This window comes from Hippopotamus amphibius, chromosome 12, assembly GCF_030028045.1.
Source record: "Hippopotamus amphibius kiboko isolate mHipAmp2 chromosome 12, mHipAmp2.hap2, whole genome shotgun sequence".
Lineage (NCBI taxonomy): Eukaryota > Metazoa > Chordata > Mammalia > Artiodactyla > Hippopotamidae > Hippopotamus > Hippopotamus amphibius.
Window position 1 is genome coordinate 42,107,079 of NC_080197.1, and position 288,358 is coordinate 42,395,436.

The 288,358-nt window shown below is 41.3% G+C and overlaps 1 protein-coding gene and 1 long non-coding RNA gene across 5 annotated transcripts; one reads left to right on the forward strand and one right to left on the reverse strand.

Annotated features, from left to right (window-relative positions):
* Window positions 1-1,324: 1,324 nt before the first annotated feature.
* Window positions 1,325-140,727, reverse strand: SPTLC3 (serine palmitoyltransferase long chain base subunit 3). 3 transcript variants are annotated; one of them, XM_057702973.1, is made up of 12 exons: window positions 140,261-140,557; window positions 115,359-115,541; window positions 95,422-95,576; window positions 94,626-94,774; window positions 75,797-75,921; window positions 73,001-73,094; window positions 52,419-52,524; window positions 43,683-43,902; window positions 35,957-36,083; window positions 13,435-13,570; window positions 7,865-7,994; window positions 1,325-1,531 (listed from the first exon to the last, which is right to left on the reverse strand). In XM_057702973.1, the coding sequence occupies exons 1-12, from the start codon at window positions 140,366-140,368 to the stop codon at window positions 1,418-1,420; spliced, it is 1,647 nt and encodes a 548-aa protein (XP_057558956.1). In that variant the 5' UTR covers window positions 140,369-140,557; the 3' UTR covers window positions 1,325-1,417. The 3 variants fall into 3 exon arrangements, with proteins under 3 accessions (XP_057558956.1, XP_057558957.1, XP_057558955.1); XM_057702974.1 differs by lacking the exons at window positions 1,325-1,531; window positions 7,865-7,994; window positions 140,261-140,557 and adding exons at window positions 10,185-12,044; window positions 140,564-140,727; XM_057702972.1 differs by lacking the exons at window positions 1,325-1,531; window positions 7,865-7,994 and adding an exon at window positions 10,197-12,044.
* A 47,832-nt stretch (window positions 140,728-188,559) lies between these two features.
* LOC130833776 (uncharacterized) lies at window positions 188,560-201,059 on the forward strand. 2 transcript variants are annotated; one of them, XR_009048549.1, is made up of 5 exons: window positions 188,560-188,798; window positions 191,871-196,656; window positions 197,000-197,089; window positions 200,262-200,358; window positions 200,437-201,059. It is a non-coding gene; the product is annotated as an uncharacterized LOC130833776 (long non-coding RNA). The 2 variants fall into 2 exon arrangements; XR_009048548.1 differs by having other exon boundaries at window positions 188,560-196,656.
* Window positions 201,060-288,358: the final 87,299 nt, after the last annotated feature.

Consider the following 288,358-nt stretch of genomic DNA (forward strand, 5'->3'; position numbering starts at 1 on the left):
GCTCACAGCAGAAAGCCTGGGTCCATCTGTGTCACGCAAAGTCAAACCTCACTTGAAGTGATTTGTTCATAGTGTCATTTGATGGAGTGGAATGTTCTGTAACTCATTCGAACTATTACAGAAGCTTTGCTAAAAGGTCACCACTGCTTTTTAGAGTGTCCCAATCTGGGCACCATCTGGAAGCTTGTTAAAGATAAGGTTTTCCACTGGCTTTTTCCATACCGACTAGATCCAATTAGCAAAGGGCTACTTTTGCAGAGATGTCTGTGTTCCCATTTAGAGAGAGAGACAGACAGGCAGACATACAGAGACAGAGAGATAAAGAGAGACAGAGACAACTCAAGTAAATTCCAGTTAGTTGCCCAACAGAGTGCAAGCCCACTCAGCACCAAATTGGAGCGCTTATGCCAGAGGACAGTACTATTTACTAGGCCTGAATGGGGGAGGGGGTCAGAATTGAAAAGTGGAATAGCATTTACTTTTAAATGTCATTTTTGAACCAATACGTTCTTCAAGTGTAGTCTTGGGAGTCAACTCGAAAACCTGAATTTCCCCATGTGCTCCAAATTCAATAGGAAAGCGACAACTTGTTCCTTAAAGTAGGAAAAGCGATGCTAAACATTCAGTCCGCAAGGCGCCGACAACATTCAAGTTGCTCTAACGTTACTGTTTTAGTCTAGGCCTACAATTGGCTTGATTGCTTTCTTCTCTCTTCCTGATGAAACAGAAGTCTTGCGTGTTCCTAACCTCAAAAGCTCAGCTGTAAAACTGTAGGAGACCAGCAAGAGGAAAAGGAAAGTTTCCTTTAAAGATACCTTTGGTCGCTGCTGGCCAGGTCTGAGCTCTCCCTTAAAACATTACTATGGCTTTTGACACTTGTCCTTGGAAAAAGTCCAAATGTGGCAAATGGTAGAGGTAACATTGCTTTACCCTCCTGCCTGGAACTTCCAGTGATTCGGATGAGTTCTAGCTGATGCTTTCATGGGTAATATAGAGTCCAGCTACTGCCAACTGCCCTTGCCCCCATCTGCAGATGAAATTAGCAAACACATAATGAGATCTACTGAACTAAAAAATCAAAACCCTCTCATCTGGTTGGAACTCTTGAAAGGGTCTGGACCCAAGAGGCTGCACAGTGGCAGCTAAAACACAGGATCTTTACTGTTAAAAATATTCTAAGACGTGTGTGTGTGTATTTGCAGCAGGATTCTTGGGGGAGGAGCAAATTAAACTCTGCAACCATAGTTTCGTCTCTATATAGACATTAAAAACACAATTGTGTCTCCCTTGGCTCAGTGAAATTGGTTTGGAAACCAAGACTGTCTCTAGAAAGGAGGAGAAATCCATTTATTCCTTTGGAGGTGAGAAGGGAAGTCTTTCCGGCAAAGTCTTTAGGCTCCATTCAGAACCAGGAAACTCAATCCTCAAGTTCAAAGCTCGTCTCATCATAGAGTTCTGGGCGTGCTGACTTCCTGTTCCGGGAATATTTCACATACAGGAGGTCACCCATCTCATCCAGGGCTTCCAAAACCTGCAAAGAGATTGCCTTCCATCAGTTCTCTTTAAACCCCCAAGTGGCCTTGCTCTCTGGGGCCTCACAGAGAACCACACCCTTCTTTTGCCAGCTTATTTGATTTTAAAGACAAGGAGAAAGATCCAAATCATTAAGCTGTGGGTCCTAAGTCAGCCCTAGAGGAATGTGACAGGCTCACGCATTTTATTTTCATATTCTTTAATAGTCTAACTACACATTACAAATGTTTAATTTATTCTGAGGGTATAAGGAGAGGAATAAAAGCATCTAATCCATGCTTACCCTTGAAGGATTTATTTTAAAGTTTAATGACATATATAAACTTATGGAAGAAAAAGAAAAGTTAGCACACTGCATTTAAGTCTTCATGACACAGGAAACCAGCGTGGCCAGGAAGAAAATGGAACATGATGGGAGCTAATTAGCATCCTCCTCTCTCTCCCATGCTTCCCCTGCCCCCCTCCTCCACCCCCAGCTTTTAAATACTCATCTCTATGCTCCATAGAATAATACAATTTAAAACTACAAGGGACCAGGAACTCTTCTCTTTCAATTCTCTCAATCCAGGCAGGTAAATGTATCCCCAATGTTACCCATGAAACAACTGAGACGCAGAATATACAAAATGTGACTTTTTTCCTTCCAGTCTATCTCTAATCCTACTGAACTGGTATGCTTTTTAAACTGTTTGGGCCTGTTTTTCTCAACCAGTCAAAAGAAAAGGGAAACAATATTAGAGTCCAATGTTTTGAAAAAGGTAAAGTGAGAGCTGTTAACATCAGAATGAATGACTCAGGGGGCTTATGGACTGTCCCTGCTGGGAAATCTTTCAAACTGACATTAGTTAAGATCTCTACCAAGATGTTAAGAATAGTTTATTTCTGGGTTGTAGGATTATGGGTAATTAAATTTTTCTTTTTACGTCAGTTTATTTTCTTACTCTTTATACCAATATAAACACTAAGAAAAAATAACAGACTTCACATTTTAAGTGGCATTGATCTTGTATAGTTTCTGTTGCTTTTGCTGAAGGTGGGGGATGGAGTAGCTCTGTGGGTTTGAAAGTGAAGGACTCACACACTTGGGGGAGATGTGTGACAATTCATGAAGGATGTGGGAGAAAAACATAGGATTTTGATTCATTTCAACCTCAATCATTTTTAAAAAGTATTTTTATACAATTTTAAAGGTTACTTTCCATTTACAGTTATTACAAAGTATTGGCTATATTCCCAGTGTTGTACAATACATCCTTGAGCCTATTTTATACCCAATAGTTTGTGCCTCCTACTCCCACCCCCACCCCTATATTACCAGTCCCATTCTCCCCACTGGTAACAAGTAATGTCTGTATCTGTTTCTTTTTGTTATATTCACTGGTTTGTTGTATTTTTTAGATTCCACATATAAGTGATGTCATACAGTACTTGTCTTTCTCTGTCTGACTTATTTCACTTAGCATAATGCCCTCCAAATCCATCCATGTGGCTGCAAATGGCAAAATTTCATTCTTTTTTATGGCTGAGTATTATTCCATTGCATATATACACCACATCTTCTTTATCCATTCATCTATCGATGGACATAGGTTTGCTTCCATATCTTGGCAAGTGTAAATAACACTGCTGTGAACATTGGGGTGCATATATTTTTTCAAATTAGTGTTTTTGTTTTTTGTTTTTTTTTTGGATTTATCCCCAGGAATGGAATTGCTGGATAATATGGCAGTTTTAGTTTTTTGAGAAATCTCCATACTGTTTCCCACAGTGGCTGCATCAATATACATTCCCACTCACAGTGTACGAGGATTCCCTTCTCTCCACATCCTTGCCAACATTTGTAGTTTGTGTTCTTTTTCATGATAGCCATTCTGACAGGTATGAGGTGATATCTCAACTTTTTAACTTCTTTTTTTGTGTCTATTATAAAATGTACATAATATACTGGTAATGCATGTATAATCTCTAAATGGATTCATGTTGAGGCTCACTGATCAACTACCTAAAACACACCAGTACTCAAAGTCAGGTTTATTCAGCTTGCTGCGGCGGGGAATACACACTCTGGAAGAACCATTTTAGTAACAGGGAGATGGGAAGGGCTACATATCACATTTGGACTTGTGCATGAGATGATTCTGGAAGCAGGGACCAGTTCTGGCTTGGATGCTGTTGAGAAGTGGGAGCAGCTCAGTGTTGGTTGTATGCAGACTTCTTATCTAGAAGATGGCAGGATTAAAGCAAGGCTAGAGCTGTCCTTGGTAAAGGAGCAGCCACCACTCATGTTAGAAGAGGGACATTTTCAGTCATTTTGTGTTTGTAAAGTGGCCTCCTTTTTGTCTTGTTCCAAACATGGTCACTGAATATACTCCTATAATATTGTATATTTTCTGTGAGTGTCGTTTACGTTCAGTTGCTACCTTGATGCCCTGACTATTCAAGGGGTTATTTTTCACTTTCTCTTATAGTAAGAAACCTGCTCAAAATTTTGTATTGATTTGATGATCTCAAAAGTATAGAGGCATTTGTCCAGATGAGGTTTCCATGCTTCTTCCAAACCAAGTATTCTGTAAGAATTAACTCATACAGACAATCACAAGTTCTGATGTCTACTGAACTGGGTATTCATGAGTGCCTCCAAGCTGTTTGGATCAGAAAAAGGATGCAAATCCACCCAAGCTGTCCATCCCCTCCTGCCATCTCTGGAGCTTGCTTCTGGGCACGTCCTTTTCTCCCCATGCCTGTAGTGCCCCTCTCTGCACTCCCTTTTCCCCTGATGTGTAAACATGCTCAAGTCTTCCCCCACTTTCAAGGACTTTTCCTAAACATATTTTTCTTGCCTTTACACACTTCTCAAAAGACTTGCCTACCATTTCTTAGCACCCACTCATTACATTTAGAAGAAAAAATGTATTAAAATTGATATTCCCTAAAATATACTCATTTTAGAGAAGCTGGACAATATATAGATCAAAACCTGCAAAGCCTCCTGTCATCTCAAAACCTAGAGTTAGCTCAGTTATTAATGTGTTATCTAATAAATTGTTATTGTGTACCTACCACATTCTGTACATTGGTTTCAGTGCTAAGAATATAATGGTGAAGCAGAAAGATGTGGACCTGTGTGTGTGTGTGTGTGTGTGTGTATGTGTAATTCAAGCTCAAAGTATCCTCTTCATTTTTTAATTCTTTGTATTGTTATTTCTATTCCCTGCACTCCCCTAAAACTCTCTGCTCTGAGCAACGGCAAGCGCCTACTAACTGCTAAGCCAATGGTTTCTTCTCATCTCTCGCCTCACTTGGACGTTCTGCTCTTTTGTAGGGAAAATTTTTTGAAAATTAATTTTTATTGGACTACAGTTGATTTGCAATGTTGTGTTAGCTTTAGGTGTAGAGCAAAGTGAATAAGTTATACATATACATATATCCACTCTTTTTTAGATTCTGTTCCCATATAGGTCATACAGAGTATTGATTAAAGTTCCCTGTGCTATATGATAGGTTCTTATTAGTTATCTACGAGGGTGACTCAAAAATTATCCGCACTCTGGTTATATTAAAAATTCTGTTGGCTGCACTGTCTTATCAGTGCTTTCTGTTCGAGGCTACTGTCTCCCCAGTCACTGCTGTGCAGGTATGAACATGTTACATCAGTTCATTTGTAACTGTGGTGCGAGCAAAAATGGATGCCCCACGTGATATGCATGAAAGAAGAGCAGCATGCAGTGATTCTTTTTTCGTGGTCTGAGGGTGTGCACACGCACTTCTGCCCACACTGTCAGCACTCTGCAAAAACTTCGTTTTGAGGTGTTAAGGCATCCTCCCTATAGTCCTGATCTTGCTCCATCAGACTTTCACCTGTTTGGTTCCCTGAAAGCAGCCCTACAAGGACAAAGATTCACTTCTGATGAAGAAGTGAAGGCAGTGGTGCTTTCGTGGCTTCCAGTTCAGCCTAAAACACTTTTTAACGAGGGAATATGAAAGCTTGTTGACAGATGGACAGAGTATATTGAAAAGCGAGGAGATTATGTTGAAAAATGCTGCATTTGTCTTTTCTAAAAGTTAATTAAAATAAATTCCACAGCCAGAGTGTGGATAATTTTTGACTCACCCTCATGTTTTATATATAGTAGTGTATATGTCAATCCCAATCTCCCAATTTATCCCTCCCCCCACTTTCATCCTTGAAAACAAAGCATAAGTTTGTTTTCTACATCTGTGACTCTATTTCTGTTTTGTAAATAGGTTCATCAATGGAATATTACTCAGCCATCAAAAAGAACAAAGTAATGCCATTTGCAGCGACATGGATGGACATAGAGATTGCCATACTGAGTGAAGTAAGTCAGAGAAAGACAAATATCATATGATATTGTTTATATGTGGAATCTAAACAAATCATGAGGACTCCTGATCTTCCCCCTCCTTGAAGCTTTTTCCCTTTTGCTGCATTGAGCACTGCTCCAGCCCATGATTTTCCTGATTGCTTTTGCTCCATCTAAGCCCAGTTCCTTGTCTGTGATTCCTGTATCCACCTAGGGAAGTAGGGGGAGTCTGCCCTTGGCCCATTCACTTATATTTAGACAACTATATCTTCTACCATTGACTTTAATGATCCCTTAGTTCCTTAGATTACAGCAGCTCCAGCCTTGCATATGCTCCTAAGTGCCAGAATCGGATTTTCCTTTTTTTAAATTTTATTGACATATAGTTGATTTTACAGTGTTGTGTTAATTTCTTCTGTACAGCAAAATGACTCAGTCACATGCACACACACACACACACACACACACACACACCCCACACATTCTTTTTCATAGTCTTTTCCATTATGGTTTGTCACAGGATATTGAATACAGTTCCCTGTGCTCTACAGTAAGACCTTGATGTTTTTCCGTCCTATATAGAATAGTTTGCCTTTTCCACACAGGGCCCACAGACATGAAATCCCAATGTGTCTCTAAGTAAGCTCATTTGATTCCCCCAAGCCTGCTGGTGAAATGCTGTTCCTTTTCTCACACACATGCTTAGTTTTGCCGTTCTTCATTCGCTAGAGGGCTAGAGACCTCGGATTATCCTTGAGTCCCTCACCCCACACGTGCCCTGCATCCAATATTTGACAAGTCTTGGCAGCTCCATGCAGGCATGACCTTTGTTCCTAGATTCGCTTCTTTTGTTTCCATTGCCCCTGACCTTGCCACCTCTTGTTTCGTTCAAATAGTTCCATATATGTAATAACTCACTCCACCTTCGTGTTCCTGCAGTTGTCTATATTTCTCTTCTGCAATGAATTTATTCTCTCTGCTGTAATGATGAGGTGCTTATTTATACAATGTGCTCTTAGACTTTTTGCCCCAGGGATATTGCTCAGAGTAGACACCTGATCGTGTTTGCTAAACTTCACTGATTTTTTTTTTCTGGCTGCGTTGGGTCTTCCTTGCTGCACATGGACTTTCTCTAGCTGTGGAGAGCGGGGCCTCTCTTTGTTGCAGTGTGCAGGCTTCTCAGTGTGGTGGCTTCTCTTGTGGCAGAGCACAGGCTCTAGGCGCGAGGGCTTCTGTAGTTGTGGCACTCAGGCTCAGTAGTTATGGCTTGCAGGCTCTAGAGTGCAGTCTCAGTAGTTGTGGCGCCCAGGCTTAGTTGCTCCGTGGCATGTGGGATCTTCTTGGACCAGGGATCAAACCCACGTCCCCTGCATTGGCAGGCGGATTCTTAACAACTGCACCCCCAGGGAAGTCCCCGAAACTGCACTGATTTTATGAGACAGTTTCATCAACCCCAAACTGACTGACCTGGCTTGGTTCTCTGATAGTACTCATTCACACAGAGATCAAAATCAAAGGATAGTGAAATGTGGTTTTAAAATCATTTACACCTCAGGTAGGACGAGCTTATACGATAGATCTGTCTTTGTTTTTGGTTTTCCAACATGTGGCTTATTTGGGTCATGTTTTCTTGTGGTGGTGGCTGTGATCAGTGCCAAGATGCAGGCAGTTACTACTGAAATAGCATGTGAGATCAGCGCCTGCATTTAAGAACAAGCAAAGAACAGGACGTCTGGCTACTCCTCGGTCAGCCTTTGCTATGAAACTGAAACACCGACTTGACTCAAGTCTTCAATGAGCTGATTTTCTCTGCTGAGTTGATCACATTGTTGAGCACTGTTGGGATACCCTTCTTTTTTTCTTTTTAGCAGTGAGTGTTCTTAGTGTTGTTTTCTTAAGCCATCCAAGAGAAACCCAGGGAAACCCAAGCGAGCTCAGTAAAACAACACGCTCAGAATCCGAGGACCCCGCCCTGCCGCTTCTGTTTTGGGCTGTGGGGTACTTACCGCGTCCAACATCTCCCGGGTATGTGCTGCGGAAACACAGAATCGAGCCCGGGCTTCTGCGAGGGGAGTAGCTGGAAATCCAACAACCACCACACCAATTTTTCTGTTTAATAGATGCCTTGCAAAAGCCCTAAGGGAAATGTTAAAAAGGAGGTTAAAATTACATTGCAAGAAAAAAAAAAAAAAAAAAAAAAGGAAAAGAAAAAGAAAGAAATGTGGCTAATTGACTTTTAAAAAAAATTATATTTATTTTGGCTGCACCGTGTCTTAGTTGTGGCACGTGGAATCTATTGGGTTGGCCCAAAAATTCGTTGGGGTTTTTCTATAAGATGTAACAGAAAAATCTGAACGAATTTTTTTAGCTAACCCAATAATTTCCCCAACCAGGGATCAAACCCAGGCACCCTGCATTGGGAGCCCAGAGTCTTACCCACTGGGCCACCAGGGAAGTCCCTAGTCTTTTAAAGTAAGTAGAAGATGATCGAAGTAATGAAATTTCTTTCACATACAACGGACAAGGAAATGTGGCAGCCAGTCACTCGATGGCACCCGTAACTGAGTGTATATTGTGGGGCGTGGCACACTCATTAGACAGTCGTGTGTACAGAGTCTTTGATGTTGAGCAGAAAACGCTGATGCCCATGACCCTGGTTTAATGATTCTGCATATATGTAAAATTTTTTGTCTGCAGGGTTCCTAAGGAATGAAAACCATAACACGATGGAACTACATAATGAAAGAATATGTGTTCTGCTTTAGAAACCTATCTACTTTAAAAACTTAATACCAATAATTTAGTGTGGAAATTTCAAGAAGCCTCTGCTTTGTGACTATAATTTCAGGATCAGAATCAGAGGGTCTGCAGGAGCCAACCCCAAGCCATGTTCTCTCTCCAGAGACAAAGATTTTATTTTCCATCAACCCCAAGATAGGAAATAGCAAGGGTCTCATTTTTTATGTGTATGCTCAGGGATAATAAACCCATTGGCTGGATTAAGGTGGGGATGAGGCAGGAGGGAGGGAGGGAGGGAAAGAAATAAAGAAATGTGCACATACAGAGGCTGATAGGTAGAAGCAGCCTGGAGACTGTAGGTCAAAGAATTACAAAGCTCTTTGATACAGAGTAAAACCTTTTTAAGCTATGATTCCTTCCCCTGAACTGCTTCTAGCCTCTTTTTATTTCAGAACTAATCTCAGTAATGACTCTAGAACACGCAGCTCTCAAAGTCTGTAAATTTCTTGCACTGAGATCAATGTCAGACACAGGCATGTGCGCCCAAGTGAGTCTTTTTCCCTTTGCGCTCCAACACTACCTGCAGGAATCCTTAATCACTGAGAGGCTCTGCCCACAAGTGGGGTAAATGTCTTAGATCTGTTCTTAGCATTAAGAGGTTGCTGGTGTCTTATTTTAGGCTGGAAGCTGACAGCATCACAGAAACCTTGCATCGTAACTCGGGAAGAATCCTCGATGCAGATGTGGAGAGCAAGGCTGCTGGGTCTTTCATTCTCTTCCCATTTAGCTATCTGCCTTTTGGTTGCCTCGTGCAGAACGCAGGTTATGAAAGAAAGCGATGGAGATTGCAAGAACTACCAAACACACAGCCCCTCTGGCCCCCCCGGCTGGGGCACCGCAAGATTCAGTCTTTGATTTGGACTGGGAAGTTTACAAGGAGACGGAACTTTCTAACTGAGGAAGCTTGAAAACAGGCCATTCTTTCTCTTTCTTGATCACCCTATGGAAGGCTGCCCACAGAACTACACAGGATGAGAGCTCGTAATTGTCTGAGAAACAAGTCAAGTGCTTTTATTGCTAGAGTACAGACCACCTGACCCATGATCTTGGGCCGGTTTTCGGGACTCCCCAAAGACCATTTTCACTGTCTGCACTTTTCTCTTTGTACCAGAGGAAGTGAGTTTTGCCAAAGAATGTAGAGTGAAGTATAGGACTGTTGATTCATTAGGCTAATTGGAGGCCTCCCTGGAGCACTTCTAAGTCTAAAACTTACACAGCTAAACCTCGCCTGCTTCAGCTAATGTATATGATTGCCTCGAACATTCTATACGATGAGCCTCTGGGTTTGTACTCCCCCGAGGAAATTAGAGCGGCATAGGCTGCAAGAAACTAAACTGTGTGAATAATAATAAGAGGAATACAACATGAACCCTGCGTGGCATGTGGCCTCACTGCATTTTCTACACCAGCATCCTCCCAGCGTATGATGAGGCCTGAGGATGGACCATGTCAACCCTGTACCGAATAGTAAATACGATATATGCTTGATTATTTAAGTGAACGTTTTATGGGTGAAATCACATGATACTGAACTCCATAGAAGATTCCAGTGGTAGAGTTGCAACAGGACTTTATTCAAAAGGATACCTGGCTAGAGATAATGTTTTCATTCTGTGGTAGTTGGAAATGTGGAGAAATCACACTTTTTTAATAACATCAAAGATTTTTTTTAAGAAATTTATTTATTTATTTATTTAATTGGCTGCATTGGGTCTTCGTTGCTGCACATGGACTTTCTCTAGTTGTGGCAAGCGGGGGCTGCTCTTTGTTGTGGTGCGTGGGCTCCTCATTGCTGTGGCTTCTCTTGTTGAGGAGCACGGGCTCTAGGCGGGCAGGCTTCAGTAGCTGCGGCACACAGGCTCAATAGTTGTGGCTCACGGGCTCTAGAGCGCAGGCTCAGTAGTTGTGGTGGTGCATGGCTTAGTTGCTCTGTGGCATGTGGGATCTTCCTGGAGCAGGGATTGAACCCGTAAACCCTGCATTGGCAGGCAGATTCTTAACCACTGCACCACCAGGGAAGCCCCAAAGCAAAGGTTTTTAAATGAGCAAGTGAAACACATGCTCCTACTGGCTTAGCCAATTAACGCCCCGTTTCAAAATCTTCTCTGAACGTAAACTTTCCATCGAAGAAACATCAGAGAAGAAACAAGACTGGGCAGCAGCAACTCTTGTCGACAATAGATACTATTACCTTTTGTAACTCCCCTGTTCTAAATTTCCTTAGACAGCCCAAATAATTAGATTTTTCCCATTGTAGTGATCGATGCCATTTGATGCACCAATAATGACATTAAAGAGGGTTAAATTATACTCTGCATTGCTTTAAAGAGATGTGTATCTTCCCCCTATGGACTAAAGCTTGAGAGGCTGTGCTGTGCATTGAAAAGAGCTCTGGTTTAGGAGGCAAATGGAACTGGCTTGCATTCTGGGCTCTAGTACCTACAACGTGAACAACCCTGAGAAAGTAATTTGACTTTGTGCCTCTAGGTGTCCTCATTTGTAAACCAGAGCTAAGCATCCCACCTTCAGTGGGGGATCACTGGGTTTAAGAGCCTTCCTTAGCATATAGTTAACATCCAGCAATGTTACCTTCTTCTTAAAAACTATCTTAAGTTGGAAGGCTCTAGATAGTTTGACATATCATCCATAGCATAACTGATGCAGAACATAGCAGGATCTTTTCCTCATCTTTTACTGGAAGTTTTATTTTTATTAATGGGACCAAAGATTCTAATCATTATTTTGAGAAGCCATCTGTAGTAGTAGAAGTAGTAATAATACTGCTACCACTGATTGAGTGTTTACTCAATTACTATATGAAGTGCTTTCTATACATTATTAATACTATTAATAATAACAGCCAATACCGAGTAGCTCCTATATAAGAGACGACATGCCAAATGCTGATAGACTTCGTCTTACTTAATCTTCAAATGATCTTAGGAAATAGGTCCTAGTCTATCCCATTTTCAATATGAGAAAACTGGGGCTTCAGAAGGTTGGCTAACTTGTTCTAGATCCCCCAGCGAGGAAGACGCAGAATCAAAATTCTTTTTCATTCCAAACATCTCACTATACATTAGAACATAACTTTTCCAGGAAACTCCCTCTCAGTTTTATTTTCCTTTTTCACATGGGCTTTGTCTGGTCAGGACTCCTGGCATATAAAGGAGGAGGGGAACCCCCTCTTCCGTTCTGTGTTCTGTCCTTGTGCACTTGAACTCCTGTACTGAAATGCATTCGTTTTTATTCTTCATGGACTCTTCCCGCTGAATGGACTCTTGTTCCCAGCCAGTTGAGGTTCCCATTCCAGCTTCCATCATCAAAGTCGAAAGTATCCAGCACACTCCCCACTGCCACCCTCTGGTGTTGCATACTTGACATTCTCTAAAATGAAACAGGTTTACTTTCAGTGTCTTCATTTGAGCTAATCATAAAATATTAGGTAAGTGTGGCATCAAACACACTGTTTCCCCAACCACTCTGAGTAAATGCGCATTTTCGTTCGTGTCATCCAAGAACAGGTGGTAAGGGGTTTTGGGTTATCTGCCACTTGGAATCACCATTGTCACTCCTCCCTGCCATCAGCACAGAGCAGTATCCTATGACATTTCTGAAGCACACTGTCTCCTTGGCCACTCCAGGCATTGATTTCCTGACCCAGATCCACGAACAAAGGGCTGTGGTGCACGAGGCAACTCGCATGTGTTTTAACTCCTTGTTATTTTGCTCTGGTGAAATGACACAAGCGTGGACTCCAAAGAATCCACCTTTCAGGAACGTATAACCCAGTCCTATCCATCATGAGTTTTCAGCTAATAGCCCCAGAACTTCTTTTCTATACTACTTCTAATACTCTGCCAATCTACTTAGACTGTTAAGAGAATCAAACAGAAAGTTCCAACAATGGGGTTGTGTTAAAGGAGTGTCAGGATGTCTAGAATCTGATAAACATCTGTTGAGAATTATTTTCTACAATGTGCTTGGTCAGACAAGCAAACATTTTACAGTTAGAAAGGAGTTTAATTTTCTTCCTTTAAATAACAGAGTTAATTAGTCTCTAGCAGATGAACAGCTCAAGTATAAACTCATCTATGCCACACTGAGAGAAAGTCATTTTTCCTCTTTTTGCAGTTTTGATTAATGCTCAACTTCAGAGTTGCAATCGATGGAAAAAACCCAAAACAGGCTTACAGGAGAGGCATTAAAACTCGGTGTTAGGAGCCAGAGCCTTGCAGTAAGTCGAGGCTTGGGTTTGCCTCTTGGTTTTACTGCTGCTTGACCAGTACGGCCTTGGGGATCTATTTAACTGCTCCCAGCCTCAGTTTCTCTACACGTGAGGTTGCCTTCTTTTGAGGACGGCCGTGAGAGCGCAATGGGGGAAAGCACAGAGCCTAGCAATGTGGCTTTTGGACATTGGGAGAGATGGTCTTTTGAGGTTCTCCCTAAGAAAGATCTTGGGGCAGGAAGGAGTGTGTAATCATCGCTCATTTACAGCCGAGGCCTTGGGCGGTAAGTGACTCCCCTGAGTTCACAGAGCTGGGAAGTGATGGGCCACGGCACCTGGCTCCCTTCGCACAAGACCTGTGAAAAGGCCCTGCTGATGGGCCGGCAAGTGGCTCCTGAGAAGCTGGACAAGTGAATTCTGAACTGGGCACCCCACTCAAAGTGCAAAGCAACACCTATTCTGAAAGAGCCCCCTGGTGTCAAAAGCACCATCTCCATCAGATCATCTTGGGGCTCAGGTGTTAACTCTGGGAGTCCGCTGGATACTCACGCTACTTTAGCAGGCATGTAAAGGAGCAGGGGGACGACGGGAGATTCCTCATTGCCGTAGATAATGAATCCCATTTTGCTCAGTTTCTCTCTGAAGTATCTGGTGTTTTTGGCAAGTTGCTGTACTCTCTGCAACCCTGAAAGGAGACAGGCATGAAATCCATCAATTCCGACCTGGAAAAGGGAAGCAAAGGTCAGACAGTCTTGGCAAGTGTTCTTAAGTCTTTCTGGAGGCCTGCGTTAAGAGTGGGAGGAGGGTCAGAGTGGGGTGGAAGCAGGTGTGGGCATTGATGCCCGGGACCTGCCCTGAACCGGGAAGGCAGGATCCAGGGGGGATGGTGTTGCTGGCTACCGCTGGCAACTAAAGCCAGGCCAGGCTGCAGGATGGTAGGGGAGCAGGAAGGGTGTCTAGCAAGAGGGAAGGAAATGAACTATCACTTACTAGCTACCTAGTGTGTGTGGGCTCTGCTAAGTACTATAGATACATTAGTTTAGGAGGAGGGGATGTGACAAGAAATCTCTCTCATACACACGCGTGTGCAAGTACACACACACACACACACACACACACTGCATCCTACACCAGTTATTGGTTGGGGCTTTTTCGCTAAGCTAAGCTGGCCCACAAAGTTGCCCCTCATCTAGGTCACTAATCAAAGAACACTTCATCCAATCTGAATTTGAAGGGATCACGCATCCCTGGACAGATAGAGCCAGTGGAGACTGGGACTATTTAGTGAGGCATTTGGTGGTGGTAGAGTTAGAGAGGGAAGGGAAGAGGGAGACCTCTGCTTTCTCCAGCCAGAAAAAATGACAGGGTTGGCCCCCAACAGAAGGTCAAGCAAGGTACATGTGTCCATTTCAAGGTTATTGGTACTTTGACTCAAAAGCTTATCTTCTGTCCTAAGTGTGTGTCCCAGTGGGAAGGTCACACACATTATGAGATGACCAAAGGAAATTGAAGAGTAGAAAGAGTTCTGGAGTACCTGTCTGCTCAGTTCTGCCTCTCATCAGGTAAGTGAGTAGACTAGCCAAAGCTAGAGAGTGTTTGCTCAATAAGGAAGATTGGACAGGAACTAGGTATTTAAATCCCTTAGAAATCAGTCCAATGTTTGCATTTGATGCAGGGCTGCCATTCAGCAGAAATTTGCTGATACAGCTGCCCTCCATTCTGATTGGTCAGGCATCCATTCAAACTGATCAGTTCTTACTCTGCCTGTTATTCAATATTTTGAACAGCACTCCTGGGTGTTTGTAACTCTTTAGGTGGAAAATGGATAAACATTTCAGTAAATATGTCCATCACAGTCTTCTAGTTTCTTCTAGGAGACACGGCTTGTTCATGCCTTGACAAAGGGTTGAGCAGTGGCTGTCTCCTGCTCAGCATCCTTTTTCCAGGGGATCATGATGTTCAGGTAGAGTTGGCCCCATCTTTCCTCTTTGCTACAGGGGTAGCATGTAACCCAGGGTTGGCCTACTGGAATACTCCATCTCTCTGATAATTGGTTCAGTGATGGAACACAACCTGGGCCTACCAGTCTTTCAGATCTACTGAGGAAGATGTGTAAACACAAGGTCATCCTCAAACTACATCCTTGCCACCATCGAGGAAACTTGCTTGAGAAAGATGTTGATTCAGAAGAAAGCCGAGGCACAAGGCAAGAGTCTTGATGGCTTTATCGGAAATTTTGGGTCTAGTTGTGCCTAAGTGAGTCCATCCTTTGGACTGTCCTTGTTGTGTGAACCAATACATTTCTTTTTTTCTTTTTCTTTTTTAACTTAAGCTTCTTCAAGTTGAATTTCTAATACCTATAACCAAATGACCAAATGTGTCCTGAGTAATACAGGTAGCCAATAATTGGATGAGGCAACCTCTTAAGGATAATAATAATATCAAGAGCAATAACAATTGTAGCTCATAGATAGTAACGTCAACTTTGTTACAAGCATTTTACAAGTAATGATATATGTAGTCCTCACAATAATGATATTGAGGCAGATGCTATAATCTCATGTTATACATGACAAAGAGACAAGTAACTTACCCAAGTTCACATAGTTGGTAGGTAGCAGGGCCAGAATTCAAACCCAGCTGAATTCAAATCCAGTTGGTTCTGGAATCTGTGCTGTTAACCCCTACATTATGGCGCTGTGTCCAAGAGAAGCAATTGATGATGTCCACGCAGATAAAGGATGGTGGCCATCTCTTCTCCTCAAGCTCAGTAAAACTCATTTCTAACAGCTGTTATGATCATTGTTATACTGAATTTTTCTAGTAGAGGCCATTGAGAGGTTGAGGGCTGAACAAGATTTTGACAGCCTCATGTTTTAAGGGCATGGGGTACAGCATCAAAAACTAAAGTCCAGGGCCTGCCACAAGGCAGGACTGGTGAACCCCTTCACTTCGAGTGGGGGGGCCTGAAGAGCTGCCCCCAAGGAGTAAGGACGAACCAGCAGTAGACAGGTCTTTACCCTTCCAAGGTACTTTTAAAATCTAATCATCTGACATTTTTCACTGGGTTCTATCACTCCCCAAATACTTCAAAGCTTCCCTTGAGAGTTTTACTTTACTCATCAGATATAAACGGACTTGACTCCTGTGACATCTTATGTTTGTTAACAATGTACACCAAGGAATGGTGGTTTGGTTGAGTGGAACACCACCCAAGGAGGAGGTTGTTGAATGTCTCAGTTGTCCCTGCTTGTTTTCTGTTGCTACTCTTCAGCCTTCCCCCACCCTAATTCTCCAGGAAGATCCCTCCCCAGCTCTGCCAATTCTTAGCAAGCAGACTATGATGGAGAAAGCATGCGGTTTACCGTACTTTCTTAGGAAATCTGACCTGTCCACCATGCTGGCTACGGCCCATGGATGGAGGACACACTTGACCCAAGGGAAGTCCGTTTGGATGTTGCCCAGGAGCCATGCATTGGTCTATCATGAGAAGTTTGCCAAAGAGATAATACATATGAATTAAACCAATAAGATTGTCTTGCTGGTAGAGTGTGAATGTAAACAATTTAGAGAGAACCAACTATTGGAGGAAGACGAGAAACTGAGAGGCATTGAGAGAAAAGCATATTATCAGAGTCTATGAGATAGAGAAGCCATTGGTCAGTAGAGGCCGTAGAAGCCCGTGAAGAGGAGAAGTGGGCAGTGCAAGTTCGGGGGTCAATAGCAACATGAAGAGAAGAAATAGAAACAGGGAAGAGATTATAGTCTAGTGAGGGGAGAGAGACAGTAATCAAACAATCCCACAAATGAATGTAAAGTTGCAGCTCTGACGAGTGTGGTAAAGAATGCTAGGTCATGTTATGAGAGTCCATAGTAGGGAGATTAGACCAAGTCTGAGGAAGCCAACACTCGATGAGTGAGCTGAGATCTGAAGGATGGACAAATGTTATCAAGATGAAGAAGCAGAGGAGAGATTTCCTGGCACAGGAAACGGATGCAATGATCCTGTAGTTTGTAGAAAATAGAGTGGTTGGGAACCAGCAAGATGTGGTTGAGCGTAGGGCAAGACGAATACAGGAATACAGGGATTCTCCAATCCAACATTGAATGGTTGGTAAGAGGAGGATGAGCTTAAAAGGGAGACAAACAGGAGCAATCAGGAGGGGGAAGGTGAGTGGGGAGAAGAGCTAGTGTTCATTGGAGTTATCAACATGGCAGTCACGATAACCTTTTCTTTGGGGTTCCTGGTTGGGACTTTGGTTTTAAAGAAACAGGTGGTTGCAAGTATGGGCTTTTAGTTTCCTACCCATCTCCTTAAAAACAAGATAAGCCCTCTTCCCTAAAATTCCAGATTTGCAACATCTATACAAATAAGGGATTTGGAGAGGTGTAGGACTATTTGCATAAATTTTGTTGCATAGACACAGCTCTTTTGTGCTTAAAAAAATAAAAAAGAACTGTTTTGTAACATGCTGAAGTGTCCCTTGGAAACTTGTATGTGTATAGAGAGCAACCTATTTGAAGGACAGAACTGGGAATGAGGAAGGAAAATATTTGTCATTACTTAAAAAAAAAACATCCATACATTGAAACTGTGTGTTTAGGAAGATGAGGACGTAAGATTGTGGACCGGAGAAGGAAAAGAAAAGAGGGGCTGGAGTATGACTTGTTTTAAGGAAGGTGATTCAGATACAAGTAAACTTATTTACAAAACAGAAATAGAATTACAGATAACACACTAATGGTGACCAAAGGGGAAACATGGAGTGAAGCGGAGGGGGGACACGAAGAATGAGTCAGGAGCTTGGGATGAAGATACACACACTACTGCATATAAGACAAATATCCAACAAGTACCTACTGTATAGCACAGGACACTCTACTCAATATTCTGTGATGACATATATGAGAAAAGAATCTAAAAAAGAATGAGTGTATGTATAACTGAATCACTTTGCTGTACACCTGAAACTAGCGCAACATTGTAAATCAACTATACTCCGATAAAATTTAAAAAAAAAGAAGCAAGAAGGTGAAGAAAAAATGAAGAAGGTGATTCAAATGAAGGCACAGACATACATCCCAGCCACCCAAATGTATTCCATCTGGCTTGTCCCCTTGTGCATTCAGCTCTTCTGTTGCTTATTAGTTGCACAATGAATAGATGAATTCATCAGGCTGGGCCTGACGGTTCCTAAATGATCCCCCTCAAAGACAGCAAGGATTTCCTGGCCTGGAAGTGCATGAAGGACTGAAATTGCTTTTCCCAATGGCATTATCTTTGCATTTGCCCGTAATGACTCATCCATCATTGGGCTGCCCAGCTACTTAATTGGCCCCGTCTGTCCTCTCTGCCTTGAACAACCCAAGTCACTGGATCACAAGCTAATGTCATCGCTTTACTGCTTCTAGATCCTTTGGAGAGTTGACCAAACAGAAAAGGACATTGATCGCAGGGGCAGCTGACTCTTAAGAACTGAATGTTTTATTCTTGCCCCGTCTTTTCCCTCCTTGAACTGTTTGGCTCAGCATGGCTGAGAAGCCATTATGACACACTTCATGGCCACCGTGTTTGCTCACATAGGATCCCTCTGAACGCCTTGAGGTCTTGTAAGTTGGCCAAGATACAGCTCCTTTCAATTACTCTACTGCTCTCTCTTGAAAATTGGAAACAGCCTCCTCCTCTTGGAGGGCTTGGGGGCAGAGATAAATTTGCACATATAAAACGCTACTCATCTACAGGGTGGGGGTGATTTTATGAATTATGTTGCAATTTGAGATCCTTGTTCCAAGAGCGCTTTGCGAAAGTAGAAGGAGTTTTTAGCACTTGTCTTTTTCTGCAGGGATAGCTGTGCCAGGATGGCATGGCAGCTGGGCATGGCAGTGACCTTTCCTTTGCAACACACGAAGTCCCTAATAAAATAGTTTCTGATTCTTCTTCCACCTAATACATGGAAGTTAGGGACGGCCCTGCACAGATAAATAAGTGAAGGATCGGATCTCTCATGTAGGGTGCTGGAGAGTTTGTACAAGTGTCTTATTTTGCTGTATTCTGGGTTCTCTGGAAAAGGAATAAGCTTTGGAGATAAATGGACTAGGAACCAAACTCCACCCAGACAACAGAAGGCTTTGAAACCTCAGTTTTACCTAAATAAGCTTATCTCACAGGAGGATTGGCAGAAATAAAGGGGTTAATGCAGGAACATGCTTAGTACTGTCTCTGGGAAAAATGGTACTTGAAAGGTTAGTTACATTTTTCCGTTAGCAATGGTTCCTGGCAGCCTCAGTGGCACCTCAGAATCATCTGGAGAGCTTGGCAAAATCCCATGTCCAGACTGTACCCCAGACCAATGAAATCAGCATCTCTGGGAATGAGACCAAGCATGAGTTTTGGTTTTCACCAGGTGCAGCCAAGGAGACTCAATGTCTCAGAAACAACGGCCATTACCAGTTCACCCCCTAGGCCATGCGCAGCTGCGTTAGGTGCCTGACTGTGTCTTAGATGAGTCATGCTCCTTGGTTGGACATGGAAAGTAAAAGATGGGCGTGTGTCCTAGCCTCTTGTTCGGCAAGACAACATCCCAGCAGTTACTGAGTGCTCGGGGTCTCCGGTGGTACCTTTGTGGGGTGACTTGCTCCCCTGACAGTCATTGGCTCCAAAGTGCTCACTCAACTTGAGACCCACCCTGCTGTCAACCTAGCTCCTCTCATGAGGCGAGATAAAGCCAGGGATGGACCCAGCCGGGCAGATGACCTGTAGGTTGCTGTTCTACCCACTCGGATTTCTAGCTCTGCTGACTTGAGAGATGGACTAGGTTAACCTTCTCTCCATTGCTGTTAAAACAAAAACAGCTGGGGCAGGGGAAGGAAAACAAATAAAATCCAAAGCGACCCACTACAAAGCCCTGCAGTCCCCTAATAAAAACAATCGTCTGTGGCGTTTCCAAAAATATGCTTGGGACAACTCAATCTCCAGAGGGCCCAGAAGGAATCGCGGATAGAGGACACTCCCAGAATGACCTGTCAGAAGTTAAAGAAGGAAAATTTCTTCTCTGTCGAACCGTCAGCTGGCAAAAAAGGAGACAGGCATTTCCCCCAGTAAGACTGAGTGAAAGAGGTGGATTTGACAAGTTTGCAAGCCAATACCAATGACACTCTCTATTTTCTGCAGACTTTGCAAGCTCGCTGTCTAACAGAGGAAACGTGCATAGACCCAGATGGCACAGGGGACTTATTTTATTATTCCCCAGGCCAAAAAAGGCACATACAGAAATACACACCGCCATCCTTTCACTGGTATGGAATACAGACTGGGCGACCTCAAACATGCTCCTAGGCAGTGATGCTTGGGAAATGTGGTTATCTTCTTTAGAGGTGGGAAGAATCTTTCCCTAAAACATGTCTCACAATTTAAGAAGTCGATCTTTCTGAACAACCAACTTGATCCTCAAGAGTGCCCGCAGTGGTCTGAGAAGGCCTCCCCTCTCTCACCCCCCCCGCCTCCCTCCCCTCCTTTGTCTGATGCTCACACTTGGCTTCTCCTCCCGGCATGGGGAGGGGGCGGGAGCGGGGGGTGCCGGGGAGAGACCTTGGAGTAAAGTTTCAACGTGGCAGCAGGAACCCAGCGTCTGTTATTTTAAGCTCTGGACACCAGACAGGACATTTTGTTTCCAACACACTCAGGGGCAGAGAGATCTCAGGAAAGATCAAGAGGCTACAGAGCAGCGAGAATCATAAGAATCACATTAGCAGTGACAAGCTTCCCAGTGGGATGGAGAAAACAGCGTTTGGAGTGGTTTGCTGAGAGGAACACACATTTTTATCAGGCACTGAAGCTCTTCCTTTTGATGTCCGGATTCCAAGGTTACGGCATGTTTTATAGTCACATACACATGTGCCAAGGACTGTCCAGGCCTCTCAGTCCTGCCCTTGTGGAATGCATGCAGGAGTGGGAGTGGGCAGGCCGGACGTCGAGGGTGGACGGCTGTCTGCACGACAGGATTTCACGCCCCTGCCTCCACCTCCCCACCCGGTGCTCAGATACACCATCAGGGGCTTAATTCACAAGAGGGGTGAGAATGGACATGGCTTATGCACTGACTATGAGCCAGGAGCTGTGCTGTGGGCCCCCTTCACAGATGAGGAAACCGAGGCTGGGGGATCGTTCATGAATTACCCAGCTGACCTGGAAACTGGCAGTGCCTATGGGTCCGTCAACGTCTGCTCTTTGAAAGAAGCTGGTAAACACATTCCTGATGAGGCGTGAGTCCCAAGATTCATGGATTCATACATTTCACACATGAAAAGCACTCACTATGTATAGGAGCCAGCTGCTAAGGTGGAGGAGAAGATGAAAAAATTCTGGGGCTATTTGGCAAGACATAATCTAACAGTAGAGAGAGCAGGTATCAGATAATACACACATGAGAAGAGCCATAAGATGGATCTCGACAGAATTAGCCGGCCTGTCACATAGCAGTGCTTCTTGAATCCTTACAGAATGAGTGGTAAGATTTAATGTTAATTTGCATTTAAATAGAGAGCAGTATCTTAGCAAGTCACTAATGATGGAGTTTTCGACATCAAATGGGGTAAACTTGGGAGGTTGGGGCCTTCTGGGAACCTTGCAAATTGGTGATTCTTAAATAAGGAAACACACCAGAGTCTTCAGGGAATGTTTTCTTTTTCTCCTAAAATGCTCACAGGTAAGCCCCTTCTGCAGAGGTTCTGCTCCAGAAGGACTGGCCTGCACCTTCTAGAAAACCTCTCCCTGGGTAACTATGGCGTGCACCCCAGTCCTGAACCACCACTTGTAGTCATAAATTGTTGTGGTTGTTGATTCTATGAAGATAATAAGGCTGATTCTAACTGAAGCCTCCAGAGAGCAATTTTGTCTCCAAGTATTTTTGCATCTTTCTGCTCCATCAACAGATGCATGTGTCAGCTTACATCTGCCCTTTTCTTTTTTCTATGGAGATGAGGAAGGCACTCGTATCTGAGCCTTAATTTACTGATCTGTTAAATGGGGATGATAACAACATATTTCCCAGGACTTTGGGGAGAATGATGCTTAGTACTTTTCCATGCAAGTGGCTGCCGTGTTCAGGGGAGGATTAAAAGATGAATATATCTACTATTTTCAAGGAGCTTATAGACTAGAAAAATTAATGTAATAATCACAGATGGTAGAAAATTGAACACCCCGTGGAAGAAATGTTTTGGGAGTTTGGAGCAAAACCTCGAGGTGGTAAGTGAACACCTTGTGCGCCAGGAGGGATGGGTACCCCACTTGCCTAGAACATTTGGTTTACAGTCGTGAGAAAGATCAGTGGAATCAGACCCAGAGGGCTGTGGATGCCAACCTAAGAGGTGATGGGCACTAGGGAGCCAGGGCAGCATCACGGGCAGGATATGCCATGTTCTGAGGGGGTTTAGGAAGAGGAAGTTATAGTGTATAGTGCGTGGAGTAGGATAAGGGGAAAACTAGGGGTGGCCAGACACGTAAGGAGGCCAGAGTGGCGGCAGAAGTGGGTGAGGAGATGTGTGCTGGCAACGGTTGTGTCAAGAAGGCAAAGGAGAGGTCCTGGCTGAGGAACTGGGTTAGTGGGGTCCCCTGAAAGGGCTCTGAGAAACAGTGCAAATGAAAGTAGGCTTTAGGAAGCCCCATCGATGCAGCGTGTACATGATTCAACCCTCTGGTTTTCAAAGTGTCTGCTGGGGTGCCGGGTGCACTGAGGAAGCCTCAGGGAGGGGGTGCAGAGAAAAACTGAGGGAGAGGCTCAGCAGCTGGGAGATCAGATGACCCCACCCTTTAAGCTGTCTCCATGACAACAGCATCTCGGCCAAGTGCTCAAGGACCATAGGCCTAATTTTCCTGGGTTCAAAATCTGCTCTACTATCTTGAGCAAGGCATGTCATCTTTCTGCAACTCAGATTCTTCAGCTGTAAAATGTGAATAATGACAATAACAATAATAATAATAATATGCCCGTTTCATACTGTCATAAGGATTTGATTTTAAGCACTTTGGACAGTGTCTGGCACACAATAAGTCTTATAGAAGCATTATAAAATTTAAAAATATTTATAAAATGGACTTCCAGGTACATTTCATTTGAAAAAAAATTCAAATTCTATGGTTCAAAACTATTGAAAACTATTCATTTCCAGTCTTCACTAAAGACTGAACTGACTTGCTTGGATTTGCCCTCTAGGGCTGGGCCTCTATGATCAATGGAAGCGAACGGTGGTATCTACAGCCAATTTGGTTGTTCCTGTACCTTCACTCAGTTTTTGTTTGTTTGTTTTTTGTTTTGGTGCCTAGGACATGCCTTTTGATATTTTCTTATCTCCTAGAATTAAATATTCATCAGAATAATGTTTGTTCTCAGTATTCAAGTTGAAGCATATGACCACTGGAAATTTCACTGCATAAAGTCCTACTTTACAAGGAGAAAATAATATTAGTGACATTAACCAGTACTTAAGACCTAATCAGGTGAGCTCTTAGAAAGAACAGGGGCTCTTTGTGAAGAAAGAGATTCAGGGAGGGAGAGAGAGGTCCGGTGTGGAGATTCTCCAGTGCTGGCTTTGAAGATGCAGGGGGGTCACATGGTAAGAAATCCAAGTCCCCAGGAGCTGAGAGGGGCCCCAGTTGACAGCTGACAAGCAAGCAGGGACCTCAGTCCGGCAATACCCAGGAACTGAGTTCTGCCACCGCCATGTGAGCTTGGGAGAGGAGTGTGAGCTCCAGAAAAAAGCTGCTGACACCTTGATTTCCACCTTGCCAGAGCCTGACCAGAGAAGAAACTGCCCAGACTCCTGACCCCAGGAGACTGTGAGATAATAAAAGATGTCTGTACCCTCGACGTTTGTCGTCATCTGTTACGCAGAAATAGAGAACTAACACATTCTCTCTAGCCCAGAGCACCCACTGTCCTTCTCCAGCCACAAATCCACCTGCTTAATCCTCCCCAGCTGTGGCTGGTAGGGGACCTGGCTTTCTCCGCAAACCTCTCCAGTCAAGAGTGGGGCTGGGTTACGGCCCCTATTGCATTTGGGGGTTTTGCCACTTAGCTGAAAACAAACCTGTGATGGGGAAAACAAAGATCAATGTGGAACAGCAACTCCCCTTCACCCTCAGAGATCCTGCAGCTGGAATCATGTTCTCCTTCAACTGGACTGAACCAGCAGAAAATCCCATGTGTGCTACATCACAACACCCCCATCTCAGACTCCATCCACACAGAGGAAACAAAAGTGAAGAGGAAACGTCTGTAGGACTTATGGTGTAAAAGGATATCTTGTTCGTGGGACGGGAGGAAGGAAGCGGCTACGCTATCCTTTTGCCCCAGTGCCATCTAAAAGACAAACAGATTCTCTTTACACTCTTGCTGGGGAGATCTTTTAAGGCCTCAAAGCAAGTGCAGAATTCACTGAACTGCCAACAAAGTCTACCCTTGGCTAACTCTTAAGGCGAAGTAAATGAAAGCACAGAACATGATGGAACACATTTTGAGCCATTTCTGCACAACCAGACAAATTTCCCCTCCTAGTCGGAGTTCCACGGGTTGGCTAATTCTGTGTTTACTGGATGCCCCCCAGGGGTCCTGCAAGCACGTGAGCAGCAGTAGGGCAGAGAGGCAACGCCTGTCCCTTTGCTTGCTAATCCCAACCTTAGGTTCCCCCCACCCCCAGACACACACAAAGACCAGGTGGAACTTTCTTACCCCCCAGCACAGGTGATTAATCATGGACAGAGGCAGCCCCTTAGTTGAAAGCCAGCCGAGCATAGCACCCGCCATCTGTTCTGCATTAGCTGTTGCTCAAAGGCCAGTGGCCTGAAACCATTTAGAAAACGCAGCCCTCTGTGCCTTCTGTCTCTTCCTCTGCCTCTCTCTGCATCTCCAGCTGGTAACCAAGTGGCACATAGATTTAGGATGCAGCGGCTGGGTCCTCCCTCCACAATGCCATGGGCCTTGGATGCCAGGGGCTTCAGATGGCCCATTTCGGGTGGCATTCTCTGTGGGCTCCTCTGCATTCAAGGAGGGACTTCGGAGGGGCAGAACCAACAACGTGTGGCTGGGTTTAGGGGGAGAAAAGAACTTGGAAGGGATCAGTTTTGTATTCGGTGGACTCTCCACTAAGGTTGATGCTGAGAAGACCTTTGAAGACTCTGAGTCTAACTGTCATGGCTTCATCTCCCCAGTCTGAGTGCTTTCTGGTTCTCACTGTCTCTTCCTCACAGAGATTCTGGGTGAAGAGTAAGTTAGCAACAAGGGCCAGGAGATAAGCTTGATGCTTTGCATGGGCACGTGTAGTCTGCAGCCCCCAAAGAGCTTGCCCTGCAGAGAAGCAACATCTTACAAGACACGTTTGTGAATGGATCTCACGTCAAATATAACCAGCAGGAAAGCGAGAAAATTCCGCTCTGGAGAGCGAATTGCTGTCACCCAGTGTACTCCTTTCTTTCCCCCTTCAAAGCCCTAAATCTTTCTCAGTTAGTCACTCCTGTTTTTAAAACCTTTCAAACTCAAGTGTAAAAATATGTGTGCCCTGTTCCAAGGACCAGAGCAAAGGTCCAAGGTCACAGCTGGAAGGCGTGGGGGCCACTTTCTCCAAGTCCATGTCGGGTTAGAAGCAGGGTCAGTACCCCACCTGCCAATCTCATGATAAAATTTCACAAATGATCAGGATGAATGAGATAATCCAGACAAAATAATTTAAAATGAGGCATGGCTGTATTTTCCAGTGCAAATCCATTATATTTTAAGTCTCACTCTTTTTTCTTTTATTGTAAGTTTCCTCTCCAGAGGGTAAAGAAAAGAAAAATGATTGAGGTTCATAAATTAATGCAGTTATTTGAAAGACCTTGCCATTTTATTCAACTTTTTCTCCTAAGAACTGAATAAAAAACAGAAACTTAAACCTTTGGAAAAAAATTTCATAAAATCCCAGATATGGTACAGAATGAGGTATGTGGACTGAATTTGCCCACGTGTACAAAACAGAAGCACAGGGCTTTTAGTGCTTCCTAAAATAGATGGAATGCTTAAAGCCATGTGGAGTAGAATCGTATTTTCATATAAATTCAATCTGTATATGGAATTGCTCGTTTTATTCTTCTACCTGGGCGTAGAATTCAGTTTTCTCATGTGACTGGTTTACCTTGATTAGTCACATGCTGGGTGCTGATGTGATGAACATCAGAAGTTTGATACTTTTTTAAGCCTCTTAGCCTGCTTTTTAGTCGGTGGTCCCAAAAGAACCAAAGAGTGGCTAAATATGAGAGTTAGGGTGGTTCAAAATAAACCCATCCGATTCAGATAACTAACCTAAATGTCCATGCTTGTAAACTGCATGTTTTAAATGGCAGTTTCTAATTTTCTGATTATGATGCAATTTATAATTTTCTGTCTCATCACATCCTTCCTTTCCAGAAAGTGGCCTGAATTTCTGAGAGTGTGTTACTATTTCCAAAACATATATTCTCTCCTGTTCTGGCCTGACTTCCAGAGCTGTTCCAATTTCATGTCTTTTAAGCTTCTCTGGGGAAGCATTATGCCCAGGGTCCATTTTCTGCTTCCAAAAAGTACATAGCATTGGGGAATCGACCGCCATCATAATAAGAATGATTTCAATACCTGCCATGGCCTGGGACTAGGTCATATGAGAAAGAAGCAGAAGCGGTTACAGTAAAAGCCAGACTAGGAGCCCCGAGAGTCCCTATGAAAGGAAGAGATTCATCTTCAGTCTTTTCGACTTTGTTTTTCTTTTTTCTTTAGCTACTTTTATTCCATTCCAGGTCAAGAGTTTATTTACTAAGTCAATAGAGAAAGATTGGGAAACTGTCTAAAATATACAATGTCTTCCCACAGTATATGTCCGTCGGAAAGGCTGGGGAGAGAATGTCCTGGGCTGAGGTTAAGTCCTGTGGCAAAGACTGGCTGGCTCTTCACCCCTCCCACTTCCCTCTCCTAGGCAGGAGGTTCACTTCATTTCCCAGGATGCTTTGTGGTTGGGCAAGGTCCTGCGACTGAGTTATGGCAATAGGATGTGGGCAGAAACGAAACATGCCTTTCCAGTTACGGCCCCTGAAATCTTCACACACATGATTCTCTTTGCTCCTTACCCCTTTGGAGGCAACCGTGGAAGCCATAAGTGAACTTGGAGGAGCCACAAGATGGGAAGAGGCTGGGTTAACACCCATATGGGGCTTTATATGAGCAACAAATAAATGTCTATTGTGTTGTATGTTGGAGTTTGTTACAACAACTAATTAACCTTAATGAATACTGACCTTGTAAGAAAGATACCATGAAAAATTTTCAAGGATTCAAAATCCTAAAACTTTTCATTGGCTAAATGGTGCCCTGGTAAAGGTAAACTCTATGTTTTCTGTGGGAATTTTAGTTTCTCAACCTCTCATTACTAGCCACCAAGTAATCTCATGAAAACGTGAAGTTTCCTGATTGAAAAGATCCTAGGTGCCAATCATCATTATGATGGAGAAGAGGAGGGGAGGAGGTCCCTCCAACATACTCAGTGGAAAATGCCATTTTGGATGCTTCAGAACGCCTACTTGTCTCTATTTTGGAAATAGACTTTAACTCGGACAGAGAGGATTAGCTGGTGCCCAGTCTTTACTGATTACTGTGTGAATCAAATGCACTTTGAGCTTTAGATGGTGTCTCCATAGGAAACCTTAAGTGAGGGATTCAGCTCACTGCTTGGATAATTAAAGGAAAAACTCCATCACTACTGCTCTTTGGTAGCAATGGCTTGAGTTATCCGGCTAAGTCTCCTCTATATTAGATGGTGTCTAGACAAAGCCTTAGCGTATGTAATAATGAAAAACCGTTCATTTCTCAAAAGAATAGGAAAGGAGCGCTACATTTTGGATTATGCATAAATCTACCAAGGAAGTGATTATAACTCCAGTATTTGAACCAAAATAATTCTATAGGTAATCTCTAAAGAAGTGATATTATAATTGTTTATAGAGAGTGATCAGAATTCAAGCCTTGTCCAGGAAATCTGCTTAGCCCCAAATCCGGTCGTTCAGGTTTCATTCATTCACATATTTGATGCTTAAGGCACAATTAATTAACTAATCACTACTTATTTGGAGGACTGTATTAGGGTGCGTGTGACTAACACAGGAGCCAAAGATTGCATGAGACAGAGGAAGGAAGGATTACTTCCTCACTGCGGCCATTGTGATAGGACTTAGAAGGCTGAACAGAGATTCAGGAGATAAAGAATGGGTGTTGTGGGTTTGAGGGGAGAGGTGAGAATCTTCTAGATAGAGGAAATACCAACAGGTGGTACCAACGCCTTGTGAATAGTTGCTGGGATACGGCCAACCTTACACTGAATGTGATCATTCATTCAGCCAACATATACTGCTCGAGGTTGGGGACAGTGTCCCTGCCTTCATGTCATTTGTATTCTCCTAGGGAGATAGACAGTGACCAAGAAAACAAGTACATAACTCCAGGTGGTGGTAAGTGCTGTGAAGGAAAATGGTGCAGAATAAGATAGTCACCCACAAGGGAGGGGGTGATAGTTTAGAAAGAGCAGTTAGGGGTGGTCTCAGTTGGTGGCAGGAGCTAGAAGGACCACTCCAGTATGAACCCCCACTCCAAGCTGTCCTGAGTCCAGATTTCACCTGGTCTGCAAGTCTGGGTCTGAGCCTGTTCTGAGAGATGAGCTGGAGTAGCAGAAAGTGCAAGGACATCTGTGTCTGGGGTCGGGAGCAAAGAAGGTCTGGGTGGTGGTCAAGGGGTGAAAAATGAGGGAAGGTGCAAGCTGCTGGAAATCAGAGAGGACTCCAATCATGTTCTTTGATTTTTGACTTACCTGTGTTTTTGAACATGATCTGAACTTCACTAACAGAAGCATCCCCCCACCCTTTCCACTGCTCTTCCTTTTTGCACAGAAACCGCAGTCATCTTTAACCCCTCAGATATTCTCAGTGACTAGAACCAGGGATTTTGCAGTGAAGGGACAGAAGACGCAGTTTTAATTTTAGAATGGGCAACATCACCATAAAACAGTGACACCGTAGTATAACCAAATGAGGATTTAAAGGACATCACCTCCCCAGTTCAGGAATGGAGAGCCTCGCCACCCCAGAGGCCAATCCTCAGAAGAAAATGAAGAGTGATCCCATCAGCTGAGGGTCTTCACTCCTCAGCCTCACCAAAGGCAGCCTGGGATGTGCAAACAGAATTCTAGGGCCGAGGTAACAGCTTCTTCACAGACGGAATGTTTTGAATACCTCGCAAGTCATGCAAGAAATAAAAAAACCTCAGAAAGTTAGTGTGAGGAGGCCCTCTATTGGGGAGTGTGTCTATGTAATACTTCCTCCTCAGATCTCGGGCTCATCACAACTCTGATTTCCTAAAGGGCAAAGCTTGAGATAGAATTCCTGTACTGGCACCATGGCTGGGGGTGCTTGGCTCTGATTTTCGAGTCAAGTTCCCCCTCCTTCTCTTATTGGTCCTCCTTCTAAAGTTCACCAAAGCCTGGGTCTCCATATTGAAATACTGAAAGTGGAGAATTGAGGTCATTATCTGGATGATATCTAAGTTTGATTGATAATATCTAAGATGATTGAGGAAGGATGCTGGTAAAACTATTTGTCTCATTTTTTGCAGCAATAAATCCCAGAATACTATATTCAGAAAACATATTGAATGAAAAAAGGTAAAACAGCCCATTGTGTTCCATCCTGTCAAATTCCTAGAGTTTTGAGAATTCTGTAGAGCTAACTGCTTTATTTCCAGGAAGAACACTATTCATTATTCCATCTTGATTTTACCTTTAGTTTTCCTCTACCTATACAATATCCAGATACATCCCCCACCCTACCACCCAGAAACCCCTTCTGTTTACAGGCATAGAGGGACAAGTGTGACTTTGAAGAAAAATAGAAAATTCTATTTTTCTTAACTTTATTGTTTAAGCATAGGAGATTATATTAGCCATGATGAAGGCGTATTCTACTGAAGTTGGATATTATACATTAGGAATGGGAACTCTGCATTCATTTTCACTTGTAAGTAAATTTTCACTACTCCTTTCCTCTCTAGGGAAACACTGCTGACCACTCAATTATAAACAAATCAAATATTTCCATGCATATGATAGCAAAACACAGTTTTGTGATTCACAACGTCAGTGATGATCCCATCAGCCTAGCACTGAAGTAACAGCAGGAAACATTGATAAAATCACAGAGATTCTTTTTCCTGGAGCCACTTTGGTCAGATAAGGGATGCGTTAGGTAATGTAAGGACCCATTGCCTGTTCTGAGGTTGAGAGGTTTCCATCATCTTTTCAAGTGACTCTGATACAGGCTCAAGTTTGAGAAGCACGTTTCTACATAACAGAAAGCAAAAGAGGGGGCCTACATGTGCAGAGGGGGATGTAAAGAGAGCAGAGGATGGAATTCTGGCAAATGCAGATGGGGAAGAAGACCTAGCAGAGAAGGGGAAGAAGAACAGACAGACAAACAAAAGAGAACCAGAAAAGAAGAACATCTTCCACAACTAAGGGAATATAGTTCTCAAGGAGAGAGAGGGGGGTGGAAAGGTCAGTCAAGTTTGGCTGGAGAAGGACCAGCAGGTTCTGTGGGCAGCAGTGACCTCCGAGGGAGCAAAGTCCATGGAAATGGGCAGAGGATGAGGGCTGATGGCTAAGGGGGAGAAGGAGGGGGAGCAGGCAGATGGCCATTATTTTGAGAAGATTTGCAGCAATGGAGCTGTTCCCACAAGGGGTCCATCCAGAGAAGTAAGGATGCCAGCTGCTTGGAGGGGACCAAGCAAGGGAAAGAGTGGTGGGAAATATGGAAGACCACATCAGGAGAAGCCTGGAAGGCCAAAGTCTGGACTTTATGCTAAGATAGAAAATAATGAAAAATTCTGAGTGGAGAGGTTATATGGTCAGGGTTACATTTTTTTTTTTTTGTTTGACTTCTGTGTGGAGAACAAGTCATAAAATAGCAAGAGTTGGGGAGTGGGGATCACTCCAGTGGTCCAGGTGAGAGCTAATGGAGGTGGCGATGGTGGAGAGGGTGAGAAGGGACTTGATTCTGGGTATATGTCAAAGGAAGTGCCGCAGGATCTGCTGATGGAGTAGGTGTAAGGCCTGAGAGACAGGGAGATTCCAGGGTGCATAAAAACTATTGGAAAAATTAAAGAAGGAAGGGGAGAAAGCAGATGAGTTAAAAATAATAGTAATTTTCACCTTTGTTGGGTGTTTACTACACACCAAACATCGTGCTAAGTTCATCATCTATATGACATCACTTAATCCTCGCTACAGCCCCAGTTCACAATGAAGGAACGGAAGCTAAGGGAAGGTAAATAACTTGCCAGTCACGGAGCAAGTGGTGGGTGGGGGCCCGGGCCCCATGCAGTCTGGCTGCAAAACACACGCCCGAAACCCTCCACACGACACAACTTCTATTTTCTCTGAGAAGTGAAAGGTTACCTGGAGTTGGGGGGACAGAGAGCCCAAATTGGGGGTTCGAAAAGAATGTTGACCAATGAGTTGAAAAATATGCATCAAAGATTTAAATAAATAATAAGATGATGGTTGACGATGCTTTCCTTAGGGGAGTGGTTGGCGCCGTTTGGGGCTCACCCTTCTGCCTGGGCCATGTCTCAATGAGGAAAATGACAGAGCTGCCATCTTTCTGGATCTCTTCAGATGTGGTGTCTATCACTGAGGGAGCCCCAGCACTGAGCTGCTACAGCTGGTGTGGGGCTGACTCTCAGCTCCCAGTCCTAGGAGAGAAACATTCCTTCCATCTTGTTTAGCATAAACACGGACCTGAAATTGAGTGAGCCTGCAAGATGGAAGCTGAGTCATGGCATATTTATTAAGCTGAGCACTGGGCTTAATACTCAGAGGGACACCAAATTAATTTAAGACACAGCTCTTGCCCTTGAAGGGCTTACAGTGTTGGTTTGGCTGGTGGACCATCCAACATCCGTTAGGATGGAGAAACCAAATCTCCATTCTGGGTTCACTGTGCTGCACGCACTGACTGGCCAGGAGGTGAGAAGGGTCTCGGTGCCTGGGCAGCTTGCAGCCCCTCTGCTCATGTGCATTAACTCCATGAGCAGCCTGGCTGCAGAGTCAAGGTGGCTGTTTGTGCATAAACATTGTCATTGCACTGGGACTGCTATTTCATCTTTGAACCTTGGCTTCAAAGGATCACTGGCCTTATTCCCGCAGCCTGCCTTTCTCTGAAGCATGTGGCTTTGCCTTGCAGATTAAAGTGAAGACATACAAGAGATCTGGCCATCCGCTCCTCAAACTCAACCCAAAACAAAGTCTTGCAAGGCTCCAATCACAGCAGCAAGGGAGCAGCCGAAAATGAAGGCTTGGAGCGGGGTCCTTTCTCAGATCCTGTAAGGCAGCTCTGGTTGACCTAATACAACCCTTTGAGCTTTGGGCAATTTTACCCTGAGAGTTGGTCTATCTTTGCAGAAAGGGGTGATTTACTGCAACGTTCCCAACCAGTCTTGTTTTATCTTATTTAAAGCAGGGATCGTTGTCAATGAGGCTAGCGTGGTCATTCACCATGTGCCTGTGAATTCTTCAAAAGCCATGTCAGACTGAACCATCTGAAACTTGGATGGTGATTCTATTAATTTTCTATCACTTTCTTTAGTTCATTCCTTTGAAAAGAAACTGTCTGATCTTTCTTCCTGATTCCCCTGCTTAAGTCTGAGACTGTGTATGTAGGCTTCTCTCTGATTTCTTTCTTTTCTCTCTTAAGATGGCAAGAAGAGGGAAGTGAGACCCTTCAACTGGGAGTTTAAAAATAATGACCAGGCAATTCTTTAATTATAAGGCAAGAGAGAGAACCAAAGGGAACTATCTCCCCTCTCAGAGGGAGAAAAACTGATGATAGACAGCTATCAAAGGACTTATGATCATAGATTTAAGTGTAATTTTTCTGCAGATCTTTTTGATCAGATAAACAGAGTGCGTTCGGTCTGTGATGAAGCGGTAAAGCCATCCAGAGGCAAAAAGGAAAAGATTGTCACGTTGGGGATGTGTTGATCAACGGATGCTGATAACATCTTAAGCTACAGGCTTAGGAAAAAACTAGTGATCTTTATTAGGACATAGGCTAATTTTCAGAGTAACCTTTTTTTCTAGTTATTCATCTTGAAAATATGACCAATGGATAAATCTGGTCATCATAGGACAATTCATTTAACTGGCATTTTAGCTTAAGTCTCCAATAATTGTTTTCCATTAAGAAATGCATGCAGTCACAAAGATCATTAAGATGACCTTGCGAGAAGCCGGTGGTTCCAGACCAGTTTTGTCACACAACCTGACAGCTCATGTGGGAATGGAGACAGGTCTATTTTGAGTGTCAGTTTTAAAAGATCATTTGTAGAGGCATGGATAGACCTAGAGACTGTCATACAGAGTGAAGTAAGTCAGAAAGAGAAAAACAAATATTGCCTATTAACCCATATATGTGGAATCTAAAAAAATGGTATAGATGATATGTGCAAAGCAGAAATAGAGACACAGATGTAGAGAACAAATGTATGGATACCAAGGGGAAAAGGGGGGTGGGTGGGATGAAATGGGAGATGGGGATTGACATATACACACTATTGATACTTTGTATAAAACAGATAACTAATGAGAACCTACTGTATAGCACAGGGAACTCTACTCAATCCACTGCGGTGGCCTAAATGGGAAGGAAATCCAAAAAACAGGGGATATATGTATCCATATAGCTGATTCACTTTGTTGTACAGTAGAAACTAACACAACATTGTAAAGCAACTATACTCCCACAAAAATTTTAAAAAAAGGTTGAAAGCTCTCTGCTTATTCATAGCTATATCCACATCCCTTAGTTTATCACCACCTCTTCCCCAAATTCCGGTGGGCCAGCTGACTACTTTTGGCCACTGGATGGTAAGCAAGGTGATAAGTGTCACTTGCAGGCTGATGCTCTTTCTCTCTACCATGGCAACTGTGAGGCCAGATGCTTAGATGGCCAAGCCTCAAGCCAGCAGCAGCCTGAGTCAGTTCCCATGGAGGGGAAGTGGGCAGGGAGTCGTCCAATTTGTATTAGATCTGCGAACAAGAAATAAACCTTGGTTCAGTTAAGTCACTGAGATTCTCAAGGTTTATTTGTTACACTGGCATAATTTAGTTTATCCTGACTAATCCAGGACTTTGAAGGGAATCTAGTCTTACCTCACTTGCATCACAAGAATCCTTCCTACATTCCTGAGACATGGTCCAAATACTTCTTGAACACCTCAGGAATGATAGCAAGTAACGTAGCAAGTAGTTATAGAATTGTTTTCAATCATAATGAAGTATTTTATATGTTTTACTTTACCTAACGCTCACAGAAACCTTCGCTCATCAATATTCTTTTCCTTATTTTACAGCTAGAGGAACTGAAGCACAGAGAAGTAACTTGCTCAGGGTTGAACAGATCAGTGAAGTCACTTGCATAAGGCCACACAGCGAGTTAAGTAGCTTCCCAGAAGTCGAGTCCAGGCAGCTGCTTTCACTTTATAGTCTTAAGCATTGCACCAGGGATAGGCTGGGTTCGCATTTCCTTTTCACATGGACTATTCAATAAGACACAGAATCATAAAACCCAAAAGACAAGGCCGGAAACGACCTGAGAGATCAATCAATCATTGCATTTTACGTGGAGGAACAAGGTCACCCTCCAAGCCATTTTCTTGCTTTAGTGAAAAATAAAAGTCTACCCTTTCTTTTCAACCTACTGACGTGAGGAGTACTGGGGCTCAGTGAAAGGGCTTCAGGGACCATCAGTTTGGAGGTAGGTAGAGACACTACTTCATCCGGACCTGCCCTGTTCTAATCTGTTTCATATAGTAGGCTTCTGGGTAAAATGTGTATGTGAATAAAGTATTCTGCCACTTAAGTAAAATTGAAAAATTATGGATCTCTCCATACTTCTAGTGAAATAGTAGGCTTGGAACACTGCACTGAACAGCGTAGGGTTTCACATCAGCTGGCAGGTGGGGCAGGGCACGTGGACTGTAGAGCCCAGTGGGGAGGTCTGGGGCCAGGATCATTTGCTGCCTCTGTAAACACACTCACTGGATTGCCTGACAGCAAGAATTGCCCTAGTCATCACTGTCCCCCATTGTGATATATAGTAGAAGCTGTGTAAACTGTATCTAAAAAAATAGGAGAGTTCCAAGAGCCTTCGGTGAAACCATTTTTCAAAAAAAAGATTAAGCTCATTTGAGTTGAACAAAGTAAGACATCTTGGCTGTGGTCACCCAACGTCAAAGAAATGGCTGCTAAGTTATCACTGTGAGTATTTTGTCCATATATTCTTAAATGGGCAGTGGTGGATTTCTTCTCCCCAGCCCCTGGCTGGTAATGAATGAAGGAATGAAGGAAGGAAGGAATGAATGAATAGATGGATGGGTGAGTGCATTAAAAAAACCATTATTAAATTGACTAGTCTGTTTTCAGGGAAACACAAGTAAATGTCCCAAGAAAACACAGGCAAGTGCATACCAAAGTTGGCTTCATTTCAACACAACTAATTAAACAAAATTATCCACATTTGCTGATCAATTAAGAGGTGAATTAGAAAGTTTTCTTTGAAAAAAAAAATGAGTAAAATAAGTAAAAAAAAAAAAAAGTTTGCTTCTAAAAAGCATCCCCCCCGCCCTTTTGTGTGCTGACGGCAGTTCTAGCACATTTATGGACTCTGTAGTATTATGTATCATGTACTATTGATGTACACATGGCTTGATTTACAAATCAGTTAACACAAAGGTGTATATGGACTTCCCTGATGGTTAGGACTTTGTGCTTCCACTGCAGGGGGCACGGGTTCGATCCTTGGTCGGGGAATTAAGATCCCACATGGCATGCGGCACGGCCAAAAAATGAAAAAAAAAAAAAAGACAGAAGTGTGTATCTGAAAAGGGGGGAGGTTGATGGGGCAGAAGGGAGACAGGGAGAGGTCTAGGAAAGGATTCACGGGGGATGTGCTTGCTGCAGACCCTCTTACCTTGCGTGGTCCCGTCCAGTCCCATGATGAATTTCATTGCTCTGATGATTTGCTCTGCTATTGGAGGGCTCATGGAGGTGGCATAAGCAGCGCTATGTGAGTGAGCCCGTAAATAATCCACGAGATCCTTTAATACAAGAAGGAAATCCAGAAAGAAGGCAAATAAATCTCAGTGTTGGTGGGCCCACCTCCACCCATCACAGCACAACACATTTGATTCTCAGATGTGGTCTGATTTCCAATGGGCATCACCATCTGTTTATTTTTTCTATCCCTTCTTCTTAGTCTCCCCGTCAACAACCTAGAAGGTATACAAAAATGGGAGGCTGCAAACTTGGAGTTGAGATCTATAAGGCAAAACCAGCTGTGGAAAGGAAAAAATGGTTTCCTAGACATTTGTCTGGGTACCTAGCCCATTAGAGCACTGGTTTAGTATTCAGAAGAGTCCAAAGAATACTCCGGGATGTGTTTTTTGCCCTTGAAAATATTACATTAGCTTGTGCCCATGGAGAAGTAATGGCAGGGAAAGTAACAAGACATGTAGACTAGTATATGCAGCAGGGCTACTGGATGGCGGAAGAAAGAGAGGGGATGTTGCCAGAGGGAGTAGATAAGGGAGGCTCCAGTGAGGAAGTGGAATTAAGTCTTGGAGAAAGAAGACAGACAAAGGTAAAAAGAAAACTTTCAGGGGAAGGGAGCAGCAGAAGGGAGAGGAGAGAAACTAAACCAGTGTGGAGGTGAGGACCAGATGAACTCTAGTTGTGCGCTGAGCTGGAGACAGCTGTTGGGATTTTTGTGCAACACTATTTGGAGTGCTGACCCACTGCAGGATGGTAGAGTGGTAGGAAAGATTCCCTACCTGCATGCCTGACCCCGGAGGCCCAACCTGAGGTCCCAGGTAAGCCTGCTGAGAGCCTGAAGAAGCTCCAATCACCTCATTCTGCAGTGATGGTGGGGCGCTTACGGGAGGCACCTGGAGGCACTCAGCCCCAGCTGGGCAGACCATCCATTGGCCCACCTGTCCTGGCTCACAGCCTGGGACCCTTGGGGTGTCCTGCAGAAAAGCTAGTGGGCCCATGATGGGTTAGCAGTGGGGTCTCTAAAGCTTCGGCAACCTTTGCTTTCAGGAAAAAGAGACAGCTTAGAATCCCACTTAGGGTCTTCTCCGATAATTCCCTGCAAGGTGAACTGGGGGGAGCTCTGCTTTGGGCAGGCCCATCTCATCCTAACCCCCCTTCACCTGCCACATCCACTCCCACTTCCGTGCTGGGGCTGTGCCCGCCTGTCACACTTCTCTCTCTGGGTTCGGGTGTCGTGGTTGCTCCCAACCATGGGTCGCTACCCAAGCATTTTAAATGTACGTATTCGTCTTCCTATGAACTAGTAACTAAAGTTAGTAGTTAAGTAAGTAGAGAGTACCTAAAGTTACTATGAACTTTCCTAAATGTTTATAGTAAAGTGAGTGGCCTGCCTCACAGGTGGCTGGTGACGTGATGCCTCTACCTGGCCCACGGAGGGAATGGGTAACTCCATCCTGTCCTTCCTGCCTCCTTCAATATGTCCTTCATCCTAAATCCCCTCTTCCAAGCTCCTGCCTCCCTGACTTCCTTTCTCCTCCATTTCACACTCTTCATTCCTTGCTTTTTTGTTTCTTCTTTTCCTTCCCCATCCCTTCTACTCTGGGTCCCTCTCTCTAGTTCTTTTAATTTTAAATTCTTCATTCAAATCTTTTTTCTTTCCACTTCTAAATATTTTGTTCCTTCCTATCTCCTCCCTTCTTCCCTCCCTCCCTTCTTCCTTCCCTCCCTCCCTCCCTTCCTCCCTCCCTTCCTCCCTCCCTCCCTCCCTTCCTCCCTCCCTTCCTCCCTCCCTTCCTTCCTTCCTCCCTTCCTTCCTTCCTCCCTTCCTTCCTTTCTTCCCTCCTCCCATCCCCTGCCTCTTCCCTCCTTCCATCTTTCCATCCAGCAAGTTCGTACTAGGATGTGCTCTAGGCTATGTTCTGGATGCAGGCGCCCAAGAAGAGGAGGAGGCGGATAGAAAGCCTAGTCCCTGGAGCCATTCCCCACTTACACTAAAATCAAAATTAAGCTTCTGTCCATCCTTTTGTTTAATGAATCTCACAGAAATGGTGTTTTCACCGTATCTGAGGAGGATGTGCGTGCTGTTGGCCTGACTGAAGGCACTGGACTCATGGTATCCAGGAAGTTCACTTTGGAGGACAGGGGGTGGGGGGCAGGGTCCGGGAGGGAGAGGCCTCAGGGTAGCCTCAGCCAAGCTGCTCTTCACACTCCTCTGTGAGCAGAGGCAGGGGTCTTCTTTCTCTGCTGAGAGCTGGTGCCTCCTGGCAGGATGCTGGGGAAGCCTATGAGGAGGGAGAGGGTGGGATGCAGGAAATAGGATGATGGGGCTCATGTGGTCAGGAAAGGGCTGTTTTGAGGAGGTGATCTGACCTTGAAGGATGGGTGGATTTGAATAGTTGCAGAGGAGGGGAGAGGCATGGACATGTGCTGAAAATAGGAACAAAGATGGCACCTTAATCAGCACAGGATGGAGGCGTCAAATGGGGGCAGAGGGAGAAGCTAGTGTCTCCAAGAAAAGGAGTTGAGGGGTTGTTCCCTCAAGGGGAGGTCTGACCGTGGAGGTACGAGACAGGCTCTGGAGCCCGGATCACCTGGGTTCAGATCCTGCCTCTGCCACTAACTGATACGTGACCACTGGCAAGTTACGAAGCTGTGCCTTAGTTTTCTTCTCTGAAAAATGAGATAATGGTCATACCTATCTCAGGGTCATTATGAGAATTAGAGTTAATATATATGTGGTGCTTAGAAAAGCATGTGATTCATAGTGAATTCCTGATCCTGTTGGTAATTACTGTTAATGGACTGCCAGCTCAGAGATTCCTAACACTGGGAGCAGGGGTGGGGAGGAGGGGACCAAAATATAAAAACTTCTTAGAGTGTCTTTATTCCAGCTCCCTCGTCATGCTGTCAGGTTATATAACTACACTCGGTAGACCCAGGCATCAAACAAAAGATTTTCATCCCAGCACTTCCTCCATCCTTATTGGATGGTAGCAGTAGGAGTGAAAACAAAGGAAAATAGAGGCATTTTAAAGAGAGGAGAACTCAGAGCTGATGGTAGATTGCATGACTGCAGAGATGGTAGAGCTGATAGTTTATTGATAGACCCAGAGTTGATATTCATTGGCTGCTTGAAGCTTCATTTTAAGAATTTTACATGTATTAACTCAGCTTCACAATAACGCTGTGAGGTAGATACTATTTTTATCTCCATTTTACAGGTGGGATCACTGAGTCACAGAACAGATCAGAAAATTATCCAACCAAAAAGTGGATTTAGACCCAAAGAGTCTGGCTCGAAATTACCCCAGCCACTGAGTTCTACACTTTATTACACACTCTCTTAAAATCCGTAGTGGTGGATACTTAGTGGGGTCTGGTAAATACTGACGGTTTAATGGAAAGCAGCAGGGTTTAGGGGCTAAGGAAAGATGGTGAGGGTCCCTGAAGTATAGAGGGGGGATTAAGCTGCATTCTTAGGAACAAGTGTAGCAATATTCTCGTAGCCTTGGGGCATCACTGACAAGGAGCAAAGACACAAAACAAAGCTGCCTTTGATCCCTAAAGGGCTCATGATGTCCCCAACCCCCAATTTTCCTATGCAAATCAAGAAATTCCATAAAGCTAAGGTCATGTGGTACATCCTTCGTTTGAATAAGTGCCTCATGAGTATCAGTATCATTTCCTTTTAACAGGAAGACTATCTTGCCCAGAATCTTATTTCTTGCAGACTGAGTCCACCTTCTCTCAGAATCTGAGTGTGTGAATGGGAGCTAATTTGCTTGTGTGGTTCAGAAAGTGGGGCTCTTGGAGTGCCCTCAGCAGAGCATCAAGGAAGCCTTGGTCCCTGGCTTCCTCCTATCCTTTGCCCACTGGATGCCAGGAGCCATGAATTAAGAGTTGGCTTTGGTCTTAAGGAGAGTCTGGGTTGTGTTTTCCTTCAGGCTGGGTTAGAGGTCCCTTCAGACCAAGGTTTCCAAGGCCATTAGTAAATGCAAAACCCTGAGCCTGGAGTTCAAGGACAAGGGTGGCTTTTCTGAGGAAGTCAGACAGGAGGCTCTTAGGGGAAACATCTTGGCGATCATTCTATGACCCCCATTTACTTCAAAGGGCTGTTAAATACAGCCAGGGCCGAGCACGCAGGGCAGAGCTGGCTTCTGCCTCCGTCTGGCGCCCAGGCTTCCGGGCTAACACTCACACCAAACTTGGCTGCTCTGCCCGTCTCCCCCTCCAGAGTCCCAGCCCTGCAGCCTCTCAGTCCTGAAGCTCACCTTTGCTTCTTTCATTTGCACATCTCCGGTCAGCCTGTGGAGGCTGTGAAAGCCAATGCGCAACTGCAGGCATGGGAGAGGACTCAGAATCCATGCCTGAGAAAAACCTGGACTCCAGAAGCCAGGGTCTGAAGTGTGGACCCCATCTCCTCAGCAACTGAATCAAGGCAAATTCAAAAATAAACATAAGGAAACTGGCTCCATCAGCTCAGGATGTGGAGCTCTGATAGGCAGAGAGAAGTGAGTACCTGACACGTCACCTGAAGGTCTTGAAAGGACAGAGAGCTTCAGTGTGGGGTGTTCAGGGACCAGCTACAGCAGCTCTGAACTCACAGTGGGCAAAACAGTGAAACCTTGCTGGCTCTTCAGGTTCCCTGAGGTCGGAAGAGTAGGTCGGGCCAAGGCAATAAACTCTGAGAGTGGAGATGAATTTGTAGGACGTTTTGTTACAGGAAGGCTGAAGTGAAGGCAAAAGTCTCTATTCTCTGTAGTCGTGTCTTAGCACTAAGCCAATCTTTCTCTTGTGTGTTTTCAAATATTTTTTCTTACGTGACGCATCTACCCTGACCTGCTCCAAAAAGGTTTCTGGAGCCTCCTAGGAATATACTTATTAGGAATATAGTCCCTGTACCACCAACACTGACACTGACATTTAAAAAGAGTTAAGAGCTAGGCAATTTTATGGTTTTCTAGATTTTTGGACTCAAACAATTATTTTCAAATCTCAAGATTTACCAGGAAGCCCATGAGTGTAGCAAACTTGAAATTATCAAGATTTCAGAAAAATGTAAAATCCTTGTGTGTGCACTTTAATTTTTTTTTTGATAACTAATTTTGTTGCTTTTGGTATCTAGAATGCTGGATATTTTGCAATACTCCCCTAAATTGAGATGCATAGTTTAAAATATTTAGAAAAAATATGTATCATGAAACTCTGAAAACTGAACTTGAATTATTTAAACAGATACTAGAAAGATTTTTCTCAAAGTTCTTTAGCATTTGCCCAATCCTATGTCCTATCAATTGAAAAGCATAGTTTAAAACAAACCCAAAGTGAAAATTCTTCGCGAAATTCTTCAAAGTTCAGGGGAATAAAAACTATGATTTAAATGGAAACTACCCATAATTTAAAACAAAAATAATTTAACAAATTAAAGGCACAGAGGAGCAGATGTATAAGTTCCCTTAACTCATGGGCTCATTAGGCTGGAAGGAAACCACAGTCTCACCAAAACAGTTCCAGGCAGGTGTTCATCTAATGTTTAAATCATCAGGGAATGGCCCATGCAGACACTTTCTCACGTGGCCTCCCATCTCCTGCTCACCCTACACGTGTGTTTTCTAGGTTTTGCATCTTGCTGTTTCAGGGCCAGTCTCTGTAGGAGTCCGCCAAACACCCTCTAATTCTTGCTGCCACCTCGTGGTAAATTCAGAGACTGCAGTGTATTACAGAGGGAGAAGGGGAAAGGGGAGGGGAAGAAGGAGGGAGGAGAGGGCGGAGGCCGAGGGAAGGGGGTGGGGGGAGAGGGAAAGAGGTAGCCCTCTAGGTCCAAATAGGCACAAAATGAGTTTTTTAAAGAGCGAAAAATGATCGACATACTCTTTCCTCCTCCTGACTAATGTAAATTATTTATAATTTTCACAATTGCTCAGTATCTACCCCAAATCAACAGAAGTTACATAGACAAGAGCAAATACACTTTTAAGATAGTCCACCTGACTTCAGGATGGAGAGTATGTGAGAGAACCATACTGAGCTGGTCCTAAATGGGCTGTCAGGAATCTTCGTTTAAAGCGGGTATCACATGAAGGAACTCTAAGGGGGACACGGTGACAGCTACCAAATTTGACAACACCTCAAGGATCTGCTCACTTCAGTTTATTCAGGCGCCTTTGGTTCAGGAAACAGAGTTACGCTTGGTTAAAAATTTTGTAGCTCAGAACTACTGCTAAAGTAATCACAAAACCACAAGCTCACAAAGCCGAGTAGCCTGGGTGGGGACGAAGCTACACTCCAGACCCTCTGATCCCATTGCTTTGACAGTCGAGGAAGGGAACGTTTAGGCTCTCACCAGATTTAGCTGAATTTTGTAAGATCCTGGGCCTTTCCTATGTTTTTAGCATCACCCAGCGAATTCCCACAGGCCAGTGGAAGGACGCTGAACAACAATCCTTTGAACTCGGAAGAAAGTGATGCTTCTTGAAGGGCAAAGACCACTGAAAACTCTGGACATTTTAAGCATTTGTGCATCTCATGGCAGGGTCAGTGGCCGTAATAGAATCTGTTGTTTTAAATCATGGGCTTTCCACGACCAGGCTGTTTTCGACTCTACTCCCTGGTTTGTCTAACTGGTTTATCAACAGTCTGAACTCTTGTTCCTGCTGGTGAAGAGTGAGGAATCAGGAATTTTAGAGAAGACATTGAGCTCCCTGCATGCACTGCTTTTGGTTCTTCTGTGCCCTCCTTGGTGGAGCCAGCTCTAACCTCACAAGCTCTCCGGGACTGGTGTAGGCCTGGGGGAGATAGCTATTATGATTTGGACAAAAACTGTCATCTAAAGGAGCAGATAACTGGCTCTTTGAGCCCTGAAACCCAGGTTTTAATATTTCATTTTCTTTCTCTCCTCCCCTTCCCTCTTCTTTTAAAATCCTTTCAAACATTTGTTTTATTTTGGCAGCCCCCTTGGTGACATTGGCAGTCAAATGACAGGGATATCACTTCACAGTCTAATTCCATCGGATCAGAATTTTAAGGCACGTAGATAAGGTATCAGAGGATGACAAGATGTGACCCATGGCTTATCCAGAATTGTGGGAGAGAATTATTTTGCAGGGAAAATCTCTTAAAAAGACATATCTGATCTTGCTACCATTTTGATTAAAGCTCTGAAAACTCACAACTTGTAGCACAGGGTCAGTGTCCTTAACCTCTGACCTCTGCCCACTCTTCCTACCACCCACCTTGTGTTTTTTATGCCACAAAACCCAAACTACTTACGGTGCTGCAGCATCACTTCTATGGTTTGGTAGCCATCATTCCCTCTTTCTGAAATATAACCCTCATCCCCCCATCCTTTGTCTACAAGACTGACAATCATTCTAAGACCTCGTAGGTACTGACTCTCCTTTGTACTAAGTCTTTGCCTGTGTGCACAGCCGGTGTTGTCTTTTTATGATGGTGTGATTACTCATCACAAGCTCCTTGACCTACCTACTGGGCCTCCCCAGGCCGTAAACACATGGTGGCAAGGCTGCCCTCATCAGTTGGGTGTGCTGAACTGAACTGAAGCTCTCAGGGAAATCAGAGGATCCCACAGACTGCATTCCCAGGGCATTCAGGTTTTAAAAAGATGCAACAAGGCATCTGTCTCTTACCTTCCTTCCAGCTAGGTAACCTCCTGAGGCGCCAAAGCTTTTGGTGAAGGTGCCCATGAATATATCAACATCTCCGGGGTCCATTCCAAAGAACTCCACCACACCCCGGCCGGTCGGGCCCACGGACCCAATACTGTGAGCTTCATCTACGTAGAGGTACGCCTTGTATTTCTTCTTTAGAGCCACGATCTCGGGCAGACGCACAATGGAACCTTCCATGCTAGGGCATAAGAAGAAACGCTCGTCACCAGTGTGCATCCTCCAGGGAAGCTCTGTGTCACTCTCCCTTTCAGTACTTCTTAGCCTGCCCTGACATCAGCCAGGGATGACGGGGACATGCCATTCCTTTCTTTTTAAGGCATATTTTATTTGGTGGACACCACCCTCTCAATCTTGAGAAGGCTGCTCTGGCATTATTTCACTTGGGGAAAAAACTAATTTCCATTCAATGGATTTGAGTGCTTTCAGTTGCTACAGCTAATTCCCAAGTAAACAATGAGCTCACTGCATTGTGGATTGATTCATTTGTAAAGCCAACTAGCATAACTAGACAGAGCGCATTGGCTTCTAGGTATGGTGCTGGTTTTAATCACAGTGCTCTGGGCTGATGTGTCTTTTATCAGTCTGCTACTGTCCGTTTGGCCAGTTCTGTCCGACCTAAACTCAATAGTTGAATTGCCAAAGATTAAAAGAAGGAATTAAAAACACAAAAAACTCTAAGTCATCATACTGTTCATTACAGCACAAGAGAGAGTCCTTAGGCTCCCCTGTTCAGTCCTTACTGAACTCAAAGGCTTATTTGAGGCCTCTGGTAGTGTCCCTTCTTTTCCTTTAGGGCGATGGTTCTCAGTCCTGAGTGAGCATCAGAATCCCTTGAATGGATGTTACAATACAGAAAGCTGGGTCTCACCCCCCAGAATTTCTGATTTAGTAGGTCTGGGATGGGCTGCAAATTTGCATTTCTACCAAGCTTCTGGGAGATCCCAGTACTGGTGGTTGGAGACAGCACTTTCAGATCCACTGCTACAGATCAACTTTTGTTTTAGCCCTACGTGCTTAATTTTTCATGGTATTATTGTAATTTGGTAACTTTCCATGGTATAAATTGCAAAAACACGTCAAGTGCTCCAGCAAAGGGAAAGACAGGAAGTAAATAAGCAAGTAAAACGAACATTCATATTTACATGGCACCTCTGGAGCCCAATGGATTTAAAAGAACTTTCTTCTTTAATCAGTTCTCAGAACGCTTTGTAGGCTGTGTCTACACCGCACACAGTTTTGACTGCACTGACAGGCGAGTTCTATGAAAATACACAGACTCACCCCCTCACCCCCATGAAGGAGCTTGTCAAACAATTCAAGCAAACTGTCAATTTAGTTCAAGAACTAGTCAATTGATGCAAACAGAGAGTTGAACTTCTTCCTTCTTCTTAACTGGTTTATTTATTAAATTTAATGTATTAAAAAAAATAACATAAGTGTTAGGTCAATTCAGTCAAAACAGTCCAGCTGTTAGCTAGTTACCCAGACCAGTGGGCATTGGATGATTTTTTTCTTTTTAAATGGCCTTTATTTTTCAGAGCAGTTTTAGATTCACAGAAAAATTGTGCGGAGGGTACAGAGATTTCCACATACCCCCTGCCCAACATATGCATAAGCTGCCCCATTAGCAACATCACCCACCAAAGTGGTATGTTGGTTTCAACCAATTAACCTACATTGGTGCATCATCATCTAAAGCCCATAGTTTATATTAGGATTCACTCTTGGTGTTGTATGTGAAAGTGAGCAGGACCCTGTGGGGCTCCTGGGCACAAAAGACTTTTTGTCCCCTGTTTCTTGTTTGTAGGGAATAGGCTTCAGCTTTCGTGACCTTGCCTGAGTTCCAAAGGGCAGGTTCAAACCGTTGCTAATCAGGGAAGGGAGGGGATGCAGAGATGAGGGAAAAGCAGTCACGAAACAATAGTGCAGCCTTGGGGCAGGGTCCTGGTTCTGCCCCAAGGGATACACATAACAATATCTTTGAGCTCTTCTGTAGAACTAAAACTCCCAACAAATGGAAGATGCTAACTACTTGATGAAGCAGTCTTCATTTCAGAGAGGTCAGTTGAATAACCTCGAGAACCATAGAAGCCCATCAAAAGACCACCTGAGGCCAGATTGAAGGAGTGCAGGCCCTGCACACACCCTGGTCCTTATCAGCAACCCCACCCTTGAACCATTGCTATAAAACTCTTCACCAAATCCTCCTGGGTTGGGACACACAGTTTTGAAGCCATTTGCCCGCTGTGTCCCTCTTTGCCTGGCAAAGCAATAAATCTATTCTTTTCTATATCACACAAAACTCTGTCTCCAAGATTTGATTCGGTACCGGAGCACAGAGGCTGAGTTTCGGCATCATGCATTCTATGGATTTGGACAAATGCATAATGACGTATATCCATCATTATAATAACACAGACTACTTTCATTGCCCTAAAAATCCACTCTGCTCCACCTATTTATCCCTCTCCCTACCCAACCCCTGGCAACCAGGGATCTTTTTGCTGTTTCTATTGCCTTTCCCAGGACACTAGGTAGTTGGAATCATACACTGTGTAACATTTGCACATTGGTTTCTTTCACTTAGTAATATGCATTTAGGTTTCCTCCATGTCTTTTCATGGCTCGGTAGCTCATTTCTTTTTAGTACTGAATAATATTCCATTGTCTGGATGTACCACCGTTTATTTATCCATTTGCTGACTGAGGACATTTTGGTTGCTTCCAAGTTTTGGCAATTATAAATAAAGATGCTACAAACTGCTGTGTGCAGGGTTTTGAGAGGACACAAGTTTTCAACTCCTTTGGGTAAACACCAAGACGCATGATTGCTAGCTTGTATGGTAAGGGTCTGTTTGCAGGAAACCTCCAAACTGTCATCCAAAGTGGCTGGACCATTTTGTGTTCCCGCCAGCACTGAGTGAGAGCTCCGGGTTCCAGCATCTACTGTTGTCAGTGTCCCAGATTTTGACCTTCTAATAGGTGTAGCGTGGTATCTCATTGTTGTAATTTGCATTTTCCCTGATGGCATTTGATGTGGGGCATCTTTTCATTTGCTCATTTCTGTCTGTAAATCTTCTTTGGTGAGGTATCTCTTAAGGTCTTTGGCCCATTTTTTAATCCAATTGTTCGTTTTCTTGTTGTTGCGTTCTGAGAGTTTTTTTGTATCTTTTAGATAACAGTACTTTATAAAATATACCTTTTGCAAATATATTCTCCCAGTCTGTGGCTTGTCTTCTAATGCTCTTGACATTGTCTTGCAGAGCAAAAGTTAATTTTAACGAAGTCCATCTTATTACATTTGTGCTTTTCACAAGGTCATTCTGAAAGGCTGTTTTCAGATTTTAATGACTTTAAGACCAAATAGAGTCATCTTCTCTTATACAAGTTTGCAAGTTAATTCCAGTATTTTCTTAGAGTTATTGGCTTATTAAAGTTGTTTCCATTGAAGGGGAGGAGGTCCAGCCCTCTGACTGCCTAAGCTGAGATGGTAGCCACACCACTTACTAACTGAGGACTTGGGCAACTTAGTGCTGTTCTCGGACTCAGTTTCCTCGGATGTAAAATAAGCATGATGATGGCACAAGGCTCATAAGGCCTTTATAAGAATGACTAGAAATAATACTTGCAAAGTGTCTGACACATAACGAGCGCCCATTGGGTTGTTCTTGTTCTCAGGAGGAGCTTAGGAGGAAATGGTAGCAGTAATGCCTAATTTGAGATATTGGGAGCCCTTGACAATGGTCTGTGTTCAATCCTCCAGGAAGAAGGCATATGGGTGTCATATATAACAAACAGCTGTACACCCTCAAAATTCTAGAACCTTCTTTCCATCTTTTAAAATGTTCTAAGTTGGTAACACAAACATGCTAAAAACCCGACATGTTGCAAATACCCATTCTTTGTTCTGGAACTGAGTTTGGCAGGAGCCGGAGTTAATGTTGAACAGTTTGCAGACACACTAGGCAGCTAATTAGCCATCTTTGCCGGGGCTGGTCCAGCTGATGTTAGGAGTCCGCCCACCCAGTTTATATTTCCTCCTCGAAGATTAATGACTTGACCATACTGCTAATTTCGAGTTAATGCAGGGCACACATGAGTCCTAGCAGGAACTCTGTTTCTATAGAGCTATATTCACCCACACTAAGTTTTCATTTTCTTGATGTGACCAAATTTGAATTGAACCTTTCCCTGTAGTGGGATATTGGGTTTGGTGTGTACATGAAAAAGCTATCCATGTTATTCCTGCAAATTGCTGTCAAAGAACACTGTGCCAGAAACGATTAAAAAAAAAAAAAAAAAAAAAAAAAAAAGAACAGTGTTTTATTCTTTCCTCCTGAGTAGAAGGTTGTGTTTTCTTTTGACTTCAATAGAAAAAAAACAACTGAAATACAACTGTAGGTAAAGATAATTCCACCAGTTAATTTGAAGCTCTGAGCAGGGACTTGAATGATTCTTAAACTAGCAAGCCAGTGAATAATTTCTTTATATCTTTTCTATTACATAATGTATTAGCTAAGTGACAATACTCCTTTTTGAAATCTCCCTCTCACCACCTTCTCCTCCGCCTATAAACCACACTCCCACTGGCAGGATTGGGAATTAAACCACTGGTTTGCCAACTTACATGGTGGAAAAATCTCCTTGGTGGGCCCAGAGTACAATCCAAGAGAAGAAAGGAAGGTGTAAAGATAGAGGGAAAAAAGGAACTACACTTAATTAAAAATAAAGTAACTATCATTTTCTTTTTCACATGTTTAAACCATAGAGATATAGGTTAGAGTTTACCACTGAAGTTCTCAGTCCTTAAACTTACATTATTTTGGGCAGGAGAATGGCTTATATGCTTAGAGCAAATGGCATTCTGAGATCTCAACATTTGTTTATATGTGTATTTTTGGGAAAGGCTGGATAGTATTTCTCGATTAATTTTATTTTGAAAGTTTGGGCTCCAGCTATGGTAGTTTATATCCCGGTTATTTGGGACATCTCCCCATCTCTGGTGTATTTTTGAATACTTTTGAGATTTCTCAACCACCATGAATCAACCACTACGTGTCTCAGAGACACAAAACTAGGAGTGTGACTCTAAAACATTACTTAAAAGAAAATGCAGGTGAGAACACTATTGTACTTCTAAACCCCACATCATGGAATCATGGAACTCCTGACTTCAAGTTTCAATCTCCTGATTTTACAGATGAAGAAACTGAGCCATAGACAGGTTGATAGTGAAAGTCAAAGGGATGGCCTTGCATTTTTCATGTTTACTTCATTGGATGTGGCCACATTGCTGACTCTTCTATTTACAATGAGTCTCTGTCCTAGCAGGGCCACCTGGTTTGAATCCCAGCTCTGTTTGATCTCAGTTATCTGCCCTGGGGCAAGTGATCGATGTCTTGGAACCTGAATGTCTTCATCCCCACAGTAATCTCAAGAGTACTGGGGGCGCTTACTCAGGATAGCACATGTGAAGTGTTCAGCAATAATACATGTTAAATGTGAACCCTGTCCTCTGACCCCCATCCACCAGGTGTCAAAAAGCTCCACCAGGCAGATGGCTTATTGTTTTCTGAGTTGCAACTTCCTCAACTGAAAAGAAATTTAATGATGAAGACAGCTACTCCCGGTTGCGTGGCCATTAGGATGGGTTGGGCTTCTCCAAGCACTAGCTTATAGATCTCAGTTAATTCTTACAAAAGAACCCTATGAAGGGCACGTAGCTGCAGGCAGCCACGCAGGATCTGTACCCATGTCCCAGGCCACCCTCCAAATCCTGACTCCCCTATATTCTATATATAAATATTCATACCTATATGATCTATGAATGATGAGATTATTATTGCCACTACTATTATTATTATCATAACTGCTTTTGTGGAGTTTACTGATTTCTCAGATTTGGTATCTAGCCTTTTCTACCTTGATACCTACCTGAAACTGCCTGATTTGGCTGATGGCTCTTTTTTGCAGTTTTGAAAAAATTGATTTATGTGAGCTGTCTGTGGTAGGGGGACTTTGCCCACGGGGGCAAACCACAGCCAGAGATAAGTAAGATCTGGGAGTGAAAGCTCTAAGGAGGCTTTGTGTGGAAGTTAACAAGGTAAACATCCATAATGCATCTCTGGAAAGCAGACATGTATCTGCGAACTACTGGTTTCACATTCCTAATCCCGGCCCTTTGAAAAATCTTTTGGGAAATAATTTCATTTTCTGGTGGAGCAGCAAATGAGAACATCCGTATGTTTCAGAACGCTACTCTAGGCTAGCCTTATTTTACAGACGAGGAAACTGAGGCCCCGGGAGGCACTGCGGCCTAAGAAGCGTCCTGTTTCCTATCTATGAATGAGGGCTTTTAGGTCACAGGCCCATTTAAAGACAAGATTCCTGTGCAGGCGAGAAAAAAGGAACCTCTCTAAGAAGGCAAGTCCATGGACAGTGGAGACTTCTTGCTGTACACATGTCAGGTCAGTGGAGCGGCTGTAGATTGCCTCCAAAGACGGCTGCCTGCAAGTCTTCCCCTCCCTGTGCACACAAGCCAATCCTCCCATAAACAAGAGGTGGGCTATTTCTCCTGCCCTTGAATCTGAGCTAGGCTCATGACATGCTTTGACTAATAGAGGGTGGCACAGTGATGCTGTACTGGTTCTGGGTCCAGCCCTTAAAAGGCTGGTATCTTCTGCTTTCATTCTCTTGGAAGCCAGCTGCCATGTTGTAAGGAAGCTCTATCTAGACTGCTGAACAAGAAACCCCTACATATAAAGAACCCCAGAGAAGTGGAGACAATAAGGCACTTCAGTCAACAACCAGTACCAGGAGCACAAATGTGTGCGTGAGGTCATTTCGGATGTTCCAGCCCCAGCTAAACACCCTACTGAATGCTGCCCTATGAATGACCCCAACCAATGTCACATGGAGCAGAGCTGCCCAGTGGGTCCAGACAACAGTAGCATGGGAAATAATAACTCATTGCTGTGGAAGCCACTGTGCTTTGGGGTTGCTTGCTTCACAGCAGTAGGTCACTGGGTGGTCACCATTGCTAGTGAACCCTAAGTTGTGTTTTGGTGCCACCCTGTCTTGGAGCTGAAGTCCACATGTGGCTCCCCCATCCTCCTGATATCACAGTAGGACCCAGGCTCAGCACAGCCATTACCGGAGGGGTTTCTTTGTGTAACTGATGGGAATATTTGACAGTGAAATGCTGGTGGTCCACTTAATTTCAGCCGTGATCAAAGTACTTAGAACACAGCCTCCCTTTAGTGGAGCCAAGTTCTGTTTATTTGCAGTTGGGTTCTGTTTACTCTGGTTAGGGGAGATGCCCATCTGCTCTCCCTCCACTGATCTGTGCTCCCACCAGTCCAGGCTTGATTGACAGGTGTTTAGATAAGGGCTCCCCTCCCAGGCTGGCATCTGGCACAAATCACACAGGGAGAAAGACCCATGCTTGAGGTTAGGACAGCCCAGAGTCAAGATGAGATTATTTCCTAAAAGTAGCAAGTTCAGGGCCAGTGAGTGGTTGCATTATTTTAAGGCAGAGTTTTTCAACCTTGGCACTGTTGACATTTTGAGTTGGATAATTCTCTGTTGCAGGGGACTATCCTGTGCACTGTAGGCGGTTTAACAGCATCCCTGGCCTCTGCCCACCAGAGGCCAGCACTACTCTACTGCAGCTGTGACCACTGAAAATTGCCAAATGTGCTTGGGTGGCACCCTCTGGGACCGATTCGATTAGCTGCTGAAAGAAATCCTGCTCTGATCTTAAGCCTCTTTTGCAGCCATACTGCTCCTTATTGGGAAGTTAAGCCCTCGTTTCCTTCCTTTTAATATTGTTCACTTTTCCACAATTATTTCATAGGAAACTTCGCCTTTGATGCCTCTAACGTTAGGATTGAGAAATGATTTAGGAGTGAGCAACTATGAAGTAATGTTTCCTTGACTCATATTCTAGGGCATCCACAGAAGACAAACTTGGAGGCAATTTCTACCTTAGTAACGATCATCGGTTCAGACATAGAACGGAGCAAATTCAATCACAACCTGCAATATAAAAGTGCAGCTCTCACTGGCTTAGTGGATGTTTTGTCTGCTCAGCCTAAAAGCTGCGGGAAGACTGAACGTGCCTTCAGATGCTAAGACCATCTCCCCCTGTTCCCAGCTCTGGATCAAGAATTGCACTCCAGGTTAGTCTTACCTTGAGGAAAATGTGCAGGCTTTTTGTAGTTGGATGCCAACAATTGGCCAAGTTCAACGAGCAACTGGAGTTTGGGTGTACTATTGAGTTAGGGGCAGCTGGGTGCCCATCGTAACATCCACTTTCCTGCCTTTGTCATGAAGGCAAAGAGGGTTCTGACATTGAATAACATGGCCCCTAAAGGCCTTTGAAACTGTGGGGCAGCCAAAGGTAGAAAGATGGAAAGAATCAACACAAGTTACCAATGCCCCGTCAGGACGTTTCTGAAGACACCTTCTTAAGTACGCCAGCCTCCCAGGTGCTCCACCACCTGTAGGGTCATTGGAAAGACAGGTGACCCAAGAGCTCACAGCTCACATTGATAGCTCTGCCTCAGGTCCCTTTATAACACCTGTATCTAACTCATTTTTCCATTTAACTAGGAGAGGTCAGCCTTGCTGTGGGCCATTTGTCAGCTCGCTGTGGACCTCAGTCTGTGAACAGGTCTCTGGTTATTTACATACCTGTAGATGCCCTCCACTAGGATGAGAATCTTTTTCCAAGCTCTGCGGGTTCGAGGCTGGCCGTAGATTATAGCATCTCTCAGGAGCTTTTCTAGGCTTTGCATGTCTTTAAATAATACAAAAAAAAAAAAAAAAAAATTGAGTCAGGAGAGGGTTTTTCTTTTCCTCCTTCATTTTCTTTTTGGAGGAGGCATCAGATGTTTTAGACTCAGAAAATACCTAGGGGGAGAGAGAAGTCTATCTTTTTTAGTAAAATTTAACTCTGAAAAGATGAGTCGTCAGGTTTGTAAAGCTGGCATAACAAACCTCTAGTGGAGGTTTACGGTTTCGCAGGCTCTTCAAAGGCTGTCTTCGCCTGCGTTAGCAGAGACTGAAGCTTTACATTAAATGCATTTCTTAGGCTTAAGCTTTGTTGCCAGGTTAAAATTAGCCCTGAGAGATATCATTAACTGACACTCACCAATTGATCATTTAGCTGGGTTTGCACAGAGCGGCAGCATTTTGGGCTGGCGGGGGTCTCGCTGCCTAAGCTTTGGGAGGTGGGTGAATGGCCGCGGTGTGGAGGCCACGTTCTGGTGCAAAGCAGGGCTGGTTTGTTTCAGAACTTTAAGGAAGTGTCATTTTTTTGTCACGTATCCATCCGTGGGCCTCAGACTTCAGAGACTATGAATCATCACGTGGGGAAGCAGTTAAGATGCAGATTCCCTGTCTCACTCCTAGAGATTCTGGACCAGCTGGTGTGGGACGGGCTGGCTTCACAAGGGGGCATGTTGGGGCTCTTGGGACTCCTGGGTCCATCACTCAAAGCCAGACCTCAATTTTGAGCTACATAACGATTCTCCAACCACATTTTAGACAAACCCGTGGGTACCGTAAACCCAGCATTTGTAAGATAGAACTTGTGGCAGATGGCATTCTTGGCCCCAGTTCCTACACTCCCTCCATTCCAGTCCTTTGACATGTGACCTCACAATCCCCCCACTACAGGGATGGAAGATGTCTCCCTGCCTCTGGCTTGGGTTCAGCCAGGTGACTTGCTTTGGCTAATAGAATCCAAGGAAGAGAGAGCAGGTTAGTTCCGAGCCTCGACCTTAAGAGGCCTTACATGTTTCTGCTTTTCCTCTTGTGCTTCTACCAGTGACATGGAAAGAACACTCCCAGGCTAACGCACTGGTCCTGGGAGGGTCCCAAGAGAGGCTGAGAGACAAGTAGGACAGTTATCCCAGCCTGCCTGCAGTTACGAGTGAGAAATAAGTGCAGTTTGTTGGACGCTACTGAGGGTTTGAGGTTGTTTGCTATGGGAATAGCTAATGAATGCAACCTCCGAAAGCCCTTCCTGATCTAGTCTCTGGCTGTTTTCCTGATATCGTTTCTCAATATTCCCCAGCACACGGCCTCCCATCTCTCTTACGTGCTTTCCCCTCTTGTCTGTCTGGAGAATCTCCACCCATCACGTGTCAAACTCTTTTGGCCATTACAATAGATTTTCTTTCTTCGTTGTGTCCTTGATGACTTGCCTATTCTGTATGTAAGCACTCATCACATTACTCATTATTTGAGTTCATGTCTCTCCTCCAGGGAAGGCAGGGACCTTATCTTCTTCATCCTTTTAGCCCTAGTCCTAATGCACAGTGTTAGAGCTAAAGCGATATGTGATCATTGAATCACTTGGCTTTATAGACAGGCAGAGGTATTTTCAAGTCTTCACGTAAGATGTAGTGTTGTTTTAGTGACATCCCTGACCACTAGGTGGCAGCCAAGGAAACAGAAAGCAGCTTTCTTATTTTGTTTTTAAATTTTTTTAATGTAAATTAAAAAAAAAGATATTTACTTATTCATTTATTTATTGTTATATAGTTATTTTACAATATTGTGTTAGTCTCTACTGTAGAGCAAGGTGAGGTAGAGTTCCCTGGTGCTGTACAGCAGGTTCTCATTAGCTATCTATTTTATACATATTAGTGTATATATGGCAATCCCAATTTCCCAATTCATCCCACCCCCCATTTCCTCCCTTTGTGTCCATACATTTGTTCTCTATGTCTGTGGCTCTATTTCTGCCTTGCAAACTGGTTTATCTGTACCATTTTTCTAGATTCCACATATATGCATTAATATGCTATATTTGTTTTTCTCTTTCCAACTTACTTCCCTCTGTATGACAGTTTCTAGGTCCATCCACATCTCTACAAATGACACCACTGTGTTACTTTTTATGGCTGAGTAATAGTCCATTTTACATATGTACCACATCTTCTTTATCCATTCCTCTTGTTGATGGACATTTAGGTTGCTTCCATGACCTGGCTATTGTAAATAGTGCTGCAATGACAGCTTTCTTATTTTGAGGATTTCAGGGATAACAAAACCTCATCTTTACTGACATTTTGCTTTCCTAAAATGTTGAAGGAATCCATTCGACTGGGGGAAGCACGCTTGCTTTTCTATAATCTGCCACAGGCCTGTTAGTCTCTGAAGAGAATAAAGAGCTATTGAGTATAAGTATACCCGTTTAAAGAGTTTTTCCTTCTGGGACTTGGAATTGACCAGTTTTTATATGGAAATGACACATGGTGAGTGCAACTCCATAGTAATAAAAGCAAACCCAAGTGAACTGAATTAGCAGTCACTTAAAAATGAACATTCTAAGATTTCGAAAAATCTGTACACACAGAGATTATTGTGCTGTTTATACAATCGAGAAGGTCACATACATGTTGGAGGCTAAGTATGGGAATTTATGTGAACCCCACAAAAGAAAAGAGAAGTTTCTCTCCATTTTTTTTTTTTTTAATATCAGGCAGGACAGACAACAAGCTTGTAAATGGCCTTGATGTGTTTTTTTTGTGTTTTGCAGATGTCAGGGAACTCATTGTGTCTGTCATGAATGGAGAGTTCCATAGGGAGAAGCTTTCAGTGGAACTTCAGAAAACCCCCGGTGTCCACATACTGGGATCACTGAGCAAACAGAAAGTGAATCAGCCATTTTTCCCCTTGGGGGACAAACTCGCTAACCTCTTAGAATCACAGAAGCTAGACAGAGAAAGGTATGACTTCACTCACTGTGGGATTCTGAACCCATGTTAACATCCGGTAGTTTCTGATTCTTAGGTCCTTGCTCTATAATTCTACAGTGTGTGGGTTACAGACCCATAGGATTCAGGGGATTGTGGTTTATGTTCTGCAGGCCTTATGAGGTTCTACTGTTACAGTAAATCACATGCTAACATCTGCAAGGGATTTTCAAATAATGATGCTTATTAAAGCACTTATACCCGTATTATGTGAACCCTCACGACACCTCCGAGAAGTAGGCAAGAATGATTAGGTTTTGTTTTTTTTCAGATAAGCAAACTAATGCCAGAAGTTTGTAAAACCAATAACAACAAAAGCCAAAAAAAAATCCCCCCCAAAACCCCCAAAACAAGAAAACAAAACACAACAACACCCCCAAAAACCCTAAGCCCAAGCAAACCAGTTTCTTGTCAGAGTACAAAAAAAATCCCGAGATATGGAAATTAAAAAGAATACATTTGGGCTTCCCTGGTGGAACAGTGGTTAATAATCTGCCTGCCAATGCAGGGGACACTGGTTTGAGCCCTGGTCTGGGAAGATCCCACATGCCGAGGAGCAGCTAAGCCTGTGCGCCACAACTACTGAGCCTGCACTCTAGAGCCTGCAAGCCACAACTACCGAGCCCATGTGCCACAACTACTGAAGCTGGCACGCCTAGAGTCCGTGCTCTGAAACAAGAGATGCCACCACAATGAGAAGCCCATGCACTGCAATGAAGAGTAGCCCCTACTCTCCGCAACTATAGAAATCCTGCGTTCAGCAACAAAGACCCAACACAGCCAATATAAATAAATAAATAAATAAATAAATAAATAAAACTATTAAGAAAAAAAAAGAATACATTTGACGCCGTCAAGGTACACCCACACAGAGCTGTTGTACCGTGTTGTTAAAAAGATATAGTGACTCACTATGGACTTGTAATTATCACACATTTGAGTACCAACAATACCTTAGACATTACTCACCACCAAGTCTGGCTAATCAAGGCGGGGTCCTTCAGTTTGTGATGGGCTGAAAGGAGGGGGCCACATCCTGGTGCAAAACTATGCTGATTTGTCACAGGGTAGGGAATTACTAAATCCCAGGGAGAGCCCAGCTATGTTCCCAAAGTTCTAATCAGGCTTAAGGTGACAGGGACACTCTGCAAGCCTGTTCCTGTACCTGTCCTTAAATTTAAGGTCCTGATAATATCAGCAAGCCTCTGGGATGTGCGGAAACTACAGATACATTCTTGTAAGAAGAGGGCACAAGTCAACAAAGAAACCTTAATTTTTTCAGAAGGGAGGTTGGGTGTGCTTCAGAAAGTGTCTTCCTAAAGATAAGAACTAGGTCTTTGTTCTTTCTTACTTTCCTGTACAGCAATGACGCTGCTTCTCCTGTCTTGGGTGCTGCCTCTTTCCTCACCTCTTGTGCAACTGAGCTTTTGTTGAGACAGGAGAACATCCTTTCCAGCCGTCCCTCCATGCCCTGCCCTGCTCTCCATCCAGGGCCGTGGTCGGGGCTGAGCGGCAGCCTCCACTTGCCATGCGCTGCCCAGGGTGCTTGCTTGTTCACCCTCATCACTCAAAGCTCCAGGAAATCCGGGTCCAGCTGCATTTAGATACATCCTCTGCTTCCCTGCCCCATGGGCTGCTCACCAAAATCTTTTCATGCCTACCCAGAATAGACATTACTTCTTAAGTGAAAAGATGGTTGGATGATGAAGAAATGCTACTTGTTACTCTTTCTGATTCCTTGGCCCCCATCTTTTCGCCGTTCCTCGTGTGCCTTTGGGGATACTCAGTCTCATCCTTCAATACTGAGCCCAAATGTGAACTATTAAGCAACACGTACTTAACTAACTGTGAATGATGATAAACTATTCTTACTTTTAAGATGGTTTCTGGGGTGGGCTGCCCCCTTGTGGAGCCTTTGGGGGAAAACATAATCATAATGGCCAATTCTGGCAAGCAAAGCAAAAATTCTTCTCAAAGTCACATTTATAGAGTCTCCTAAATGAGATCAATAAAGGCATTTCTGATGGATTGAAATTTTGGTGCCTTCAGTTTTGCAAGGCAGTTTGGATGCATAATTTGGTTCAGGTTTTCTGGATGGGTCTGTAAATAGGTGGACTGGTGTCACGTGGTCTTTTGTAGGTCAAAGAAGCAAGGTGAGCTTCCTGGAAGTGGGCAAAAGGCAGCTGGGAGAAGAGAAGCTGGGTTGGGTTTGAGGGTGAGGCAGGTGCTGGGGGAAAGGCCTGCTTACCCAGGGGAGAGGTTCATCCCAGAAACTCCTGGCCTTGGGGACATGAGGTGAAGAACAGGCAGAGCCTGACGCATGGCGACAGAGTGTCCCATGCACTCAGGCTCTGGGCCTGTTGCGGCACAGATGCTCTGATCCTCAGGGAAGGGCCTGTGGGACTAGACACAGTACAGAATGGGATCCCTGGGTGAGTGGAGTCAGTGCAGGAAGGCAAGCCTTGATTCATGGAGCACTGTGGGAGCCCAGGGGACAGCACCTGGATCCTGTGTCTCAGGTCAAGGTGCAGTCAAGGGCGCCCAGTGAAAGCTGGCTGCCTCCACCTGACCCAGCTGCATGGGAGGTGGAGGCTATGGGGTATTGCACACATCACTCTACCATTCGGGGGAGGCAGGGAGTAGACAGGAGGTCAAAGTTCACCGTGTTTAGAAATGGGAACTCTGAAGTCAGACCACCTAGATTTAAGTCCCAGCTGTGTCTCTTTCCAGCTCCATCTGTAAACAAGTCACTTCACCACTTTGTGCCTCTGTTTCTTCATCTGTAAAAAGGGGATAATCGGTGGGTGGCTTATTGTGCACTTGAGGCTAAAATGAGTGAGTGCCTGCGAAAGTTTCATTACAGCAAGCGTTCAGTACTCTTACTGTGAAAAGATATAGAGGCAATTGCTTTGTTTGTTAAAGAAAACAACCTAGTTCAGGAGCCTTGAGATCTAAAAGGTCGTGGCTTGTAAAGTAATCTAAGTGATGTTTATAGGTTTGACCTTCCACTCAAATGACACTCGTGAGCCCTCACTCAGCAGAAGAGGTAGGGCTCAGAGTTTCCCACAAACACTGCATCCTTTGTTCTTCCTTCTGTCGGCCTTGAAATGCTTCTAGATAGAATCCTGGTTCTTCCTCTTGACTTTTTTTCTTTTTCCAAACGACTCCAAATTCTTGGCCTGCCCATTCCTCTGACCTCATGGCAACTCTCCTAGCTGAAAAGACTGCTTCTCCTCTTCAAGAACAGCTCAAGAAGCCCTTTATGACTCACTTGAGTACAGAGATTACCTACAGCCTTGCTGCTCCAAGTGCGGTGCAGCGCCGGCAGCATCAGTTTCACCTGGGAGCTTGTCAGAAATGCAGGCGCTCAGGCCCCTGCCCAGATCTACCGAATCTGAGTCTGCATTTTAACAAGACTCCCCACAGGGACTCCTGGTACATTAAAGCCTGGGAAATGTTGTTCTAAAATCTACATCACATGCCTTTAGTAAAGTGAGCAGATTCAGGGGGAAAAAAACCTCAGTTCTGATTTCCCCAAATCTCTGAAAGAAGAGGTTGACCTTTCCAGAGAGCTAAAATTGACCCAGGGTTTGAGGTCCTGGAATTCTCAGGGTGCTGATATATTCATCCCAGAGGACGTGTTTATCACAGGCCTCCGGGTGCCCCACAGTGCTTGGACCCATTTCCTCAACGCATCAGAATCACGAAGGAGACCAGGCCTGTGGGCCCCTGGTCGGAGCCGACGCCTTGGCTTGTCCCGTGAAATGGCTGCAGCGTCTGTTTTGTGGCACCAATGAGTCACAAAGGCAAACTAAGGATTGGCTATTTCACTGAAGCTGCCCAAAGTAGAAGGTGCAAGGAGATATTCTTAGCATGTAGCCAGAGGAATTCAGAGGCCAAGCCTTAGCTTCTGGTTTAAAATTCAGGCTCCTAACAGGACAAGGCCTCACACTACACTGATTTTCACACAAGAACCCACAGCTCTCTGGGTCCTACATGTGGTCCGGCAGTAGCTGGACTCAGCGAGTGGGTATGAGTGTCATTCAGAGCTGTCCATGTATCTGTATCCTCTCAGCCCAGCTCCTTATTGCAAACACAGGCTATTCTTTGTCCAAGAGATATTTGTGTGGCTGTGGGAGTGTACTCAACCCGAGTAGGGACAGCCCTCAACCAACCACCAGTGGGAACTGGTGCATAAATACCTCAGCTCCCACCCCTCAGGTGGGATAACACTGAGGCATGTCTACACTGGCGCCCAGGGTTTCCTGGTAGCCTTGCGCTCCAGTTGTCTATTGTGCTAACGTGCCTGACAATACACCCTTTATTGGCTGCCTCCCCTGCTCTGTCTTCATCCCCTGATCATCTGTCCACATCCTGGGATCACTTCCTAAATAAACGACTTGCCTTCACATCCATGTCTCAGGTCTGCTTTTGGGGGAAATGATCCAAGGCAAGGGCAACAGACTTGGGTTTGAATTTTGACTCTCACCATATGTCACGTGTGTGTCCTTGGGAAGGTCATTCAATCACTTTGAACATAGTTTTCTCTTAATGAGTGGCACTGGTGAAAAGAAACAGGAATCTGGGTTTTTGTTAAGTTTAAATGGTTGATTATATAAAGGGCTTAATGTAGTGCTTGCCAGCAGTGAATGCTGAATAAATGAGAGTTAGGATCTCAGTACAGTTGTCCCTCGGTATCCACGGGGGGTGGGTTCCAGGAACCCCTGTGGACACACAAATCTGCTGGTGCTCAAGTCCATAGTGTTTGCATATCACCTGCACACATTCTCCCATATACTTTAAATCATAGATTACTTACAGTGCCTAATACAATGTAAATGCTATATAAAGAGTTGTTAGCATGTGATAAATTAAAGTTTTGCTTTTCATGATTTTCTGGAATTTTTTTCCTGAATATTTTCAGTCTGTGGTTGGTTGAATCTGGTGCATATGGAACATGCAGAAATGGAGGGCTGACTGTAATTGTCCACATTCACGATCCAGGAAGAAATGGATCCCTGGTGATAATTCTTGGTGATAATTCTGGTGATAATTCTGCTAAAAATGCACTTCCGAGTTGTCTACTTTTCCTTAGAGAGTACAGCCTTTTGGTGTTCTGATTTTGTTTCCTTTTAGAACTTTCCTTCTTTTAGTCTTTTTAGTTCCTCATTCTGATTTTGTAGGAAATAAAGAAATGATGAATAGCTTGAAGTTACTGGTCAAGCCAGTTACATAGGATTCAAAGTTTATTATGATGGTCTGCATTGGTTTAACTATACTTTAGGTATATTTTTCCCACACAGAATACAAAAATTCAAGGGCCCAGAATTCCGATTTATTTACTGTTGCTCTAAATAACAAGTGGGTATCCTCTAGTATTGATCTATATAAAAATAGGGTCTCTTCTTCCCCCAAAGACAGGAGACTATCCTTAAGATATAAGCAGAGGACACAGGGCAAGTGTAGTTGTATGAAACCCCATAATCCTGATGTTTAAGAACATTCCAGTTTTGGGGGCTGTTTTTAAGAATCCATCTCACAAGTTATTAGCTCCTATCTGGGCTGGTTGCATGCCTCCTGCACACATAGGAAGGCAACTTTCATCTTCCTCAGATTCTTTCAAAAAATCTCCACCTTATCATTCCAGTCTGTGTGGATACGTATTAAGGATTAAGCATCACTGTTTACTGAGGTATTTAGTATGATCCCAGGAATAGCAAAGCAGGAAAGAGAGCCAAGAGCAACTGATGCCTTACCTATTATGACTCCATTTAATTATTTTCCCCTCCATATGCCATCCCACTTCCCGAAGCTCTCAAGGGAGAAGTGGTTCCAAGGACCCTGGAGGTAGCCCTGCTCTCAAAGGTGGCTGTTTCTGTGATGTAAATACAACAGCAGGGAGAGTTGTTCATGGGTAAAAGTCGTGCTGAGCACGTTAGTGAGTGAGAACAAGGGATTCGTGGATCTGAGAATGAAAGTCTATTAATTTCCTGCAGCTGCTGGAAAAAGTTAGTACAAACGTAGGGCTTTACGAAACACAAATTATCGTACAGTTCTGGAGGCCAAAACTCTGAAATGGGTCTTACTGGGCTAAAACCAAGATATTGGTCGAGGTGCTTTCCTTTCTGGAAGCTGGGTGGGGGTAGGGGGATCTGTTTCCTTGCTTTTTGCAGTTTCTAGAGGCTTCCGACATTCTTTGGCTCTGGTTTCTTTATCTCCAAAGCCAGCAATGGCTTGAAGTTATTCTTATGTGGCATTACTCTGACACTCACTCTTCTGCTTCCCTTTTTCCACATTGAAGGACCCTGTGATAACCCTGGACCCCGTGCAGACACTCTCTTTACCTTATGATGATCTGAGTAGCAGACTGAATTGCAGCTGGATCCTTCATTCCCCTTTGCCACATAATACAATCTGGTCACAGGTTCTGAGGATTAGGACACAGGCTTGTTGGGGGGCTATTATTCTCCCTCCCACAGAGACCTAAAGAGCCACAGCAGCTCATACATAACAGAATTTCATGGATTAAATGGACTCTGACCCTTACTGCATGTGATTCTTCATTGGGAAGAGCAACATTTATACGGAGAGTACCAGGCTTCATCGCTGAGCGGCTGAATGGTCTTGGACTGGTAATAAGCAACCTGTTTAAGCCTGAATCTCCTCATCTGTAAATGAGTACTGACCTCATGGGGCTGTCCACAGGGTTAAATAAGTAAGTAAGAGAAGATCATTAGCTCAGCATCTGGTGCAGAGTAAATTCTCAATAAGTGCTAGTCGCTGGTATAAAATAACCACGGCGAACATTTATTATAAAGATATACATAAAGAACTGTTATCTGTTATCTGGGGGTATAAAGAGAGAGCACGAGGAATAAGTTACTGAATGCTTTAAGATCTGCATAAAATTGGAAGATAAAATGAAATTCTTGAATTATAATTTTGGAAAAGAATTAAGGAATTTCAATTTTCTTTGAAAATAATTTTAAACAACAAAAATATGTGCAAGAATAAGAATACTACAGAGAACACCTAGGTACCTTTCACCCAGATTCATCTATTAACACTTCATCCCATTTACTTTATCATTCTATCATCCAACTATCTATCTATTATCATCTATCTATCATCATCTCTATAGAACTTCTAAGGGAAGACTGACAAATGGTACAATTTGGACTGAATTCCAAATAATAATAAATGCAGGCTAGAGAAGGTGATTTATGTTAAGAAATATACGATTGTGATATATATTGTGATTTATAATATGAAATATACGTATTTGGTCTCCATCCACTGTTCCTGGCACACAGCTCCTAAAACTCTTAGAATTTCCTAAGTGTTGAGAGCTATATTGGTGTCTTTCGTTACGTTAATGAAGTGACTTTTAGAAAGCATCTAAGGATGGGAGCTGGTTGCCAGGGAAACTGACCAATGATTAGAGGGTTGGAATTTTCAGTCTTTCCTCTCAACCTCTGGGGAGGATGAGGGGCTGGAGATTGAGTTCAATCACCACTGGCAATGGCCAATAATTTAATCAATTGTGCCCAGGCAAGGAAGCCTCCATAAGCCCCCAAAAGGACGGAGTTCAGAGAGCTTCTGGGTGGGTGAACACCAACCTGGAAATTCAGGGAGAGGGTGTGGAAGCTCCTGCATATTTTCCCACCCACCTTGCCCTGAGCATCTCTTCCATCAAGCTGTTTCTGAGGTATATCCTTTTATAATTAGCTGATAATCTAGTAAGTGAACTGGTTTGCTGAGTTCTGTGAGCTTCTCTAGTAAATTTTTTCGCAAGAATGATAATTTAATCTAATTATATTAATTAATTAATTTTATTTATTTGGTTGCACCGGTTCTTAGTTGCAGCAGGCCGGATCCTTAGTTGCAGCAGGCTGGATCCTTAGTTGCGGCATGCAAACTCCTAGTTGCGTCATGCATGTGGGATCTAGTTCTTGGACCAGGGGTTGAACCCGGGTCCCCTGCATTGGACCTTGGGAGTGCAGTCTTAACCACTGTGCCAGCAGGGAAGTCCCTGCTCTTGCAAATTGATTGAACCTAAGGAGGGGGTGATGGGAACTTCTGATTTTTAGCTGGTCACTCAGAAGCACAGGTGACAACCTGGACTTGTGATTGGCATTGAAATGGGGACAGACCTGTGGAATATGATGCTGTCTCCAGGTAGTGTCAGAAGTGAGTTGAATTGTTGGATGCCTAGCTTGTGTTGCAGAATTGTTTGGTGATGTAGAGAAGCCCCCACACATTGGAATTGGTTCCTGGGTAAGAGAACTGCTTTGAGGAGAGCCGATCTTTCCAATCCATAAAGACAAATCTTTTCCATCTGATGCTTTTCAAAGTTTGAACTTAACTCACAGTTGCTTGTTGCATCATTAAAAATGATATTTCTTGAGAGTCATCCACTTTGTATCAATAGTTTATTCCTTTTTATTGTAGAATGGTCTTCTACTATATGAATAAGGCATTTTTTTTTCTATTCTCCTATTGATAGACATGTGGGTTGTTTCCAGTTTTGAGCTACTGGGAATAAAGCTGCTATGAACTGTCTTGTACAAACCTTTTCTTGGACATATGCTTTCATTTTTCTTGGGAATTCTGAGCTGTGGGATTTCTGGGTCATAGCACAGGGATGTGTTCCGCTTTAAAAGATTTGCCAAAGGGTTTCCTGAAGAAGTTGTGCCACTTACACTCCAGTGATGGGTGAGTGTTCTAGTTTCTCCACACTTCTGACAACACTTGATGCTGTCATCTTTTGGATCTTAACTATTCCAGTGAGTGTAAAAAGGTACACTCGTCAAAGCCTTTACTCTTAACCACTGCCTGATACCACTGTGGCCCTTTTTCACTTCAACCCATGATAATTACTTCTGTATATATCTGCCCCTCCTACTAGATTGTAAGCTCTCAATTAGCTAAGATATTACCTTATCATTTTTATAGTTCTCCAAAGCCCTAACATAGTGCCTGCATCAGAAAAGGTGTCCGATAAATGCTCAGTAAGTTTTGACTTAGAACACTTTTCCTGCATTTTGTGACTCCCTTTCCCAACTTTAGACCAGGAGTGTAAAAGAGTGCTCACGATGGTGAGAGGAAGCTTGAGGATAGTTAATGTAACAATGTGTGTCTGGTGATATATCCCCAGGCATGCTGGTAAGATCCAGGGTCAGCTTAGACTAAATGAGTTTAGAAAATAAGTTTCTAGGGCTTATATTCCTCGTTATGCATCAAAATCATGTAGGGAGCTCTGAAGAAATGCAACTGCCTTGGTCCCAACCCAAATACTTGGATTCAGTTGGTCTGGAGGTGGACTGAGTCATTGATCTTTCATAGATATCCCTAGATGCCTCTATTATGCAACTAGGGCCATGGCATTCCACTGCCCTCAGTAAAACGGAGTGAAGAAATGAGAGGTTGACATTGATAGATTCTCCCTCCAAGAGCAAGATCATTACATTTAATCATATCCATGGATGCAACTACAATTGAATAAATATCCACTATTTCCTTCATCCTTCCCCAAGTAGACAGAATCTTTGATCACCAATTATCTGCCTTGCCAAAGAATCCAAAAGGCATAGCACATTGTGTTAATGTCAAAAGCATTTTCCTTCATCTCCTAATAAATTCATTTCTTGAACCCCTGAAAGATGTCCACTTCAAATATGAATTCCCAACACTGTGAAGATAATTTGAATCTGGATGTGACAATTGATGATAAATGAAGAAAAAGAAACAGAACTGGAGGAACTAAACTTGGTTTATCAAAGATGAAAGCCAAGATTGAGTATTTGATGCAACATTAAGAAATGGAGTCAACGTATTTTAAAGCAGCATTGAGCTAATAGTCAGAATTGAGGTGCAGGCCTAAAGGCCCTTAAGCTTGGTCCTTGCAGAGTTCCTGGGCCTGAACTTCACTACAGAGTGTTCTTCTCACATAGCCACTAAAGGAGGTTCAATAAAGGCATAGCCAGAACTCACCCCACTCAGGGAAAGAGGAGATTTTTCATCAGAATAACTCTACAAGTTAGAAAAAGGGGGTCACTTTAAGATGCTCCCATGCATTGGCTTTCCAATCCCAGAGGACAACTGTTCTATGGTTTGGGGTTTCTGTGAGGTGGGGGCAACAGAACTGGAACAATTCTTCCTCACTTCTTTGTTTTCTTCTCACTTCAACATTTGTTACTTCCTTGGAGAACGAAGGGAGAGTGCCAAGGAAGAGGAACAGGGGAAAGCAGAGAGGGAGGGAAGGCAGGAGAGAATGGTGGTGAGAAGGAAGAGAGAGAAAAAAGTGTGTGTGTGTGTGTGTGCACATATGCATGTGTGCACGTGGGTGGACACGTGCACACACACAGGAAGAAAAGAGAGTTCTTAGGACAGTAATGAAGAATTAGGATCAGGAACTTTGAACTAGGAGGATCCTTACACATCATATAGTTTAACACCCTCATTTTGCAGTTGGAAAACTGAGTACAAGAAAGATGAAAGGATCTATACAAGGCGATGCAACAAATCAGGGGCAGAGCTAGACCAGAGAATTCAGGAGTCCACCACCACCTCCTTCTAAGTATTTCCTAATACTTCCCATGCCGCCTTGACCTCATCATCCAACCTCACAACCCAGACCCTGAAAGGGCACTTCAGTGACATCGAATAGATGGTTTATGTGTGTGTGTAGGAGGGGTGGTGGCGGTGGAGGGGAGAGTGAAAGGAGGCATTTATGCTGAGGAACAAGATCACTTTTTACCTGACTATAACATAAAAATTAATTCTTCACATGGAAAAAACCTAAATGTCCATCGACAGATGAATGGATAAAGAAAATGTGATAGCACTTCCTCTTGCAAGAGCACCAGAATTACAACTAACTGCTGAACAATCATTGCCAGAAAGACACTGGAACTCACCAAAAAAGACACCCCCTATCCAGAGACAAAGGAGAAGCCGCAATGAGATGGTAGGAGGGGCGCAATCGCGTTACAATCAAATCCCATAAATGCTGGGTGGGTGACTCACAAACTGGAGAAGAGTTATACCACAAAAGTCCACCCAGTAAAGTGAGGGTTCTGAGCCCCACATCAGGCTTCCCAACCTGGGAGTCCAGCAACAGGGGGAGGAATCCCCAGAGAATTGGACTTTGAAGCCAGTGGTATTTGATTGCAGGATCTCCACAGGACTGGGGGAAACAGACTCCACTCTTGGAGAGCACACAAAAAAGTGTGCTCACCAGGATCCAGGGGGAAGGAGCAGTGATCCCATAGGAGACTGAATCAGATCTACCTGCTGGTGTTGGAGGGTTGCTGGCAGAGGTGGGGGGCAGCTGTGGCTCACTGAGGAGACAGGGGCACTGGTGGCAGGGGTTCTGGGAAGTGTTCATTGGTGTGAGCTCTCCCAGAGTCTGCCATTAGCCCCACTAAAGAGCCTTTAAGCTCCACTGCTAGGTAGCCTCAGGCCAAACATCCAACAGGGTGGGAACACAGCCCCACCCATTGGCAGACAAGTAGATTAAAGTCTTACTGAGCTCTGGCCACCCAGCCCTACCCACCATCAGTCCCTCCCATCAAGAAGCACACTCAAGCCTCCTAGATAGCTTCCTCCACAAGAGGGTATACAGCAGTATCAAGCAGTATCAGCAGTATTTCCTCTTGCAGAACTGAAAACCACAGCCACAGAAAGATAGAGAAAATGAAAAAGCAGAGGACGTTGTACCAGATGAAGGGACAGGATAAAACCCCAGAAAAACAACTAAATGAAGAGGAGATAGGCACCCTTACAGAAAAAGAATTCAGAATAATGATGGTGAAGATGATCCAGGACTTTGAAAAAAGACTGGATGCAAAGATTGAAAAGTTTACCAAAGACCTAGAAGAATTAAAGAGCAAACAAATAGAGATATGCAACACAATAACGGAAATGAACAATACACTAGAAGGAACCAATAGCAGATTAACTGAGGCAGAAGGGCGAATAAGTGACCTGGAAGACAGAATGGTGATAATCACTGATGTGGAAAAGAATAAAGAAAAAAGAATGAAAAGAACTGAAGATAGCCTAAGAGACCTCTGGGACAATGTTAAACACACCAACATTTGCATTATAGGGGTCCCAGAAGGAGAAGAGAGAGAGAAAGGACCCAAGAAGATATTGGAAGAGATTACAGTTGAAAACTTCCCTAACATGGGAAAGGAAATAGCTACCCAAGTCCAGGAAGTGCAGAGAGTCCCAGGCAGGATAAACCCAAGGAGAAACATGCCAAGACATATAGTAGTCAAATTGACAAAAATTAAAGACAGAGAAAAGTTATTAAAAGCAACAAGGGAAAAACGACAAATAACATACAAGGGATTTCCCATAAGGTTAACAGCTGATTTCTCAGCAGAAACTCTGCAAGCCAGAAGGGAGTGGCATGATATACTTCAAGTGATGAAAGAGAAGAACCTACAACCAAGAATACTCTACCCAGCAAGGATCTCATTCAGATTCAGTGGAGAAATCAAAAGCTTTACAGACAAGCAACAGCTAAGAGAATTCAGCACCACCAAGCCAGCCCTACAACAAATGCTAAAGGAACTTCTCTAAGCAGGAACCATAAGAGAAGAAAAGGACCTACAGAAACAGAACAAAACAACTAATAAAATGGTAATAGGATCATACATGTCGATAATTACCTTGAATGTAAATGGACTAAATGCCCCAACCAAAAGACACAGACTGGCTGAATGGATACAAAAACAAGACCCATATATATGCTGTCTACAAGAAACCCACTCCAGACCTAGGGACACATACAGACTGAAAGTGAGGGGATGGAAAAAGATATTCCATGTAAATGGAAATCAAAAGAAAGCTGGAGTAGCAAAACTCATATCAGATAAAATAGCCTTTAAAATAAAAAAATGTTACAAGAGACAAGAAAGGACACTACATAAAGATCAAGGGTTCAATCCAAGAAGAGGAGATAACAATTATAAATATATATGCACCCAATGTAGGAGCACCTCAATACATAAGGCAAATGCTAACAACTATGAAAGAGGAAATTGACAGTAACACAATCATAGCGGGAGACTTTAACACCCCACTCACACCAATGGACAGATCATCCACACAGAAAATTAATAAGGAAACACAAGCTTTAAATAGCACAATAAATCAGCTGGATTTAATAGATATCTACAGGACATTACATCCAAAAACAGCAGATTACACATTCTTCTCAAGTGCACATGGGACATTCTCCAGGATAGATCACATTTTGGGTCATAAATCAAGCCTTGGTGAATTCAAGAAAATTGAGATCATATCAAGCATCTTTTCCGACCACAACGCTATGTGATTAGAAATCAATTACAGGGAAAAAACTGTAAAAAACATAAACACATGGAGGCTAAACAATACGCTACTGAATAACCAAGACATCACTGAAGAAATCAAAGAGGAAATCAAAAAATACCTAGAGACAGATGACAATGAAAACACAACAATCCAAAATCTATGGGATTCAGCAAAGGCAGTTCTAAGAGGGAAGTTTATAGTGATACAATCCTACCTCAAGAAAAATCCCAAATAAACAATCTAACCTTACACCTAAAGAAACTAGAGGAAGAAGAGCAAACAAAACCCAAAGTGAGTAGATGGAGAGAAATCATAAAGATCAGAGCAGAAATAAATGAAATAGAAACAAAGAAAACAATAGCAAAAATCAATAAGACTAAAAGCTGGTTCTTTGAGAAGATAAATAAAATTGATAAATGTCTAGCAAGACTCATCAAGAAAAAGAGGGAGAGGACTCAAATCAATAAAATCAGAAATGAAACAGGAGAAGTTACAATGGACACCGCAGAAATAAAAAGCACCATAAGAGATTACTACAAGCAACTATATGCCAATAAAATGGACAACCTGGATGAAATGGACAGTTTCTTAGAAAGGTATAACCTTCCAAGACTGAATCAGGAAGATATAGAAAATATGAACAGACCAATCACAAGTAATGAAATTGAACCTGTGATTAAAAATCTCCCAACAAACAAAAGTCCAGGACCAGATGGATTCACAGGTGAATTTTATCAAACATTTAGAGAAGAGCTAACACCCATCCTTCTCAAACTCTTCCAAAAATTGCAGGGGAAAGAACACTCTCAAACTCATTGTATGAGGCCATCATCACCCTGATACCAAAACCAGACAAAGATACTACAAAAAAAGAAAACTACAGACCAATATCACTGATGAATTTAGATGCAAAAATCCTCAACAAAATACTAGCCAACAGAATCCAACAACACGTTAAAAGGATCATACACCATAATCAAGTGGGGTTTATTCCTGGAATGCAAGGATTCTTCAATATACGCAAATCAATCAATGTGATACACCATATTAATAAATTGAAGGATAAAAACCACATGATCATCTCAATAGATGCAGAAAAAGCTTTTGACAAAATTCAACATCCATTTATGATGAAAACTCTCCACAAGGTGGGCATAGAGGGAACCTACCTCAACATAATAAAGGCCATATATGACAAACCCACAGCAAACATCATTCTCAATGGTGAACAACTGGAAGCATTCCCTCTAAGATCAGGAAGAAGACAAGGATGTCCACTCTCACCACTACTATTCAACATAGTTTTGGAAGTCCTTGCCACAGCAATCAGAGAAGAAAAAGAAATCAAAGGAATCCAAATTGGAAAAGAAGTAAAACTGTCACTATTCACAGATGACATGATATTATACATAGAAAATCCTAAAGATGCCACCAGAAAACTCCTTGAGCTAATCAATGAATTTGATAAAGTTGTAGGATACAAAATTAACACACAGAAATCTCTTGCATTTCTATACACTAACAATGAAAGATCAGAAAGAGAAATTAAGGAAATAATCCCATTCACCATTGCAACAAAAAGAATAAAATACCTAGGAATAAACCTAACCAAGGAGGTGAAAGGCCTGTACTCAGAAAACTATGAGACACTAATGAAAGAAATCAAAGACAATACAAACAGATGGAGGGACATACCATGTTCTTGGATTGGAAGAATCAACATTGTGAAAATGACTACATTACTGAAAACAATTTACAGATTCAATGCAATCCCCATCAAATTACCAATGGCATTTTTCACAGAACTAGAACAAGACATTTTACGATTTGTATGGAAATGCAAAAGACCCCAAATTGCCAAAACAATCTTGAGAAGGAAAGACAGAGTTGGTGGAATCAGGCTTCCTGACTTCAGGCTATACTACAAGGCTACAGTGATCAAGACAGTATGGTACTGGCACAAAAACAGAAATATAGATCAATGGAACAGAATATAAAGCCCAGAGATAAACTATGGTCAACTAATCTATGACAAAGGAGTCAAGGATATACAATGGAGAAAAGGCAGCCTCTTCAATAAGTGGTGCTGGGAAAACTGGACAGCTACATGGAAAAGAATGAGATTAGAACACTCCCTAACACCATACACAAAAATAAACTCCAAATGGATAAAAGACCTAAATGTAAGGGCAGACACTATAAAACTGCTAGAGGAAAACATAGGAAGAGCACTCTTTGATGTAAATAACAGCAAGAGCTTTTTTGGTCCACCCCCTAGAGTAATGGAAATAAAAGCAAAACTAAATAAGTTGGACCTAATGAGACTTCAAAGTTTCTGCACAGCAAAGGAAACTATAAGCAAGAAGAAAAGGCAACCCTCAGAATGGGAGAAAATATTTGCAAATGAATCAACAGACAAAGGACTAATCTCCAAAATATATAAACAGTTCATCCAGCTCAATATCAAAAAAACAAACAACCCAATCAAAAAATGGGCAGAAAACCTAAATAGGCATTTCTCCAAAGACGACATACGGATGGCCAAGAGGCACATGAAAAGTTGCTCAACATCACTAATTATTACAGAAATGCAAATCAAAATTACAATGAGGTATCACCTCACACCAGTTAGAATGGGCATCATCAGAAAATCTACAAACAGTAAATGCTGGAGAGGGTGTGGAGAAAAGGGAACGCTCTTGCACTGTTTGTGGGAATGTAAATTGATACAGCCACTGTGGAGAACAGTATGGAGGTTCCTTGCAAAACTAAAAATAGAACTACCATATGACCCAGCAATCCCACTGCTGGGCATATACCCAGAGAACACCATAATTCAAAAAGACACATGCACTCCAATGTTCATTGCAGCACTATTTACAATAGCCAGGACATGGAAGCAACCTAAAAGTCCATCAACAGATAAATGGATAAAAAAGATGTGGTACATATATACAGTGGAATATTACTCAGCTGTAAAAAGCAAGGAAACTGGGACGTTTCTAGAGACATGGATGGACTTGGAGACTATCATACAGAGTGAAGTGAGTCAGAAAGAGAAAACCAAATATTGTATATTAACACGTATAGGTGGACTATAGGAAAATGGTACAAATCAACTGATTTGCAAGGCAGAAATAGAGACACAGATGTAGAGAACAAACATATGGACACCAAGTGGGGAAAGTGGGGAGGGTTGGGGGGGAATGAATTGGGAGATTGGGATACCAAATTGTACGCTCTAAATACATGCAGTTTATTATATGTTAACTGTATCTCAATAAAAAAAAAGTATAAAAAAAAAGATGTGATACATACACACACACACACTGGAATACTACTCAGACAAAAAAAAAGAAGGGAAATAATGCCATTTGTGGCAGCATGGTTGGACCTAGAGATTATCATACTAAGTGAAGTAAGTCACAAATAGAAGGACAAATACCATATGATATCACTTATATGTGGAATCTAAAATACGACACAAGTGAACATATCTGCAAAAGAGACAGATTCACAGACATAGAAAGCACACTTATGGTTGCCAAGGGGGAGGGGGAGTAGGGGAGGGTTGGACTGGGAGATTGGGGTTAGCAGATATAAGCTTTTGTATATAGAATGGATAAACAACAAGGCCCTACTGTATAGCACAGGGAACTATATTCAATATCCTGACATAAACCGTAATGGAAAAGAATATAAAAAAGAATGTATATGTATGCATAACCAAGTCCCTTTGCTGTACAGCAGAAATTAACACAACATTGTAAATCAACTATACTTCAGTAAAAAAATAAATTAAAAAACCTAAAGTCTTCAAACTTTCCCAAGGTAGAGTTATAAAAAAGGAGGTGTTATCACACTTCTGATAATTACACACAGTCTACGAGCTCAGTCATGGCTTTAGAGGCCACACTGCAAGACCACTAATGACAGTGACACTAATGTGTTTGGGTTACACTTAGCAATCTGGGTGTTTAATGCAGTTCAACCATTTGTTCCAGGTCACCAGAGGTTAACAAGCCAGTAGTGAGAATAAACATGACTGTGTTTCATTAGCTAAGCTCACAGTTTGAAGAGCAAGGACTAAGCCCCATCAATAATCTTTACTTTTGTCTTGAAGCAAGTGGTACCTACTGGATTAAAAACATTGATACTCACTGTTGTGTTTGAAAATCCTTATGGTTGCACCTGAGAGTCGGGCCCCAAGCACAAGAGATGTATGGTTTAACTCATCGCTTAAAATGAGGCATCCCTGTGTAGAAAACAAGCACACGAAACAAAGGTCAATAAATAAAATGAAGGGAAAACAACATGATGGAACAGGAACTCACTTCAAGGCCTATAACACAGATTCCCCAAAACCCTCTTTAATTTTAAAAGGCCAAGAGTTTAAACTGGTGTCTACATGGATAAAATCCTCTAGAGCAATAATGCTGATGGAGATGGGGATTTCTTAAGGGTTAACATCTTTTTTAAACATTTGCATACAGTTTTCAGCAGAGGTCATCCAAGTTCTTGATTAAGCACCAGGTATTGTCTAAAGGATTGATGGTTGGCAGGAAAGCTAATATGCTTTTGAGTGGGGTGTGGATTTGCTGGGACTTTTCAATCTCATGCTGGATTATCTGAGATGGTTTCAGGGTACTCCTAGTGGAAGGCAGGGGTCTTTTCTGCAAGACATTTCAAGCTCTCGTTTTTTGATTCTCATTCCGCATTATATTAACATCCACATAGATAGAAGCATCACTGCTTTACAGTTAAAAACTTTGCATCTCTAGCACAGGGAGATCAACTCGATGCTTGGTGATGACCTAGAGGGGTGGGATAGAGAGGTTTGGAGGGAGGCTCAAGAGGGAGGGGACATGGGGATATATGTATACATAAAGCTGATTCACTTTGTTGTACAGCAGAAACTAACATAACATTGTAAAGAAATTATACTCCAAAAAAGATGTGAAAAAAAAAACTTTATCTCTGGAAAAGTATGGATGGCAGTTCAGTCTGAGGCAAGAAGATAAGGTCAGTCTAATTTACTGCTTATAAATTACTGTCTGTAAAATTATTTTTCCTTATTAATTGAAAGATTTCTAAATTATGAAAGTGTTCAAGCAAACTCAAAATTCAGAGACATGCAAAAAAATTTTTAAAAAGACATTTTTCTTTTGTGGCCACACAGAATCTTTGAGTTCTCCCTTACATTTTAGAAATCTCACACGTGATACATTTTAAGTTTCTGAGGCCAAAGCCAGCAAAATTCTCACATATCCATACTCCAGACATTGTGTGTGTGTTTATAACTTCTTTGGTGAACATTTGAGAGTTACTTGTAAACCTCATGATACCTCCGCTGAAATTCTTTAGCATGTGTCTACTAGGAAAAAGGACATTCTCCTACACGATCATAATGCAATGATCATACCCTGGAAATTAAGCATTAATACAATGCTATCATCTAATATACAGTTCAAATTCAAATTTTTCCAACTGTCCTAAAAACGTCTTGATTTTTTTTTATAGATGTTTCCTTTCCTTCTATTTTTTTCAGTGCAGAATTCCAATCGAAGATCCCATATTGCATTATATTAGCTGTCATGAGTCAGATTTTTAAAAACATAAATTTGATTACAGCACTTGCTTACTTAAAATGAACCAACCACCTCTCCATTCTTCTCTGGAGGAATTTCCAACAGTCTAGCACCACTTACACTACAAGGCTCTTTACAATTTGGTAACTGCCTTCGTCTCTGGTCTCTTCTTCATTCCCTCTCCTACATTCTAATTCTTCCAAACCTCAGTGCTTTATACATACTGCTCCCTCTTCCTTGTCTTAAGGAAATAACTTACTTCGCTAAACAGGTAAGTTACAGATTCTGTTCTCATGTCACCTGCTTTGCACAGGCATCTCAGCCTTTCTCAAGAAGTGTTAGGGGACGACTCTTTTGTCCTTCCCCATTTATGGGCGTACCTTTTCTGTGGTATTTATCCTATATTATTTGGTATGTTGTTATCCCCTCTAGACTGTAAACTGCATGAATTTACAGGGCAAAGGTCTTGTTCATCCCTATATGCTCTGTATCTTGCCTCATATGAGGACACAGTAGATTCCCAATAAGAAATTTATTGAACAAATAAAGGAGCGAATAACACAAGAAAAATGTTTTGCCAAAATAAATGCTTAATAAGCGTTTGTTACGCTGAACACAGTGACTTAGTAACCTAAACATTTAATTGATTTTGCTAAACTGTCACTAAAGAGGAATTTTGACTCATATCTGGGGCTGCAATTCTATAACCAGAATATCATGATGAAGAGATTTGCTGGACTCAGCTGGTACTTAGACAGGCTGGGACCTGGGATATTTTGCTGCAATTCTTGCACCTGGACAAACCTCTTCGTCTCCTTGAGCAACAAAATACAAAGAAACTGCATGGGACTAAAAATAACTGTGTGCATGTGCAGTTGGGGCAAATTATGGACAACAGGATACAAAAAGACCAAAAACCCAACTGCTACTTCTGAAGAGCCAGAAGCAAAGGCAGGGTACTGAGCATGCCCCCTGCACACAACACCACCGAAGGGGTGGGCAAACCACCTGAGCCACCCCTCTGTCCTGACCCCTGGACTCACCCCTACCCTTACCCCGTATAAGGAACTAGCTTGCCCCCCCCTCCCGGGGGAGCGAGCGAGCAAGGGAACCTGTTACTTGTTTTTGTTCCCCTCCCTGCAGCAGCAAGGAACCCAGTAAAGCCTTGCCTGAATCTCGTCTGGCCTCATCAATTTCTATCAATTAAGGAAGGCCAAGAACCCTGGTCAGTAACAGTATGTGTATTCAAAAAGCTGAACATCCAATCCTAAGAAAAGAAACTTCTGAGTCATACTTCTCACAGAGGACCTGCTCAGAATTACAAGTTTTAGGAATAACACAGCAGAAGACAGTTATGTTAAATCCTCACCTTTCCAACAAGTGCAGGGATATTCATTGAGTTCGTTGCAAATCCCATCCCAAAGACCATAGCAGCTTCTACATTCAGGAACTTAGCCACGAGGTCCTCCAACTCTTTATGTATATCCAAGGTTCCTGCTCATGAAATGATAAGACGGGTCAATCTCCTGTTCTCAACAAGTCCAAGATTGAAAACTCAAATTCCAATGCTTACCCATCACCAAATACATGTGTAAGAGTGCATGAAGCAGGTCTGTTTGCCATAGCCCCAATCTAGAAACAACTCAAGTATCCATACACTGTAGAATGGATCAGTATATTGCGGAGGTATTTATATAGTAAAATTCAACACAGCAATGAGAAAAAACAAACATGTCCCACACAAGAACATGGAAAATCTCACAAATATGTGGTTGAGTGAAAAAAGTCAGACACGTATACAACTGTATGAATCCATTTATATGAAATTTACAAACAGACAAAACTAACCCATAGTGTTAGAAGTCAGGAAAGTGGTTACTTTTGTTGGGAGCATGAAGAGAGTTTCAAGATGCTCTAAATGTTTTGTTTCTAGATCTCAGTGCTTGTTACGTGGGTATGTTTTATGAAAATCCATTGAACTTAATACTTATAATTGGTGCACCTTTCTATATATATGCTTTCTTTTTCTTTTTTCTTTTTTTAAAAAATTTATTTATTTATTTATTTTGGGCTGCGTTGGGTCTTTATTGCTGTGCTCGGGGCTTCTCTAGTTGCAGCAAGCTGGGGTTACTCTTTGCTGCGGTGCGTGGGCTTCTCATTGCAGTGGCTTCTTTGGTTGAGGAGCATGGGCTCTGTGGTGCACAGGCTTAGTTGCTCCGTGGCATGTGGAATCTTCCCAGACCAGGGATCGAACCCATGTCCCCTGCCTTGACTGGCAGATTCTTAACCACTGCGCCACCAGGGAAGTCCCTATATATATACTTGATAATGCAATAAAATTTATAAAAAATGCCACAGTTCCTCCTTCCTCCCACCCTACATCCCACGAATAATTAATTAAATTCTAACTCCCTCAGAGGTTCCCCACACTTAAATGCAAACAGGGCTCAGGACTTCCATACATGCCTTGAGCTACAATTTGTTGACCCTTTGGAATGTGCTAGATTTCAAAACCCACTATTTGGGTTATCTCACTTAATTTTAAGGGCACAATAATGCAGGCATTATTACTTTACAGATAAGAAAACTGAAGTGGGAAGAGGTCACAGATAAAAAAGCAATAGAGGTAGTCAAGTCTAACTCCAAAGTTCATATTTTTATGACTCTATTACCTTTAAATGTTTACTCTCTGACCCCTTCTTATCAATAATCCCTCATGCCTTTCTGCGAGTAAATACTAACGTTCACCATAGTCTTATGTTTGCCATTACTCTACCTTCTAGATCTATACTGTCCAATGTGGTGGTCACCAATATGGTTAGTGCAATAGGGGAACTGAGTTTTAAATTTCATTTAATTTTAACAAGTTTAAATGTTAAAACTGAAACTGTAAAATATTTTCCACTAAACACAACTTTAAAATATTTTCCACTAAAAAAAAAAAAATATTTTCCACAAAACACAACTTTACTGTTTTGGTAGGATTATTTCCCACTTACTTCACTTTAACCGATGAAAATTTGGTGGCTGAATCTACGTGTGTTGTAAGGGTAAAATATGCATCATTTTTTGAAGGGAGTACAAAAACAATAAAAATAATGTAGTATAGTTCATTAATATTTTACATATTGATTACATATTTAAGTTCGCCTCTATCCATATGCACATTTAACTCAGATTTAAGTTAGGGGAATGTTGTTAGCATATTCAGGACTATTAACGTGCCTCTATTAATCTAACTATTAACATATTTTACTATACAGAGTGTGATATCAGAATTTTATTTAAATTGGTAAATTAGCTTGCTTACTGAGCTAAAATGGTGAGGGGTTAAACTTTAGAAGGCCTTGCGTGCTGGGCTGACATTTTCTTATGCATTTAACATAAAAGAGAACCTGAGATGGCCCATCTTTGCCCTTCCCCTGTTGTCACAACTGCTGGCTGGTGGCCTCTTCCTCAAATCAGAATTCATGTCTCCTTCAAAGTGTCAGAAAACATAGTAAAACATCCTAGCAGAGTCAATTTTACTCAAGATTTGGGGGTGGGGAAAAGTTAGAAATTTAAATCGTAATTTAAAACTTTATTATCCAAGATATACTGTAGGGTAAAAAGAGAAAGTGAAATTTAAAGATAAAACGTGGGCATGTAATCATTTGTCAGATTTGTTTTCACCCAGCAGAGACTGCATCCCAAAGCGAATGGCTCCAAGAACAGGTAGGAAAAAGACCACTGGCCTGGCTATGAGGAGAGCTGATTCTGACTCCAGCTCTTCCACTAAACAGCTGTGTGGCCTCTGGCTGTCTCTCCTGGCAGTTTCTGGAGAGATTGGGAGAGGTGCTGTTTTAGGCATCCTTGACCTTGGGAGTGCTCTTTCCTCTGCCTAGAATGGTCTTCCGGCAGCTACCAGTTGCTCTTTGAGATCCACCTAACATGACATCTTTTCTCAGATGCTGCATCAGCTTCCCCAGGCAAACCTGGTCACTGTCTCCTCTGAGGTCACATGAGCCACATCACATAATGATTATAATGCTTAGTAAGTTTCACTGGGGATGTTCATGGGGCCATCTTCCTTACTACAGAGAGAGCCCTTGGAGTACAGATACTGGGTGTGAGATGTTCGTTTTGGCAACCACGACCCCTTTGCCCCCTTTGCAGTACTGACACATAGTAGGTGCTGGCTGAGTTGCATGCTGTCTTTTGATGGAGAAGGAGGCCAAGACTGAAACTAGGGGAGGGGATGGCATAGGGGAAAAGATCAAGAAGTCACGTGATGCCAGGGCAACAAGGTGACTAGGCAGTGAGCACCAGCTGGAAACACTGATACCTGAAGAAGGCCTCCAGCTAGGATGGAGGGTGCCCAAACTTTGTCAGCTTGGTAACCTTCCCCATGAGCCTTTCCTGCTCAGAGTTCAGGGGACAACTGTGTCCTGGCCCAGTCACCCATAAGTGCATGAGTAGACGTTCATGATGAATCTGCGTGGTCTTCCTCTGCCTACATCTTCCCCAAATCTGCCATCCAGGGCCTTGTCTATAACAATTACATCACTAAAAGTCCTTAGGATAATACAGGATGTCTTGTCAATGATTAAGCAGCCAACTAATGAGCCATGGGTGTGTCTAAGAACAGCCTGAGAAATTGCCTTCTATGAGGTCTCTTTCATTATCTTGACTTAAAGGGAGGGAGAAGGGAGGAAATGCAAATGACCTGATTAGGTCTCCAGAAACCAGCCTTCTTCTGGATTCCCAGTAGTCAGGAGGTTAGTAAAGTAATTTTCAAATATATCAGTTTCTATGTCTCATAGCTGGGTTACAAGTTATGTGCGGTTTTGCATGTAGGGGCTCACCTTCAATTTGCAGAAAGGAATAGTTCCCACTCCTATCCCCCATGATCATGGAGCGTCTCTGCTTAGTGTTCATAGCTCAGATTTCATCAACAGATTTGAGAGAGTCCCAGGATGACTGGACATTATCTCCTCTAGGAAGCCGTGCCTTTCAACATTAGACTGGGCTGGTCTGGAATGGGGTGGGGTTTTTAAGGAAGAATAAATAACATGTCTCCTTCATATTAGTGGACTACTGCTTTCCTTCTGCTGTTCCTCAAATTCAAGAAATAAGAATGTAGGAATCAACACAGCACTGTAAATCAACTGTACTTCAATAAAATAATTAAAACAAAAAATATGTGTAATTGAATCACTTTGCTGTACTGCAGAAATTAACACAACATTGTAAATCAACTATACTTCAATAAAAAAATTAAAACTAAAGAAAAAAGAAATAAAAATGTAGGAGGACCTTGGGGAAACAAAACTGTCACTAGAAACTTTAGCTCGTTTCCACTGACATTCAAGCCACACCCTGACTGAATGGAGGTACCTGAGTCTTGTCAAGTTGCAGCTGGTCGTCTGAGTACTTCAGGAATTCTAGAAATCACATTCAACCTTTTGTTGCTGACATACAACTATGGGCATTTTTTTAATACCAAGAAAGCAGAACCATAATCCTAACTGAAAGTACAAATACATCCACATCAATCTTTACTTCTCTTTCCCTCTATGACTTTCATCTTTTCTTTAATCTCTGATAGTCAATAACTGCCACATACAGGCTGGTGAGAATGCATCTCCAAATTGCAATGTTGTGCATATACTGACACTTGTACGTATCCTGAAGGTTTATTTATTCAGTGGATACTAGAAATCTGCTTCGTGAATAAAAGAATAAATACAAGCTGGATGTATCCTCCTGCCAGCTCTCTCAGCAGTATCTTCACATGCCAAGCACAGGGTATGCCACCATCAGTTGAATCAATAAACATCAGATCCAGGAAAAAGTAGCAATATTATGTTTATGAACTCTACATTTCAGCTGATGTTTTAATGATATCGGCCTCCATATCGATGCTGCTGATTAATAGTAAAGAGCGTGGGTGTTATTAACAAGCCTGTTTCATAACCACCAATTCTTCCTGTGCGGCGCATGTGAGGACTAGTTTCCAAACTGTGACTGTAGTCACTTCTCGTCCAGATTATCCTGTTTGTCTGTTGTTCCTCAGATGCAAACCTAGGAGTAGGCGGCCGTTTACTGTGGCAACCTGCCGGCCCTCTCATCTGGCTGTTCCTCCTGTGCCATGGCTCTCAGCCCACTTCTGAGCCACTTTGCTTGAACTGGTAATTCCTGCATTAAAACCAGCATCCCCCCTTCTGCCTAAAGGGTTCCACCTCTCAGCTCTTCACCCAAAAGCTCTTAGCATACCCTGCTCTCTGCTTATTCCACTTATGTCCAGTCTGGTAGGGGTTACAGAGCTACTAAGCCCCTTGAGTACCTTTGTTTTCCGATGAAACACTCAGAGAAAAGTCTTGAAGCCAGATGGGCTGTCTGAAATGGGTCTAGAACACCCAGTCACACTGAGCAGAGGCCACTGCTGCTGGGCTAAGAGACCTCCCATCCTGATGAAGTCCAGTAAAATAGCAGAAACAATTTTTTACCTGCCCATCTGCCCAGGCCTTTGTTTTTAGCAAACCACTTTAAAGGTTAAAACATTAATAGGTAATTGGAATCTGATGCAAACAAAAACCTTAAGTGAGGTGTGGATATATACTTATGATGAGCTTTCCCATCACAAATAATCTTGATAAGAGAAGAATTTCTAAGTGAACCAAATGATAACATGTACCTCAGCTCTGATCACATGCTCAGTAGAGTTATGTTTCACTCTTCTTTTTTTAAAACCATTTTATTTTGATGTAATTTTAGACCTACTAAAAAGTTGCAAGAATAGTAACAAGAATCCCAAAATACTTTTCACCCAGATTCCCCAAATGTTATCATTTTAGTGTTCTTTAAACATCATTCTTTCTCTCTTTTTCTTTATATATCTATATACATATATATACACACACATATATGTATATATAGTATATAATTATATATAATATATACAACTATATGTAATTTTTCTGAACTACTTAATAAATCGTAATCATGATGTCCCTTCTACCCTTAAATATTTCACTCTGTATTTCCTAAAAACAGGGCACTCTCTTATGTAACCCCAGTGCCATTATTATTGATACAATACTATTATCTACTGTACAAAGCTAATTCACATTTGGTTCTCTCGCTTTAAAAACCCACCTCTAAAAACATAGGTAGAAGAAGGAAGGGGAATGAAGCACCGTATAATAAGGGTCTACTTATGTACCATAGTTATTTAATCATTACATCTGCACACTTTCTATAAAATAGGCACACTGGTCCTTATCTTATCAATGAGGAAATAGACACAGAAGTGATGCCACTTACCCAAAGGAGATAGAGCTAATAAGTGCAGGCCACCTACTTAACAATGTGACAACCTACCCTGCTGAAACATTTCAAGCTTTATCTCAATTAATTGTTTTACAACTTTTTGAAGTCGGTACTGCTATTATCTTGTTTTACAATTAGGACACCAAAGCCTGAGAGTTTAGTTCACTTGCCCAAGGTCATGCAGTTAGTAAGTCTAGAGCCAAGATTCAGATTCAGCATGTGTGATCCTACCGAGATGATTCTTTCCCTTCCTCTGAGCACTAGGTTTTAACCCGAATCTGCATTTCCTGAATTACAATTAAGACCCAAAATAAAACTCTTTGTTCTAGGCAAAGAGTTGACACTGATTGTTTGACATCACCAGTGGTTAAAGGACATACACAGGTACTGATGTCAATGAAAGTTAATCTATATCCTTAGTATATTTGGATGTAATAGGATTTTTAGTCTAAATGAAGTAAAGGAGACAATAGTTTGATGTACACTGGATTTGGAAATGTGGAAAATTGCTATTAAACCTAGGGGATTCTTTTCCCCAAGATGCTGTGATGGCAAGTATATCAGGAAACATTTTATAGAGAGGCAGAGAGAAAATATTTTGGCTTGTGTGGTCTCTGTTGCAACTAGTCAACTCTGCCATTATAAAGTGAAAGCGTGAGGGAGGGGATATGGGGATATATGTTTAAATACAGATGATTCACTTTGTTGTACAGCGAAAACTGGCACAACAATGTAAAGCAATTATATTCCAAAAAAGAGCTTTAAAATGAAAAAATAAAAAATTAAAAAAAATAAAATAGAGATACATAGTTTATAAATTATATATTTACAGCATAAAGTAAAATGAAAAAATAAATAAATAAAGTGAAAGCCCCCCAAAATACTGGGTGTGGCTGCGTGCCGATGAAACTTTACGAGTACTGAAATCAAAATTCAATTTATTTCACGTCACAAAATGTTATGCTTATTTTTATTTTTTCAGTCACTTAAAACTGTAAAAACTATTTGTAACTTGTAAGCAGTACACAACAGGGGCAGCTGGATTAGTTTGGTAACCCCTGATGTAGCTGATCTCTGGTTTTAGCTTCGAACAGTATGGGACAGTGCAAACAGCTCTGCAGTGGGACTCAGGAGAACTGGTATCTAGTCTTCTCAGCCTACTGACTGCATGAACACGATTGGCAAGTCATTAAAAAATCTCTAGGATTCATGTATCTTATGGTATTTTTGTAGAGAAGGGAAGTGGTAGATGGTCTACGTATTCTGAAATTCTGTTGAGTTTCATCTTTGTTGGATCATCCCAGGTATTACCTTGCTGGTAATACCTTATGTAAAATTATTGGCATATCTTGTTAAATTGTTATGTTTGCTTGGCTTTGTTGAATCTACAGGGCCAAATTCTTCACCTACAGAAATACCTCTGCTAGTTGGCTGTGCTGTAATTTCTATCACTCTCAAGAGAAGGGCAATTGCCTTGTCAGAATTATAACAGGTATCAGGAAATTGCCGAAAGGCTTTCAGAAACCAAGATACACTTTCATTTTGCTACTGTCAAACTATACCTCTGAGAGGCCACCTTCCTTTAGAAATATTCTTAAAGGAAAATAAAAAGGCTTGAGAGAAATGCTGTGAAATCTCACTGATCAGAATTTACAATTTAGTCTGAAAGGAGGTGGCACTGTCTACAAATAAAGGTTTTGCTGTGTAAATTAAGAAGGTAAAACTAATTGAGATGGAGATGTGTATAGCCTATTTAACTGAATCCACTGCGTTAAACACATTTATAGCATTGATTTGCAAAAATTTTGTTAATTAAAATTGCTTTTTTAAAAAAGAAAGCAAGATTTCTACTTGGTAGCAGTTTCTTAGAGACAGCTATTCCCAGAGGAATTTGAAGCTGATATTTATTTGAAATATGCTTTAACTTAGACATTTTGCAAATTCAGGCTGGCCCCTTCAATATTTAGGTCAGTGAGTTCGCACATCCCCTGAATCTAGCTATAAATGTCTGAAAAAGAAACACAAGAAGAGCCTTAGTATTTGAATTAAATGATAGCAGAGAACTTGTCAGGTTGATAAAGAGGGAGACACTATCTAATGATTAAGGACAATGTTCTCAAACTGAGAAATGGAAATTTCAGCAAATTTGTACATAAGTAACATGAAAATCACATCTGAAACCTGAGAATGGAAAAGAATATCCTATTATATCCAGTTGCATTGATTCCTTGATTCCTAAATCAACGTGTTCTTTCTGATGTTTTTAAGATGAAAATATTTCAAGCCTACATCTTTAAATTACAATTACAATTTGAACAAATGTTCTCAACTAGGCAATTTTTAGGTAGGCATGCTATTCAGGTTTTCCTAATGTGATGAATCAGCAGAGGCTTTCCTTCTCAAAGGAAAAAAGTCCCCATGCAGAAGTGAGCTTTCACTGGCACAGAATTAGTCTTGTGGCATTCCATGAGTTTGTTTCCTTAGAAGTGAACTTCTGACTAATAGCTGCTAGGTAAACTATGGTAGCACAAAGGGCTTACAGAGCGTATGACTCAGATAATATATTGTACTAAACATCCACTTTTAACCATCCAGTGCTTAGGGAAGGAAAGACCAAGAAGCTACACCTCCTTGTTGACCAAACGTAGAAAACAGGGGAGAAAGTGATGGAAGAAATTTTCAAATATTGAGGTATAGGGAAATCATTCTGGCTTATACATGATTTAACTTGAACTTTATGCTAACTAGAATAGCCTATCTATGGCCTGTCAAACAAGCATTGTACATCTGGTTTAACCATTAAAGAAAGGAATGCATTTAAAAATCAAAATGGAGTAACTGCGGTTCAAGTATCCAAAATGGAGCCAGGTGGCCATTGTGGATGTGGTTTCAGACACGTTCTTGCATCACTGAGAACTTGAATTTTCTGAACTATATCAAACACAAGGACACCACCAGCTGTTCTCAAACCAATATCAGCTAACAGCTGCCAGCTTCAACCTTATTGTCTCAAGGTCTCCCCTTGTAACTATGCAACCATTTCGGACCCCAACCAATCTGCAACAAACACCCTTACTTCTTGTCAGCTCTAGTGATAATTCTTGATAAACAACTCATGTAACTAACTGTATCTTGCACAATTCTAGTGCTTCCTGAATCTATGTCTCCTGGGCTATAGTTCTCAGTGTTATTTGGCTCAAATAATACTCTTTTCTATTCCTGTTATAGATTGTTTATTGATTCTTTCCATTAACAAATGGAAACAAAAGCTTCTCTTTAGTTTGTCTGAGTTTATTCTTTTCTGGATTTGGAAATCTGGACCACCAATGTGTGTCAGAATAGACTCAGGGATCAAAATCAACTTGCTTGACTGATTTTCTGGTTGTGTCTTACCTACTTTTCAGTTTTTGTTTACAGACTCCATCCCCCAGGCATTTGTGTCATTCATTCCACACAAGGTGAAAGACCATTGCATTTTGGAAAACTTTTGACAATTTGGTCAAGAAAGTCAGCCCTGCTAGATAGTTTCCAGTGGTTCCCAAAGTGTGGTCCCCAGAGCAGCAGCATCAATATCACCTGGGAACGCCTGTCAACTCATTAGAATTGAGAAATCTCGGGTCCTATTCCAGATTGACTGAATCAGAAACTCTGTATATGGGGCCAGCAATCTGTGTTTTTCCAAGCCCTGCAGGTGGTTCTAACATGAGCTAAAGTTTGAAAACCACTGGTTTAAGGTAAAATATCTACACATCTTGCAGCAGGATCCCTCTAGTACACTGAAAAAAATCTGGTTAGTCTGATTTGGTGGCTTGAAAGCGCTATAACCATTTTCATAAGACTGTGCCTTCATCTTAGGCTCCTGTTGACTTTTAAGAAAATGATTAACCCAAGAAATATGAGGTCATTGTGGTAAAAATAGAAAATACTACACAATAAAATCTAGGCATCTTTATCAACGCAGATATTCATGTAAATATATTTTGGAAACGTGGACTCATACATACTGTTCTATGACCTGTTGTATTCTCTCAACACTGTATTTTCTTTTTTAAATTGAAGTATAGTTGATTTACAATGCTGTGTTAATTTCTGCTATATAGCAAAACGATTCAGTTATACACACACATTCTTTTTCACATTCTTTTCCATTATGGTTCATCACAGACTATTGAATGTAGTTCCTGTGCTATATAGTAGGACCCTGTTTTTTTTCCATCCTATATACAATAGATTGCATCTGCTAATCCCAAAATCCCATTCCCTCCCTCTCTCACTCCCCACCCCCTTGGCAATCACAAGTCTGTTCTCTATGTCTGAGTCTGTTTCTGTTTGGTATATAAGTTCATTAACAAGGTATTTTTCATTTTACAGAAAAGAAAATTGAGGACTACTGGGAAGGCATATAGTGTATCTCAGGTCCTAGCTAGTTGAAGGGGTGGGACTAGGATTTGAATCCCAGCAACCTCACCCCAGAGCCTTTGCTCTCAATCATGGTGCTGAACAACTACATTATAATTTTGCATGGCTAAATGTTATATGTTAGACATACCTACCAAGTATATTTAATCACCTTCCTATTACTAGAAACTCACTTATTTCCCCATTTTTTCTATTATTAAATACAATTCAATGATTATTCTTGATCATACATCATTGAACTCTTATTCACATTTTTCAAAGCAAAATTTCTCAAAATGGAATTGCTGAGTTACATGGCTTGCCCTGCAATTTACTCTATCAACAGTATATAAGGGTGCCCTTTTCTTCACTCCTTTAAAACTATGGGATATTATTTTTTGTCTTTTACCAATTCGATGAAAAATGGTAACTGTCAATTATTTTTTGATTATTTAAGGGGTAGAGTATTTTCCACAGGCTCATTGACCAATTCCATTTATTTATTTTTCTTAATTGTCCATTTATGTATTGGACCTACTTTTAAAAGTAAAATTTTCATTTAAACTAGAAAAAAAGGAAGCAAATTGTACACGTGCAGCTCTATGACATTTCATAAACGGAATCAAGATTAAAAAAAACAATACGAACTACTTCCAGGAAGTCCCTTTGTGCCTTCATTGGTCACCATCTACCTCCCCCAAAGGTAAGGTATGCATCCTAAACAGGGGTGATATGCCCTCTAAGAGCTGAAGATTGGTTTTTGGAGGGAGGATATCTTATTCTATTTATGTGTAAAACAGCAATATCCATGTATTACATAAACAGACATATAGCCAATCTGTGGTATTAAAGTATCATGGGAGGAGGTGATAGTGGAAAAAAAAAAAGGTTGAGGAACGTCACAATATCCTACTCTGTAGTTTTGCCTGTTTTGAACTTTGTCAAGATCTTGGCCCACTTCTTAAATTGGGATGTTCTTTTTCTTTTGATTTGTAAGAATCTTTACACATTAAGAACGTAAACATTTTGTTAGATATATGTGAATAATTTTTTCTAATTTTGTTCTTTGACTTTCAATTTTGTTGACATTGTCATTGGTTTTGTTTTGTTTGGTTTGGTACAGCAGTGTACATTTTTTGTTTTGTTGAATTTTTTCCCTCCATGTTTCTGGGAGAGCTTTCTCTGGTTCCCTTGAGCACGAGTACACAATAGACTACTGTCTGAATCAGGCTTGTGAAATCTGAAGGGCAAACAGCTGTGGCTAGTGGCTGGGTGGGGAGCAAGCTGCCTTTCCTAACAGGGAGAGTGCCTGTTTCCCTTGGACCTGAGTGGCCTGTGTTGCATGGAATCTGCCTGGACATCATTTAAAATGGATCCCTGCCAGGTAAGAGAGCATTGTGCCAGGCGAGGTGAGTTCTGCTTGAAAGACTGGAGGTCATTATGGGCTGTAGAATGGAGGGGTGATGATAAGCGACAAGCTAGAGGAGAGGCTGCTGTGGTCTGAATGTTTGTGTCGCTCCCAAATTCATATATTGAAAACCTAATGTCCTAAATGTATTTGGTATTTGGAAGTGGGGTTTTGGGGAGGTGATTAGGTCTTGAGCATGGAGCCCTCATAAACAGGGTTAGTGCCTTTATAAAAGAGGCCCCAAAGAGCTAGCCCATCCCTTCTGCCATGTGAGGACACACAGAAGGAGAACTCTGTAACACAGAAGAGGCCCTGCCTCTTGATTATGACCATGCTGGCTCCCTGATCTTGGACTTTCAGCCTCCAGAACTGTGAGGGACACACTTCTGTTGTTTTTCAGCCCCTCAGTCTGCGGTATTTTGTTGTATCAGCCCAAATGAACTAAGACACAAGCATTGCTCACATCAAGGGAACTGCAGCCTGACATTTCTAGCAGGGCCCTTAGCAAGGAACACACTCAAGTGCACTTCGTATTTGAATTGTCCGAGTGGTTTTATTCCGTTCATTTATTCATTCATTTTTTCATTCAGTCATTCACTCAGTTTCAATTTTATTTATATAATTACTTCTGGTGGTGATTATTTTTGTTTTTACATGTGACTGCAAATGCATTTGCAATTTACCTAAGTGTAACTTACCTAGATACAGTGCATGAGGTAGGGATCTGGCTTATTTCCTTATAGATCAGCCAGTTATTACAAAACTAATTATGATATAATTGATCTTTTTCCAGCTGATTTGAAATGTTGTTCGTTTTATATACAAATGAGTGGATCAAACTGTCTGTCTCTAGAATTTCAGTTGAGACCAGTGCCCCCCCACCCCCCCCCCCCCCCCCCCCCCCCGGGCCGCCCCACCCTGGTCTATTAATGTCCTTGTATTGTGTTCAATTTACATATTCATTTGGGGAAGGTTGATTGAGTGATAATACTGAGACATTCCCTTCTAGGATATTGGTATCTCTCTTTGTTTCTTTCAAGGGTTCTTTTAGGTCATTTATAAAACCTGTTACAGTTTTCTTCAAATAGGTTCTAAACATTTTCAAAATAAGCTTATTCCCTAGGTTTGTGCCAGTTTTCTTCATATTTACTACTAATATTATTTTCCCCAGTATATTCTCTTATTGATTGTTGATGACAGACTTTCTGAATTATAAAAATTGGTCTTTTTTGAATGTAGGTCTTTATTGAATTATTATTAAATATTTATTATTTCTCATATTCTTGATAGTTTAATATGTAAAATGGAAGAAAGTGGACTAAAACTCTGTCCCTTCTGCTCACTTACCCGTCACCTCTACAGTGGCCTCAAGAACTGCCCGTTCAGAGGATCAGTTTACTCCTCGCAAATTAAGGCTTAAAAATTAGAGAAAAGAACAGCCAGATCCTCTGCAAATAATGGTTAGTTCACCTCTTCTTTTATTGCACATGTATTTCTTATTTTGTCACATGTTGGTTATTCAATAAATATTTATTGACATCAAGAGTAAAAAATAAGTGAACAATTATGTTACCTAGTACTTCCAAAGGTTATTAAAATGGTGGTAAAAACACATCTTCATCTTTTCCCTGACTTCAAAGTGAAAGCGTCTAGTAATTAGAAGCTTAATCACAAAGTGTAGTACAAGTCTCATTGTTTGAAGTAGATATTTTTTATTCCATTCAAGAATCTCTTATTTTTATTCTATTAGAAGTTTTATAAGGAATGGATACTGAATTTTATAAATGCTTTAGTGACATCTGTCAAGATAATCATATGTTTTCCTTCTTAGATCTTTCAAGGTTATAGATTTTCTTATTGAACTAACTATCCTTATAGTCCCTGCATAGACTACTTGATCATGGTGTTCTGTTATTTGACTATACTGTTGAATTTGTAATGCCAATTTCTTGTATAACTTTCCCCCAATTAATATTGCCTTATAATTTTCTTTCTATTAAATGCTTGTTTGTCAAATTTGGGGATCAGAGTTATGCTAGCTTAGTGGCTGTCAACTCTGGCTGGTCATCAGAATCACCTCCTAGTGACTTATTAAAATATAGGTGCCTCAGCCCAATAGAAATTACTCTTCTCTAATTTATAAGTTTCTGTTTTTATCTTTAGTAATACAATACTTTTGCTTTTCTTTTATTCCTTACTCCATTGGTTGTTTAGTTTACTAGCTTTAATCTTACTTTTTAGTAAAGTAAGAACACACATTTTCCTCTAAGTACACAACTAGTTGCATCTTATGGTGTTCTCATAGTTGTTAGTTTCTAAATATGACTATAACTTCTAACTATAACTTCATTTCCCTGTTGATTCAAGAGTTACTTAGGAGAGGGCTTTAAAACTTTCAAGTGATTTTTAAAAGGGTTCATTTCTAATTTTGGTATTAATATTTAGCTTTATTTCACTGTGGTCCAAGAATATGACCTATGTAGATTTCACTTTTTGAAATTCAAAGAAGTTTTCTTTATGCATATTATATAGTAAATTTTTATGAAAATTCAGTAAGTATTTAAAATGATGACATCTACTGGTAATATGTTTTAAGGTTCAGTGTTCAATATATAAATACTAAACTAAACTTAACAATTACATTGTTAATGTCGTCTATATCTTTATTTGTTTAATTTTTTGCCTTCTTCATTTTTCAAGTACTAGGAGGTACTTTAGGGTCTCCTCTCGCTATTTCATTTTTACTTCTTCTCACTTTTGTTTTTAACCAGGCATGTTAAGTTAGCCCACATGATTTTTGAAGCCTCCCATAATTCATTATCCTACTAAATTCCAGTTTGTATAGAAAAATAAAGAGCCATATATGTCTCTGCTGTGTTCCTTAATGCACAGAGGCTATAGAAGTTGCATCAGTCTTCTTTATGGGCTCTCCATATAACTTTTCTAAGAGGAATCTCTTCTTATGTTTAATAATTCACACATTAAGCTTAACTTCTGCTTTCCTTTCTATTTGCATTTGCACTACAACCTTTCGACTGTTTGTTGATATATTTTTAAAATTTCAGTTTATTCTTTAGTTGAAGCTTAATTCATATGAAAGAAGAACAAGCAATTTTGCATTGATTTTGCCTTAGCGAGGGCTGCACGAACATCTTCCATTGTTAAATCAATATATTCAAGCAAACATCTTCCACATACAGCAAAATTAAATAGTTCTTTCTGGTAAAGAAATTCAAAGATCAAATATAGAAATATCTTGCATAATGAAGATATTAGTGATTGTTTTTTTTTTCATTTTGTTTGTTAATTTTGGCCATGCTGCATGGCTTGTGGGATCTTAGTTCCCTGACCAAGGATAGAACCGGGGCCCTGACAGTGAAAGCACTGAGTCCTAGCCACTGGACTGCTAGGGAATTCCTGAAGATATTACTGAGTGTTTGATGTTACTACTCAGACATTATGAATAATTTTTACACAATTCTCAATCCTAGTGCTAAAAATCTAAATATCCGTGTAGTTTTAGAATCTGTTTCTAAACAAATTCTAGTAGTTATTCTAGTGACTTTTCAGCTAAGACAGTTAACCTACAGACTTTCCAGCTAAAAATTTAAAGGCAAGCCATCTCGAAAAGCATACCAGCCTCAACACTTGATAGGCTGTTCCGTCCAGAGGTCCCTAATTCACAATATGTCACACACACCTAAACTCAAAAATTTCTAATCTTTCACAACACATTAACAATGTTACTAAAGAAAAAAACACTAGGTTGTAATTACCAAAGATGTCCCATAAGCACACAATTTCCAGGAGACAGTCCAGAGCATTCTAACAAAAACCAACACGAGTATAGAATATATGAATTTAAAATGTGTCAGACATTTTCAATGCTTCATGATGACTCCAATTTGCCATTTCACTCTCTCTCATATTTAGGATGTAAAAAAAGCACAAGCATCCCACTCCCATCAGCCTGTGAAATGTTAAATCCACCCATGAGAGGGTCAAAGCCTCCCTTAAGTCCATATCCTGCTGTGCTTTAGTTGCACACAAAAATAAACAGCAGCACATTCATTTTACATTTTAAAATATCAGTTGCAATTCTGTACATATCTGTCTGAAATGTGTCATTTCCAGCTCCATTGTGGGCCTAGTTTTAACATGCGCAGGTGCATATTTGGCAAACAACTTCACTCTTGGCAACTGTTTGCGGCTCCTTCCACTGAACTGACCTCCCTCTTGGGCATTGAGGGTATTTTGGCGTTAGTTGCAGCAGGGAGGTGGGAACCAGGTGCCTGGCTGGGACCTATCTTTCCGCTCGTCACCCTTTGGAATAACTTCAATTTAGTTGTATTTGTTTTTGATTACAGCACATAACTGAGTTTGGTTTTTGGCCAAATCTCAGTCCTTTGCTTCTAGTAGGCGAATATGTTCTAGTTATATATATTTGGTCAAAATAATAAGTGATCTTTTATCCTTTGACTATATTTTATTTTTATTTATTTATATTATTACTTGTTACTTTTACTTTCTTTTGGGGGAAGGGGTATGCGTGGCATGTGGGATCTTACTTCCCCAACCAGGGATTGAACCCACGCCCTCTGCGGAGTCTTAACCACTGGACCACCAGGGAAGTCCCTTTTACTATGTTTTAAGTATTTCCTCTTGATTCCTTTTTCATTGAACTTTCCTATTTTGGAATATGATTTCTGTGTTCTTTTCCCCCTGGAACGTTGGAAACTATTTTTAAAAGCTCTAGGAAGTATTTTAAGTGCTTAAATGTTCCTAAACTTTTACTTTGGGTTCCTCAAGAAGCTATTTTGGTTACTAAAAATTCTTAAGCCTCTGTTTCACTGATAGTCTATTGTCCCTGTTAAACATTTTCTTAAGACTATGTAGTACGCATTTTCCAAAAGTTACTTATAGATCTTGAAATAAATGGCATTCCAAACTAGATTACTAATAATGGGCTGCTATGTTCAGGTTATTATTTATCTTGCAGAAGACTTTCAAATGTACCCTGTTTATTCATTTAGTTTTTGACTGCTTATATTCTTGTTTTCGGTTCTTCTATTTGCCTAAAATTACTGTGGGTGGCTTTTATTTTGCTCTCTCACTGTTTGCTTGGAAGCTGTTAAAACTTCCTAGACCTTGAGCTGGAGAGCTCAACAAAGCAAGTAAACATTAAAAGCCCAGTGATTGAGAAGAATGAGCAGGTAGAGAAAACACGTAGGCTGTAGGCAGTCCAAACAGGGATCTTCATCTCTACATGGTTTCTCTGTGTTTGTTGAGTCTGCAGAATCAGGGACCCTTATTCCATATCTGTCTTCACTGGAAGCAAAGCATCGCCTATGTCAAGCTGAGTCTCTTTAGTTTCTGGTGCTGTGACTGGGGACTGTTCTGTCTCAATGAGTTGGGAGTCATCATCTTCAGGATTGCGTTTTCCGATGAACAAGCCTGGTATTGGGTGTCACCAGCACCAGAGGCAGCTTCCTTGAAGGTTGCTGACTCCATGTCTCTTATGATGGGGGTGTCCTTCCAGTCTCGGTCCCACCTCCAAATAGGGTCCTGTGGGCGACCCACTCTTCTACAGGAGTAGACCTTTTCTTCTGCTCCCTGCTTATTTCCTCAGTGCTTGTGCCTCAAAATAAAGACACAGTGTCTTTCTTAAGAAATCTGGGCAACCATGTATACATTCTGGAGTTTTAGTTGTAATTAAGTATTTACTGGCTATGTGGATGCAAACGTGACTTTGTTTAATTTGCACACGTCTGAATAATTACGTTTTTAAAGTGCTTCTGCCAATGGGTTATCTAAGAGAGTCATGTGGCTCATTTTTCATGAATGGTAAATCCATTTACCTCTGATTCTCAGACAGGCTTGAAACTGACCTGATGAGCCCTGCATGTACTATCCTGGATGAGAAACTGCTTAGTAGAAAAGCTGAGCTAGATTGGGAGTTAGGATGGATCACTGGCCACTGTGGACACATCACTGAGTCACTGCGATGTTCAGCTTCCTCCTCCTTTTACTTCTCTAAGAGGAAAATATTTCAGCTAAAAGAGAAGTAAATAGGTAGTCTGTTCCACCTTTCCCATTCATTCATCATTCATTCATTCATTCACCATTCATTATTCATTCATCCTTTCATTAATTCACCATTCATTCATTCATCATTCATTCAACATAACAGTCAATAAGACCTGTTCCTCCCTTTATGGAGCTTATGTTTTAGGAGCAGAGACGGGCAATATACAAGCACAAAAGCAAGATCAGTGATGAGCATCATTAAGAAAAGTGGGAAAAAGAGCCAGATCCAAAGAAGTTGTTGTTCAATGGGTATGACGTTTCCATGATGCAGGGTGAATAAATTCTAGAGACCTGCCCTACCATGCAGTGCCTGGAACAATCCTGTGCTCCTAAAACATTTGTTAAAAGGGTAGATCTTGAAATATAGAATCTCTAGGTGTATACCTGAAACTAATATAATATTATAAGTCAACTCTACTTCAATAAATAAAAATAAAATGAAATTTTATTTAGGGGAAAAATAGAAAAAAAAAGGGTTGATCTCATGTTAAGTATTCTTACTACAAAAAAGGAGTGTGATATGATACTTTCTGAGATAATGGATATATTTATTACAATTATTTATATATTGATTATGGTGATGGTTTCAAAGGTATATGCATATGTTCAAACTCATCAAATTATATATACGAAATAAGTGCAATGTTTTTCCTTGAATGGCAATTATACCTCAATAAAGCTGTTAAAAAAGAAAAGGGGAAAAAAAGACTCAGAAAAGGACCAGATAGAAGAGGCATTATAGCTGCTTTTTTAGATAACATGGTCAGGGAAGAACCATTTTTATTTATTCTGGAGAATTAAAATCTTAATAAACTGCCTAGTAAGAGCATGATGTTTGAAATTTCCAAAAAGACCATTATACACCTTTTTCTTTTTGTGTTTTATAACAGCTTTTTGAGGCACACAGTCTAGATATGATCTCGCTTTGAGAAGTAGCCACAAGGAATCTGAGACCCAACTGGAAAAAAAAATTCAAAATAGTGAACATACATACCCATTTCATGTCTGGTGCTGCCCACGCCTAGGCCATACGTCTCTAAAACATCCTTTACTGTCCTCATGGATTCATCGTACTTGGCTGCCAGGCCAAGGAAGTTATAAGAACCCATATTGATGACATCTTTGATGACTCTTCCAGTAAACCTGCAGAGAGAAGGGCAGGTGAGCGCAAAGGGCTTTCTCATTTAATATCATCCTAGGGCCCCAGAAAAGACTCTCACAAAGGGACCTTAGGTTTGGCCCAAATTACATCTTTTCTTTTTTCGTTTTGATTTGCCTTGTTGTCACCACAAAATGATTTGCCCTTAGAGGAGAGTCACCCCATAATGAAGCTGGGAAGAGCATTGGGAAAGGTTTCTGGGCCATGGAATATTATTCAGCCCTGAATTGTCTTGGGTCTTGTGTTTGTGACACCTGTGTTCTGGTTTAAATTTCAGCAAGGACTTTCTAATTGAGAAAGAGCCATGGTCATCACTGGCTTTTTCAGCAGGAAATAGGAAGGTACAACTTGTCCATAAAGCTGGAAAGGACTCTTCCCGGCTGGCTCTGTGTATCCTGCACCTTCTGCCACAGATGTCTCTTTAATTGCAATACAAATAAGTCGCCCTTGGCAACTTAATTACTGTGACATCCCCCACTGGCATCATGAGGGCTTACAAAGGGCTGAATGATGGAAGACCAGCTGTTCTATTGCTTTGTTTTTGTTTTTCAGATCTGTAATCTGGGGCCCATGCTAGACTTTTCTCAAGAGCATTTTCTTTCAACCAAGCCCCTCCAGGTGGCTGCCTCACCTAAACGTCCAGTTGTAGTCATCTGACACCCTCTCCATCACATCGAACAGAGCCCCCGGGGCACTGCAGATGGGCCGGTTCCAGTTGTCTCTGATTCTCATGTAAAGGTTCCGTGTATAAAAATTCTCAAAGTTTTGATACAGTGGCACAAAATCCTGTTATAACAGAGGCAGAAGTTTACCTTTGGTCTCTTGCTTTTGGTAGATCATTAACAATTGAATGCTAAAAGACATGGAGGAGCTGTGAAGATATTCTGTCTACAAGTATTTTGAGCTAGGGTCTTGGGTAAGGGGATGGACGGGGTCCACAAATAACTCTGTGAGTTCTTCACCTCCAAAGAACTTACGTTTTAGTGGAGGAAGTAAAACCTGTGGCAAATAAAGGTAACAAAGATGACAACACAAGTCTCTAAATGAGTGCTGGAGACAAGGAATCCTGGTGAATTTCATCTGAAAGGTAACAAGAGATGTTTATGTCTAAAGCAGTTTTGTTGGAAAAAAAAACTGGTTGGGTGATAATTTGGTCTTAACTTTTTTGGCCACAAATGTTCCTACTTGTTATGTTTTTAGAAATGTAGATGAACCTGAACTTTTGGATCTGTTGGCATAACTGTTGGTAGGTGACTGAGGGCCTAGAAACTGAGCTGAAGAGCTTCTTGGGGGCACCTGGCTCCTATTGAAGTTGAAGTAACAGCACTGTTTTACTGTAGAAAATGTCACCCATGCCTGAGGGATTTGCAATCCAGCTGAGGCTCAGAGCAAGACACACCTGACTTTGTCATCGAACTCCTAAATTAGTACAAGGTACAAAATGCAAAACCTTGGCCAAAGCCAAGTATTTTGGGTTTTGTAAGATTTGATCCAGAAGAGGAGTCATGTTTTGCCAGAGGAATCAAGGAGCCTTTACATAGGGAGAGGCTTTGGAAATGAGCACTGAAGGTGAAATGAGATTGCTATGGGCAGGGATGCTTGGAGAGAGCACTTAGGATAAATGGGTCTCTTTGCTGGACATGTAGAGTGTATTTGAGAAGAATTAGTAAGAATAAAACATATGGTGGATCCTGTCACTCTTTGCTCAGAGTATATAATGGCTCCTACCTCACTTGGAGTCAAAGCCAAGGTTCTGCCTGGTCTGGCCCCCTCTCACCTCTCTCGTCCCCCTACTATTCCCTGTGGTGCCAGTGAGGCGGTACTGTGTGCTGGGCACAGAAAGTGGGAGCCTTATGTGTTCACACAAGGAACTCAGATATTATCCTGGGGGCAGCAGGGAGCCTCTGAATGACGGGGACTGAGCTTTCTCATTCTCCCTCCCATCTTCTTTGAGTTCTTTGCTCTCCTTCCTCTTATGAAATGGAACTGATTTCCTGAAGGCACAAGGAAGATCATGGGGAAAGACCTTCTTATGCTGCTAGTCTGGCCCACTCATCTCCTGAGCTGGTTCAATCTGGAGGAAAAAGATAGAATCTACATCTTTTTGTGGCTCGTGGCTGCATCCATGCCACAGTCTTTTCTGTTATTTCACCTTTTGGTTTTTAGTGACAACAGCATCATATCTGAGGGGAAATTGTGATTCTCTATAAGAAACAATGTTCAGGAGGAGGAGGATCAAGATGGCAGAGTAGGAGGACGTGCGCTCACTCCCTCTTGCAAAAGCACCAGAATTACAACTAGCTGCTGAACAATCATTGACAGAAAGACACTGGAACTCACCAAAAAAGACACCCCACATCCAGAGACAAAGGAGAAGCCGCAATGAGATGGTAGGAGGGGCGCAATCGCATTACAATCAAATCCCATAAATGCTGGGTGGGTGACTCACAAACTGGAGAACAGTTATACTACAGAAGTCCACCCACTAAAGTGAGGGTTCTGAGCCCCACATCAGGCTTCCCAACCTGGGAGTCCAGCAACAGGAGGAGGAATCCCCAGAGAATCAGAATTTGAAAGCCAGCAGGATTTGACTGCAGGACGTCCACAAGACTGGGGGAAACAGAGACTCCACTCCTGGAGGGCACACAAAAATATGTGCTCATCAGGACCCGGGGGAAGGAGCAGTGACCCCATAGGAGACTGAATCAGACTTACCTGCTGGTGTTGGAGGGTTGCCTGCAGAGGTGGGGGGCAGCTGTGGCTCACTGAGGAGACAGGGGCACTGGCAGCAGAGGTTCTGGGAAGTGCTCATTGGCATGCACCCTCCCAGAGTCCACCATTAGCCCCACCAAAGAGCCTGTAAGCTCCAGTGCTAGGTAGCCTCAGGCCAAACAACCAACAAGGTGGGAACACAGCCCCACCCATTGGCAGACAAGCAGATTAAAGTTTTACTTAGCTCTGCCCAGCAAATCGGATTAAAGTCTTACTGAGCTCTGCCCTACCCACCATCAGCCCCTCCCATCAGGAAGCACCCACCAGCCTCTTAGAGAGCTTCCTCCACAAGAGGACAGACAGCAGTATCAAGTGGTATCAGCAGTATTTCCTCTTGTGGAACTGAAAACCACAGCCACAGAAAGATAGAAAAAACAAAAAGGCAAAAGACTTTGTACCAGATGAAAGGACAAGCTAAAACCTCAGAAAAACAACTAAATGAAGAGGAGATAGGCACCCTTCCAGAAAAAGAATACAGAATAATGATGGTGAAGATGATCCAGGACTTTGAAAAAAGATTGGATGCAAAGATCGAAAAGTTGCAAGAAAAGTTTACCCAAGACCTAGAAGAATTAAAGAACAAACAAACAGAGATATGCAACACAATAACTGAAATGAAAAACACTAGAAGGAACCAATAGCAGATTAACTGAGGCAGAAGGGTGAGTAAGTGACCTGGAAGACAGAATGGTGATAATCACTGATGCAGAAAATAATAAAGAAAAAAGAATGAAAAGAACTGAAGACAGCCTAAGAGACCTCTGGGACAATGTTAAACGCACTGACATTCGCATTATACGTGTCCCAGAAGTAGAAGAGAGAGAGAAAGGACCCGAGAAAATATTGGAAGAGATTATAGTTGAAAATTACCCCAACATGGGAAAGGAAGTAGCTACCCAAGTCCAGGAAGCGCAGGGAGTCCCAGGCAGGATAAACCCAAGGAGAAACACACCAAGACATATAGTAGTCAAATTGACAAAAATTAAAGACAGGGAAAAGCTATTAAAAGCAACAAGGGAAAAACAACAAATAATATATGAAGGAACTCCCATAAGGTTAACAGCTGATTTCTCAGCAGAAACTCTGCAAGCCAGAAGGGAGTGGCACGATATATTTAAAGTGATGAAAGGGAAGAACCTACAACCAAGAATACTCTACCCAGCAAGGATCTCATTCAGATTCAACAGAGAAATCAAAAGCTTTACAGATAAGCAAGAGCCAAGAGAATTCAGCACCACCAAACCAGCCCTACAACAAATGCTAAAGGTAATTCTCTAAGTGGGAACCATAAGAGAAGAAAAGGACCTACAAAAACAAAAACAAAGTAATTAAGAACATGGTAATAGGAACATACATATCAATAATTACCTTGAATGTAAATGGACTAAATACACCAACCAAAAGACACAGACTGGCTGAATGGATACAACAAGACCCATATATATGCTGTCTACAAGAGATCCATTTGAGACCCAGGGACACATACAGACTGAAAGTAAAGGGATGGAAAAAGATATTTCATGCAAATGGAAATCAAAAGAAAGCTGGAGTAGCATTATTTATATCAGATAAAATAGACTTTAAAATAAAAAATGTTACAAGAGACAGGAAAGGACACTACATAAAGATCAAGGGTTCAATCCAAGAAGAAGAGATAACAATTATAAATATATATGCACCCAATATAGGAGCACCTCAATACATAAGGCAAATGCTAACAACAATGAAAGAGGAAATTGACAGTAACACAATCATAGTGGGGGACTTTAACACCCCACTTACACCAATAGACAGATCATCCACACAGAAAATTAATAAGGAAACACAAGCTTTAAATGGCACAATAAATCAGCTGGATTTAATAGATATCTATAGGACATTACATCCAAAAACAGCAGATTACACATTCTTCTCAAGTGCACATGGAACATTCTCCAGGATAGATCACATTTTGGGTCATAAATCAAGCCTTGGTAAATTCAAGAAAATTGAAATCATATCAAGCATCTTTTCCAACCACGGTTGACTAGAAATCAATCACAGGAAAAAAACTGTAAAAAACATAAGCACATGGAGGCTAAACAATATGCTACTGAATAACCAAGACATCACTGAAGAAATCAAAGAGGAAATCAAAACATACCTAGAGACAGATGACAATGAAAACACAACAATCCAAAACCTATAGGATGCAGCAAAGGCAGTTCTAAGCAGGAAGTTTATAGCGATACAATCCTACCTCAAGAAACAAGAAAAATCCCAAATAAACAATCTAACCTTACACCTAAAGAAACTAGAGAAAGAAGAGCAAACAAAGCCCAAAGTTAGTTGACAGAGAGAAACCATAAAGATCAGAGCAGAAATAAATGAAATAGAGACAAAGAAAACAATAGCAAAAATCAATAAAAGTAAAAGCTGGTTCTTTGAGAAGATAAATAAAATTGATAAACCTCTAGCAAGACTCATCAAGAAAAAGAGGGAGAGGACTCAAATCAATAAAATCAGAAATGAAACAGAAGCTACAATGGACACTGCAGAAATAAAAAGTACCATGAGAGACTACTATAAGCAACTATTTGTCAATAAAATGGACAACCTGGATGACATGGACAGATTTTTAGGAAGGTATAAACTTCCAAGACTGAATCAGGAAGAAATAGAAGATATGAACAGACCAATCACAAGTAATGAAATTGAAACTGTGATGAAAAATCTCCCAACAAACAAAAGTCCAGGACCAGATGGATTCACAGGTGAATTTTATCAAACATTTAGAGAAGAGCTAACACCTATCCTTCTCAAACTCTTCCAAAAATTGCAGAGGAAGGAACACTCCCAAACTCATTGTATGAGGCCATCATCACCCTGATACCAAAACCAGACAAAGATACTACAAAAAAAGAAAACTACAGACCCATATCTCTGATGAATTTAGATGCAAAAATCCTCAACAAAATACTAGCCAACAGAATCCAACAACACATTAAAAGGATCATACACCATGATCAAGTGGGGTTTATCCCTGGGATGCAAGGATTCTTCAATATATGCAAATCAATCAATCTGATGCACCATATTAATAAATTGAAGGATAAAAACCAATGATCACTTCAATAGATGCAGAAAAAGCTTTTGACAAAATTCAACATCCATTTATGATGAAAACTCTCCAGAAGGTGGGCATAGAGGGAACCTACCTCAACATAATAAAGGCCATATATGATGAACCCACTGTAAACATTCTCAATGGTGAAAAACTGAAAGCATCCACCCTAAGATCAGGAACAAGACAAGGATGTCCAGTCTTGCCACTACTATTCAACACAGTTTTGGAAGTCCTTGCCACAGCAATCAGAGAAGAAAAAGAAATCAAAGGAATCCAAATTGGAAAAGAAGTAAAACTGTCACTGTTCACAGATGACATGATATCATACACAGAAAATCCTAAAGATGCCACCAGAAAACTCCTTGAGCTAATCAATGAATTCAGTAAAGTTACAGGATACAAAATTAACACACAGAAATCTCTTGCATTTCTATACACTAACAATGAAAGATCAGAAAGAGAAATTAAGGAAATAATCCCATTCACCATTGCAACAAAAAGAATAAAATACCTAGGAATAAACCTAACCAAGGAGGTGAAAGACCTGTACTCAGAAAACTATGAGACACTAATGAAAGCAATCAAAGAAGACACAAAGAGAGGAGGGACTTACCATGTTCTTGGATTGGAAGAATCAACATTGTGAAAATGACTACATTACTGAAAACAATTTACAGATTCAATGCAATCCCCATCAAATTACCAATGGCATTTTTCACAGAACTAGAACAAGACATTTTACGATTTGTATGGAAATGCAAAAGACCCCGAATAGCCAAAGCAATCTTGAGAAGGAAAGACGGAGTTGGTGGAATCAGGCTTCCTGACTTCAGGCTATACTACAAGGCTACAGTGATCAAGACAGTATGGTACTGGCACAAAAACAGAAATATAGATCAATGGAACAGAATATAAAGCCCAGAGATAAACTATGGTCAACTAATCTATGACAAAGGAGGCAAGGATATACAATGGAGAAAAGGCAGCCTCTTCAATAAGTGGTGCTGGGAAAACTGGACAGCTACATGTAAAAATGAAATTAGAACACTCCCTAACACCATACACAAAAATAAACTCCAAGTGGATAAAAGACCTAAATGTAAGGCCAGACACTATAAAACTGCTAGAGGAAAACATAGGAAGAACACTCTTTGATGTAAATAACAGCAAGATCTTTTTTGATCCACCCCCTAGAATAATGGAAATAAAAACAAAAATAAATAAGTGGGATCTAATGAGACTTCAAAGTTTCTGCACAGCAAAGGAAACTATAAGCAAGACGAAAAGACAACCCTCAGAATGGGAGAAAATATTTGCAAATGAATCAACAGACAAAGGACTAATGTCCAAAATATATAAACAGTTCACGCAGCTCAATATCGATAAAACAAACAACCCAATCAAAAAATGGGCAGAAAACCTAAATAGGCATTTCTCCAAAGATGACATATGGATGGCCAAGAGGCACATGAAAAGCTGCTCAACATCACTAATTATTACAGAAATGCAAATCAAAATTACAATGAGGTATCACCTCATACCAGTTAGAATGGGCATCATCAGAAAATCTACAAACAGCAAATGCTGGAGGGAGTGTGGAGAAAAGGGAACGCTCTTGCACTGCTGGTGGGAATGTAAATTGATACAGCCACTATGGAGAACAGTATGGAGGATCCTTGCAAAACTGAAAATAGAGTTACTATATGACCCAGCAATCCCACTGCTGGGCATATACCCAGAGAACACCATAATTCAAAAAGACACATGCACTCCAATGTTCATTGCAGCACTATTTGCAATAGCCAGGACATGGAAGCAACCTAAAAGTCCATCAACAGATGAATGGATAAAAAAGAGGTGGTACATATATACAATGGAATATTACTCAGCTGTGAAAAGGGATGAAACTGAGACATTTGTAGAGACACGGATGGACCTAGAGACTGTCATACAGAGTAAAGTGAGTCAGAAAGAGAAAACCAAATATTGTATATTAACACATATAGGTGGACTATAGGAAAATGGTACAAATCAACTGATTTGCAAGGCAGAAATAGAGACACAGATGTAGAGAACAAACATATGGACACCAAGTGGAGAAAGTGGGGAGGGTTGGGGGGGAATGAATTGGAGATTGGGATACCAAATTGTACACTCTAAATATATGCAGTTTATTGTCTGTTAAAAAAAAAAGAAGAAACAATGTTCATACCCACATACTGGGGACTGTCTATTGCGTGTGAACTTGAAGGATGGTTGGGCAGATCTACTGGTTACATTTGTAAGTAGAAAATCTCATATCAAATATATTTTCTCTCAACAGTGAAATAGCCTTATGTAGATTTTATTACGATTTAAAGCTATAGGTTATGATAATCAATGATACCCTTTTACATGCTAACAGGGAAATGGACATATTTTTGAGAGAAAAGGTGATTATCTAATTCTAGCAAAATCTTTTCCAAACTATTTCTGCTTCAATTTCATAACATTTTTTTCCAGGCTTTATTGATTTGTGGATTACTCTATAACCCCAAACATTGTTTGCGTCCATCTATTTCTAATTTTTAATTTCTTATTTGAAATGACATTACATAAACTTATCCTGTTAAAAGAAGAGAGAGAAGTAGGTCTGTAAGTAATATTTGTGGACTCTGAATGGAATTATAGTTCTAGATTTTATGAGAAATCTTACCCAAAATAGAGTTTACAGTTGGTTTAGGAGAGAAGTTAAAATTTGTTTTAGGAAAACAGTTGATTCTAGAAAGAAAAGAACCAAAATATTATGCCTACAAAATTAAAACAAAATTAATTTCAGACATGGAACCACAGATGCTCAAGATACCAGGGCAGAGAGGACATGGGAATCATGGAGTTCAAGTACCCATTTGACATGTGAGCAAAAACAGACCCAGCCAGATGAATAACTTGAACTCTGGTCAACCTCCGGCTCCATCCAGTCTCCAAGGAGTCACTTGAGTGACCTTAGGCTGGCACCTGCCCCAGCTTGTCCAAGCTTCCCTCTAAAACACCAGTGATGACAAGAAACATGACCCACAATATGGAAAGCTAAGGCTGACAGATTGCTGTACCATGGAGGAGGGGGCACTCATCATAAAGAAATGGGCATTGACTTGAGAAAGCAATCTGAGGCTTCTGTCCTGACGTCTCATGAAGATGTATCATCATGGTTCCCTGAAGAAAGGTGGGAAAATACTCCACCCTGCCCAAACTTCTGGCTCCTGGCTCAGAGATCGAATTTCTGCTTATAAGGTAACAGGCAACTAGCTCTTTATTGAGGTAAATGCTCTGAGGGCAAGACACGGGGATTCTAACCCTTTCTGTGGGGTCAGAGAGGACTTTCAGCAGGGGAATGATCTCCACGTTCAATAGAAATTTTTATAAATTAGGTACTTGAAACTTCTCTGCTAAAGGGATGGGCCATGTTTTAATCACACAGAGTCATTTCTTTGTTGGTGGTGTGAATGATAACTCAAGTCTGATTCACTGGCTTGGCCGTCTACATGTTCCTGAGAGGGAGGAGTGAGCTTGGAAACCCTCTTAGAATTCAAGAATAATGTCATGTACTTCAACATGGGTGGACCTGGAGATTACCATACCAAGTAAAGTAAGGCAGATAGAGAAAGACAAATGTCACATGATATTGCTTACATGCAGAATCTAAAAAAAAAACAAAAAACAAAAGCCCAAAACACCAACAACAACAATAAAAAACAGACTCCCAGACATAGAGAACTAATTTATGGTCAACGGGGGAAAGGATTGGGTGAAGGGATAGATTGGGAGTTTGGGACTGACATGTACACACTGCTATATTTAAAACAGATAACCAATAAGGACCTACTGTGTAGTGCAGGGAACTCTTCTCAATATTCTGTAATAACCTAAGTGGGAAAAGAATTTGAAAAACAATAGATACATGTATATGTATAAAACTGAATCTCTTTGCTGTACATCCGAAACTAACACTACAATGTTAATCTACCAAACTCCAATATGAAATAAAATAAAAATAAAAAGATCTGGTCCAGAGAAGGAGGCCTGTTTTCGGGATACAGTTCTCCTATTCCTCTGCACCTGTGAGGCTTCCTACCTCTGTGTGGGTGTATTTTCACCCCACCCCATTCCTTTGAGCACCAGTGAGGTTTCTTTAGGAGAAGACAATGCCTTCCAAAGGTCATTGTCCTCTAGTCTCAGATAAGCCTCCCACAGCATTGTAACTATACCAAAAAATTAAACTGGACTAGACATTGCAAAAACAGGAGCATTGACATGGGACGTGTCTTTACCCAGCTGTAGATTTGACTCATCACGTGGCCTACTTACTATATATATATATATATATATATATATATATATATGTATTTTTTTTTTCTTCCTGACAAAAAAGGCAAGATGTAAAAGTGAACCCAGGCCACGAAGATGCAATCATTTTTGGGAGCAGGGTATAGGAGGGTTGAGTAAAATCTAATAATGCAGCCACAAAAGTGGCTTTGTTTCTCCTGCAATATGACTCTCTTCCTTTTTCCACCATTAAGCCTGTCTGGTACTTTATCATTTCCTAAGTGTTATAAATATATGTATTCTACTTTTATGGACAATTCAACAGAAAGTCAGAAAGTCTGAGTGGACAGATTGGGATTTGTACCCAGTTCTATAACCAATGCTCTTTTGAATAAACCATGCTGCAGGGCTAGGTATTTATTTATTTATTTATTTGGTGGGTGGTGAAGGTATTTAAAAAGGAGTGAAGAGAACATATCCATGGCACACTGTAAAAAAAATTACCAAATTTGGAAGTGTTTTCCTTCCTTTTTGACTTAACTACATGCCCATGCAGTAGCAAATAGAATCACGGATTTGTAGAGAGAGAGAGAGAATCATTATCGAACAGTTTTTCATTTGTGCCTACACTAACACTTCTGTTCTCACCTAATATTTCATTTTTTATCATTATTTCCTCTTGAAAAACAGTTGTTTCTCCTACCAGGGTTGAGCTCAGAATAATAATAAAATATGCTTGCATTTTCCTTTTTGTTGGGAAGAGTAAAGGTATTATAGACAGTTCTTTGAAGTATGAGAAACACAAAGTAAGGATGGCTAAATTTAATTTTTCTTATTAAGAAATTAGAGGTAGGTTGAATAAAGATGGCAGATTCAGTGCTTGCATGCATTCTACCACTCATCTAAAAGCCCTGTGAAATGACAAAATGTAGATATTTAAAAAACAAAATAAATCCATATATTTATAAATCATCAATGAACCAGGATCACAAAAGACAGAACATAAATAAGATCTGATCAATGTAGAAACAAGACCACAGGAAACCAAAGCTCTGAAACATTTGCAGAGATGACTGGTGTGGACCTACACTAAATCTAGGGAAACTTAAAGCCAAGAGTTGATAACTACAAGAAGTTGATACCCTGGGTGATTAATGAAGTGATATCTCTCAGTTCTTTTTTTATTGGGTTAATAAGTAAGAAGCACTTGCATTGTTCACAGCACAAAGCACTGCAATGGGCAGTGAGAACTGAATAGCAGAACAAGGCCCCAGGGTGGAGAGGTGGGGAGACCACACACAAGAACACAAGCGCCTGGTCCTGGCAACACTTTCCATTTTGCTTCTACAGTCATTCAAGACAGGTGAAAATGTAAACAAATAAGGATTATCAAATACAAAAATGAGCATAAAGCAAAACATCATCACTATTACAGGAAAACTAGCACAATAAAAGGCACCGAATTCAATAAGCACAACTTAACATTTAGTGAAAAGTCTTCACAGAGCAAACAGAAAAGGAATTAAAAAATATGTAAGTAACATGCTTAGAGACACAACAAAACAATGCATCCTTTTAAAAAGTAAATGTTCAAAAGTATAATGGACACAGCTAAGAAGTATGTTAATAAACTAGCATAGTCAGTTGACTAATCATTCCAGGACAGAGAAAAGAAAATGTGAAGGAAATGTCAAGAGATAGGAAGTGCAGATTCAGAAGGTCCAATATCTCTCTAAAAGGATTTGCAAAATTGAAGGAAGGGGGAGAAGGAGATGAGATGAAAGAAAGGGAGAAGGAGGTTAAAAAAAAAAAATAGGCGGAGGAGGAGAAGGGGAAAGTCCCAGAGAGGAAGGAAGGTCTGAATCCTAAGACGTAAATGGTCTGTCAGGTCCTGAATAGAGCAAATAAGGAAAAATCCACACTGAGCTACATCCTGGTTAAATTTCAGAAGTCAAAGGGAAGAATCTCAAAAGTCTTCAGAGAAGGGCAAAAGGCAGTTTATAGACAAGGGATTAAGAATTAGATTGCTTCAGACAACTGATGGGAACATACTGTGTAACATAGGGAACTCTACGTAATGCACTGTGGTACCTGAATGGGAGGGAAGTCCAAAAGGGAGGAGATATCTGTATGTGTGTAGCTGGTTCATTTTGTTGTGCAGTGGAGGCTAACACAACATTGTAAAGCAACCATACTCCAATAAAAATTAATAAAAAAAGGAATTAGATTGCTTCAGACTTTTCTTAGGTGACAATTGTGGAAAAGAGTATGAGAGAAAATTATTTTGAACTTAAAATCCTATACTCAGCCCAGCCAGCAACCAAATGAGAAATCCAAGTAAAACCTTTGCAATATATGTAAGGAGTCATGAGTTTAACTCCCTTTTCTATAATAAATGAGCATGTACCTCAATGAAACAGTGAAATAAATATGGAGGAAGACAGAAGCCAGAAAAAAAAAGTGCGTGAAGCAACTGAAAGGGTATGGTTTAGCCCAAGCAGTTTTACATTTGTATTATAAAGAAACAGAAACTAAAAATTCATAAATAAATGACAACCTGGAAAATGGGTATGCGGGAGAAAGAAAGTGAAATTTTATTAAATTCTTCTCCTGGTCAGGGGAAGACTCTAGTTACTAAATAGTGATAACTAAATTCTAAATATATGTGTTAAATATTCTAAGAGAACCATTAAAAAAATAGTAGGGAATATACTATATATAACTTCCTAACAGGGACAAGGAGAAAAAATACAGAACAAAGAAAACAATCAAATGTACCAAAAATATGAAAGGAGATACATTAAAATTTTAAAAATTAAAAATAAGCAACAGAAAATGAGAATGTAAAATGTAAAGATGGCAGGAATAAGTTTAAACAAATGAGCAATTAATATGTTAGGTTTACGTATATGGAATTGCCAATGTTTGACTCTTTTTGACCTATAAAAACAGCAGTTTCATATGGTTCAGGTAAATAATTTGTTCATATTATTAAAACAGAGAAGCTTTCACATTTGTTTTAAAGATAAATCTGTATGCTTCTCATGAGACATACATTATTGAAAATAATGAAGATTGCAAATAAAGAGATGCCTATTGAAGAAAAAGCAGATGTATAAATATTAATATCAGGCCAAACAGAGTACAAGGTAAGAGCATGATAAAAGGAAAAAAATCCACCAAGGACTATAAGACCCATGGTCTTTCGTGTATCTGACAGTTACATTGGTATACATGAGGAAAAAAAAAAAAAAAAACGACTAAGAAATCCACAATCACAGTGAAAGGCATTAACACACATTTCTCAGAAATTGTAAGTTTGAGTAGACAAAAAATAAACCTAGAGGATTCAAATAACATAATTAACAAGTTTGTTGTAACAGACCAAAAGACAATATACAGTTTTTAATGGTACACGTGGGAAATTACAAGAAATTTCAATATAACTATCTGAGAAGCTGTGACAACTAAGGTGATAGTATTTGAAATTACAATATGAAAATATCAATAGCTTTCCTATATGCCAGCACTAACTAAGTAGAATATGGGATAGGGAAAAATAGTATTCAAATAGCACCATCATCAAAAAATTTTATCCAAATAATAATCATAAGAGGAAATGGTAAGACTTTAGAATAAGGAAAATTAGAAAATTTTATTGAAGGACATAAGAAATATCTAAACAAATGAAGAGACATATCAACTTTCTGAATGAGAAGATTAAATGTTATTAAGATGTCAAATTTTCCAAACTTGACCTATACATACAGATTTAATACAGTACCAATTAAAATGGCAACAGTTCCGTTTTTCAAATTCAGTACCTGACAAACTAATTCTAAAGTATATACAGAGAGAAAATCTTTAAGAATTACCTAAAAACTTCTAGATTTACCTAGAAGAATTGACAAATTGACCAATATTTCAAGTCAATGGGTAAAAAAAAAATTGAACTATTCAATTAATGATATTGAGACAAATTAAAAATCCTTAAAAAATAGTCCTTCTACCTCACACAGCACATAGAAAGAAATCCTAAATGGATTGTAGATTAAATGTATAAATATTTCAAATCATAAAAGTACTGAATGAGGGCTTCCCTGGTGGCGCAGTGGTTAGGAATTCACCTGGCAGTGCAGGGCACACGGGTTTGAGCCCTGGCGTGGGAAGATCCCACACGCCACAGAGCAAATAAGCCTGTGTGCCACAACTACTGAGCCTGCACTCTAGAGCCGTGAGCCACAATTATTGAGTCCATGTGCCGCAACTACTGAGCCCCCATGCCTAGAGCCCGTGCTCCACAACCAGAGAAGCCACCGCAATGAGGAGCCCGTGTACAGCAACAAAGACCTAACGCAGCCAATGAATAAATAAATAAATAAATTTATAAACAAAAAAAGAAAAAAGTCTTAAAAAAAAGTACTGAACGAAATTATAGAAAATTTTTCGTAAGATGAAAAAACTTGATTAACTCCCCCTCCCCAAAGAGAAAAAACAGCAAAAATAGCAACGACAACAACGAAGAAAACATAAAGGAAGTGTTTGATACATATGACTTCAAAATTAAAAATATATGTGTGGCTAAACATAGCATAGAGAATGTTAAAAGCCTAGAAACAGAATTGAAAAAGTATTCAAAACAGATTTAATAGGCAAATGATCGATATAAGGATATATAGAAAGAGCTTGTCTCAATCAGTAAGAAAAAATAATTTAATAAAATTATGGGCAAAGGATGTGAATAGACAATGCAAGAGGAATGACTATAAGTGAGGAATGACATGCAAAGCAGCTCAGTCTCACTATTAATCAGGGAAATGCAGAAAAAGACAAGAACGTTAAAAAACCTTGCCTTTCAGACTAGCAAAAATAAAAAAATATGTTGGTGGTATCAAGTGCTAGTATCAAGTGCTGACAAGAAAGCAAGCTGTCTCACGTACTACTGACTGGAGTCCAGCTAGGCAATTTTTTTCAAAGGCAATTTGCCAGTATTTCAGAAATTAAAATATACATTCCTTGGACCCGGAAAGTCACTTCTAGGAATTATCCTTGAATAAATGCATATGTTGTTCATTGAAGCATTCTTTTCAATAATAAAAAAAAGAGAATAAGAATAAATAATCGTATGACCTTATTATGGAATACCATCATGCAGCTATTAAAAACAAGGAGGTAATTCTGTACTGGCAGGTCAATTTCTCCAATGTATAGTTAGGTGAAAAAAAAAGGCAGTCACACAACAGTACGTATGATACGAAGCCATTTATATTAAGGAAAGGACAGAGTAAGTGCAAATGAGCCTATGTGTAACTAAGTGCATGAAAAAGGAAGGATGAACAAAGAGATCGCTTTGGCTGGCTGATTCCATAATAGAAAGGAAAGGGAAGAAAAGACAGGAGAAGGGGCTTATCATAGCCCACTCATTTCACACATTAGCTTAGTATTAGTTGATAGACATCAGCAAAGCTCTACCTTATCAACATCAACCCACCTTGCTACTATGCTTGCTACAAATCTACTATTGCAAATTCCTTCTTGCTAGGGGAAGCAGAGAGGTATATATATATATATATATATATCCAAATAAATGTTGACCTGAGGACTCATTGTAGGAGGCTGTAATCTGATTTTACTGATGGTCTTATTTTACAAAATACTTCTCAAACTTTGATTTTGGAGTTTTTCCCCCAACCTGTGACACACGCTCCAATGCTAGATGAAATCGTGGAAAATATTCATTCCTTGTGAGGGTGCATTTGCTTTTTAGAAGCAGCCAGAAGGTATTTTGAACCAAGCCTAATTGGGGCGATTGGGGATATCACTGCTAGTGATTCCTGCTGCATTTAAAGCTGGTGATTTCTTGGTGTATTTAATCAAGGAAGTGACGGGGTGAGTCGTGCTGATACCCAAGGGAGGACCATTCCAGGCAGAGGGAAAGGCAAGTGAGAAATCCCCAAGGCTGGTGCAGGTGGGCTGTATTTGAGGAAGAGGGAGGAGGTCTCAGTGTTTGAAGCAGAATGACAGGGCTCATAGAGGGTGCTGCGTTCTGGATCTTACTCTGAGTGAGAAGGGAAGGCATTAAAGGGTTTTGGCCAGAGATGCCATGTGAACTGACTTAGGTTTAAAAAGATCATGTTGTTTGTTAGTTGAGAAGAGACTGAAGGTATTGAAGTATTCCCATCCCAGAAGCTGCTGGCTATTATGTTCAGTTCCTAGGGAAACCCCGGTGAAACTCTCTCAATTTGGACCCACACAGATCCAAACAGGAAGCCCAGCGCTTGAGCCGTCTGTTTGCTTTGGACAAAACCATATCTCACACCCAGTGACCTTCATGACCCCATCCTTCAAAACACTCAGAAGAAAGTCCCTCTGGTGAATCCTGCTGTTGTTTCAGAATGCCGAGTGGGGAGGCAAAAGGGCAAGTTTTAATTCATGCAAGCATATGGAGATTTATGTTAAAATTTTCTACACTTACAACTTGCTGAACTCCTTTTGTTTCATGTGTGAGTAAAAATCTCTGCGGATGGGCCCAAAGTGTCTGTGATTTACTTGTAGAGGCGCTGGGACTATGGATCTAATGTGAAGGTGGAATTGCAACCTATATGTCAGCTGCGGCCATGTGGGTCCCCAGCTGCAGCGGCAGTGGGTCTTGCTGAACCTACTATCAAACCATTAGGATTGAGACACGTGGCTGTGCTTACAGCCTTTAAAGTCTCTGATGGGGTTTAATATTCTTTTGATTATATTTGCTGACATCCTCTTCTGGATTTAGCAAAGTTGGGCCATGACATCATTGAGAAAGCAACATATCTAGAGATATTTAATAAATGGCAGTTCAGCTCTAAGGTCACCTTTGAAGGGTTAAAGGAAGTATTTAAGCAAAATATGGAAACTTGGTATCTGTCTGGCTTGTCTTTTTCCTTGCTAGCGTCTTCTGATTATTAATGATGTCTATTGAGGTAGCAGGTGCTTTGCGTCTGTGATTTTTTAGTGCTCTCTTGTAGGGAGATGTTGCTTTTTTTATTCTTTTCACTTAGTATTACTGATTCAGTAATCAATTGATGGATGTGCCACTACCATCCTCATTTCTGACCAGAGTAGAAATTTGGGATTATCCTGGTTTCCTCCTCTGTCTTATTTTCCATACACTCAACCACCAAGACGTGTTGATGCTACCTCCTAAATATCTTTATAATTAGTTCCCTTTTCTTCATTCCATCTGCCTCTTCCCTAACTCAAGCACAAATGATATCTTCCCCAGACTATTATAAGGCTTTTTACTGTCACATTGCTTCTAGTCTCGAATTGGAATTCCGTCTCTAACATCTATTATAGTCTCTAAAGTTCTCCCTCTTCTTCTCACTCTTTCTTTTTCTTTTTCCCCCATGGATTGTCCCTGGGAGATCATATCTACTTCTATGGCTTTGATTAATTTTATATGCTCCAGATATACTGAAGATGCCACAATATCCATCTGAGACTTTTCTCTGGAGGGTCTACTGCTATGTCTAGCTGCCAATTCTTTAAACTCAACTTGCCAAAAAGCGAATCGACCACTTTCCTCCTTCACTGGATCTTCCTTCTCTAGTGCCCATTTCAATAAATGATACCTCATTCTTTATACCCAGTTGTCCAAGTCATAAACCTAGTGTGGGCTTTGATTTGTACCTCTCCCTAATTTTCCAAGTCAAATCAATCATCCCTAATGCCATCTCTTTTCTTTATTGAAGTAGAGTTGATTTACAAAGTTGTACTAGTTTCGGGCTTACAGCAAAGCGATTCAGGTCTATACATATGTATGTTCTTTTTCAGATTCTTTTCCATTATAGGTTACTACAAGATATTGAATATAGTTCTCTGTGGTATACAGTAGGTCCTTATTGTTTATCTATTTTGTATATAGGAGTGTGTATCTGTTAATCCCAAACTCCTATTTTATCCCTCCCCCACCCCCTTTCCCCTTTGGTAACCATAAGTTTGTTTTCTATGTCTGTGAGTCTGTTTCTGTTTTGTAAATAAGTTTATTTGTATCATTTGTTTAGATTCCACATATAAGTGATATCACGTGATACTTGTTTTTCTCTCTCTGACATACTCCGCTTAGTATGATCATCTCTAGGTCCAACCATGCTGCTGCAAATGGCATGGTTTCCTTCTTTCTTACAGCTGAGTAATCCTAACTTCATCCTTTAAACCTCTCTCAGATTTGTCTATTATCACCATCCCTATTATCACTGCCTTGGTCCCAGCCCAAGGTATCATCTAGATATTTTATTCAACCTGGACTTTTGCCTCAGCCTCTTAACTGGTTTTTTGGTCCCTATGCTGTCCTCCTGCAAATCCATTTTTTATAGGGCAGTGAACATGATCTTTCTCATCTGCAAATCTGCATTCCTCTACCTAAAATCCTTCAGTGCCTTCCCATTGTTCTAATAAATGTCCATGGCTCATAAAAACCCATTATAGTGTGGTCCCTGCCTGCCTCTCAAATGCAATTTCTCCCCACATGCTCCCATTCTTACTCACAACACTCTGGTCTTTAGAATTCCTTGGTTCCTTAAATGTACAATGCTTTCTCTTATTTCTGGGCCATTTTGCACCATATTTCCTCTCCCTGAAGTCTCCTTCCAGCTCATCTTGCCTCACCCTTTGCCTTACTACTTACTCTTCAGCCTTTAGATGTCAAGTTAACTTTCTCTTCCTCCCAGAAGCCTTCAGTGAGCACCAAGTTCAGGTTAAATGTTTCTCTTCTTTGCTTCCTTTATACCATCTACTCACCTCTCTGGTACCTCTTATCAAATTCCATTGCAATTACTTTCTCATGGTTAGCTCTCTGAAGGCAAGAACCATTATCTGCCTTAGTTATTCTTTTATTCTTAGACAGTAGCACAGTGCCGGGCACAAAAGGCATGCTCCAAGCAAACCTGACTTGATTACCGAGTTAATGAATGCCTTGACACAAGCAGTGCGCTCTTCTGAGTGTCTTCCTTCACACCCTTGCTCACTAGGCAAACTTCTGCTCACCATGCAAGCCCCAGCATCACACCTTCCTGACTTCCTAAGAGGATCACAGGCCACAGATTCCTGTTTCCCATATCATCTTCCATCCCATCATCACTTTTTATCATTTGCTTTGCTCATGAGTCTATTTAGCACACCAGACTTCAAATTCTCTCATGGAAGGATCTATATTTTCTTCTCTATTAGCCCCCATTACTTGGTAGAGAGCATAAGCACAAATACTTGCTAAAGGTAGGAGAGAGGACTACAATAACACTGGGCCTGATTTTCTTCTGAAGGGGATACGCTTGACTTAAGATAATTCCAAAATGAGTGTTTTACATGATTTGTTCATGTTATGTTATGTTATAGTTATGTTACTGTGACAAGAGTTTAGCTTACCATCGGTCCTAGTCGCTATGTTACAGGATTTGAGGTTTTCTCATTACACTGAAGTCATGCCTCACCTATGTGCTTTGCTTAGATGTGTTCAAGCCTCCATCATGTGGAATAGTCCATGGCCACAACTGAATGTTCCAAAGCAAGTTTTAGGAAAGAGAGATTCATGGCACCATAAATCATTTGAGCCAATTTTGGAAAATGTGTTAGAATGTTGCAGGCTGTTCACAGGTCTCTGAATATTTTCCAGGTTGTCCTGTTAGTTCTATGTGAAAAGGGGATGATGTAGACTTTTATAGGTTAACTGGTGAAAGTAACAAATCAGTGGTTCTACACTGAGGGTGATTTTGCACTATGTGAGACATTTGGCAATGTCTGGAGGCATTTTTGATTGTCACAGGTATGTGGGAGAGTGCTAATTGCATCTAGTGGGTAAAGGTCAGGGATGCTGTTAAAAATCCTACAATACACAGGGCAACCTCCCACATCAATGAATTACCCAGTCTGAAATCTTAATAGTGCCAAAGTTGAGAAACCCTAACCTAGATGAAATAAAATCTCACATTTCACTCAAACACAGTTTCCTCTTCCAGGATGGAATATAAATCATACTCAACTTACAACTAGAAGACCAGAATACAGTCCCACTCACATGCCCTCACTCTTATATTTTGACTTTTCACCTTTAAAATCCTATTTTAATATCTATATCATGGAATTGTTATAAAAATTAAATACGATATTGTACCAGAAAACCTTTAGTTCAGTCTGATAAATAGTAGTTGCTCAATAAATATTTGTAAAAAATGAATCCGTGAATACACAGGGAATGTTTGGGATTTACAGGGGGCAGGGGAATAGAATTTACCCTGAGTAGTTTCTGAGTGTATCACTCTTTTTAGGATCTGTATACACATTACCATTTGTGAGAACACTTTAGAGAGGAATTGGCATTGACAAACACCCAGGGCCATGCTCATACGTACTTTTTGTTCTTCTCTCTCTACAGCAGCATTGCATTTTTCTATTCCCCAGTTTCTCAAAAAATCTCTGAGATAGCCAAACAGCGTTCCAATTCCATATCCCAAGTAAGTGAAAACCATAACATGTAGAGGTGCTTCCTCAAAGGATTCAACAATTGGCTTATAAAAATTTGGATTTCCATTTTGCTGAAAAGACAAAAGAAAATGGAAAATTAGCACTCTTCCATTACAATAAACTATGACACTTAAAATTTTGGACCTTCAACCTTTTACATTTCAAAGAACATATTTAATATTGGAAAAACAGCTTGGAGAAAATTGGAAATTGATCATTAAAAACGGTAATCAGCAATGTACATTTTATTTCACAACTCCTAATGAAAAATTGATTCAGGCAAAAATCCTCGACAGATTCTAAATCCATTAAGTAAAAAATTAATAAGGAATAAGACATTTGCAAGATGCCATAATATAACCCTATACGTTACTCCCCAATCTCAAACTTGAGGTTACAGCCTTAACCAGGTGAGCAAATTACAACACAGATGTTAGAACAACCCACCACTCTATGTTTTTATCATAAGGTAATATTCAATACACTGATGACATATTTAACTTGAATTTAATCAAGCTCTAATATCTAACTTCCATTTTACAAGAGCTATCAGGTAAATAACTTCATGAGGAAACAATCAGATAATCCACAATGTGGGTTATGACAACTGGCTTGGTCTTTAAAAGCAAAACGTGAACAAGTGGGACTACATCAAACCAGAAAGATTTTGCTCAGAAAAAGAAATGATTGACAAAATGCAAAAGCAACCTACAGAATGAGAGAAAATATTTGCAAACCACATATCTGATAAGGGGTTAATATCCAAAATATATAAGGAACTCATACAAGTAAAAAAACCAACCAAACAAATAATCCAATTAAAAATGGGCAAAGGACCTGAATAGGCATTTCCCAAAGAAGACATCCAAGTGGTTAACAGTTATATGAAAAGATGCTCAATGTCACTAGTAATCAGGGAATGCAAATCAAAATCACAATCAGATATCACCTGACACCTGCTGACCTGGCTGATATCAAAAGAAAAGAGATAACAAATGTTGGTGAGGATGTAGAGAAAAGGGAACCCTTGAGGACTGACTGCTGGTGGGAACGTAAATTGGTACAATCATTTTGGAAAACAGTCTGGGGTTTCCTCCAAAAATTAAAAGAATTGCCACATGGCCCAGCAATCCCACTTCTTGGCATATATTCATAGGAAAAGAAATCAGTATCTCGAAGAGATATTTGCACTTCAATGTTCATTGCAGCATTGTTCACAATAGCCAAGATACAGAAATGATCTAAGTGTCTATCGACGGATGAATGGATAAAGAAAATGTGGATAAAGAAAAAGTGGTTTGTGTCCACACACACACACACACACACACACACACGAATATTATTCAGCCACACACGTAAAGGAAAATTCAGTCATTTATGACAACATGGATGAACCTAGAGTACATTATGCTAAGTAAAATAAGCTAGACTCAGGAAGACAAATACTGCATGATCTCACTTGCATGCGGAATCTAAAAAAGCTGAACTCACAGAAACAAGAGAGTAGACTGGTGATTATCAGACAGTGGGTAGGGAAAACGGGAAGATGTTGGTCAAAGGGTACAAGCCTTCAGTTATAAGCTGAAGTTATGGGGAGCTCCCTGTGTACAACATGGTACATTAGGTACATGGTACATTAGGTAGTAATATTGTATAGTATACTTGAAATTTGCTTAGACAGTAGATCTAAAGTGTTCTCATCACACACACACATGTAGCTAGGTGAGGTGATAGATGTGTTAATTAGTTTGATTGTGGAAATAATTTCATAATGTATACATATATCAAATATGTTGCACATCTCAAACATGAGGATGAGTCAAAAATTATCCGCACTCTGCTTGTATTAAAACTTCTGTTGGCCACAACTGTTTTATCAGTGCTTTCCGTTCAAGGCTACTGTCTCCCCAGTCACTGCTGTGCAGGTGTGAATGTGTTACATCAGTTCATTTGTAACTGTGGTGCGAGCAAAAATGGATGCCCCACTTGTGATGTGCATGAAAGAAGAGCAGCATGCAGTGATTCGTTTTTTGTGGTTTGAGGGTGTGCATGTCCACATACTTCTGCCCACACTGTCAACACTCTACAAAAACTTCGTTCTGAGGTGTTAAGGCATCCTCCCTATAGTCCTGATCTTGCTTCATCGGACTTTCACCTGTTTGGTTCCCCGAAAGCAGCCCTAAGAGGACAAAGATTCACTTCTCACGAAGAAGTGAAGACAGCAGTGTGTTCACGGCTCGCAGCTCAGCATGAAACCTTTTTTAATGAGGCAATATGAAAGCTTGCTGACAGATGGAGAAAGTGTGTTGAAAAGCAAGGAGGTTATGTTGAAAAGTGATGTATTTGTCTTTTCTCAAAGTTAATTAAAATAAATTCTACAGCCTGAGTGTGGATCATGTTTGACTCCCCCTCGTACTTACAATGGTTATATATTAACTATACCTCAATCAAGCTGGGAAAAAAAAGCATAAAGGGTGGAGGGGGGGAACTTAAGATACCCAAGTGCACTGTGTTCTTTCATTAGATCCCTCTTTCTTTGTTTTTTGTAAAAAAAAGAAACTGGTAAAAAAAATACATATTTTGAACAACTGTGGAAATCCAAATGTGGACTGGAAGTGCATATTATTGAGGAGTTGTTAATTTTGTTAGAAGTGATAGTAGTAGTGTAGTCATGTGGGTGGATGTTTTCATCTTTGTCGATGCATGCTGAGGGATGAAGGAGGGTGAAGAGTTATAAAAGTTGTAATTTTCTTTCAAATGGTTCATTAAAAATTTAATACATACATAAAGCAATTTTGGGAAAACACTGAATCTAGATGGAGTTGCATGGGTGGGTGACTGTATATTATTTTTATGCTTTTCTGAAGGTTTGAAATTTTTCATAATAAAAAGTTAAAATATTTCTCTCTTTTATTTTAGGTGTCACCATGCCAGTGGAAATTAGACTTTTAATATCAAATCATTCTTATTCCTGCTTGATTGATTTGCACATAGCAGCTCAATATTTCCTCAATGCGTTAGTGAACAAATTATTCCAAATGCTACTAATTAAGTTTTTGTCTTTAATAAATATCTATACATACATTCATTTTTTTTATTCAACAAATATAATGCAATCCTCGATTGCCCATTTCCCAAAGAGTTGATCCAGAAGTGTTTTGTCCCCTTTTAGTGATTTACAGGAAACTGTCAAATGTCTACTAGTACTTAATTTATTAATTTAGCTTACACATGTATATTTAGAATGATGTATTATATAAAAATCATGTTAATTAGAAATAATGTTTTTGCTACTCTCATATTATAAGCACAATTTGATCCCACAAACACAATTTTCTAGACTATATTTCCTTTATTTCCTCTGCACTGTTCGAGATGCAGTATTTTTGGAATCTATGCGACTTAGTCCCTGGAAGTTTTATCCCAAGCCACAAAATATGTGACAATCAAAAAAATCTATCAGATAGATGAATGTGTTTGATTTACAGTACTTGTTTTTAAAGTAGTTTTTAAAAAGCCCGTTTATAATGAGATTTTACACTTGAATTGTTTAGTCAAAAGCCCACAAAATATTATTAAAACTTATTAAAATTCCTTGACTCCTTATTTGTTCATTACATCAGTGTTTTAACTGAGCAGGGCCCTATGAGGCCTTCCCAGAATAGACCCCCACCCATGTTCTCTGCCTGCCTTTTGTCTGTAGAAAAACTTTAGTCAAAGAACAAATTTAATCAGAGAAGTGAGAAAATGCAGCAAGAAAGGAAAACAGTTAAGCAAGACAACATAATAATACTTTAGCCATTAAACAAAGTCAAGGACTTTTAGTTCTTTCTCAGGGACTATAGATAATATTCTAAGCCATGTCCTTTGAGGTGTTTTGCAGATACTGAAACCCCACCAGGTGGGAAAAGTTAACTGTATGCTGCCCACAAGCACGTAGACCCCAGATGGGTTGGAACCAGAAGGTTGAAGAAGCTGACTCCTGATTACCTCACCACCAACCCACCAGAAGAACGTCCATGAGCTGATCACGCCCTGCTTTTTTTTTTTAATAAATTTATTTATTTATTTTATTGACTGTGTTGGGTCTTCATTGCTGCACACGGGCTTTTTCTAGCTGCGGCGAGCAGGGGCTACTCTTCCTTGTGGTGCACGGGCTTCTCATTGCAGTGGCCTCTCTTGTTGCAGAGCACGGGTTCCAAGCGCATGGGCTTCAGTAGTTGAGGCACATAGGCTCAATAGTTGTGGCTCACGGGCTCCATAGCACAGGCTCAATAGTTGTGGTGCACGGGCTTAGTTGCTCCGTGGCATGTGGTATCTTCCTGGGGCAGGGATCGAACCTGTGTCCCCTGCACTGGCAGGCGGATTCTTAGCCACTGCGCCACCTAGGAAGCCCCACGCCCTGCTTTTTGAACGCTATAAGACTCCTCACAAACCCCTCCAGTATGGGACACACAGTTTTAAGGGTATTAGCCTGCTGTGGCCCCCTTTGCCTGGCAAAGCAATAAAGCTATTCTTTCCTATGTTACCCAAAATCTGTCTCCACATTTCTATTTGGCACCGGTGAAAGATGCCAAGTTTTGGCAACTGTAGCTTCTTCACACAACCCAAACTAACATTACTGGATGTTGCTGTTGTCTAATATCCTCCCCAAATGCTACCTGGTGGTTTAAAAGAATGGAAGTGAGAGAGCATTGTTTAATGTGAGGTCTTGCATGGAAGCTGAAGGAAAGGTTATAACAAATGCCTTGTATTTGGGAACATAGGGCACTACTTGGATGTCTTGCATGAACTGGCAATGTGCTAGGTTCTGTGAATTCCAAGATGAGTGAGATCCTGTCCCTGCTCCTGAGTTCTCGACCTCCCTCTACGTCCTCACACCAGAAATAGCTCTGATGGATGGCCAATCCTCCTAGTCTAGTGCCAACCTTTAGCTCCCTTCCTGGGTTCTGTTCTGTCCATGACCTTTGAACTGCATCCATCTCCACCATTCCTAGTGACATCCTGGCCCAGTTAAGATCCACCTCCTGGTTCTTTCCATATCCTGGGGATGTACAAGGGGCTTCCTTCCTTCCTTCCTTCGTTCCTTCCAGACTATAACAAAAGGGGCTGAGAGCCTCATGAAAAAGATGGGATGAAATTTTGTGACTGGTTAGGTATGAGGTCAAGGAAGAGTTCACGAGAGTATTACAGGCGAGGAGTGTTACAGGAATGCGGATAAGAAGAAAGAGAGGACTAGAAGGAGGGCTGCTTATGTGGGGAAGACCAGTATGCCCGGGACCTGGTGAGTTAGGGTGGTGTCTGCTTGCGTAAGTGGGGGCGTTCTGGGCAGTTAGAGATGCAGGAGAATAGAAAGGCCTGGCTGAATTATAAGATCTGGGACTCAACTACTCTGAGGCCCAGTATGAGCCATGGTTAAAGGTGAATGTGATACAGCACAAAATAAAAAGAAGAGGAGGAAGCTTGGGACCAAAATTTGGGACCCCCCTGATTTTAAGGGCACCATACATGGAGAAGGGTGAGTGAAGGGTACCCCATGTGGGTGACTTCAGAAACTTGATTTAACCTGCTCACAAATGAACCCCTTGGGCTGACTTAGAGGATGGCTAAATCACGTAGGCACATACAAAAAATGAAAATTCCAGGACATTCAAGGCCATCCTGTGAGGATCAGTGGGTTTTCCCCTTTTCCTTACCTGGCCCTAAAGCCATTTCTGAGCTCTACATATGGCCAAATCAGTGTGAACTTTCTGCTTGAATTGACTCTCAGGCAAACCTGTGCTGTATATAACAGACTGCCTACCTAGATGCAAATAAAACCCTCAGTTGGGTGCTTGTGTAGTTATTTCTTTCTTTCTTTCTGGCTTTTTTTTTTTTGGCCCCTGTGACTTGTTCTGGGAGATAGTTATATCCACAAAGGAGAAGTTTCCAACAATGTCCATTGGTCCCAACCGCTACTTTACTCTCTCTCATATAACTTTATTTATTTTTATTTTAATTTAATGTAATTTCATTTGACAGAGAGAAAATGAGATACCTTCATGGAGAGCAACATTATTTGGAAGTGTATAGGTCTTTCTTAACAGATGAAAAGTGAAGCATTTACTGAAATTATTTAAAATTGAAGTTGGCCACACCTCTTGGGAAGGGCTTCTCAGTCTGGGGTTGGACAGTTCTTTTGAAATATGAGAATCTGTCCTATTAAAGTAAATGAAGCCTAAAAGCTTGCTTAATACGTTTGCTAGCCAAGGTCCACACAGCTTGGTACTCTGTAATGCACTTCCTTTGTTTGTTCTACCTATTGGAAATACATCTTTCGATGTTTTACTTTTTCTTTCATAGCATTGAAAATAAATAGATCCTGGGCCACCTTTCCCTGAGCACCTGGTCATTTGGGACTCTATGACCCTAGGGGTTGTTTACTTCTTGTAATCTTGTCACATCTAGAAATAAACAGTGTTGGGATGTCCTGGAAAGATGATTACTCTTCCATTCAAATTAGCAGGTCTTTTACTGGCTGCCTGTTTTGCATTGTCCTAGGCTAATATTAGAGGGGATAGGAAATCAATAAATATAGTCTTTTTCTTCTGGAATTGATAGCATAATGGTGTACGTGCTGGGGGAAGGGGAGCAAGCAAAATCATAACATAGAGTGAAAAGCAAACATCGTAGGAGTGACACAAAGGGAGGGACCATATCACATTAGGCGATCAGGAGTGGCTTCCGGAGGGAGGGGGCATTGGAGCCCAGTCTTGGTGGAAGGCAGAGCATGATGGTGGAGAGAGCTTAGGCAGGAGGGAGACCGCCTGGGTTCAAATCCTGGTACTTTCACTTGTCGACTGTAAGACCTTGTGCATGACTTAATCTCCCTTGCTTTCAAATGCCTCCAGTGTAAAATGGAGCTAGTAAAGTTTGTTTTGAAAATTAAATAAGTTAATATATGCAAAGTACCTCCCCAGAGTAAACACTCACTGAATGTTCTGATTTTCATGAAATCTTCTGAGTAGAGATGATAGAGGAGACTATTAGAATGAACGATGATGCTTTTAGGGAAATATCTGGGAAAGAAGAGAAAGAATATACATAGTGCCTTGGCCAGTACCTACACAGAGAGAAGCAGGAGACCAAGGATCCACTGGGAGACAGCAAGTGTGAGAAGGGAGGAAGGGGTGGGGGTTAGAGGCTGAGATACTGAACTTGAGATAGACTGTGATCCTTAAGTCATTTGGAATTGCAACAACCATTTGTGGCCACAAGGCAAAGATAGTTAGTTATGCACAAAAGATGGTAGAAAGAAGAGATGGAAAGCCCTGAGGTCTTTGATGACATTATTAAGGGACCAAAACAATCAATCCAGGGACTACCCAAATCCAGACTCTTCCCAACTCTAGACTCTTATTACATGAGAATAACAAAATCTAATTTTTAATCTACTTATAGTTGAGTCCTCCACTACTGGCAGCCGAGAAGATCCCATCAGATCAGCTCTCATCCTCAGTTAAAGGAGTAACAGGAATTGTAGACTAGATGAGAGGCTAGTGGAGGGGGATGGGACTGAAGCTCATCTAGTACACACGATATACTCATCTCAGTTGTTTATCCCTAGCACCCTTTCTGATTGGTTAGTGAGTGCCCTGTTCTGACTGATAAGTATACATTCCTTACTCTGTGTGTGTGTATGTGTGCATGCATGTGTGTGTGTATATATATATTAAATTTTTATCCCTAATGGCAGGCAAAATTCAAAGCAACACTTTCCTCAGTAGAATCCTCTCCTTTTACTCTAAAACATTTGGGAGTCTTACTGATTTAAAAGTTGCCATTTATTTCTCTTCTAAAATACTTCAGAATGTCCATTAGATCTGGCTGAAGTTATACAAATGATGCAGCACTGAAGCTCATGAAAGTGGAATGATACACAAATGATGAGAGTACATAGTTCTACCTTAGTAGGAAGGGTACTTAATGTCTTAAAGTTGTCTGGGATTTTAAGAAATGAGTATTTTAATCACAGCCTTCTGCCATGTGTTTTGTAGATATAAATGTTTAGAAATGCCTTATGAAACTCATATGTCTCCATCTAGTCTAACTCATATTATCTTGTCAAAAATAGGTGACTTGCTTTCATTTCAAACCCTGATTTTTATCCCCTCCAAAACTGTTTCTTATGTTGCCACTTTCCTGAATTTCTTTAGTTTCTACTCCTTTTCCTAACTGTCCTCTGCTGCCCCCCCCCCCAACTTTACCCCCCACACACATAGACCCCTTTGCTTGCTTAATATCCACTGTTTAAGACCCAGTTCTGGCTTCACTTCCTAAAAAGATCCAGGCTAGGTGTTCTCACTGCATAATACCATTACAACACTCACCACATTGTGTTACAATAATATTTTTAAAAGAAAAGTTATTTAATAAAAGGAGATAATAAAGGATCACTTGCAAAAAATAATAGCTTTTATTATCTCTCACTCAGGCCTTTAGAATATTTCTAATATTTTCACACTATCATCCATGGTGGCGGAGGCTGACTGTGTATCAGACCATTTCCCTCTCCCCTTTCTCACGGCGGAGCTACATGCCCCATGTCCCTTGCAGACAAGTGTGGCCCTGCAACTGAGTTCTGACCAATGTGAAATTAGTAGAAGTGAAATATGCCATTTCCATGTCTGGCCCACAAGAATTTCTTTCATGATCCATCTCTTTCTCTCTTTCTCCCATTGTCATCTAAATTCTAGTGGCCAAGGTGACCTTGGAAGCCACATGGTGTCATCTGCGGAGCTTTTGTCAGCCTGGTGCCCTGAATTACCGTGTGGAGCAGAATCCTCACCTCCTCCCCCTCCAACTTCCTATCACTGCCCATAAGACTTAATATGAGTGAGAAATAAACTTCTATTGGGTTATGCCATTGAGATTTGGTGGCTCATTTTTTATGTCATCTAGTATTACTCTAATGAATAGATACTATTAGGAATTAAGTTAAAATTCTTCCATGTCTAAATCTTGCTTAGAAGCATTTGGAAGAAGTCTGAGAACCGAGTTACCTCCCCAGGGAAAAGGATGCATCAGGACCTGTCTGCACTGGCCAATGTTCAGTTTTAAATCTGGGGAATGTAAACTGCTGCAGCCACTATGGAAAACAGTATGGAGGTTCCTCAAAAAATTAAAAATATAACAACCATATGATCCAGCAGTTCCACTCCTGGGTAATTATCCAAAGTAAATGGAAACGTTGATTTGAAAAGATATATGTACCCCAGTGTGTGTGTGTGTGTGTGTGTGTGTGTGTGTGTGTGTGTATGATGGAATATTACTCAACTATAAAAAAGAATGAAATTTTGCCATTTGCAGAGAAAGACAAATACTGTATATTCTCATTTATATGTGGACCCTAAAAAAAAAAAACAATTGAATACAACAAAACAGAAATAGACTAATAGATACAGAGAACAAACTAGTGGCTACCAGTAGGGAGGGACAAGATAGGGGAAGTTGATTAAGAGGTATAAACTACTATGTATGAAATAAGTAAGATACAACAATGTAATGTACAGCACAGGGAATATAACTGATATTTTATAATAACTTTAAATGGAATATAATCTATAAAATATCCAATCAATTCTGTTGTACACCTGAAACTAATATGACATTGTAAATCAACTATACTTTAAAAAAGATGGACTGAGATAATCAATGATCAATCAGTCAATCTGGGGATGCTTATGCCAGAAAGTTAACTGAGTCAAAGATTCAATTCTTGATTTATTGAGTATCTCTGTGTGTTAGGTGGTGCATGACAGAAAGAAGTACGTTGTAAGATTTCAGCTTCAGTGACCACAGAAGTCAGTGAGAAAGACAAGACAGATTATAAACATGGAAGTTCTTGAGGGGATAAGTTCTTTATGTATTAACTACTGCAACCTTTCTTTGTAGTGATGCACAAGTGCAGTCATTGAGAGGCTAAGTTGTTTCCCCATCATCTTGACTCCCCATCCACCACCACAGAAGTTAGTGAATAAGTCAGGGCAGCCCATGAGGAGTCCCAGCTTCCACATTTCCAGATCGGGAAGTCAAGGATTCACAGAAAAGGCAGGAGGGCTGGAAGAGGTCTCAGTGGAGTCCTAGCAGCATGCCACAGGAAAGCCTGCTGTAGGAATGAGTGAATGAGAGAGAAAGAGAGGGAGCTGAGACTGGGAAATGCTGAGGAAGGAGGTGAAGACCTTCCAGGACAGGAGAACCAGCATGGGCATTCGTTAGTGGGTGGAAACGAGAGGAACGGGACCTTGCAAGGACTTCTGGCTGGACCTCATGTGTCGCCTGCCTGGAGATGTGATGTGTAGAGCCCACTGGAATTGAATAGGGCTTCTCTGCAGGGTAAGCCAGGCTTTCTGTTTCAGACAGCAGTGAAAAAGAAATGCAGGTAGGAAAGATTCGTAGGCTCCCAGGATCCTACCTGGGATGACAGCTGGGGTTGAGGCCCTAAAATCATTGGACATAATTGAACTTTGGAACAAAGTGGCCATCCTTTGCCACCCTGCAATGACTGCGCTCTTCCAATTTTACTCACAACCAGCTGGATCACTTGAAGGACACAGCTTTACGGAAGTTATCTTGATAAACCAGAGAAAGCAACACACTGGTGTTTTAATATCACTGGGATTAACGACCACCTACTATCATCTTGTTTAGTTATAATGTCCTCAGTCAAGGTGAGAACAGTGCTTATCTCTGAGGTGCTGAAAGCTTTTATGGCCATGATCTTACTTATCTACATAATATTCCTAAGAGGTCGGTGGTGGACAGCTGTAATAGAATTAGAATTATCCTCACTTAATGAGATAGTCACAGGGCATTAAGCAACTTTCCCAAGGTTATAAAGCAGGAAAAGACAGGACGAAGTTGAATTTCTCAAGTCCACAACACCAGGGTTGAAGCAGAAAGAAGCTTTAAGTTAGACCTTTGAGACGTGACAGATTGGAACATACTTTAGAAATGAAATAGCTATAGGGCTGACTTTTTTCCCTCTAGAGTGGTTACTGGTAGCTGTCAGCACTCGGTGGGAAGGCTGACTACCATGTACATGCACCTGTGCTGGGCACTGGGTCATTCGGGTGGTTTATCTTAGGGATCTCATCCCCATGGAGCTCATGGGCTAAGGTGGGGTACAGAAGTACAGCACTTCAGGACTAGAGAGCAAGAAGTCTCCAGTGCCAACACCTAATCGAGTGCACAGCAGTGGAAAAAAGCAACCCAGAAGTCGAACATCTTTTCATATTTACACACTTGTTCATCTTTTTCCTTCCTTTATTTATTTACATTTTAATTGAAGTATTGTTGATTTACAATCTTGTGTTAGTTTCAGGCATACGTACAGCAAAGTGCTTCGGTTATACATATACGTGTGTATATATATTCTTTTTCAAATTCCTTTTCATTTTAGGTTATTACAAGATATTGAATATCGTTCCCTGTGCCATATGGTAGGTCCTTGTTGGTTATCTATTTTATGTACAGTAATGTGTATCTGTCAATCCAAAACTCCTAATTTATCCCCCTCCCCCACCTTTCCCCTTTGATAACCACATTTGTCTATGTTTATGGGTCTATTTCTGTTTTGTAAATAAGTTCATTTGTATCATTGTTTAGATTCCACATATAAGTGATATCATATGATATTTGTCTTTCTCTGTCTGATTTACTTTGCTTAGTATGATCATCTCCAGGCATACTGGTTCATTTCTTAATCCAACAAACACATATTGAGCACCTGCTCTGTACCAGCTGCTGTGCTTGGTCCAGGTGACACAGTGGTGACCAAGAGGGAGAGAGCCCCGACCTCATGACACTCATGAGGTCTATAGACGGACCGTCCAGTACAGGAATCACTGGCCACATGTGGCTACTCACATTCAAGCTTAAATCATTCAAGTTAAATACATTTAGAGATGTAGGTCTTCAGTTGCTCGAGCCACATGTCAAATGTTGGACAACCACACGTGGCTGGTGGCTCTCTTACCAGTGGGACAGTCACACAGCATTTCTGTCGTCACAGGAGGTTCTGTTGTTCTGAGGTTGGCCAATGGTAGTCCACAAGCCAGGTCTGGCTTATGGCTTGCTTTTGCTCTTTTCTTTCAAAATAAAGTTTTATTGGAACACAGTGACATCCATTTGTTTATTGTTGTCCCTGGCTGCTTTCACACTGTAAAGGCAGAATTGAATCATTGTAACAGGGACTGTGTGTCCCCAAAAGCTGAAAATATTTACTGTCTGGCCCATTACAGAGAGAGTTTGCCAACCCCTGGTCTAGATGGAAATATACAACAGAACAAACACTTACAAAAAGGGAAATGAGGGATTTCCCAGGTAGGGCAGTGGTTAAGAATCCGCCTGCCAATGCAGGGGATACAAGTTCGATCCCTGGTCGGGAAAGATCCCCCATGCTGTGGAGCAACTAAGCCCATGCACCACAACTATTGAGCCTGTGTGCCACAGCTACTGAAGCCCACGCGCCTAGAGCCCATGCTCCACAACAAGAGAAGCCACCGTGGGCCTTGGCACCACAATGAAGAGTAGCCCCAGCTCGCCTCAAATAGAGAAAGCCCGTGAGCAGCAACAAAGACCCAACGCAGCCAATAAATAAATAAATAAATAAATAAATAAATAAATAAATAAATTTATTAAAAAGAAAAAGGGAAATGAAGAATAAATCAGGGGGCTATGGTGAGGATAGGACGAGATCTGACTTAGTTCAGGAAAAGAGAAAGGCCTCCCTAAAGAAGATGGCACTTAAAATAAGATCTGAATAGTCAGTAGGAGTTGACGAGGTGCAGCAGAAGGACGAGCCTGAGGAACCAAGGGGAGGGGTGGGGGTAGGGTGGTGGGCTGGTAGGGATAGTCAGGGGGCAGGCATGGCCGTAGGTCAGTTCTAAAAAGGGAACTCCATCCACTTTGTCCATCATTTGTACTCCAGGGCCTAGAAGGGCATCTGCTATGTAGTAAGTATCCAATAAATATTTGATGAATGAATGGATGAATTGGCTTGGGAGGTTGTGCAGAGCTCATAAACCAAGTTTAGGACCGCAGCCTTGATCCTGACAAGGGAAGCCATTGATGCGCTTTTAGCAAATGCTAGCTTAAAAATTTGATTTGATACATGTTTTCAAGAGTGCCTGTTGGCAAAGCCATGTATGTGAACGGATCTTTAGGGAGTCCTGACATTCCATGATTCACAACGATTCATGGTTGTGTGGTTGGTAATTTTGAGAAAGACAAATATCATATGATTATTGCTTATATGCAGAATCTTAACAAAATGATACAAATGAACTTATTTACAAAACAGAGACTCACAGACTTAGAGGACCAACTTATGGTTATCAGGGGGAAGGATAGATTGGGAATTTGGGATTGACATATACACATTGCTACACTGAAAACAGATAACCAGCAAGGACCTACTGTATAACACAGGGAACTCTGCTTAATATTCCATAGTAACTTAAATGGAAAAAGAATTTGAAAAAGAATAGATACAAGTATACGTATAACTGAATCACTTTGCTGTGCACCCGAAACTAACACTACATTGTTAATCAACTATAACCCAATATAAAATAATATAAAAATAAAAATAAAGTCTGTCTTGTATCCATTGCTGAAAAATATTTGATGAAGCAAATTCATTTCGTTGATTCAACTTTTGAATCTATAACCAAATATCAAAAGGAAAGTGTCTCCTAAGCCGCGTGAGAACAAACCAACATCAGAGACCCGCTTTGCCACTCAAGTGAGGTGTGTACTGCAACATTTCTTTCCTGATCCAGGCAGCCAATGACTCATAGGTGAGTTAAAACAAGGGTGGGGCTCTGGAAGCACAAAATGTGGTTCTGAGAGTCACTTGGCTGAGCTCAGGGGACTGAACTTGGATTAGAAACAATAGTTTTTCTCTTTGAATCCAGTTGAAACAATTCTTGCACCTTGATGATGCTGAACTACTATCCCTGGACCCTGAAGATGGACCAAACAGTGCCTGCCATTCAGCCACCTGAAGAAGCAGAAAGCCCTCCTACCCAGGAAGAGAGAAAGATGCCAAGGAGTCCATTGTTCTTCCTTCCCTGTGTGTTTATCAGACCTATTGGCTAATGGCTGCACAGACCTATTCTCCTCGCCTCCCTCCCTCCTCTGCCTGTCACCCTATAAAACCACTCACAATTTATGCACATCAAGAGCAGCCTAGGTTCATCTTCAACCTATAACCTGGCTCATCTTTTGCTTGCCTTTGAACACAGAATGTGTCCTTAAAGAGACGATGCTTAGTTGAGCGGATAGTTTTTTTTGGCTGGAATCTTTGGTGTTCATGGAAGGCAGCGCGTATTTGAATTTCCAAGAAAACATTTTCCTTCTTGTAAAAGTAAACATAATGCCTCCAAACAACCAATTCCCCAAAAGTATGACGCCACAACAATTTGTTTCTTTGCTTCCAAAAAATCTGATCCCATCCACGGTCACAGCTATAATTATCTGATTAACTTTTCTTATGTGACGTATAATGTAGGAAAAAAAAAAGTAACTTCTCTCGGAACAAGCCTAGTGTTGACTAGTTTTTACCTGTACTCCTGAATCAACTGCTTAGAAATTTCAGGCACATTTTTCAGCCATCATAATTTATGAGCCCTAAATAGTGGCTGGGTGCAAGGCATGTGTCATCTGATCGGTATAAAGGTTCGCACTAAACTTGAAAAAAGAAAACTGACATTTGTGACCTATTTATTTCAGCCATTCAGTTATTTTCTCAGGTCAACCTGTGTAGAACTTCTGTATCATTGTCTGTAGGCACCTGATTCAATGGTCTTGCAAAGAATTGAGCAATGGGAAGCACAGCCCCACAGAGAAAACGTCAGCCCCTCTTGCATAAACTTACAAACCAATCCATCAGATTGGTCAGTTAATGTCAGTTGTGGGATTCTTCCCAGTACCCCCATGTTATTTGCATGGTTTGGCAAAAGGTGTTATTGCCAAGGTCTCCTCTGGGGTTTGCTTTGGGTTCTGTGCTGTGAAAAGCAGTACTATGTACAGGGTCTAGAAACTGGCCATGGACAGGGGTGTGTCTTGCCCTGGATCATCCTTTTTGAGATATTGGGCAAGTGTGTCTCAGTTCTATTCTCTATTCTATTGAGAAATGTGTTGCTAAGATCTAGAAAATGAGATAGCATGCTTCTCTGAGATCTGAGATCAGTTCTGTCATGATTATTGAACTGTCTGAGACGATCTGGAGCCTAGTTTCTTTTGGATTATCAGAGTAGCTGACTGGCAAGCATGCCATGGTGCAAGACCTGAGAATCCTTGCCATGTCATCAATGTCATTGCCTTGGGGAAGCTCAGCAAAGGAACAAAGAAGTAAATTGACTCGTGTTTCCCTGCTGGGTCTGGAAGTAAGCCTTCATGATGGCATGTGTTTGAAATGAAGTTGAGGCTGCACAAGGGCTCCGAAGAAGATAATTTTGGGGAGTACACATGCTACATGCCGTAAGGATGTAAAGACAAAGGTCAATGATTTTTAAAGAAAGATGTATAGGAAGCTGTACTGTCTGGTGTGTTATGTAAAATCACTTTGCTGCCTGGCTATGGAAATCTAAGGTAGAAATTAACATTTTGCAAGACTTTTAGAATCTTATGGATTTAAAAAAATTAGGAAGACTGACCCCCAAAGCTACTTTTCTAAGTGTAATAACCCAATAGCACTTTTTTCTCTTGCTGTGAATTAATCTACTGAAGAATGGAGGTGCTGATTTTTTTTTTTTCCTACCTGTTCGTGTAAGGAATAGATGATGGAGTTGTGTGCACGGAGAAAGGGCTTGATAAATACCTATGCGTCCAGTCCTTTGAGACAACCCTGAACTTAGAGTCAAAAATATCTGAGATTCTTGTCCAGCTCTGTCCCCATCATCCCATGGGTCTTTGATCGCATTATTTTTCTTAGCTCTGTTTTTTTATCCCTAAAGTAGGTCAGTACACCCAAAACTTCACAGCATTGCAGTGAGAGTCCAACGAGATCTTGGGTATAAGGATCATTATATTGATGCTAAAGGTTAAAAGGGCAAAGCTTTGGTTACGTTTTTAAGAAATCATTCAAAGTCTTTGCGTGCGCCACCATATTTACTTCTTACGATCACTCTGTGGGGCCGGCAGAACTGTTATCTAGCCTCATCTTCCAGATAAGGAAACTGAGGCACAGAGAGATTAAGCCACTTGCTCAAGGTCACAGAGCGACCGACGTGAACTTGAAATTCAAGCCAGGCAGTGCAAAGGGGAGGCCCTGCTCCCAGTCTCTACATGATGGTTCAGTTTACTAGGACAGTAGGGCTGCGGGATGTGGCAACAGTTTATATGATATTAGGGGTCAGAAAATCCTCCTATTATTTGCCATTTGTGTGGGTGATTATCTGACCTCTTTGAACATGGTCCTGATACGTGAAATTTGAAAGCAGTAGGTGAGAATTAACAACACTTCAAAAAGCATAAACACGTGGTGGGACTTTGTGTGTGGCACCTGTCATTAACGCTAATTAATACTGATTTCTCTGACATGGTTTTCTAATATAGGTAAAGAAAGAGGCTCTCTCCATGTGACTCTTATTTTAGGAAATAGGAAAGGAGAAGTCTTTACATTTCACATGAGACAAATGCAATTTCGCATTATCAATTTGGAAATTGAGGCTAAAGAATTTGCAATAGCAGATACCACTCTGAGGCATCAAATATTGTAGTCCCTGGCTATTTGCTTTCACAGGTTGGAGGTTTCAAAAAAAAAAAAATGCACCTTTCCAGAAAGGGCCTTGGTCTGGGTATCAAGAGACTAGAGTGGGGAGGGTGTCACACGGGTATGACCTCTGAGATAGTCACTTCACTTTATTGAGCCTCACTCCTCCATGTATAAGAAGACAGGGCACGGAATGGAATTGTAAGAATTTCTACCATGAGTTCCCTTCCTGCTGGCTGGATTGCACTCAAGACAGAAAAGGAAAATGGCTTTTTTAATCCCTTTGGAATTATAAGTGTACAACAGGGGGGTTTCTTGAGTGAGATAGCCTTCTGCTGAGTCTTTCTTTCATCGCATTAGATGTGAATGCATGTGTCACTCAGTTCTTTTGTCCAGAGATGAAACTCTCCAGTGCCAAGTGAATGGTTTTATGAAATCTTTGCACCGTCAAAACTAAATTATGAAACTCTTTCCAAAAAGAAAAATTGAAAGGTAGTGTAGGTCAAAACTCATGGAATGGAATTATATGTAAATTTTGCCTCAAAAGAAGAAAAAGAAAGAACTATGGACAAATACTGAAGTCTGATCAATAGCTTGCATGTGGGTGCATTTAGGGGTGAAGGGTATTGATTCTACAACTTTCTTTGAAATGCACCAAACATATGGTTTGATGGCTGGATACGGGGATGGATAGACAGACAGACGTGATGAAACAAATATAGTAAAGTGTTAATTGCAGTTTCTAGTGGTAGGTAGATGAGTATTCACTGTAGAACTCTTTTAATTTTTCTGTAGGTTTACAAATATTCACAATAAAATGTTTGATGAAAAGGCATGTTTTCCTGGTGATAAAGACACAGACCCTAGGGCCAGTCTGCACTAACTAGAGGTTTAATCTTAGACAAACTTACTTAACTTTTCTATGATTCCGTTGCCTCATATAAAAAATGGGGCTAGTAATAGTATTAAAGTCATAAGGTCATGAGAATCAAATAAGCTTGTACTTAGAAAGTTCCTAGCATATAGTGTGATGCAAAATTTGTTAAATGAAATTTTAAAAATCATCTCATATACAGGGTCATGAATGGGAAAGCAGATTATTCTGATTTTCATTGGACAGTCAGCCCTGAGAATGCAGAATTTTATTAAAACCAGGTGACAGGTCTATATACCCTGAGGTATTAGTCATTTCCCCTCAAATCCAGGCATATTTCATCCCCTGTTGAGAGGTAGTAGAATCACCAGGATAAATCAATAATATTTAATTTCTATTTTCATTTCCTTCGAAAAATTCCACTTGCTTAAAGCATGTTCCCTGACCCCACACTCAGGGTACCCATAATATATGGGTATCGATGTAAAAGGATGTAGGGACCTGGTCACACAAAATAATCTAGTGATTTAGTGATTTTTAAAAAGAAGACAGTGAAGAGTAGTCATGTTCTCCAACAAGGGATAGGAAACATTTAATTAATAGTTAATTAAGTTACTAATACTTACATTAGTAATTAACTAGAGTATTAATTGATAAGAGGTTATACACTTTGAAATCTACAAAGATGCCTGTGTATCATATAAGTGGGGCCTTTTCAGTCTTTTAAAGAACCAGGACAGTGGAAAGCAAATGGCAATTGAAATAAACTGAAATCAGAGTTCTTACAAACACTAGATTAGTAAAAACAGGTGGTCTTTATTCATTGCACAATGATTATTGGCACTTACTGTGTATAGACTCTGGTTTAGGTTCTGGGGATTCAGAGTAAGATAGAGATCTCTGCCTGGGTGGAGCTCCCATTCTAGAGCCAGAGGCAGACAATAGACAGGAAATAAATTTGTGTGTGTGTGTGTGTGTGTGTTTGTGTGTAGATGGTGTTAAGTACTAAAGAAGACAAGCAGGGAAGGAAGGCAGGAAGCGAGGAGGTTTGCAATTTTAATAGGATTGTGAGCAGCATTTGACTTGAAAGGAGAGAGGTGTAGGCGTGTGGGTTTCTGGGAAGTGTACATGGGAGAGAATGTGGGAATGTCCCCTGATGGGAGGATGCAGGGCTGCTGGCTCTAGTGTGGCTAGAATGCACTGAGCACCGGGAAAAGGGGCTGGAGGTGAGTCAGCAAGGACCAAGCCATGGTGCCTTGTGGCCGTTGTAAGGATTTTGGCTTTTACTCTGAGTGAAATGGGAGCCACGGGAGGATGTGGGCAGAAGAGTGAGATCTTGATATCATTTCAACAGGCTCATTCTGGCTGCTGTGTTGCGAACAGCCTTGCTGGTGGTAGTGGAGGGGAGGGCAGGAGTGGAAGCAGGGTATGGCAATTTTAAAATATGTCCATTGATTCTTTAATCATCTTCCCACTGAGAGTTGGGAGGGTTCCATCCCCTTGAACCTGGTGGGCTTCTTTGTGACTGTTTGGACAGGGTGGACGTGAAGCTGACCTCTGAAGCTAGGGTATAAAAAGCCATGAGACTTCTTCATTTACTAGAAAACTCTCTTGGAGCTCTCCTGGCACTCCAGCAGACAGTCCTGGCTTGTCCTCTTTCTCAGCTGTCCTGGCCTGGATGCTGGACATGGGAGTGAGGACTCCATCTTGCAGGCAAATCCTCCGTGTCCAGCTGTTCTAGGTCCAGACAATTGGAGCCCCAGATATCATGGAACAGGGAAGAGCTGTCTCTACTGGGTCTTTTCTGAATTGCTCCCCAGTGGAATCCATGAGCATAACAAAATGGCTGTTGTTGACTGTGACTCTGTGTTGGGATGGGTTGTCAGTCAGTAATGAGTAACTGGGACACAGGGAAAAGGCATGAGGCTCCTGTAACAATCAAGGTGAGACATAGTGGTGGCCGAGACAGAAGTGGTTGCTGTGGGGAGGTGAGGAATGGTCAGATTCTCGATATCTCATGAAGGTAGGATCATGAATTTGCTGACTCACTGAATATAGCAGAAAAAAGTCACGAACGATGCCCAGGTTTTTGGTTTGAGCCCCTGGAAGGATAGAGTTGTCATTTACTGAGATGTGAAAGATTATAAAGGAAGCACATTTGGGACAGAGGGAGGGAGTATTAGGGGCTCAGTTTTGGACTTGTTAAGTTGGAGATGCCTTTGGTCATCCAAGTGAAAGATCAAGTAAGCAGTTGGAAATGACATACATAAACATAGACATACACACACACACACACCTGCCTGTATACATGTGCATAGAGTGATAAGAAAAGGTCAGATCATCAGGAGAAATCTGCAGCTAGAAAAGAGACTGAGCCTTGGGTTACTCCATTGTTTAAGGTCAAGGAGATGAGGAAAACCAGGAATAGACCTTGCAAAGGAAGAGCTGGTGGTAAAGGAGGGTCATAACCTGGAAGCCAAGAGAAGGAAGTGCTTGAAGGAGGAAGAATGATTACTTGTGTCAAATGCTGCTGACAGACCAAGTAAAATGAAGCCACCATTGGATAAGGGGGTTCAAGGAGTTATGACTATCATTTATTGAGCCTCTATTACATGCCAGACTTACTGAACACTCTGACAATAGCAGTAGAGGAGTAAGAGCTGCAGGTTAACTTCAATAGATGAAAGCTACCATTTACAGTGTATCTACTACACGTGTGACAGTTACTGGGAGCCTTCCATACACTATCTCATCTATCTCATCATTGCCTTGTGAAGTATGGATCAGAGACATGAAGCTACCTCCCTGATATGGCACAGCTAGTAAGGAGCAAAGCTAGGACTCAAATCCAATTCTAGCTAATGTCAAAGCTCATCTTCCTGCTATCATTCTTCCTTAAGTGGTTCCCTGGGAAATCCTGAGGGGTGCTGGGATGTGAAAAGCCACCAGGAAAGAAATATCTTCCTGGGGAGTTTATTTTCACTCAAGGTTTTAAGGGAGGATATAAAAGTAGTTTTATAGTAAAAGAAATATTAAAATAGTATTGTAAAGTGGAGTATGAAATTCTAATATACATTTTTAAATAAATTAATGACACTTGTGGGCTTGTTGTCTGAGTCACTTTGGCTTGTGTGTGGTTTTCTCTCCTTGGTAAATCAATTCATAAATCTCTTTACCCTTTTTTCTCTGGAAAGGCTGATTTTTTGATTTTTCTGATGGAGGTGTGAGAGCTGAGGTTCTTAATCCTGGGGATCTGAGAAAGTCAGGGAATACATGAACCCCCTACAAGGAAAATTCTGTAATACAGAAAGCATCTATCAGTTTCTCAAAGGATCCTTGATGTCTAAAAGGATAAGTTTCTCATGATAGAGAAAGAACAGTCAGGTATAAGTTACAGTTGACAGGATAAGCATAATTTACACATAGCCATTTTCCTGGGCAACTTCTGAAGGCCCAGTTATACCATATCTAGAGAATAAAAATGGTGACCCAGCTATATGACTGCATTTTCTAACAGAATTTTTGTGTGCCACTTCCTACAAAGTCTGAGAGATGAAGTTTGAGCAGTAAAATGGTGTCCGTTCTATGACATTTTGGCACCTTATATTTGAAATCAGGTTTAGTCAGGGAAATTGAGTATAAGTGATTGGGTCACAATTGTTCCTCAAGCTTGCACACTCCAGGATCAAGTGTTAATGTAACAACTCAGGAGAATTAAGATGTAGGATACATCTATTGCTTTTAAAAAATATAAAGTAAGTCTAAATTAAGAAGATCCAAATTCCCTAAATCACTCCTTTTATAACCTTTTATTTTTCTCACCCTATTTGCCTATAATTCAGAGATTACAGATTTGTGGCTGGTAGCAATGTCTCCTTGAAATCTACACTATTGGAATTTTGGAGGATTAAATGCCAATACTTAAAAATCAGGAGATTCTCTGCCCCTCCCACCCCATCTGGATTTCCAGCTTCTTTTGAAAATCTGTCAACACAGGACCTGCTTTCCCTCGTGGTGACCATGAGCTTTCCACTTCCTGTTGTCCACACCAGGCCCTGCCAGACTGCTGGGCATATGTGATCTCAACCTCTGCTGTAATCAGGTGATCTTCAATGTGGCAAGACTTTTGAGTGAAGCAGGATTTAGATGAAAATAGATTGTGACAGATGAAATAGATTGTGGAGAACAATTTGGCACACTTCTCTGAGCTATGCTTACAGTGTTTGTGTCTTTGTTTCCAAACGTTTAATCTAAATTGTGAAATACTGGGCCAATGACTTTCTAATATGGTGGCAACAACTTCTTCTCACATGAATTTACAAGTTGGTATACTTTAGGATTCCAGTAAAACATTAGTTCAGGCCAACTGAGACAAAGGCGACAATCCTTAGTAGAAAGATTACTCAAGTGTATTTCAAAATAAATGTTGTGGATTCCTTGAGAGTAATTAGGTTAACGTCCATCTACCTCTATTTGTGTTTCTAAAGAGAATCATTTCCTAGGAGACTTTAACCAATAGGTAAAATTAAGTTATAATTGACAAATATTAAATATACCTAAAGCATGTATTCTTTTAATTAACAACACATCTGAACCTGAACATACACATGCTTCTTTGTGTGCTTATTTCTTCATAGGTAAAGCAACAAGTTGCAAACCTCCTCAGGTTGAATAATTACACTTCAGGTTTAATAGCATTCAAAGGATTGTGCTTTTGTATTGGTGATATTTGAGTTCATTGTATTTGGTTTCACCAGCCAGACACTCATCTTAAAGCATACAGTTCTTATGCAAAACACAAAATAAAATGAGACAAAAGGATAAAGCTTAGGGAGAGGCATCTTTGCCAAAGATTGATGACCAAAACAAACTGTTTCCTCAAAATGAAAGGACTGGAAATGGCCGTAATGAGATTGTAATTTTTCTAGGCATTTTAAAGAAATAGAATATCCATGTGTTTACATGTTTACTGTTGCTTAACCAACCACCACCATACTTTAAAACAACAATCATTTGTTTGCTCAAGAATCCATAATTTTGGCAGGGCCCAGTAGGGACAAGTCGTCTATACTCCATGAAGTATAATTGGAACAGATAGACTCCAGGTCTGGAGGATCCACTTCGAAGATAGCTGACACACAGTTTACATGTTGCTGCTGCATCTTACATAGGCTACTTGGTTTCTCCCTACTTGGGCTTCTCCTGAACTTCTTGGGCTTCCTTCAAACATGGTGGCTGAGTTCCAAGCATGAGTGTTCTATGAGGACTGGGTTCAAGTGCAAGGCTTTTGGTCAAGACTCAGTTTGTTTAAGGTCCTCAAAGCAAAATGGACTAAAACCAGTGACTGAGGATCATGATAGTGAAGACGACTCCATCCACGTCACAGAGCGGAAAACAGGCCTTTGTCCTACCGCCCTAAGAACTCAGCAGAGTTTCTTCTTTCTGGAACATACTTTTTAAGCCATAATTGAGGCTCTCAGTGGGAGCCGATTTCAACCTAGTAACACCTAAATATATCTGAGCAAATAGGTTCTGGATGGTCCTTGCTTCAGAAAGCTATTGGAAAAGGCAGCGGCTGCCCTGATATTTCCTACTGCTCTTAGGGAAGCTTCAGTGTCCAAAGATATTTACAGTCTTGTAGGAGCACTTAGTAATGAATCTTTAGGATCCTGGCTTTTATCTTTAGGAGTAGTTGTGACCATCTAGCTAAGTCTCTAACCTCAGACGCTAGAAGGTGTTTATAAAACCAAGATAAAGTAGAGAGAGAGAAGAATGGCTTTGAGAGCATCTCTGCCCAAATGAAAGCCCTCAGGGTCAGAATGGTCCAGAGGGTGTGTGGACCAGTGGCCAGTGTTATAGCAAAGAGTATCTTGAGTGGTAGTGATCTGAATCGATACAGTGACAAATAGATGGTGGGTATCAGTGTGACTGCCCTCATGCAAATAATTGGAGCTGAGTCCTTTCCCTTCACATTGTACTCACTGGGAGAGGCCAGACCTGAGGTTTTTAGCATACAGTTCCAAAGCTAGGGTAATGCCTTTTGTTAAGAGGTGAACACATTTTGGGGACCACAGCCTATTCACACATAACCCAGGCTCCAGAGCACCCCACCCCACATGCACCCCTCTTTCTTTCCACTGGACACAAATTTAATTCACTGAATCATGGGTTGACCCCCAGCCTGCCCCACTTGTCCTGCGATCTTAGAGCAATCTGACTTTTCCCCTGGTTCTCCTGCAAGGGTTCCTTGCCCAGCTGCTCATTTTCCAACAGTGAAGCTGCCTGTTTGGCTATGCAAAGCTCCTCCCAAGCAGGTGAGCTTACCCCTGCTGCTCAGAGCAGAGGGCCTGGGAAGCTGGGCACTGCCTGCTTGTTTACAAGTAGCTTGCAGACCAGGCTCCCTCTTTGAATAAACTGACAACATTTCTTGGGTTCCTGCCCCTCCTCCTCAGTACATTCCCTTCAAACATTCTGTCACAGCAGGAGCCAAGAATTTTTTTAAAAAGTATCACATGGGAAAACAATTCAAAGGCTGTTTGGTTCCTTGTGTGCAGCGTGTGACAATAAGCTAGGCTTTCTGAAGTGTCTTTAAAAGGAATGCTTGTGATGTCAAGTTTGAAAGAAAGAATCTGGCCCAAAATAAGCTGTAAGCTATGACAAGACCCCACCAACCACTGAAAAGAAGTCGCCTTTCACCCAGAGACGCATTCCTCATGTTCCGGGGAAATGCCACCTACTGCACACAATCTTAGCAGGGTTTACTTTCACTTCCTTTTCTTTCCCCACGAAGCAGGATGAATGCAGTCTGTTGTGATTTTCCGATGGACTGAAATTTAGCTGGAGAGTTTTAGCTTGCACAGCTGTGCTCCCCAAAGTGCTTGAGAAAAAACAAAAGTCTATCGGGGATGTTTGTACCTTAGGGGTTTAAGGCTCCTGGGTCTACATGTGGTTTCTTTTCTATAGAGGAGAAATTCTCTCCTTCACCCACACCTAAACATTTTAGTAGCCAAGCATTTGAAATGAGCCGAAGTGAAGAGTCAAAACACAGAAAACACTTCCTGCCAAGGACTTTCAGCTAGGACAGCTTCAAACAACTTTACAGCAAAATATCGAAACGTTCAGGTCATTCAGAGCAAGGGGAAGGGTTCTCCTCTTACCTGGGCTTCTTTCACAATCCCATTCCTTGTACAGCTTTTCCCGTGACAGTCCTCACTCTGAGTGAGAAGAGTCCCATTGCAGACAGCACCACCTCCAGGATCAGCCATTCGTGTGAAACTGATGGAAGCCACAGGTTTTCCTCCAGAGGCTCTTGGCAAGCTGGAGGTTTGAAGCTGGTGAGGCGATGGGTAAAAGCACTTCAGACTAAGCGCTTGGAGGAATCCTACCAATCAGGCTTTTCCAGAAGAAGAGCAACCGCGTATCTTTTGGGCAGATCTTTGAAACCAAAAACAAACGATTACCTTTCCACTCCTCAAATCAGAATGTGGCCTCCATGGCAACAGAACTGCTCCTGAAACTGCAAAGGGGATTGCCCGGCTCCTTGCCTAGACTGAGGCAATCGGGAGGCTGCAAAGCCCAGTGGCAAACCATGAGGAGGCCGGCAGGGAGGTGGAGAATCTTTTAAAGACACACACGCACGTACCACTGTACACTCCCCAGGTGTCTCCTACGGACAGTCAGTGCTGAATTGACGTCTGTCTCCTCCTCACCTCCCTCCTGCATCTAATTACACTTTTGGTTGTAAATTGAGGTCAAAGTCAACACTTCTTTTTATGGTGAACTAGCATTCAGAAGCAGTTGCCAGGGGCTAGAGGGAGGAGACACAGGGAGTCACTGTTTAATGGGTACAAGTTTCTGTTGGAGAAGGTGGGAAAAGTTGGGGCGAAGGATGGGGGTGATGATTGCCATGTGACTGGACTTAATGCCACTGAACTGTACACTTCAAAATGGTTAAAGTGATACATTTTGTGTAATGCATATTTTACCATAATACAAAAATGGCAAAAAAAACACAAAAAACAATGCAGAACCCAGCTCATGTTAAAACCAGTGACATCAATGAGGGGTACTAACTCATCCAGAATTCTTGTAAGACAGAATTCCAGGTGACAGAATATGTTGTGTCTCATTATGGCTGCATTACCTTGATCACGTGACCTTGGGAAAGCAATGTTTCTCTCTTTTTGCCTCAGTTTCTCCAGCTATAAAATGAGATGAAACATTTTTTGTGAGCTAACGTCTGATGGGGTGGTTTGCTACAGATACAGGTGTTGTGAGGCAACATCCCAGTCCCACCACCTCTGGTTTATGCATGAACTCTTCTTCTCTCAATGCCCCCGTCACCAGAGAGGTCTGTTTTCTCCTCTCACCATCTAAAGGTGTTGCGGTGACATGAATTGCTGGCCAGTGTCAATCATTTACAGCCTGTTGAGTCCTCCCAAGCGCGCCCTCATGATTCTCCTGAATGGAGACTTTTTTAACATCAGGCACTTAGAAAAGAAACCCATTTATTGGGTCAATGGACACAAACAAAAAACACAACAAAAAGAAATAGCACTTGTTGTCAGAGCCTCATTTCCTGGTTCTCGGCTCTCTTGGGCAGGGTTGTTTCCCCCCCAGGAAGATGTGACAAAGAGAGGAAGTGATCAGAACGCTTCTCCCAGCCATGATTTGCCTGTGAGGGTGTCTGTTTTCCCCATCCCACAGAGACCTGGAGGAATAAAATAGGGTCTTGGGCCAAATGACGGAATTAATACCAGTGTGCCCTCCCTTTCATGTCACAAGATGAGAATTTATATTGCATTTCTCTCAACCTTTCTCATCAGAGCAGAATGGTCTCTTTGGTGACTGTTCAACTAGGATTTGGGAGCTGGACCCGTGTTAGCTTATTTCCTGCTAGACTTACATAAACGAGAGAAGAAAAGGGAAGAGGGAGTGCTGATAACTGATGGCCTGACTGCCTCAGTTTAGAAAGACACATTGAAGACATGCTGTTATTTTGACTGAGCTCTATTGACCTGTACAGAGTTATTTTTGAATAAGGATTTTGAGATAAAACTTCTGAACCTTAGGTACTTCCATCCTTCTCCTTTTTTCCCTCTTCTTCCTCTCCATCCCTGTCCTCTTTTGAATTTCCTCTTTTTCCTTTCCTCCCATCCTTCTTCTTCCTCCTCCTCTTCTTTTTCTTCTCATTTCTTTTTCTTTTTTTTTTATAAGGGGACAAAACCGCAAATAAAAAAAAACATGTCAAAGGGAGTGCCGAGGGATAAATTAGGAGTTTGTGATTAATATATATATACACTAGTATATACAAAATATATGATCAACAAGGACCTACTGTACAGCACAGGGAACTATACTCCATATCTTGTAATAACCTATAAAGGAAGATAATGTAAAAGAAGAATATATATATATATACTGAATGACTTTGCTGTATGCCTGAAACCAACATTGTAAATCAACTATATTTCAATAAGTTTTTTTTTTTTAAAGAAAAGAAAATATGTCAAACACAGCTGAAATCTGCTTCTTGTTTCTTCCTAATCTCAATTGCCAAGTTTAGGTAACCATACATTGACCTTCACGGAGTATTTACTACATGTTCTCACTTTTGAAACTTGTCTACTTGCCATTGTGGAGTATGTGAATTTCTGCGAGCACAGAATCATCCTTACCCACCGACCATCTGGCATCAGGTACCATGGATGTGTACAACAAGTGTGGCTATTGTTTCATATCACCTCTAGTCAAAATAAGTGTGAAGGTCTGTTTGAGTGAGTGGTGGCTTTGAGTTTAAAGATATCGATTGCTATTGGTCTGAATGCTTGTATCCTCCCCAAATTCACATGTTGAAATCCTAATTCCCAAAGGTGAGGCTATTAGGTGGGGAAGCTGTTGGGAGATAATTAGGTCAGGAGGGTGGAGCCCTCATGATGGAATTAGTGCCCTTATGAAGCCCAAGAAGCTCCCTTGGTCCTTCAGCCATGTGGAGTTACATCGGAAACCTGGCCACCTAGGATGCAAACCCTCATGAGACACCAAATTTTCTGGTGCCTTGATCTGGGACTTCTCAGCCTCCAGAACTATGAGAAATAAGTTTCTGTTATTTGAGAGCTACTTAGTTTATGGCACTTTATTACAGCAGCCCCAATAGGCTAAAAACTCAATCAACACTAAAACACAAACTAAATATTGAGCATGATGCTGTGTCTCTGAATAACTAAATGTATTTCAGATCAACCAGTAAACTCAACAAATGTTTGAATGACTCCTATGTATTGGGCTATTTGCTAAGCCCTTTTACACAACAATGAGCAAGACTGTTGCAATCTCCACCCTCACTGAACTAGGAGTTAGCAACACCTGCATATCTTCTACTTGAGATCGCTTAATTGAAGATAAAAATAAACCTGCCCATTAGTGTATTAAAGGCAAAGATCTAATTAGTTAATGATGGCTTTGTGGTATTTCCTGAAGGGACTTTCTTTTCCCCCATATGCCAGCTTCTAGGGGTAGGCAAGAAAGGGGTGCTCAGAGGCTTGGTAATGTGTTCTGGAAAAGCTCCACTAAAGATGGAAAGGAACCATTTAGAGAGGGAAAGTTGGCAGAAAAGGGAGGAAACAAGCAAAACAAATGGTCAGAATTGTACAGTGTCTAGTAAGCCATTAATTCTCAGTGATTTGATCTTTACTTATATAATAGAGGGTGATACTGATGCAAAAACTAAAGTTCCAAGAAGTTAGATGACTTTTCCAAAGCCACATGAATATGTGGCAGAAGTGTATTTTGAATTCTAGAATTTCTGGGTCCAGAGCAAGTTCCAGATATGCTATCTCTCCTTCAGCTGTTATCTTGAAAATCATCAACCACCAAGAAGAAAAAAAGAAACAGAAACTTTTGTGATTTGGGGAAGTTCATTGAATTGGCCAAATAATAAAAAATATTTTATTTTGCCTTCCTGACCCATTAAATTCCTGTAATTTGTAAAAAAGATGCAAAGATGTAATGACATCTCAATATCTACTGGAATTTGTTACTCTGGGATTCCTCTACAAAGGAGCACTTACATTTCTCAAAGAATTCAGTCTGGGAAAATTCTCTGTGTAGACAATTCAGTTCCAAAACTTTTCTCATCAATAATTTGTAAACACCATGACAGAAGGAGGCTAGATACCAACATTAGAAAAGTCAGATGTTAGTCTGGTTTTCTTCTATCAAGACATTTGCTAATAGGATGGCAATGCTATTTTAAGGTAGAAAAATAAATAAATGGTTATTGATTACTACCCCAATGTCAGAAACAGTGGGGTAATTCTGCTTTTCTTCATGGTGTAATCCTCCAGGGACAAGTGTCACTCAAGCCCTTATAGTAGCAATTACCTTCAGAATGTCCCTTAGCAAAGAACAGGCAACTTCCCCCTCCCGATGGATGTCCCAACTCTTTGCTTATGAAACCAAACATTTATTAAAGAGACCTCAAAACCTTCACGGCTCAGACTCTCAAAACCTGGTACTTCTAAGTACTTGGTACTTAATAGACCTGGTACTTCTAAGAAGTACTTGACAGCCATTATTATAACCCCAGATACTTGGGGATGAGCTTCTCAAAGTCACCGTATGTTGGCGGGGGGTAGGGAAGATACCCATTTTTACTAACCCCCGAAACATTTTTATTTCTGCCAACATGAGTTTCTTTTTTTCCATAGGGGGTTCTTTGTATAAAGCAATGAAAATTTACATAAGTACATTTTAAATTAATATTTGGCATATTAAATTACAAATTGAGACCCTAGTAAAGTTCAATATGTAAACTTTACAACTTCTGTATTAAATAAGAGCAATTACTTTAGTGATTGTTAATTGAATACTATGCAGTTGACATATGTTGAGTAGGCTAAATTCTTAAAGGAACAGTGCCATTTATAAACTTAGTCAATGCACTGCCTTTGAACTTTTAAAACTTAATTAAATGACTTTAAAATTTAAAACATAAAAACACTTGAATATATTTTATTCTCTTTTAAGTACTTCAAATGACTACTGGGGAAACTTTCAGCCTGAGGAAGCAAAACCTTGCCAATCACGTCATATAATTTTAATATATTTAAATAAATGTATACAGCAATCAAGTTCTCCTCAATATCCCAATACTATCTATAAACTAGTTAATATTCTGTTACATATACTAACTTAAATATTATAGATTCTTTAGCTCATTCACCCACATAAATTATTCTTAAGCTTAATAGGCAAGTTTTAATACTATGGGTTTGGTTTTCTTTATCACGTCACTGTTCACTTCAGTATTCCCAAGATTGAAAATGCAATCACCTGACTTTAAGGAACAAGTTGAGGTTCCTGATAGTGTTCCTAAGGGGAAAGAGAATTGACACAGGTGTGAGGGCTGACCCAGAGCCCCAGTGATTGGCTGGCCCCATGTTTTGCCATCATGTCAACCAGGAGCTCCGAGTTCACACTGCCCTGCAGTCTGTTCCTGGATGATTACTTAGGAAGAACAAATTCTGTAATCCTCCACCATTCATCTCTTTATTGTCACGTAAAAATCTAGTCATTTTACAGCATCTCAATGGATCCTGCTTCCTTTCACACAATTGTCCTGTTGTGTGTCCAGGCCCAGCACTTTGGTTGTTCCAATGATGATTTTAGTCCTTCTGGTTTCATGTGTTGCTGTACCACAGACATCAAGTTCCTTCATTAGTTCATATAAGTTCAGTGTATTTAATAATGCAGAAATGTGATAATCAAATCATCTATAGGTCTTTTAGATCATTTACAGATTTAATTCTCATTGTCAGGCTTATATGGGCATAAGGAATTGGACTGAATAGATATCAAATTGATGTCAAAATATGAATTTTTAAAAATTAAATCCCTGAGTAAACTTATTTTAATTATATTTGCTTTTTAATTTAAAAGTAAAATGCCATAACCAAATTACTGGCCACCAGTGCTGACGTAGTGTCTTGATAAAGTTTTACTTTGTTATCTCTTTAATGGTTGAAATAAAATGGATAATATATACATGAAACCCATTTATTCCATATTGAAGCAGATTTCTAGTAATAAAGAAACTCTTGAGATGTGTTTATTAGATGCAGTTCAATCAGACTTCTCCCAAATTAATGAGTGCCTAAATGGGCCAATAGCTGTTCTTATCTCGCAGGAAATAAAGATGAATCTGACACAGTCGGTACCTTCAAAGAACTGTGGGCAAGAGAGGCACGTTCAATGTGAGGGCGGGCGAGAAAACCAGGGAGCATAAGAGATCACCTAATTTTGCCAAATCATGTAAAACCACACATCAAAGGCAGGATTTGAACGAGCCTTGAAACATGAATAGGGGAGGGTCAGGAGACAAGGTAGGGAAAAGATATTTCAGGCAGAACGAGTGCACAAATGAACAAATGTGAGGCATATATGAGAAAATATGTGAGAAAAAAGACCTTGTAAGAGTGAGGAGAGACAGGTCAACTGTCTGCAAGTGAGGGGGTAAGTCTGGAGTCCTCTTTGAATGGAGCTCGGAGAGCATGAGGAAGGGATGAAGGCAGGAGGTTGAAGCAAACCTCACAGACCTCTTGTTTTTAAAATTTTTTTATTGAGGTATAGTTGATTTATAATGTGTTAATTTCTACTGAACAGCAAAGTGATTCAGTTATACATGTATATACATTCTTTTTTCGTATTCTTTTCTATTATGATTATCACAGGATATTGAATATAGGTCCCTGTACTATACACTAGGACCTTGTTGTTTATCCATCCTATATATAATAGTTTGCACCTGCCAACCCCAAACTCTCAATCCATCCCTCCCCCACCCCCCCAACTCCCCACCTCCTTGGCAACCACAAGTCTGTTCTCTATGTCTGTGAGTCTGTTTCTGTTTCCTAGGTAAGTTCATTTGTGTCATATTTTAGATTCCACATGTAGTGATATCATATGGTATTTGTCTTTCTCAAATCCCTGGTTTGTGGACACCTGGGAGAGCAGAGATAAGATTGTTCACTATCTATTCCCTCCAGAGTGGACTTTTGTGTGAGCCACCCCAGAATGGAGAAAGAGAGGGACAAGGGGGAAACATGATGTATGTGACCAAACCAGAAGCCTGAATTGACCAAGAATTGATTGAAATTCTCGGGGAAAATCCAGAAAGTGACCACATCAGTTTGCTCTCAGGTGGAAATTGTTACTTTTAACCAAGGTGAAGTCAAGTTTAGTTTTTACACCTCTGGGTTTTGTGCACTATTGTGATTGAGAACATCAGGAATAACACGTCTTTACCGCCACCTACCTTTGCTTGAAGCAGGTCATACACACCATAGCACATGCACCCAGTGTCTTTGCCTTCCCCCTCATCCCCAACAGATGTCCCCTGACTTGCTGGGTGCTTCCTGCATCTCCCTGTGCCTGTGCAACTTCTCTGATTCCTGGGAGCAATCCTCAAACAACGAGGGAAAGGAGTTGGTGTATAAACGCCCCATGCTTTTTCTTCTCTATGGGACAATTCTGAGGTGTGTCCACCGTCTCTCTAGAGTCCCCAGTGGAATTGTGTTCTGTTCCCCATGTGAAAGCATCTATTGTTAGCTTTTTCCCTTTGTTGTTTACTTATCACTGTTCTTGAAAACACCTCCAAATAAACTGTTTGCACCCAAATCCTTGTCTCAGAGTCTGTTTGGGAGAAATTTAAACAAAGACAAACAAGTCCCAGTTAGTCCATCGGACCTGTTGATTGGAGATCCAATTGGATCTTTTGAATGACCAATAAGAGATAGTATATGAAAAAAACTCGATATGTTCATTGAGCAAAACATCAGTAAATTTGGGAGAGAGACAGGAAAGCTGTGCTTTTGTGCCTCCCATAGGAAAGATTTGTGGGATATTTGTGAGAAGAGGTCTTTACACCCTAGTTAGGGGAAGGAAAGTCATGCATTTTGAGTTACAATATCGTAAAATTGCTAAACATCTGAATGAGGAACAGGCTCCACAAATTCTTTTAGCATGTGTTTCATCTGCAGATAAAGTAAAACGAACTTCTCCTTTCTTTAAAGCTTTGATGGAGGGAAATCCTGTTTTTAGCTAGCAAGGGATGATAATGGAAATTATGTGTTCAGTATCTTTGTTAGTTTTCTTTTGCTGCTGTAACAAATTATCATAAACTCAGCTGAAACAACACAGATTCATCATCTTACAGTTCTGTAAGTCAGGAGTTTGACATGGGTCTCACTGGGCTAAAATCAAGGTATCAGCAGGGTTGCATCCTTTCTGGAGGCTCTAGGGGAGAATCTGTTTCCTTGGCTTTTCTGGCTTCTAGAGGCCACCCACATACCTTGGGTTATGGCCCCCTTTTTCCATCTTCAAAGCCAGAAATGGCTCATGTTTACAACTTTTATTCAGTTGTACATCTTTGACTGCAGCTAGGAAGGTTCTCTGCTTTCAAGAAATCATGTGATTAGATTGTGATGATCTGGGCAATCCAAAATAATGTCAGAATAATGTCAATCACATTCACAAAGTCCCTTTTGTCATGTACAATAATATAGCCACAAGTTCCAGGGATGAGGTTATGGACATCTTGGGTGGGCCATTCTGCTGCCTACCACAGTACCTACTACTACTAACTTAAAATATATAAGACAATCACAGAGGATAGCTTTAGTTTATTGCTTTTACTTTGTTTAAGGAATATAGTAAATACGTATTTTTTAAGACTTTCATAGGTTCATTCTCAAATTGACCATTCCAAACCTTTTTAAAGCAGTTTTTATTGCAATATAATATTCATAGACAAAAGAACACTAAGTGACAGCTCAATGAATTTTCAAAAAGTGGACTTACCTGGGAACTATAATCAGATCAAGAAATAGGGCATGTCTGGCATAAAGAACCCTTCTCATGCTCTGCCCCATGCATCATTCTCCTCTCTCCCCCAAAACCAGTATCTTGATTTCTATCATCACAGATTAGTTGGGCCTCTTAATCTGATAGAAACAGAATTATACAGAGTATATTCTTTTGTGTCTGGCTTCTTTCATTCAATTATTGCCTTGAGAGTTTTCTGTGTTGTGCCAATAAGTTGTTCATTCTCACTGGTATAGAGTTTCCATTTTATGAACGTATCATCATTTATCTATTCTATGGTGGACATTTGGGTTGTTTCTAGTTTTTACCTATTACAATTATTGCTACTGGGAATTTTCCAGTATACCTTTCAGTAAGCATATACGTACATTAATGTTGGGTATGTACCTAGGAATGGAATCTCTGGGACATAAAGTGTGCATGTTCTCATCTTTGGAAGATATTGACAAGTGTTCCAGGTGTTTGTGCCATGAGCATTCCAGTGGTTCTACATCCTCACAAATACTTGGTATCATCAGTCTTTTAAATATGTTAACCATTTGGGGGAGTCTATAGTGGTATCTCATTATGATTTGTTTGTTTGTTGTTATTTTTTTTAAAGGTAGAATTTACAGATAGCGAAATGCACAAATCTTAAGGGTATGACTCAACAAATTTTATCAACCTCTAAGCTTGTTTAAACTTTAAGATTCCAATTTGTTTGTGCATTTTTCTATCAAGAGGATTTTGAGAGAATTAAATCTCTTGTGGTTGAAGAGGAAAAACCATGTTTACTTCATGCTCTTAACCTACTCCTCCTAGTGCCAGGTGGAATAAACAGGCACAAGCAGGCATCCATTCGAGTCTGTGGACTGTTGGACTGCCTCAGTCAGTACATGTTACTCATTTCATAGGCCATTTACCTACTGACCTGAGGGGACACATCCAAGAAAAGGAAAAGCAGAGTCTTAGAAACATTACATCGTAGCCTGGCATCATGAGACTTTGCCTATTTGGCTCCAAGCTCTTGTTGAAGGTGCCAAACCACAAGTGTGTGATAAGAATGAACTCAAGAGCATCCAGACTTCAAAATACATATAGTCTCTTTCTTTCTTTTTTTGGCTCTTGTCCCATTCCTGTATGAGTCACTTTCCAGCAGGTATTTACATCATTGTTAAAATACGTTCTCCTCCCTGCCCTGATGTACTCAGTTCTCCATGCTTCACACTACAGCAAATGTGCTATGTAGTTTTAATTTGCCTGCCAATAAAGAAGATAGAAAAGGTAGTTGGCTTGTGAATAGACAGTAGCCTGAATGTTCTCCGTCCAATGAAACAGCCTCAACTTTTATTTTGTAATATGTGTCTCGTGGAGGCTGGGTGGCATAGATAAATGGCTTTGCAGGGATTGGGTGAATTGATTTCTCTGAATCTTGTTTGTTTCCATCTATAAAAGATGATAACAACCTCCAGGGCTGTTACAAGGATTATCTGAGAGAACATCAGAAAGTATATGGTACACAAGTTTTGAGGCTCCCTTCCTCCTCTACCCATGAGTACTGTTAGCAATGCTATAATGACATTCATGGAGTTAAGAAAAAAGATTCAAAGACCACAAGCTAAGTTTAACTGATGATGTAAGACCACCCATCAAGAAGCCTCCACAGAGGGACTGTGACTCAAGTCATCCTCATCCTCTCATCACTTCCACCCAAGAAACCAGGGAGGAGGCTGGGCATTGACAGGGACCGCATTACCCAGTTCGAGTGAGGTCCACACTGAAGTGACCCAGGCCATGTCAGACCGCGGCCTCCAGGGCCATGTGGTCAGCATCCTTTCTTTGGCCAAAGAAGAAAAGACATAGAACAGTGTACCTGGGAGTGTTTTATGGGCCAGGCCAAGAAGTGGCACATGTCATGTTTTCCTAATCACACTGGCTGCAGCTCGGTCACTGGCCACACTTCATGCATCTATCTGTGTGTCCAGGAAGAAGAGAAGAACGCAAATTTTGATGACCATTAACCATCTCATCACAGATGGTTCATAACCTGACCCAGGGTAATCTTTCCCACGCTGATGGCAATATAGTCATTGCCACATCCCTGTGGGAGCAACACAGTTAATGATGAGAGGCTCTCAAAAAAGTTCATAAAATACTTTATCCTGTTGCTTAAAACCTATTTCGAGACCTCTTGAATGCAAAGGCTTGGTGGCAGGCATTGGCATCGCCAGTCTCTCACTTTGCTAGGTGGTGTATTTGGACTCTTAAGTGTGACTGGATCATTTTACACCCCTGCTGGTCATGATCTGATTTTAAAAGCCCACCTGGTTCCAGGCACTTGAAGGATAAATCCATCCTCAGGTGGCCTGACCCTGGAGGTGAATCCCGAGGTGATTCTGGGCCCTGGGATGGAGAAATTTTCTAAGCTTCTAAGGGGCTTGTGGCTGAGCCTTTCTAATGCTGGTATTAGGAGGTCCAGGATCGTGGATCCTCAGAGATGACACACACTGGGCCTGTGGGGGGCTAAATCTCTCTTAAGCACAGCCATCATATATACAGCACACAGAAATCACAGCCCATGACTCAGCTGTGCCCAGAATATAACTTTTTCTTACAACTTAATTTTAATTTTAAGGACTCTCCCCCATTCCATCAGGTAGTTGAGATAAACTCAGTCCATTGATTTAGCTATGAGGAGCTTTCATGAGATCAGGTTGCTATGGAGACAACAGGCTTGGAGAATGTCAATGTCCTTGGTCCTTGACATATGCTACTGAGTACCTTCTCAGTCTGCCCTTTTCAGCTCTGGCAGATTTCTGTCTGCTTTCCCTGTGCCACGTGGGAAGGCAAAGGAGTCATTCTGCTCCCTCTCTGCCAGGCTGGGAATCAGGGATCCTTACAAGTTTGTTCAGGGCCCCATCCATCTAGACTTCCTCTGCAGCTGTTCTCTCTCAAGGGAGTTTCTTCTTCTAAGGGGCACTGCTTGGGGGTGGGGGGTGGGGTGGGCAGGGCAAGCCCCTCCCACTGCCACCCACCTGTGCCTCTGCTCTCCTTACTTCCCTTTTGATTACCCTCTTCCTAACCTGAGAGCATCTCTCCTCTAGTCCCTCGGAATATCCCCCTCTCCTCGAACCTGCTGCTGTCATTCATGTGAGTCTTTTGTGTTCCCCCAAAGACTTCACTTTTGGAACACAGAAGTCCTAAACAGGTTATTATTACTATTTTTTTCTTATTCCTCTGCATTCTGTTCTGTCAGTTCTCCCTCCTAGTTCAATGAGAATAGAGCATCTTAACTGCTAGGTTGAGAGATGAGGAGGAGAGTGTTGATGACCATTTGTTAATACATTATTCTGATAATAATCTATATATATTAGAAAAATACTCTACAACAATAATTCACCTACCTACCTTACAACATATAAGCACACACATACAAAGAAAGCAAGCAAACATAATGTGCTACTAGAGTATTTGAAATGAATGTGTGTGAGCTTAGGCATTTCACATTGTTTCCATTCAGCTACATAGACACGTATACCGAAGTATACCATAAATAAATCTGTAAGAAAAAAATGGTCATGACTTGGAAATGAGCAAGAAAAATTATACAGTGTCCTTTCAGTAGAGTATAAGACGCAGTCTAGTGAACTCTGGGGAGATCATCTGATTCTGTACGTTTTTTGATTGATTTTCTGTTGCCTATTTAACAATCTGTAGGGCTAGAAGTTAATGTGTGGAAAACTGATAGAAAAGGTAATGGTGATTCCTGTGGATAGCACAGTGAATGCATATTGCTGGCAGAGACACATCAGTTTCTGCCAGTTTGAAAAGATAACCCCGAACATTATATTCTGTTGCCTTAGAAGACGCTATTCAGTTTTATATTTATTAGAAAATTCATTTCCGTGTATATTTATCACCATCATTATTTGTCTGTTCTTCAAATTCTCCTTCAACCCAGTTAGCATAATACTGTTGATTATTAATGAATAAGTTGAATGAAATCCTTGATATGTTCATTTTATATTTGTTTGAGAGTTAAATTTTTTACTTTTGAAAATTATGCAGTAGCCATTTGTCATATAAGCGGTTTCTTTGGTGTCTCAACTGCCATTTTCATCCTCTCTTTGCTGTGTCAGCAATATCCCAAACAGTTTCTCAGGGTTCTTACATATTTCATTTAGTCTTTAAAATAATCTTTGCAATAATAGGCAATAAAATTTTCACTTTACACATTAAAAACTGAGGCTCAGAGAATGGTTTGTTTAATAGCAGATCCCAGGTAGTTAAAAAGTCCTCTGTAAGACAGCTATGTTTTCAATAATTATCGCTCATGCTTCAAACCCCTTTATCCTTGTTACCCTGAAATGTTTTAAAGTCAAAATTGCTCAGGATTATGCAATCCTCCTGTAAAGTTAAAAGTATTGGAAGACCTGATGGTCCTCATTTTAAGCCTTTTCAAGGAAAAACAAACTGTTAACTTTGGAGGTTTAAATTCAAAGCAACATTTGGTAAGAAATCCAGACTGGCAAGCTAATAATTTTGCATTTCTACTTCATAGAGAGTGGCCTGTAGGATGCTGGGTAATGTATGCCCGTTGCATCAAAGAATATATGATATTTAAGTGGCTAGCAAACAGGAATCTAGTTGTGAAGGCAAGGAATGCACATGTAAAATAGAATCTATCTCCCAGGATTAAAAGATCTAAGCAACAGTTTTTAGAAAAGGAATAGATGACACAATTAATTAGTAATTGGTGATCAAATGAATTCTTCTCCTCTCTGGAAAGAGAAAAGCACAAAAGATAATGCTTTATACCAGCTTGGTATTCACATTCAAAATCAGTCAGTCAATCCTGATTATTTTCATTTTCTCACCTCTCCAAACCATAAAGAAGGTGTGATTCAAAGTCAAATGGTACCGGGACTTCCCTGGTGGCACAGTGGTTAAGAATCCACCTGCCAATGCAGGGGAAACGGGTTCGATACCCAGTCCAGGAAGATCCCACATGCTGTGGAGCAACTAAGCCCATGTGCCACAACTACTGAGCCCACCTGCAGCAACTACGGAAGCCCTTGTGCGTAGAGCCTGTGCTCCGCAACAAGAGAAGCCACCACAATGAGGAGCCCACGCACCACAATGAAGAGTAGTCCCTGCTCGTCGCAACTAGAGAAAGCCCAAGAGCAGCAACAAAGACCCAATACAGCCAAAAATAAATAAACAAATATATTAAAAAAAAAGTTGAGTGTTACCAGTAGTATATGTCTTACAATATATATAAAAATTCTTGCTTTCTTCAGACTGACTTATCTTCATTGATTTTTTTTTTCCTGCCCTGATCTCGTGGTTCCTGAAATTTTGCAGAGCTGCATTTGTTCTTGAACTTCCAGATAGAGAAAATATGTTGAATGAGTTGACAGTCCTTCAGCCCTGTGCCCCAGCCACTCACAGCTTTCCCAAGGGTGGTCATTATCCTGACTTCTACCAGCATAGATTAGCTTGCCTTCTTTTTGACTTCATATGAATGGAACCATACAAAATGTACTCTTTTTTGTCTCCCTTCTTTTAATCAACATTATGATTGTGAGACTTTCTCATACAGTCATGTGTAATTGTAATTTATTCATTCTTATTGCCAGATAACATTCATTTTATAGAACCTTAACATTGTGACTCATTATCATAATGTTTCCTTTTCCCCCAGATTTGTCCTCTGTCATGTAAGCACATACACAAACACATTGTAATGAACTAACTCTACTCTGAACGGAAGTGGGGAAGGTAGGGTTGTATATTAACTGGGTTTTGACCTTTGAATAGGGTGTTGGTTGCCCAGTAACCACGATTGGTTAAATATCCAGAAGATATTGGTTAACACATTTAATCACATCATCTTCTCTTCCAAATGGCTACTTTTTTTTTCTTTCTCTCCCGTGAGTGAGCTAGCACAGGAAACCTAAGCTGGCAACATACCAAATCTATACTTGACCTGTTTTTCCAGTTCTGGGAACCTGACAACTTTTCCTCACTCCAACTAGTTAATATCTAGTTCTTGCCACCTTAGTATAATGCTGAGTATGAAGAAGTCGTACATACATCATGAAATGTGAGAAAATTCACAGCAACGGATGGCAAGTAATATGGCCATCAGTTACACCTTCGCTTCTTGTGAATGCAGAGGTAGGTCAGCAAATATTTTCTCCTAATGTTTTGAAATTGAATTGCACACAATTCACTCATTTAAAGGGTATAGTTCAATGATTTTCACTCTACGCAGAGTTGTGCAATTATCACCAAACCAATGTTAGAACATCTCCATCACTCTAAAAGGAGACTCCACACCCATTAACGGTCACTCTTCATTGCTGCTCAGTTTCTCCCTCCCCCTATCTCCCCACCATTTCCTCTACCTAGACAACAACTCATCTACTGTTTGTCTCTGTAAGTTTACCATTTCTGGACATTTCATATCAATGGAATCATTCAATATGTGTTCTTTTGGGAATGGCTTCATTCCTTATTTATTTATTTATTTATTGGCTTTGTTGGGTCTTCATTGCTGTGTGCAGGCTTTCTCTAGTTGTGGAGAACGGTAGTTACTCTTTGTTGTAGTGCGTGGACTCCTCAGTGCAGTGGCTTCCTTGTTGCAGAGCACAGGTTCTAGGCTCGTGCTTCAGTAGTTGTGGCACATGGGCTCAGTAGTTGTGTCTTGAGGGCTCCAGAGCACAAGTTCAATAGTTGTGGCACACGGGCTTAGTTTCTCCGCAGTATGTGTTGATCTTCCTGGACCAGGGTTGGAACCCGTGTCCCCTGCATTGACAGGTGGATTCTTAACCACTGTGCCACCAGGGAAGTCCCTTCATTCCTTTTTAAGGTTGAATAATATTCCACTGTATAGACATGCCACTTTCTGTCTATCCACTCATCAGTTGATGGATATTTGGATTGTTTCCACTTTTTGGTTGTTATGAATAATGCTGCTATGAACATTTGCCTGCAGGATTTTTCTTTCTTCTTTCCTTTTCTTTTTTTTGGGGGGGGGGGTACAGATTTTTATTTCTCTTGAGTATACACGTATGAGTGGAATGGATGGGCCACATGTTAACTCTATGTTTAACATTTCAGGAACTGCCAGATTGTTTTCCAATGTGGCTGCACAGTTTTACATTGCACCCAGCAATGGATGAGGGCTCTAATTTCTCCATATCCACATGAATGGTGGTAATTACCTTTTTTTTTTAAATTACAGCTATTCTACTAGGTATGAGGTGGTGTCTCTCTAGGGTTTTGATTTTCATTCACCTGATTGATGAGGGTATTGAGCATCTTTTCATGAGCTTAGTGATTATGTGCATATCTTCTGTGGAGGAAGGATTCTATTCAAATCCTCTGTCCATTTATAAATTGGGTTATTTGTCTTTTTAAGTTGTAAGCATTCTTTATATATTCTAGTTACAAGTATTCTGTCCTATAAATGATTTGCAAATATTTTCTCCCATTCTAGGTTGTCTTTTCACTTTCTTGATGGTATTCTTTGAAGCACAAAAGTTTTAAATTTTGATGAAGTCGATTTTACCTAGTTTTCTTTTTCTCTTGTGATTTTGGTGACTTTGAACTTTATTCTTAAGATTTGAAAGCATTTTTGAATTGATAATGCTTAAATATTTATTGCATTTTTTTCCCCTGAAACTTGATATGTTCACTATCATTTCAGGGAAGAATTTCTAACGGCAAACCAGTCAATGATTTTCTATATGTTTTTGGGAGGTTGGATTTCCCACTTTTGCTTAGGACTGGTTGAAATTTAAAAAATACAATGGAATTTTTTTCTAGTAAGAAAAACAAGAATGACCAGGAAATGAATGACCTTGGATTCACTCTCAGGAAAAGAACGTTTGGCTGCCTACTGGCATCTGGTCGTCTTGGCGGCCAAGATGAGATGATCCTAGTGTGATGTACCTACTGATTCTGGGCCCCAGGCTGGGCCAAGCACTGGGGGAGGCTGACAAGCAGGGTGAGCTCTGTTACACTTAGGATCTTATACCGTAGGTGGAAGAGACCTAATCTAACACACAGGAAGCAATTTATGAACAATCTTTCTAATTCCCAGAGTATCCAGTTTAATGCACTTTGAATAAGTCCTAAGTAAATGTTTAGACAATTCGCTAAAAGCTGTTATAGAATCAGAGACTAAATTACATGGCATGGATTATAATAATAGTGTAACCTTGGGCAAGTTTGTTCACCTTTCTGAGCTTGAGATTATTTGTCTTTAAGTAGGGACAGTGATAATACTTAGTTCAGAGGGTTGTAAGGAAGGGCAAAGGAGACATTGCCTAAGCAAGCGTGCATGTAACTATTGAGACTCACAGTTGCTATCAGAACAGAGGCTGCAGTGGAGAGGGGTTCAGACAAGGGGTCTGGAATTAAAAAGAATTGGGTGAAAATTTATTATCTGTGTCCTATGGGACAAGTCCTTATTTGTAAAAATTTACTTTATTAGATTGCTGTGTGGAGTATTTTAAATGAGGTAAGATATTCCAAGAACTGAACATAGGAGGATGTTCCAGGTGAAGGAGGCAACAGGTGCAAAGTATGAAAGTATATGGTCCTCCCACAAGGAGAGTATATGTTCCAAATTAACAGAGAAGTAGGGTTGAGAATATCTTGAGGAAGGACTAAAAATAAAACCGGTGAGCTTAAACCAGGCCCCACTGGAGTTCACTAAAGGACTTCCATCAACAACTATTTGTCTGACACTGGTCTCAGGCTGGAGAGAAGGTTGGGAAAAAAAAAAAACCCTGTTCTGGGAAACTGGATGCCTGGGTTTAGTTCTAGTTCTACCACTAGTTAGCTGAGGGTCTCCGAGCAGTTATCTAACCTTCCTGGGCCTCACCAGGTAAATTCCTCAAAGTTAATTTGAGAAACAGTAAGCTCCAGGTTGACGGATCTGCTTTCCCTAGTGGTGCCTCTGTCAGACTGATGCCAGACTTTACGAAACAGAGTGCTTTGTCCTTTGGGACTTGGGGCAATTTCCTAACACCTGCAGGACTCGGTGCTTCGGCACATCCTTGATGGTATGTAGCAAAATACATGGCGTATATAGATATTCAAATCCAATCCAAAGCGGTGGCTGGCAAAATGTTCCAGAGCATTTATGTGTCTTTCTGCAACGTGATAGACATTCCCATGAAATTCCTGTAGCATGTTTCTTGGACATTTATTGATGTAAGACGCACATAGAGAGAAGTGCTCTCACCTGAAGTTTCCTGCTCTCCTAGTTCTCGGAAACTGAACACAGCTGACTAATCAGTTTCCAAATCAAGAAACAGAACATAAGCAGGGCCACAGGACTCCTCTGGTGGCACAGTGGTTAAGCATCCACCTGCCAATGTAGGGGGCACAGGTTCAAGCCCTGGTCCAGGAAGATCCCACATGCCACAGAGCAACTAAGCCCGTGTGCCACAACTACTGAGCCTGTGTTCTAGAGCCCATGAGCCACAACAAAAGAAACCATGGCAATGAGAAGCATGCCCACCACAACGAAGAGCAACCCTCGCTCTCCGCAACTAACGAAAGCCCATGTGCAAGCAACAAAGACCCAATGCAGGCAAAACAAATAAATTAATTAATTAATTTAAAAAATTGGCAGTGGAGTGGATTTGTATTATTAAAAAAAATTTCTCTGACATAACAAACTGTTAAGTATACAATTATTACTAATGAGGCTATTTCATCTAATATCAAATGGCATGTAAGAATCTACAAATGATTCCTCTTGTACAGTTTCATGAAGAATCCAAACACTTCTAGAACAAATGTAAAGCTAATTTTGAATATTCATTTTATAGAATCTTCATTTTTGGTGCTTATGAAGACTATTTTTAATGTTTTATTTATTTTTTTAACGGACCTATATAGCACCCTTAACATTTTCACTAAGTATTTTCCCTAAATACTGTTCAAGAACAACATCATGGGATAAAGTGAGAGTGAGAAGCCTCTCTTGAATTCTGACATCTCTCAATATCTGAGCCTCATTTTCAGCTGGAAAATGCTGCCCCTTTCTCGATTGTTTCCTTAGAATGGGGTGGGGCAGAAACTAGAACCAGCATCCAGATGTGGCCACTGGGATTCTCCAATTCTCAACCCTGTTCACATCCTCCAAGTGGCTGGATACAAGGGCAGGACGCCCTCCCATCTGCTTTGTCTCCATCAACCACTTGCTTCATGGTAACAGGCAGGATGAAAGCTCTTTGTTCTCCAGTCAGTACAGTGTTGGAGCCCTAAAGAGCAGAGGAAACACTTCTTGGACACGTTAAAATTGGGTGTCTGGCTCCCAGGGTCTATCACAGGCAATGGTCCTAAGATTTACATGCTCCTCTCACCTAAAGATGGTCTGAACACGGGCTTCATGTGTCAGCCAAGGGCGCTGATGGAGCATTGCTGATGCACCAGAGAAATTGTTACCTACAGGCACAAACTTGCTTAATTTTTTCTTAACCTGCATTTCTTTTTCATGTTTACTCTTCAGGTGAAAAAACTCTGATGTGTGATTTCTGCCTCTTTCTCTTCCAGACGATAGGGTGCAAACTCGGTTGTACGTTCCGCTGAGTTATGAAATGCCGAAATTACAGAAAAAGAGGAGTTACTGCCTTGTATCTCAGGGAACATTTGACCTAAACCTCCTCCTCTTGTGCCACTAAACATTTCATACAGACTTTGTTCCCAAATTTTATTTGTCAACTACTTTGGAATTCAGAATTACAATATTTTAGGCTGTGAGATGGAGTCACCCTAAAAGGGCCCATACTTAACTCTTTTTCTTTTAAATTGTGTTAAGAACAGATTACATGAGATCTACTCTCAACACACTTTTTAAGTATACAGTACAGTAGCATTAACTATAAACACAATATTGTATAGCAGTTCTCTAGGACTTATTCATCTTGCGTGACTGAAACTTTATACACTTTGAACCGCATCTCCCCCATTTTTTACCTCCCCCCAGCCGCTGACAACCACTATTCCACTTTCTGCTTCTTTAAGCTTGACCATGTGAAATTCCTCATGTGAATGGAATCATGCAGGATCTGTTCTGAGATTGGCTTATTTCTCCTAGCATCCTGTTCTCAAGATTCATCCATGTTGTTGCATATGGCAGGATATTTTTCTTATGGCTGAATAATCCTCCATTGTAGATATATTCCTTATTTTCTTTATCCATTCATCCATTGATGGAAATCTGGGTTGTTTCCACATCTTGGCTCCTGTAAATAATGCCACAATGAACAGGGGTTGCATAAACCTCTTCAAATCCTGATTTTAATTCTTTTGGATAAATTCTGAGAAATGATATCATACACAAAGATTTCAATTTCTCCATATCCTTGCCAGCACTTAGTATTATTCTTTTTTGATGATGGCCATTCTAACAGGTGTGCTCATCTTGAGTACTGTGACTTCTTACTATAATCTAGACCTTTCATAAAGGTATTTTGGTCGGCATAGCATTGTGAAATCTGTTTCTATGAGGAATCAAGGACTAGGACTTATTCTGCCTTTTTACTGATGCCACATAGATATTGCCAGGGACCATTTAACTTTTAAATGATAATTTCTTTTTTTTAATGAGGATAATTGCAATAAAAGAGAAATATATCTGTATCATGATTTTCTATTCTATGTGATAATATCTTACAACAATTCTATGAGGGAGAGAAAGGCAGATATTTTCTCTTTATTTTATGAATTGGAAGATTGCATCCAGAGAGGCTGAGCTAATTGTCCAAGATCACTCCCTATGAATGATGTATATACACAGTTTTATCTGAAATATGAGAAAATCTCTCTTATTCAATAGCGCATGGGGAAAGGTATGGCGCTTATGAACACTAATCAGTCATTAATTCTCTCTATCTACCTAAGGCCCAGAACCTCCCAGTTTAGTAACTCCATCAGCATCTTGAATTAAAGCAAGAAGGTGTGGCATTCCACCCTGAACCTCCTGCCCCTGTTTCATGTTCATATGTATTGGTTGTTTGTAGCATCGTTTGTGTTGGAAACTACCTGAATAAACACACTCACTGAAGGAAAAAATATAAATGGGAATATCTATGGGACATGTATTCTCTCAAACGTATATACATATATAGTCACATAAAAGCTGACCCTAATCAGGGTGGTAGTAAAGGTGATGATCAGAGGTAATTTTTAAGTGGAATGTTTAAAGGGCAGCAGATATGTCTTGATAGTAACTGATAGAATAAATTATGCGGCTTTTTTTTGGTGATGGTTCAATGCAGCAGAAACACTGTACCTTCTTTTCGGAATCCACTGACATTGCTCTATTCAAAGAAAGAATTGTTCTCAACTAGACTGGTTCTTTTTGTGAGGAAATTCACATGCAAATATACAGAGATGATGCAGGAGGAGCCACAAGAAGACTTGAAGGATGGAAATGATATTTTATAATTTACCAAGCTAGAGAATCCACAAATACATTTTATTAAAGAATCAAAAAGAGCATAGATTTTTCTTACTTAACCTGTATTTTAGAGGCTGTAGCAGCACAGGATTAAATAACATTCATGACAATAGTCATTAAACAGCATTTTTCTGGCTTCACCTCCCAATGCCCCTGCAAGAATAAGCACTTCTTTCAAATTCCTTCTGAATTTTTTGGGGGACATCCTTGCAGGTTTCTCACACTCATTCTGTGAATAAATCCTCTTGTTTTGAAGAAGGAGATGTGTGAGGACAGAGATTCCCCGTTTCCTCCCCCAACCCCATGACTCCTTATGCTAATCAATCCCCATGTGTCCTAGGGCACTGCCACCATCCAGTGCCTGGCAGTGTCCTCTTGGAGGCAGCTGACCCATGCTACCAAGGATGCCGACGTTTACTCTGAGGGCGCCAGTCCTGGTCCTGCAGGCACTGATGCTGTTGGGTAATTGTTCTCTCAGTCTCATGGGGAACACGCTGAACTGACTTTATCTTCTCACTGGTTCTTCTTTGAGAGTCTCTACCTACCTTGGGCCTCCAGCACACTCAGAGGCTACACTGAAATACCAACACCACACTGCCTCTGTGTGATACTAGGTTCCCCTGTGACACTGCTCCATTAATCTTTTTTTTTTTTTACTTCTTTTGATACTCAGATTATTAAACTGTTCCAGATTTGGCTATTGGAAACTTATTCAAGCTGGATTTTCTTTATTATTATTATTATTATTATTTGTTGGCTGCGTTGAGTCTTCATTGCTGCTCATGGGCTTCCTATAGTTGCAGCGAGTGGAGGCTACGCTTCATTGTGGTGCACGAGCTCCTCATTGCGGTGGCTTCTCTTGCTGAGGAGCACAGACTCTAGGCGGGCGGGCTTCAGTAGGTGTGGCATGTGGGCTCAGTGGTTGTGGCTTGAGGGCTCTAGAGCACAGGCTCAATTGTTGTGGTGCACGGGTTTAGCTGCTCCATGGCATGTAGGATCTTCCTGGACCAGGGATGGAACCCATGTCCCCTGCATTAGCAGGCAGATTCTTAACCACTGTGCCACCTAGGAAGTCCTGCTCCATTAATCTTGAACCAAAGATGTGGTTTAGGCCTTCTCAGATCTCCACTAAAACTTATCTTTGTGATCCCATCTCAAAAGCCCTCCCAACATGTCCAGATACACTGAAGTCCTTAGAATATACATAGTTTAAACTCAGATTAGGCCCCTTCTACATGAACTAGATTTTCAGTCATTGGAAGCATTCCAGTTCCAAAGGCAACCTTCTTGAGGCCATAAATAATCTAAAGGGAAAGTTTCCCAGGTGGAAGCCCTATCCCCCAGAACTAATAGTGAGAAGGCTTTGCAGGCATAAACAATGATGAGTTAGTCTTTTTATGATCTCATTCTTCTTGAAGGGTAAACTGGTATGCCCAGAGGCCAAGGATCTGGTGGAGGAATCAGTGATGGCTTGGGGTCCACAGTGGCCTGGAATACCTCTTCTAGTCCTTTCTAGAACAAGTGTGGGAGGTTTTCACCACCACCTTCAGTGTCCTATGTTCTTAATGTAGATTCGCTGCCTTGGCAGGGAGGTGATATAGAAATGATTTGCTTTTATTTTTTTCCCCTTAAGCTCCTGGTTTTCCCAAGGAGGCTTGACTTCATTTGTAATTTGGTATCTATTTAGCAAGGGATGCCCTTAGATTTCACTTCTAGAGTCGAGTAGGAAAGAAAGATGTGAGTCTGGCTCATCTGCTTCCACCCAGGGCAGAAATAACTTTTTCATGTCTAGAGGCTGGAGAGCCTAATGGGGTTCGCCTTGTACCTTTTGAATATCATATCACCCCAAAGCCTGGCTTTTTCTGAAGAATCCTCTGTTAAACACCTGTTTTATCAGGTCGTATCTCTCCAACCCAGGTGGCATTGCTAGATAAGCTTGGAAATATTTCTTTGAAGTTCTCAGATCTTTTTTTTTTTAAATTTTATTGGAGTATAGTTGATTTACAAAGTTGTTTTAGTTTCAGGTGTACAGTGAAGTGAATCAGTTATACATATACATATATCCACTCTTTTTTTTTTTTTTTAGATTCTTTTCCCATATAGGCCATTACAGAGTATTGTGAAGTTCTCAGATCTTAAAATTTGAAAACATTCCCCAGACTTCCTTCCCTTCATACTCACTGAGTTTGTACCCACTGGGCCTCTTACCACTAGCACTTTCATAAATAATATTGGACACGCGCCGGCTCCTTTCAGTCCTAGGTGTTCTGATCACCGTGGCCCCAGCTGTCATTATCTTAGATGTGGCACACAGCTGTGAGTGCTCTTGCGCAATCATTTGACTTCTCTGGGCTGATCCATCTCTTTCTGACCTATTGAACTGAATCCTAGGAAAGGCACACAACAGATGTCCAACAAAGGTGTGCTCACCGAATGAATGAGCCTCAGTTTGTTCCTCTGTGAAGTGAGGAGGTTGGTGTAGCCTAGTATAGGCTCTTGTTCAGCCCAGACATTCAAAGATTCTTTAAGTCTTTATTATTGTAGCTGCTCAGGATTCTGGGCCACATGTGGTATAAACAGGATAGACATGATGCACCCTGCAATTAGCTTTCTACTTTGAGCAGGGAACATTGGTATGCATATATATTTAATGTCACAGAAGGAAGACACATTTGTTATACACAAAATGGGCTTCAGGATAAAAAGGTTTCTTTTTAAAAGTATACAAATATTTTCAGAATGTTCTTTAGTAAATTAATGATAAGATAATGAATTTTTTAGAAGTCTTGAATCACTTTCAAGGTGAATTGGTTGGTGTCTTGGTATTTATAAGCTTTCAATGAGAAAAAATATACAGAAGTGTTAGGAAGCTGGTTCTAATTTGAGATGTTTATACCTAATGTGGGACAAGATACATAGACCAAAATGGGTTTGGATTCTGGATCTGATCTACTCCTTACCCAACTCTGAGCTCTCAGCCATTCAGAGACTCAGTTTCTCCATCTATATAATGTACAATAAATATACTATTTCTCCTATGCTTCTAGACTTTTGGTCACTCTGTGGCATATTATAATTTTTCTAACTAACAATTAAACCCATTGTTTTAAAATTAATGCCTATTATTGAAAATGAAACTGGCATGCTGTTTTAAGTATGTTTATTCTATGGTTTCTAACTTTTCAGATATCCTACAGATACAAGGGGTTTCCATTTATGGAAGTGAAATGCATATTAAGTGGAAGTAAAATACTGTCCTTACAGAGAGGGTACAAACCCCACAATTGACCCAGGAACACTCTTGGGAACTAAGAGTGTCTAATCTTCCACAAAGTAGAAAACAGGTTGTTGAGGATAAAGTGAAAAGGACCAATGGTAAATAGCGTTAATAATGATGCGTGTGGAAGCAAGATGCTTATAGTGACACTGAGAACTCAAAACTGCCATCGACCACGGCCAGGCTGAGAAACTCCACACGTAGCAGGGGAGGAGCTCTTTGCCTGCAGAATCCCCATTGTGCTGCCAGGCTTACGCTGCTTTTGTCCACATATGATTGAGGAGTCTCCTGTTGGGTGGTGAGAAATGGCATCATCTGGACAAAGAACTGTGTCCGCAAAGCCCCTAACATCATTAAGTCATCAGTTAGCAGGTTGGTTTTCCTTCTCCTGGGATGACCTGTTATGGGGATCCAGCAGCATGGAAACAGAACCATCCATCTCTCCCACCTCCAGCCTATTTATATGGGCCAGTTCTGGGTGATGCAACCTTTCTAATTAGACTGCAGTAAGGGATCCCAGTGTTGATGTCATAGGATGGCCTCCCTTTTGGGAACTGGAGGAACTGGGGCCTAGAGCAGTTGAGTGACCTGCACAGGAAGAACGCAACTGGCTAATGGCAGAACTGGGGTTACAGCCCATTTTCTCTGACCCTAAGTCCCGAGCTCTTTTCACAAGACTATGCCTCCCTTATGCAGAATATAAATCAAAAAGAGGAATGGTTTAAATATCCACCCATATTCTTGAAAGGAAATATAAATTTTGTGTATCCAGTGGGGATAACTTTGGAAGAAGCTCCTCTACGGATGAGTCTACTGCTGGATGCTTCCCTGACATTCAAGAAGGGGTCCAGTGCCACAAATAACAACAATAAGAGGCTGCTCAGTGAGAGCTCAGCTGTGAATATGTACTGGTTTCGGCATGAATTCAAGAGCCAGTGTAAGTCAGAGTCAAACATTAGGGCTGGTGGGCAAGGCCATTGCAACTGAGATAAGATCTATCCTAATGAAAACTTCTGGGGAGTGCCTCATGCCACTTCCTGTGTTGTTTACATTTTTTGACTTGTGCAATCCCACAAACTATTCTACTTCCTTCCTTTTGATGTAGGCAGGTAGATACCACATATCCGGAATTCTCCCCCCACCAAAAAAACAGGAAGAAAGAAAGAAAGAAAGAAAGAAAGAAAGAAAGAAAGAAAGAAAGAAAGAAAGAAAGGAAAAGGAAAGGAAAGAAAAGAAGAAAAGAAAAGAAAAGAAAAGAAAAGAAAAGAAAAGAAAAGAAAAGAAAAGAAAAAATGAGGCCAGAAGTTTAGTCCTTTCAGGAAATAGAAGATTGGCTCTCTTTTAAACTTCTTTTACACTATTTTTCCTTTGGCTATGGCTTTCTGAACCACGTAGCCAAGAATTCCATCTCCTGATTTACATTGGATTCTAATAGTTATACCTCATAAGAGCACTTATATATGGATGAACGAGAGTCTATTTCTCTGTTGTTCTATATGGTATCCACTAGCCACAAGTGGCTATTTAGATTTGAAACAATTAAAACTAAATGAAAATAAAAATTCACTTCTTTAATCACATGAATTGCAGTTCATGGTCTCAAAAGCCACATGTGTCTAGTGGCTTCCATATTGGCCAGCAGAGATATGGAATATTTCTATTACCACAGAATGTTCTGTTGGGAAGTGCTGGTCTATCTGGTAAAGAACTATTAAATAATAGTGAAAGTTGTGAATTAATTAAAATTCCTAAGATCATATAGGTGATAAGTGACAGTGCTGGAATTGCAACCCATTTCCACGAGGTCAATGGCTTCTTCTTCCAAATACCTTTCTCAGCATATATTCTAAGAAGCATATCTCCCTCCTCACCTCTTCCTCTGTCATCAGTAATCCTTAATATGTTCTCTACATTCCAGAAACCTATGGACATCTATAATCTCACTCCCTTTTCTCTTCATTGTTTTAGGGTAATACAGTCACACACATACACAGAAAGTGACCCTGGAGGATACAGAGATAATTCAGGGCACAGAGGAGGACTTAGAGAAACATACCAATTTATGAAGATGTTGTAAGATGAATGGATAAAAAAGATGTGGTACATATATACAACAGAATATTAGCCATAAAAAGGAACGAAATTGGGACATTTGTGGAGACGTGGATGGACCTAGAGACTGTCATACAGAGTGAAGTAAGTCAGAAAGAGAAAAACAAATAATGTATATTAACTCATATATGCGGAATCTAGAAAAATGGTACAGATCAATGGTACAGATCTATTGCAAGACAGAGATAGAGACACAGATGTAGAGGCCAAATATATGGACACCAAGGTGGGAAAGCAGGGGGAGGGTTGAGGTGGGATGAATTGGGAGATTGGGATTGCCACATATACCTTACTAATAAGAAAAAATTGTCAAATTGTACCCTTTAAATATATGCAGTTTATTGTATGTCAATTATATCTCAATAAAAGTCCTTAAAAAAGTGTTGTATTTATAAAGCAAGAACAGAATGCTATGAAAAGGAACAAAGTGAAGAAAAGAATCCTTTTACTATAAAAAAGGGGAAAAGTGAAACAAAAAGTCAAAATGCAGAGAAGAGGATATGGAATATTTTAGAGAAATAGTAAAAGAGGTTGACTGGCCAGCAGGTAGTAGTGCCAGAAAGATAGAACAGAGGATATAGAGGGGTTTAAAGAGTCTAAGAAGCAATATGAGGAATTTTTTCCCGAGCTGAAGGGGAACCAAATTCTTTAAACAGAAAAGACCCACGCTTAGATCCTGATTATGAAGTAGCAGAACAGTAAGGATAAAAAGAACAAAATACATTTTGGCACAGAATTATCATTGGAAATGTCAGGTTTGACAACAAGAATGGAACAATGCCTCCATGTTTCTGAAGAAAAATAATTTTCCTTCCTCCCTTTCTTTTCTTCTCTCCTTCTCTCCATCCACCAGTCCAGCCACTTACCCATTCATTACGTCAGCCCACCTACACTGAATTTTCCTTTGTAGTCCACGTATTTCCTAAGCCACATCCTTATCATAGTTGACATGTGCTTGTCAAGATGTCAAGTTGTGCCTCTTAAACCTGAACAATATTATTAACTCTCCTAGTACAACATTTGCTGGTATGTTTTCATACCTTATATAGGGATTTTTTTCCCCTTGTAAATTGTTTTTACCAATGCGAATACCTACAGTACATATTATTCTAAAATTTGCTTTTTCTCATTTAACATATGAATAGTACACAATGTCAATATGGATCTAATTAACTCCACTTATTATCTGTAATATTTCTTTGCAGACCTTTAACACGATTTATTCATCCACTTGCCCATTAAGAGTCATTCCAGTCGGAATCCTGAAGTACCTTGTGTGTTTCCTGTGGTATGTCACCAAACAGGTGACTCGTGGTCTGGAAAGTTGCCTTTACTGCCTGGGGTCGGCCACCATCTCCTACTTCTTGGCCGTTGGGGAGGAGTTGGCCAGCATCCCCTGGAAGGTACTCAAAGTCATGGTCAGGATCACCAGGGCCATTCTCCGCATCCTTTGTTGCCTGACGAAGGTCGTTTGCCGTATTGTGGGCATCCCTGTCCAAGTCCTTGTGGATGTGGCCACTTTCCCTGTGTATACCATAGGTGCAGTTCCAATTGTGTGCAGGGACATTGCAATGGGGCTTGGTGGCATCATCTCTCTGCTCTTTGACACTGCTTTTGGGACCATGGGTGGCCTATTTCAGGTCATTTTTACTGTCTGCAAGCGGATTGGCTACAAGATTTCTTTTGACAATCCTGGGGAGCTATAGAAAAAAAACTGAGTGCCCAGTCACAGTGAATTTGATTTTTTTTTTAAATAGAGAAAGCTGGAATACTTTGTCTATAAAAAAAAAAAAAAAAAAAGAGTCATTCCATTTATTTCCAGTAACGCTGTGCTATGCGAGTCTCTTAGAGTAGTAGAAGCTGAGAGAATTAACAAGTATTCAGAGTGGGGACCTGGGGAGACCCGAATTATCCTGTTGTGTTTCAAGAGTTTGCATGCTCTTTCACTCTCGAGCACTCTTAACTTCCTACATGGTATCTGCACAGAATTCTGGCATTCTGCACAGAAGTAGTATCTGCTTATTACTGGAAAATACACCTCCAGGTAACAGCTTAGCTTTCCTCCTAAAAAGAGGTCCATGAGTTGTACACAGTGCCAAGGCTATATTTTCCTTCTCAAATGGAGTTTGTACTGCCCTTAACTCACTTTTACTCCCCAAGCAAGTCACAAGAATAACAGATTCTACAGATTTCTACCTTGCTTTTGAACAGTAAATATAATTTTTGATTTCCAAAATGGGCAACGTTAAGTATATACTTCTTAGAGCTTATCGGGATGAAAGATAATGAATAGTAATTTAATTTTGCTTCCTAAGCTAATTACATAAAGCTGCATGATATCTTTTTTACATGAGTTCTATCTACCCTACAGATAGGACACACTTCTGTAAGCACTGTATTACTTCTCAGTGTCAGAAACAAATGCAGCCAAATCAGTTTTATCCCTAAAGCAATTTTTGTGAACCACGGACTTAACTGCAAAAATATTCCTTAAAAAGAGTTTACAATAAATACTTTTGAATATGTAAGTATGACATTTGGGCATAATAGTGGTTTTTTCTACAGCAGGACTTTAGTCCTTTTTTAAAAAAAATTATTTGTTTGGCTGTGCCAGGTCTTAGTTGTGGCATGCAGGCTCTTAGTTGCAGCATGTGGGACCTAGTTCCCTGACAGGGGATTGAACCTGGGCCCCCTGCATTGGGAGAGCAGAATCTTAACCACTGGACCACCAGGGAAGTCCGGACTTTAGGACTTTAGTCCATTTAATTACAGATTTCTTTAAACAAATCACTGCTTTATATTTTCCCACCAACTTTGAAATTTGGGGCCATAATTTAGCTGTTGAGATATAGGCTATTATTAAAGTATTGATTTTATAACATCCACTATCTCTTGCAAAAATCATTACATTAATTTAAAAAGTGTGAGCATATTATTTTATCTTTACTGTAGGTTTTTATTGGTTTTATTGCTCACTCTTAGGTCTTTTTCAGCCATTATTTCTGCCGTTTTATTTGAATTCATTCCTCAGATAATGTTCATGAGTGTTTTGATTTGTTAGGTGCTTTTTTTTTTCAGGAAGATTGAGTGGATGCTACATCATCAATGCCCTAACTTATTTTAAACGGGATATAATTAACAGAAAATAAAATGCAGAGTTGTCACATGTTCAGATGGTGAACTTTGGACAATTATGTAATATGTGTAACCACCACCACAAATAAGATGCAGAACATCTGCACCACCCAAGAAGTTCCCTCACGCACCTTTTCAGCCCATTCTCCATCCCTCTCTTTCTTTTCCTCCCTTAACATCCATTATTTTTTTTTAAATTTCTATTGCCATAGGTTAACTTTTCCTGAATTTAGGTTTCACGTAAATGGAATCACATGGCACAGACTCTTATCTGGCCTCCTTAACATATTTCTGAGATTCAACCATGTTATTGTGTATGTCAATGGTTCATTCTTCTTCATTGTCAAATAGCATTCCATTATATGAATATATGAATACTGCAATTCATTTATCTAATTTTTTGCTGATGGACAATATTTTGAATAAGGCTGCTGGAAGTATTCTTACACAAGTCTTTTTGTGGACACATGTTTTCATTTTCTCTTGGGTAAGTACCTAAGAGTGAACTTGCTGGGCCGTAAAGCAGGGTTAGATTTTATGAGAAATTTGCCAAACAACTCTGAAAAATGATTGTTCCACTTTATACTCCAACCAGCGGTGTAGCAAGAGTCCAGTAGCTACACATCCTTGCCAGTATTTCCTCTTATAATGCATCCCGTGATAATTGCAATGGTTGCCTGGTTGTTCTACCTTTTATTTTTACTTTTTCAGTTTGTCCCACTCTAATGGATCCTACGTGCTTCTCCAGGGCTCACTGCCCTCAGGCTCAACTCCAGGGAAATAATACTCAGCTCAAATTCTTTGAATGGTATCCTAGTCACAACCTCAGCCTGACAAGGGAAGGTTCTCTGTGATCCGACCCGTACTTAAGTTTCTGATTTTATCTCCCAATCTTGAATACATAACTTCTACACAGCTTACATTCTAGCCAAACTAGCTTTCCCCAAACCTGCTGAAAGATTTCTTGCCTCTCTGCTTTTTTCATGCTGTTTGTTCTCCATGCTCAAGTTTTCCCTGACATCCCTTCTCTCCATAGACTGCCCATTCCCCAAGAATCAGCTCAGATTGTAACTCCCTAAGACATCCACCCCCCCCGCCCCAAACATGAAATTGAACTTCAAAATCCCTTTAGAATTTGATGTTTACCTTTGTTCTAGGATCTTTCACTTTCACCTTTTATTATAGTCTTTCACTTTCACCTTTATTATAGTCTGTGGCTTTATGTCCTTTACTAGTTGCAAACTAATTTGAAAGTGAGAACATGTTACATTCCATTTCTTCTCACAGTGAGGCCTCAATAACTCTTTAAAATTTTTTTGACATTTAAATTGAAATATAGGTGATGTATAATATTATATAATTTACAGGTGTACAATATAGTGAGTCACAATTTTTAAAGGTTATACTCCATTTCTCATTATTATATAACACTTGCTATATCCCTGGTGCTGTACAATATATTCTTGTAGCTTACTTTATACCTAACAGTTTGTACCTCTTAATCCCCCACCCCTATATCGCCCCTCCCTACTTCTCTCTCCCTGCTGGTAATGACTAGTTTGTTCTCTAATGTCTTTGAGTCGGCTTCTATTTTGTTAAATTCACTAGTTGAGTGTATATTTTTAGATTCCACATATAAGTGATATCATGCATATTTGTCTTTCTCTGCCTGACTTGTTTCACTCAGCATAATGCCCTCCAAGCCCATCCATGTTGCTGCAGAGAGCAAAATGTCAATCTTTTTTTTATGGCTGAACAGTATTCCGCTATGTTTATATACACACCACATCTTCTTTGTCCATTCACCGTAAATGAAGGAATAAGCTGAATGAGTTGCAATGAAAATGGTGAGTGCTGTTTCTGACCGGTGGTGGACCTTCCCTTTTCATTTAATTTTATTTTGGTGTCAGCTTATTTAAAACTAGTTATTCAGAGAGGTTATCAGACCCACTCACCAGATACTATTCGTATAAAAAAACAGCAGAAGTGGTAAAAGTATGGGCTTTGGGATCAGACACACTTGTGTTTCTATCCCATTTAGCAGGTGTAAGACTGTGAGAAAGTCACTGAATACACAGAGCTTAAATTTTCCTCACTTATCAAGTGAGAATCATATAACTTTGTCTTCTTGTGACAATTAGATGAAACAAATTAAGTACCCAAAACATGTTAGAGTTACCATCTTTTCTTTAATACAGCATGCCTAAGGACAAAGTGAGTTGTAACACCAAACTTCTTACAATCGCTGGGACCAGGCCCTGCTCCAGCCTTCCCACAAGGAGACACAGCATCCTTGCTATCCGTCAAAGTCAGCCAATGCCCCTTCTCAGCCAACTACAGATGCACTGGGAGAAGTGGGGGATTCATAAGAAGTGTGGGTGTCAGCCTGGGGCAGCACGTGTTCCCGATAGTGATGCTCTCCCATCTCCAAAGCCAAGTGATGGCATTTCTAAGAAAATCGCTCATGGTGGTGGCGGGCCGGGGGTGGGGGGTGGGGGGTACCTGCAAAGGGGAAAGGCTGGATCTCTTTCCCAGATAGACATCTCCCCAGGTCAGCAGGCATGCCCATCTGCCCCAGCCTAACTGAAGACGGAGAGAAGAGACAAGGGGGCAGGAGAGAGAGCAAGGACCAATGGTGGAGATGCTTGCACACCCACAGTTGGAATGCAGAGTTGCCTGTGGTCGCATGGCAGAAGAGGGTCAGTTTTGTGTCACAGCAAACCAGGAATAAGTGTGTGGGATTTTCTACCAGGAAAGGAAGATGAGGGAAAGTGGAAAGGGGTTGAAGCGAGCTACTATGTGAACAAATCATATATAGGGAGACCCGAGTAAAGCCTTTGAAAGATTTTGTGCATGAAATCTGTGAGAGGGCCAGCATTTGAAAGTCTCTTTCACTTGGGGTGTTTGGTGGCCAGTCTGCGGTAGCTCAGAAGCAACAGCCACCACAGAGAAATAATGACAAACTTAACCAGTAAAAGTGCTTTTAGTATTTTCCCTGATCCTTTCTTCCTCACCCAACATCAGAGTAGCCTGAGGCCCGAAGAGGACCAAGGAGGATCCCAGAGGTCAATTGTGTCTTCCCATGACCAATTCCAAGGTGCCGGAGTACACGAAAGAGAGGACCACAGTCTCATCCATTCTGCAGCTGGGACCTTTGCTTGGAGGAGGGGAGAGAGGGTATATATAAATCCTGGGCAGTGTGGTACCCCAGGCCTGTGGGGGAGGGAGGGATGGGGGCAATCTAACCCATCTATACCCATCTTGCTGTCCCAGTTCCTCTAACTGGAGAACTTTCTAGGGACAGCGGGGCCCAGGAAGGAGTTGAAAGCCTATATCTTCTGGGATGTGTCTGTAAGAGGTTATTTCCACACTCACAAAAATCCACAAAGGAAAAAAAAAAGCAGCCCCCCCCACCCCCCCACCTTTTGCCTTCTCTGATGTATGGCAAGAACGTGATTCTAGGAGCTTCTGCAGGCATCTAGCAGCCACAGGGAAGGTGTCGCTGACAATGTGGGGAGGACAGGCTACAAGCGGGAAAGCCATTTTCACCAGGGAACGCCGAGATGCTGAGACTGCCCCAAAGTCGCCTCCGCGCACCTGTTAGGAGGCAGGTACGCGGCGTCCTGCCCGCGGGTCAGGACAGCGGGTCCTGTCCCTGCTCAGGAAGCTCGGAGGATGCCCTCGCCCAACCCACCGGCCTCCGGACTCAGGACGCAGTGGGAAGGAAGGGCGGCTTCTCCGGGGGAGGGGCTTTGATGTGCGCAGAGTTCAGGGTTAACAATGGTGGTTTACTCAGTGCCCTGATCCAGAGATGCTTCATCTGTTCAGAGCCACGAAGGCCGTGGGTCTCACCCATGAAGAGCATTTGGTGACCTCGGTGGTCGCTGTACCTGACCCTGAGGGTTTTGAGGATCTTTAAGTTCCTCCTGGACAGAAGTCAAAAACAAACTTTCTTCCGTGGGCCAGGAAAACGCCGAGAGGCCTGAGCTTGGACTGACACCTGGTGGTTGACCATGAAATAGGCACGTCACTAAGAAATGACTCCCGCAGATTGGAGGTGCTCTGAGAATAGAAAATAGTAAAGACCATTTAATTTTTTTCGGATTGTGTGATGATATTCTTTAATTGGATTTAAAGGATATCTCGGAGAAAGCTAATATAACATTTAACTATAATTAATTTTTGGCTAATCCAAATGGCACAGGTTAAAGTTACCACCAACTATGACTAATTCTGCATCAGTTAATTTCCAGTATACGGGAGATCCTTCTTTACTCTTCAGTAGTCCCTGATCTGAGCCCTCCATGGGTGCAGCAGGTACTTCTGGGAACACTGAGTAGTTCTAGGAAGTTCCTCAAGCCCACCTGTGCCCCTCGCACCTCATGCTCCAGGCTCAGTTCACTCCTCTCCTCCTACAGGTCTCTGATCCCCTTTGCATGCTGTAGTTATTCTCTCAGGTCTGTTCTGTCAAAGAATGTGGACAAAGACGATCCCTGCAATCATAACTTACAAGAGGGCTGTGAACGAAACAGACTGACACTTGAGGATAACATATAGGAACTGGTATGCATAAAGGGAGAAGTTTAAATTCTGTTTTCCTAGAATTCATTAGCTGCAGTTTCCCTTTGATTTCTCTACTAGTTGCAGCTCATGGCCTGATGCCATGTCCTGGCGCCTGTACTTTGTCCCAAGAAAAGCGCAAATTTCTAGTGTCCTCCAGAATGCAAGACCCTGAGCACTGCCTCTGGTCCTTGTCTGATGAAGCAAAGCATGAAACCAATGTCACGTGAAGCTCTGTAGTCATGTGCCCGCCCCCAGCTGTGCTGGTCATATATTTAAATGGGACAACTACCATCTCATTTTGAAGCACTTAGATTATGTTGCCAATGTTTAGTTTCCCAAAGAATAATGGAGCCCCTGTTTGTGACACTTTTCATGACAAAAATGGCTCAGAAAGATGGTTCTTCTCAAAACCGAACCTATCCTGATCCCTAATTTAAACTTTTACCTTAAGGGCTGCATGAAAGATGTGCTTTAATGGAGAAGTTTTTAAGAAATTTTTATCTCACTATATCATTATATGATGATGGCAAAGAGTTTTACTTCGCTAGATCTCCAAATAAGGATGATAATACATGCTTCATTGAGTGAGGATAAAATGAGATAATTCACGTGAAAGCATCATGCAAAGAATAAAGGATTATACAAACATAGATATGTGTTATTTTATTTTCAAGTCTTCTTAACTCAATACTTCTGAGGCTGATAACTTAGAGTTCTTTAGTTACAATGTATGATTCTGTGTTAGTGCAGAGCTAGTGGGGTGAAATGCTAAAATTATTCTTCATGTATTTTACATAAATTCAGTTCCGTATGTTAGGATTAACATTTTGAAATATATGAATACGCCTTTCTATTTTATGTTCTGTGTATATGGCCTTCTCTCTAGTCACCTGATGTATCCCATCACCTTGGGCAGATGGGTGAAATGAGGGTTTGGGAGGATTGGGAGAGATGAGAAACTGGAAGAGAACAGAAGGTCATCTGATATATAAAATGATTGTTGCTGTTGTTTTTAAACAAGAGTCTTGAGAATCAGGCTTTATTATGAGAGAATTTTCTAAAACTCCTGAAAGTCCCACTGAACAGATCAAGATTTGGACCTGGAGGCTCGAATCATAGAGTTTCTTCTGTATCCCTTCCATCTATGACCACTAGGAGGGGGATGAATGGATAGACAGTGGAGGAAAGAAAAGTCCAGTGGAAAAGTTACTGCCCTGGGTGGAATATAATATCGAAGAAAGAAAAGCCTGAAGATTATTGCTTTAAATACTCAAAGTTTGCTTTAAAGAGGGGGAGGAAAGGAGGTGCAGGGGAAGGAGATGCAGGGGACATATTAGGTGCTGAAGTTCTCATTCCTAGTCATGTGACTGGCTTTTTAAAAGTTCATATGTTTAGGTCTGGGGTAGCCCGAGAATGTTGGGCTTTCTTGCTTCCCTGGTATACTGGGTAGAACCTGCAGGCCTCTCTGTAAAGCACTGCATGTGGCCACTTCCAACCTGGCAGCAGGCAATGACACTTCTGCAGGGGCCAAAGACTGACACCTTGGGGAGACAGGTGATTAGACGTGTGTTTGATAGCCCTTTGGGGATCAAGGTTCCCCTCTATGACCCTGGAGAAGATAACTTCACCATGTTAAAGGCAGCGAAATGTACTTAGGCACTAGGAAAGGGCTTGAAACTGGGTATCCCTAAGCTGTCCTCAGTTCCTATGTCATGTGGATGGGACCCAGAAGTTCCCACATCCCCCTTCAGAGGAGAAATAGAGAAAACCGGGAGCAAGGTGAAGGCTCTTGCCTGAAGGTCACTTTGATGGAGAAAGAAGCACCATCTTGGAACCCTTTAGGCCAAGTTGATGACCATAAACAAGAGGGGATTCACAGTGCCATCCAGAGCTGATGTGCCAATGGGGGCCCAGTTAGCAGGCAGGGGCTGCTCAGCTATGCGTTGCTTGAGTGACAGATGCCAGCAGCTGATGACAGCAGGGTGAGCACTGACTCTTGTCCCAGAACCAGTGTGGCTTCTGAATGCAGACCTGAGACCCTCCTGCCTTCAAGTCATGAGAACACTTTAGCCCCACAGCCTCCATAGTTAGACTCTTGCTGAGCACAGAGAAGGGAAAGGGATGAAATGTGACAGACTTAGCATTTTACATAATGGACAATTGTATGCACAGTTTAAGAAATTGAAACAGACCAGGGTTACCAGGCTGAATTCTATCAATTACCCCCCAAATCCACGTTCAGTAACAGGGAGGTGGCATGAGGGTGGTGGTTTTGGGGTGCTGGTAGTGTTCTACTTCTTGATCAGGGTGCTCACTCCCTAAGTGTGTTTACTTTGTGAAAATCCATGTGGCTCTACACTTAAAATATCTGAACATTTGGTTGTGTATGTTATTCTTCAACAAAAAGGTTTGCTTGAAAATTCTAGTGCCTCTGACCTTCCAGGTACAACCACCAGCACCCATACCACCCAGCAGACATACCACCCAGCAGGGGGCACTTGTGAGAAGTGATATCAATTTCACAGAAATAAAGATGCCACCTGTTCCCAGACACTTGAATGCAGCATGCGTGTGAATTCATTTCATGTGCTTTTGCTAATGAAAGTGGATCAAAAGCCGTGAACCTGGAGGACTCCCCAAATATAGTGGGATGGATGCCATAAGGAGAAACTCAGGCTAGTTCTATATTTAATACTCTCTAGAGCAGTAAGTTAAACAGGATTGATTTCAGGTGACAGGAACTGAAGAAGAGATTTAGTCATCATTATATCTGCATAAAAGCAGACCTCGGAGATAACACAGGTTCGATTCCAGACCACTGCAAGAAAGTGAGTCACACCAAGTTTTTGCTTTCTCAGTGAATTTAAAAGTTATATTTACTCTACACTCTCATATATTAAGTGTGAAATAGCATAATGCCCAAAAACCAATGTACATACCTTAATTAAAAATACATTATGCTGGACTTCCCAGGTGGTGCAGTGGTTAAGAATCTGCCTGCCAATGCAGGGAATACAGGTTCAATCCCTGCTCCAGGAAGATCCCACATGCCACGGAGCAGCTAAGCCTGTGCACTGCAACTACTGAAGCCCGCACTCCTACAGCCTGTGCTCCGCAACAAGAGAAGCCACCAAAATGAGGAGCCCATGCACCACAATGAACAGTAGCCCCTGCTCGCCACAACTAGAGAAAGCCTGTGTGCAGCGACAAAAAGATAATAAATAAATTTATTAAAAAGAATACATTATGCTAAAAAATGCTAACCATCATCTGAGCCTTGAGTAAGTCTTTTATCTCTTTGCAATAGTAACATCGAAGATCACTCATCACGGATCACCAAAACAAATATAACAATAATAATGAAGAGTTTGAAATATTTCAAGAATTACCAAAATGTGACCCAAAGAAAAGAACTGAGCAAATGCTGTTGGGAATGGTGCTGAGAGACTTACTCAGTTCAGGGTTGCTGTCAGCCTTCGATTTGTAAAAAATGTGGTGTCTGTGAAACCCAATAAAATGAAGCCCATTAAAATGGGATGTGCCTGCCCTACCATACTATATGTGTCAGTAGTTGAAACTCATTTCTTATATTTTATTTTGATATATTTTTGGAAGTATTACATACTTTCCAGTGTCTTTGGTGGTCTTAAATTAACTTTACCTAAAATCTTCCCCAAACTGGCAGTCTAATAGTATGGCAAGTTCTAGTGGAAAAGAGAAAAAGAAAGAAGAAAGTGGGTCAAGTCCGTAGCTCTTAGCTGACATAAGCAGAAGGACATAGTCTCTCAGGCTGCTTCCTCATCAGTGAGATAATCCTTTATTCTCACAGCCTTGTGAGGATAAAGGAGGTGGAAACTGCACTCATGGGACACCTCTTGGTGATTGCAGATCTTTCTTGAGACAAGAAAGACAGAACCTCCACCATAATCTTATATTTCCACGAAATTTGGTACCATGCTTTGGTATCTCACTAGACGGTCTAAAGGAAGCAGCGTTGGCAATGTTAACACTCAACTGGCCTCTGATTAATGATGCGTAATAACCTGCCACTGGAAGCAATGTATCTGTAAAATAGCTTGTGCCACGTGGAAGTCTACTGCTGGGTCTGATACAAAGTAGGAGTACGATGGATAATCCTTTCTTTCCATTCATCCCTGCACAGCTGTAGCTGACAGTGTTGGTGCCCGTACCATTCCCTTCCTCCCACCACTTTGGTACACACCCACAGATTCCAAATCCCAGTCCTGTGTCCCTGTACCGGGGAGGGCTTTCTCTAGTGAGTGAGGCTGGCTCTATCTGCTCATGGAAGGTGCTGGAGGGAGCACTCAATCAATGTCCCAGCTCCCTTGCCCATGGAGAGAGAAGACACTGAAGCATGGATTCTATGCCACTTTCCAGAGCTCTCCAATGGGATTGAGTGCCGGTTACTCTAGTGGTAACTGGTCTGGTATCATTACAGGGTTACTTCCCTTCTCTGTCTCACTTCCCCACTGTCCTATGCCTGTTTCTTTCCCCTCCCAGGGAAGGAATTGCTTCAAATCCCTGTCTTAGTGTCCACCTCTGGAAGATCCCAAATCAAAACAATGACAGGTAATATTGGCTCCAACTTTTGTCTCTAGAAGTTGAATTTATTGCCTCATTGCATTTTTTCTCCTACTGTCTATGCTCCAGACCAAGGATCAAAGGTTGTAAGATGAGTTGAGAATGAGGTATTGGTTTGTTTTGGTAGATACATATGTGTATTCACTAACATGCTTTCTAAGATTAATTGTTATTGTTTGGTATTATTTAGGTTGCTTCTCTCTCCAAAATGCTGATTCTTTGGAGCTCGCAGTAACCCCAAAGAAATAACTTTAGAATGTATTAGAGGTAACAAAGATACAGGTTTCCTTAAGGAAAATAGATTTCCAAATGTGCTGATCTATTGGTGAAGGATAAGATCATTTAACAGATGAAATTCATTCTACTGTGTGATTTTTTTTCTCTCCTATTTATCCTTCCCCCTTTCTTTCCCTTCCTTTTATTTCTCTACATTCTTTCCCTAGTCTTTTGTTTTCCTGTTTCCCTTCCCTTTATTTCTCTACATTCTTTCCCTAGTCTTTTGTTTTCCTGTGGACCCTACTTCCAACCTCACTTTAAAACAAGTATCAGACAGGTGGCCAAGAGGCACATGAAAAGGTGCTCAGCATCACTAATTATCAGAGAAATGCAAATCAAAACTACAATGAGGTACCACTTCACACCAGTCAGAATGGCCATCATCAAAAAATCTACAAACAATAGAAAGGAAGATCAATGGAACAGAATAGAGAACACAGAGGTAAACCTAAGCACATATGGGCACCTAATCTTTGACAAAGGAGGCAAGAATATACAATGGAAAAAAGACAGCCTCTTCAATAAGCGGTGCTGGGAATATTGGACAGCAACATGTAAAAGAATGAAATTAGAACACTTCCTAACACCATACACAAAAATAAACTCCAAATGGATGAAGGACCTAAATGTAAGGCCAGACACTATAAAACTCCTAGAGGAAAACATAGGCAGAACACTCTGTGACATACATCAAAGCAAGATCCTTTTGGACCCACCTCCTAGAATCATGGAAATAAAACCAAGAATAAACAAATGGGATCTCATGAAACTTAAAAGATTTTGCACAGTGAAAGAAACCATAAACAAGACTAGAAGGCAACCCTCAGAATGGGAAAAAATAGTTGCCTATGAAACAACGGACAAAGGATTAACCTCCAAAATATACAAGCAGTTCATGCAGCTTAATACCAAAAAAGCAAATAACCCAATCCACAAATGGACAGAAGACCTAAACAGACATTTCTCCAAAGAAGACATACAGATGGCCAACAAACACATGAAAAGATGCTCAACATCACTACTCATCAGAGAAATGCAAGTCAAAGCCACAATGAGGTATCACCTCACACCGATCAGAATGGCCATATCACAAAATCTGCAAACAACAAATGCTGGAGAGGCTGTGGAGAAAAGGGAACTCTCCTGCACTGTTGGTGGGAATGTAAGTTGGTACAGCCACTATGGAAAACAGTTTGGAGGTTCCTTAAAAAACTACAAATAGAACTACCATATGATCCAGTCATCCCAATTCTGGGCATATACCCAAAGAAAACCATAATTCCAAAAGAAACATGTACCATAATGTTTATTGCAGCACTATTTACAATAGCCAGGACATGAAAGCAACCTAAATGCCCATCAACAAATGAATGGATACAGAAGATGTGGCATATATATACAATGGAATGTTACTCAGCTATAAAAAGGGATGAGATGGAGCTATATGTCATGAGGTGGATAGACCTAGAGTCTGTCATACAGAGTGAAGTAAGTCAGAAAGAGAAAGACAAATATTGTATGCTAACTCACATATACGGAATCTAAAAATGGTACTGATGAACTCAGTGACAAGAACAAGGACGCAGATGCGGAGAATGGACTGGAGAACTCGAGGTTTGGGGGGGCGGGGGGTGAAGGGGAAGCTGAGACGAAGCGAGAGAGTAGCACAGACATATATATAGTACCAACTGTAAAATAGATAGTCAGTGGGAAGTTGTTGTATAACAAAGGGAGTCCAACTCGAGGATGGATGATGCCTTAGAGGACTGGGAAGGCGAGGGTGGGGGGGAGTCGAGGGAGGGTGGGGGGAAGTTGAGGGAGGGAGGGAATATGGGGATATGTGTATAAAAACAGATGATTGAACTTGGTGTACCCCTCCAAAAAAAGAAATACCAAAAAAGCAAATAACCCAATCCACAAATGGGTGGAAGACCTAAATAGACATTTCTCCAAAGAAGACATACAGATGGCCAACAAATACATGAAAAGATGCTCAACATCACTAATCATTAGAGAAATGCAAGTCAAAGCCACAATGAGGTATCACCTCACACAGGTCAGAATGGCCATCATGAAAACATCGCGAAACAATAAATGTTGGAGAGGGTGTAGAGAAAAGGGGACTCTCCTGCACTGTTGGTGGGAATGTAAGTTGGTACAGCCACTATGGAAAACAGTTTGGAGGTTCCTTAAAAAATTAAAAGTAGAACTACCATATGATCCAGTCATCCCACTACTGGGCATATACCCAGAGAAAACCATAATCCAAAAAGAAACATGTACCATAATGTTTATTGCAGCACTATTTACAATAGCCAGGACATGGAAGCAACCGAAATGCCCATCAACAGATGAATGGATAAAGAAGATGTGGCATATATATACAATGGAATATTACTCAGCCATAAAAAGGAATGAGATGGAGCTCTATGTAATGAGGTAGATAGACCTAGAGTCTGTCTGGCAGTGAAGTAAGCCAGAAAGAGAAAAACAAATACTATATGCTAACTCATATATACAGAATCTGAAAAAAAGTATGGTACTGATGAACCCAGTGACAAGGCAAGAATAAGGATGCAGATGCAGAGAATGGACTGGGGGACACGGGGTTAGGGGGGTGGGGGGTGAAGGGAAAGCTGGGACAAAGTGAGAGAGTAGCATAGACATATATACACCACCAAATGTAAAATAGATAGCTAGTGGGAAGTTGTATAACAAAGGGAGATCAACTCCATGATGGCTGATGCTTTAGAGGGCCAGGACAGGGAGGGTGGGAGGGAGTCACGGGAGGAAGGGGATATGGGGATATATGTCTAAATACAGCTGATTGACTTTGGTGTACCTCAAAAGCTGGTACAAGAGTGTAAAGCAATTATATTCCAATAAAGAGCTTAAAAAAATCTACAAACAATAAATGCTGGAGAGGGTGTGGAGAAAGGGAACCCTCCTACACTGCTGGTGGGAAAGTAAATTGGTATAGCCACTATGGAGAACACTATGGAGGTTCCTTTAAAAACTAAAAATAGATTTACCATATGATTCAGCAGTCCCACTGCTGGACATATATCTGGAGAAAACCAGAATTTGAAAAGATACATGTACTCCAATGTTCATTGAAGCACTATTTACAATAGCCACGACATGGAAGCAACCTAAATGTCCATTGACTGAGGAATGGGTAAAAAAGATGTGGTACATATATACAATGGAATATTACTCAACCATAGAAAAGAACAAAATAATGCCATTTGCAGTGACATGGATGTACCTAGAGATTGTCATACTGAGTGAAATAAGTCAGACAAAGACAAATATCATATGATTTAGCTTGTATGTGGAATCTAGAAAAAATGGTACAAATGAACCTGTTTACAAAACAGAAATAAAGTCACAAATAGAAAACAAACTTATGGTTGCCAGGGAAGAATGGGGGGGAGGGATAAATTGGGAGATTGGGATTGACATATAGACCCACCTATATACAAACTACATAACTAAGAAGAACTTACTATACAGCATAGATAACTCTACTCAATACACTGTAATGACCTATATGGGAAAAGAATCTGAAAAGAGTGCATATATGTATATAACTGACTCACTTTGCTGTACAGCAGAAACTAACATAACATTGTAAATCAACTATACTCCAATAAAAATTAATTAAAAAAATAAAACATGTATCAGATGACTCATCCAGAAACCTGTCACGGGACGAACATACTATACTCATTCTTGGATAACAGAAAATCTTGCAAGGTCTTTTTTTTTTTTAAGTACTAAGTTAGTTAAAACAAAACAAAACAAAATAAAACATTGGTTTCTAAGTACATCATGGGCAGAAGTCTTGCTAATTAGAGTATTCTTTAGTGGAACGGGCTCTCCAGAAGTCATGTGTTACTGTCTGAGATCTCAGATACCTTAGGACAGCTCAGACATAGATCTCCTCATGGAGAGCAAACACACTATGGCTTAATCAGGACACAGACGAAAAGTAGTATTTGTAAAAAATGAACCACTTTTTTTTTAATCTTCAATTTGAATGACTACCATTAGTAGTTTTACGGGAGACTAAGGACTAGCTTATAATGACTAAATTACTTGGAAAGCAAATACTCCATCATCAAGAGTCTACCATGAAATATTTTTTCTTTGTTCTAGGCAAGAGGAAAAGAAGACATTCTATCCCTGAGGCCAGGGATTTGGTCAATAGCAGTGACACTAAACCTGGGTTTTTTTTTTTTTATAACTGGAATGCCAGGAAGAGCTATTTATAATATTTCTCTCATTTTTTTCTTCTAGATAATCCAGGTTGGTGTTTGAAGAACTCAGAGACCTTTCTAAAGGGGTGGGACTGAGAAACAAAAGGAAGAAGCTTTTGTTATTACTGTTGATGTTTTCTCTGGAACTGCAGAATCAGAAGGGGTGGTTCATGGCCCCATAAATCTTCTTCCGTACACTTCAATAGGAAATCAGAATTCTCAGAGTTCTGAAATGCTCTCTGAAGATTAGGGGCTAAGGTTTTATGGAGGGGATAGTACCTCTAATTTTTCTGCAGGGAAAAGAGTTGACCATAAAAACATAGGATGTGTGGCTAAAATATATGTGTTCTGTTGCTGTGAGCATATCCTAACTTTTATGTCCTGAATTTTTATTTCTTTGCAAAACAACTGTTACATTTTTGCTCAGTGGAGTGTGTTTGCATAGGTTCCTGACAAAAATGCTAAGGTTTCTAAAATCTGCTGAGCACAGAGGGGCCTTTGATGAGGAGGGACTCAGCCATCCCTGTGGTGAGAAGCCCACTTCCCACACTGTGGGAATTTTCCATTTGGTGGGATTTGAAGGTCTCTGTGTGCTTGAACTGTTAATATAAGTGTGTTTGTGGAAAGATGGCATTTCCCACAAACTCCATGAACTGGAAAGTTTTATTTTTATCTATTTTGACCACAGTTTTAAAGCTCCTTAATCTCCTTGTGTTGAAAACTTGAGTAGAACTCTCCATCAGTCCAACATACATAATAAACATTCTTTCTTTTATAGGAGATATAAGAAAAGTGAATCAATTCTGGGGAAAAGAAAACATTTTGGTTTAAAAAAAGGTACTGGTTTTCTCCATGTTATTCAAATCATTCATAGCTAAAAAGAGAATGTGGAGGTGTTTAGGATTCATTGCTCATCATAAAGTTATAATGTTCAGGCTGAGAAAGAATGGAAAGTTAGAGACCAGACTTTCTAGTCTCTGATTTTTTAGTTCAGACTTTCCCTTTTAGTGTTCAACAGTCTTAAGAGCATTGAGAAAACAGACTTTGCTGGTATAGGCTTCACCCTTTGGATGGGCGTGTGCCTGACAGTCAACATGGTTTGATTCTCTTAGGGGCATATTACTGTGTTCTCAACTCCAGCCTCTGATCTCTACTCATCCATACTCCTAAGACAAAAATTACTTTGATCTCTCTCTCATCTGAGCTATTGTTGCAAACAACACATGCATATATATTACTTATCTTGGTAAAGATTTTTGAAACCCAGTTTTGAAAGTCTGACATTATCAAGTGTTTCATGAATGTAGACCAATGGGAACTTATGTATATCTCTAATGGGAATGGATGTTGTTATAACGCTTTGAAGGATAATTTTGCTGTACCTGTTGAAATTGAAATTTTGCATCACTTGCCCATTTATGCTTTCTGATCCATAAAGTGAGGTAATAATTATCTGTCTCCTAGGGCTGAGATGAGGGCAGAATGATTCAGTGCATGTCAAATACTTAGAAGTTACATTTTTTAGCTCTTAATAAGTTGCAGGCTTTAAGTAGTATCAATGTTATTACAATTAGATACCACCCTAGAGAAACTCTCACACACAAGGAGCCATGTACATGTTCACAAAAATATTGTTTGTAATAGCAAGAGAAAATTGGAAATAACCTAAATAATAAAAAATGGAATGGATAAAAATATCATGCTATATTCATACCATGGGATAGTCTACAACAGCTGTATGTACCAATAGGGATAAAATTCAAAAATATAATACTAATTGAAGTGAAATGATTTACCAAAAAACCCTGAAATTATGATACCAGTTACATATCAGTTATAAGTGTGTAGACAATCCCATATGCTTTTAGATTGAATATACATAATAGCATAAAGAGACTCGTGGGAAGAATAATCCTCCAATTCTAGAAGTGCTACATTTAGTTGGAAGAAAGAGTACTGTGATCAGGGATGAGACCATGAGGGGCTTTAAGTGGATTGAAAGTGTTTCATTTGTTAATGTGGGTTGTATGTAAATGTGTGTTTGCTGTATCGTCTTTTATGTCTCTCAACAAATATTAAATATTGGTCAACAAAATAAAAAAGCAACAAATAGCAAGAGTAAAGAATAAATACCATATTCATGAATCAGGTTTTTGTATATTTATTGGGAAAAATAGTATTTGCTAACTTAGTAAGGTGGCTCTTTGACTTGATTATATAAGTTGCATATAATGATATCTTGATTCAATTTGAATCCTTGCAAAGGAAATGAAGACCAGTGAAATCCAATGCGCCATGAAAATTCATGGAGCAAGTATTTACTAATGGGCACTTTTAGGGTTAACGATGGCAAGACACTTTACCTGAAGCTAATTACACGAACTGAGTGTGAATAAGACTGCAGTGAAACTAGTAATTTTCATTTTGTGTTGTGTCCCCCGACACGTCCCAACCTGCACCCCCCCCCCCAAAGGCCAGTGTTCAGGTCTTTATCATAATTCATTGTCCACTTATATTTGGACTCTTTTTATGCTGTGGTCTGAGTGCCCATCACCAAGTATCCATGGCAGTATTTTCTTTAACATTTAAAGTTTCTAGAGGGCTGGGATTCAATGGAAAGCACCCATCACAGTCTGGTCATTCATCCAACAGCCATTAAATAAGTGCCTACTGTATGCCCAACACTGTAGTACATGCTGACTTAACCCGTGTCAATTGAGTCTTTATAACTAACTACCCCAATGAGATGCTGCCTAGACCAGGAAAGAAAGACAAAAGAGTAATCAGGCACTGAGAGGAGGAATAATGCTCTGAAGGACCTTTGTTTGATGCTGAGAGCTTTGGGTTCTCACCAGTCTTACTTTAATACCCAAATGTTTGTGCCTTCTGCATTTTTACATGTTTTTCCCCATTGCCTGAAGCCTTTACAATAATCTCTATACAGATCAAAAATACCATCCATAATTAATATAAAGCCACAGTAAAGAGTGAGAAACAGTTCTTACTGAGATCAGCTTCTCTTTCCTTTCAGCATTAAAGGACTGATTCAAAAAGCAATCTTAGACACCATGTTCTAGCCCATAAAATCCAGAGGTGTTAATATAGAGCTTGTTGAAGGAACATTTCCAGTGTATGACAGGCTCTGCCAGAGCTGAGACCTGTCGTGTAACCACAAGTGGGGTTTCTGAAGTGGAAAGTTGTCTTCAGAAAATCTCTGCAGTCACGGTATACGTTTGTCCTCCTCTGTTAGCTCAAATCCTCCTCAGTAAGAATGGCAGTTAGAAAGGAAGAATTTGGAAAACAAAAATGTGGGAATTGAGGTGGATCTTCCAGTTCAGGGGTCTGTGAACTACCTGTAAAGTGTCAGATAGTAAATATAATTGGTTTTATAGGATATACTGTTTCTGTGGCAACTACTAGACTTGACCATGGTAACATGAAAACATTCGCAGACAGGACATAAACAAATGGGCATGGCTGTGTTCCAATAAAAGTTTATTTTTATTTTAAATAAGCAAAGGGCCCAAACTTGGTCCAATAGCAGTGGTTTCCAACTACTAACCTAGTTGGATCCTTTTTTTTTTTTTTTAATAAAAAGGATTACAAATGTGCCAGCCAGGTCCACGCTCTTGGTGTCACCTAGCGAAGGTTAAGACTAAAAGAGCAAGAAACAAAACAGATAGAACACAGTAGCATTGACTAAAATGAAAATATGTGCACATGTTACAACACTGCACATTTTAAATGAACTCATACAAAATAAAAGTTATATTAAACATATGATTTCCACTGGGGGAGGTTGGTTAGGCAAAAGGGGGTGGCAAATTGGAACAAATAAATAAAATAAGAAAAGAGACATGGAGGGATCAGTGATTATCCTGTGCTTTGAGTGGAGCTCCTGATAAATTCAACCCCCTTCAGCTGAGTCCCCATCAAGAAAAGACTCAAGATGATACAAAAATAACACAAAGTTTCATCTGGATTTGAATCCAAAGTAAAGCAGTCATGTAAAAAGACTTCTCGAATGTAGAAGATTGTGATTTATCATGAAGGTAATATGACATAGCCTCACTGTTTAACTCTAGTAAATATTGAAAGCAATCCACAGATATCAAAAGAGAAATAATATAGTGAGACAAATGGAAATGGAAATGCAACAAACCAACGTTTAGGGGATGAAACAAACTTAGATCTAAGAAAGAAGTCTTTAGGATAAATGCCTATATTAAGAAAAAAGCAAGATTGCAAATAAACTAAGCTTATACCTCAAGGGACTAGACAAAGAAGAATGAACCAAGCCCCAGGTTAGAAGAAGGAAAGAAATAACAAAATCAGAGCAGAAATAAACAAGATAAAGATTAAGAAAATGATAGAAAATGTCAGTGAAACTAAGAGCTGTTTTTATTTTTTAAAGGTAAGCAAAATTGACAAACCTTTAGCTAGATTAACTAAAAAAAGAAGAGATGTCTTAATCAATAAAATTATAAATTAAGTAGGAACTATTACAACTGATATCACAGAAATACAAAGGATCAAAGAGACTACTAGGAACAACTATACACCAACAACTTTGATAACTTAGAACTAAATATCACCTCTAGAGAGTCTCCATTTTTGGGGAGAAAATAATGCCTAAATAAGTATCATTGGCGGTGTGGTCTGAGGACCACTGCTGACCAGTGAATTTTCATCACAGAAGTCATTTGTGCTGCAGCATCTAAGTGGAAGGCCTTGTCTTACTGAACGAGGTGTAGACTAGGTTGGGTACTGAGGAATTCATTAGATGACACACAAAAGGCAGGACTGCATAATTGTTGAACACAAGTAGGGTCATGTTCTGCAATAATTATTCAGATTAAGGAGTTTGTGACAGATTGTAAATCAAGTACTATTTTCTTCATTGAAAGAGCTTTATTGTAAAAAAAGAAAAATCCAGTTGAACTGAAAAATCCAGTATGCTTAGAAAAAAGTAAAACATATGAATTCCGTAAAGGCTAATAATTAAAGATTATTTTCTTTTGCAGGAGGTAATGTGGAAGATGATTATAAGCAAGTGTCCATGGAGGTTCATGTACACAGAGGAGGTTTGAATCCTGGAATGAACTCAGTGTTCCTGAAAGGTAAGCAACCAGTTTGATTCTGACTTTAAGGATGGAATTGGAAAGTCTTGCTTATTTGCGTAATACATTGGGCATTTCATTGTTCTTAATATTGCCTTTAAAGGAAAAAATTCAACATGTCTTTCCATGGCAGATAAGATTGAAAGGCAGAAGCCCAGGTTAGACACTTGAAAGAATCATCTAGTCTGCAGGCTAATTCCAGGACTGAACAATGGGGCCCCTTCTGTGTCTTTCCTGGACTGGTCCTAGTTCTGGCCTCTGGGGACACGGGAACATCACAGCGCCCTCTGCCAAGGCTCTGTCCCTTGTCTCCATCTAATCTCCTTAGACCCCATCTCCTGTTCTCCACACATCACTGCTACACTGATCCCTAGGGTCTAGCCTCGGAACTCCCCTCCCCATGTCCAAGCCCCTCCGGCTTTCTCCCTGAGGCAGGATTGCTCACCTAGAGGCTCTGTTTCTCCCAGCACCTGCTCATCACATCTGCACATCTGGGCTGTCAACTCTTGAGCAGTCAGTAACATTGTGTGTGGGGTGGACACAGTAGTTGAGGCTGGTTTACTGTCGTCATGGAAACCCCAGCAGAGTGTGAGGTAAGGCGCTTCAAAGGTTTGGGGTCAAAATCTGGAGAGCAAATTCAGAGCTGCACTGTGGCCCCAAGTCTTCGACCCAAACCCAGTATTTGTAGACAGCCCTTCTGCTTGGCTTCTCAGACCCAGTTCATCCTGCATCCTGGGGATGAGCCCCCATATTGGCTCCTGAAATCTTGGGACGTGTAGTTCCACCCTGGACAGATGGGGGTGAGATGGCGAGAGGGAGGCAAGAGCTGGAAGGAGGCAACTGTTGCTGGGTGGGGCTCTCTCGAGCAGGGGCAGCAGGAGGGGACTTCCTGGGATGGAATCCCACATCAGGGAGGGGGAGTGTGAGGTCACAAGAGTCTCACTGTAACCCACCCGGAGTAGGGCTGGGGATTGGCCAGACAAGCACCAGGGGTTGATAAAAGGCGGTTGCCTTGGCCTGAGCCCAGCAGAGAGGCTGGACGTGGAGGGATGGTGTGCTGGTTCCTGCTCCTCCTCCTGGTCCTCTTCACCATGACCTCCATCACATGGTGCTCTCTCCAAGACCCCCACGCCTGCATCCTCTCCCAGGTGTCAAGACTACGGTCTGCAGCTTTACCCACACTCTCTCCCTCAGCTTCTCTTGGTTCCCCACTGCACTGGGATTTCCTGATACTTTGCCTGGCACCAGCCCCTCCATCCAGCATCTTTGGCTTATTAGCTGATACCCTCCTGTGCATCCTGTCCACATGGACACATAAGAAGCTTCGAGGTCTCAATGACTATGATGGGATGGCCATTTGAGTTTCCTGGATCACTATGCAGATGAGATCTGTGTCCTATCAGATGTCATTTTGAAGATGTGGCTGAGGAAGAAATAAGTTACCAAGAACCCGTATGCAAGGGTACCACAAAGACACAGAAGCCTGCAGAAGCTGCTAGAAAGAAAGGCCCTTGTAATCCCACGGTAGGGATAGCACAAGTGGAAAAGCTGCATGAAGTTCAAGCTTATTTCTGACCGTAGCAGATGTTGTGGATGACACCATTTCTTCTTTGGAAGCCTAATAAGCCAGTTTAAATTTATTGGCCAGTGTGGACATGAATAATCACAATATGTGAATTTTCGCTTAACTAGCACCATGGCAAACACTTCTTGCTGCACCTACAAACTCCAGCAAGTAAAAGAGCCTGTGGCCAGGCTGCATCTCTGTCCCTCCTCCCCATCTCATTGTGGTTCCTTCTTTCTGTCTTTAGTTGTAGAAGATATTTTCTGCTAGTCTTCAGATTGTCTTCATTGATAGTTGCTCTGTAAGTAGCTGTATTTTTGGTGCACTTGTGGGAGGAAGTGAGGTTGAGGTCTTCCTAATCCACCATTTTAGCTCCTCCTTAGGCTTGTGTTTTGAGCTGCATGGTTTTCTATTTTCTCACTGTAAAAGATTCAGTGTCTTCCTGGTACTGAGTGGCAATAGCTCAAGGTCATAAGCAGTGAATCACAACAGATTTCATTGAGTGTTTTCTTGTAGCCTGTGATTGTTCTCTTCAATAGCCTGCTGCTGGGTTCTACTTGCTCACTTCACTCTATCAAAGGGGAAGAAAAGATTTCTCCAACACTTGGCACTGTGGACAATTTCTCAGAAGACTTCCAAAATCTGCTGATGGCTGCGGCTCCTCTTTCCCACGTGATGGGGGACTCTCGGGCAGGTGCCCCGGGCAGTCTATAAATCTTGTGCTGCAGTCCTGGAGATGCGGTGCCACCCGTGCCAAGCACCATGGAGCTGGAGTTGGCTCCCCACATGCTCTGGGACAGTCTGCTCCATGCCCAGGCCTGCCTCTGCTGGCAGATCTCAGTGTGGCTCTCCCCTGCCTGGCTCCAACTCGACAGCAGAGCCTGGGGAAGAAAAGCCTTCCAAACTTTATTTTTAAATTTTTTAAAATTTATTTATTTTTGGCTGCATTGGGTCTTCGTTGCTGTGTGCAGGCTTTCTTTAGTTGTGGTGAGTGGGGATTACTCTTCATTGCGTTGTGCAGTCTTCTCATTGCGGTAGCTTCTCTTGTTACACGGGCTCTAGGTGCACAGGCTTCAGTAGTTACGGCACATGGGCTCAGTAGTTATGGCTTGTGGGCTCTAGAGCACAGGCTCAGTAGTTGTGGTGTACGGGCATAGTTGCTCTGCAGCATGTGGGATCTTCCCGGACCAGGGATCGAAACCATGTCCCCTGTATTGGCAGGTGGATTCTTAACCACTGCGCCACCAGGGAAGTCCCAAAGCCTTCCACATTTTAGATAAGATTTTTTAAGCCACCCAATCATAGAACTGACTCCACTTCCTGACAGCATCCACTGCAGAGCAAAGATTCAATTCCTTGAACTTTCCCCTAGGCCACCTAACCTCAAGCCCAGATCCTATAGTCTAGAAACTTGCTACCTTTATCTTGCTTTTAATGAGAGACCCCAAAGTTCTCCATGGTGTTTCCCCTGTTTTAATGAGCAATGTAATCAACTTGTTCAACCACAGGTCTCTTCCTGGTGGTCACTGGCTGGAGAGCATTGATGACGTAGAATGAAGAACACTTCTAGGGATACATCCCTGGAAATCTGGTTAGAGACACACTTCCAAGGACTGTGGTTTAAACAAAAATTGAAATTACCACCAAAGAAGATAACTTCAAGTCCCAAGGTCAGGTTGTGACCTCCCACTGACTGAACTGCTTATTTTAGTTTACAGTCAGCCCTCTGTAGTTGTGGGTTTCACATCTGTGGAGTCAACCAATCATGGGTTAAAAATATTTGAAAAAAATTCCAGGAAATTTTAAAAAGCAAATCTTGAATTTGCTGCATGCTGACAATTATTTATATAGTATTTACATTGTATTTAAATACCCTTGAACAATACAGGCTTGATAAATACCTACTATAGTACTACGGGGATTTGCAGATATGGTGGGGTGACTGTAAAATTATACTCAGATTTTCGACTGTGTGGGTTTTAGTGCCCCTGACCTCTGCATTTTTCAGGGGTCAACTATACAAGCCTTTACATTGTATTAGGTATTATAAATAATTTAGAGATGATTTAGAGTTTACAAGAGGACATGTATACGTTGTATGCAAGTATTACACCATTTTATACGAGGGACTTGAGCATCTGTGGTATTTGGTAACCATGGGGGTCCCAGAACGAATCCCCCTGGAATACCAAGGGATGACCGTATTTGCTTATGCAAATAGTTAACATTAACAGTTTAGAATATTATGATGGAAACCTGGTTAGAGACACACTTTTAAAAAATATTTTTACTTATAAAAGCTTCATGTGATTCTGATGCAGAGCTCAGGTTGGGAAACCCTTGTCTGTGTCAATGGGACTGAGGTGAGGAGGGTCTGGATTTCATTACAACTTTGAAGGAGGTGGTCCTTACAAAAACACTTCACCCACCATCTCCCTGAGCCCTAGGATAGTGCCTTGGGGTTAGATGGGACCCCTAAGGCTCAGAGAAATCATTTGCTCTAAATCAGAGTAGTTGGTAAATCATAGTAAAAATGAAAAGAACTAGCATATACCTAGCACTTACGGTACTGAACATTGTTCTGAATCTTTGGGACTTTAACCTCACAGCAACCCAGAGGCAGGTCCTGTTCCTGGCATGAATTACCAAGGAGAAGACTGATTTACAGAGAGATGCACGAAACTTGCCCCAGGTCGCTGAGCTGGGAGGCAGTACCAGGCATCAAACTGGGGCACTCGTGTCCAGGGTCCACTGACTTACACACCACAGTCCTCATCCCAGCGAGACGCTGGCCCTTCCCTCTCCTTCCACAGACAGCGCTTTCAGCTTGGCTCACACTCAGCTCCTCTCTTGCATTCTGTTCTCGGGAAGCAGCAGGACACGGTGAGGGCAGTGAGTGGCATGGGAAATTGTCCCGTTCAGCCTCAGCAAAGTCTCCTTCAAAACGTGACGTTTCTCCTGGATGCCAAATTCTCTTTCACACAGAGTTCCGAGAGGAGAGCAAGGCTGAAGGCAAAGGTGACTTGCAGACCTGATTTGTTGCTGGTGGAGCCTGAAGCTGCTGTGAACCTAACTGAGTTTCTCACCCACTTATCGATATGCCCCCAGGGGAAGCGGAACAAGCCGCCTACTTTCCTCCTCCGCCCATGGAAGTTACCCTGGGGTTGATTCCTGGACTGTGTCAGCAGAAGCTCATTCCCCTGTGGTTTTTAGAGTTTTCCGAGGCCCTGAGCCCCCAGTGGAAGATGCACGAATAGTGCCGTGACTATTCATAAGCCATCAGCATCCTAACAACATATTTTTCTCCGTAAAACAGTGATTTTTCAGAGAAAAATTGATACCACATGTAACCAAAATCCAGTCCTCACTGCCATCTCCTCCCTTTCCTCGGAGTTGATCATGATTTTGACGGTATGCCTCCTAGAGCATGGCATTTGAATACCTTTTTACACAACTCTGTCCTGTAAATATACCAACGTGTCTCCCGTTTTACAGGCATGCACATCAAAGACCTCACATTTCCTGTCCTTCCCAGGCCTACTTTTCTCAGGATGCCCCACCTCTGTGGGTATTTTATCCCCACAGATCAGCTCCAGGAAAGGGTGGAGAATGTTTCCTTTGGATTGTATTTTCCAATATTTTGCAAGCATTGCAGCTCATTTGTATGGAAATTACTGGTTGCCATCACTCTGGCGGCCCGAGGGCACAGCAAGAGGCAAGCAGAGGCCTGAGCTGCTTGTCCTCATGGAGGGGCGGGAGCCCAGGATGCCTCTGGCCACTGCTAGACTTCTTGCAACAGGCTGCATTTCTCGGGAGGAAACAGGCCTGGGCAGCAGAGACACTTTCTCAAGGTCTCACACTGTCTCAGCGGAACAGGTCTCAGAGCGCCTGGCTCCTGACGCCTGGCCCAGGGCTCCCTGCACCGACTTTGATGTTGGGGCCTAGGCCAGAGACAGCAGCACTTGTTTCTTTTCTTTTTTTAAATTGAAGTATAGGTGATTTACAATGTTGTGTTAGTTTCAGGTGAACAGGCAAGTGATTTAAAGTATATATCCTCTTTTATAGATTCTTTTCCATTTCAGGTTATTACAAGATATTGAATCTAGTTCCCTGTGCTATACAGCAGGTCCTTATTGTTTATTTTGTATATAGTAATGTGTATATGTTAATCCCAAACTCCTAATTTACCCCTCCTCCACTTTTCCCTTTGGTAACTGTAAGTTTGTTTTCTATGCCTGAGTCTATTTCTGTTTTGTAAATAAGTTCATTTGTATCATTTTAAAAATATTCCACATATAGGTGATACATATGGCATTTGTCTTTCTCTTTCTGATTTACTTCACTTAGTATGATAATCTCTAAATCCATCCAGGTTGCTGCAAATGGCATTATTTCATTCCTTTTTATGGCTGAGTAGTATTCCATTGTGTACACACCACATCTTCTCTACCCATTCCTCTGTGGATTGATACTTGGGTTGCTTCCATGTCTAGGCTCTTGTGAATAGTGCTGCTGCTATGAACATAGGGGTGCATGTATTTTTTTCAAATTAGAGTTTTCATCTTTTGGGGATATATGCCCAGGAGTGGAATTGCTGGATCATATGGTAACTCTATTTTTAATTTTTTGAGGAACCTCCATACTGTTTTCCATAGTGGCTGTGTCAATTTACATTCAAGGGTTCCCTTTTCTCCACACCCTGTCCAGCATTTATTATTTATAGACTTTCTGATGAGGGCCATTTTAACTGGTGTGAGTTGGTACCTTATCTTGGTTTTGATTTACATTTCTCTAATAATTAGCGATGTTGAGCATCTTTTCACGTGCCTGTTGGCCATCTGGATGTCTTCTTTAGAGAAATGTCTATTTAGGTCTCCTCTTCCTCCAGCAAAAGGCAGCAGGTAAGTTGGTGGTTTCCTTGTTCGGCTTCACAGAATCTCTTTAGCCCTCCCTTGGGGACACAACTGGACCGTTTTCTCACCCAGACCCTGGCAGACAGGCAAGTGTCCGAAGTTCAGGTTCTTCACTCCAGGCCCTAGAATTCAGCCCAAATTATTGATCTCAGCCATGAGCATTGCGTTCAAGGAAGGTAGACGCTCCTCATACCCAGGGCAAAGAAAAGCTGCATTTTTCTTTGCTTGTTTTAGCCTTTTCTGTGATGTGGCAATAATGTGATTCTAGGAGCTCCTGCAGGCATCTCGCACAAACAGGGAAGGTTCTGTTGACACTTTGGGGGGGGGGGGGGGAACGGGAGACAAGAGGGAAAGCCATTTTCATTCGCAAGCGCATTGCGGAGATGCTGAGCCCACCCTGGAGTCGCCTCCGCGCACCTGTTTGGAGGCAGGCGCAGGGCGTCCTCCCCGCGGGTCAGGGCAAGGGGTCCCCTGCCTGCGCAGGAAGCGCGGCGAATGCGCTCCACCGCCCCTTGGCCTCCGGGCTCGGGAAGCCTTGGGAAGGAAGGGCGGCTCCTCCGGAGGCTGCAAACTGAGGAGGGCAGAGGCTCTTTGAAGAGCGCAGAGTTCAAGGCAATGGTGGTAGTTTACTTATTGTCCTGATCCAGAGGTGCTTCATCTGCTCTGTGTCAAAAAGCAAAATGAAGATGAAGGGAAGGGAAAGGAAAGGAAGGAAGAGTCGGTTAAGGCGCCGAAAAAATGCAGACAATTGGCTAAGCTTAGCCTGACACCTTGTGGCTGAGCCAGAAAAAGGAGGTTCACTAAGAAATTAATGGTGTAGTTGGGGCATCTCTCTCTCTGTGTGTGTGTGTGTGTGTGTGTGTGTGTGTGTGTATGCGTGTGTTGACAGGGGAGGCATGAGTTCTGAGAACATGAAACTTGAACCTTTTAAATTTCACCTTCATTTTTCTCCATTTCTCTTTTTTATTAGATGTCATACTTCTTCAATAGTCTTTTTCAGTATAGCTATAAGAAAGATAATATTTTAAGTGTAATGACTACACACAAACTTACTTCTGGCTAATGATGAATAATTATTATGAGTAATTCTGCTTCAGATGAATAAGCTGTTACATGATATCAACTGATGACTCCTTCCTTTAAATGGTCAATACAATGCAATAGACTTGAATGATTCATGTTGTTTTCTAACTAGAAGTTTAAAAAATATGCCTCACGCATAACCTTCTCTATGGGTAGGATGTGTCTGCATTTTACCTCGTGGAGGTCAAGTGATGCCTGAGGTCGCATAGCCAGCAAGTGGCAGAGGTGGCCTTGACCCCAGATCCCACAGACCCTGGAGCCCAGAGTGGAGCTAATGGCTATCACTTCCTTCTAATGGGTAGGATGATAAGTGAGGTCCCCCCTTGTCACATTTAATGTTTGAAACCACCCTGAAAGGTACACATTGTCACGCTCTTTTTCAAATGAGGAAGCAGAAACTGAGAGCCACGGACGTTGGTTCTGTTGGGATCTGAACCGTGTCCTGTTTCCAGAGCCTGTTCTTCTCATCTGCCTGCACATTTAGCAATTAACCATCCTCAGTTGCCTTTCTCCCCACACCTTCCTCCCTAACTTTTATACACCTCTCCTATATCCCTGGACTGTAAGAAATTGTTGTTAGCCTTTGATGCTATGGTCCTCCTTGAAATATGGATTGATAAAGAATTATTATTTTTTCCCAGGAACATTTGCATTATAATAGATATGGAACTTCTGAACACAGAAAGCCTTTGGGATAAAAGGATCATGTCAGACTGCAAGAAATATATGAGGTGAGGATGTTTGGGGGCATGTAAACAAAGACCTTCTTTACATAACCTTGCAAAGACAGTCTTGTCTTCAGCAGCCTAGGGCTTCCAGACATCAGGTGACATATCTGGTATAATTGAAAATCCAACTGGAGGCAAACTCTTGTTTACTCAGCATCCTGGATGGATTTATCACCAGACCAATGCAAATGCCAACTGTGAGGAGCTGGAAGCTGACCCCAAGCAAACAGAAGGTTCTTTTTACTCCCATCATTGTGAAAAACAATGTCTTTTTAATGCCAAAAGACAAGGGGACAGAACATTTTACTTCCCATTAACTTGTAGTTTCAATTTTTCCTAAAATAAAATTGAAAACCAATGGCCAGTTAGCTGGTATATATACAGTATTTGCCTTCAGCATAGAACGACAGTCTGGGCATACTTATTAAGGGCCAACAAGATTTTGAACCCAATTCCAGTGAAGTGGGTTTTCCCCCGCACTAAGGAATTCTCTGACACCACCTGGGTGTCTTACAGCTCAATTCTGACACTACTTACCTGGAAACAGCATCCTGAGGGGAAGGGCTCAGTCCCACAAGACTGCCCACCACTTCGGATGCTAATTGTAAGTTCAGGTTGTCGCCTGTTCTTCTGACCAACAGAGTCCCACAACCCCTTCCCCTCCTTTGGTTCAATTAATTTGCTAGAGCCGCTCATGGAACTCACAAAAACAATGTACTCACTAGATTACTGGTTTATTACAAATTAAAAGATATAAATTAACAACCAGGGAAAGAGATGCATTAGGGCAAAATCTGAGGAGAAAGTCTTGGAGCTTCTGTGCCTGACGCTGTCCTCAAATTTTTACATGTTCACCAACCTGGAAGCTCTCTGAGCCCTGTCCTTTTGGGTTTTTATGGAGACCTCATTACAAAGGCACTATTGATTAAATCATTGGCCATTGGTGATTAAATTCAATCTCCAGCCCTTCTCCCCTCTCTGGAAATCAGAGAGTGGGACTGAAAGTTCTAACCCTCTAATCACGATTGGTCCTCCTAGCAACCATTCCCCATCCTTAGGCACAACAATGACTGTGCCTTTTTCCAACCACCTTTCCCTGTGCTCCCCATAGTCCAGAACACCCTGCTTCTTTGTTCTTTATCCTATAAATACCCTGAACCCTTCACCTTCAGGGAGGCAGATTTGAGATTGGTTCTCCCATCTCCTCACTGGCTGCCTTGTGAATAAATCCTCTCTTTGCTGCAGACCTCGGCGTCTCAGTGTTTGGGTTTGCTGCATGTCTGGGTGACATTTGTATGCAGGTATCCTGTACCATGGGAGGCCTTCTTTCTTTTATCATCCAGTGGTCCCAAGTGGGAGCCCTCTTTGGGTGTGAGCAGGTATTTCTGAGAACACTGGGGGGCATGGGAATATTCCATGGGTCCACTTGTGCCCCCAGCAGCTCATATTCCATATGGAGGCTTATTCTCCCCCACCTGCTTCTGCTCTCCCAGGTCTGTGGCCGCCTTTTCTTCTTTGTGTGTAGTTATTCTCTGTGAAAGGGAAATGGAGCCCCCAGACCATGAAGGAAGCAAGTCTCAGCCTGGATGGGTTTGACCTGATGACGTCATCCAGAACATCTGACAGACTTTTCCCTAGAGTAACTTGTGGTTCCTTAAGGACAAATATTTTCTGACTGGAGTCAGAGTCAATCACCATTCTCCTCAGACAGCTTTCACAGCCTTGCGGCTTTTTGTCTTTATAAGCCTCGACTTTCTCACTTCCTTGGAACACTCTTTTGGTTTTACCTGAATCTGTGTCTCCCAAATTGCAATTCTTAAGACCCCAAATAAACTCTTTTCTTATTTGCAGCATCCTGCATTATTAGCATGGTTGTTATTTGGGGTTGATATCTATATGGTCCTTTTTTTTTTTTTCTGGCTACGTAGGGTCTTCGTTGCTGCATGTGGGCTTTCTCTAGTTGCAGCAAATGGGGGCTACTCTTTGTTGCGGTGCATGGCCTTCTCAGTGCGGGGGCTTCTCTGGTTGTGGAGCATGGGCTCTAGGCATGCAGGCTCAGTAGTTGCAGTACATGGGCTCAGTAGTTGTGGTGCACAGGCTTAGTTTCTCTGCGGCACATGGGATTTTCCCAGACCAGGGATGCAATGTCCCTTGCAATGGCAGGTGGATTCTTAACCACTGCACCGCCATCACCAGGGGAGTCCCCTACCTGGTCCATTTTGACAAAGAATGTGGACAAGGATGATTCCTCAAAGAACAATTCACACATGCCTTTTAGGTTCAACAGACCTTACTGATGATGCTTGAAGATAATATAAGGAAATCACACTGCAGAAAAGGGAAACGGAGACTACTGTTGCAGAAATCGGTCTGTGGAGAAACCAAGCACCACACTTGGAGGGTTGGAGAACTCAGGTTTATTAAGCCAGCAGCCCCAGATGAGCCCCAAACGAGCTAACGCTCCAAAGTTCTGGGCCCTGAGCTCAGGGTGAGCTTTACTTTTATAGGGGTCAGTGTACATGGTTACAGTTAGCATGGGTAGATTGGTTACTTGGTTTACAGAGCACAGAAGTTTCCAAGCAGAAACTTACAAGAGCAGGTGCATAACAGTCCACATTTAGCAAAACTATGGTTACATTTGATTGCTAGGTCCTCCTGTTTTTGTTTTTCCTTTGCAGCAAGCATATTTTACAGAAGCAGAACAAGCATGGAGTTATTTTTAGCTGAGTTCAAGGTTCTAATTTTCCTCTTCAATACCAGATATGCTTTTCCTAGAATTCAGCAACTTACTTCTTCTCTGGGACCCTTCCTGCCTGCCATTTCAAGAGTCCAAGTTTTCAGGATTCTCCAGAGTGCAGACCTCCAACCCAGACCTCTGATCCCTTACCAGGAAACAAAATATCAATTCACATCATAATAACCTCTAAGGGGAGCACTGTTCTGGGAGGAGAGCTGCTTTCTAAACAGCACACTGCTTTCCCAGAAGCGCATCTTATTTCCGTATCTTAACCTGTTGAGTGTTTCTCCAGGGCATTGGAGTGTTTGGTTACCATCTGAATGACTTGCCTCCTCCAAAAAGCAAACAAGTTTGCCCCCAATAGGCATTTCATTTCTACCTTTAAATCCACAAAAAAGACAGGCTTAAAATGTGTTTTGTTTTGTTTTCAAATTCTAGCTCTCTATTGGTTGGTGGCAAATAGAAGAAGTGCTCTAGGCCTCCAAGTGAAGATAGCAAAATATAGCCCACAAGGGCGCTGTAAGGTTAAAATAAGGTGAGTATTCAAAAGCATTTTGCAAACTATAAAACACTGTATAAATGAAAGCTACTAATGTCCCTCTTTTGTTTTCAGACTTACTTGATCCAGTGCTTCTGAAGTTGATGAAATAGAGTTTGTTAGTTACCAAGTTTGGTTCTGTTACATGCAGGCATGTTGGGAAATGTGCCACAATTACTTTTTGTGTATTTTGTATTAATGAATTTTGTATCTCATGAGATTAGCATTTTGAAATAAATGAGCATGCTTTTTGATTCTATGTTTCTGTGTGTATGACTTCTTCTTCCTCTTCCTCCTTTTCCTAAGGGAGTTTTGCTTTTGGTCTCTTGCTTTTTTCTCCTTTTTTTCTTCAAAGCAGGGGAATGAATAGATTTCGGGGTAGGGGAGTAAGGAAAACAGAATAGGATTAGTATTCTTATAGCAAATATTTAAAGAGAAAAAATATTCAGCTCTTGACATGAAATCCAGGGTCCCCCTCACCCTTCCCACTAGGCAAGAATCTTGAAAACCAGGATTTTGAAGGCCAGAAAGTATTTTCTAACTTTGAAGGAATCTGATTTTCTTCCAAAGTAAAGAAGATACCCATTTTGTTACAACCACTGGGATAGTGAAGAGGAAAATTAGAACCTTGAACTCAGCTAAAAATAACTCCATGCTTGTTCTGCTTCTGTAAAATATGCTTGCTGCAAAGGAAAAACAAAAACAGGAGGACCTAGCAATCAAATGTAACCATAGTTTTGCTAAATGTGGACTGTTATGCACCTGCTCTTGTAAGTTTCTGCTTGGAAACTTCTGTGCTCTGTAAACCAAGTAACCAATCTACCCATGCTAACTGTAACCATGTACACTGACCCCTATAAAAGTAAAGCTCACCCTGAGCTCAGGGCCCAGAACTTTGGAGCGTTAGCTCGTTTGGGGCTCATCTGGGGCCGCTGGCTTAATAAACCTGAGTTCTCCAACCCTCCAAGTGTGGTGCTTGGTTTCTCGACGGACCAATTTCTGCAACATTTCTGGAGGCCCAAGGGAGATTCCAACCACACTGGCCCCTTGAGCCGCCGGAACCGTGGCTTGGCCGAGTCAGAGCGAAGGAGCTCCGAGAGGAACAAGGAGGCATGCCACCCAATGGTATTCTGGGTTCTCTTTTGGACTAGTGCTCTGACTCTCAGATGGCCGGGCCCCAACCAGATTCATTGGAGGGACAGACCAACTCACCAGGAATGGCCACAGGATTAGGTAAGGCCCTGGGGCACTGAACCCAGTCAGGTCCAGTCTTCAGATGGAAGAGGAGCTTGATCACCTCCTATGGTCTTCAGTAAGAAGACCACCAGTTAGGGACCTTCCCAGAGTGGGAGGGCACCCACCAGTTAGGGACCTTCCCAGAGGGGGAAGGCACCATGATAAACTCTGGTCTGAGTGTGTGTGTGAGTGAGCGCCCTGGTTCGTCTTTGTCCCAGGGCAATTGCGTGGCTCCACAGCCTTCGTGGTTATGGATTCTGAGTGGGCCCTAACCTGCGGTTCTGTGGTGACCTCATATGGCTCAGGGTGGTGTCTGTCTCTGAGGGACCCAGTCTCTCCCTGCGAGTCAGATCCAGGCCATGAGTTTATACTGCCTTGCCAAAGCTAAGAGGCACCTAAGTTCCCCATGGGGACTCGGCCAGGCAGGCACCTGAATGGTCTCCTCTTTTGAGGGGGCACCCACCCTTTTTTGTTTTTGCAGCACCGATAGGGTGGGATAGACAGGGAGTAGGAGACAATTGATTAGTGATTTGATTTAGAAATTGTGTATGTCCAAATGGCCCTTTTGCCCTTGGGCCCTCTGCCAAGATTATTTTCTTAAAATTTTACATCTCACTCTCCCCTTTCATCAGCTGACTCTTTGAGCCGACTTATTGAGAAATTAGCTTTTCCCCAAAAGACATGCCCCATTTGCCAGACAGATCTGTACCTCCCCTCCTCTTTGTCCCCTGGACTGGTCTGTGTAGAGCGGCACACTCTGAAGTGCTCTTGTATACTTTTGAATTCTCATTATGAGGCTGTCTTCCTCTGTCACTTTTCCTTCATAATCCCCTGATTCCCCAAGGATTTTAGACTCTTCACTTAGGCGAGGAGTACACATGCTTGCTCCCTCTGCCTGCTCAGTGCCCTTGAGAGGGTCAATCACCCCAGACCCCCTCCGGAGCCCCACCTGAAGTTATTCCCCTGCAAACCTCATTACAAAGGACCACCTCCTTTCAGCCTCTTCTCCCTGAGACATTTAACAATCAGGGCCATCTTCAAGGGGGCACATAGTTGTGCTGTCTGGGAATACTGGGCTTTCCAGGAGTGGTGACATCAGTGCTACCTAGGTTATAAGGCCTTAAGACAAAGCCCTTCCCATGCGCACTTCTCTTCTTCCTGATCAAAGAGATAGATTACACTTGTCAACATGGGGGGAAATTCCTCTAAGCTGACTGTTTTGGATCATATAATGAAAAATTTTAAGAAAGGTTTTTCCTGAGATTATGGGGTTAAGATGACCTTGGGAAATCTCCGCACCCTGTGCGAGTTAGAATGGCCCACCTTCGGAGTGGGATGGCCTGTGGAGGGTACTCTAGACCTTCCTACAGTTAGAGCTGTGTACCAAGTGGTGACAGGGACCCCTGGGCACCCAGACCAATTTCCATATATAGATTCTTGGTTGCAAAATCGCCATTCAGCTGCCTCCTTGGGTTTGGTTCTGTGCAAATAGGCAGGGACAGTGTAGGATCTCCATGGCCAAACCAGCTCCAAGGAAAAGAAAAGAAAAGCCTGTAAAGGTTATCCACCAAGAAGACCCCGAAGAAGAGCCCCCTGTGCCTCCACCTTATATGCCAGCTGCTCCACCAGTTTCTGTTCAGCTTCCTCACCCTTTACCAGGCAGCCCTCTGCCATCTGTGTCTCCACCGCCTCCAAATCCAGAGCACCCTCCAAGCCGGCTACAACTTCACTTAGCCAACCAACCAGCTCAACAGCCCACAGCCCTGCAGATGCCCTTGCGAGAGACCCGAGGCCCACCTCAGGTTAATGAGGATGGCTCCGTCCAGCCAGGATGCCCGGTCCTTTATTACCAGCCTGAGCCAGCTGTCCAAGACCTTATCAGCCTGGCCGGAGTAGAATCAGTATGGGGAGAACTGGGCTCCCTGATCCTGGGTCCCCGGGAAGCTATGGTCACAATGAAAGCAGGGGGTCAATCAATGACTTTTATGGTGGACAACGGAGCTGAGCCCTCTGTGGTAACCACACCTGTGGCTCCCCCCACAGGTCAAACAGCAACTATCATTGGGGCCACAGGGGACAGGACTGCCTGTTCATTCTGCAAGGTCTGCTCATGTCAGCTAGAGGGCCACCTAGTGACTCATCAATTCCTGTACTTAACAGAGTGCCCCATTGCCTTGCTGGGCAGAGATTTGCTGACCAAGCTTGGGGCACAGATCACCTTTGTCCCCAGGAAGCCTGCAAGCCTCACCCTGGGGAGCCAACCAGCTCTGATGATGGCTGTGACCATGCCCAGGGAAGATGAATGGTGTCTCTATTCTTCAGAAAGAGAAAAAACAAATCCAACTAGCCTGATAGAAGAGTTCCCTGCTGTCTGGGCAGAAAAGGGGCCCCCAGGTTTGGCCAAAACCCATGCACCCACTGTGGTGGACCTGAGGCCAGGGGCCACTCCTGTCAGGCAGAGGCAATATCCAATACTACCAGAGTCACGTCTGGGAATTGGGGACCACATCCAACACCTGTGTGATGCCGGAATTCTGATCGAGTGTCAGTCTCCCTGGAACACTCTGCTCCTACCAGTCAAGAAGCCTGGAGGGAATGACTATCGCCCTGTCCAGGACCTCCATGCCGTCAGCAACGCAGTGATCACCATCCAGCCAGTGGTCCCGAACCCTTACACCCTCCTGAGCCTCCTACCCAACCAAGCAAGCTGGTTTACCTGTCTCGACGTCTTCTTTTGCCTCTGGATATCACTGGCCAGCCAGCCCTTGTTTGCCTTTGAATGGGAAGACCCACGCACTGGGAGAAAGGCACAGCTGACTTGGACCCAACTGCCTCAAGGCTTCAAAAACTCACCTACCTTGTTTGGTGAAGGACTGGCTGTGGAGCTTGCTGCCTTCCTGGGAGAGGCTTTGAACTGTACCCTGCTCCAGTATGTAGATGACCTGTTGCTAGCCAGTCCCACCCAAGAGGACTGCTGGAAAGGCACCAAAGCCCTATTGGCCCTACTCTCCACCACAGGGTACAAGGTGTCATGGAAAAAGGCGCAAATCTGCAGACAGGAGGTCAAGTACCTTGGGTTTGTCATCTCGAGAGGGCATCTGGCACTTGGACATGAGAGGAAACAAACCACCTGCTCAATACCTCAGCCAAGTTCCAAGAAAGAGGTCCGTGAATTCCTCAAGGCTGCTGGATTCTGCTGGATCTGGATACCGGGTTTCTCTGAAACTGCCAAACTGTTGTACGAGGCCATGGCAGGGTCTGGTAAGGACCCCCTAGAGTGGGGACCTAAACAAGAAAAAGCCTTCAAGGAGATAAACAGGCTCTTAACCAGAGCTCCAGCATTAGGGCTGCCAGATGTGACACGGGACTTTAACCTCTTCATGCATGAGAAAATTCATACTGCACTGGGGTTCCTCACACAAACAGTTGGGCCATGGCAGTGCCTGGTCACATATCTGTCCAAATGACTGGATCCTGTGGCCGCAGGATGGCCACCATGTCTCTGGGCAGTAGCTGCTACAGTGATCCTGGTCAGAGAAGCAGACAAATTTATACTGGGGCAGAATATAAATGAAAAGTTCCCCATGCTGTTACCAGGCTGATGAACAGCCATGGACGTAAATGGCTGACCAACACCAGAATGACTCACTCTCAAGGACTGCTGTGTGAAAACCCATGGGTCTGCCTCGAGACTGTGCAGATGCTGAATCCTGCCACCTGCTCACCTACGGAGGCAGGAACCCCTGATCACGACTGTGAAGAGGTCCTGGATGAAACCTACTCAAGCAGGCCAGACCTGACGGACACTCCCCTCCAGAACCCAGAACTGGAACTGTTCACTGATGGAAGCAGTTTCATCCAGAAAGGACAACACAAAGCAGGCTATGCAATAACAACAACAGATGAGATAATAAAGGCTGAGGCCTTGCCACAGGGGTGGTCGGCACAACGGGCTGAGCTGTGGGCGCTCACCCAGGCGCTGAGGCACGCTGAAGGGAAGTGAGCCAACATCTACACAGACTCAAGGTATGCCTTTGCTACTCTGCATGTTCACGGAGCCATCTCTAAAGAAAGGGGATGACTAACAGCAGAGGGAAAAGGGATCAGAAACAGAGAAGAAATCCTTCAGCTCTTAGAGGTAATTTGGAAGGCGTCCCAGGTGGTAGTCATCCATTGTAAAGGCCACCAGAGAGGAAGTGATCCAGTCAGCAAAGGAAATCAGTTGGCTGACCAGGCAGCCAGGGAGGTGGTGACCCAACCGAGTCCCACATTGGGCCCTGAACCAATCTCTAAGGTCCTCTTGGCACCAGAATTGCCCCCATCCCTGAGGTATACCAAAGAAGAAGATCAATGGGCTTCAGGTGAGGGAGGAACTAAAGGAAAAGAGGACTGGTGGAAGCTTCCAGGCCAAAGAATTTTTGTCCCCAGTGCTATTACAGTCCAGCTGGTGAAGCAACACCATGAGACAACTTGCTTAGGGAAAACTGCACTAGAAGGTCTACTGAGCTGCTACTATTTTGTTCCTAAGCTCCCAACCCTGTGTGCCCACATAATTGTTAGGTGCGTGATTTCTGCATGAAACAATGCCAGCCAAAGACCAAGACCCAGCCCAGGGGTGCAGACAGTTGGGACATTGCCCTTTGAAGATTTAGAAGTGGACTTTACTGAAGTCAAGCCTTACCGAGGCTATAAGTATTTGCTTGTAATAGTCTGCACCTACTAGGGGTGGGCTGAGGCCTACCCCATCCACACTGAACGGGCACGGGAGGTGGCCAAGGCCCTACTAAGAGACATAATCCCCAGATATGGGCTACCTCTCTCCATAGGGCCTGACAATGGGCCAGCCTTTGTGTCTGAGATAGTCCAGATTTTGTCCAAGACACTGGGAGTCAAAGGGAAACTCCACACTGCTTACAGGCCACAAAGTTCAGGGAAAGTTGAGCGCATGAATCGGACCCTCAAGACTATGTTAGCTAAACTCTGTCAGAAGACCCAATTACCTTGGATCAACATGCTACCCCTAGCCTTACTTCAAGCCCGATGCACCATGAGGTCCTCAGGCTATTCTCCTTTTGAAATCTTATATGGGAGACCTCCTCCAGTGATAGGGAAGCCCAAGGGAGACCCCCAACCACTAGCAGACCTGGAGATGTCTGGACACCTCCAGGCCCTGGGAAAGGTCTTCTGCTGTATCACTCGAGAAACCTTAGAAAGGACTCCCATTCCCTTGGGCAATTGGGTTCATCCCTGTAGGCCAGGAGATGAGGTATGGGTAAAAGATTGGAGGAAGGAACCACTTCAGCCAGCTTGGACTGGCCTTCATACGGTCGTCCTGGCAACCCCTACTGCTGTTAAAGTTACAGGAGTCACCCCGTGGATCCACCACACCTTGGTGAAGAGAGCAGCACCTCTAGAAGGGTGAGGGACCTGGACTGCCAAATCTCATCCAAACCAGCCCCTTTGGGTCTTCCTATGGAGACAACTGAGTCCCGTCTGAGATCTTCAGCCCTGCTCCAGTCACTCCAGGGCTGACTGGTCTACGCATGGCAGAAGCTTGAGGAATTCGATGAGGGACATCTGAGGGTCAGGGTTACGATGACACTCTGCCTTGAAGGGGCTGGTTACACCACTGGCTTTGATGTTTTCTATAGGCCAAACACAAGGGGTCATTTTGGCTACAATTTACCCAAAAGTCATGGAATTATTAAGTGGGATCAAATGTTTTGTGTAGTAGTGATTTATATCCTACTGAGCTGTAGTACATTGGAAAGTAAACTATACCCCTCAAGTACTCCATGCATTTGCATGGCGAAATCGGGTCAGGGGGTCACTTGGAACTTGCTTTACCACACTCACTTCTCCTGCCAAGGGGAGGTCCAGGGAACCTGTGAACATAACAAAACAACCTATTCTATTTGTCAACAACCAGGCCAGTGTATCTGTTTTGACCCCCGATTCCCCCTGCTCCAATGAAGATTGGTTAGAGGTCTGGCACCAACAAGGGGGCTTCTGATCAATTGGACATGAATTACAAATCTAGAATTTCCGGTGTCGGTACACTTTGATGTGTGTGCTGCTGTTAGCAGGGACCCTTGGATAACTATAGGATGTGGGGGGCTTGTCGTGGGAATGGGAGTACAGGCTCAATGAAAAATATATATGTGAACAGGCCCCAGCCCACTCCACCTGCTGTGGTGAGTGCTGGGTTTATTGCCCTTACTGGAGCTGCGTCACATGGGCAACCTGGGAGAATCAAAGCAAAATAGCTCTTCTTCAAAAGGGAACTGTTGACCCCAATGGTAGATTAGGGACGTGTACTCCTGTCAGTTTCACTATCTTCAACCCCGGAGACTCAAAATGGAAAAATGATCTCAAAATCAGTATTTATATCAATGGGAGAGGTGTTGACGCAGGAACTGTGTTAAATTTCCGGAGCATTTCTGGACCATTCTGGGCTTCTACACACAAGCTCTTCCATTCTTTTTATGAGGAGATAGAAAGTGGTCCTCCTCCTATTTCAGTCAAAACTAAAAACCTATTCTTAGCCCTAGCAGAAACCATAGCCCAGACATTGATGATTACTTCGTGCTATGTATGTGGAGGAACTAATATTGGAGGCCAATGCCCTGGGAAGCTAAAGAATTAGATCCCCAGAGACCCTTCAACAACTCAGGGGAATTCAAGAAAACCAGGGTCGGGGTTTGGCATTTAAAGACTTCCATAATCGGAAGGAACTGTCTGGCGTGGTGGGGCCCATTATTCAATGTTCCAGTAGGAAACCTCAGTTGCCTAGGCCAAAAACACTATAATACTACTACTCACACTTCCGACTGGTGGGGAAGCCCAAACTATACACAGCCTAATCCTCACCCTCTCTCAAGCTTCCCCAATTTAAATACCAGATGGAATGACTTGTCCATCGAAGGCCAGTGGCCTGCTCCAGAGGACTATATTGGATTTGTGGGGCTAATGCCTATTCAGTCCCACCAGCCAATTGGTCAGGGGCATGCATATTGGGGACTATCCACCCCTCCTTTTTCCTACTTCCCTTAGCCCAAGGTGAATCATTAGGAGTCCCAGCTTATGAAGGTAGAGGCCTCACCAGGAAGCTCGGGTCTCTACAGATTGGAAACTGGAAGGATGATGGGTGGCCTCCTGAACACATAAGCCAATATTATGGGCCAGTCACTTGGGCAGAAGATGGGACCTGGGGCTACCGAACCCCAATTTACATGCTTAACAGAATTATCCGGCTCCAGGCAGTGGTTGAAATCATTACTAATGAAACGGCCAAGGCTCTTAATTTGTTGGCAGGACAACAAACTAAGATGCGTAATGCTATTTATCAGAATCACCTAGCCCTAGATTACTTGCTGGCTGCAGAAGGGGGTGTCTGTGGGAAGTTCAATCTCAGTAACTGCTGCCTATAGATAGATGATAGGGCAAGGTTATAGAAAAAATAACCGACAAGATGACCAAAATAGCTCATGTCCCAGTCCAGACTTGGAAGGGATGGAATCCCAGAGAGCTATTTGGGGGTTGGTTTTCTTACCTAGGGGGATTCAAAACTCTTGTGGGAATAGTCCTACTCCTCCTTGGGACCTGCCTTGTTTTACCTTGCCTCTTGCCACTATTCATGAGGATACTTTCCAGTCTAGCTGAGGCCACTGCAGATAGGAGGGCCACTGCACACCTCCTAGCCCTGAGATGTTGTCAGCCCCTGGGCTTAGAAGATCAAGAGGTTGAGGCCTTATAATATTTAAGGGGCATTGAGGGGGGATTGAAGAGGAAAATTAGAAACTTGCACTCAGCTAAAAATAACTCCATGCTTGTTCTGCTTTTGTAAAATATGCTTGCTGTGCTGCAAAGGAAAAACAAAAACAGGATGACCTAGCAATCAAATGTAACCATAGTTTTGCTAAATGTGGACTGTTATGCACCTGCTCTTGTGAGTTTCTGCTTGGAAATTTCCTGCTCTGTAAACCAAGTAACCAATCTACTCATGCTAACTGTAACCATGTACACTGACCCCTATAAAAGTAAAGCTCACCCTGAGCTCAGGGCCCAGAACTTTGGAGCGTTAGCTCGTTTGGGGCTCATCTGGGGCTGCTGGCTTAATAAACCTGAGTTCTCCAACCCTCCAAGTGTGGTGCTTGGTTTCTCAATGGACTGGTTTCTGCAACAATAGGACATAGGTAATCCACAGTGAAGGACAGAAAAGCTCAGCTAGAAGAGTTAATGCTGTAGAGTAGAAGGGTATGATGTGGAAGAAAGGAAAATTTGAAGGGAGATGGAGGTGGAGTAATAGGTTAGGTGCTAGAGATTGCTTCCTAAGGTGAAGTTGGATCCACTGGTGGGACAAGTTTTCCTTCACTTCATTCAGCTGGGTGTGCAGCACCCCAGGGACCTAGGGCTGGGCAGGCCTTGGAGGGCATACTACACGGAGCTTGTAAGCCCCTGTTTCTGCATACAGCCACGGCCAGCGTTGTAACCGAAAGTGGGGTCCAGCTGCTCACTGCTCAAAAGCCAATAAAGAGACCAGGCTGGTGGAAAGGAAAGTTTGCTTTATTTTGGATGCTGGCAACTGGGGTGGGTTGCCGGGGCAGAGGGAGGGCTGACTCCTGTCCCAATGCTGACTCCCCGCCACTGACAACCAGTGAGCAAGAGCTTTTATAGACAGAGGGAGGGCGCTACATGCAAAAACAGTGCAGGCAGGTCTGACAGTCATCTTGAAATTGGTCATCGGTGGTCTGAGCAGCATCATCTTGATAATTTAAGTACAATTACTCTTTAGTTCCAGGGTCTGTTTGTTCACATTTCCTTAAGGCCAATTCTCAGAATTACAGCAGCTTATGTCATGGCTACAGTCTGGTCCTCATGTGTTAACTTCTCCCACCTGGTGGGTGTTTCAGTATTTACAAGAAGCTCACAGGACATGGCTCAGAATATTACCTATAGCCCCTGAAGAGGAACTAAAGATCCTTGATTTTGCTTAGTGACTAAACTATTATTATTTAGTCTTGTTGGACTGTTTTCCTTTGTTTCTGCATTTTCTCACTTCTCTGATTAAACTTTTCCTTTGGATAAAGTTTTTCCACAGACAAAAGGCAGGCAGAGGACATGGGGGGCAAGGATCATAGAGTCCTGCTCTATTTCAGTGTGACATTAGACAATGATGCTGACAGCTGGGGCAGAAAAGCAAGGGAGGCAGGGTAGACACGTGTATCTGAGCTTCCTTCTTAGACCAGCAGCTGCTTCTCAGAATGCCCCTGCCCCAGCCTGGTGCAGTCTCATCTATAACATTTTCCTGGTGCCATCTTTTTAGGCAGAGGGATGGAGAGTTTGATTTGGGGATGGCATGGATGGGTTTCCCATCCCCCTTACTCTCCTCCCCAAAGAGGGGAAAGAGAAATAGTTGGCAGAATGGTAGAGGAAGATGCCACTGTGGTGGGGCAAAGAGGTTCTGTCTGGGAGGGCTGCAAAGCGACCACATGATTCAGAATCACCTGAGAGTCAGCTGCAGCATACCGGCGGAGCTTTGGGGCTGCTGGGCGTGTTCTGCTTCTGAATCTGGGTTCAGCTTATAGAGAATTTTGAGAAAGGTCACTCAGCTATGCACTTATGGTTTGTACATATTTCTGTATGTTATACTTCAGAAGAAAATGACTTTAAAAATCTATACAGATCATCTGCACTCTACCCCATAAAAAGAAATCTCTCTCTCTCTCTCTCACACACACACACACACACACATGCAGGTTGTGAGAAACATAAAGTCCATTACAGAGAAATTTTTAAACACACTATTTTTTCCTGCACATTTAAGATGTGTGAGCAAAAGTCTGCTTTTACTAAAGAGGAACACACAAATCAGTGAACGTAGAAAACTCCCCAAATACAATGGCTGTGACACCACAAGGAAAAAATATCAAACTGCTGGGATACAAATTTAGGGGTTCCCAGTGTCCCCTAAAGTTCTATAATTTGCTAGAATGTCTCTCAGGACTCGGGAAAGGGCTATACTTATTAATTACAGTTTTTATCAGAAAGGTTACAAATGAGCAACAACTAAATGAAGATATACACAAAGTGGTGTCTGGGAGAGTCCCAAATGTGAAACTATAACAGGAAAGAGCCAAATCTGACTACACGTTGGATCCATTTCTTTTACTTTAACCTTTGCTTCCCGTTGCTTCTTTTCACTAAAAGGATACTGTCTATACATGTCTATACATGATGGCCTGCCTCAGGGAGCCCTGCCCCTCTGCCTGAATGTTCAACCAAAGTGCCTTTGTTCAGGGAAACATCTGCACCCTGTCCACCTGTGGATGGCTGCAAGAGAGAAGAAATTAACACCTCCCCTCCCCAAGGCTGGCCACTCCAGGGGATATTTGCAACACCTATGGCCTTTTTACTTTACTTCCTCATCTCCTCCCCCTCTCTATGCTAGAAAAGAAACTGGCACCCAAACTCTGATAACATGGTTCTTTTGAGACACTAGTCTGCCATTTTCTCAGTCTGCCAGCTTTCTGAATAAAGTCGTATTCCGTGCCTCAACACCTTGTCTCCGATTTATTGGCCTGTTGCACAGTGAGTAGAGTGAGCTTCAGCTCGGTAAAAAACTTGCATGTCTTCAGGACATGTCACCTTTCTGGCACATTGATGTATGGTCACCACCCAGGAAAGCATTTGAGATTCAAGCGTCCAGATTTTTTACTGGGATTTCTTGATGTTGGCCTGATTGATTGAATCATTGGCCATGTGACTGAATACAGTCCAGCTCCCCTCCCTCCCAAGGGGTTGTGCTGATATCATGTGATCCTCAAATAACATGGTTGGTCTTTCCAGCGTGGAGCACCCCCATCCTGAAACTAGGGTTCCATTATGACTCACCTCAATAGCATAAACTCAGGTGTGGCCCAGGGCTCCCCACCATAAACAACAGACACTCCTATTACTTGGAAACTTCCAAGGGTTTAGCAGTTCCTTCCCAGAAACCAGGGGCAAAGATCAGGCAAATTCTTGATCAGATAATAGGCTGTTTGCCCCCATAGTGTTGATGTGAGGGTATCTATGAGATGAGGAATTGCAAAACAGAGAACACCTTTTCCTGATTCTAGATCCATCTAAAGGAACGAAAAGACACAGCCCTATAACCTGAGTGGAGCTTCCTTATGTTTTGTTTGGGCATCTTGCTAGAGTGTCAAAAGGAAGCTGAGTTGGCCACATACAATTGAATTGTCCCCCGACTATGGCCCCTCAATAGCCTGCCTTTGAGGGAGAGGATCTCAGTGTCTCAATGGGCTGCCCTGTGGAATACGAGGGCCAGATAATCCTTTTCTCAGACTCAGCACTGCTGAGCTCCTGCCTGATGGTAAGCAGGTGGTGTGGGTGCCCATCAATATCTCCTAGGTCACTGGCCTTCACCAGCTGGTACTTGCATTTCTTTGTTTGAAGGCTTTCTGTGGCCACTGAAGCCTGTTTTGCTCCCTGGAGGTGCTGGGAATTAACACCACACTCCTTGCCCACAGCAGCCTCAACCAATGACTTACAAGACTTGGTGTGAACATTTCCCAGCTCCCCTCTATGTTCCGTGCTGGTCCCAGACTTCCTAGAGTTACCTCGTTGACACCTGGCTTGACAGTAAATTCCTTACTGGTGATAAACTTCCTTCCTGTCCACTGTCCCCACTTCCTCCTGGTGTTTCCTTTATCACCCAAATAAATGCCCATAAATTGTTGACCCAGGGTCTGTTTCTGGGGAAATCTGCACTAAAACAATGACCCATAATGTTACTTCCCATTCCTGGCTCTGGATAATGTGCTTTGGATGAGTGACCCACTTCTATGGTCCCTGAGATCTAGCCTCTTCACAAGCAGCCACACACAAGAAAGCTGAGGAGGAAGTGGGGTCTTGGTTTATTTTAGGGTGTGTGTGTATACACAGCCTGTTTATTTTTCAAAATTAAATATTTCTTTAGCATTAGGGGGGCAGCTTTTTCCTCACTGATATTCTAAATATTAATATATCATACTGATATCCTGGAGTTTAGCGTAGCCCCACAGAGGTAAACCTAAAATGGGTGAAAGGAAGCAAAACTGTCTGTTCCTTAAGGAAAACAATCAGATTTCTTACATCTTCATTTATCAGTGAGAACTGTAATTTTATAAGAGGTGAAATACAGCAAGTGTTTGTTCTAATCTCTCCATTGCTTTTTCCCTGCCTCATCCCTCTCCCCTCCTTTTGTCACTTTCCATTCTTTCCCTACACATGGTCTTTTCTGGACCTCTCCCACCCTCTGCAGACATCTTAAAATACTAAGTGAAGTAAGTCACACAGAGAAAGACAAATATCATATGATACCACTTATATATGGGATCTACAAAAAAAAAAATGAAACGCATGGACTTATTTACAAAACAGAAACAGACTCACAGACAAACAAACATGTTACCAAAGAGGAAAGGTTAGGGGAGGGATAAATTAGGGGCTTGGGATTAACATATTCTCAATACTATATATAAAATAGATAAACAATAAGGACCTGTTAAATAGCACAGAGAACTAGACTCAGTATCTTGTAATAAACTAAAATGGAAAAGATTCTGAAAAGGAATATGTATACATATAAATCACTTTGCTATTCGCCTGAGACTAACACAACATTGTAAAGCAACTATACTCCAAAACACCCCTAATAAATAAATAAATAAATAAGCAAGAAGCCAACCTTTCGATGGCATCTCCAGACATCTGCCTTGGGGGTAACACACTTCTACCCAACAACATATCTCCTATATCTTTACCGCTTGCTAAATTATTTGAAAAAAAGAGTGCAACTACTGCTAGTTGGAATATTATTTAGAAGCTGTTGGGTGTACTTAGGATTGCGGGTTATAGCTGTAAGTCTTGAGTAACTTCAGAGGCTTCAGACATATATTTCCTAATGGGGAATAGATAAAACTGGACTTGATCAAGAATCGGACAAAGAGAAAATCTTTTAAAATGTACAGACTCTTTTCTTGTTTGTTTGTTTGTAAATCATGGCAGATCCTAACCCTTTAAGAAGTTCCATGCAAGAATAAAGCCTAACTTATAACAGTTAAATGGCTTGAAAATCTTTTCAATAACCAACAACCTACCATGAAATATGTACTTTGCTTCAGGAAAATGGAAGGTGGGCATCAGGCATTCTTTCCATCCCTGAGCCTAACTGGTTTTGTCAGTGACACCAAGCCTGGGTTTCTCTTTGAAACTGAAATGCCAGGGAGAGGTATTGCTTTCTCTCAGTATTTCCCATTGGATAATTCAGGTTGGTATTTTAATAACTCACTTTCAAAATGGACAGGACTAAGAGACATGAAAGGGGAGATATTTTGGTTATTGTTGACGTGTTTACTGGGGCTGCAAGATCAGAGGAGATGGTTCATAGCCAGTAAAAATTCTTAAATTAAATTTAATAGGGATTTTGGATTTTCAGCATTCTGCAATTCTCCCTTTGAGAATTAGGGTGCAGTGTTTTATGGCGGTGATTGTGCCTTGAAGTTTTTCTGTGCAGAAAGGAGTTTGCTATAAAAACATAGGATGTGTAACTAAAATATAATTTATTTCGTTGTTAGAGCCTATCTTCACTTTTTATGACCTGCATTTGTTTTTTAGTAAAACAAGGCAAATCCTTTTATCCAGTTAAGCATGTTTTCACAGCTATGTTGCAAAAATGCTCAAATTTCTGCAACATGCACAACACTGAGGGTCCTTTTATGAAGAAGACATTTGTAATAGCTGTGGTGAGAAGCCCACTTTCCACACTATGGAAATTTTCCAGTTGGTGCCACTTTAATGTCCCTGTGGGCTTAAAGGGTTAATGGTAAGGAACGAGTGAAAATTGGTGTCTCCTGTGGTCTAGGAAAGTTGTGGGTTTTTTTTTGGGGGGGGCATTTTGGGGGTAGAGGGGCAGTCTGATTTGCACTAAAGACTTTTAATCTTCTTAGAGTCATAGTTTGGTTGTGTTTTCCCATCGATCAAGCATACATAATAAACGTTTCTTCCTCCTAGAGGAGACAAAAGAAAATGAATGAATGTTGGTGAGAAGTGATAACTTTAGGTTAAAAAGAGCGTTATTGACTTACTCTGTGCTGTATAAATTATTCATAACAAGAAGGAGAAAGCAGAGGTGCTTAGGGATACAACATTTATTGGAAAGTCATAATGTTAAAAGTGAGGAATAATTGAGAGTTAGAGATGAAGGAACTTTCCATTCTCTGACCTCTGATTCGGACCTTCCTCTGTAGCCTTTGACAGCCAAATGAGCACTGGGTGAAAGAAGAATTAGCATGTGTACGACTCTATAGCTTGGAACGGTGTGTGCAAGACTGTCAAATAGGCTTATTGCTTCAGTTAGGTGTTTTTACTGAGTTTTCAACTCCTAACTTATTTGACTGCCTTTCCTCATTCTTTAAATAGATTCATCTTTACTCTGCTTTCTCTCTCTCTCTTTCTTGATCTATATTTCAAAGTCTACTTTTCAATAAATATAGTCTTTACATGATCAATCTTTATATACATATTTGAAGACAAATTTTAAATCTGACAGTACCAAGTTTTGAGGACAATGTGGAGGAACAGGAACTTTTATATATGCCTGATAGGAATATAAATTTTTACAACTTGTAAAAAATTTTTTTTTTTTTTACAATTTGATAATATTTTATAAGGTAGGACTATAAACTTGTTGATTCCCTCCAACGTCTTCTTAACTGGTGAATGGAGTTAATATTGTATCTCCTTCACAGAATTCTTAGCAGTTAATGAGTTAGTAACTATAAAACAAATTAATAAATGTTAGCTCTTTATATCATTAATAGTAGTAGTTATAGTAATGATGATGGTGCCCCTATCATTCTTGTTACCCCTGCATCATAGAAAACTTGACATATCCCCAAAGAGACCTAGAACATCATTGTTTACCATAGCAAACATTTTTGAAACAACCTATTCATCAAAAAAGTAATGAATACATTAATTGTGGTATATTCACGTGATGGAATACTGTATAGGCAGTACGTGGATCAAGAAGGATGAATCTCAAAAATACATTGTCAGGGGAGGAAATTTCCCCTTCTACCCCTCTTGAGTTCTTATAGCTGTACTAATAATGAAATTGACACAAAATAGATTAACAGGAGAAAAAGAAATTTAATTCCTGAGCACAGAGATATCATACAAATTGGACCTGGAAAATGGCCAAAGCAGGCTGCTTTTATATTTTTTAGACAAAGAATAAATTTGAGAGGAAGTTGTAGGACAAAGAAACTTGGACTTGAGTGCTTAATTAATAAGAAATTTAAGCAAAATTTGGGCTTGGGTAGTAAATTAGTAAAGAAGTAACACAGTTTGTTTCTATAGGCTTCTCAGCCCTGAATTCCCCATCTCTGGGGATAAGGATGTCTTTCTACCTTCCAGTAACAGAAGGGGCACCTTTCACATGGGAGATTTAGTTCCTGTTTTCAGGGAAGCAGGAGGGTCAAAGTGTCCCCTTTGCACTGTCCATTTCTTAACTAATTTTAATTCAAAATAATCAACATGCCATTGAAGCACATTTGGGGGTGGCCTGCCCTGTGCCGCAATGATATCCCTGATCATTTAAAACTTCAGAAAAATAAAGTATTATACTTAGGCTACAATATGCAAGCAAGACTGTATATACTTTAACAGAGATAATTGCAAATCTTTAAAATGCTTAAGGAAGATATGGAAATAAAAATCCTCAAATTCAGGATTGTTGATTTCTCTGATGGGGAGAGAGAGTGGGTCTGTAATCACAGAAGGAATTTCTATTGGATGGTTGTTCTAATTATGTTGAGTGTTCCCTGTACTATTCTTTATGTCTTTTGTTGTATCCTAAATATTAACCCCAAATAAATTAGCAAATAGCAACATAAAAGAACAAATAACATATTAAAGAACTAAATGTTTGTTTATTTTCTGTAAATAATATTTGTTTCTTAACTTAGTAAGACCTTGTCAATTGAACATCAGTTGTGGTCATACAAAGGAGCCTTGGATAGAGCTTGAGTCTCTGTTGCGATTGGAAGGAAACCACAAACTGGAAGTTCGTGTCTCCAGAGGACACAGTGAACACTCATAGACTTAAAGAAGGCAGATGAGCTTTGCCAATCAGTGAGCTGAATTGTTTTGTCTATCTTGAACTTTACAAACTGTTTTGTTCTTGTGGCCCTAGGGCAGGCTTTGTCTATTTATATCTGAACTATTTTTACACTGCTGTCCAGATGCCCTTTTTCATGCCCATGTCAGCATTTTCTCTCCTGTTTACATTCCTAGAAGGTTGTATTCTGTCTGAAGCACACATCAGAGCCCATGTGTTTATTCAACAGATGATTGTTGAGAGTCTATGATGTACCAAACATTGTTAGATACTGACTTAACTTTTTTTTTTTTTTTTGGCTGCATTGGGTCTTTGTTGCTGTGTCCAAGCTTTGTCTAGTTGTGGCGAGCGGGGACTACTCTTCACTGAGGTGCGTGGGCTCCTCATTGTGGCAGCTTCTCTTGTTGCAGAGCACAGGCTCTAGGCGTGCAGGCTTCAGTAGTTGTGGCACAGGGGCTCAATAGTTGTGCCTTGCGGGCTCTAAAGTGCAGGCTCAGTAGTTGCGGCACTCGGTCTCAATTGCTCTGTGGCATGTGGGATCTTCCCAGACCAGGGATAGAACCTGTGTCCCCCGCATTGGCAGGCAGATTCTTAACCACTGTGCCACCAGGGATGACTTAACTCTTTTAAACTGAGTGCTTGATGGATGACTTTTGAGCCTATTTTTATGAATATTAATTATTCAAATGGGAGATGGTACCTAGGTGAGCCAGAAAGATGGAGATGCTCTCAGGACCTCTTTCTGATGCTTGATGTTCTCCATCTTTAATAAGTCCTCCTTGTACCCTAACTGATGCCTGGCATGTTTCCCAAAGATTCCCCCCAAACCTTTTTTATTATGCCAGGGTTACCATGATTATTATTAAAAAGAGAAGCATTTTACATTTTTAATAGGAAAAAGTGAGAAACATTTCCAAGATCAACTTACTTTTCCACTTCGCATCATTCATAGGGATGTTTTCAAGACAATTTTAAAGTCTTAACATGCTGTGGCTTAATTGTTCTAACTCATAGTCCCAGAGAAGTAAACATGGGCCCAGGCTGCATGTTAAAGAAGTATTTCAGATGATTGAATAGCTTCTGCCAGCACCAAGGGTGCTGCCACAAGACAGCAAGTGAGGTTTCTGAAGTGGAAATTTGTCTCTGGAAAATCTCTGCAGCCACAGGGATTTCTGCAGACAGGGTGCGTGGTGGTTTGTTTGGTTTTTTTCCCAATTGGCTTCTTCACAACTTCTCTCCTTGGCACTGCATCACTGCCCTTTTATTTGCATTCACCCACAGAGTTTCTGATCCAATAATCATAATGATTATTATATTTGTTATTACAGACAAGATTAAATCAAGTATTATCATGTGCCAGGCTCTCTTTTAAGCACTTTAAGCTCTTCTAGCCCAATCAGTCTAAAACCACCCGGGATGAGCCTCTGGTTCTATTCAGTCAGATTATCATTTCATTGCAATGAGAAGGAGCACACACTGGAGGAAGTGTTGTGCAAAAGAAAGGAAAACATGTAGATATTATAGGATTTTGGAGAAGAGTGGAGTTTAGGCGACATGTGACTGAACCTGCATGTTGATGGGCTCAAAGCAAAGCAGGCTGCATATGAGGGGTCAGCATTAGGTTTACACACCAAACAGACCCATGGTTCTTTCACTTTGAAACAGTAAAGTTAAGGCAGGTGTGATGGCCAGAAGCCCCTTTATTTGAAGGCCCACATATGAACTCTAAGTCCAGGCTGTTTTCCTATGTCAGTGATGGAGATTCTTTAGGTAAGAGGTAGAATGTTTTTGTGGGAAGCCTCCAGAGCAGAGACCAGACTGGCTGATTGCCAGCAAGGAAACCTTAGTCCTGCAACCACAAGGAGCTGAATTCAGCCAGCAACTTGGATAAGCTTGGATACACTCTTCCCCAGAGACTTGGTAGGGGGCTCAGCCCTGCCAACACTTTGATTTTGGTGTTGTAAGACCCGTAGCATAGGAACCAGGTGAGTCATCTGGGCTTCTGACCTTCAGAAATATGTGTGTTAAAAAAAAAAAAAGGACCAAAAGCAAACCAAAGAAAAACAAAGAATAAGATGTTTAATTCAGACTGTCTGATTTCAAAGAGCAGTATTTCTAATAGTCTATGATTTTAGAGAACAAAGTTTCTCAGTAACTGAGAAAGCAATTGTCACCCAAGGAGGAGTATTTTATAACACTTTACTACTGTAGTGTGTCCTTGGGAGGGATATCATTTGCTATGAATTTTGTAGCTAGATTTCTCTTGCCTGTTTTTCAAGCCTGAAAGGCCAGGCAGATTTTTTTCTTTCTTAGTCCAAGCTAATTTTTATTTTCTCAAGATGTTAACTTATTCAATCATTACAACATCCCTATGATGTAGGTAGTATTATTAGCCCATTTTATAGATGAAGGAACTGAGGCATTGGAAGTGACAAGTTGCCCAAGAAGAGAAAAAGAGTTCATAAGATACAATATTTATTTTTCTGTTTCTGACTTACTTTATATGACATTCTCTAGGTCCATCCACATCACTACAAATGACCCAATTTCATCTCTTTTTATAGCTGAATAATATTCCATTGTATATATGTACCGCATCTTCTTTATCCATTCCTCTGTTGGTGGGCATTTAGGTTGCTCCTTGTCCTGGCTATTGTAAATAGTGCTGCAATGAATATTGGGGTACATGTGTCTTTTTGAATTATGGTTTTCTCTGGGTATGTGCCCAGTAGTGGGATTGCTGGGTCATATTGTAGTTCTATTTTTAGTCTTTTTAAGGAAACTACATGCTTTCTCCATAGTGGCTGTATCAATTTACATTCCCATCAACAATGCAAGAGGGTTCCCTTTTCTCCACACCCTCTCCAGTATTTATTGTTTGTAGATTTTTTAATGATGGCCATTCTGACTGGTGTGAGGTGATACCTCAGTGTAGTTTTGATTTGCATTTCTCTAATAATTAGTGATGTTGAGCATCATATATTAATGCATATATGTGGAATCTAGAAAAATGGTATAGATGATCTTATTTGCAAAACAGAAGTAGACACAGATATAGAGAACAAATGTATGGCCACCAGGGGGGAATTGGCATGGGTTGGGATGAATTGGGAGATTGGGATTGACATATAGATGCTATTGATACTATGCATAAAATAGATAACTAATGAGAACCTACTGTATAGCTCAGGGAAATCTACTCAATGCTCTGTGGTGACCTAAATGGGAAGTAAATACGAAAAAGAGGGGATATATGTATACATATAGCTGATTCACTTTGCTGTACAGTAGAAACTAACAACATTGCAAAGCAACTATACTCCAATAAAAATTAATTATAAGTAAATAAATAAATTTACTCTAAAAAAGAAAAAGATCATAAGAAGTGGTACCAGCTTCCATTCAGACCATCTGTCTTCAAAATCAAGTGCTTAATTAACCCTCATGCTGTATTGCTAAGTCAGCCTTTACATTCAGGCTGATAACAAATATTATCTTAACAAATGGAAATAGAATTCCACATAGGGAAGAAAAAATTTGTTTCAAATATTTCTCAGGCAAGAATATGAGACATGGGTTAGTCCAGGTGATGGGACGAATAGAAAGGGTAATTGAGCTGTTCTGTGTAATAACACCTGTACACATTCATTACATGCTAGGGGCTACCTACGTATATTAACTCATTAACTCTTGCAACAGTACTGTGAACTGGGTGACCCCCATTTTATGGATGTAAATTGTGGTCCACAGAGGTGAAGTAACTTGGCCAAGATCATGTGGATTGTAAAGGGTAGGGCTGGGTCCACACCCCAGAGGCCTGGCTCCAAAGCTGCATTTCTTAACTATTTTTGTTATATATACATAGGAATACACATGAATTAGGGGATGCAGGGACAAAAAGAAGAGGTATAGAAGTAGAGATGATGCAGTGGCTGAGCCCCACTGAAAGGGAACAGAAGCTCAGATGGTAAATATTCATTTTTAAGTTGTTTGCTCCGCTGTGATGTTAACATCTGTCCCTCCAAGTCTGCTACACACATAAAGGTCTTGTGTAAATGAGATTCTTTGGTAGTAGAGTTGGGGATCAGGGAAAGAAAGTGAGTTTATACTTGGCTTTTTAAAAAAGTCACCAGGTGTATGGTATCTAATGGTATCTAATTCATGGGAGGCTGAAAGCAGTGGCCGGAAGGATCTAGGAAAGCATAACCTCGGATCTCTACAAATTTTCGGGAGGTGGGGATTTGGAAATTTCCAGAGCATGCAAAGAAGGTTTGATTCAATGTTATTGAGATCTTAAGGGGCTAGAAGGTTCTAGTTGACACCTGGGTTGATGTCCATTAAGCAGTTTCAGAGAGAACATCTGAAGAGTTATACTTAATCAAACCAATGGGAAATGATATATTATTAACTGTCAATTATTTCTGGCACTTAGCATAGTATCAGGTACATGTTTGTCCCTGAAAAAATAAATGTTTGTTGAACAAAAACAGTGAATAAATGAATGAGTGGTTGTTTTTAAGCAACAATAATTAATGGACAACAGTCAACTAATTATTTTGTTCTCTTATGCTTGTAGAAAATCTGTCTTTCCATCCCTGCACACCACCCCCCCCACCCCCAGTTATCTTCTGAGTTAGAGTGAGACTACAGATGGTTGCAAATGCCTTCCAGTTTATGACAGTGGCATCTAATGTGTGTGTCATGACTGAGATCAACGATTAGGTGGTACTTGATTCATAAAATCCCGCATACTGAAGTCAATTTGATGAGATAATGTACACTAAATGCAAAGCACAAAGTCTGCCATAACTGGCATTTATTCTTTTCCTTCCTAAAATTTTGCATTGACCATTTTCTAAAATGGAAAACTTCATAATGCATCTTAAGTTTTAAACCCAAATTTTCTGAACACGCGAAACTCTTTTTTTCTTTAGGTGATTTATTTTGATGAGCATTCTTTCACCTCACAAGTATTTACTGAGTACACCTTTCCAGGCTGTGATACTGTGGTGTTCTTGAGGGCAGACAATATGGCAGAGTTCTTGGTTGCAAATAACAGAATCCACTCTCCTAGTTAAGTAATAAAATAAACTTATTCCAAGTTTATTAGATAGCTCATAGCATGATAGAGGACAAGAGAATTAGGTATGCAGCAGGAATGCAGGCCTATGCAGCAGGAATGATGCCTAAATGATACCACTGACCACTCTAGAGGAGACCTAGGTGCTGCCACCATCAGACACGAGCTATGCAGGTTTCACCACAGGTGCTCTGGGCCAGATGCTATTCCCATGACTTCGGTCACTGCTCTATCCAAAAGAGGGGTTCTTTCTGCTACACTCAGTCACCCTCACCAGAAATGGATTCCATGTGGTACCCACTTTCTCTTCCAAATCCAAGTTGGGAATATGTGATTGGTGGAGTTGAGGTCACATGTCTGTGTTTCAGTTATAAGGGAGTCTGGAAAAGTAAATAAAGGAATACTGGTTTCTATCTGAGGGAAACAGACTTACAATGTGGGAAATTCTCCAAACACAGAAAGTCTGCTCAAAATGTTCTATGTAGTCACACACAGGGCTTACATTCACCATGGCCATGGAATCATGTAGGGTCATATCCTGAGGGACATCTTGAACAAGGAGGAATCTCCTCTAAAGGATCTCACCTGCTGCCCTGTTTTACTTGGTCTTTCTTGGTCTTGTCTCTTACTCTTAGAGATTTCTTCCCACTGCTGGTTACCTGAAAAAAAAGTCTATTCTTATTAGTCATGATAGGTACAATTTTTTGAGCTCCTAATGTGTTCTGGGCTCTGTGAAAGAGTTTTATGTATGTTTAATTTTATTTTTCATGAAGTCTTCATAAACCAATGAGATAGATAATCTCTCAGCTCTGAATTCTACAGGTGAGGAAACTGAGGCCCAGAGAGTTTAGGTGTCTTGCTGGGGTCTATGGTGGGACATAGAGTGAGTGACGGAGCTGAAATTTGAGCCGAGCCCCCTAGGACCCCAACACAAGTGCTCTCCTTGCCCACTATATTAAATCTTTCCTTTAAGTTCACACACGATAGTTGGTCAATAGACTAAGAATTGTCCTCCAGGTTGATTCATTATTTACAGATAACGGGATTGATACTCTTTCCTCTACCAATATGAACAAAGTAATTGCCACACTATGACACTGTGAGAGAAAACTCCAGCTGCCCAGGGTCAGGGTCATTCTCAGGTGAGTGCTGAATGAAACAAGTTAGGACTGCTGCTCTCACAAGAAGTGCAACCACCCTCCACCGATTCCTGGGGATGAGAGAATGAGTGTGGCTCTGTTTCCACGTCGGGGGCTCAGAGTCAGGAGGGGTTCAAATTAGTTACTCTGTGGATCTCATTTGATCAGTGTCTTCTCGTAACTCTAACTAGTGTCTATCTTTGACTCATCCCTGATCTCCATCACTTTCATCTTCTTAACCTAATACAAAAGTGAAGTTCCAGCTTTAAGACTTCTCTCTTTCAAACCTCAGTGACTATGAGGTTTTGCCCACCAACTCACTTACCTTACAGATAAAGGCTTAACACAAATTAGTATCTGCAACAGAGAGAATGATCTGTCTTGAAAGGTCATTACGGACACGCTAAGGTACATATTAGCATGGGTTTTGCTTTGACCAAAGATGTTGGTTTTTGAGGAAATTAGCAAAATCTGGTTCCCTGTAAAAGTCACATATACTTCTAAAATTGAAAGACTTTTATTTCCTATTAGCCACTAAAGATTTTTATCTTGGGAAATACATATTGTTCTTTTTATAAAAATAGGTTTGAGAAAAGGAGTGTAAAGCAAACTTCTTAATATATTTCTCTCCACACAGCCTACATTTCTTTGTTGTGCGGATGCTCAAACTGTGTCCCACGACACACCCAGGATGCGTGTGGGGGACTCCCAGGGGCGTCATAGCAGGGGAAGAGTTGGAGGTAACTGCAGGCTCGCCATTCCTTACCTGCTTCCTCAGGGCCACCCTGTTTGAGCCTGTTTGGTATTTGGAGCTCCATGTCAACTTTTATTTGAAAAAAGGATTCCACTGCTTGTGTGAGTTCAGAAGCCACTCAAGTAGAGAAGGGCTGAGAGGAACCCACTGGTTTCTAGTCATGGGTGAGTTGAAGGGAGTAGGGTAGGCTGCGCCTCATGACCTTTTCACAGTTGAGTTTCAATTATTTTTCCCCCAAGGTATGAATTCTCAGCATTCAACACATTCATATTCAGTTGTCAATTCAAACATGTGTCCCAATCAAATACCTATTACTTGAACAAATCTACAAGGGTGAGTCCAAAATTACCCACACTTCGGTTATATTAAAACTTCTGTTGGCTGCACTGTTTTATCAGTGCTTTCCATTCAAGGCTGCTGTCTCCCCAATCACTGCTGTGCAGGTGTGAACGTGTTACATCAGTTCATTTGCAACTGCGGTGTGAGCAAAAATGGATGCCCCACTTGTGATTTGCACAAAAGAAGAGCAGCGTGCAGTGATTCGTGTTTTGTGGTCTGAGGGTGTACCTGGTGCCGTTATTTACCGAAGACTTTGTGCGCAGCGTGGAGAAAAGTGTTTAGTCATGAAGGAGTGTGTATGAATGGGTAGCGAAGTTCAAGGAAGGTCACACAAGTGTTAGCCATCAAGAAGGAGCCAGACGCCCGTCCACGTGAAAATGTGAAGTCAGTGGTGCATTCGTGGCTCGCAGCTCAGCCTGAAACATTTTTCAATGAGGGAATACGAAAACTTGTTGACAGATGGACAAAGTGGAAAAGCAAGGAAACTATGTTGAAAAATGATGTATTTGTCTTTTCTAAAAGATAATTAAAATAAATTCTACAGCCAGAGTGCAGATGATTTTTGACTCAAACTCATACCATTTTGGACAACCTCTAAGTGATTTTGTCCATGAAAACAAATCCTAAAAAAGAGCATTTTTCCCAAATAATTTGGGTATGCGGTGTTTGCCATAAATTTAGGAGGATTAATAGCAATAATAATCAATGATTATTTTTGTTTTGAGTCACAAAGATTTGGGGTGGCTTGTTATATAACAATCAATAACTAATAGAGAAAGTTTCACAGTCAATGAACATGGTCTTACCATTAATTTACAACCCATTTTGGTTGAATATATGAAATTTTTGTGATAATAATAATATTATCGAACTTTTATCGTGAACTTGGTATGTGTCAGGCACTGTCTTAATTCATGTGTTGCATGAATTAACTTATTTGTCACAGAAACCCTGTAATCTCAATGTTAAAACATGAGTAAAAGGAAGCACAGAGAGGTGAGGTAACTTGTTTGATGTCACACAGCTAGTAAGTGATATATGAGTTAAAAAATCAAGTACATGCATTACTCCATCAAGTCTAAAATCACACACAATCATATAGAATCATCTTTTGAACCGCGCCAGGGCTTTATAATAAAAGTGGGATTTGTAGACAAGAATGTCTGCTTGCAAGTACTACCAGTTGGAGAGGAGAAATTAACATCAGTATTCCTTATTTTGGGGACACGTTAAATAAAAAAAAGTTACCCAGGAATTTAGACTAGTATCTGTTCTCCAAAGGGATGTTTACATATTTTGAATGAATAAATCCGGCCCCATATTCAACATGCTGGTGTAAAGAACAACCCCGTGCAATATAGCAATTGGTACTCCACACACTTAATAACCACAGAGATTTGTTTTGGGGGCCAAGAAGTTATTCAACATAAGACATCAAAAGAAATTTTAAAACAATTGTAGTATTTATTAAATAGCAGTTGTTTTAATAGTTATTTTCTCATTTAATTTCCCAGCAATTTTGTGAGAATCTTCTCATTGACCTTACTTTACAGGTGAGTTTAAGCAGTTTGCCCAAAGTTCTGGAGCTAGAAAGTGGCTGAGCTGAGTTTAAACTCACACCCCAGAGCTTCCAAAGTCCCAGAGTATAGTTCTTGCTCCCTCCTTCTTCACGGTAGAAGACAGCTGACCACCCAACATTTCATGTTTGTAAATTGAATTTTTTCATTCCCTTGGGGGCTGTTTAAATGATTTTTACATCCATGGGAAGAAGGAAAGAAAGACAGTTTTAGGCAGACAATGTCTTCCTTTTTTCTTGTTTCTGACAGGTTTGGTCTGTGTAACCTTTAACAAAGGAAACAGATTTCCTTTTCACACTCCTTACCTAGAATTCTCATCAATCTTCCCCCAAACAGCTCCCCATTCATTTGATTCCTTTATTGAAGATTCAGCATCTCTGGGGTTTTTCCTGACCTCTCCGCCTGCCATCAACTACTCCTTATGGTCAATTTCCTGCATATACAAATATATTTCTGCACAGTACCAGAGTAGCCCATTTTTGTTGACCTTCTCCACAACTGGCCCGGGAGCTGCATGAAAGTTGAGACTGTCTGGTTCACTCTTGTTTCTCTAGTGATGGTTTCTAGTACAGCATAGGTGCCTAGAATAGTTGTAGACTAAATGAATAAAGGTGAGTTTCTACATAAAAGGGAATACATGTTATATGGTTTCGTACTTCCATTGTTGAACTGTGCCTGGTATACAGCAAGTGCTCAAAATATTTGCTAAATGAATCGGTTCAGCAGATTAGTGGTTTTAGCTAGAGTCCTTAGAAGTAGCAGTTTTAGGGAAAACTGAAGCTTAATTATCCCCAAAATGAACATATTTCCTTTAAAGCAGCGTTAAAGAATTAAATGCCCCTGCATTCTGGAGGGAACAGATTTATTTTTATTCTGTGCTGTAAAAGGTAATAGATGTTCTTTTGACTTTTTTTTTCCCTTTTAAACCAATGCATTCACATACAGCACTGGTCTGTCAGTTACTCGGGTGTGAAATTAAGCTTAGAGCCGTACCCTGATTTTTCTGGCCTCTATTTTATGTTAAAAAAAATAATTCGGATTCCCGTGTTCAAGCTCCCAGGTTGCTGGAGGCTGCCTGTGATGAGACAGCCATGTGAGTCAGGGGGAGATACATCTACTCAACGTCATGGCTGGGACAGTTGGCCATGAGAAGTTGGCTGGTACCAGATCATCCGAGAATGATGCCCCTTTATAGCTACAAGGCCAGACTGTGATCATGTTGTCCAGTCCTCTCATTTAGTAACTGAAGGTGATGGAGACCCAGGGAGGTGAAGTTTCTTGCCTACAGTTACACAGTAAATGGAAGAGTTAGAACTAGTCACAGATTTATGGAATCTGTCATTCTCACTATATTAACATATTCTATTGTCCTTAAACAATTGAACACATTTGCTACCAACTTCTTGGCTGTGCTTCGCTCCCCTACTATTTTTCAGATGTCAAGGATCAAGCTCTCCATATGCTGGAGTCAGCTCAACACGGGTCTACCCAGAACAACAGAAGAGGGGTCCCTGGCACCTTCAAGCATTGCCTAATGCCAAATGTGGGTCTCCTGATTTTCTGCTCACAAAAGAATTCTCCCAGGTTCAAAAAAGGCCAAATTCCAGTTTAGATAACCCTCACCGCCTAATCCTATGGCCACACCTAGATGCTGCCTGTCCTGAGTGAGGGACTGAAACTGGTATAGAAAGAATGAAATGAATGCCCTAGAGTCTTCTATTTGAAAACCACTGAAAGTCCATGATTAACCAAGGCTCCCAGGTCTCAAGTGTGCTTCTTTGCTTTTCAGGGCATCGTTCCTTCCTGTTTTTCAAAGAATGCACCTCCTCCCTTCACTCCTCTCTGACTCTCTGCTTCTCTGTCAAGCTTCTTTGATGTAACCAACTTTGGCTAATTTAAGAGGAAGTGATTCTTTGCAAGGCTTTCAGGGGCTCATGGAACCCAAGCTGGCAGGAGCAGTGCGGTCACTGGGCTGCCCAGAATCAAGTACCGATGGGTTTAAGGCCCTTCATCCCTCTGTTTAAAGTTCACCCTCCAGGCTGCAACTGCCTGGTGGATCTGGCTTGAGTCACCTGCCTCAAGGTAGGGATTCTAGCTCAGGCAAGCGGGGCTCTCATCGCACCTCATCTTGGTCTGACTTCCCTGAAAAGCAGACCATGAGGCAAGGATTCAAGCACAAGGAGTGTATTTGGGAGGTGATTCTTGGAGGCACCTAGAGGGCAGTGGGAAAGTGAGACAGGGGAGGGAAGGCAGGTAGATGCCTAGACAAGCCAGCTGCCACACTGGGCACTCGGGGCTTCATCCCACAGGGGAACTCGGGAACCTACGTGGAACCCACACCTCAGAGCATCCCACGCAAGGGCAACGTTGCTGGGATTGATGTCCACCGGCTCTCTTCAGTGATCACTTGATAACTGTGGGGGGAGGTGGTGGGAGTCCATCCTTAGGCACTTCCGGAATGCCACAGGGAGGAGTAGAGTGGTCTCAGGAAATGGAAGCAGAATCAGACAGCTTCTAACACGGTTTATTAATTTCCTATTAATTTCTATTATTTTCCTATTAATTTCCTGATCATCACAAAATTAGTGGCCAAACATCCAGATTTATATACTGGAGGCCAGAAGTCTAAAATCAAGGTGATGAGGGGCTGCATTCCTTTTGGAGGCTTCAGGGGAGAATCCATTTCCTCACATTTTCCAGCTTCTGGAGGATGCTTACACTCATTGGCTCATGGCCCCTTTCTCCACCTTTAAAGCCAGCAGAGTAGCATCATCTCTCTCTGACTCTGCATCCCTCTACTTTCATTCCATGGTCTTCTGCTCCTCTGACTCTGACACTCTTGCTTCCCTCGTATAAGGGCTCTTGTGATTACTTTGGTCCCACCAGGATAATCCAGGAAAATCTTCCATCTCAAGGTCCTTACCTTCATCACATCGGTAAAGCCTCTATCCACCTACGTAAGGTAACATACTTACAGGTTCCAAGGATTAGGATGCAGGCATCTTTGAGGGACCATTATTCAACTTACCACACAGGGGTGAGATCTCAGAGCAGCCAGACTTTTTCTGAGGGCAGGGAGGGACTGTTGAGAAAGGGGACATAGACACTGACTAGCCATGAAAAGATAAATATCTTCTACAGAAAACATTTTCTCCTCTTTTAATAGACTAAGTTGTCCTCATTCTCTCTGCTTAGTTTAAAAACAAAGTCAGAAAAGGGAAAATAAAAGGCTCTGAATCTTTGATCCCAGAGCTTTGGAATGATGAGACCCACTAAAAAGCCCACAGAATTCTCCCACTGGTTCCCACCTGGGTCCAAGTGACTTCTTGCTGAGAGCGTATCTGCACCCACTTCAACCACCAGCTCCAAACAAACAACTTGACTCTCAGATCAAGTGCCTGGCATACAACAGGAGTTCCCCAAATATTTGCTGGAAGAAGAAGGGGAGGGGGAGAAGGAACCCTGTGTATGTGCATGTATGTCTGTGTGTGTGTGTGTGTGTGTGTGTGTGTGCAGCCCTGCATGTGTGCTCACATTTACCTTCTCTGACATCACAGTGAACACTAGTATAAACCAAGAGGCAAGGCTGGTCTGAAATCTAAGTCCAAGGGGACTGATTTATTTTGGGTCAACCCTTGGCAGACGTAATCAGTCTCCACTTATGCTTCTTCCGTGCTGCTGACATGCAGAGCACTGAAGTGGGGCAGGGGGGCCAGGGACCCCCAACCCGTCACCTGTCCATCCTGCACTTTGGTGCAGGTCCCACATCTAGCCCCAGGAAAATGCTGACACCATCTTGCTGATGTGATGGGTCTGCCCAAGGCCTGATGTTTCCCGAGTGGCTGGATTTCAGCTGCAGGGCAACCCTCTCATCCTGAGCTACTTTGGGAACAAATTATAAGAATATTGGTTCAGGTGTCAAGCTCCTAAGCCCCTCGGAGGCTCCCTTACCACATCTCCCATCCCCCTCCTTGTGCACATGGCACCGTACATTACTCTCCAAACCTTCGGGGCAATTTTATTTGTATTTAGGGAGCTAAACAAAAACATACCTAAGCTGTTTGTTTGTAAACAGAAAGCTCTGCTGCCCAAATGCTAAATTTGTGCTAATGACAGTTTCCTCTACATATAACATTCTGGGTGGGAGAAAATAAGCCCACCTCCCCCTCTGAAAAACAAAAAAACAGAAACAAAACCACTGCTGACCTGTTTGGTGGTCCTGGTTCTAAGCTATTACGTGGAGAAGCCTCTGGGGAATAAATGATTGAAACTAGAAGGCATTTTTCCAGTTACATTTTCTGTAGGAATTACATTTTAATTTTATTATTCTCATTGCTTGGGCCCCCATGATATCTTACGAACATCAGCTAGACCTGGACTTTTAGGTTTACCCTGCTCATTCGACTGATGGAAAACTAAAAAGGAGATGAGGGTTTGAGTCCCTTTCCTAACCCCATACAGTGGCTGGGTGCAGAGCCTGAGTGTTACCCAGGAACCCCACCCCCCCATCTCCCCTGGTGTTTTTCAGAAATGCCGTGGAAATGCATGGCTAATGAGTGGCCAGGCAGAAGAGGTGCTTTATCACAATGCAAGGACTTCTTCTCCCCAGTCTTTTTTAATAACCTTTTTTATATAACTGAAGTATAGTTAATTTGTAATGTTATGGTAGTTTTAGGTGAACAGCAAAATGGTTTGATTATATATGTATATGTATACACACACACATATATTCTTTTTCAGATTCTTTTCCTTTATACGTTATTACAAGCTATTGAACTTAGCTCCCTGTGCTGCACAGTAGGTCCTTGTTCTTTATTTTATATACAGTAGCATGTGTATGTTAATCCCAAACTCCTAATTTATCTTCCCTGTTCCCCTTTGGTAAGCATAACTTTGTTTTCTATGTCTGTGAGTCTATTTCTGTTTTGTAAATAAGTTCATTTGTATCATTTTTTTAGATTCCACGTATAAGTGATATCATACGATATTTGTCTTTCTCTGACCTACTTCACTTAATATGACAATCTCTAGGTCCATCCATGTTGCCAAATGGTATTATTGCATTCTTTTTTACAGCCAAGTGATATCCCTTTGTATATATGTACCACATCTTCTTTATTTGTTTATAGGTTGATGGACACTTAAGTTGCTTCTAAGTCCTGGCTATTGTAAATAGTGCTGCTATGAACATTGGGGTGCATGTATCTTTTCAAATTAGAAAATTATAGTTTTCTCCGGATATATGCCCAGGAGTAGGATTGCAGGATCATATGGTAACTCTATTTTTAATTTTTAAGGACCCTCCATACTATTCTCCATAGTGGCTGCACCAATTTACATTTCCCCAGTAGTGTTCCTTTTTCTCCACACCCTCTTCCAGCATTTATTATTTATAGACTTTGTGATGATGCCCATTCTGACTGGTTTGAAGTGATACTTCATTGTAGTTTTGATTTCTCTAATAATTAACCATATTGAATATCCGGACAAGGATGTATTTCCAAAATATACAAATAGCTCATGCAGTTTAATATCAAAAAACCAAAAAACCCAATCAAAAAGAGAGCAGAAGGTAAGACATTTCTCCAAAGAAGACATGGCCAACAGGCACGTGGAAAGGTGCTCAATATCCCCCTTAGTCTTGAAAGAGGTGGGAATGGAAGAGGGGCCTGCGCATGGTCACTGGGGTCATTGTTCCCTCAGCCACCTGCCTCTGAGATCCCCAAAGCTGTTTCTGTTCTCCGCGGGGGTGTGGCCAGAGATAAACTTTCCCACTTAGGTTTGTTAGAATGTAAGTGCATTCAAATGTTCTCCAGCTTGAAACCCTACAAAGCAGGAGAGAGCTCACAGAAGGATGTGGAATTTGAAGCATTCAAGAAAAACACTTGCAGCTAAAGGAGAAACACTGTAGCCAAAAGCACATGGCCCTATAGTGCTGCCACTTTAATGGATCCGACCACCCTTGGGATAAGTGGGCATCCTTCCTGCAGTTCTTGAGGCTTTGAAGACCCCCTTGCAATTCTGCTTCTTACCCCTTATCCCACTTAACATGCTTCGTCAATGTCTATCTTGCCTATTGTTTATAAGCCCTGGGCAGGAAGGGACCATGTTTTTCTCATTCACAGCTTTATCCCCAGGGCTGAGCAGGGTTCCTGACACGTAGCAGGTGAGCAGTCATTGTTTGTTGGATGAGTGGACGGGATCGAATGACTTCTTCAGTTGGCTGGAGTCTGGACAAATGCCTGCAGTCAGGAGGGTGCGGGGAAGCTCAGGTCACCGGCCTGGCTCAGGCCACAATTGTATGGAAAGGAACTCAACTCAGAGGTTCTTGCTGTGCTGACTCTGTGTCCACGGTCATCCAGGGAGAAAACGGTTTAACATGCCTGGAAGAAACAAGGAGGCTGAAGGTTCTTTCCAGTTGGGTTTATCTAAGTACATGTGGCAGAAATGGCCAACCCAGGCCTGATCTCCACCAGATGTAGGTGGATGAAAATTGGGCTAGTTTCTTTGCTTTTCCTGAAATAGAGTTTTGTCTAATCTCCTTGGGTGTTTATGCTGGGGTGGGCTCAAGTCAGACCATACTGCTCCCCAAAGAGTCGAAGAGCAGCTGCTGCAGGTCAGCACCCCAGTGACAGCCCCTCCACCCCTGCTGCCCCTCCTCCACCTCTGCAGGGGCCCGTCTGCCTGTGGACATCTCTGCTCAGACTTTGTGCTGTCATCCACTTCAGATGGTCCCAGGGAAGCGGAAGCCAGCCTGTGACAGGCAGGATCCATTAGATGGCTGTATTGCGTTTCTTTCCATTAACAGAGGTTTCTTCTCGCAGAGCAGACAGAGGGCTCTGTGGCAACCTGGAGGGAGGCAGCTTCCCAAACACCAGGGAAACCAGACTGCAGCCTTCTATCAGATCTGCGTGGAGCGCTGTGGTTCTGGTTTCCTTACGCTTCTCTGACAGTCCATGGGAAGATGTGCCGGAACTTCCCTCTGGAACACAGCTGTGGTCTCTCGGCTTCTAGACCACACAGAGACAGCATGTGCTGAGGCGGAGGTGCTGGGCTGCTGTCAGCAGACCCGGTTTTTGTTCCCCCCTTACACTACCTGGAGCCAGTAAGACTGTACTACGTGTCAACCCTTCCTCCTCCCCTCTCCACCCTTGTCATGGGTCATGGGGGTGGAGTATCCTTCCTGTCCTATTGGCTTTGGACGTGGCCAGATGACTGGTTTTGGCCAATGGAAGGTGGACATGACAGGATGCTAGTTATAAGCCGAGGGTCTAAGGGCTCTCACTGCCCACGGCCCTTCTGCTTTTGTCAGCAATGAGAAGAGCTTGCCCTGGGCGGCTGCTAGGAGAAGATGAGAGAGTTCCCACAGGATGACTAGCCAAGCTGCATGCTTGTGAGCAAGAAACGTGTGTTTGCTGTGCAAGCCATGAGTCTTGGGGTTGTTTGGTACCGGGCATTATTGCAGCAACATCTGGTTAACGTAAAGGCTTTCAAGTTCCATAATTTTGCTTGGATTTAGGTTTTTTGGGGGAGGGGTCTGAGGTATGATTTGTGCACAATATAATGAACAGATCTTACTATTCTTATTGTATTTAATGAACTCTGACACTCATGCATCGGTGACATGGTGAACTCATGTCATTTCCAAATAAGCTATTGATCATTTTCTCTCCCTCCAGCGAGTCCCCTCATGTCCCTTTCCAGAAATTCTACCTCCCCACTCAAGAGGCAACCGTCTTCTGAGTTCCAGCCCTACAGTTTAGTTTTGCTTGTTCTTGGGTTTCATATAGTATGGTCTGTTTGTGTCTGGCTTTTTTTTAAAATTTAATTTATTTATTTATTTTATTTTGACTGCTTTGGGTCTTTGTTGCTGCCTGTGGGCTTTCTCTAGTTGTGGCAAGCAGGGGCTACTCTTCCTTGCAGTGTGCAGGCATCTCATTGTGGAGGCTTCTCTTGTTGCGGAACACGGGCTTTAGGTGTGCAGGCTTCAATAGTTGTGGCTCATGGGCTCTACAGTGCAGGCTCAGTAGTTGTGGCACACGGGTTTAGTTGCTCCACAGCATGTGGGATCTTCCTGGACCACGGATCGAACCTATGTCCCCTGCATTGGCAAGGAGATTCTTAACTACTGTGCCACCAGGGAAACCCCTGTCTGGCTTCTTTTGATTAACATAATGTCTTGAGGATTCATCCATGTTTTGTGTTCTTTTTATTGTTGATTAGTATTTCATTGTATGCATATACCACAATGTACGACAATTTGTTTCTCCATTTGTCTGGTGTTAGATAATTGGGTTGATTCCAGATCTGGGCTATTGTGAATAAAGCTGCTTTGTGTGAACATTGGTTTTCATTTCTCCTGTTAAACAGCTGGCAGGGGAATTCCTGGGTTATAGGGCAAATTGTTTTCCAAATTGGTTAAACCTTCTTACCTTTGATTAACAATGTGTTCTTCAGTTGCAGTGGCTTCACACGCTTGGCGACACAGCGTTTCCAATCTTTTTAATCTGAGGTCTTCCAGTGGATGTGTAATGGCATCTCACCATGGTTTTAATTTTCACTTCCCTGGTGAATAATGGGAGTGAGCGTCTTTTCTTGTTCTCATTGTCCATTGCTGTATCTTCTTCGACATGTCTGCTTAAGTCCTTTGCCCATTTTTTACACTGGTTTTTTTTGTTTGTTTGTTTTGGTCTTACTGAGATGTAAGAGTTCTGTATATCTTCTAGATACAAGCCTTTTATCAGTTATGTGCATTGCAAATATTTGCCCCTAGATGGTTCTATCAATAACTGAGCTAACATTGACCTCTCTGACTATTATTGTGGCTTTGTCTATTTCTTCCTTATGTTATGTTAGTTTTTGCTTCATGTGTTTGAAGTTCTGTGATTCAGTGTTTCCCTTATTTAGGATTATTTCTGTGTTTTAGATAAATTTGTCCTTTTATGATTATAAAATGACCTTCTCTATCTCTTAAAATAGTTTCTCTTGACGTTTACTTTGTCTGATATTAATACAGCCGCCTCCAACTTTTGTTTGCTTCTTGTTTGTATGTTAGATCCTTTTCCCTCTTTTTACTTTCAACCAAGTTGTGTTTCTATTTTTAAAGGCATCTCTTTAGACAGCAAATAGTTAGGTCTTCCTTTTTGTTCTCTTAGATACTGTCTTTCAATTCCTGTTTTGTTGCTGTTGCATATTCAAATTAAACATAGTTACTGTTGTGGTGGGTTTATGTCTGTCATTTGAAATTTCTGTTTTCTGTTTGCCCATCTGTCCATCTGTCCTTTGTAAGAATTTGTAACATTAGCATTAAATTTACTCCCCTCCTGCCCTCTATGCTCTAGTCATTTATTGTTACCATGACATGGTTAGAAACCCTACAAAATACTTTTATCATTTTATCTTAATATACTTTTAAGGAAATTTAATATAATACGATAATGTTAAAGGTGTTTTATGTTTCCCCACAAGCTTACCTTTGCTGGCATTCTTCCTTCATTACTGGTGATTCGAGTGTCCATCTAATATTTTGTCTATAAATTGTCTTTGAGCTTTTCTTGCAGCACAGGTCCTGTGCTAAAGAGGAGCCGCCTCCTCCACCTTGCACTGGGGATGAACAGCCCTGACTCTCTTCTCTCTCAGGAAGATGCTTACTTTATACATCTTAGCTCATTTAGGCTTCTTCGTGTCCTCAGCTCTCTGATAAGTTTGAAAAAATGACTTTAGAGCTTTTTCTTTTTGCCTTCTTAGATAGAGTGGGAGTGACAATGCCTTGCAATTTTCTTCATCTGTAACAGAAGTCCAGGATTTAGTTTGTTCATTTTAAAATGAAAAGATTAAACTTCATTCGTTTATTTGACCAATAAACATTTCTGAGCAGCCCTTCAGAAGCTCGGCATGTGAATGACAGAGAAGCATAAACCTTTCCTTTTAGTCACTTCTTAGGATATAAAGTTTTACGTCTTTAATATGACATCGCATTGCTACATGCTATTTGTATTTTGCACTTCTCTATCTCAGTGTTTGATAATTCTTGAGACTTTTTATTATTTGTATTTCTGATTCATTTTCAGCTGCATAAAGGAACGCTCCATTCATTTATAAATGGTCCAGCTATGCTTTCATGTGCGTTATTTCTCCCCACCCACTCTCTCACCTAGAAATACCTTTTCCTTCCATGTGTGTATTCAATGACCATTCTCCTTTTTCCTCTCTTGAAGTCACCCTAAAACATCTCTTTCCTCCGTACTCCATCCCCAAATCCCCAAAAGCCCGTCATTGGGACAAGTGTGTAAATATTTTTGGTTTATGCCTCGTAATTCAATTGGTTCCAAGTTTGAATTAAGAAGGTGAATTCTAGGATAACCCTACTGCTTGTGAAGGGTTGGAGTTCATTCTGATTGGTCAGTACCTGTGCATTACTAGTTATTATTTTGTCAATCACTTCAACAGGATTAGCAGTATTTTTCATGGTGTCTATGTCTTGGTATAGGCTCAATACATATTTGTTGAATAAATTAAGGGTGTCCAGTATGGTTGCATGGTTTGGCACTGGTTTTCCAGCTGCTAGACCCTGTTCTATGTGCTAGGATACAAAGATAAATGATGCACTGCCCCTGACCTTAATTGGGATCCATACATGTATGCTGGACATCCATATCCTCTCATCCCATCATTTCAGTTTGGCCACCGCTGTGGATACCTGCTTCATATCAGTGTATCCCAAGGGCACTTTCTATATCCCATATCTCTTGCTTTTTGCCTCATTGCTAATACTGTCTGAATCCACCCTTGATCATTGTGGGGAGATGGCTTGGAGAGTAAATACTCTTCTTTTTTTCAAGCTGACTATTCTAGGCACAGTTTACGCAATCCTTCAGAGGGTCCTGAGACAGGCTGGGACGTGGGACCTGGGACCCTCTGCTTGCACCTGGACCAATGTCCCGTGGAGCAACAAAATACCAAGAATCCATAAGGGACTAAGAATAACTGTGTGCACACTGCTGGGGCAAATTATGAACAAGAAGATACAAAGAGACCAAAAACCCAACTGCCACATGTAAGGTGTGGGGAGCAAAAGCAGGGTACCACACATGATCCCTGCACACAGCACCACCAAGGGGGTGGGCAAACCACCTAAGCCTCTCCTCTGGCTGGACCCCACCCTCACCCCATTTAAGGTGAGCCAGCAAGGGAACCTCTTACTTGTTCTCGTTCCCTCGTGCTGCAGCACAAGTCCCAATAAAATCTTGCTTGAATTTCTCATCTGGCCTCTTGTCATCTGGCCTTTAAAGAGTCCAAGAACCCAGGTCTGTAATGGTCCCAGTGGGTGGAACCCAGCTGTCTACGGTGTGGATCATCTTGACAGTTACCTCTCGGATGGCGTGTGCTCCTCTCATTCTTCCCTGTCCCCACTCCTGTTCCTTGGGATCACTTTCCAAGTTGAATTCTCCGAGGACAAGCCTGGTCTCTGCTTTTTGGGAGGTCCCAAGGATAACCTGTAAACAAGTATTCACAGTATAATGTGGTCAGTATGTTAATAATCACCAGGGTCATGAAAACCAGGGGATTCTTTACAGAAAAATTACATTTGAACCCACCTTTAAGGATGAGTAGAAGCAAGGCAGGCAGACAAGATGGATAAGGGCATCCTGCGCTGCGAGAACAGTGGAGAAAGGCGAGGATGATAGACTCCTTCCAAGGCCCCCAGTGATCCCCGCTTCTTGGTCCTCATACCTTGGTGTAGTCCCTCTTCCCACATTGTACCAGGACTGATCTGTGTGACCCAGAGGATACGACAGAGTTGATGGTATGTTTCTCTTGAGATTAGGCTATAATCATGGGTCATGTGCAGCTGCCGTGTCATGAGGACACTCGGGCTACTCATGAAGGGGCTGTGTGGTGAGGAACTGAGGTCTCCGGCCATCAGTCAGCAAGGAGCTCTCCACAACCGCACGGATGAGCTTGGAAGCAAGTGCCCTAGCCCTAGTCAAGACTTCAGTCTATTACTGTCCAGGGTTCTTGGCCTTCCCCAATCAACAGAAATTGATAAGATGCCAGAGAAGAAATTCAGGGAAGGCTTTACTGGGGCTCCTGCTACAGCAGGAGGGAGCAAAAGCAAGGAACAGGTTTCCATGCTCGCTCACTCCCCAAAGAGGGCGTGAGCTGGTTCCTTATATGGGGTGAGGATGGGGCCAGAGGGTGGCTTAGGTGGTCTGCCCACCCCTTTGGTGGTGGCGTATGCAGAGCCATGCCCAGTACCCTGCTTTTGCCCCCTGCTCTTCAGAAGTGGCAGTTGGGTTTCTGGTCCTTTTGTACTTTGTTGTCCATAATTTGCCCCAACGGCGCTTGCACAGTTATTTTTAGTCCCAGAAAGTTTCTTTGTATTTTGTTGCTTTGCATTTTGTCCAGGTGCAAACTGTAGCAAAGGGTCCCAGGTCCCAGGTCCCAGCTTGTCTCAAGACCCTGCCAACATCTTGACCACATCCTTGTGGAGGACCCAGAGTCAGACCACCCAGCTTAGCTGCTCCTGGGTTGAGATAATGAATGTTGGGGCAATTTCTTATTCATCCATAAACAGCCAGTGCAAAAAAGAATCATGAGAAAAAAATGATGCACTCTGGATTGCAAGTGGATTTTTTACGTCCTTTCAACTCCAAAAATAATGATTGCCCTATCATGCAGTGAGGTCAGCATTGTTGAGGTTAAACGCGTTGTCTTTGGAGACAGATGCCCCTCATTGAGCCCCTCCTCTGGTGTGTACTAACTTTGCAATCTTGAGTAATTTCCTTGACTTCTAAGCTTTAATTTTCTCATCTTTAATATGGGATTGGAATTCAAATCTATCTCATAGAATTGAGAGAGTTAAATAACATGGTACATGAAAAGTTGTTATTATGTTTCTTGCACATGAAAAGCACATAGTAAATCTTAGCTGTTATTGTACTTACAAAATAGTCTCAACTCCCAAAACTCAATTACAAGTATAGGTTATAGAATAAGGTCACAGCTTCCCCTTTCCTGGCTTTATTTATAGTCTCTCAGCCATTTTCAAGGATAAATTCAACGGAAACGTCCCCCTTTTCTTCTTAATCAACTTAGTTCCAGGAGTCTAAGAATTTGAACTGTAAAGGTATATTCAATACCTTTAATTAGTAACCACTAATACATTTCCCCAAGGTGCCAACAAAAAGGTTGAAAGTAATCAGCTGATGAAAAGTTAATTAACTCAATCTTTTATAGTTCAGAACAGGCTGGGCTGAGCTTCAAAACACTTCATTTTGGGTGAGAGATACTTATGCCTAAAAAGAAAAGAGAGAAAAGAAAAAAAAACTCATTCCAAACTAAGCTGAGAACAAACAAACAGGCAAATGATGCCAAGAAGATTGACTGAGAGCTCAGCTTCTTTCTCTTTTTTCTCAAGACCTTTCAGAAGTGGGTTTTGTGCCAGGAGTGCTGCTGAGATAATAGAATCTGAGGAAATGATTAAGCCAGTCTCTCCCAGGGCAGGACTCTGGGTAGCAAAGCAGAGGGGAGAACTAGTCAGTGCCCTGAGGCCAGTTGATGGTCAGGTCACATTAGCCGTTAGGTGAAGCTTCTCTGAAGGGTCCTGGCCTCTCCTTCTGGCCTCACTTCCCATTTGCACCTCCTTCTCCGATCCCCCAAGAAATTCTGTGTCTGCAGGGATCTTTTCTTCTATCATTCCTATCTTATGAACCATAGTCATTGGACTTTGCTCTTGGGGGCGTTTGTGCATAAAGTTCCTCCATCCTCTTGATAGAAGGATTTCAAGCACCAGGGTACAGTTGGTGCAGATTTTTGTCTGGATGTCAGTGAACTTCTCAGAACCCAGGAAGTCATCCCAGGGGTGAGCTGTTACCAAGACCATCCTAAGGGGTCTTACAGCCAAGAAGGGCAAGGCAGGACCAGCAGTGATGTGAGCCCAAGAGAAGAGTACAGCCTCCAGGAAAGCAGACTGACATCTGCAGTTAGTATGAATTTCAGTTAATCCCACTGACATTCATGGAGTCAATTTAAGGAAAGTATTTCCCCCTTTCTCATTTTTAAGCATAAGACTTATAGCCTGAGCTTCTACATGTCAGAATTTTGCCATTACATCATATCAGCCTCACAAGGAAAATTGTCAGAGCTGCTTTTCCTTGTCTCCCGAACCAGCTGTGACTATGTCTTGGGCTTCTCTGATTATGCCTGAGGCCCACTGCAGTGCCAGGATGGCAAAGGCAAGGCACGCAGTGGCCTGATGAACACACAGTGCTGGGATGCAGGGACTGGCTTGTGGCTTCCAGCTTGGACAAGGCGAAATTCAAGATGGTGAGTGTGATTTGAAGATATGGTACCTAGCCTGTGTCCAGGACTTAGGATTTGGAAAAGCAAAAAGCAAATGAAAAGAAGGCTCTTCCATTTTATTTTCTTTCTCATCTTCCCATCTCAATGTAAAATCTTCTTTAGAGACAGGAGAAGAGTCATGGAAAGAGTGAAGAAAAATTGAGGAGAAGGTAAAGGAGAGAGTTCACAGACTGACGGATGCTCTGAAGGGGTTTGCATCCTCTCGATAAGCAGCACTGCATCTGATAGAGGGCATATGGACAGTCTCTCTACCGTCCCATCCAGGTGGGGTTGTGCTGTGGTAGAAAGTCACCTCTCAGCACGTGGAGACAGAATTGCCTCCTTGCAGGCTGCCTCCTGTACTCGTGGGGCCTTGCCTGCGTTCTGTGAGGTGTGATAGAAGTGTCTTGCTCTTTTGTCATTCTGTATCTCAGTAGTCTTGGAAAGGATGATCCTGGAGGTCAAGGATGTCTGTTTTCACTGATGTCATCTGGTCCACCCACTAAGCCATGAAACTTGCACTGTCTTACTGCTGACTGCAAGGACAGTGTGTGATTCCTAAATGTGCTTTAGGGTAACCATCAATACCACTGGGACACTGGTAGAGTGAAACTAGCTCTGTCCAGACCCTGGAACGGGATGTCCAGACTTGGCTATGACACATTGGACTCTTCTGAGCCACCTGGCCACTCATGTCAAACAAGGGCATCAGATTAGACAAGCTCATTCTCCCCTTGCTCCTCCATCAGTGTTGAGATTTGCTTTACATCAGCTCTTTATAGATCTAAATTATGTGGGGAGGACAAATGGATTTCTGTGTTAGACCTCAACCTTTGGAATGAACCAGCTTTCCGGGTCTTACTTTATCAAACATGGGTCACAATCTGAAATTTTCTAACCAGCTTGCTCTGCTCAAATCATACCCAGATCAACTTAATTTATGATTTCTATACTTTTGGAAAAAATATGAGTGATGCCTATAGAAACTTGAAACACCATCAAACACTGGCTCTCATGTATACACAGCTATGGGCCCATAATATTAACCTCTACAAGCAAATTGGGGAAATGAATCATTAGCCAAGCAACATAACATCAGTTAGCTTCCACTCACGTAAGGCTTTCAATGTGCCGGGTACACATGCCACGTGCTGAGCATATATAAACTCTTTTAGTTCTCACAATGACCCTGTGGCGTGAGCTTTGTCTTTTACAGTTGAGAAACCATGCTGCATGTGGGCAGTCAGGCTGTGCGGATAGTGCCTCTGGGTTCCTCCAGCCACATTGCTCCCATCTCCACAATGCCTAGAATTCAGTTGTACTGCATCCTTCTTTAGCCAAGCAGAGGACCAAAGGCTTTGGGGTCACCTAGTCCTGGGTGTGAATTCTGACTCCACTCTTCGCTGTGCGATTTCTAATATGTTTCTGAACCTCTCTGAACTTCAGTTCCTTCCTCTGTAGAATGAAGATCATTTCATCTACATGTCAAGTTGCAATGGGAGCTAAATGGATTAACGAGAGTGTCTGGCACAAGGAAGTTTCCCAAGGAAAGCTGCTTTCTACCCTGCCTTGCACCTTACTTCTCCACCATTCTCTCTCCCCTCTCCACCTGGTTCCCTTTGCTTGCTAAGTCGTGCATTGTTTATTTCTTGTGCTTTTCCAGAAAAAGGGTTATATTCGCTTCCTCTCTGTAAGCCCCTCTTGTGATTTGTTCTCTCTTTTCTACCCACAAGCATTTCCTTTTAGGATTCACCAACTTCCTTAGGCTGAAAACGTCACATTCTTTGCAGCACAGCCCATGGGGGTCCCATCCTGGGACTTTGAACATTCTGTCCCTCCCTGCTCAGGACAATCACATCCCAGCATCCAAGAGCAGCCATGCAAGAGCAGGGCAGACAGGAGTCAGAGGAGGTCACCAGATTCTAATTATAAATAAAACAAGCTGGAGTTGTATAATGAGGTTGGAGGGAACAGAGTTACAGCTCTTTTAAGGGTTGTGACCCAAACTGACAAAAGATGGGAAACTCAGGGAGGCAGATGCCTCAATCAAAATTGCCTTTGAATAGTCTGTTTTGGGGGCTGATGTATTGTTCCCCTTCAAGGCATTTTGAGCTTCTAATTTCTGAATTTTCACTTTTAAGGCATTTACAGAATGGTATACCAAGGAGACTGATGAAATCCTTTGAAACTTAAATAACCCAAAGGAGCCATCCAAATCTGTGGGTGGAATACGTATTCATGCATTTTTAAAAAGGCATATTATATACATCAGAGACTTGGATGACTCATTAGGAAGTGTTTGGTGGAGTATGTAATTCAGGATTTAATGTGCTGTCCATGGACTAAGCTTTCTGGGTCTGTGCTAAAGCTGTTTTATTTTCCTTTATTTTCCACAGTAACATCTAAAGTCTAAAGCATTTACACAAAATGACTGACTAATCATTTGCATAGTTTCATTTTTGAAATCTAAGCCTTTTTCATGTTAGATGAAAACCAGATGTACCTGAAGCCAACATGCCTTCCATGAAGCTTAAATAACCTTGGTAAAACCTTCTTTTTCTTCTTTTGATTTACAACTAAGCTGAGAGTGAGTTATTTTAACTTTTGTCTTTGGAGGATTTTCTGTGCTTGGATCCCTGCAACACAACTTTTGGGTTTCCCCATAGGAAACAGGCTTGAGTTGAACAAAGCTCTATAAGAATTTATTAATATTTTATTATTTAGCATATTGATGAGCCTTTATATTTTTCAGGATTAAGAAAAAAGAGCAAGATAGTGAGCAGGATTTAGAGGGAAGCCAATATGATAGCCAAGATTTGAGGAACTATACATTTAAGATACAAGAGGAGTAATCATCAGATCAAAAGGGATGAAACTCAAGTCTCTGCACCTTGTGTGGATTCCAAGATATGTATTTTCCCCAGTCCCTGCACACTGCATCTCTTTTCTTCATTTTTTTTTCTGCCAAAATTTATGGACATAAAACATATTTCTCATTTTGTTGCTGTTCCAGTTGGCCACATAGAAATATCCAAATGACGAGTGGGTCCATATGGCTACTGAGCATCTCTGAAATTCATTTGATTCTGGACCCTGGGGAGCTGCAGAAAGAAGTGAATTCAGTTCTCATCTGGAGAGAAGCAATCTCTCCCCTCTTAGTCTGTGAAGAATTGGTTGTATCGAGGATGCTGTCAAGAGCCTGACAGCCACCAGCTCTAACCCAGAGCCTCCTGACCACGCTGAGGGTATCACAGCTACAAGAGAAGTTTCAGGGAAAGGTGGGTTTTCAGAGCAGTATTTAAGAAGCAACATAAAAAGCTTCCAAGCTATTTAACACTCTGTGGATGGAACATAGAGAAACATACTTCATTTGAAATATAAAGGGGAGTGTGTGAAAATTCCCATCCCTGAGTGTCCTTAAAAGTGGAAGAGGGTTTGGGTTTTCTTTAATCTTTTGTTTCCGACAGCATTAGGTACAGCATCATGCTGTGGGTAGAAAGGAAGGGCGAAAGGGGAGAGGATAATTTATTGAACATGGGCCGTGTGCCAATCTTGCCAATCACCGTGCCAGGTATGTTACACACATCCATGATTTTGTCCCCCAGCCCCACCCATCAAGGTGACCATGATCATACCTACTTACAGATGAACAAATTGAGACATAAGGTGAGAAACTTCATCCATGACATCGTGCTGGGTTCGCAGTTGTTGCCTTGGTTCTGCAACTAACTAGCTGTGTGATCTGTTCCAACTCACAGGGTATCTCTGACTGATTTTTCTCCCTTTTCCAAGAATGAGTTGGACTAGGGTTCTAGTGGATTCTGGGAGGAAGGTTCTGGACTCTAATATTCCAAGTATTTTCTGTAGATTCTGTGGTCTCTTCCCAGAGGAATAGGTGAGATGGCTCTCAGAGTTCCACGGAGCCTGTAAACCCACCTGGTGGAACAGGTTCGCAAGGTCTCCAGCACATGGGGGAGCCCCAAAGTGCCATCTGGAACCTCTACTGCTAGGAGCTGTGGGAACCACAGGAAAGGAAGGTTGTCTTGCTCTGCCTGGAGAAAGTGAGGACTCAGGTTACAGGCTTTTAAAAATGATGGATTAAGGGATTGCACCTTGCTTTGCTCAGAAAGCACAGGTGTGAGACTTGTGGTCAGCAGCTGAAGTTACTTCCTGGTTGCACAGGGTGCCATGTCCTTTTACTTTGTTGGAGACTGTTAAGATCGCTTTGTCTTGCTTGTCTCATCTCCACTTTTCTTGGTCCTTTCCAGCCTTCTCTCTAAAACTTCCTCTTACCTCTGGCCTTGTTTATTTTACATAAATCTCTCCTATAAATCTCAAGACTACTTTGCTACTCTTAAGATGATAAACTTGGTAATATGCTCTAAATGAAAGGCCCTGGTTAGTCACTCTGTGGGAGACATAAAAGCAACATCATCTAGAGACAACGCTCTCCCGATCTCCAGATCCTTGTGTTGTGAGAAAGCATTACCATTTAGAGCCCTGGAGTAAATTACTTTAAAGTACATTTTCTGCAGACACTATGGGTTCTGGTTCATGGCCTGCTCCATTTACGCTCTTCAATTCGGAAGAAATACAGAGTTCGGCTTTGAGCTTTTCTCTTACCCAACTACTAACATATTATCAGACAGTCCTGTCTCTTGTGTAATTAACCCCCCCCTTTTTTTTTTTTTATTTTTTAGCCTGGGTGAGGATCTTCCATTAAATTAGAAAAGTAATATGTTTATAGATTAATTCATTTGTGATTTTACTAATTTCTGGGTCAGGTTCTTCCATCTTTTATAATATATTGATAATGTTAAGAACTTTTCAGAAATGTTTTTTTTAAAAAAATCTATGACCACAGTTGAAAAGCATGAATCGAGGACTTACTCCGAGCTAGATACTATGTTGGATGCTGCGTGAATGAAGACTTAAGTCGTTGTTTATCCCTAAAGGAATTTACTTTCCTTTAGACAAATCCACAAATTGCTGCTCTGAGAAGCACACTGCTGTAGTGTCACTGGGCTTCAGAGCTAAGGGGACTGCAGGTGTTTGAAGTGTGGGCAGGCGAGATCATTAGCTGCTTCCCAGCTCAGAAAGCCGCTATCCATGTGGACGCTGTTCTCTGCGGATGCTCGGGAATCTCTACCTGGCATATATATATTCCTCTTACTGCTGTGCTATCAAAGGTCCATCCTGCCCTCAGAGCTCAGCATTCAATCTCCTCATGCCTTCAAAAGGATTAAAAATATTTAACAGATTGATGGAGATAAAATTGACTTTTTGTTCCTGTGCTATTTGGTTCTTCAGTAACACTGGACACTGTTAGCAGTCCTCCTGGGAGTGACAGTCTCCAGTTCTCTTAGCTGTAGTGACATTTTCCCTCCCAAAGTCTCCTTCCTCTGAGGGCTGCCTTTCCTCCCTCTCCATTGGAGGGTCCCTTTCTTTTATTCAATCCAATTTTGAGAGACTAAGAACAGGGCATGCTTTCTCTCTCTTCTCTCCCTTTCCCTAGATGATCCAATCTGTTTTCATAATATAAATGCCATCTTATAATGACAGTGTCCAGTTAATATCTCTCTAAGCCAGATCTTTCCTTTGGGCTTCAGTCTTACTTTTCCAACCGTTTATGTGCGATTTCCATTTGGATATCTCACGGGCATCTGAGACATACTGGTCTAAAACAGAATGTTGGATGTCTACTCCAAGTCACCCCTGTTGTTGCTGTTCTCAATATTGGCTCTAACAACCAGCCACCCAGATGCTCAAGCCAGAAGTCTAGGGGTTCACCCATGAATTGTCCCTGCCCCACATGTGATCATCAGTGATTCTAGTGGATTTTTTTTAAATTTTTTAAAATTAATTAATTAATTAATTTAGTTATTGTCTGTGTTGGGTCTTCATTGTTGCACACGGGCTTTCTCTGGTTGAAGCAAACAGGGGCCACTCTTCATTGTGGTGCATGGGCTCCGCATTGTGGTGGCCTCTCTTGTTGCAGAGCACAGGCTCTAGGTGCGTGGGCTTCAGTAGTTGCAGCACATGGGCTCAATAGTTGTGGCTCATGGGCTCTAGAGCATAGGCTCAATTGTTGTGGCACACAGGCTTAGTTGCTCCTCAGCATGTGGTACCTTCCTGGGGCAGGGTTTGAATCCATGTTCCTGGCATTGGTAGGTGGATTCTTAACCACTGCACCACCTAGGAAGTCCCCTAGTGGATCTTTTTAATAAATGTCTTGAATCTGACCATCTCTTGCCATCTCCTCGGCGTGCCTTTGTTTGTGACCATTGTGACCCTCACCTGGATTAATGCCACTGCCCTCTCTGCTCACCCCTTAACAGTGATCTTAGCATGAAAATATCACAGTGCTATTTTCACCCTACACGAGTCCCTCCAATGGCACTCTTTTTTTTTTTTACACCTACCCCTCCATATCAAGCAAGAAAGAAAAATAAATACCTCTGTTGTTTAACCTTTTTTTTTTTTCTTTCCATGCAGAGACACAACCATTTTCCTTTGTTGTTTGGGATTCAATTTTTTGATCTTTGCTTCTGACCCCATGAGGTTACCAAGGGGTTTTCCAAAACAAAGACAGCTTCCTGCTTCAAAGAAATTCTGGTGAATTTTTTAGAATAATAAAGTGTGCATATAATCAAAAGTGGGAAGACATTGAAGAGGTCCTTTGAAAGGTCCCAGCCCTCCATTCACCAATGTTCCATGAGTCAATCTGCCTAATAACAGATGCCAACAGAGCAGCATTTATTTACACTGCAATAATGATATCAATGCCATGAATTCAAATGGAAAATATTTCAAGGGCAGCAAATTCTGTGATACAAGAGTAAGAATTTACTGTTTTAATCTAGATTCTCCCTGTGCTTGGCCTTCTCCTTCATTTAAATTTCACTATTTCTGGAGGAGGGTGGGGTATTAGTCTGGTTCCCATATGAAAATTAAGTTCTTCCCCACACTGGGTTGGATAATTTAGAGCTTAACACACTGTGCAGACAGCAGTGCCTAAAGGTTATAGAGGCTCACTGGTGAGCTGCAGGCATTTGAGTCTGCCAAGCAGAATAAGAAATAGATAAAGCTAAATTACAGATCTATTAAAAATAAATTAGTGGCGTCGAAAAAACAAATTAAGATGCAGATAATCAATCTAATTTCAGGGTCTCTGGTGAGTGTTAATGCTTAATTCTTCTCATGTTTGATGAAGGCATCTATTAATTAAAAAACATTTATATAAAAATGAGCTTGTACAAGTTCTTAATTTCAAGAGGGACCGACTTCAACTGATATGACTCTCAGAGATGGACTTGATTTTACAGTAAAAAGCAAGACCTGCCTTCACACCATCTAAATTAGAGCCCGTTTTCCTAAAATGCCTTTGCCAGCTGGAGAGAGCATTTGCTTCACTTCCCTCCACTTTTCTTTTCCTCCATTTCTTCATCTGGCTTCATGTGACCAATTCTGAACCATCCACCTGCTTCCTTCAACTCCATGTTTGTTCTTAATGCAGGGGTTGCAACTGAACACCCAGGGAGAGAAAAGAGTTGGATTCATGACTGATCTGGGGGAAGAAAGTGAACGGACAACTTGTGAACTAGGAACAGGGAAGATGCACTTAGACACCTGAGGGGGTATAGCCGGATGCCGAATCAGTGAGCAAATATACGGGAAGGAATCCCTGAGGAATGTGAAGTCCTGTGACTCTTAGCAGAGATGAAACTTCTGAATCAGATGAAAGAATAGGCCACCATTACGTAATTTACTTTCTGATACCACTTTGCTTCTTTCTACTCAACATATCGGGAAAGAGGTTTATGACACAGATGCCAGTAGCAGGGGCCAAAATGAAGTTTCACTTTACATATCTGTCCGTCTTAGCCAGCCTCTGACCGAGGGTCAGAGAATCACTCAGCAGGGAGGCCACATGGAGCTGTGTGCTGCATGCTGATCCTTTAGCAGTTCAAGGAGCTCAGGGTTTTGCAGCACTGGAATAAACGGAGCAAAGGAGGCCAACCCTGCTGCTGTAGCTCCCTGCCCTACTTGTAGCAGAAAAGGGGATTGAGTCAGAGGCTGTGATCAAAGCGAACCTTCCTCTCCTGCTGCCAGTCTTGCTCCTGCAAAGCTAGCACCTGCTAATAATGGCAGGGAGATGGTGGTAGGCAGCAGGCAGCTTTTTGGTCTTTTTTAACTTAATTTTTAATTGAAAAGGTCATAAAACACACAGGAAAAGATGAAGAAAAAAAAAAACCTTAAGAAAAGGGGTAAGGATAGAGTGAAAAGTCAAGTCTTCCTTTATTCTCTCAGTCCAGGACTGATGTTCACAGAAGAAAAAGGGGTTTGCTTAGCAGACAGAAAAAATAAATAAATAAGGAAAGTGACATGCCGCCCTGACAAAACATTGAGCGTCTAGAATTCAGAGTGAAAAGTGTCTGGGAGGCTATGAAAGCGGCAAATCCTTTCACATTCTTCTGGGAACAGAGATGGCATGACAGCAGGACAGAGCCCTGATCTTACGGCACAGGCCTCGAACCTCTCCAGCCCTCTCACCTGGTGACATTGTCAGGAACAAGCCATCTATTTGTTTCTGTGGTCATCTCTGGGGACATGCTGGGCATACGTATCAGGCTACCCCCATCTGAATCCCCGCCCAGTGACTGCAGGCAACGGGCTCTTCGCCTTCGGTGACTCTGACACCTGAGAATTTTCAGTTTAGTATTTTATTTTATACTTAGTTTATGCAACAACAACGATGGACAAGTCAGAAATTATTTATTGAAAGTCTTATGTTCCAGCCCCTATGTGTGTGTGTGTATATATATATATATATATATATATGTACACATATATGCCTCCAAGATGGAGTTAGGGGTCCCTAGGACTCTGTGACCCCCCCACTTCTTAGCATTTACCATGCTGCATTTTAATTCCCTTTCTCTCTTTGTATGTGAGATAGATAGATATATATATGAAATAAGGAAAATATATATTATAAGGACATATCCTTATATATCTCTCTCTGTATGTGTACTATATGGAAATAAGGAAAAAATATATATAATAAGGATATATCGTTATATATATTAAATATATTATATATATAAAGTATATTATATATATATTATATATTATATATATTAAAATATATATATAATAAGGATATATCCTTATTATGTATATTTTCCTTATTTCCATATTATATAAAAGAATTATATATAATTATAATTATAATATATAACCATAATTATATATATAATATACATAAAAAGCACCTAATGTGCTTTTCTGTATTTTTCTCTGTTATCATCCCCACTTGCCTTCATAGGTCTATAAGCATCATTTTCTCTCCCACAGCACATAATGTACCTGGAGGACGTGGTTTATCCCCTGGGCAGGTCCCAGCCATCATCAAGGCTACAGGCCTCAGGTTGCTCTGCCCAGCCTTGTTTTGGGATGCGCTGGCTGAGGGCCACCAGTGCAGGAGGAGAGTATGGGTTGCTGAGCCCTGCAGATGGGCTGCATCGCTAATAGACTACAGTGCTATTTTTATGTTTCTCTATTTTTATGCCTCTCTATATGAGGACAAAAATAATGCTGCTGCTTTGTGGCAACTTGGAAATGTAAAGGTATCTGCCAGGAGATTGGCAAGTGACTCAAGAACCTAAAGCTTTTCTTATTCTGCAATTTTCCCAAGGGCTTCCACAGCTTTAGAGCAAAGGAAAAATCAAGTTTGGTATCAGTGTGCAGGGAACACCCATCCTGAATTGCTGTTTAAACTTTAGAGATGGCCCGGCCTCTGTTTTCAGCACTGTAAGGTGTATTTCACAACTGCCAGGAGGGCAATTCTGTCACATGGCCCCCTGTCCTGATATCCTGCTCTGTGCTGCTGTGACCTGACCACTTCAGGTATCTCTGCGGTTCTGCTGCTCTGGCCACCATGTACCCTCGGTCATCGAAGTCTGATGGTTCTTAAAGAGAAGTAACAACTGAGAAGCCAGTGGGTTTCCTTTGTCCCCCTCAGATCCATTCCCTGCCCTGCCCTTTGCTCCAGGAAGCTGACTGCCACAGACTACTCCCCATGGAAAACCTCGCTCTCTGGTTTCCTGCTGGGTCCGCTCCAGAGAGGCACTGGCAGGAGATCACTGAGTAGGAAAGGAGAGCCTGGGGCCGCTACTCCAGCCAGGATAGGGGGGCCTCTCTCCCCAGCTGTGGCTCCGCCCAGGGTTCTGGTCAAGCTCCTTCTCACAGATGCCTCTTTACGTGGTCTCAGCGTCTAGTCTCTGGGTGTTTCACCAATCATGACTGGCTTCCTGAAACCTGCTGCCACCTCTGCAAGTAGTCCTTCTATTAAATATCCTCCGTTCCTACCTTCAGTCTCCACCTGTGTCCTGCCAGGTGATGCAGTTGTTATAGCTACTAGGAAACTGGCAGAGCTGTGGCTTCCAAGTGGCAGCAAACTGCAGAGCAAGCTAAAGGCTTATAAAATAGTAGAAGATAGCCAGGGCCTCATGCTGAGGGTACAGAAAGCAGGACCTCTGAAGCCCTCATGTCTGGATTTACAGACTTTTTTTTAAAATCACCTATTGGTGATTCTCATTGGGATTGAAGCAGGAAGAAAATATCACAGGATAGGTGGCAGCATAGATACAATCTTGAATATAGGATGAGAGAGATGTATAGTTTTGTTAGTCATTGTAGATGCTCGCCCCCTTGGAGACTGTTGCTTTATAGACGTATGTGTTTAATCCTACCCCACGCATATACAATTCTGGGGAAGAGCAGATATGATGGCTATAAAATACATCATTTTAAGGCACATTTCCCTGCCATAACACTATCTCTGTACATCCCCCCGCCCCAGCGCCCCACCCCGAGAGGGGAGGTGTCTCAGCAGGAAATGGAGAACAAGGCTTTCAGTTCACTTGAGCTCTATATCTTGGCTGAATCAAGGAATGATCTCTTGGCTTGTAGTATTTCTACCCAAGTTAGAGGCATCCTGCGCTGTCCGAAGTCCAATCAGTATCTGGTGTCACTGCCCCTCCTTGTTTTCTGGTGGGGACAAGAGGGACTGAGTGTTATGGGCCACTTTGAGAAGTTAGATCCCAGTTCTGCAGAAACCCAGCATTGGAATCTGCTGGGGCTGAAGACCAGGGGTGTTCATCCCTTCAGTACCAACCTCTGCTTTCCCTGCCTGGATGTCCACCAGGGCCCAATGCTGGGGACAGGATGAAAGCCCAGCTACAGCAAGGAGGGTGGCGTTTCTGGTTCTCAGGATCGAACAAGCAGTGGGAACCTGGCTTTCTGCTGAGTTCCTGACATTCTCGATTGTGTGTTAAGAACCATCCTCTTGTTTGGGTAGGGCAGGCTGATATACACAGATATTCATCTTTCTTTTTAAATTTTTCTTCTTTCACTGGATTTTCCCCTTCCCCTCCAGTCATGCAGGCGATTGTTGCCTCAGAGGAGGGATGTCTAAGGTAAGGCCAGGAAACCAGAAATAGCCTACAGATCTCCCAGGTTTTGTGTTTTAAAACCCTCTCCTCTTAGGGGAAATGGAAGATTTGCAGGTAAGATAAAGAAAGAGAACTAGAACTTTGTTCCCAACTTCAGAGTAGAGAGTAATTTCCTTGGTCTCAGAGTGAGAGAGAGGAAAAATGTTGGGCAGAGTCTGCAGTAGCCTTCCAGGATACTTTTGGATGGTGGCAAAGCCCTGGAGAGAAAGTGACCTCATGTACATTTAGGAGACAGGCTCAGCGTTTCTGGATCCCTGGTGTGGCTTGTAGACAGCAGCCTCTTGACCTGAAGAGCCTCGCTGACCAAAGGGAAGACCGTCTCTGCATTAACCTGAGCGCAAAGACCCCACCTCTTCCCTACTCTTCCCCATGTAAGGGCTCGACATAGATGTAGTCAGCCAATATTTTTGGAATTATGATAACCATGTCATTTTACACATATCATTTATGTGGTATGTATGAAATATATATATATATATATATCTCAAATAAAGCTAGCTCTTAGATTCTTAGATTGCAGGCACTATATGCTAGACAGAGTTCTGATTACTTGACAAATATTAACTCAATTGTCACAAAAACCTTATGAGGTGACATTTTACAAACCATTTTACAGAGGAGGAAACTGAAGCCACACAGCCAGGATTCAAACCTAGACACGTTAGCTCTAGGATCCATGCTTAGGTTGTGGTTGTCAGAGAAAGTGGTATTTCCTGTGTGGATACCTGAGTTTGCAGGTATAAGTTTATACCAACTAAATAAGTAACCACGTTTGCAATTAAGATTGACCCTTGAACAATGAATGCAGGGGTTAATCTGCTTAAAATTTATTGTCAGTCCTCCGTATCTGTGATTCCTCTGTGGACCATGTAATACTGTAGTATTTACTATTGGAAATATCTCCGTATACGTGGACTTGTGCAGCTCAAACTCACATTGTTCAAAAGTCCCCTGTAGTAGATTTTATTTTAGCAGTTCCACAGGGGAGAATCTGTCACTTCGTCTGGAGGTGAAAACAAGTGATATATACTAAAATCTGCCCATGATACACTGGCAGCCTAGCAGGGGTCAGGAATGAAGGTTTAAGATTCTCCAAGGAAGCTGTCTGTGGCCTCCGCAGCATCATGCTTCCGGCTAAATGTCTGCAACATAATAAGCCCCCAATAGACATCAGCTGCTTTAATGGTTATGATGACGACTATGGTTACCAGTGCCCTGAGAGGGCTGCGCAGAGCCAATTTGCCCGCACAAAATGGCTGTGCCCCCAGATTCCCGTCCCCTTCACAGGACTGAACTCCTCCGAGGTCACCACCCAGCCTTGGATGCTCAGTACCACTTCGCCTCTCCCTCCAGTAGAAGAGAAATACATTCTGATCCTTTAAATCAGGAATTTGTTGTACTAACGCTTGCAAAGTATTTGCATTTAAAAGGAGAGGGTAGCACTTAACAAAAATAAAGCTGCACTTAATGATCTAATCACAGGATTCCACAGATTATTTAATGATGGAATAGCAGGATTCAGCTACTGTGACATATTGGGCTGATCAGGCTTACCATGGCCCCATAGGGTCTTCCCTGTGACCATATGTCCTCCTTCTTGTCTGCCTTCTAGGTAGGGCACAGTGGGATGGCCCCAGAACTGAAATGTGGCTGCATAAGTGGGGTCAACCATGAGCACTGAAGACAAGAGGTTACTTTGGTGATAGTAGAATCTAAAATATCATGACCTCATAAAGGCTGCTGGGAAGTAGCTCTGTTTCCAAGGAGGAAAAGGGAGCTGGCCTGTTGTGTTTTTGAGCATAGGAGGTGCCAGTGGAGATAGTGTGCCAAGAGCAGCTATACCAGAAAATGCAGATGTGTGTTACGGAAAGGATGCTCAGAAATGTCATTTTTGGAGAGGAAAGACATGAATAAATGGAGACCCTCAGTGATGTCAAATTCCCAGTGGCTAACCAAGTGTTTGGTAAAGACTAGTTGATTTATTTGATAAAAGTGAAGATGAATGGTGTTAAATAATTCCCATGGAAGCCAGTACAATACCTTAATCCCACATAACGTTCAATAGAGATTTACAGGGTCAGTGAATGTAAGGCATGGGGTGAAGGTGGAAGAAAGATGGACACACAGGGATGCAAGAGGCCCCCAGGTCTATTCATAGCACAGTCCCTTAATAGCTGTGTGACCCTAGCTGTTTCTCAGACTCTCAATCCTCAGATGCTTCTTCTGTAAAATGAAGGGACAAGGATAAATAATATTTGGGGTCTTTTCCAGCTAGGTAGTGACACAGGACTGCATTCTGTGCTTGGGAACCTCCGAGTGAAAGTTGATGGTTAGTCTTTGGAATGCCATACTTTGCTAGTAAGTACATCTGCCCTCTGATCAATAACTACCTGGTGTCAGTCTTTCCCTGTCCTGTCCTAAGTCTCCTGCAACAAACAGTCCACTATGCCTGACACACCTATTGTTGAATCTCAGAGGAAATTGTTTCTATGCTTGTCATTTTGCTTCTTCTGTTGGTTTATAGGTGACAGATGATAAAATTAATTCTCTTAAATTCTCTCATGTACCTCATGTCTATGTGAATCCAAGCAATGGGTGGAAACATAGAAATAACATGCATTTTGGTGGCAAGCCTCAGATTCTTTGCTTTAGAGGACCTGTTTAAAGCTCCTGAGATTTTGACACTTGTGCTTGGATATTTTAATTCTCCATTTCAGTTCTTTGAGTCTTATTTTAAATTTCTTTTAGATAAAATAACCTTATGAACTATCTCTCTCCTCCGTTTCATTAGCCTATAATCAAATATCCCAATGATACTAACATTTACTATATAAGAGACTCTTTTCTGTTTATTAGCAGAAAAATATTTAGTTTTAAATTTGATTTCGTGTTAAATGTAGAGAAATGGCAACTTTCATTTATTTCTCCTCCAGAAAGAAAATGTTCAAATGTCAGCTATCTGTGCACTTTTCCTACGTGTCTTGTGACAGATACATGAGAAATTCGACAATTGTGGTTGGTAACAGCCCATCTCCGAGGTAATGAATGATATCAGTTGACATGGAATTCATCACCTTAACGTGTATCTATGGGGCGATGGGAGGCATCGAGTGTGGGATGCCAGGGCATCCCCAGTGTTTGATGAGACCCTGAGTCTGGGTGTTCAAGGCAAAGAGATAAAGCTGTCAGGGGTTTGTCATAATGCTGTTGGACAAATAGCCAGCCCACCTACCTGTCTGAACATAGCTGTCCCTTAAACAAAATCAATAATTGGACCTCAGAAGCCATGCAAATGAGCAAATCCCACAAGCCAGGGCCAAGGATAATCTTAGATTGGCTTAGATGATTTATGTAAGGAGAAAGTAAGGGCTATGGAAAGATGAGGAGATGAGCCAGGCTCATTTGGGGTTTTCATCAGATTACAGACACTTTTCAGATCTTGATATAATAACAATAGACTTTTTGTACTTCTTTCATTTTTGAGAGCATTTTGGAATGTGTCACTTTGGCTTACCATCACAGTGGTCCAGATAAGAGCCAGGCAGTGAGATGTTTGGAGTCCTAAGAGTTAAGGGTAGAGCTTGTCTACACTCCCCTGTCCTGTATCAAGTGCAGGGAGTGCCCAAAGGGCCACACAGATATGAGGGGGGCGGGTTTTCTATGTGAAATGATAATGTCTGTGCGGACCATGCTAGAGGCTATTGAGGGTCTAAACTGAGATGACTGATGGGAAACACCTAAGAGAATTAGAAAAGTGCCATAAAACATAAGAGTCCCACTTGGGATGTTTAGAATCTTACTGGTGTGTTGCCTCAGGAAGTGTCGGTTATAGCTGGTCCATTAACTCTGTCTTTCCCACCCAAATTGTACATCCTCCGTGTTCACTTCTCAGAAAGCAGCACAGGCTACAGCCTGGGAGTTATCCTAGGCTCCTCGGTGTCTCTCATATATAATTGATCATTTGCTAAGTGATACTGTCAAAATACCCCTTTAATAGCCTTCACTTTCTCTGTCTTCCTCACTCCATATCCTTTAGTCTAGATTTTTCCAGTAACCCCCATCGTTTATTCTCAGTATACTCTGTTGTATCCACAATCATGGTTTTAAATGCAAATCTCATCACATTACTCCCTATTTAAAACCAACCCTTTCAAACCAGCTCTAAGAACAACGTCCAAATTCCTTAGCAGAACTTGAGACTCCTTATAACCTGGACACTCTCGGCTCTCCCATCACTTCTCTCTCCTCTCTCTCAACCCCCAAACACTGTGCTTCAGCCATAAGAAATAGCTACAATTCCCAGAAGGCACTATAATCTCTCTCACCTCCAGATTTTGTTCTGGAACATTCTCTTATTGCCATTGACCAAGTTCACACCAATACATCTTCCAGGGTTCATGTGGCCTTCCAGGAAGTTTTTTCCCAATTATCTAAACCAGTGCTGGGGTTTCCTCCTATGTGGTCCCTCAGTGGATTCTAAAACTTACACTCTATTTTTAAAAAGTTTCTCATTTAAATATAACATTTGTGTAGAAAAGTGCACAGCTCACAGGGTACATCTTATTTACCCTGAAGTGAATCTGCTCAAGAAATGACTACACAGGCCAGGGAGCTGAACACAACCAGTGTGCAAGAACCCTCTTCAATGCTCGCTTCCAATCAGTATACTTCCTCCTTCCCAAAGATAACCATCGCTTGGCTTTTAATACAATAGTTTTGTCTAGTCTAGAACTTATATAAATAAAATTGCGCAGTACATATAATTTTATGTCTGATTTCTTGTGTCTCATATTCTTCTCAGTAATATGCCTATGAGATTCTTCTGTGTCGTCGTGTATAGCTGTAGTTATTTTATCATTAGTACAGTGTAGTATACTATGTATATAGTATGAACAGACCACTATTTATACATAAATTGATTTTACTGTTGATAAGCAGTTGTGTCCTTTCCAGTTTAGGGTCATTGCAAGTAATGTTGCTATGAACATTTTTGTTCCTGTCTTTTGGGTAAATAAGCACTCATTTCTCTTGGGTACCCGTCTAAGAGTTATAGAGTAGGTATATGCTTGTCCTTAACTCATACTTCCAAAAAATTTCCAAAATGATCTTAACCAATTTTCTCTCTGTCAGTGGATGTAGTTTTCCTATCATTGGCCAAAATGGATACTGTCAGTGGTTAGCCATTTTGGTGGTTGTATAGTGGTATCTTGTTGTTATAATTTTCTTTTGGTACATCATAGGTGTTAATTGGTCCTGTAGGTGTCTCTTTTGTGAACATCAGTTGAAGTCCCTTGCTCATTTATTTGAGTGTCTTTCTTATTCTTATTGATTTGTGGAAGTGACTTGTTAGTTACATGTGGTAAAAATATCTTTTCCCACCAGGTGACCCATCTTCTCATGTTTCAGTTGTGTCTTCTGATGAAGAGAAGTTCTTTTTCATGTCATCCAATGTATTAGTTGTTTTCTTCTATGGTCATTGTTTTTTTGCTCCAAGAAAATTTTCTCTTCCCTGAAGTAGAGAAGATGCTTTTGGATGTTTTCTTCTAGAAGTTTTCTTGCTTTCCCTTTCAGATTTAGATCAACAATCTACATGGGGTTGTTTTTTTATGTATAATATCACATTGTATTTTAATTATCCACTTAGTTGTCTGTCTCCCCAGTGAGGCTGGGAAGAGATAGGAAAAAGGATGTCAATTGCACCTTCCTAATCCCTAAAGGGGGAACCATCTGTGTCATGTTTAGTTTCCACCACTCTCAAAGGGTAGAAATTTTTCTTACTTTTCGTTAATTTTCATCTCTGGATATTAAACATTTCTTTAGGTTTAACTAAAAATCGAATCCTAATGTGCTCTTTGAGAAAATCTATTCTCCACTCTTTTGCCATCATGGTGTTATTTTACTTTGGGGATGTTTTCTCTCTTGTACACTGTGCGGTTTCATTTTTGTGGCTGACAATGTCACTTCCAAGTCCATTAAAAAGAGTTTGGAGCAAAGAGGGATTATTAATTATTAATGTGTGGCATTCATTTAATGTATTTATTTCTATACTTATTTACTTCCTAGCAATGATTGATTTAACCTTTTCTCCTTTTAATTGTATTTTTTTTTAAAAGTAAGGGCCTCCCTGGTGGCGTAGTGGTTGAGAATCCGCCTACCAATGCAGGGGACATGGGTTCAAGCCCTGGTCCTAGAAGATCCCACATGCCACGGAACAACTAAGCCTGTGAGCCACAACTGCTGAGCCCAAGTGCTGTAACTACTGAAGCCTGTGCGCCTAAAGCCTGTGCTCTGCAACAACAGAAGCCACTGTGATGAAAAGCCTGCATGCAGCAACAAAGACACAATGCAGCCAAAAAAAAAGAAAAAAAATAGGTAATACATCTATTGTATTCAAACATCAAATACATACATTAAGAAGTCTCTTTTCTACCTCTGTCCACATCCAGTCACTATTCTTAATCTCTCTTGGTTTAACCACTTTTATTGATTTCTTGAGTACATTTCCATGGTTTATTTATAAACAGAGGGAAGCTGCCTAGCAAACAAGGGCTCATGATCAGAAAGCATGCACAGCAGGCCATCTAGAAAAGCATTTATTGGGAGAGAAACTCACAGAGACATAGCAGTTAGCAGACACGTGGTCCTTCATTACTCATCCCTCTGTGAGGTGGCAGACAGGGGTCTAGAAAGGCTGGTGGTCAGACTTGGGGAGAGGTCTCCAGTCCTTGGGTGTAGGCTGCATGACTCCCCTCCCCTGGCATGATTAGAGGGCTGGAGTCTAAATCTTGTGGCTGCAACTCTGTGACAATTGTTCAGTGGCCTCAGGACCACTCTACTTGCATCTTCTCCGGGATCAATTGCCTTAAGCTAACAGTTTTTGTGCTGCCTTAAAGGAGACCGTCGCCTTTTCCAAGGGACCAGCCTACAAGGAATCAAAAAAGCTAAACTTCACTTTTTGGCTCACCCATTACATTATCCCAAGGGGTGGATGTCGTGTGTCATTACGCATTCAGTCAGGAACCCACATCATTTCAATCTATAAACTGAAGAGATTAGCCTTTGGTATTGCCATTGGAGACATTGGAGGATGCCAATGATTTGAATAGGAAAACGAAAGCCACAAATAATATTTGAAGCTCTCCCTGGATGCAGATGCTCAGGGAGCCCAGATCCAGTCCAGAGGATACTATTCAGGTTGCTGAGAGCTCTAGACAACCCTTCTTTCTGTTCCATATGTGGAACACTGACTACCCATTATTGTTGGTGCATGTATGGGTGGTGCGTGGGTCCAAGCTATGATGCTCCCTAACTGGCCAACAGATAACTTAGTGATTCTCTGGTCTAAGAGGACATTAAAAATTAGGCTCATTTACTGGGTCTTTGAATTGTGGGGAATCTTGTTTACTTAACCCAGATGTTTGATGGAATTATTTTGCCATTGTTACAGTGTAGTATAATGTTGCATGAACAGACCACTATTTATACATATATTGATTTTACTATTTGATAGGCATCTGCGTCATTTCCAGTTTTGGGTTATTGTAAGTAATGGTACTACAAACATTTCTGTTCCTGTCTTTTAGGAAAATAAGCACTCATTTCTCTTGGGTACCAGTCTAGGAGTCTGGGAGTTATAGAGTAGGTGTATGTTTGGCCTTAATAGATACTTCCAAACAATTTTGTCTATATTTTTGTCATCAGCACAGTTATCCCCAGCCCAGGAACAATCAAGATTGTAGTGCGCTATGTCTCTGCCTGGGGTAACCATCCGTACAGTTCAGATCTCTCTTCGAGAAAGAAGCAGCAGCAAGAAATGCACACCATCTGTGGCCAGTGGCCAGCTGAGATCCACTGTGGCATCTGAGTTGAGCCACACTGTTCCTGGGTCAATGCCTGACCATCTTGGGAGTATTAAGGCCTGAGCTTTTCTGCTCAATGTTTGACTCCACAATGGCCATTCTTTGCCCTGGAACTCCCCATTGGATGGCTGGGGCTTTCTCAGAGCTGCAGTATGGTCTGTGCCACTTCCTACATAATCTATCTTTCTCTTCTCCATTCACTGATGTCCAATCTGCATCATGGTCTGAAGGCTTTTCTCCACCCCTGCGCATTTTGCAGATGTTGCCCTCAATGCATGTCTTGTACTTCTAACTCTGCCTTGGTGTCTGCTTCCTGGTGGTCCTGAACTGATGAACATACGCTGGAAATATTGTTTCTTCACACTTGGGCTAGAAGGTGAGATGACCACCTGCATGTTAGACTCGTAATATGTTCAATCGAGGCCGTAAGGGGAAGCCTGTTGGCCCACTTGGGAATAATAGCCCAGGGGAGTGAATTACCCAGTCGGGAAGTGTCATATACAGTCACTGGGGTCAAACAGTCAGTAGCCTTTCTTCCCATTGGTGGATATAAACTGTATGTGGAATTGGCCAAAATTGGTATCTGTGGCTGCAGTTCACAGGCCAAGAATATCTAATCCAGGCCTGCAGAATGGATCTCAAGCCTCTTCTACTAACAATGAAGATGGTGGTCATCTTAGAATAGGGGAAGATTCTGATAGTATAGCATGCTTGGCCTTAGAACCTAGGATGCATATGAGACAATCAGCTTCACTGGCAAGTACTGGGTGATGTAATTCACTAGAATAGGCCAAGATACTGGGGGTACAGGAAGCAGTATTTTAGGGGGCACGGTAATGGCTACCAACTCTTCCGAAGACCCAGCACAGCATGGCAGCTATGACAGCATGACAGACTAGAGGTCTCCAAGTGCAATCAAGAATGCAGGGTAGGAGAGAAAAAAGATGGCGGTGAAGTAGAGGGACGTGGAATGCATCCCTCACCACAGATGCATTGGGAATGCATGGAAGGACGCAGTAATTCCCACAGAGAACCAGCTGAACACCAGCAGACGGCCTCGGACACCAGAAAGGACCGCAAGGAGTCCAACATAACTGGTAGGGAGGCATCTATGACAGCTCAAAGAGGGTGAAGCGGCGGAGCTGTGGCAGACGGGAGGGAGTGAGAAACATACGGAGGGTCTGCAGCGCAGCTTAACGTTCCTGGACCAAGATGTTGATCCACAGCTGAACAGAGGGTCTGGGAGCAGGAGTGTGGGAACCGGAGAGCAGGTTCAGGGGGAGAAACATTGTTGCCAGTAAGGTGACAGACCGAGAGGACAGGAGGGAAGAGATCCACGGCAAGGAGTGCCCGTCCCTGAGAGCTGCCTGGCCTTGATGGCGGCTGGAGGCTGCAGGCTCCGGGCGGGGAGCGGGGCAGGAGCCGCGCGCAAAGCCTCTCTCTCTCTTTCGGTGCCTCTGCAACAGGCAGTGGAGAGACGCCCTGCGGGCCACCTAAAGCACTCAGGGATAACAAGCACCCTCAGGCACTTGGGTGGGGCTAGATTAAAACCCCTTGGAATGCCGGCAGCAGGGAGGCTGCTGAGAAAAACAACAACAACAACAACAACAACAAAAAAAAACCCGAGAGAGGCCCAACTCTAAGACTTTCTGTTTACGCCTGAGCCACCTGCGTCCCTCTGCAACAGGCACCTCCAAGCCTCACTGAAACAACAGTGCGCCACTCCTCACTCACTCCCAGGAGAAGGAGCCACTATTGTACCCTCTCCCTCCCCACACCAACACTTACAGACGAACAATAAAGGAACCTCTGCTGGTCACAGAATAATGCAAAAAAACCCAAGGCGAGGAGAAGGACACTTACAGCTGAGACTCTAAGGAAACAGAAATATTAGTATCAATTCCTATTGAACTGGTCCATTCTGGAATCAGTTCTGGATTTTGTTTTTCCTTTTTTTTTTCTTTCTCTCTCTCTCTTTTTTTTTTTTTTTCTTTATTAAATACGATCTTAGCCCTAAGGGATCTACAAGTTTTATAACATAATTTTTTAATGATATCTTTTATTTTTTTTTTTTTGCCTTTTTATATACTTCTATATCTAACTAAGTTTTTGGTAGTATGGATAATATATCTCTCATACTTTCCTTTCATCCCTATCATTTATACATTTCTATTCCTTTCTTTTTATTTGCATATTTCCAACCACACTACACTCTTCTGTTCCCCTTTCTTCCAGTCATTTTAAGTTTATTTTTTCTTAACATACTTATAAGCAACACTATCGATCTGCTCAGACTCCTTGCTCTATTCTCCAGATGACGCACCACCTTGGTATTTAATATTAGGTTTTTGTCTTTATCTTAGTTCTTAGTACAGTTGTCTAATTACATTCTGAGAATCTCCATTCTCTCTGGTGGCACTCTGGCTCTTTTCTATATTTGATCCTAGCTTACAAAATCTCCCTGGATTAATGTTTGTATGTGTAAGGTGCTTGTTTGCTTGTTCACTTTTGCTTTTGTCTCTGATTTGTTCTGTTTCAGTTGTCAATTTCTGCTGGGTTTCTCTTTGAATATCTGATAGCACACTGGGGTTCTGTCAGGTCTTTCTAGAGCCTTATGTCCTAATGGATTCAGTAATTGTGTGTCTTATACATGTATGTGTTTCCTAGACTTAATATTTGCTTGATCCAATACTTGGACATTAGTCTGAAGCTTGGACAGTCTTCTATAAACACCTCTATCGCCAGGACAAGCAACCCCAAAAGTTTGGACAACCATGAGGAAACAAAGAAACACCATGCAGGCAAAGGAGCAGGAAAAAAATCCACAAGACCAAATAAATGAGGAGGAAATAGGAAAAATGCCTGAAAAAGAATTTAGAGTAATGATAGTAAAAATGATACAAAATCTCGATAACAAAATAGAGAAAGTACAAGAAACAGTTCATAAGAACTCAGAAAAACAAACAGCAATGGATAACAAAATAACTGAAATTAAAAATACTCTAGATGCTATAACCAGCAGAATGACTGAGGCAGAAGGACGGATAAGTGAGTTGGAAGATAGAATGGGGGAAATAAACACCACAGAGCAGGAAAAAGAAAAAAGAATAAAAAGAATAGAAGACAGCCTCAGAGACCTCAGTGATAACATTAAGCATACCAACATTCGAATTATAGGCATCCCAGAAGAAGAAGAAAACAAGAAAGGGTCTGAGAAAATATTTGAAGAGGTTATAGTGGAAAACTTCCCCAACATGGGAAAGGAAATAATTCACCAAGTCCAAGAAGCACAGAGAGTCCCATACAGAATAAACCCAAGGAGAAATACACCAAGACACATATTAATCAAACTAACGACAATTAAACACAAAGAAAAAATATTAAAAGCAGCAAGAGAAAAGCAACAAACAACATATAAGGGAAAACCCATCAGGATAACAGCCGACCTATCTACAGAAATTCTGCAGGCCAGAAGGGAATGGCAGGATATACTGAAAGTCCTGAAAGAGAGAAACCTACAGCCAAGAATACTCTACCCAGCAAGAATCTCATTCAGATTTGAGGGAGAAATCAAAAGCTTTGCAGACAAGCAAAAGTTAAGAGAATTCAGCACCACCAAACCAGCCTTACAACAAGTGCTAAAGGAACTTCTCTAAGTAGGAAACACAAGAAAAGGAAAACGCCTACAAATAGAGACCCAAAACAATTGAGAAAATGGTAATTGGAACACACATATCAATAATCACTTTAAATGTCAATGGATTAAATGCTCCAACCAAAAGACACAGACTGGCTGAATGGATCCAAAAACAAGACCCTTCTATATGCTGCCTACAAGAAACCCACTTCAGACCAAGGGATACATATAGACTGAAAGGAAAGGGATGGAAAAAGATATTCCATGCAAATGGAAGTCCAAAGAAAGCTGGAGTAGCAATACTCATATCAGACAAATTAGACTTGAAAGTAAAGACTATTAAAAGAGACAAGGAAGGACACTACATAATGATCAAGGGATCCATTCAAGAAGAACATATCACAGTGGTAAATATCTATGCCCCCAACATAGGAGCACCTCAATACATAAGGCAAATGCTAACAGCTATAAAAGGGGACATCGAGAGTAACACAATTATAGTGGGAGACTTGAACACCCCACTTACATCAATGGACAGATCATCCAAACAGAAAATAAATAAGGACACACAAGCTTTAAATGACACATTAGACCATCTCGACTTGATTGATATTTATAGGACATTCCATCCAAAAACGACAGACTACACTTTCTTCTCAAGTGCACACGGAACATTTTCCAGGATAGATCACATCTTGGGTCACAAATCAAACCTCAGCAAATTCAAGAAAATTGAAATCATATCAAGCATCTTCTGAGACCACAGCGCCGTGAGACTAGATATCAATTACAGGAAAAAAAACTGCAAAAAATACAAACACATGGAGGCTAAACAATTCACTCTTAAACAACCAAGAAATCACTAGAGAAATCAAAGAGGAAATCAAAAAATATCTAGAAACAGACGACAACAAAAACACAACAACCCATAACCTATGGGACACAGCAAAAGCAGTTCTAAGAGGGAAGTTTATAGCAATACAGTCATACCTTAAGAAACAGGAAAATTATCGAATAAACAACCTAACCTTACACCTAAAACAATTAGAAAAAAAAGAACAAAGAAACCCCAAAGTGAGCAGAAGGAAAGAAATCATAAAGATCAAAGCAGAAATAAATGAAAAAGAAAGGAAGGAAACCATAGCAAAAATAAATAAAACTAAAAGCTGGTTCTTTGAGAAGATTAACAAAATTGATAAACCATTAGCCAGACTCATCAAGAAAAAAGGGAGAATATGCAAATCAACAGAATTAGAAATGAAAAAGAAGTAACAACTGACACCGCAGAAATACAAAACATCATGAGAGACTACTACAAGCAACTATATGCCAATAAATTGGACAACCTGGAAGAAATGGATAAATTCTTAGAAAAATACAATCTTCCAAGACTGAACCAGGAAGAAATAGGAACCATGAACAGACCAATCACAAGTACAGAAATTGAGGCAGTGATTAAAAATCTCCCAACAGACAAAAGCCCAGGACCAGATGGGTTCATGGGTGAATTCTATGAAACATTTCAAGAAGAGCTAACACCTATCCTTCTCAAACTCTTCCAAAATATTGCAGAAGGCGGAACACTCCCAAATTCATTCTACGAGGCTACCATCACCCTGATACTAAAACCAGGCAAAGATGTCACAAAAAAAGAAAACTACAGACCAATATCACTGATGAATATAGATGCAAAAATCCTCCACAAAATACTAGCTAACAGATTCCAGCAGCACATTAAAAAAATCATACACCATGATCAAGTGGGGTTTATCCCTGGGATGCAAGGATTCTTCAATATACGCAAATCAATCAATGTGATACATCATATCAACAAATTGAAGGAGAAAAACCATATGATCATCTCAATAGATGCAGAAAACCTTTTGACAAAGTTCAACATCCATTTATGATAAAAGCCCTCCAGAAAATGGGCATAGAAGGAAATTACCTCAACATAATAAAAGCCATATATGACAAACCAAGAGCCAACATCATTCTCAATGGGGAAAAACTGGAAGAATTCCCTCTAAGAACAGGAACAAGACAATGGTGTCCACTCTCACCATTATTATTTAACATAGTTTTGGAAGTTTTAGCCACAGCAATCAGAGAAGAAAAAGAAATCAAAGGAATCCAAATTGGAAAAGAAGAGGTAAAATTGTCACTCTTTGCAGATGACATGATATTATATATAGAAAACCCTAAAGACTCTACCAGAAAACTGCTAGCACTAATTGATGAGTTTAGTAAAGTAGCAGGATACAAAATGAATGCACAGAAATCTCTTGCATTCCTATACACTAACAACGGAAGAGCAGAAAGAGAAATTATGGAAACTCTCCCATTCACCATTGCAACCAAAAGAATAAAATACCTAGGAATAAACCTGCCTAAGGAGGCAAAAGATCTGTATGCAGAAAACTTTAAGACATTGATGAAAGAAATCAAAGACGACACAAACAGATGGAGGGACATACCATGTTCCTGGGTTGGAAGAATCAACATCGTGAAAATGACTGTACTACCCAAAACAATTTACAGATTCAATGCAATCCCGATCAAATTACCAATGGCATTTTTCACAGAACTAGAGCAAGAAATCTTACGATTTGTATGGAAACGCAAAAGACCCCGAATAGCCAAAGCAATCTTGCAAAGGAAAAATGGAGTTGGTGGAATCAGGCTTCTTGACTTCAAACTATACTACAAGGCCATAGTGATCAAGACAGTATGGTACTGGCACAAAAATAGAAAGGAAGATCAATGGAATAGAATAGAGAACTCAGAAGTAAGCCCAAACACATATGGGCACCTTATCTTTGACAAAGGAGGCACGAATATACAATGGAAAAAAGACAGCCTCTTCAATAAGTGGTGCTGGGAAAATTGGATAGCAACATGTAAAAGAATGAAATTAGAACACTTCCTAACACTATACACAAAAATAAACTCCAAATGGATTAAAGACCTACATGTAAGGCCAGACACTCTAAAACTCCTAGAGGAAAACATAGGCAGAACACTCTATGACATCCATCAAAGCAAGATCCTTTTTGATCCACCTCCTAGAATCATGGAAATAAAATCAAGAATAAACAAATGGGACCTCATGAAACTGAAAAGCTTTTGCACAGCGAAAGAAACCATAAACAAGACCAAAAGGCAACCCTCAGAATGGGAAAAAATAATTGCCTATGAAACAACGGACAAAGGATTAACCTCCAAAATATACAAGCAGCTCATGAAGCTTAATACCAAAAAAGCAAATAACCCAATCCACAAATGGGCAGAAGACCTAAATAGACATTTCTCCAAAGAAGACATACAGATGGCCAACAAACACATGAAAAGATGCTCAACATCACTAATCAACAGAGAAATGCAAGTCAAAGCCACAATGAGATATCACCTCATACCGATCAGAATGGCCATCATCACAAAATCTGGAAACAACAAATATTGGAGAGGGTGTGGAGAAAAGGGAACTCTCCGGCACTGTTGGTGAGAATGTAAGTTGGTAAAGCCACTATGGAAAACAATTTGGAGGTTCATTAAAAGCTACAAATAGAACTACCATATGATCCAGTCATCCCATTACTGGGCATATACCCAAAGAAAACCATAATCCCAAAAGAAACTTGTACCATAATGTTTATTGCAGCACTATTTACAATAGCCAGGACATGGAAGCAACCTAAATGCCCATCAACAAATGAATGGATACAGAAGATGTGGCATATATATACAATGGAATATTACTCAGCTATAAAAAGGGATGAGATGGAGCTATATGTAATGAGGTGGATAGAACTACAGTCTGTCATACAGAGTGAAGTAAGTCAGAAAGAGAAAAACAAATATTGTATGCTAACTCATATATACGGAATCTAAAAATGGTACTGATGAACTCAGTGACAAGAACAAGGACGCAGATACAGAGAATGGACTGGAGAACTCGAGTTTTGGGAGGGGGCAGGGGGTGAAGGGGAAGCTGAGACGAAGCGAGAGAGTTGCCAGACATATATATAGTACCAACTGTAAAATAGATAGTCAGTGGGAAGTTGTATAACAAAGGGAGTCCATCTCGAGGATGGAAGATGCCTTAGAGGACTGGGGTGGGGAGGATGGGGGGAACTTGAGGTGGGGGGGAGTCAAGGAAGGGAGGGAATACAGGGATATGTGTATAAAAACAGATGATTGAACTTGGTGTACCCCCAAAAAATAATAAATAAATAAATAAAATTATAAAAAAAAAAAAAATAGAATGCAGGGTAGCCTGGATGTCAATCCTACTGGAGGGATCCAGGTATAACAAGTTGTGGGCACCAGTCCTTTCACCACCAGCATCACTACAACTACCTGAGGTTGCAGGTATTCTTATCCTACCAGGCAATGGGCTGCTTCTTTCTAGTAAGTAAGACCTTGTCTCACAATCAAATGATAATACAAACATTCTTATTTGTAGATGACACATCAAATATTACTCTTTTGTAAATTTAACAATATGTCCATGTAATTTAGATAAATGAACAGTCCTTGTGTTTTCTCCATCCCTGTGGAAATTTCTATGATGAAAATACTTGACAAGTATGAAGGGAATCTACAAGAGTGGCTGCCTTTCCACTCTTTTCAGTTTCTATATGAAAAATAGATATTGGATAGGCGATAAATTCTCAGTCTTTTCAAGTATTAGGAAACTGCTTTTAACATCGGAATGGCTTACAGACAATCTGCCTGATTAAAATTGATCTTTTAGAACGATGGATTGACAAAATACCCAATGACTAATAGTTTCCATGAATTCATGTGAATTCACTAATACTTTCTGATGATCTTTCTTTTATGAATCACAGTGGTATATACATAACATAGTATATATGTATATATGTGTATATATGTATATATGTATGCTTGTGTATATATGTATATATCTAAAAACTGTTAGCATACATAAGGATGAGATATATTTATTCAGGTGGCAATATTTGGTGTCCTTGTGGAATAATAGATCCTCTCATAGCTTTAGAAGCAATAGATATATCATCTTAACAGCTGGCATCAGACATTCTTTTAGAGAGAAGAATCTTTGTTTAGGAAAATGCCTTTAAGAGCTTTTGGGGCTGGAAAGAGAGACCCTAAAGCATAAAGCCAGAAAGATCAAAGGCAAGAGAGGAGACTCCTCGATTGTTCTGTGTGAAATGAAGAGAGGAGTTTCTTTTTACTCTGGAGAGTGTGACGTGAGGGAGTGATGGAGTGAAGCAGGGACGGGGAGGTTCGTGTGGGGTTAGGAAAACTTATAAGGTCGTGTGTTTATGAAAATCTCCTGTGGGTTGGTGACTGAAGTCTTTTTAAGAAGATTGTTTAATGTGTACTTCAAAGTTTTTCTTTACAAAGTCTCTGTAAAAACCTTGCCTTTTCCTGTCTATAAAACTTCGGTAAAGTTTACCAAACACCCAAGTTGGCTTATGTGAGAAGGCTTTTCATGGGGCAAAGATGGCACACATAGAATAGCAAGGTGATTCACAGACCAAGAAAGTAAGCAGTAGAGACTAGAAGTGACCTGGAAACAAGAGGCTTTGGAAATGGTCATAAGTCTCAGGGAGAGTTCTGTGATCTATAGGGTATGTGTGTAGGTGGTGGTGGGGTAGTAGGTAAGAAAACCTTACCTAAGTCTCAAAAGACTTTGAGCCCCCCATTAATACTTAGGTTTCTTTCATTCATTTGCTCACCAAATATTTGTTGAAGACCTACAATATACTCTTAGATCCTGGAGCTAGAGTAATGAACAAACCACAGTCCTTGCTTGAGCAGAGCTTATATTCTAGTGGGAAAGGCAGTTGATAAACAAAAGAGCAGAAAACAGATGCAACAAGATGTCAGTTATTAGCAGATGTTATATAAAAGAAAGCAAGGGAAATGAGTCACGACTCAGGAAATTCTTTTCATATAGGGTGGTCAGAAAAGGCTTCTCAGAGGAAGTAGCATTTGAGCAGAGCCTGAAAAAAGATCTGGGGAAAAGCATACTGGGGGACTAGCCAGTGAAATAGCCAGAACTAAAGTCCCGGGTTGGGAGTTTGCTTGATGTGTCTGAAGAACAGCAGGTAGACCAGGGTGGCTTTTGGGCACTGAGTCAGGGGAGGAGGAAGGTGTAGGTGAGAGCAGAGATGTGGGTTTGAGCCAGCTTATTCGAGTTCTGTGACTTTCGGAAAGGACTCTGAGTTTTATCCTGTACTGGGGATCTATTGGAAGGCTCTGAGTAGGATGGTGATGAACATTCACCGACTAGCATTTCTAAAGGCTCACTCGGGCTGCTGCACAGAGAATAGTCTGTAGGGAGCAAAGGTGGAAAAGGAGATGGGATAGGTCTACCGTCAAAGTCTAGGAGACAGAAGACTATAGCCTGGACTAAGATCGTGGTGGTGGAAGCAGTGATATGTTGTCTGACCAAGGCTCTGCTGGGAAGAGTGATTCAGTGGGACTCAGTAGAGAAGTCAAGCACAGCTCTGCAGCTCCCCAGGGGCCACATTCCAAACAATGAGAATTACTCAGGTGGGAACTGTGATTTGAGATGGTTTCTATAAATCAACTGAAAAAGGTAAGTTGGCACTATTTTCACTTGAAAATTATGCTTTTGATGATGGTGATGGTTACGGATGTAGTTTACAAGATCAAAAGTTCTTTTTATGTACTATAAATAATCAACAAGGACCTGCTGCATGGCACAGGGGACTATACTTAATATTATGTAATAAGCAGTAAGGGAGAATAATCTGAAAAAATAGATATATGTGTATGTATAACTGAATCACTTTGCTGTACATCTGAAACTAACACATTATAAATCAACTATACTTCAGTAAAAAAATAAAAAATAAAAGTTTAAGAAGGGAAGACAGACAGACAGACAGAAAGAAAGAAAAGGTACTTTTTACAATGTACATATGATCTAACTACTTTTCTTAGTGTTTGAAGACTTTCTGAGTAATTTATTACTTACTGTTTGTGATGTGAATAATAAAGGGTCCTCAGTTAAAATATTACATAATTGTTGGCTTATTTTCTATCAAGGCTGGTTTTCACAAATTTATATGTAAAATAAATACCTAATAAAGCAGAATGGGAATGATTACGGTAATTAGGAATCCTTATAGATGCTATAAGGATATGTGTTACTACCCAAAGTTGATTTTAAGTTGGAGAATCTTGGTTCAGATCTCACTTTTAACATAAGATATGCCTTCTTAACAAAATTTTAAGTATACAATACACTATTGTTTACTATAGGCACTATGCTGTACAGGAGATCACTAGGAAGAAAAATAATAAATAAAAAGGGCTGTAGGAAACTTTTGGAGGTGATGGATATGTTTGTGGCATAGATTGTTTTGATGATTTCAAGGGTGTATCCAAAAACAAAAAAGAAAACAAAACACAATGCAATGAAATTTTAAACTGCTATTTTCAAAGCAGAATGCAGTGGAATTCTTATAATAATGATTCAGCGAACTAAAAAGAAACCAATTTTGTGTCTTTCTATCTTTGAGCCTTTGAACAATTCACTTAACTGCATCAATATCACTTAATTTCAACATTGGTTTGCATGAAATGATGATACCCACCCGACAGAGTAGCTCTAAGAATTAGAGGGTGATTAGCTAACGTCTACTGTATAAAAGGATGCAATCAAGTTTGAGTGTAAATTTATTTATATCGATATAGAAAGTATGACATTACTGACATTTTCTATTTGGCTATATTACAATGTTTACCATACCTTGAATGTCTGACTATTTCTTTAAAATAGTGGTTCTAAATGCTGGCAATTTTGACCCCAAGGGAATATTTGGCAATGACTGGAGGCATTTTTGAATTTCATGACTTGGAGGTGCTATTGGCATCTAGTGAGCAGAGGCCAGGAATGTGGCTAATAATGCTACAATGCACAAAACAGCCCCCTCCCTGAAAGAATTATCCAGTCTAAATATCAATAGTGCCAACACTGAGAAATCATGCTCTAAGACATAAATCAGAAAAATTGGTCTCGGTTGTAGCAATATTTTTTTCCTGTTGGTTTAGGCATTTGAACATGATAAAATATCTCTAGAACATTTTTGTTGCCTTAAGGAAATATCAGAAAGAAGTTTGTGGTGTGTGAAATATTGGATTAGTGCTCAGAAACTACTCACCTCCTCCCCTTCCCTGCAATGTGGACATTTGTGGCCACCTCATTGATGCTGGGAAAAGTCATGTGACTTGCTTGGCCAATGGAATGTTAGCAGATGTGATGCAAGTAGGGGCTTTAACTGGGCTTGGGTGGTTGGGCTTACTTTTTACTCTTCAGTCATTTGCCATTAGGCCCATTCCTAAAAATCTTTTGGTCCAAGGAAGTAAGAGACACTTGGATCAGACCCAAGGCCAAGCCAAGCCAAGCCCAGGTGATGTACAGCCTAAAGAAGAACTGCCTGGCTGAGCCCAGCCAAGGTCAGCCCAGATGCAATCTGTAGGCCTTTGAGCATTAGAATAAATGTTAGTTGTTATAAGCCACACAGTTTTGAGATAGTTGGTTATACATCATTATTTTGGCAATGGCAGTAGCTGACTTATACATGATTCATGGAAAAGACATTTACTAAGTCTGCTACATATTAAATGGACATAAATAGGTAAGGGGGATTAGCAATTTGAATATTGGAACAAAACAGTACAATAAAGTGGAGATGTTTATCGTTAAAAAGTGTCTCTAAAGATCCTGACAATTAAATCTGGTAATCACAGGCTCAAAGACTTCAGAGATCCGCTTGATATTTGCAATTTGGACAATATTGTATCTTAAATGTTTGAGCATTCCCTTAAACAATCAGGTCAGAGAAAACGGTTTCAGCAGTGATTACTTTTCTGATTGATTGACAAAAGTGTATGTGTACATTTGGTCAGGGTACAGGGCTCAAAACTTTCATTCTATTCTCAGCAGTGTTTGAGATATTTTTACTCCCTTTATACAAACAACAAAAACAAGAACAATGACAAACAAACACAAAACCAAAACAAAACCTAAAGTTTCTTGATCCATATAATTTATGCTATAAAACTGACTCTCAGTTGGAACATTTTTGAATTTCTCCATTTTCTGAGATCCCATTACCCAAGGGAACTCTTTGTCTTTTCCTCCCCATTCCACACCATATTCACCTGTAACATGCTTCCTGCTAGGTTTACTAGGCAGAACTTGGGGGACAAAAACTATGACTTCTAAGCCATCTGTTGTGGCATATGTGCTTCTGCAGCTACTCAAAGTTTGGCAGTGCCATAATTCTGATTTAAAACTTTGAGTGGAAAACAAGAATTGGGATGACTTAGCATTTATATGTATGTATACATGACTTAGCATTTGGATGTATGTTTAAGATCAGTGAAAGATCATAATAAAGCAGTGAGTCACAACCTTCTGGGTCTGGAAGGAAGACCAGAGGGTGGGCAGCCTGGAGGACGGTGTCTGCATAGATGGCAGGGTTTCTGCTTCATGTGCCAAGTGCGCTTGCAGGGGAGCAGCTTCCCCGACAGCTTATGGCAGAATTGAGCACATACAATCTGAAGACCAGCTGCAGAACTCTGACTAACAAATCTAGGCTGAGTTTTTTTTTTATTAAATTTTTAATTTTGAGGTAAAGTTCATGTGTACTTGTACATATAATAATAATAATACACAGAAATAATTCACAGGTAAATATACGCTTTACTCAGTTTTCCCTAATGGCAATGTCTTGAAAAACTATAGTGAAATATCATAACCAAGATGTTGATTTTGATACAGTCAAGATGCAAAATATTTCCAGCAACAAAGGATCCCTCATTTTGCCTTTTATAGACACATCCGCTTCTCTCCAGTCTCCACCCACTCCTTAACCCCTGACAGTGATTATCAAGTGGTCCATTTCTATAATTTTGCCATTTCAAGGATGTCATATAAATGGAATCATACAGTATGTAACCTTTGGGGATCAGGTTTTTTTCAATCAGCATACTTCTCTGGGAATTAACAGATTATTAAGTATCAATAGTTTGTTCCCTTTTATTAGTGAGCTGTAATTATTGTAAAGATGTACCATAGTTTGGTTAACCATTCACCTGTTGAAGGACACCTGAGGTGTCTTCACTTTTTGACTACCATGAATAAAACTGCCATAAATATGCATTTACAGGTGTTTGTGTGAACATGTTTTCATTTCTGTGTGATAAATGCCCAGGAGAGCAATTTCTGGGTTGTGCGGTAGTTGCATGTTTACTTTTTAAAGAAATGGACAATTGTTGTTCACTGTGGCTGTACCATTTTATATTCCCACCAGCAGTGTATGAATGATCCAATATATCTACATGCTTACCAGCACATATTGTCATTTTTTAAAAGTCATTCTGCTAAGTGGGTGGTGATATCTGTTTGTGGTTTTAATTTGCATTTCTCCAAAGTCTCAAAATACTGAACATCTTTACATGTGCTTATTTGTCATCTACTTATCTTCTTCAGAAATATGTCTTTTAATGTTTTTTTTCCATTTTCTAATTGGATTTTTTTTCTGTTGATTTTTGTGAGTTCTTTATATATTCTAGTTAAAGTCCTTTGCCAGATATGTGAATTGCAAATATTTTCTCAGTCCATAGCTTGTCTTTTTATCTTCTTAACAGTCCTTTACAGAGTGACAATTTTAAATTCTGATGTGGTATAATTTATCAATTTTTCCTTTTATTGATTGTGCTTTTGTTGTCAATTTTAAGAACTCTTTGCCCAGTCCTAAACGTGGAAGATTTTATCTTATTCTTATTGTTTTAAAAGTTTTATAGCATTATGTGTTGTATTTGTCTGTGACACATTTTAATTAATTTTTGTACCAAGTGTGAGACTTCCATTGAGGTGGTTTTTTTGGTCTATGAATGCCATTTATTCCACTACCATTTGTTGAAAAGGCTACTTTTTATCTATTGAATTGTTTTTGTACCTTTGTCAAAAATCACTTGGACATATTTGTGTAGTTCTATATCTGGGTTCTCTGTTCTTGTTCATTGATCTATGCGTCTATCCCTCGGCTGGTGCTATACAGTCTTGACTACTGTGGATGTATAATAACTCTTAAAATCAGGAAAACAGATTCCTGAAACTATATTATTATGTTTAAGATTTTTTAGCTATTTCCACGTTTGTCTTTCCATGTGAATATTAGAATTTTCTTTATATCTAAAAAAATTGTTGTCTATATATTGATAGTAATTGTGTTAAAGCTGTATATCAGTTTGAGGAGACCTGACTAGCATTTTTGTATGTTGAGTCTTCCAATCCATGAACATGGTATGTATCTCCACTTTTTAATCTCTTCTTTATTTAATCAGTGTTTTTCAGTTTTCAGCAAATGAGTCCTATACATTTTGTTAGATTTATATCTAAATATATCATTTTTGAGCACTTGAAAATGGCATTGCCTGTATTATTTCAGTGTACACATACCTTTTGGTAGCATACAGAAATACAATTGTTTTTTGTATATTTACCTTTTTTTCTGTGACCTTGCTGAACTCAGGTATAAGTTTTTGTAGAAGAGATTACATAAATTTGATGTTAATTCTTTCATCATTTGGTAGCTTTCTCCAGTGAAACTGTCTGAGCCTAGATATTTCTCTTTTTGAAAATTTTTAAAATGATAAATTCAAAGAACTTAATATGTATAGGACTACTCAAACTATCCATTTAATATTTGGTAATTTGTTATAGTTTATGCTTTTCAAAGAATTGAGTTGTATTCACATCCCCTGTGTCATTCCTGATACTGGTAACTTATGTCCTCTTTTAATTAATATTTGCATGATATTGAATGATGTATGTTTTTCCATCCTTACTTTCAAGCTGTCTATAGTGCTGTATTTGATTTTTTTTTGAGACAGCAGCATATATTTGGGTGATAATTTTAATCCACTCTGCCAACCTACCTCTTTTAATTGATGTATTTGGACTATTTACATTTAATGTACTTACTGCCATGGGTGGGTTTACAGTTTTTTTTTTCTGGGTTATTTGGCTACAGAAATGTGATTACTGTCTAAAATCTTTCTGTCTTGCTAGGCTTTTCTTTTCCTGGTCTTTTGGCCAGAAGAGAAGGCTTTTATAGGGGGATTTTATTGGTCTGTGTCCATTGATGTTTCTAGATTGCCACCTTCTTCAGGTCCAAGTTTGGAATATATGAGGCAAAAAAGAAATCCAGGGAACTGTTATTTCATGGGTCCTGAGTTCCCTTGTTTATCTGCCTTATTCTCTATGCATTTCTCCTTTTATTTTTTAAAATTATTTTTAATACATAACATATAGGAATTTTAGTTGTATCTAGTGAAAGAAATGGGGCACAGTATGTCTAATCCTTCTTCCTGCAAGTGGAAGTCCTCATGTTTATGTTTTAAAGGCTCCATATGCAGACAGACTTTGATTCTAATCTTGGCTCCAGCCTTTGCTAATTGTAGATCTTTAGACAAGTAACTTAATTCTGTGACTCAGTTTCCTCTTCTGCAAAATGGGTGAGGCATAGTTGTGAGGATTAAATGAGTTATTCTAGGATAAGTATGCAACACAGTGAAAACATACAGTAAGCTCTCATTAAATATGGTTATTACAACTACTATTACTACTTTTACTGCTTTTGAAACTATTACTATTATTGCTATTACTACCACTGTTACAACTTACAAATACTGTCCTTGTCACTTTCTCTGTGAGCACAAAAAGTCTTCAGTGACTTCCAGCAAAGAACATGGTTTACTGAAATAGCAATTAATAGAGAGGTTCAAATGGTTCCCTTTGGGAAATGAAGGTGATGATAAAGATGTTAGAACCTCTTGCCTCTCTGGTCAAGGACTATAGACCCAAAGCCAACTGGGTATACACCAGACAGTGATTAGACTCTGGTAATCGCAAGATTTGTTTCTGAATTACTTTTGTTCCACAGCTTTGTGCCTCCTTGCCTCTGCCCTACTTTGTACCTCATCTCTCTTTGTCTTGACTTGATTTCTTTCTTTGTCATGACATTTCTTCCTCCTTGGATTGTTCTCACTCTCTTAGGCTGGGTCCCCTCTCTCTGAAATGTACATCCAAGGTTGTCCTACCCAGACCTGCCTTGTGTTCTCTCAAGATATTGCTCCCCTTTGACTCTGAACTGGGTTGGCCGGGAAGTGCCAATAATAATAGATCAGTTCTAAATTGCCAGCAGGAACAGGTAAGAAGAGAAAGCAGGGAGCTAAGAAGCACATCTTGGTAGGCACTTACTCTAGACACTTGATATTAAAGGCATAAACTGCTTATTCAGAAATAGATACAATTCTTTGGAAAAGTTTATAGTCTCTTGAATTTTTCTTAGCTTTTTTTTTTAAAAACAAAAATTTATAAAATATGTGGGAAAAGAAGCATATGGAATTCCACCTCCCACTCCCCCAGGGTTGCCACTTTTATCTCTTGGATGCATACTCTTTTAGCCCCATTCCTTAATATTTTCTGTTCTCCAACTTCTGCATCTAATGATGCTGCTGGGAAGGTTTTCTTGTCACTAGAATTGTTGTTCTTCAAAATGGAACTAGACAAAGGTAATTAACTGCTCCACTTTTATCTGACTAAAACCAGTTGCATTTCTAAATACTGGAAAACCCTCTCTGGATATGCAAGTAGCCTACACTCCATATTATGCTTATATTTTTGTTATGGCAAATCAAATGATTCAAATTTCAGGAAGACAGTAATACCAAAGTTTTAATTTTAGTTTTTTTGAGCATTGCATGCCACCCACCATTTTAAACCAATGTGGATATTTCCTGGTTTGTGAAGTGGGGGTAATAAATGTCCCTGCTTCACAGGACTGCTTTCAGGTAAAATAACGATGACATTTACCATAAAGTACAGAACCTTTCTCACCATGGTACCTATTATTACTGTTGTTGTTTCTGTTATTATTTGCTCAATCTATGTCCTTTAGCCAACCAGCGTGAAAAGAGAAATGAGATTATCAGAATTGCTCCAAATTCAATGATTATTTTTCCTATTGTGTAAGAATTCTCAAATCTTTGGTGATATTGTTCCCATAAGACTACAACTACCTGAGACACAGAGCACCAAAAATTATCAATTGGATTTCATGGTTTATACCTGACTGTGAAAATCTTTCCTGCAAAATGGAGCAAGAGCAGTAGGGGTTCTTGCAGAGTAGTTCTTGCTGGTTTTACCTTATGGGGTTCAAGTTGGAGGTGGGAAACTATTGAGCAATTTCACCCCAGTCAGAGGGCTCAAAGGATTCATCCAGTGGGATGGGAGCTTGGTGAAATATCTTAGAACAAGGAAAAAGAGACTATGCCCCTGAAAGACTTGCAGTATTCTTAAAATCTAGTAAAACTTACAATAATTTAAAGTCAGCATATGGGTTGATTTTTGTTTTTAACTCTTAATTTTAAGCTGACATGGGGACATGGCCATTCCTTTCCCAAGCTGATCTATGCCAACGACTACAAAGTAGCTGACTTCCATTTGTGCAAAAGGAATTCAGTTCCTTCCTGGCTTTGGCAGAAGATGAAAACTATGGGTACCTTTTCAGAGTTTCTCCACAGGCTGTTCGTGTAAAGCTGACATTTCCCAGCAACAATCTCTGCCTCATCCTTTTATTGTGTGTCAGTCTGGGGTTAGATCTAACAAACTGTCAGTGTTTCTGCTTCATTCCCCAGAATGCTTTATTCTCTACTTGATAGTCTCAGTACTGACAGATTTCCCTTCCATCTTTCCCTACCCCCAGATTGTTTTAATTACCACTGCTGTGTTCTGTTAGATGGTAAACTGTGAAAATGGCCTCTGGTTGTTTAGGTTGCTTAGCTTAAAAAAAAAAAAAAGCAAAAAACAAAAACAACACTCTTTTGGAGTAGAAAGGGGCACCTAAGACCCAGGGATCTATTGATTTACTAATTTATTCATTAGGAAGAGAAGCAGAACTAAAGATAAGGGATAATTCATCTGCTGTGTACACTCCATTTGACTGCATCAATTTTTCTTTTTGTTGACAATGTCTCATGCAGAAGGGGGAGGAGCTGGGACTTTGACCTTTATTGGGAACTATTAGTCCCAAAGTCACCCCATTTCCCCTGTTTCTTTGTAGAGTCCTGAGAAAGGGAAGAGAAGGTCAACAACCCCTCGAACAAGGTGTGAGTGCAAACTGGACATTGTAGTACCCGCTCTGAGTCCTGAAGGCAGAGTGCTTGAGGCAGATACTCCCTCCTCTAAGTCTCAGTTTCCTCATATGTAACATGGAGATAATAACAAAACCTATTTAACATGTGTGTGTGCTTGTTGCTGTGTGATATACTAGAGATTGTTGTAGTTATAGTAGTTCTTTTCGTTCATGACAGAAGATCTTTAAAGTCCTTGATTAGCATCTCTTAGTAACCTAGTCTAACACACTGCCTAGTTCATTAAAAGGGCTTGATATATTAAAAGAGCTTTTTAAAATGTATGTATGAATGAATGAATACATGGGCTAAATTGATGACATTAAGAAAATGGGAGGAAAGGAAAAAGTAAGAGGTGTTTGAAAGAATGCAGCCCATTTTTTTTTTACCTCTTAAACACAGGAAAAATCTTTAGAGAAAGAAATTATATCCTTCAGAAACAGAAGTACTATTTAACAAACACTATAAATGGTGTTCAGATTAGCATTAAGGTTCACTTTAGCAATACCTATACAAATGATTATTCCTCACACTTCTTAGGTGAGAAAAAATCTGTCAATAATAATATTAATAGTGATAACAATCAATATTTATTGAGAGCTTACTCCTTAATCTTAATTTTACTCTCAGAAGGCTTCAAATTAGGTGCAATTATTATCTGATAATATATTACAGGTGAGAAAACAGAGACAAAGGTGACAGCAACAATGTGACAGTGCCAGAACTGGTAACCTCTGAAAACAACCCAATTTTAGAATCTTACTTTGGACATTTTCAGTTTTTTTCCTTCCTTTTTATCCACACGTATGGTGATGGAGTTCTTTTTGCCTAGCTGCACACACCCAGACACTTTTACACAGGAAATCTAAATATGTCACTGTTCATTAGTTATTTGTGCCAATGATCATGCTGCATTTTTAGAATGTCAATTCTGACAATGTGCTAAATAGCCTTCTGCTATGAATAGCCCTCTTTGTGAATCAGCTTGCAGACTGGCAGGCTTGTTCTTGTCAAATCAGTTCTCATCTAAACTTGCCTAATCACAAACCTTCCCCCTTCTCTTCCTCTGTAATTCTCAGGCACCTTTGGATAAATAGTGCTTCAGCTAACAAAAGCTCCTGCCTGCAGCTGGGTATTGCTACCTCCTTTCCTTACTTGAAGCATGGTTACTCTGCTGTTAAACAACTAACAGCAGTTTCAGCACCAGGGACAGTGCATTTTAATGACGTGGTAATGGGATGGAGAGTTGGACATGCCTTGATCAAAATGGAGCACTCTGCTTAAAGATTGCAGTCCATTCCCATTTCTTCATGCAATTCTGATTTTTCTTCTGGTTATCAAGCTTTCTTCACAGCCCTAGAAGACTGCAATGCAGTTTGTGTATGCTGTGCCTTCAAATAACTTTTAATTAGACATTTAAATTAGACTGGTGCTGGTTCACTGAACCCAGCATTTTTATATTTCTCCAATCCAATTATTAGGTGTTTTAATTCCCCAATTCATGGCTTGCCATTTATTTTAATATTACTTACTGTAACATTAAAACTATAATTCCTAGATTTTCTCATAAAGAAAATGAGATATAAATGTGCAAAATTAAGAACAAAAAGCCAAAGCTGCCAAATTCATAATAAAAAATAAATAAATTGGCTTAAGTCATGAAATCCATAATCAAAAATTAGCTATCCTCTAGATAGGTGTTGATGTAGGGAGAATGAACAAGAATGCTCCAATGTGAGAGAGAAAAATGTACAGAAAAGCCTAAAGCATTTTGCTCTTTTTGTCAAGGTGGGAGTGAATATGGACCTTCTTGATGAGATGGCACAGACCCCTCTGTACATCCCAGTCTCCACTGACAAGAATCATCTCTGTCTCAGCTGTGGGAGTCAGTCCTCGATGGTGGGAAACTGGGCCATGAGGTAAGGAACCAAGCAAATGGATTGGAGGGTCAATGGCTCTTCCAAACATTTATCAAATGCTTGTAATGCTTCAGGCATCGTTCTGGGTGTTTTTGCCTACCCAATACTGACAACACTGTTTAAAGTGAAGTACTATGACAAAGTCCACTTAGAAAAGGAAACTGAGGCACGCAGAAGTTAAGTACCTTGTCCAGGGTCACACAGACAGTAAAGGTTGAAAGTAAGATTTGAACCCAAGCTGTCTGGTTCCTGAATTTGCACTTTCAACACTCACACCTTTATACCTCTCCAATAAGGCAAATAGTGCAGAACAAGGGAAGTCCAAGCTGAGCTGCCAAGTCAAGTGGTCACAAACAGTGATTGTTCTTGCCTAATGCAGGAATTGTCAGGACTAAATGCGCTAATTCATGTTAAAATTAGTACCTGGCACAGAATATTATTTATGGCAAACACTAATTGAGAACATGCCATGTGCCTTTGAGAAGGAGAAAGCCACATAGTGAAAACAACAGTGATGTTGAGACAAAAGTACAAAGAAGTTGCACCTGAAGCAATTCCTTAAACATGGTGTAGGCATCCCCTTCATTTATGGAGTGCCCTTGACCTTGACTGGCAGTGGATGGAGTCAGGAGTTGGGGGAATAAGGAGACAAACATGAGATTTGACGGGGTAAATGACTTGTCTTTCCTTCATGTTGGGCTTCATGAAAACTGGGTGTTAAGTCTAAACAAACTTTGATCCCAACCACTGGTTCTGCCCTGGACCATAGATGCACGCCCTCTTCTCAGGCTGGGGAGCCCTCTGAGAGCAGTGACTGGCAAAAATCCCATAAGACCCACTCTTTCATTCATCAGCAATTCAAGGAAAACAACTGCAAGCCAAGCATCTGCATGGATCCTCACAAAGATACATGCTTCATCCTAAAGGCATTCATTATCTAAAAGTGAAAATAAAGCACTTTTATAATTAGCCAAGAAAGTGGGACTGAGATCTGAAGGACACATGTAGGCACAATTGGTGTGTTTCCTCCAGCAATAGGGACTGAGATCTTTTCATGAATTTTTATCTGCGGATTTGGATCAGATGCAAAATGGAGGCATTGGGGAGTTGACTAAGATGTGTGTGTAGAGGATGCTTGCTTAGTATCTGTATGAGATTGCATTATTGTCACCAGTATTATTCACTTTCCTCATGCTCTCTCATGGCTGCCTTACTGAATTTGGGTTTGAGCATGTGGTGGACTTTGACCAAAGGAGTGTGAACAGAGATGAGGCAAGCAGCGACTTACCCTTCTGTGCTGTTGTGACTTTCCATGAGAAAATAGCATGCTTAGAGTAGCTGTTGGTCCAAGGAACATGTGGAGAGGTGTGGAGCAGTTCTGGATCTGCTCTGTGGTTTGGAGGCAGCCCCAGTTAGTCTGTTACCTTAAGCAAAGCCAATCCAGTCTACTCACAGACCCATGAGCAAGAAACAAATGTTGATTGCTATAAGTCGTTGGAGTTTGTCATGCTTGTTATTCAGCACAATTGAAGCAAAAAAGTGACCAATACAGCATCCATTTCTTTCCCTAAGAGCCCATGTATAGCCTCATTGGGAGAGGAAGTTCAGGTACCCAGTGCCTATTCCTTAAGCTGAGTAGGGCTATAATCCATCTCTCATCTCCTATGTAGGTTTATTTAGAGGGGGAGGGAGATTACCTACGACTCAAAGTTAATCAATCAGAGTGTCTCTTCTGGGACTAAATCTTGAGTCAGTGACCTGAGAACACAGTGACGGCAGATCATACATGATAAGGTGGTATCTTGACTAGGTTTTTTCACACAGGAGACTATTGGTGTGCATCTTGCTTCCTGTACTGGGCTGCTACACCCTCCAAAACCCATTCTTTGAGCCCCCAATATTTTTCCAATATAGTCCCTATTACTTAGAAAAGTCAGAGTCAGTCTCTGATACCTGTAACCAGTAACTAACTCACTAACACTATTACTGTTAACACTGCCTTAGAACATGATTTAGTCATGGAAACACTTAGGTCAGTGTCCTTTTCAGTGCTGTTAATATGCCATGTGGGAAACTGCATGTCTGTGCCTCTTAAGGTTTCTCCTCCATGCCCCACATTGGACAGGTATTTGCAATGAGTAACCACCTTGGCTTTTAGTTCTATTAAAGTGCATCAGTAATACTTTTGAAGCCTTAGGAATCTTTGAATTTTCTATGGTGTGAGATAAGGCTCTTTCTCATTACAGTAAGAATAGCCCAGCTCCCAAAGCCACTCAGAAACCCACAGAGGGAGGTTTGGCTTGCAGACCTTTCAACAAACTCTTATTAACACTATCAAAAATAATCTGCTTTTGTCTTGACCTCACTTTAAATTCTCAGCAGGTATAATGGACGAATTTGTAGGGTTTCCTTTTCCCTTTTAAAAGACTAGGTAAATGCACCCTTTCTCTCATCAGATTATAAAAGTCCAATGTAAATGGAAAGTTCATTGCTTTCCTTGGTAACAGACATAATCTCCCCAATTGATGCCCCTCTCTCAGCAGACATACGAGATAGTCCTAGAGATTGTTTTCTATGAAAGCAGGCTAAGAATAAGCTTAATTTCCCAGACTGTGCGCTTTAACCTCTCTCAGGCTGATGCACTGAGAAAATTTTTTGTATCAACTTTCAGTAAAGAAAAGATGTATGTTTTCTGCTGCTTCCACTTACATTTGGCTGGGTTGGGCACAGGCAGCTTGGTTTCAATGGGCCCCCATGTGCAAGCCTTCCAATTAGATTAATCTCTCTATTATTTATTTATTTTGGTGGGCAGATGAGTGGGAACATTGAGAGGAGGAGAGAGAGATGCTCCTGATTTAGCATTGACAGTTAATTTGGCTCAGGTAAAAAGCACATGTCAAAGTACATCCAAATAACACCCATTACATCTGTGTAGCATTTTCACACACATTGCAACACAAGTGCATTTCTGTCATCTCAGCTTCTCCTCGTGAAGTTCTTCATGTCCCTTTGATAGATGGGAAAACCAAGGCATGCAAACATCAAGGAGTTTGACTCAGGTCACACAGTTAAGCAGTACTAGCTATGGGTGGAGTTTTGGATTGTCAAGCTCTCAGTTCATCTTCCTTCTGTGAACCAATATGGCAGACAGGAGTCTAGAAAGCAGGAATGGGATTTGAAACCAGAAGACCAGAGCTGTGGTTCCAGATATGCTCTGTCTTAGGGTGTGTGTGTGTGTGTGTGTGTGAATGAAGATTAAGCCTTAGTTTTCTCATCTGTGAAATAGCAATCATAAGAATGCCTGGATTAAAATGAGGTGATTTGCATGAAAAACACTTTGTGAAGTACAAAGTAGTATAAAAATAAAGTTAGTATTATGTGTTTATGATAATAATAATTGATATTTATTGAGCACTTACTAAGTGCCAAACATGACACACATTATTTTAATTTTTATGTTTTGGAATAAAATATATATGGAAAAGTTCCTAAAACATTGTTATATTGTGTAAGAATTCACTGTGAAGTTTACCACTGTGTCAAGAATGAGAACATTGTCAGGAACCCAGAAACTGCACTGCATACCTCTTCCTTCCACTAGAGGTTGCCACTGTTCTAGTGTTTAGGCAATCACTTCTATGCTTTTCTATGTATTTTAATAATTCCTAAATAAAATAGTCATTTTTCCTCCTTTTGAATTTTAAGTCAGTAGAATCAAATAATATGTATTCTTTTGCATTTGGTTTCTTTAGCCAGTATCATATTTTAAATAGTCATCCACATTTTCCCATACAACTTTAGCCATTCATTTTCACTGCTATGTAGTACTCTGCTGTAGGAATACATAATAGTTTATCTTGTGCTATTGACAGGCATTTAAGTTGTTTCTAACCTTTTGCTCCAGAGAATAATGCACCTATTAACAAATACCCAGATTTTGGTGCACATATATATGCAGTTCTGTAGATTGTGTATTTAAAAGGAGAATTATAGAGACACAGCTTGTATCTTTAATCTTTAACCGTAGTAGATACTGCCAAGCTGTTTTTTTTAAAGTGAATATTCTGATTAAACTCCTACTAGCAAAGTATGAGATTTTATATTGTTCTATATCCTCTTCAACATTCAATATTGTGATATGTTTAAATACTAACGAGTCAGGTGTGCATGCAGTAGTATCTTTTTGAAGTGTTAATATGCATTTTTCTGATTACTGATGAAGTTGTATCCGTTTATGAATTTATTTATCCTCTTTTTGTCAGTGTTCAAAGCTAGTGCCTATTTTTCATTGGGTTATCTGTCAAAAGACATTGATTTACAAGAATTTTTTTTCTTATATAGTCTGGATACAAGCCCTTTGTTTGTTATACATGTATCAGATATATTTTCCCACACTGTGTTTTGCCTTTTCATTCTCTAAATTGTGTCTTTGGATGAACCTAAGTTCTTAATTTTAACGTCTAATTTATTAATGACTTCCTCTATGCTTAGGGCTTTTTGCATCTTCTTGTATGAAACCTTTCTTTTCCCTGAGGTTGTGAAGGCATTTTTTTATATTAGTTTCTATAAAAGCTGGCAGTTAGAGTAAGGCCAAAACATCATCTGGCAGCTTGAGCTAAGCTGCTAGTAAGAAGGGAGATGAAGGGAGGAAGGGAAATATAGGTTTCAGGCTTGTGGTACCCGCTTTACCTCAGATGCTCATGAGGGTCTCTTAATGAAAGTAAAAGTGTGGAGAAAGGAGGGCAGGTGCAATAGGCTGGTCTTGGGAGAAGGCTTGCAGTTGGGTCATGGGCTATAATGAGTGGTTTCTCTTAGCTCTGTTTCAGACACACACACACACACACACACACACACACACAAAACATAAAGAGCTGTTTCTTTTCTTGGAGGGGTTAGTAATTCTGATCTAGGTATTGTTTCCCATTAAAGAAGAGAGAAGAAGGGTAAATGGAGCCTATTGATATGAAATTTCTCTACCTTTAACATGGAAAATTCACAATCCAGATAAAATTTAAGACATACAAGGGCATGGACGAAATGATGAAATTAAGGTTAGAGTGTTTGATGTCCTTTTAACGTAAAAGCAGAACTTACCAATTTTGTGGACACTGTTTAAGTTTATAGTCTCCTTTTTCCCTGTTCCTTACCCCTCCAAACTATAGACCTTATTGGTATTTTATAAATTCTTAGAAATGGCAGATCTCAGATCCAAATTTTTTATTTTTCAGATGAGGAAACAAAGATTTGCCTATGGTTACAGAGTCATGAAGTGAAATAACCAAAACAGGCTTCTGACTCTCCATACATAGCTTCTCAGAGTGTTATAAGGTACCTTTTTTGAATAAAATTAAATTGCTTGGGGAAACTTCTGACAATTAGAGACACCATTAGAGATGACTGAAGACATCTATAGTCATTGTAAAGTCAGGATGAGTGGTGGAAAAGCCCAGAAAAGTGTGACCAACTCTTTAACCTTAGTCTCACGTAAAACCTTAAATCTTTGAATCAGTAAGAAAAAGACAATAACAATATTTTAAAAATGTGCAAGAGATTGAAGAGAAATTTTACAAAAGAGAACACCCAAGTGGCCAATAAATAAGTGAAAAGGTGCTCAACTTCACTTGTCATTTGGAAAATGCAAATTAAAACCATGATGAGGTACAACCACACACCCACCAGAATGCCAAAAACAAGCAAACAAAAACAATCAAAAGGAAAACAAAAACAAGCAAAAGGAAAACAAAAAACATCACAGGCAATACCAAGTGTTAGAATATAGAGTAACTGGAACACTTACACCATGATGATGGTAGCATAAAATGATCCAACCACTTTGGAAAATTGGCAGTCAGCTACAGTTGGATATATGGATACCTGGGACCCAACAATTCCACTGCTAAATGTGCACCCAAAAGAACACCTATGTGCACCAGAAGACATGAACCATAATCTTCATAGCTTCTCATAAGAGCCTTACTTTGGAGACTTCCCAAGCGCTCATTGACAATAGAATAGATAATGAATTGTGTCATATTTATACAATGGAACACTATCCAACACTGAGAAAACATGAACCACTACGACATAAAGCAGATATGAATAAATCTCATAAACAATATTTAAGGAATGAAGGCAGACAGAACAGAGTACAGCAATGTGTGATTTCAGTCATACAAAATTCAAAAACTAATTTATGTTGCTAGAAGTCAGGATAGTGGTAACTTTTGTGAGGGAGATGATGGGCAGGTAAGTGAAGTCTGGCAACGTTCTCTTGCTTGATCTGGGTACTGGTTAGCCAGAAGTGTTCAGTTTGTAAAATTCATCCAGCCATGCATTCCTGATGTGTCCGCTTTTTTCTTCTCGGGTGTTATGCTTCGGTAAAATGTTCAAAAAATCTTAACTTTCAACCAAGTTGCAGGGCCAGAGGTCTTCAGGAAAATAACACTAACCATCTCCGTGACAACCTGAATACATTTTCCATTTGACACAGCGCTCCTGCCACTTAGCCTGGCCTCTGCTGCACATCTGTGTCCCCCACAGCACGCAGTAAGTTAACGCAGATGCTGAAGGAAAATCACAGCAGTGGGAAGTTGAATTTAAGATGAATAGGTTGGGGAGAGAGAGATAAATTTTCAATTGACATCAGGAAAGAAAAGGAGAGTCCAAAGGGAGCAAGCAAAGAGAAAATGATTATTTGGGGCAGGAACGAAGTCAGGTTTTGAGGTGCAGTCTGGCAGATCGTGCATGGGTAGATACAGCACAAAAATGAGCAGTAATTCAGACCAATGTGGGGACGAGGCAGGAACCGGGGAGTTCTCTGTCCTTGATAAAACACATCGCTGTTACCAGCTGACTCTGCCGAGGAAGGTTTGTATTGCTGTCTCATACAATACTTTTGAAAAATGTGTGAGCCAGAAGGATAGATTGAGAGAGAGAGAACCCTGACATCAAAATATTTTTTTTCTGTACTAGAATGAGAGTAGGGACTTGCTTAGACAGCAAGAAAAGAAAAATGACTTCAACTGATGATGCACGGTATGCAAGGAACCTCTGCAGGTGTCACAACACTCAATCCTCACGGCCCCCTGCGAAGCGGTGAGGGTTATCCTCATGTGCATGTGGGCTTCATGCTCAGAGAGTTTGAAACACAAGCCCATTGTCCCGTCAGTAGTTCAAGACAGAGCCTAGTGTGGAGCACACAG

Bases quoted from the DNA above. Each gene is read 5' to 3' on its own strand.
- SPTLC3 (XM_057702972.1), bottom strand. From the start codon at position 140,368: ATGGCTGATCCTGGAGGTGGTGCTGTCTGCAATGGGACTCTTCTCACT. The intron at 36,084-43,682 runs GTAAGAGACAGA...CTTGTATTAAAG, and splicing joins GTTACCTAGCTGGAAGGAAG to GATCTCGTGGATTATTTACG. The intron at 12,045-13,434 runs GTGAGTATCCAG...GTTTCATTTTAG, and splicing joins TACATGCCTGCTAAAGTAGC to AGAATGTCAAGTATGCAACA.